Source organism: Trachemys scripta, chromosome 5, assembly GCF_013100865.1.
Source record: "Trachemys scripta elegans isolate TJP31775 chromosome 5, CAS_Tse_1.0, whole genome shotgun sequence".
Classification (NCBI taxonomy): domain Eukaryota; kingdom Metazoa; phylum Chordata; order Testudines; family Emydidae; genus Trachemys; species Trachemys scripta.
Genome location: NC_048302.1, coordinates 71,974,577 through 72,221,962, shown reverse-complemented (window position 1 = coordinate 72,221,962; position 247,386 = coordinate 71,974,577). Strand labels below are relative to the sequence as shown.

The window sequence follows — 247,386 nt, the reverse complement described above, 5'->3', positions numbered from 1 at the left end:
GAGCCGACCCAGGCTGGAACCGCCGGGGGGGCCAGCCTGGTCCGCACCTCCTCCCCCCACACCTCCCCCTTACCTGCTCAGGCTTCCTGCGAATTAAATGTTCGCGGGAAGCAGGGGAGGGGGCGGAGACTTTGGGGAGGGGGCGGAGTTGGGCGGGGGAGGGGGCAGGGCCAGGGCCCCATGGAGTGTCCTCCTTTTGGAGGCACAAAATATGGTAACCCTAGGCAATGCATATTTCTTTTACGAGGGTTGGCTTCATTCTCAGCCATGTGCAGGGTCAACGGGGGGGGGGGAGGGGGCGGGAAAGCTGGTACAAATTATCGGCGCCCGGTAGTCCGGAAGGGGGCCCGGGGCCCGGCTTCCCCCCCCCCCCTTCTCGTTCTCTCGTTGGCCCTGTTTAGCTGGTCCACCTTTGCTGGGAAGCCCGAAAAATTTTTTTCACCGGCGCCCGAACCCGCTCTTGGCGGCCCTGGCCACGTGACTTATGAAAACAACAGATCCCACTATGGAGATTGCTGCAGGATAGAAAGCAGGTTATGGAGAATACCAACCCAGGCGAATGAAGCCTAGAAAAATAGGAAATGAGCAAAATCTGGGTTCTCTTTGTCACCTAGTTTGATTTTAAAGTTTAAAGACAAAAATGAATCTAAAGGGCTGTAGAAAAATATTCAGACTTTTAATAGAGATACTTAAGATTTGCCTTTCAGAAATTAAACAAAAATATGAATTGTAATTGGAGCAGATTCTGTTAAGAAAAAAAAATTATTCAGACAATAGGCTATCAAAGAAAGTCCCATGCAAGCCAATTACAGAACAGAACCACATCACTGGAAGTCTACCATCTCCAATTTATAAATGGTACAAACTATTTTTTTCTATATTTGAAATTCATTAAACTCTTTGGACCTAACTCAGATGTTAGATGAGAGTGGCATGTTTCTATCGGAGTTCAAAGCAAGTGTTACACGTTCATGGGGGCAGAATTTGGCTGTCTTAAATCACTACTACTTTAGCCCAGAAAATCCTTCATTTCAAAGAAAAACCCAATAGAGAAAGTGAGAGAACAGTAAGAACCCGGATCTGCAATTGAATCCATATAGGGGGAAACTCGTTGAGAATTTGAAAGTAGAAGGCAGCTTGGGTGAAAGTGATCATGAAATCATAGAGTTTGCAATTCTAAGGAAGGGTAGGAAAGATAGAAAATATGGCAAAAGACCACCTTGGCTTAACCACGAGATCTTGCATGATCTAAAAAATTAAAAGGAGTCATATAAAAAATGGAAACTAGGACAGATTACAAAGGATGAATATAGGCAAACAACACAGGAATGCAGGGGCAAGATTAGAAAGGCAAAGGCACAAAATGAGCTCAAACTAGCTACGGGAATAAAGGGAAACAAGAAGACTTTTTATCAATACATTAGAACAAGAGGAAGACCAAAGACAGGGTAGGCCCACTGCTTAGTGAAGAGGGAGAAACAGTAACAGGAAACTTGGAAATGGCAGAGATGCTTAATGACTTTTGTTTCGGTCTTCACCGAGAAGTCTGAAGGAATGCCTAACATAGTGAATGCTAATGGGAAGGGGGTAGGTTTAGCAGATAAAATAAAATAAAAAAAAAAAACGAACAAGTTAAAAATCACTTAGAAAAGTTAGATGCCTGCAAGTCACCAGGGCCTGATGAAATGCATCCTAGAATACTCAAGGAGCTAATAGAGGAGGTATCTGAGCCTCTAGCTATTATCTTTGGAAAATCATGGAAGACGGGAGAGATTCCAGAAGACTGGAAAAGGGCAAATATAGTGCCCATCTATAAAAAGGGAAATAAAAACAACCCAGGAAACTACAGACCAGTTAGTTTAACTTCTGTGCCAGGGAAGATAATGGAGCAAGTAATTAAGGAAATCATCTGCAAACACTTGGAAGGTAGTAAGGTGATAGGGAACAGCCAGCATGGATTTGTGAAGAACAAATCATGTCAAACCAATCTGATAGCTTTCTTTGATAGGATAACGAGTCTTGTGAATAAGGGAGAAGCTGTGGATGTGGCATACCTAGACTTTAGTAAGGCATTTGATACGGTCTCGCATTATATTCTTATTGATAAACTAGGCAAATACAATTTAGATGGGGCTACTATAACTAGCTGGATAACCGTACTCCGAGAGTTGTTATTAATGGTTCCCAATCCTGCTGGAAAGGCGTAACGAGTGGGGTACCGCAGGGGTCTGTTTTGGGACCGGCTCTGTTCAATATCTTCATTAACGAGTTAGATATTGGCATAGAAAGTATGCTTATTAAGTTTGCGGACGATACCAAACTGGGAGGGATTGCAACTGCTTTGGAGGACAGGGTCATAACTCAAAATGATCTGGACAAATTGGAGAAATGGTCTGAGTGAAACAGGATGAAGTTTAACAAAGACAAATGCAAAGTGCTCCACTTAGGAAGAAAAAAATCAGTTTCACACATACAGAATGGGAAGAGACTGTCTAGGAAGGAGTACGGCAGAAAGGGATCTAGGGGTTATAGTGGACCACAAGCTAAATATGAGTCAACAGTGTGATGCTGTTGCAAAAAAAGCAAACATGATTCTGGGATGTATTAACAGGTGTGTTGTGAGCAAGACACGAGAAGTCATTTTCCACTCTACTCTGCTCTGGTTAGGCCTCAGCTGGAATATTGTGTCCAGTTCTGGGCACCGCATTTCAAGAAAGATGTGGAGAAATTGGAAAGAGTCCAGAGAAGAGCAATAAGAATGATTAAAGGTCTTGAGAACATGACCTATGAAGGAAAGCTGAAAGAATTGGGTTTGTCAGTTTGGAAAAGGGAAGACTGAGAGGGGACATGATAGCAGTTTTCAGGTATCTAAAAGGGTGTCATAAGGAGGAGGGAGAAAACTTGTTCACCTTGGCCTCTAAGGATAGAACAAGAAGCAATGGGCTTAAACTGCAGCAAGGGAGGTCTAGGTTGGACATTAGGAAAAAGTTCCTAACTGTCAGGGTGGTTAAACACTGGAATAAATTGCCTAGGGAGGTTGTGGAATCTCCATCTCTGGAGATATTTAAAAGTAGGTTAGATAAATGTCTATCAGGGATGGTCTAGACAGTATTTGGTCCTGCCATACGGGCAGGGGACTGGACTCGATGACCTCTCGAGGTCCCTTCCAGTCCTAGAATCTATGAAAAAACATCCACCCACACAAAACCCAATTGAATTCATTGACTCTCAGAGAGTGCATCATTCTGACTGCAGGAACTTCGGGATCAGAGGCCACATATTGATCAGTTCTGCCCCTTGGATACTTCTTGAAACGTATAATATGCGTTTCACTGCAAATTCAGAACTGAATAACTACAAAATGCATATGCTATATTTATATTCATTTAACCATGCAGCCTCACTACCTAGTGTTGCATTTTTGTAAGTTATGACTTTATAGCATTTAAGTGGATCAGACCATGAAATAAAAACAGTAATATTAAAGGCAGATCTTATTTGCAGGTAGGTATTTAGTCCATGGGATTTGGAACAGGCATCAATGCTAACATACATCTCAATGCAGGATCAGGGCCTTAATGGAAAAAAAGCTTGAACGTGTGTACCTAAACTGAGTATTTTTTTTTCTTGTATGTTGAATGTTTTTATATGCTGTACATTCTTAGCACTGAGTGTGGTATGTGTTCAGAGAGAAAAGGTACGGTATTTATGCCCCAAGAGTTGGCTTTTGATTCAATAAAGCAATATGGCTTTTTTTTTTTTTAAAAGCAGCATTGCAAATACTACATACAAATATGGAGACAGCAGTATTTTCAGGTGAGCCTGACAAGCAAAGTGTTTCATGGGCTCTCATACAGTCAAACCTAGTAAATCTTTTAAAACCCCTCAATTTATGTTTGAGTGTAGAAAGAACAGAAGTTTTTTAATAAGCACACATATACAGTATAGTCATTAACACTTTAAAATTTTCAGATTCACAACACAGATCAACTAAGCATTGATCAATATCCACCATTAGTGTTTGTTAGGCTGGAGATCAGACTATAAATATATATCTTTAAAGACATTAAACCTTTAACAGATTACAGAAGCATATTCCAAACTGATTATTTATATGGCCCTCACCGCAGTATTTGGGCACCTCGGAATCAGATTTACCCTCACGTGTTATCCCCATTTTACTGATTACAGAGATACAGGGTGAATTAAGTGACTTGCCCAAAGCCACATAGAAAGTCTGTGGCTGATATGGGAACTGAACACAGGTATCCTTTGTCTTAGGCTGGTGCCATATCCATTGGGTCCGTTTTCCTGCCTTATAGATTTGTGTGTCTTGCTGGTCATCAATTTCCCTCAAAACATCCTCCTCTCCTAAACTAAACTGCAAAAAAATGTCATCTCAGAAATCAAAATATTACTTTTGATACATAGGGGCTTACGGGAACCAACATTCAAATGAGTTCCATGGTCTGCTATGGATGGGCAGTGAGATGGGCATTTTCAAAATATGACCCCTATCTTTATATGCACTGCCACTCAATCATAAAATAGTTGCACTAACACTTTCAGACTTAAATGCTGGAATGTATACCTGCAAAACACACTTATACATGCAATGTGAGCACACCATAAGTACAAACAAATTGTGGACGTAAACTGTATCATGCATATTATCAGAGGTCTGGAAAAAAACGAACTCTGCTGCCTTGTGTGAACAAACCTGCTTCCACACAGATGGAACAATGGTGACCTAGGTGAAAATTTGGTCCTAATGCTCTCTGGTACTTTTGAATAACAGTACAGTTTTCCCTCAATGGTCTCTGATTAAAGTTTACCTTCCTTCCACTCTTGGGCAGCTGGCTCTATGGTATTTTCCAAATTGCTGTCTTCTATTCAAGAGGATCCTACACTTCAGTGATGATTAATTTGGGAAGTGCTCTGAGATCTTCTCGTATTAAAGGAGCAATATAAATCTAAAATCTCTCTGGTCTGGGATTTAAAAAAGCTCTGATTATCTCTTGACATGCATAGGACACCAGTTTTCTGCATAATTGATTTTTTCCTTTACAGATCTTGCAAGAAAATTCATAGAAATAATATGATGTCATGGAAACAATGGTGCTGGTGGGCTGATTCCCCATTCTAACACTTCAAGTGCAGAAGGCGGGGGCCCGCAAGGATTCTAAAAATTAATACTGGCCACTCCAGGCTGGTATTAAACTTCCAAGGTTACAGCTTCTCTCATCTTAGGATGGGTAGATGCTGCCACCACCCAAATGCAAAACCCCTTGGAACTCAGGAAGGCACACTTGGGAATTCCTTCCTGTAGGGTATCCATAAGCCCTTACACACACACACACACACACACACACACACACACACACACCCCTCCCCGGGGAAGAGCTGAGAAAGGAAAACAAAGAAATCAGATGTTACCCCCAGCTAACTAAAAAAGGTGTGTGCACAAACCTCTTAAGACACAACAACCCAAATCCTGTTCTTAAAAAAGGTAAATTTTATTAAAAACAAAAAGAAAATACATCTGAAAACTCAGACTATTGCTAGATTTTTAAAAGAGCAATTCCAAAAATTAAGCACCCAAAATAGTTTTCTGGGGGTTCAGCTTAAAGGTTACAAGCAACAAAAGCATCTGGGGTTAGCAGAGCGGAATCCATAAGCCATAAGAATAAACAAAATAAACCTAATCCCGTCTTCCTACACATTTTCTAATTTAATTACATATCTGGGTTCCAAATAAGCAATTCTAGGTATGATTCTGATGATTTTCATACCTGGCCTTCAACTTCTCACAGCATAACTGCTACCCTGTTCCCCTCTTCCTCGGAAAATCACAACACACACACACACACACACAAAGGGAATTTCCCCTCTCCCCCCAATTTTAAAAGGTTCTAGCCCTCCCATTGGCTCTTTTGGTCAGGTGCTCACTCACTTCCTTTTACCTATGCATGCAGTCAGACTTTTTAACCCTTTACAGGTAAAGCAAGCAGAGAACAGCTACCAAGGCTAGGTCCACACTATCCGCCTGATTCGGTGGTTAGAAATCGATCTTCTGGGATCGATTTATCGCGTCTCATCTGGATGCGATAAATCGATCCCAGAAGCGCTCTCCCGTCAACTGCAGAACTCCTGCTCACCAAGAGGAGGAAGCGCTGTCAACAGGGGAGCTTGCCTGCACCGCGTGGACCCGCAGTAAGTAAACTTAGTTCGATCTAGGAAACGTCGACTTCAGCTACGCTATTCTCATAGCTGAAGTTGCGTTTCCTAGAGCGATCCCCCGCCCCAGTGTGGACCAGCCCCAAGAGGGATTCTATAACTAACTGGCTGTTTGGGTGTCCAGAAGAGGGAGCTATCCCCCGTCTCATTTAACACAGGTGCCTTTCAGAATGCTAACATTGGGAAACAAATAGATTATATGTTTGATGATTATAGGTCCTCCTGCATGCTTTTTCAAGGTCTGGATTAAAAGAAAATACCGCCAAGACATTTCCCCATTTTTGTTGTATGGCAGATCTGTATATTTCCATTCCAATGTAGCTGAAGTGTTATAAAATGGTACAGGGCAGACTTTGAGAAACTGTGTATAATTCTTATTGCTCTCTCATACATAAGAGCGCATGAAGTATAAGGAATGGAATGACTCATTTATGATACGAGAGAAGCTTATAACTCCATGGCTGAAGAGGCTGCACAATGTATAAAGGTTTACTCCTTCCAGACCAAGACATTAATTTAATATTCTGATCACCATTGTCATTTACTCTATAGAAATTTTATAATAGGAAAAAGCAAACAAAACAACTTGAAGAACACTTGTGTTTTTCCTAAATACCAGACACTGGAATATTTCTAAAAAGAGCATGCAAATAAAATGCCAGCACAACCATTATTTATTAAATAGGAGAAGGATTTTCAGCATTTTTATGCAAATGAATGGCTCTGATATAACAATGGAAACATCAAGTCTCATGAAGCAAAGGCAATTTCAACAAGGAGAAACTAATTCTGCATAAAAATCTGTGGGGAAAGCAGGTAGCTTTGAATACTGATTTTTGGTCATCTCCACTGTGGATTAAGAAAGTTTTGACTAACAGTTCTTCCCCCCTCGTCCTAGTTAGCTAGATTTTGTTCACTTAATACACGGATGACATCTGGGAATCATGATGAAAATAGATAATCTGGCACCTCTACTCTGAGCCATCCCTGAGAATTGGTACTTCCTTATGTCCGTCCTGCTTTTTTACATGCTTCACATCAGTGTTGTTTTTATTGTCCTTTATCATTCCCTCCGTGGTGACCCCTTCACATGGTCACATTCAGGGTTCAGGTTGGACTCTAATGAAAAGTGTGCGGGACCCACCCCAAACCTGGAGGATGCACAGCAGTCCCAGACCACCTACAGAGGGCCTCATGTCTCAGGATCAGCTGCAGCGGCCAGCATCTCATGGCCCCAGGCACCCCGGGGAAATGCTGCATAGAAGACACATTTATTTCAGGGACTTCTCTGTGGGACTAAATAGGGGGAAATGTGCACCCCCTCCTCCTTACCATCCAGTCTAAAAGCCCTCCACCAACACCGATCCTGAACCCATGAAAAGGCTGGTAGGGGACTAAGAGTAAAGGGGAGGATGTGCCCAGTTGGAGAGTCACAGATCCTGAATCTCCTGGGGATGAGCCAGGCCAGTAATATAGCACAGCAGAGTGACAGACATTTGGGACACATAGCGGGGAGAGGGAGAATTACTGTTTTGAGTTATTAACCATTTAAAGAAGATATACAGATGAAGGATGGAGGGGAAGGAATGTAAAAGAAAAACATAACTCAGTGTAGTTGTGCTCATGTATTGTTTCAAAATTTGTTGGGGTGGGGGTCCATGGGAGTGAGAGCTGCCTGATTTGTTAACAATTCCTCTTCAGGATGACTAGGACCTATGGTGCTCATCTTAATTGGTAGATACACTGCTAGGGATTTCTTAACTCATGGCCCCCTTGAAATCTCCATTTAAGGAGTAGGTTCCATGGCACAGAGAGGTTTTATATTTCTCTGTCAACATCTCGCCCTGGGTAAGATCATTGGAGTGCAACATTTCTGTGCTAAGAACTCATCCAACTCTTCACCCACATCCCATCATCTTTAAATCAGACTAACATTCCCAAAGGTCTTTTTTAGGCTCTGTAGACTTCCCTGTGAATTTAACAGTGTTGGCAGGAGGAACCACCACTGTCCTCCCTGGGGAGATCACATGATGTGAGCCACTTAATAGTGACTGAAAATCTGATGGAGTCTTTGATGGAAACAGCTCATGGGATGCCCGAACTCATTGCCTCCTTTCATTTCTGCCTGTGCCCTAGAATGGACTGAGGAAGTGAACTGATCTTGACAGACCCTCCCTCCTAACTCAGACATCTGTTCATACTCCCTAAAATGTCACCTATCGGAGGGCCTGCATAGCCACCATCCACAAATTTGAAGGAGAATCAGAATAGTTGACATGTCCCTTCCCCCCCCCCCTACCCCCAAAGGCACAAATGGCAGCTAGGTGTCTAACTTGAATTTTTCTAGGGGAGTTGGGCATCTAGCTGCCATTTGTACCTTTGAAGCCGCCCCACATTCTGGCTATAAATAGAAATATATAGTTTAAATCCTTAAGTTATACAGGTGCATGGACATGTAATGATCAAGATGTGCACATACACCTAAAGTAACAACCATATCTCCCCTCCCATGTTGTCTTGTTGATCTCACTTGTTGGGTCTTAATTTATATATAGATTTTAAAATTTTCAGGGCCCAGAACATGTCTCAGTGAGCTGCCTACCACAATTTATGGCTCTAAATAACTAACAACTAATAAAAATAATTATCATGTCTTCCCTACACTCCAGCTGCTGGGTATGAGTTCTCCTGTGAACAGGTATGTGAAAAGCCTACCAGAATATCTATCAGAGAAAAATCACAGAAAGTAGGTTGCAAACTTTCATGTATAGTAAGATGGCCCAGAACCAAAGTCCATTTGAGTCCATGGAAAAACTCCGACGACATCGAGGGACTTTGGATCATATGAGAAGAACTTCAGGGAAGATGGTATTTTGTTTCCTGTCTCATGACTATTCTTCCCAGCTGCTGAGCTATTAAATCCTGCATAGTCTCCACAGCTATGCCATTCAAATGTCTCTGAATTTCTGCTGAGCAAAAATAATAAATAGTGAGAAATAGACTAGTGATATAGTCTGATTTATATTTTATAAGTATAATAAATATCATAAGCTTTGCCTCACTACTAGTCTGAAAAAAGTAACATTTTCTTTGAGGGATTTCAATATAAAGGCATGTAAAACTTTGTTCCTCAATATTTCATTAATTCACACAGCCCTCCAGTTTTACCATAATTTCAGTGAACTGTTCAAAGAGTCAGCAAATCAGCTTCATGAGTCTGCAGCATATTGCTGTTGACCTGGCAGCCTCGCCCTTCGCTGTGGACACGAATGTGCCCATCAGGCTTATGATAAAGAAAAAAAGCCTGAAGACACAGCTAAAGTTCATACCACTGAGCCAGACAGAAGTTTGAATTTTGCAAGCACAGGAGCCAGTTGTGCTGCTGAGAGGAAAGGTCATATTCAGAATAAGAACATTATCATTTACTGGGAGTTTTTAGGATGAGGAAGACATAGGGAGGCTAGATTATTGATTGCATCAGAGCAACTGAGACAAAGGTAGGGTAGGGGATTGCTGAAACACTAAATATTTTAAGAAAATAACCAGGAAAGGACAATGAAAAGGAAAAAGGAATTAAGAACCACGAAAGCTGTGTAAGTACAAAGCATTTTTTTAAATTATAATTATATTCTAATTGTTATACTTGCCATTTACACTAGAGAGAGACTGAAGGCAGATATGACTAAACCCAAAAGAAAGATTTTTTTCAAATATGTCCTACATACAAAATGACAGCAGACATCCCAAATTAAAGGTGACAATCCCCAGAATGCATGTTTATCTCAAACACAGAAAAAAGGAGGAGAGGAAATACTTGGAACATAACTATGCATATTGGGTTGCCAAAAGAAAAGCTAAACTAAAACAAATTTAAACAAAGTGTGTTATTGATGTAGTTCTGTCGGAAAATGGATCATTTCAAAACCTGCAATATTTCATATTTAAAATGTCAGGGATTTTGGAAATTTTATTAAGGCAGAAATACAATAAAAAGGTAACATACTCCATTGTACTTTACTTATTTGTTCAACTCAACGTGGCCTTAACATTTTGACGTCAGAGGTCAGACTTGATAATCATAATGGTCCCCCTTCTGGCCTTGTAATCTGTGAAACATGGCAGCCTTTGCAATTGAGAATCAAGTTGTGTAATTTAACCATGGCCTAACTAGGGGGCAGTAGAGATCAGCACCAGCCGATAAATAGCTCAAGAAATCTTCCCTAACAGCCTTGTGTAAAGGACACTGTGCAAGCTGTGATGGCACAGCCAGTTTTCCTTGTCTGCAGGCCAGTGTATGCATGTTGAAGGGAGGGCCATAGCCCTACCCCACCCTGTTGGGGTTCCATGTACCTCTGAAATGGAATAGTCCCTGCATTCATGAGAGTATAGGACAACCACCATGCCAGGCCCTTGCATGGGCTGCAGAAAGTGCCTTGAGTTCTTCCCATGCTCATAGGCACATGGATCTCACTGTTTTTGTCTCCATGTTAATCACAAGCAAGTTCCAAAGCAACAGAAGGCGCTATCCATCCAGCTATGTTGAAATTCATTCTAGTGTCTTTCAGCAGAATTTTAACATAACCATCTTAGAGTGTGGTTTTATTTAGAGCAGGTAATCCATAAAATGGACATCATGTTGTTCTATATTTATTCTCCATCAGGGGCTTCCCTATCAGATTTAGTCAGTTCACAAGTCACAACAAGATGTTCTAAAGTTGTGTAAGTGAGATCAGAATCTGCCTCCATGGCTCTGTAGTGGTTATAATAAAGAAGGCTTTTTTCCCCTCCACAAATTAAAATGATTACATGATCCATAAGACACAAGTGCCACTTTCACAATCCATAAATAACCCCACTTTATACCCTATTTCTTCTGGAAATTCTGGGCAGAATCTTGCTTACTTAAGAGATCAAAGAGATGACGCAGTACAAAATAATTTATCATTCAAAAAGTTAACAGGAAATCTATCATATCCCATCCCATGCCTATTAGAAGACAGTGGGTTCTAACATTTGTGTCTATTCCAATTATCAAATAAATTCACTTTTCATTTATAAAAACATTTAGAAAGACATTACAAAATATCTATCCTAGATTATCAAAATTTCTCCAAGCAGCTCTACTGCCCTCTTTCATACCAAGGGTACTCTTCTTCAAGCACCTCTCCAGATGGCAACTGAGGCACTACAGAACATGGAGAGAAGCAATCTCTCAAGATGACTCAAATTATTTAGGGACATTCAGGGATTTGTAAAATTTTGTTACTGTTATGAGAAATGGGATCTGGTAACGAACCCTTTCTTCCTTCTACAATTTAACAGCTGAAGTGGAAGATAGAGATATTTGAGAAACCCCATAGGCACAGGCGACCTGAATGGGTTCTGAAAGAGGGTTGAGTTAAATCTGAACTACCATGCCACTATCTGGATGCATCTTAGGTACTATCCATTCACTAGGCACAAGGACACAGTACATCAACTAGAAACAAAGTGTCCCATAACTTCAGAAACACCATGTATCCCCCAATAGTCTTTTTGCAAAGAATTTTTTCCCTTCAGTTTCCAGATTCTTTTCATTTGTCTAACTGTCTATCTGGCAGCTCCACTTCCAGCTGTGTTTGTCTTTGTTAGTGGAAGACTCAAACCATCCTAACGCTACACCTGCCAAGCGGACTAAGTACTCCTGTATTATTTTTTCCTTTAGTTCCCCTTTCACCTGGGTCTTGGGCATAAGTCCGTTCTTTACACCAAATTTCCTTTCTTTTGTTATCTATAGCCAAGGCAACTTTTATTAAAAAAAGTATATATATATTTCTGCTTGAGAATATTATTGCATAATAATCAGCTGATAGCTATAACAATTTACTCCTCCAAAATGGAAGGAATCATCTAAGAAGTACCACTTCCAATTATGCAATTGTTTCCTCACCCCACTCTTCTGATGTCTCTAGATGTGGATATAAATTTGCATATGCTAGGGAATGCAAAATAAAGCTCTACAACATTTTGCTTAATACAGGCAGGACTTAATCCAAATATTTATTTTTTTTCACACCCCTAAAGTCACAAGAAGATTCAATTTACTCCAAGTGTATTATGTGCAGATTAACTATTATATGGAGAATTCTGAGTAAATTATTGACCTTATTTTATATAAGCACCCACAAGTATCTCACAGAAAGGATTTTTGACAGGCCATTTATAAAGATATATCACATGCCATTCCACAGATCCTTTATATCTCAGTTTTAATTTCTGAACTCTATGTATTACCGAGGAAATTATTAGTTTTAATATCACAGTATGTTCTATATTCTTACCTAGGAGTTGCATCCAACTGTCATACAGATGTAAATACCAAAAGCTATTGGAAAACACTGAGTGTGTCAATTCCATGAAAACTTTGACAGAAATTAGGCAAGCAGGAGGCTGGCCAGCCTGTCTGGTGTGCTGTAAGCCCAGGCTTCTCCAGCAGCTTGTTTTACCATGTTGCAACATCTCCAAGCAGATGTCTCTTCATGCTGCTCACTCGTTGGGGAGCTGGGCCACTGGGGACAAGCGAAATAATTTCATTCTGGTTCTCCCAAAAGGGATTTATTCAGAATTTTTCCTCACATCGAAAAACTAACTTTTTTGGCTTTTTGTCCTGATTCAGGATGAAATCCTGCATCCCCCAAATTTGAAATTTTCTGTCAGAAAGAATTTCTATTTTCTGGCCAACTCTAATTGAAACCAATTATAGAATCACAAGTTAGAGAGTAAAACAACCTCTTAGGTATCCATCTCCCAACCTGTTCAGGCTGGTTCCCTAGGGTGTTTATTCTACTGTAAGACCCTGATTCAGCAGCAAGACGCTTAAGCACATGCCTAACTTAAAGTACACAGTAGTCCCATGGATTTTAATAGGCATCTAAAAAATGACATTACATGAAAAGGGAATTGATGGCAAAAATTAAGGGGAAGTATAGGTGAGGTAAATATCTTGTCTGAAAATGCATCAGTGTAAATCTGATATCCAGTTAATTTATATTAGTCTAGAATAGATGTTGTGTGGAGTTTTTCCAATAAGGGAATAAATGATCATTGCTATCCAGGAAAACAAACAAACAACAACAACATTCACTTCCTCCATAAAACAGGTTGATGATGTTGTTGAGCACACCCCATGTATACAAATGCTGCAGTGTGCCTGTCCCTTCCCCATACATAGCCCTGACCCAAAAGAGAACCCATTATGACTTGAGGAAGGAGAAGGATATGGTCAAAAAAGATGGCGGATTCCCACTGTTTTAGATGGCCCAGAGATTTAATAATAAAGCCCTTTATGTATTAAAGGCACTATATACAGTAGAACCAAATTCTATTCAATTCAAGTTACTCAGGATTGGTAGCCAGATTCTTGTTGGGAGCTGACAAAATATGTGATAAAGAAACAATATGGATAAAAATTTGGCTATTACTTGCTGTAAAAAATGTGGTATACTTTGGGAGCTGGCAAGAACAGTACCATTTAATGGTGGGAAATGTTTCACAAGCAAAGGAATTTTCAGCCATTAGAGACTCACTGAGCCATAATACTGCTGCAAGGACTAAAAGTATATCAATTCACATGGGTTTGCAGAAGAAAGTTTCCCTCCCTCCCATTATCATCGCAGGTATGGTGCCAAAAACTGAATAGAAACAGAAACTTACTGACAATATTTGAAGTTGATATTGCTTTTGGAAAAACACTCCAAAAAGGTAAAAGAAGGTAGAAAAGGGGATGGAAATTTTGAGTTTTTGTTCATCAGAAATTGGAAGTTGACCTAGATTTAAAGAGACAATTAAATGAATCAGCAAGAAGTGCATGTCACTTTGTACCCCAAGTGCAAAATGAGTTGATTGAGTGCAGCGGTGATGAAATTTACAATCTGTCATTTCAAGCTGAAGTTCTGCACATTATTTTAGTCTCATTGCTGATAAAAAGAGCAGATATTGTGAATAATGCATGTTAACTCAATTCAGGGCTATGAGTGGAAGTGGTGAAGTATTTTCTTCTCTTCTGCCGACATTCATGATGATTTTTAGTTATTGATACCATTCCACAAATGCAACGAAGTGCCGTAATTAGCAGTGGTCAATATTTTCACAGAACAGTGTAGTCCTTAAGGCACTGACTTGGACTCAGGAGATCTTGGTTCAGTTCCACATTCTGCCACAGACATCCTATGTGAACATGGGCAAGTCCCAATCTTTCAGTTTCTTCCCCCACTCAAAATGAGATTAAAAAAAAAAATTCTCCAATCTTCTATCTTTTCTACTTAGATGGTAAGCTCTTTGAATCCAGGACTGCATCTTACTGTGTGTTTGTACTGCACCTATCACAATAGGGCACTGGTCTCACTTGGAACTCCAGACACTGCTTCAATGCAAATAATTTTTAAACCATTTTAGAATTTAGACAATTTTAGAAAAGGAAAAGCAAAACACATGCATTTGTTCAAAGTGGTCAACAGTAATATTCTGTCTAGACCTAGACCAAGTATAAAATTATTGATATTTTATCTAGATCTATAGCAAAATTAAACACCTAATCCATATATAATAAATGCCCCCATAGATTAAAGAGTCAAATTCAAGGTCTTGCTCCTTATCTTGCAATAGCTCAGTGGCCTAGGCCCAGTATATCTAAAATATCACCAAAAGTTCCCACAAGTCTCATCACCATCAACTCCAAATGCAAGGTAGAAAAAACAAGAGATTGTGTCACACACACACACACACACACACACCCACCCACCCACCCAAAAAATACTGCACTCCACACAAGTCTCTCCAGGGAGAAGATGGAAGAAAAGAACAAACCACATGCAACAGATATTAGTCATATTGCTTAATGAAATACTGGAAAGTTCTCAGATACTACAATGAGAAGGGTGGTATAAGAGCATAGATAGAATAGACTACAGTCTTTTAATCCTGTTGATCAGATACAGAACACGATTTCCCAGAATATAGTTAGTTACTACTTTTCCGCAAACTAAAACTGACTCAAGTTGGTAGGCCCCAAGTCAATCCAGGTTCCTAGGCACATGATCATTTGGAACCCCTATGCTTCTCCCACTGCAGCCCCACATCTACACCATAGCCTTGCTCCCCACTTGGAACAGTTGTGGCACCAGCCCCCATCCCAGACAGGCAGTGGCAGAGGGCTCCTTTCTTCCTCTCCTGGAGAGGCAGTGCCTTATACTTACCCTAGCAGTTGAGGCATACCTACCTGAGTGAGTGTACTGAGCATACTGCACTCTTCCTCCCACCTTTTTTTTGCTCTCTGTATGTGTGTGTATATATCTCCTCAATATTTATTCCACTCTGTATGCATCCGAAGAAGTGGGCTGTAGTCCACGAAAGCTTATGCTCTAATAAATTTGTTAGTCTCTAAGGTGCCACAAGTACTCCTGTTCTTCTTCCTCTCTTACTATACACTGAATCCTCTGTTAGGATGGTGCTGTTGGAGCTGCCTAAAGCAGGGAGTCTGAGTTTGCACACAATTCCCAGGGATATTGTTTCAGACTCTCTGCAGCTGTTGCTTTGATTCTTTGCAGCCACTTTTAAAAAGTAAAACAAAGCTTGGGGTATGACAATCATATGAGTCTGTTACTGTTCCTTAATCTGGCACCAATACACCCATTCTGTGCTATGGTTCATCTCTGTTGATGCAAATGGGCTGTAAACCTGGCAGAGCTGGCCACGTTGGAATTCCCTTTATGCATGGGGAATCAGGTGTAGTATTGGTGTAATGGCTCTAACACTACCACCTCTTGCAGCCCCAGCCTGCTGTGCTCTGGTTAGTCCAGGCTGCCAGAACAGCCCATTTTGGACCATGGAGACCCAAGTATAGTTTGGAGTGGTCTTAACTACATGATAAGCACTAGCCTTGGCCAGCCCCTAGTAACAGGTAGTCACAAAGATGATGAAAAGCCACCTTTGTGCCCCATGCCAGATCATGCCCCCCAAGTAAAGCTCAGCCAGACTCAAAGATTTGGGCTAATACCTACATACACACACCAGGGAAATTTCATCTATGGGGTGAACTGCTACCTCCTTTTGCACATTTACTAGAACATATCAAAGCATGTTTACCCTTGATGTTTGTTTCTGAATCATGCCTTCATTTTGTCCAATGCCATGTTTGTGTTTTCGGTTATCCTCAAAATGAAGACATAGCCAGTGGAGCTGGGTAAGTACAATATAATACTCACATGCAGACTAAATATTCATTGAATTTTAATAATTTCCCTTTGATGTGTTTGCTTTCCGTAAATATTGCATTATAGAAAATGATTTTAGCTAGCAAGAATGCTTAGAGAAACAAGGGCTACTTCAGAATATTCATGGAAAGCTCATTTCAATTTTGTAATCATGAGTATTTGCATTAGAAAACTGATCCTATAATAGCACAAAAACATACCAAGGGAACTATGTGTTCTGTCCAATTGTGATATTAAGTGATGGGTGCTTGTGAACAAGCTACAGAGCAAGAAATATTTTCAGAAGTTATTTGATAAACAATTTTGAATAAATCATTTCAAATTGTAATCTTCTTATAATCATTCACTAATAGAAACAATTCAATGACTTTTTTTTTTTAAAAAAAAAAAAACAGAACTAAGAGCCATACTTAATATTGGGGGAGAGAGCAAGAGAGACTCAATTTGCATTATTTGTTATTTCATGTGTTAAGGTCGTGCCCAGACTCCTCAAATGAGACCACGGCCCCATTATGGTAGAAAGTCCCTTCCCTGAAATGAAAAAATGGGACCATTTTGGGATAAGTCATAGAAATAGCCTTTTTAGTGGAATCTATGACACAAAGGGGATGCATTAACTACATTGGTTCTACTGCCAAAATATCCTCCATGTTTTCTGAGGAGGGGACTGAATTTACCTCAATTACTTTAATCAAAGTTGCAATTTGATTGATTACACATGCTCATAGCTATTCAGGCAACCAATGATCTAATAACCAACCACATAGGCAATCACCAAGCTTCAGATTCCCAGCTAGTATCAACTGTCATAATTGAGGATCTGCCCCCAGATTTGCACATGTAGTTGTGGGTGTGCAACTGAGAATGAACTCAGACAACCCTTTCTGAACATTGGGCCCTAGAAACACATTTGCAGGAGTGCTGAGCATTTATACTTCTCATAGACTTATATTGACACATCAGGTCTTAGCACCTTTGAAAAGCACATTCTGTGTCCAGCTCTTTAAATTGCTTATGAAGAGCTAGTCTAAGAATATTAACAATATAAATAACTCACTGATTTTTTTTCTGATTTATGTTGCTTGTAATCAATAGACATTTGCAGTTCTGTTTTTATGCACGATATATTGAAATATATCAAGTTTCTGAAAGGGAAAGCCCATTCAATTAAATATGAAAATAATCAGTTTTATTTTAGCTATTTGCACATCCAGGAAAAATAGAGAGAGATCATGCCATGCACTTAATGCAAAATACGTGTTTGATATTTAAATTCATGCCAAGTATTGATAAAAGGTCTCCTCCAAACATTTAATGAAAGAAAGATTAACTTAGTGTTCAGTTTCAGATTTTCACAGGTAGCGAAGTTAGTTCACAGTTCAAGGTTTTCTGACTTATGTATGAATCTTTAGCTGCTTCTGTGCAAAAACCTAGGATATTTTATCTGTGAAAACTGGTCCAAGCAAATGATAGTTTGGAAAGCTGTCCTTTACAGCAGCAGAAATTGAATGCATTCACTTTTTAATCATTCCTTCCAAAAGATAATTCAAATCATTTTCTTTAGGGTAATACAGCTTCCTTCCCTGAAGAGGCTTCTAAGTAAATGTATTTCAAAACATTTCAGTCTTTAAACTGTTTTGTTTTCAACATTTTCAGTTCTTGGATGAGTCTTGGTTGTTTCTTTCATGTATTTTTCAGGAGTCTTGTGGAAGAGGGAGGAAAAGGGTCTTTAAAAAACACTGCCATTTTCAGCACTTAAGCAATAAGAGAAGCCTTGCAAAAATATCTGAAGATCCTACAAAACAGAATTCTAATCATGAGCACAGGAGCATATTGTACAGAATGGTACTTCCAATATTCAGAGCAAATTTTAACTAACCGATAGCTGGGAAGAATGCAAGGAGGCCACATGGCTCATCTAGTGCTACCTGCTAGTAGTCCCAAACCTGCTCTCATTGACTTCAACACGAGAAAAATAGGTTACTTACAGGGCTTGATTCACACTAATTCTCCAGATACAAAACTCCCAGCAGGAGCTTCAAGTCTGGCAGGCTTATAGGATCAAGCCCTACAGTGCTAGTGTATCAATCTAGTTTGCTATTTTATGCATCCCCCCCCCATCTCCATAGTAGCCAAGTGCCTAGCATGTTATCGTTTAAAATCTAGTTAGCAGTCAGCTCTGGCATTAATTTTTGGTGGTAACATTCCTTAATTTTCTGTGTATGCGAGCAAATTACTCCATATTCTAAGGGCTGGTCCACACTAAGCCCCCAGTGAATAACGTAGCTGAAGTATCTTAGTTTGAACTTAAAGGTACTTACCGTGGGTCCACACGCAGCAGGCAGGCTCCCCCGTCGACTCCGCCTACTCCTCTCGCGGAGCAGGAGTACCGGCGTCGACGGCGAGCACTTCCGGGATCGATTTATCGCGTCTAGACAAGATGCGATAAATCAATCCCAGAAGATCGATTGCTTGCCGCCGAACCAGTGGCTAAGTATAGACATACCCTAAGTTATGATGCCTCTGCACTACAAGTTAGACTATTCAGATGTTAAAGCATGTTTTTCAGCTGTGCTTAAATAGCCTTCTAGTAGCAGGCAAATTTGATTATGGAATGATCATAATCAGTGTTAATGTGACATTCCATTATGACAATCTTTGCAGGTGTCTAAAACACTGGATTAATGTGAAAAGTTTGAGTTCTTATTTCCCCCCCCCCCCCGATATGATTACTGCACACTTTCAGATTGCATTTGCATTTTATGTTTCTCCAGTTCTTTCTTATACTGATTAGATTGGTTTAATTTCTCTCGTGATGCAATTATTCAAGAAACCTGTAGCTGATCAGTAAAAAAAATTTAAACTGATGTAGGTATATTTGCTTGTATTCCTTATTAGCAATATGTATTTTTCATTGCTAGTCCAAACTATATAACCAATGAGATTGTTTTGTCTATTGGTACTACAACATTCTGTAATTATACAAAGTACTCCACTTTTTAAAGGGTATGGCATTATTCTGCAATAGCAATTCACAAAATGTATCCATGAGGATCTGGTCCAAAAGTTGATAAAGTCATGGATCTGCAAGTTTTTAGAGCTTCATACTTTCCTCTAAAGCATCTGATATTGGCTACTTTTGCAGAAGGTTACTGAACTAGATGAACCACTGGTGAGGTTATATGGCTGTTCAAATAATAAAAATTAAGATTCCAGCTAGCTTTCCACAATGGACAGAGGGGATCATATCAGTATGTCAGGACCCACAGGTCTTAAACATGGGGCCACACCCTCCACCTAGCATCCTGATGACAACTGCTTACCTAGGACTCATGAAACCCAGCCCCAGTTTGAGGCTCCAACCAAGGTCTTATTGGCAGAGTCGAAGAAGCTGATTGTCGTGCTAGCCCTACTTGAGCCAGCAGCAGGGACAGGAAGCTGTCTGAACACCTGGGCTGTGTACCTTGTGCTTCCTGCTTCCCAGGTTTGATTTCCTGGCATCCTGACAAAGCACTGGATTCATGGTACTGACCTCCAGTTTGTCTCCTGCCTCTGACCCCATGGTATCCTGATTGGGGCAGATACAGTTCCAAATCAAGTTTGTCTCCTGCTTCTGATCTCCTGGTATCATGACGAAGGTTAAGATTTTGTCACAATTATTTTTTAGTAAAAGTCACAGATGTGTCATGGTCAATAAACAAAAATTAATGGAAGCCTCTGACCTGTCCCTCACTTTTAATAATAACTGACAAAATAGGGAGTAGGGAGGGTCCAGCACCTACCATCACCACAGTTCTGGGGTCCTCATCCTGCCTGCGGAAACTATTTTCAAGAAAGGGAAAAAAAGTGATCCGGGTAACTACAGGCCTGTTAGTTTAACATCTGTAGTGTGCAAGGTGTTAGAGAAAATTCTAAAAGAGAAACTAGTTGAGGACCTGGAGGTTAGTGGCAATTGCGATAAATTACAACATGGTTTTACGAAGGGCAGATCGTGCCAAACGAATCTGATCTCCTTCTTTGAGAAAGTAACGGATTTATTAGATAAGGAAAATGCGGTGGACCTAATATACCTGGATTTCAGTAAAGCGTTTGATACTGTACCCCATGAGGAATTATTGGTTAAACTGAAAAACATGGGGATCGATATGAAGATCCAGAGGTGGATAAGGAATTGGTTAATGGGGAGAATGCAGCGGGTCGTATTAAAGGGTGAACTGTCGGGTTGGAGGGAGGTTACTAGTGGAGTGCCTCAAGGTTCGGTTTTGGGACCCATTTTATTTAATTTATTTATAACTGACCTCGGGACCGATTGCAGGAGTGGGCTGATAAAGTTTGCGGATGATACGAAGGTGGGAGGCGTTGTAAATTCGGAGGAGGATAGGGATATCCTGCAGGGAGACTTGAATGAGCTTGTGAATTGGAGTATCAGGAATAGGATGAAATTTAATAGTAAAAAGTGTAAGGTGATGCATTTGGGGATGACTAATAAAAATTTTAGTTACAAGATGGGGACGCATTGGTTAGAAGTAACGGAAGAGGAGAAGGACCTAGGGGTCCTGGTAGACCGCAGGATGACTATGAGTCGACAATGCGACGTGGCGGTGAAAAAAGCCAATGCTGTCTTGGGATGCATTAGGCGAGGTATATCTAGTAGGGATAAGGAGGTCCTGCTACCGTTGTACAAGGCGCTGGTGAGACCTCATTTGGAGTACTGTGTGCAGTTCTGGTCTCCCATGTTTAAAAAAGATGAACTTAAACTGGAACGGGTGCAGAGAAGGGCCACTAGGATGATCAGAGGAATGGAAAACCTGTCGTATGAAAAGAGACTAGAGGAGCCTGGGTTGTTTAGTCTGACAAAGCGAAGGCTGAGGGGGGATATGATTGCTATCTTTAACTATATTAGAGGGATTAATACGAGGGAGGGAGAAGAATTATTCCAGCTTAGTACTAATGTGGATACGAGAACGAATGGATATAAACTGGCCGTGGGGAGGTTCAGGCTTGAAATTAGACGCAGGTTTCTGACCGTCAGAGGGGTGAAATATTGGAACGGCCTTCCGAGGGAAACGGTGGGGGCGACGGACCTGTCTGGTTTTAAGATTAAGTTAGATAAATTTATGGAGGGAATGGTTTAATGGTAAAACATAGTAGTCAAGGAAAACCAAGAAATGGTAGGTAAATTGTATAATGGCCGACAGGGGTCAGGCTGGAGACTCTTGCCTATATGCTCGGGGTCTTACTGATCGCCATATTTGGGGTCGGGAAGGAATTTTCCTCCAGGGCAGATTGGCTGAGCCTCTGGAGGTTTTTCGCCTTCCTCCGCAGCATGGGGCAGGGATCTCTAGCAGGAGGGTTTCTGCCAATTGAAGTCACCTAAAACAGGATTGAGGACTTCAACAGCAGAGTCCAGGGAAGGGGTAGGGACGGTTTTATGGCCTGCAGCATGCAGGGGGTCAGACCAGATGATCATAATGGTCCCTTCTGACCTTAAAGTCTATGAGTCTATGAGTCTATGAGTCTATGAGAACTACAGGGGCCCCTACTGCCTGACAGCTCCAGCCCCGCCGCCCCAAGGCTGAAGCAGAAAATGTCATGGAGGTCTCTGGAAGTCACAGATTCCATGACTGCCACAACATAATCTTAGCCTTAATCATGACTCAGCTGACTCAATTCCTGTCTCATGAGTGTGGACTCTGGCTTTGACCACAAGGTCCAGCTGCCCATGACCTAAGTATTTAGACCAGGTGCGGGTCTGTCTACATATTCACTAAACTGGATCTCCAGGGAGCTTGTATTCTCATCCATATCTGAGGGGGGGGCGGGGGGGACAAGTGGAAGACTGCATTTTGAACCCACTAAGGCCACTTTAAATATTTAGTCATGTCATTTGGATTGACTGATGAAATGTTGCTAGGGCATTAATGATGTGCTATGAGACCTATTGGACCAGTTTGTAACAGTATACTTAAACATATTGATCTTTTCACATGATCTGGACATCACACCATGTACAGCCACACAGTCCCAGAGTGACTACGACTACATAGTCTCTACACTAAACTTGAAAAGCACGCTTTTCAATCAGACCTCAAGTGAGATCCTGGATTTCATCCTATCCCCAGGACGAATCAAGATAGAATTGCACAAGGTCCAGGCTGCACACTACTGGACAGCCCTGACAGTATGCATGATCTAAAATTTTTGGGTTTGCAAACTTTTACTAGAGGTTCATCTCAAATTTTTCAAAAACTGAGCCCTTCACTGTCCTACTTTGGAAGAATGCCTAGTTCCACTGGTTGCCCAAGGTTCAGCTGCATTCAAGCAGCTAAAGCTTGCCTTCACCACTGCTCTGCTATTGGCCTATCCAGATGCGACAAGTTTTCATCGTAGAAGCAGATGCCTCTAGCATAGTCCTTGGGGCCAACCTCTCTGAGGCACATAGACAAGCAAATATTGCACCCCATCACCTACTATTAGAGGAAGCTTAGCCCTGCTGATTGAAACTATGAGATCTTGGACAATTAAGACCACCTTCAAAGAGTGGTGCCACTATTTTGAAGGGGCCCAGCAGACAGTCCTAGTGTTTACAGAGCACAAGATCCTTGGTACCTGTGCAGGGCCAAGGCCCTAAAACCATGGCAGCTCAGGTGGGCCTTATTCTTCTTCCAGTTCAACTTTACTTTGCCCTGCTGCACTGGAACTAGACACAGCAAGGCCAATGCCTTGTACTGAAGATATGGCTCCAGCCTGCAAGGCCCCAGTCTAGAACCAGCCCACATTTTCGAGCCCCATAATTTCCTCAACATGACCCACCACCAGGATCTGCTTATGCTTATCTACTCTGCCTGTATCTCTGAAATTCCACCCAATGAGATGACAGTTATCAACCAAGAAACATATGACATCCATGAAGGGATCACGTTCATACGGAACTGCTTCTATGTACCCCCCAGGACCTGTGAATGGAAGATCTTCAAATGTGTAATAACTCCACTCTCTCAGGACACTTGGGGCAATATAATAACTGACAATTAATGTGCTGGTACTTCTGGTGGCCCCACATGCACCCCACAACAGATACCTTTTCACTTCCTGCCAGGTGTGTGCCCACACCAAGATTCCCTGCAGTCTCGTCCAACCTCTGGACACCCCATCTCAGCCTCAGGAGGCCATTTCGTGGGAATTTTTGGGGGGGGAACTACCAGAATCCAGCAGTTTTGCGACCATCCTGACAATTGTGGATCACTTTTTCAAAATGACCAATTTTGTTCCCTGCATGGGTTTACCCTCCACAGGGGAAAACTGCCTGGCTCTGGATAAACAATGTAGTCCACTTCCAGGGCTTCCTGATCACATCACCTCAGAGCAAGGGTCCCAGTTCCCTACATCTTTTGGGATCCATGCACACCTGTCCTCTGCCTACCATCCTTAGTCAAATGGAAACAATCAACCAGATCTTAGAGCAACATAAATGTTGCTGCACCAACCATCACCAGGATGATTGGTCTTCACTGTTATATGCCAAGTTCTTGAATAATAATGCAGACTAGACTATCAGTTCCCTGGCCCATACAAGATTTGGTCACAAATCAGCCCAGTCACTTTTGAGCTACAGCTCCCTTGATCCCTTAGAGTCCACCCTGCATTCCATGACTCACTTCTTCCTAGGCTAGGTAGTCATGGGTTTGCAAATTTTTGTCAGATGTGAGGCCTGTTGCATTGCTAACCTTTCATGCACCCTTCTTTCTTTGGACCCATATCTTCATCTTTCCCCTCTTAACATTGCCAAAACTGGATATTCAAGTTCGAGGTGTAACATCATGCTTGACCAATATCACTATTTATTTTAAATGGATGTTTGATTTTTTTTCTTAATGTTTCTGCACCCTTATAGGACAGATGTCATCTTAAACTTACAGATAACTGAAATCCTTTTAATCAAAGGATTCTGCAAATTCATAGCCCAACAATAAACAGAAGTTTAACCTATTTTTGCCAGTGTGGATTACATCTGCCATCATGCTGCCCACTTGCTCATAACTGTAAATCCATTTGAAGCATCTCACCAATTACCAGAGCTTTTAGAAATAAAAAACTAGTTTAGAGGCACCAGCAAACTTCACCAACTCACTGCCCACATCCCCTAGACTTGTCAGGGCACTAAACGTTTGCTCAGTTTCAGTGATTGCCTGGAACTCCATCAAAAAAAGTTTCTTCAATAATGCATGGCAAACAGAAGAAACTCTCCTTTATCAGTCATAATTTCAATTTGTATGCAGAAGGTAGCAATGCTTTCATGTATATCATCCACTGAACCTTACATACACCAGATTAACACATCCTAGATACTTATTTAACAATCACAATAAGAAGTCCATTCAGTGCTTTCAGGGCTAAGCCAAGATTCTGGTTATCAATATCTGGTCACTAAAAAGAGGAAAGTGCCAAATGTTGCAACTTCAGTGCTTTGTGTTTTGCCTAACAGATTAGTAAGGTGATACATGCAGCACTGCAAGGAAGTTACAGATTGTGTTGGGGAGCGTCTCCAGGCTCTTGCCACTGCATTAGGTTCCTGTAATGCAACAGTGAGGTACATTTTCTGTTCCAGATCAATATACAGTAGGGAATTCAGACAAAATGGACTAATTCAAGAAGGACAACTTCTCTTAACAGTGCTAGGAATTTCCTTCACATACCAGCACATTAACCAACAGCCATGATTGTGATTCTCCCTCCATAGACAAAAAGTTATTTTAAAAAAATCTGGTAAGAAAATTTGATCAGATGTTTGTGAATCAAAGTGTATCTTGAGATATGCCATTGTACAATGTTGCTCCAGCAGCGTGTTAATACAAGATGGAGAAGCATGGCTGCTCCCTATCACGCAACTGGTTTCTGTAATAATCTGTGTATAATTCAGCTGGAGGGAGCACATGTGAAGTAGCTAGTATGTCTAAGGGGATCCCTGAAGTTAAGGAGAAAGGAAGATTCAGCTGAAGAAATTTTTAATCAAATTTTCTTCATTAAAAAATGTCCCTCCCCTGCTTTTTTGCATTTTTTCAGTTAAATGAATAAACTTTGTTTCATTTCAGTTTGAATAGAAAACTGAATTTTTAAAGGTTATTAAAATTTTAATTGTTTTTAAATAAAAGTGGTTTTATTCAAATGTTTAAGGAAAAAACTGCCACTTTTGACCATCCCAAAGAGGATGTTCACCTACTGCTATTTTCAGGAGAACAAAAGAGGGTTTTCAATGTTAAATAAAGTAGCAAACAGAAAACAAAAAAGTGTATGAACATCACTGTAGAACATTCACAGCATTAAATGAGCCCACATTAAATGCATTAAGTTGTTGCTAGTCTGAATATCAGCCCCAAGGATACTCCGCTATTAACTTCTCACCACTCTGAGAAAGCTACCTATGATTTACCATAGATTAAAATCTGGTTAATGATAGAGAACAAAATCACTGCCCGTTAGCCTATGGTTATTTATTTTCCTTAAGGTGTCATGGCAGACTATCATCAAAAACTTTTGGAAATCCACTGAGTATCCTTTATCTACTATTTTATTTGAAAAGCTTAATACATTTTACAGTTTAGAGAGACACTAAGGGCAAGCACAAGTTTCAAAAAGGGGTGAGTAAGAAAAGATAAGGAGACAATTTAACATAAACCTACAACTTTTTCAATTCATGAACACACAACTTAGGAAGCAACAGAGGAAAGTATTCTATAAATCTAGTGCATTAATTGAAGTAGATTCACATGGAACTAACTTTTATGATTTAAGGCTTAATTCAATGTAGCCTTGGCCAGGTACATTAGCTTGAAAAACTGATTAGTGGCCATGAAACTTAAAATTTGTGGAACGGAATTTCCATCTTGCATATGCAGGGGTATCCCTTGCCAGCTCTGCAAGGGCTATGCAAAATCTGTGGTGGAAAAGGTTCAGTCTATTCTATCAAACTTCTAACCAAAAATGGCTTTTGGAAACAACTGAAATGTATGTGAAAAAAAATCTCACCTCCTCCCCAAGTTTTTCCAAAAACTACAAACTTTCCAATGTAAAACCAAACATTCTCTTTGATAAGAACCTGAAAATTTTTGAAGAAAAACTGACAAGTTATTTTTCCTTCCACAAAAAGTTATTTTCTGATGAGCTTGAGTTTGGGGACAGTTAGTGGTTAGGAGGGCATGGATCATGACCTCCATCTACATCAATCAAGAGTCCTTGTGACAGGGTGGTAGCTCACCACTGCAGCACCTCCTCCTGGTCATCTCGGGGAATTAGTTCGAACCAGTAGAGTGCTCCCTTCGGGTGGCGTCGCACCTGCCGTCTCGCCTTTGTTAGGTGCACGGACTTGCATTGCTCCCAACGTACGGCGTCCTCTTCTGGAACACTGTCCTCTGACAGTGTCCCTTTGCCCATCCACACAAAGGAGATTAACCTCTGGCATGGTTCTGGCCAGCCGCTCCCTGCGGCCTATGGTTGTGCGTAGGGCACCACAGCATACAAAAGGGGAAAGGGGGGGGGGGACTCAGGCCCGCCCACTACTCTGAGTTCAGATCCAGAGGCCCTCTGGCGACAGTCTCACTGTCCTCCTTCCTCCTCTGACTACCCCTCTGGACCGCTTCCCCAACGGCCCTTGTCTGTGGTAGGCCTCCTCCTTTCAGACCTGCTGCCTGGCAGGCTATGGAGAAGGGCTGTCTCCCACTCTCTCAAGCTGGCCTGCACTGCGCTGTCCATGGTGCTGGACTCCCTGCTCTGGAGACAGACCTTCCCCTCTGAAGGCCTGGGACAGACTGACTGCTCTCATGCTGAGCAGTCTTTTATATGGCTGAGCTGGGCCCTGATTGGCTGGCCCCAATCTGTCCTCTGATTGGCTCCCTGTAAGCCCTTCTCTGATTGGCCGCACGTCCACACAGGCACCTAGGCCTGCCGCGGCCCACCCTCTCTGGGCATGGGGCAGCCGCCCCACCACAGTCCTCAACAGCCTATTTTAGGAGTTTGCACAAGATATGCAGCTCCTATTCAAGCTAAGTGTAATAACAGTGGCTGCAAAGCTGTCATGCACCCTACCCACAGGTTGGAGGGTTAGTAGAAGGCAAAATTGGTAAAGCATTTTGACTAAATTTTATGTATTTTCTCACACACACACACACACACTTCCAAGGACTCAAACACCTTTTATATATTTGTTTATAAGTCCATTTAAAATACAACATTTTACATGCACGCAGAATGAATGGCTTAGTGAGGGGCTGATAGTGGAGCCTTCACCATCTCATTTGATCAGGCAGAGGGAAGTAATCCCCTTGCTCCAAATGGAGAGAAGTCAAGAGAAATGGATAATTGACAGGGTTTAATTTTAGGGTGCAGTGAGGACTTGTCCCTATCCATCATTCCACCAAAAGAAAAAAAAAAAACATGTAGTATCCCTAAGGAATCTCATTTCCCCTTTTCTTCTCCCTTGTGTTTTTTTTTTTTTTACATTGTTTCTCTTCCTTGGATTCTAAATGCTTTTGGGCAGGACACTCTTTACATGTGTGGGTACAACACCTGATTAGGGCCTTTGGGTGGTACCACAATATAATTTAGAACAACACAGCAAAGAATGTTTGTCACTGGAATGAAAGAACTTAATACTTGTCAGGTATCTCCGAGCAATTATACCCCTTTATCATTAAAATTATCATCTAGGTCATTGTTTTGCTTTGAAAGGTTTGCTTGTTTTGGGCTTTTGTTTTTTGTTGTGACAGGAAACATGCACTATCATGGTCAATTTGTCTTGACAAGCAAATTGGATATTTCAGTCAGTATTGGCCCAAATTCCACAGGATTTATGGCAGCTGTCACCAGTATAAGCTAGAATTCAGGTCCCTTACAAATGGAAACAATGCCATTGGGGAGGGTGTAGTGATGTATTGTTGTCCTAACCTCCTCCTCACCAGGGGGCCTGCAGATGATCAAAGCAACCTAATAAACTGGTGGGTTAGACCAGAGCCAGCTGGTGATTTACTGATTCAGCACATCCCCACTGCAGCTACCACTGGAAGGACTGGTAGTAAGCCACCAAAAACTAAGGGCTTGACTACACTTGCGAGTTACAGCGCAATAAAGGAGGCCCAAGTGCACTAGCTCACTACCCGTCCACACTGGCAAGGAACATAGAGAGTTCTGACTCTCTGGCTACAGCGCGGCTGGTACTCCACCTTGGCGAGAGGAATAACGTTTGCTGTGCCTTGGCTACAACGCCCGGGCATCAGTGTGAACGAGGTGTTGCATTACTGTGCTCTGATCGGCCTCTGGAAACGTCCCATAATCCCCTCAAGTCAAGTGGCCATTCTTGTCATTGTTTTGAACTCCTGTAGAATGTGGAAATGCCCTTTAAATGCTCTGTTTCTGACAGCTGGCAGGCAAGCCGTTACTGTGAAATGCTGTGAGAGAGAGAGGGAGGCGGGGGCAAGGGAGGACATCTGCTGCTGTCTAAACTTACAAGACAGCATGCGGACATGCTCTCAGCCCCCAACGCACTCTCTCTCCCCCCACATACATACAACATACTCCCTGTCACACTCCACTCTACCCCTCCCATTTTAAAAGCACGTTACAGTCATTTGCATGCTGGGATAGCTGCCCGTAATGCACCACTCCCAATGCCACTGCAAGTGCCACAAATGTGGCCACGCCAGTGCGCTTGAAGCTGTCAGTGTGGACAGATTGCAGCGTTTTCCCTACTGCGCTCTACGAAGTCTGGTTTAACTCAAAGTGCTCTACATCTGCCATTGTAGCCATGCCTTAAATCCATTCCTCCAGACAGAGGTGACATCTTTGTGGGGGTGGGGGATGTGGGGTCACTTGCCCACCCAGATTTGCTGCTTGCCTTGTATTGAGCATGTTCACGTGAACTTAGCATGCACATTAGCACTGCTGAAGCCAGCTGCCCTCACTCTTCCCCCCTCCCCACTATAGGCAGACATGGGTCGTCTTTGCCTCCAGGAGAATCTTCAGTGGAGTGCCTGGCTAGACCTATCACCCCCTTTCCCTAAGTGAGAATCCACACTGTGGAAGAGCAAACCAGACTGCCTGGGACAATTGGGGGTGAATCTAATCCTGTCAGTCACCACTCAGCCTACACTCAAACTACTCTATTGACCTAATGGTGAAAGGCTCCATATTCTATTCTTTTGGAACCACCCAGTCTCAGCTGTATGATTATACCACTCAGGACAAAAGTTCGTATCGTATACTGCTGTTTTCTCTGATAATCTTCATTTTTATTTCATTTAAATAATCTGTCTTTTTGTTCTAATCAATGTCATTTGCAAAGCCACACTGTGGGCAGGGCAACACTTTAAATTCTTACTTGAATATGCCTGGCTTTAAGTGATAAGAATACTTAAAATTTCATACATTATTAATAAAGTATGCCTGTAAGGACCTACACAAAAAATCTTAACTTCTAAAATAGATGCTGAGTGAGGGGCCCATAAAATGTAAGAGAAATAGAAGTAACAATAAACATGTGTTTCTGTAACTGAGGTACAGTTCTAGAACATTTACACACACAGAAGTACTATATTGAGTGGATATTGAAGAATGCATAATTAAGCACTAAAATCAGGAAATGCTGGTTGCCCATACAACCAGGGCCAGCTCCAGGCACCAACGCAGGAAGCAGGTGCTTGGGGCGGCCAACAGAAAGGGGCGGCACGTCCGAGTCTTCGGCGGCTGGTCCCTCAGTCCCTCTCGGAGGGAAGGACCAGCTGCCGATTTGCCACCGAAGAATGAAGCAGCGCTGTACAGCAGCCGCCGAAGTGCCGCTGATTGCTTGGGGCAGCAAAAAAGCTGGAGCCGGCCCTGCATACAACATTAACTCTGGTCCCTTATGCATGAGTCTTAGTGTCTGATTACATGATCACATTCTGTTTATCAACTAGTACAATACCAGACATTTTCCTACAATCTTAATGCACACGTATGGCACATAGTTTCTGAAAATCACATACTAACAAGATGGAGTGAATTGAGACTTTTGGAGTCCAGCCTCATTTCACTGAAGACCTGACCTAAACAGGTCTACTGCATTGTAAAATTCTGTCCAAGAGGGACTCTGTTTTTGGATACTCATGTCTTGGTCACTTTTCCATCAGACCACTCAGAGCCACTTCCCCCTCTGAGCACTATTTCCATTCCAAATTTCAACAACTTATATCTCAGCTACATCACAGAAAGTTGCAAAAAATAATGTATGGTGGAAAAAAGGTTTCTCTGACACTCCTGCTGTCTCCTATTACTTTCAAATGGCTAAACTACTTTTGCGGATGTTTTCCTGAAACAATCTTTGGACGGAGTCTAGATCTGCAGATCCTCATCCTACACAGAGAAAGTTCCAGAAAATTATGAGTCATTGGAAATAGTAAATGATGGAAACATTAATATGGCCTAAGACTAGTGACCCCAGATATATTCTTCGAACTGTTTTCAAGATGTTACACTTGAAATATTTTTTAAAAACTTTCCTTATGATCATCTTTATAATTTATGCTGTATTACAACTAATATTCCTGTAATTTGTTTGTAGGATTAAAATAATTTCACATGAAACAAAAGTAAATGTTTAAAAGTTACATTAAAATGATCTAGTATTATAGCCTGGACTTTACTGTTCAGTAAAACCTGTCTGGAAGTTGCCTCAGAATTCTTGCTCCTCAGGCCAATAGAAGTAAATTTCATTAAGGAAGTGAAACTTTTGGGCTTATGTGAATGGTGTTCATCCATCACTCAGATATGATGAAACTTTTCTGACTAACTATTTATTACTTAGGGATCAATTTTCAAGCAAGTATGCAATGGGTGTGCAAGAATTCAAATATTCTTGTTTTAACCTCCAACACTCTTCATCCCCACCCCCACCAGATTTGCTCATGCAAACGGATTTCAAATGCCTGGACAGGTAACTGCAGACCTAGCTATCTGTTTGCACACTGAAGTACCTAGGTTATTTTTCATACACAAGATCTGAGTCTGCCATCCTCAAACTGATATGTATCTTACTTACCCACACTGCAGGACTGAAACCTAGGTGTCTCATTGAAAGCCCTTATGTCAATGGAAAGTCTCTACTGATTTCCATGAAGTTTGGATGAGGTTGCAATGTGCTAGGTACCTCCTGAGAAGTGATCAGCACCCTCAGCTCCCACTAAGGAAAGTGGGAACTGAGGGCACTCTGCACCACTCAACACCTGGCAGGATCAAGCCATCTTCCTTCTAATGGCACCATTATATATTGAATGGTGGGATTGCAACTGCTTCAGGAATGGGAGATTGGGCCCTTTCAGTTTTACCATGAGTTTCCCTTCAATAATGCAGATGCTGTTACTTTCCCTGGAACCTCGTATGCATATACCAGTTTGCAAGTTAATAAAAGAAGGTTACACGTTTAGACAAACAAAATCACAAATATGTGATTCAAAGACAGAAATAGGAAGCATCAAACATGGAAAGAACATAGTTTTCTTCTAATAACCTACCCATTCTCCTAAAAGTCTACTACAGGAAGAAAAATTGGAAAAATAAGACAATATCTTCTGAAAAGTAAAGTACATTTTTATAGGCAATTAATAAAAATCACTACAAACGGTCCATCAGAAGAAAATTGAAGACAGATAATGAAATTGTAGAGTTAATACCATGGGTTTTTTGTTTTATTTTTTAGAAAAACAAAAGGGAGATAGTCCATGTACATTTGATTTAAACATAAGAAATTAAGAGGCATACAGATAAATAGCCATAAAAAAAAACTCTTACAATTACTAAGGTATATGAACTACATTCAGTGGTTTTATGGGAAAAAGAACAAGCAAACTTAAATCAATATACTCCGAAGGAAACCTTGAAAAATAATATATAATATTGAACATGTAAAAGGAGAATCAAGTGGCATGACTAGGAATCACTGACTGGTTAGTTTGCATCAGACCTAGAGAATTTTAAGGTGACAGATGGAGAACAACTGAATAAGTACAGCTTTATCAGGGATAGCAAATGTGATTTCTTAAGAGCAGAGTCCTCTCTCGCTAACAGTGAGATTCTTCGGGGATATTAACTGCAAGCACTGGAGTGGTTTGATTTATTCATAAGCAGTAGATGAGGAAACCAAGAGCTATCCCAATCACCAGAATGAAAGAATAAGGCTTCTCTCCCCCATCCTTTGGCCACCATTATCTATGCCTCCAACTCAAAAGTAATAGTGTGCTTTGCATAAGAGGAAGTCAAATCAGGGACAGACATGACATGTTTCAGATAGCAAGGGAATCACATTTAATTTTCAGATTCCTCCCTTTGTAGGGAGTGGAAGATTTAAAGCAATAAAGCTGCATGTTGACAATAAGGCTTTAAAAAATTTTTCAAGTAATTTGTGCTGATCTCTAGGTAGATTACGTTTGCTAGCAACTCCATTCTCAGATCACTCCCTCCCTCTCTACAATCCTGATTAAAGGCATCTGGCTGCTTGGGATGGGGAAAAAATATATTTTCCAGCTATAAAGAGGTTATTAGTGGGTCACCATAAAAGACACAGGGTCATCAGTATTTACTGATTTATGAGAAACCCATTAATTATAAAAAGCAACAGAGGGTCCTGTGGCACCTTTGAGACTAACAGGAGTACTGGGAGCATAAGCTTTCGTGGGTCAGAACCTCACTTCTTCAGATGCAATTATATATATATAAATAACTCTATATATTTACAATATAGACTTGCATCTGAAGAAGTGAGATTCTGACCCACGAAAGCTTATGCTTCCAGTACTCCTGTTAGTCTCAAAGGTGCCACAGGACCCTCTGTTGCTTTTTACAGATTCAGACTAACACGGCTACCCCTCTGATACTTGACACCATTTAACAAAAATGATTCTTGATGCCTCAAACAGGAGCTCTCTTTCTATACTTCATAGAAGATATTTTAGAGTATAAATTTAGCAGACCAAAGTTATACCAGAAGGAGAAAGTGTTTTTTATGATTATCCAGAATAAAATATTTTTCTTCTTACTCATAGAAGATATTGAATGATTATCTAAAATGGATCGATTAATTTGGGAGATTTAGAGAATACCTTAAATAAACCCTTATCAATAGAAAATAAAGCTTACCTAATTAGAGGAACTGATTAATAATGTCAGAACAACAACAGACACAGTTAAGGCTATTTAAAGTTTTGAACACATCTCCATGAACATGTGTCATCTGAAGAGGGCATTACAGTGTCTATCATCAGGGACACCATAACCACAAGATTGAAGATATATTTACAATATAGGCTATTTTTAAAATAATTAACTGATAATGAAAAAACTCAAAGATAAGATCAAACATTGAAGACCAATATTTTCAAGAGTAGGTGCCTAAATCTAGGTTCTTTACTACATACCTAGGCACCTACACAAGTGACCTGATTTGAAACAAGTGATGGGCACCCAGGAATTACCACATGATTTCATATCGATAAGGACTGTAGTAGAGCACCATAATTCCATATTAGTATCAAAATTCCCTTCCTAGAAGAGTACAGACCTTAAATAAAATTACCATTTTGAGATCAGACAGATATATTATTAAATTTACCACTTCTTGATAAGTTTGAACATTCAGAGCCAAATTCCTTCATTTACATATGAGCACTATTGCAACCATCTTCATGATATTGTGTGTCTATAAAATTATATTATTAATAAAGAACACACACCTATATGGAGTCTCCAGATCCTCATCTTGTGTGAATTAGTGGAGCTCTATTAATCATAAACTGTCATATCTCCATTAACATTAAGCTGAGGATGTGTCCCAGAAGTTAACACTAATAAATAAAATATATTAGTGTAGAAGAACACATTCCTCTTGGAAAGGTTTCATTTTCCAGTCAGTGATATTGATTCTAAGATTGCTCATCATTCTGAGAGTAGCATGAGAAGACATGCAATGTGAGAGTGATTCAACCAGTTTCGAGGAATTGAAAGCACTGACTGTAAAAGCAGTAATGATTGTGTGTAACACTGGTAATTTCAGCTATAATATTGAATTTAAGATTTCTAAAGGCCTTGATTCAGAAGAGCATCCACATTCAGGACAACAACTAAATATGTGCTCAACTTTATACACATGCTGTCGTCCCCACTTAAGCAAATGCTTAAAATCATGCACATACTTAATTGATGCCCTAAATAGGGATAAAATTTAAGCACATGCTTAAGTTAATTCCTGAACCAGGGCCTACATTTGCAGACAGAAAATCGGAAGTAGACCTAAATAATATACAGATATAGTATAACCTGTGTATTATGGACCAAATTCTGCTCTCACACTGCTATCAATCTGGAATAATTTCTGGTACTAATGAAGCTACTTAAGATTAGTACTAGGAGACATTCTTTAGCTGAAACGGTGTGAAAAGTGCAGATTCGGCAACACTGAAATGTTTCTCAAATTCATACCTGTTTTGACAAATTGTTCAGTTACAAAAATCTGAAAACTAAACATTGTTTTGACATTTTCTAAACAGAAAAATGATTTTTTGATTTGAAATGTTTAAAAGTTTCCTTCAAATTTATTTTTTAAAAATCAAACATTAAAATGCTCAAATCTAAATTAAATATTTGTTTTGGGTCCAAAAAAATAGTCAATTTCCCCACATCCCCATCCCCCAGAATTGCCATTGAACCAAAATGATGATTATTCACACAGCTTTAATCTGGATTTATCCTGCTCTTGAAATCCACGTTATATGGCATTTCTATGGGCCTTTTAAGAACACAGGAATTGCCATACCAGATTAGAACAGAAGTCCATGTAGTTTAGTATCCTGTCAGTGACCAGCTGCTTCACAGAAAGATGCAAGCTCCTATCAGCTAATGGTTGGCTTTATGCCCTGAGGCATAAGGTGGGTTTTTTTTGCATTTATTTATGTACACACACATTTCCTTATACATACAGCCCCCTTGTTTAATGTAACTATCTGTTATTAGCTATGTATTCCTTTTTAGAATCTTCTCATGTCTGGAGTCACTACTATCCTGTGGCAATGAGTTTACAGGTTAATTACACAATCTGTTAAAGTTACTATTTTTCCCTCCTGTTTGCTTCCTTCCAATTTCATTGGATGAGTGCTTTTTTTTATTATGACAATGAATAAACATGAACTGCTCATGTTTATCTCCTCTCTAAATTCAATAGTCTCAATCTTTAAGTTTCTGCTAGCATAGCAGACTCTCCATGCCTCTATCTAAAGATTTTATGTCACCCATTCTGAACTTCTTCCATTTTTACTTACTTTTTTAAAGTTACACAGGTCACTCTAAAAAGCAATATCCCAGGTGAAGGTAATCCTTCTCCATGGGTCTGCAGTATTTTTGAGAGAATGTCAGTACTTTTAATTCCTTCTCTGCTACTGACTCATTGTGTCATTTCAGACAAGCCACTTGTTTCTGTTTTATAGAAAGGCAAACAGGCACACAACACAATAAACCTAATTCACTCTCCTGGGGTGTTGGGATGAATACTCAACAGTTTACATTTTAAGAGTTTTTAGAAACAGAGTGCCATACATGCTATGCATTATTTATTATTAATTATTATTAATAATAAATAATAATAATAATAATAAGTTAACGCCATCACAATGTTCCCTATTTTTCCAAATAAAAATATAAAGTTTCATAATGATTTTTCTCAAGAATTCTATAACAGGTAATTAAATGGGAAACAGACTCCAGACACTTTAAAGGATAAAAGTATTGGTGACATGATCAGTTACTTAACACTGGAAGAGACTTCACAAGCAATTTAATTAAAAGCATATAACAGAAACTGACAAACAAAAATTGAGGCAAAGAGCAATGAGTTTGAGACACAGACTTGTGAAGAAAACAGCTGATTGGAACACCAGAGATAGCTGATAATGAGAAGTTAGAGTGACTCCAATGGCCTATTTGTATTTCACAAATTCCTGCTGAAATATTTTCAGTGCTTTAGCTAAGTTTTCTGCTGAAATAGTTAACAAGGATCCTATAAATGAACTTGCTGCAGGTGTGTGGCAGGCTGTAATTGTTATCTCACTCATGTAATCCTAAACAGCTTGTCAGATCTCCTCTGAAAATGGAGATACAGATTTTGAAATAATCAGCTGATTGTTAGAAACTTGAACCTATGTGAGCCTCATTATCCAAGAGCAGGCTGGCACAGATCAGACACATTGCATGTATTCACAAGTCTTCTAGAATCTTTACTGAGATCAATGCGGTCATCTAGTTAGTGTTAAAGTTTGTCCTATAGACTATATGGCAGCATAAGTTACTATAGTCACACCCTTTGAGAAAAATTAGAAATCTGCACAAGTAGTAACTGGATGTAAGGAGACCGATGGAGGAATGAACAAAATCACTTTAAATTGACTCCACTCACCACTCCTAGTGTGTTTGTTTAATAGTGGTAAATATATGTCAACCTCTGCCTTCATTAAAATGAAGTCTAGAAAGTATAGGTGTTAACCTGAGGCCCTTAGGACCACCTTTAAGAAGAGCTGAGTATTCAACTACAATTGAAGCTGATGGAGTTGAGAGCTCAGCACCTTCGGAAAAAAAAAACAGGCCTTATTTGCCTCTAGTTGGACACCTAATCATTGAGGCACTTGCAATTACTTGTTATGTTAGTCTCAATTGTGGTTTTTTTGTGCAACTCATTTCCTCATCTGTAAAGTGAAGATAATGATGCTCCCTGTCTCCCAGAGATGTTTTCAAGATAAGTTAATTAATGTTTGAGAGACACTCAGATACTACACTGTTGAGCACCAAAGGAAAAAAAAAACACAGCAGGAAATTAATAATGCTGTATTCAGTGCAGGGTTTTGTTGGTATGCAGTAAATAAGGCCTGGGACCACACACCGAATGATGAAGATAAAAAGAAATATTGAACAGTTGCTCTAATGCCCCTCAGGGACTGGAGCAGCCTGTTTCTGCAGGGAGATCTATACAGTTGTGGAAGTCTTGATCCTATTCTTGTCCCTGCCATCTGTCATTGCTCTGGGCATACCTGAATTCCACAGTGAATTCCACAGGGGCATTTTTCCTATGTACCGTCTCTCTTCACTCCCATCCCTCCGTGCACAAAGGAGCCATGCCTATTTGAGAGAGGGCTGTGCTAATGAAAATTTGAAGTTCATGCCAGTAGTGTCAGCTTGGGGCAGTTAATGGGCAACACTTTGGTAAGCTCTGCAGTTCACACTTCCGTAGTCCGCACTGCAGTGCACCGTGCAGACAAGCACTCTGACTGAAAGTTTTAGCCTGTAATAAGTTGCACGTGAAATATATTATATAGTACAAGAATGCAAAATGTACAATATCACTATTAGGGAATCAACACCTTTTGTAAACTAGCTTGTCTATTAATACAGTCACATACTTATAGATTTAAGGGACCTATAGTAAGGAATAATGAAGTAAGTATCTGTAATGGGTGAGATCCACTGAGGTAGTAGCTACCTTACAAGCCGTCATACATTATTTTAACCAAAAGGAATTGATTTTATTACTAAAATAACATCTTCAATTTACTTGCAGATGCTTTACTATAATATGTAGTGAATTCCTTCTCGGAACTGCCAACTTCAGAAGGACTTACTTCTTACTGTTAAAGTAAATGGGTTACATATCCTGTAAGAAAGTAGTATTAGCACAAGCATTTTCTCTGCCTTTTTGCTTTGAGAATTAAATTCAAGTCTGGCTCATGTTCAAATATAAAAATTAATCATTGGACACAAACTTGTAGACTATTACAGAGCTATTAGAATCACAAATCACTTCATACAGCCAAACATTGCAAATCTTACTCAACAGAGGACCATTACTGATTAAAGATGCACTACTTTCACCAATACTGCTCCTACTTAAGAGATAAAAGGTTATTCTAATGTTCTTTGCTTAAGTGTACTTATAAATAGTTACTCAGATACTAACGTAAAGGAAGCTATATGTATGTTGTTAGAACATTTTAAGCAAACAGAAGACACATTTAAAGCATCTTGTGCTGTACTTTCTGGGGGGGGTTATGGGGTTATTTTTTATATATTTTATACATTTATATATTAAATGTGCATGTAAACAATTCCCCCTCTGTCTGCTGTGTAGTAACTTGTGGAACTCCAAGTCCATAGAAGAGGTAAGTGCCCTAACAGATCGAAGGCTTTTCTTTCATAAAAGTGTACCAAACTACCTGCAGTAATTCAGGCACATCTTAGGTTATGTCTACACTATAAGCTAGAGGTGTCATTCCCAGGTCAAGCAGACATGAAAGCTATGCAAGTATAAATAGTAGTGTAACCATGATAGCATGGACGGAAGTGGCACTGCTTAGCCATGCTGGGTATATACCCATGGCGTTCAGACATGTTTGTATTCAGCACTGCTAAACTGTGCCACTGCCTGTGCTACCATGTCTCCACTGATATTTGTACTTGCACTGGCTTTTATCGGGCTAGCACGAGTATGTGTGTGTATGCAAGCTAAAAATTGTACCCCTAGCTCATAGCATAGACATAGCCTTACTTGTTTTCCTTTCATACCTATTGAATAATCTGTTATTCTACCCAAATGTTTTGTAGACACTTTTTCCAAACTTGTTTGCATCTTTTTATTTTAACAGCTGGACATAACATAAGTTGACATGGGTACTAAATGTTATATCTTTGCATTAAACAGAGCAAAGGTTTTTTCAAACAGTCTTGATGTTAAGTCAGTAGCTACATGCTCAGTAAATTATGCCCTTTTAAATCTGTATCTGCACAATACAGTGAGCTTTCCATCTTCATCCATATTGGAAGGCAACTAGAAGGGATTTATGGGCAACAGGGCCGGCTCCAGGCACGAGCCTGGCAAGCAGGTGCTTGGGGCGGCCGCTCCGGAGAGGGGCGGCACGTCAGCTATTTGGCGGACGGTCCCTCACTCCCGCTCAGAGCAAAGGACCTCCCACAATTCGGCGATCGCAGCTTTTTTTTGGGGGGGGGGGGCGGGGGACTGCTTGGGGCAGCCAAAACCCTGGAGCCAGCCCTGATGGGCAAACAGGAGTTGTACAAAATAAACCAGTAACAGAGGAAGGACAGACTTTAACAGAATATTGCTCTCAGATGTGCTACTCAAAGGGGTTCCAAGGACTACATGCTAAAAACTTAATCCCACAAAGAGCAGATGTGAAATAAGCACAGGATAAATAGTATAGAGTGCAAGGCAACCTGACTGTGCATTATCAAAAGAACTGCTGTGCCCCCATGTCAAGTTACTGTAGCCTAGTAGCAGGGAATAAGTTTAAGAGGGGAATTGATAGTGAAGTGCCTCATTAGCATGATTATGTTAAGTCCTTGTCTCCTCATATGCACCCATACCACACTTTTCTTTTATCCTTTGCATTTCAAGTAAGAAAGCAGGCACAGAAGACACTTGAGAGTTGCCACCCCATAGTGCAGAGAACTGCTCCTAGCACATAACCAAACTTCTGCCACTGTATATTCTCTATCTCTACTTATGCTGAAATGCAATCACCTTGTACACTCTTCTACATGAAGTGTAAGGACAATCCAGTATCAACGCAAAGAATACCAAAAATGATCTTAAAAAAAATAAATGCAAAATTATTACTGCAGTGGGAAGTGTGCTTTCTAGTACACTGAACACTGTATAATTGCTTTGTTACAAGCTGCCTTTGAGAGGTGTTCTATCCTACATGAAGCTGCATTTTAGTAATTGTAAAGTAGTAGTTTGTAATTTGCTAAGGGATCTTTTGGTGTGACAGATACTATATAAAAGAATGCTATTGGCGACTGGATGAATAGAAATGCAAGATGAGACAAAGGAGGTAAATGCATGTAGCTTGACTAAGAAATAAAGAACTAGGAATCTAAGCAGTCTAAAGTTATTTTTAGTGTGCAAACATTTGGTAAGTAGGGCTGTATTAGCCAACAGGCTCTCACAACATAGGGTAGACACCCCACAGTCAAGCAGACAAGGAAGGATATAGTGGCAATATGGAAAATGTAGTGGGTATAAGGAAACTTTTGGGCTTCTAGCTAGCCAGCACACATCTAGCAACTACATTGGAGTTCAGAAAAACTGTGAGCTTGCCACTGGGCATCATATGGGAAGCAGGGCCAGCTCCAGGGTTTTGGCCGCCCCAAGCAGACAAGCAAAAAAAAAAAAAAAAACCCAAAACAAAACAAAAAAGCCACGATCGCGATCTGCGGTGGCAATTCGGCTGGAGGCCCTTCGCTCAGAGCAGGAGTGAGGGACCCTCCGCCGAATTGCCACTGAACAGCTGGACGTGCCGCCCCTCTCGGAAGTGGCCGCCCCAAGCACCTACTTGGTAAGCTGGTGCCTGGAGCCAGCCCTGGTGGGAAGAGAAGTTTACTGGTGTATGAGAGTGACAAGCTACAGTTACAGCAGAGTCAACTAGGCTCACTTTGAGCTGAAAGTGGTGCATTAAGAATGTTGGGGAAGTAACATGTAAAACATTAAAACCTATAATAGCTCAGTGGCTTGATTGAGACCTGTAGGTTAGGAGAGAAGTTGTTTAAATGAGACTACAAAAGTAGAAGTAAGGGAAAGATGCCTAACAATAAGATCTCTTAGGATGCAGAACTGTCCTCCAAAGGAAGCAGTGGAAGTCCCCCCACTTAAGGCATTACATCAAGACAACATGCTCTGAACTGTAAATTAAAAACAAACTTTAAATTGATACCTTTCAGAAACATAAAGCAGCTCTCATAGCTCTTTGTATTTCTCCACCAGGGAAAAACACTCCAATTGCTGTGATATAATAGCCACTTATGAGCCAAAGTAAGTAAGAAAATAGCTGGGTTCAGTTTTATAAACGATCTTGTTAAACTTAATTGAGGTGAGTAACAGTAACTTAATTCACCTGTTTGCTGTTCAAAGTCTGCTTGCAGTTATACCAGTCTCACTTTGGAAACTCACGTGAAGATAGACCTACCAGGGATTATGTCTAGAAAGTCACTGCCAGATGCATTTAATTTCATCAAGGGTATTTTTCCTTGCAGAAGTTGGAGGTTTCCTCAGAGACTTTTTTCTTCAGTAGAGGATTTTATTTTTGGTGTAATATGAAGATGAGTTTTAATGTCTTGTAACAAACCTTGATTTAAATTAAAAACTTCACTGCTGAATGATTGTAGTCTTGTGAGTACTAACTTATTCCACAGAACAATTAATTCATAAAATTCAAAACATATGTAGATTTTACTCAATATGTACGCATAGCCTTGTTTTTGTCCAGATAATGCTCAGATGAAGTGTCACTGTGCAAAGCACCCATTAATACTGAGAGACAGAGAAATTGATTAGTGTTTTATTTTGGCCCATGCAAAATATAGTTTTCGAGGGCAGCCATAGTAAAATGTTTAATATATTTCTCTTTATTTGAAAACTAGACATGATTCTATATTATTGACTGTGACAGAGAGAAGAAAAATGCAGTGGACAATATATTTTCTGACAGCTGCTGTCACTAACGTGGCTTTTCAGTGGCCAAAGTAAAGATATTGGTGTGATGTGCTGTATACAGTGGGTCTAATTCAGCAATGCCTTGCATTTTGTGTAGCTGCTTACATACATGCAAAGTGGGTGTAAAATGCTACCACATCAAAATGGTGGCATTTCATACCCACTTTTCATAGGTGAAAATGGATGCACAATGTGTCAGGCAGTGGACACTCAGACTCTTCAATTTAGTTCCTAAAAGCCTTTGGGGGATGATATGATTCCAGCAACATATACAAATATGCTGTCCACAGCACTCACTGAGGGGGCTGATCCTTCGTTCTTTGCATCCTCAAAACTCCCACTGACCTCAAATATATAACATATAAAGCGAGGTCAATTGATTGAATTTGAACACCAGGGGTCAGATTCTATTCTACAGCTGTCCTGTATCATGTACAAATTGGAGTGTATGCTCTACTCTACACTAATCCTGCTGTCACTCTGTAGAGAGCGAATCCACATGTAAATATAGAGTAGCTGCCAAGGAGCCAAAACTGCAGCTAGGGATTAGAGCAACATAGCGGTGTTTTCACCACACCCCATTTCTACCAGTTATGCCCTTCTCCTCTGCTTTGATAGTGGATAGGAGTGGGAGTGGCGTAACGGACCATGCAACAGAGGATCTTAGTGGGGCTGATACACTAGCTTTAGAGCCAAATCGCACCAGCACTGCAGTGAAAAGCAGCCACAATGCACCAGGCAATCAGGCCCCAGAGCTATCAATTTGGAAGCCAGTTACAATCAGCTGTTGATCATTATATTCACTACAAACTGTAGTAAAAATGATTGGTCACATTATTTTATTTAAAGCCATTGGATCTGATTAATTAAATGGGCCAAATTCAGACAAGTCCCTGACAAGGAGCCAGAAGAGAGAGTTATAACAGGAAAAGCAAATAACAGGAGGATGTAAGAAGGCAAAGTAGGGCTGGCCATATTGGTTTTGGTTACCTAGGAAGTTTTATATGTGTACACTCTGAAAGGTTCAATTAAGCATTCCCATACACAAAGAGTAACATGCATTTTTCAGCCAAGTTAATGTTTATTTCAGATTCATGAAGAAACAAAGAAAAAATAAACATAAAGCTCCTATAAGAGAGAAAACATGACTTGCTACCTTATTCTGCTTCTGTGATAAATAATGAAACCATGAACAGCTGCTTTATAGATGCCCCTGCAGCAGGCCTGGGGACTCATTTACATGTAAAAGTGCAGTATATGGGAAATGATGTCAATGTCTCCTTTCAGTACAATACTGCTCATACCACATCTGTTTTTTTAGAAGTCCTGTGAGGACGAAACCTCTGTGGCTTCCTTTGTGTTTCATACAGTGGTTTTATTTAAAAGTCAATACTTACCTACAGATGACACTGTGTGTGTAAATGCTGGTTTTAATGGCAGCTGTGATAGACATGGATTGACTTTTGAATGATGACTATTGTCACAATACTACTGAACACACTGATGGCATTGTAAGGCTTGATGTTAATGGTGAAACTGACCTAAAGTTGTTGCTTGTGATCAATGTAACTTCAAAATATTTGCTCATGCTCAGGACCTGTGATTCTTTAAAATCTTCTCCCTGATCGGTTTCTGCTCAGGTCAAGGAGAAGCAATGATGCCTTTGATAGAAATCAGAGTTCATTGATCAACTATTTAGGGCCAGAGACAGGTTCTTGAAGAGTAGTATCTGACTCCCTGAATCATTCCATCAATTTCAATGGGACTAATCACAAAGTAAGTCAAATGGGCAAAAAGCAGCTCTTAATAATTACAGGACATTAAATAATTCAAGAAATATAAATAAAAATATATCAGGGGATGTCGTGAAATTTGTTTTCAGAAGCCAGTTGATTCTTTAGTCTGCAAAAAGAAAAAGACAGAGATTAGCAAAGACCATTGAACTGGAAACGCTTACCTCATACTTGGAACTTAAATATTTTCAGTTCCATGATCTGAGGGCTACCCTATCACTTCTAGAGGCAAACTTAATCTAATTCTTATGGAACAAACAACATTTCCATTATAATACTCTAAATAAACCTGCTATAAAATACAAAAAGTCAGCTATGATCTTGCTTTCTCATACAGAAAGATACTCTAATCAAAATCTAATTACAAATAATTGATACACATGATATATAACCCAGCCCTCAGTATAAATATGCCTTTATGAGTCTTCTACTCTGACTGCTAGATCCTTGCCCCCTTCTAAGCCCCTTTTTCGTTGTCTTAAGAGGAGAAAAAGAAATTTGTCTTGCCAAGTGGCATTTGTAAAGCCCTATGCTGCCTCTCTCCCAGCCCCATGACTCTCAAATGTCCCTCATTTCAAGACTTGTCACTCATGTTAGAGTTAACTACATTCCACACATATTTTCTGTCCCTTCGCTTTTATGGTTGAAAATGATTTACTTGAAAAATAAAGAACCATTAAACTGAGGTTGTAGAGAAAGGATACTAAAGGAATAAATCTCACAACATTTAAGCATCCTGCATGAATCATTCTTTTGTGTCCCTCCATTCTGGCCTTTGTTACATGTTGTCTCTGACGTTTGGGCCTCGACAGGATGAGAGGTTTGCTATTGCTGTGCTGGGGAGAGAGAGGGCATGGCCAGAGCATCCTGAGCTCTGGAGATCCCTGCTGGCCTAATAACACCAAGCTAGAGTATCCCCAAGGCTGCTCTCAGGCTTAGCCTTAGGATGACAAAAAGGTGATGGAAATTCACCTATGTTCTCTCCTAAACAGTGGTATCAAGCACTGTTTCAGTGCACCTGAGGATCTAGGCCTTATTTGTTATCCTCTGAATCATAATTCACTCCTAAACAAACTAATATTAAATGACACTTTATTTATCTATATTTGGCTGAGTCACTGAGGAGAAAATCACATTGGAAACAATATAGGCCAAATAACTATGTTCCACTATACCAGATTGATATAGCAAAAAATTGTATTAAAATAAACAAATCACAACTGAACAGGGTGAAACATATTGAACTTGCTTACAGAAGAAGAAGAAATTTGCTTATTAGTTATACATTTTAATGTTGGGGAGCTAGATGAGAATACATTTTTGATTTTTAAAAAACAACAGCATATTCTCTGGAATTCATTAGTTCTCGAATCTGTGCACTTGCAATGAGAGGAAATGGAAAACCTGCTTTTTTTTTTTTCTTCCAGATTTAAAAAAGCAATTCAGAATAATCTTTTCAAGGAAATAAGATTCTTGATAAAAGTGTGGGTAACTATATAAGCAAGGCAGAATTCAAAAGGAGATAGCTATAGTTCCCCATTATGGAATAACAAAAATAATATTCTGTACTAATTCTGAGGCCACTTCTTAAGGGATTTCAGAGAAGAAGAGGCTGAAGTATCTGGAGGTTGACAGTGAAGTGAAGAGATTCTTTAGAATAAAGAATATAACTTGACTATAGAATGGATACCAGAAGAATTAAGGTTATCTCCTGTGAAATGTTCATTTGACTTAATTAAAAAAACAGGAGGGCTACATTGTATCAAGTGCAGGCTGGTTTTCTTTCCAAAAGAAAAAACAAAGGTTCAAGGAACAGTTGAAATCCGTAAGAGAAACCAAGAAAACACAGATTAAGCACAAAAGGAGAAACCATTAAAGGTCCTGATTCAGGAAATCTTCCTTATTCAGGATGGTACCTAGGAATGTGTTTAACTTTATGTGCTTAAATCCCATTGATGTCAATGGTGCTTAAGGACATACTTAAACGTCTTGCTGAATCAGGGCCATAGGACCTTATCCAAAGCACTCTGAAATCACCAGAAGATTCCCCTTGACTCTAAGGGATAAGGCCTTTATAGAATAAGGTGCAATGAGAACGATATTAAAAGATATCATAATTAAGGCACAACATCCTGCAGTTCCTCTGAAAAATAAGAATGTAAAGAACAGAAAGTTACCAATAAGAAACAGTGTGACTGTATGCAGGACTGTTCAACAATTTGAGTTTATTCAAAAAGAAAGAAAGAAAGAATGCATGCAAATCTTAAATTGTAAACACTAGCACAAGGAACACATCTTTCTCTGTGTTTGGCAAGGTCAGTGTAAATTTGTGATGCTATGTAAGTAATATTTATTCATTAATTATAATTTATTATTATTATTATTCTGAGTCCATTAAGACTTTGAGATAATATATTAAGTCAGGTAAAAGTATAATTAGTTAATATTGGCCAACAGGATTAAGAGGACTAGGAACGGCTCCAATGAAACTCCACTGTCAAGGACTCCACTTGAAGGAAAATTGATATTTCAGTAATATCCTGGGATCTGCAAATTTTGGGAGTAGGACAGCTGAGTAGTTTCCCTCCATATACCATGATGGACATTCATGGGAATAGAGAGCTAAGAGTTTGGGGCAGGGCAGGGGCAGGTCTTCAGCCCTGTCTAAAAAATTGAAGGATTACATTAATAAATAAAGGAAACACTGAGTGTCCATCATCGATGCATGCTTGTTTAACTAACTGAATTAAAAGTGAATAAATTTAGTCCTGGTACAAAACTATTCATTAAAGAGATATTCAAAAACTATTATTTTATTATTTTTAACACTAGCCCCCTCTCCCTGTCCCAAACAAACCAAGTTTGTCCATATCCCTGAATTGAGCAATATTAGGAAATCTCAGCAAAGGGATCTTCAGTGAGTTTTCTGCCTCCTAGCCCTCACAGCAAAAGGGTCATTATCATATGAACATAAAAGCCATCTGAAAGAGCAGAAACAAAGGGTAATGAAAATAGTAAGTGAATTGACAGTGGTGAGGGCCTCGTAAGGTACTCTAGGGATCAAGTTGGGTTTTATCTCTTTTGCTAGTGTAGCTGTAGGGAAACAGGGCCGGCCCCAAGCAAAAAAAAAAAAAAAAAAAAAAGCTGTGATCGCAATCGTGACCGGCGGCGGCAATTGGGAAAAAAAAAGCCACGATCGGCGGCGGCAGTTCGGCAGCAGGTCCTTCGCTCCTAGAGGGAGTGAGGGACCTGCCACCCCCAAATTGCCGCACATGCCGCCCCTCTCCCTTGGCCGCCCCAAGCACCTGCTTGTTAAGCTGGTGCCTGGAGCCAGCACTGCAGGGAAACAAACATGAGCTTAAGAAAGTAATATAGTTCCATATAAAGTTATATCAATACCTTATTCTTTTTACTGTTGATACTTTCCACAAACGTATAAATAACTTACTTCAATAGGAGTGTACTCATTAATAAATTTTGCAGGATTCAGCCTAGTTTTTGGATCCCAAGTATGCTCCATATTAAAACATTACTTGCTTTAAAGGAGGTTTGTTAATAATAGCAATACACCATCTCCATAAAATAATATTTTATGTATTAAGTCCTCTGTTGGTATTCATTTTATCTCATTTTCTGCATGGATGGATATGACTAGTGGTTCAATTGCAACATCAAACAATAAGAGAGATAATGGAGTTCTACTGTTCAGTCTCAAAACTAATGGTCTTGTCAGAGATTTCATATACAGAATACTCAATTAGGCTGGTGAAAATAGAATGATGGTGGAATGGGCTACTGAGTCTGCACTTACAAGAATCCAGGGGCCCAAAATCCCTGTTGGTGGGTCACTGCTTAATGTGTGTAATGGCTCAGCCATTCCCAGTCTTTATTCAAGCCATTACACACATTGAATTTATTTCCCCATGTTAAGTATCCTTACACTTTCTTGTCAAACTGTCTGAAATGGGTCATCTTGATTATCACTACAAAAGATTTTCTTCTCCGGCTGATAATTGCTCATCTTAATTAATTAGCCTCTTAGAGTTGGTAGGGCTACTCCTACCTTTTCAAGTTCTCTGTATGTGTATATATATCTCCTTACTATATGTTCCATTCTATGCATCTGATGAAGTGGGCTGTAGCCCACGAAACCTTATGCTCAAATAAATTTGTTAATCTCTAGGGTGTCACAAGTACTCCTGTTCTTTTTGCGGATACAGACTAACATGGCTGCTACTCTGAAACCTGTAATATATTTTGCAGTGACACAAAGAAGCTTGAGAAATGAAGTTTCACTTACACTTTGTTGGCAGTGAACATACCTGTGCAAATGATAAGGAAAAGTCAATTCCACAGGGCGCTCTGGATTGCATGATAAGCTGGAGTCATTTTGCCAATGTGCATTTTAATACATCTAAATATAAAATCATATATCTTGGAACCAAGAATTCAGGTCACACATAGGGTGGAGAAATTGTATTTTGGAAAGCAATGATTCAGAAAGGTACTTAGGGGTCATGGTTGATAACAAACATACCATGAGCTGCCAGTGCAATGTGGTGGCTAGGAGGAGAGACACAATCTTTGGATGTATAAATAAGGGAATATTCAGAAGAAATAGGGTGGCGTCATTACCACTATATATGGCATTAGTGAGGCCATTACTGAAATACTGTGCCCAGTTCAGGTTTAAAAAAGAATGTTGACAAATTTGAAAGGTTACAGAAAAGAGCTGCAAGAATGATTCCAGGTCTGGAAAACCTGTCTTACACTGACAGACTAGAGAAGTTCAGTCTATTACAGGGTTGACCAAAAGAGCCTCATGTGGCTCTTTTAGACTTAAAGTGCAACTTGGGGAGCCCCTCACGGCCCACCATTCTCTACCTACTAGACTTGGAAGGTGTGGAGCTTGGGGCTTCTGCCCATGGCAGGGTGGTGGGGCTAGGGGCTTCTTCCCTGTGGGGAGAGGGGTCTTGGGGCTTCAGTTGAAGCCTTGAGCCCCAGCAGGCACCTTCCATAGGGCTGAAGCCCCAAGACCTCCCCTCCCCTCAAAGCAAAAACCCCTACCCCCACCACCCTACTGCAGGGCAAAATCCTCAAGCCCCAACAAGTGCGCTCATCTCTTGAACTTTTGAAGTTTATCATATGCTGCTTGGAGGGTCAATAGGTTTGGTCACCCCATCTATTAACAAAAAGTCACTTGATCACAGCCTATATGTACCTATGTGGGAAAAAGATTTCTGATAGTAGAAGTCTTCTTAATCTAGCAAACAAAGGCATAACAAGATCCAATGACTGGAAGCTGAAGCTAGACAAATTCAAACTAGAAGTATGGTACTTTTTCCCCCCTTTTTGTTTTTACAATGATGGTAATTAACCACTGGAACAATTTATCTAGGGACATAGTGGGTTCTCCATAACTTGAACTCTTTAAATCAAGATTGGACTTTTCCCCCTAAGAAACACACTGTAGCTCAGCCTTGAGTCATGGGTTTGATGCAGGAACAATTTGGTGAAATGCTATGGTCTGTGTCATGCTGGGGGTTAGATGAGATGACCCCAGTGGGCCCTTCTGGCCTTACAATGGATGAATCTATGAAACTGACGTGGAGTGCATCTGATTAAGTGAGGTTTTTTTACCCATGAAAGCTTATGCCCAAAAGTACAATGGCTTTCTTTAAACACTAAATATACATCAGACTGCCAGATTGTTCTCCCAGCTGACACAGTCACAAATACATATATCACAATGACAGGGAAGATTTGATACTGGCATGTTGTCTTTTTTAACATACCAATTACAATTGGATACATTATAGTGTTTAAATAGGGTGTTGTGATGGACTCTGACATTAATTTTTATTTTAGACCCTTGTTTTAGTTAGATGTTTTAGTTTTTTTGATTAGTCTAGCTTTCTCTGTAAGCAGGTTCCCAAGGATATAACCCACTCAAGTGTGAAAGCCCAGAGGCTTTGACCTATTATTAAATACACAACCATAAAAATAGAATATATTTTGTGGTTAATACAACTCCAAAATGGATGAAGCAAGGGGAGGGATAAGACAGAGACAAATATGGTTTTGAATATAATATATTCTGTCAGTGATGCAATTGCCTTTTGCATATTCCAGTTTCCTGGGACCAATTATAAAGTGTGGAAGTTACAGTAACTGAAAGAAAACATACCCATTTGTATAGTAAACTTCAGTACACAATGAAAGGATTAAAATCAAAGAGAATCATTTATTTCCAGAAAGTATAGGAGTGGGGATTTTGTGTAACAGCACAGGTACTCTGACTATAGTAAGGAATGCTGTTGGTCATAAAGCTGCAAAGTAATATTACCTTAGATTGTGTCTTCACTGCAATCAAGGTTTCTGCTAACCAAAAATAACTTTAAGCAGGTCTCTAAGTATGATGTTTTGTTTAATTGCTTGCTCTATTTTATTTCACTGTTTTCCAGTTGTATATATGTTAGTCATTGTTATCTTATAAACTCTATAAATAAAGACTATCTAGTAGACTGAGAAATGACTGTCATACTGTGTGTATGCATAGTAGTTGTAGCCAGGTTAGTCTCAGGATATTAGAGAGACAAGGTGGGTGAGGTAACATCTTTTATTGGACCAACTTCTGTTGGTGGGGGAGACAAGCTCTGTGTTGCTCGAAAGCTTTTCTTCAGGCTATTAGGAGAGTTTTACTAGTTTCTCTGAGAGATGTATTGGCTGATTTCATTCTGGATGGAGTGAAAGAGACCACTTTTCCAGACTTAATGCTCTAGTGCAGACAAGGCTCAGGTGGCTACTGGTGTTATAAACATCATGTCCTCTAGAGCTGCTATGAGTAGTTGGAGAGATTATAACCCCTCCAGACTAACCCCTAGGTTAAAATGCAACTAGATGGCCTAAGTTTGCACTTCCACCATTGGAACTATGAGAACAACAGTGGGAAAGGCTAGTGCAGATCCAGTGTAATGGGAAGATGTATAGAAATTAGAAAGAACAGTGTTTTCAGACTTGGCACTGTAAGCAAAAAGAACACAAGGTAAGGGTGTGTAAATAACAGGTGTATATTTAAAAATACCTTTGGGAAAGTGTCTAGTTGAATACCCAAGTATAGCATACTTATATATTAGTCATGGAAGATGTATGCTTATATATAAAGGCAACTAAGCAAAGATATAAATAGAATGCAAATCTGTGCTCCATTAATAGTTTAGCAGTCACAGGAGAAATGCTGAGGTGAAGAAGGGATGTTTATATTTTAAACTGTAAGCTATTAATAGAGCATACTCTCATCTTTTCTTTATGTACAGGTTACGTTATCTAATATACAATTTCTATCAGCCAACCCGATTTTTAGAAAGTTCATAATTTCCCCTTGTTTTTCTGAAAAAGCACAGAATAGCCAATGATTAAACATCTGATTTATAAAAATAGGGAAGAAGGCTCAGATCCTCAAATTTAGATACATAAATACTTTTGAGGCTCTGGGCTGAAATGCCCACAAAACCTTCTTAGGGCGTATCTATGTAGTGTGTAACTCTGTTGCACAGTAATATCCATGGACTTAACAGAGACACCAGTGTTATGGCTCTTTACAACAATGTGTAACCTTCTGCCTGCTAACCCATAATTGCTCAGTTCATTTTAAGTGGTCTCCTACAGAATGTGTGAACTACTTATGCTTAACAATCTGTTCCACCGTGTATTTAGCTCAGACACTTCGATTACCTTCTCCAGACCCAAAGAAGAGCTTCCAACAGAAATTGGTCTAATAAAAATATTACCTTGTCTCACTACGGAATATAATGTTTTACATAAAATAATATTCTTATACATTTTTCCCTATGTATTTGAGGCTTATGTGAATTTACAGAAACATTTTTGATGGAAAGGAGTAATCTTTGGCACACACAGTAGAAGGCAAATTTACATGTGACCATTCAGGCAAGGCTCACCTCCCTACCCCAAAAAATCTAACACAACACGCAAACAGGCTAGAGAAGTATTAAGAGACAAAGTAGAACATGTTATAATCTATTATTGTTAAGTGTTCAGCTTTAAGCTTTAAGAACAAGTAGGCGGCTAACAGTAAAATGCAAGAAAAACAACATGGTTATCAGAACAAACCTATATTAGGACCCAACTCACCAAAGCATGCGCTTAATTCTCTTGAAGTGAATAGCACCTGCTTATGTGCTCTGTTGAATTGGGATCTTAATTAGGTCAAAGAGGGCTGATAGCTAGTACTGTGTTTGGACTGAGGAACCATCATCAGTTCTTCCTAGATTTCCCTAGAGAGAAGCTGCTGCTGCTTAAAAAAAACCCTAAAATCAAGACCTATTTCTTCAACTTACCCTTCCCAAAACTGCTCTACTCACAGTCTTCTCCCATGTAGGGGAGATGGGAAAGAACATAAGAACATAAGACCGGCCATACTGGGTCAGAACAAAGGTCCATCTATCCCAGTACCCTGTCTTCCAACAGTGGCCAATACCAGGTGCCCCAGAGAGAATGAACAGAACAAGTAATGATCAAGTGATCCATTCCCTGTTGCCCATTCCTAGCTTCTGACAAAGTTAGGCTAGGACACCACCCCTGCCCATCCTGGCTAATAGCCATTGATGAACCTATCCTCCATGAACGTATCTAGTTTTTTTTTAACTCTGTTATAGTCTTGGCCTTCACACCATCCTCTGACAAGGAGTTCCACAGGTTGACTGTGTGTTGTGTAAAAAAATACTTCCTTTTGTTTGTTTTAAACCTGCTGCCTATTAATTTCATTTGTTGACTCCTAGTTCTTGTATTATGAGAAGGAATAAATAACACTTACTTTCTCCATACCAGTTATGACTTTAGAGACCTCAATGATTATTCACCTTTAGTTGTCTCTTTTCCAAGATGAAAAGTCCCAATCTTATTAATCGCTCCTCATATGAAAGCTGTTCCATACCCCTAATAATTTTTGTTGCCCTTTTCTGAACCTTTTCTAATTCCAATATATATTTTTTGAGTTGGGGCGACCACATCTGCATGCAGTATTCAAGATGTGGGCATACCATGGATTTATGTAGAGGTCATATGATATTTTCTTTCTTATTATCTATCCCTTTCTTCATGATTCCCAATGTTTTGTTAACTTTTTTGACTGCTGATGCACATTGAGTGCATGGTGTCAGAGAACTATCCACAATGGCCCCAAGATCTTTTTCTTGAGTGGTAACAGCTAATTTAGACCCCATCATTTTATATGTATAGTTGGGATTATGCTTTCCAATGTGCATTACTTTCCATTTATCAATGTTGAATTTCATATGCCATTTTGTTGCCGAGTCACCCAGTTTTGTGCAATCCTTTTGTAGCTCTTCCCAGTCTGCCTGGGACTTAACTATCTTGAGTAGTTTTGTTTCATCTGCAAATTGTGCCACCTCACTATTTACCCCTTTTTCTAGAACATTTATGAATATATTGAATAGGACTGGTCCAAATACAGACCCCTGGAGGACACCACTATTTACCTCTCTCCATTCTGAAAACTGACCATTTATTCCTACCCTTTGTTTCCTATCTTTTAACCAGTTGCCAATCCAGGAAGAAGAAGATGGAAAAGAGAAAAAAAATGCCAACAACCTGCTAAGCTATTCCTGCAGGCAGAAAAGGAAGAAAGTCCTGTTTGTTGTCATTTAAAAAAAAAATGTGGAGACACTAAGATACTATAATCATGAGGGCCTTATAAGTAATTACATGGATAGATAGTTAGATAAAAACTACCACCAATGTGTATCGCTTTAGGAAAAAGTCCAAGGACTGAATAAACTTTGAGACTGATTCTCCTTTCACCAAAGGTAGGCTGTGGCTATAGAGCAGTGCTGAGTGACAGTGTGGTGTGGGGAAGCTTATACTGCCACTCCCTATACTATGTCTCTTTTGTGGCTAAGGAGAAGATTTCAGTATTCAACACTGTCAATGCGACAACTTTCATAAGCGCTGAGACTCATAACAAACAGTTGTTGCATAGTATCTAAAGTTTATATTCAGTAAAGAAATGGTGAAATACAGAATTACTGCTTAAACCATATTAGAATGAATGTGTCCCTCCTGTCATGTTGATGAATTTGAACTATACATACTTAATGTACTTTTCATTTACAGAACTATTCATACTAGAGACCCCATTGTGGTAATATTAATAAATAGTGTTATAAGAAAAAATGCATCTTCCTGAATCCCTTGGGAAAAAGTAGGACAATTTAAGTGTGGAAGTGCACAGGGTTTTAAAGCTAAACAGTACCAATGAGAAAGAGCTTCACTAAATGTTTATATTAAGAAAAAAGTCAAATGTGACAGTTCTGAAAATATAGTGCATGCGCTTTACACCTTAATTCAATGCATCCCATTAATTCCAGAACAGACCTTGGAAGAAAAGGAGGTTTCCTTAGCATTAAGAAGCAAAGCAATTCTTTTAGCACTGACTAAGATTTTGGTGTGTTAATGATAGAGGACCCCCGATCTTCTTGCTCCTTCACTCTCGTATTTAACTGTTAAATTTTAAAGAAAACCTGGGGGGAAGGGTCAGTTTAAACAGATGACATTCTAGAGTGTCCCACAACAATACATCTAACACAAAGTATGTATGGGTGTGGAGAACCACACATCAGTTCTAGAAAATTAAGTCATAGTTATTACTATGTAATGGTGCCTGCTGGGGCAATTGCAGTGGTGATAGCAAAAGGCAGCACAGGTGCAACCTCAGAAAAAGAACAAGGAGGATGTATGGCTGAACAGCACATTTTATCGTATCCTTCTTTTAATAATGTAACTAAAATGTGGTTAATCCATCATTTTGTACCTATCTCTTCTAGTAAGTACAAACTTGTCTTATCTCCATAGCTGTTGTTCAATCTCTTCCTTTCCCTTTATTTCCCCCCATTTCCTTTACTACCTTATCTTCTCTTCTGTCATTTTCAGTCTATTCCCCCCATATCATTTTTCTATATTGTGCTCCCCCCCCCCCGTTTCTTATGCACTGTTCTCATCTTCCTTCCCCACACCTTCCTTCCCTTGCCCCTCTGGCACTCTTTCTGCTCTCCCTCACTCTCGCTGTACAGTATTGTCGCCTCCTCCCCACACCAAAGCAAACCCACTCTCCTATCTTATCCCCCAACACCTGCCTATTCCACACAGTGCCGCCTCCCCTCACTCACACATGCACCAGCACAAGCAGGGTCCCCCAAAACCTGCTCAGACAAGCTCCTCCCACCCCAAATACATCCGCAAATACAACTGCAGGCCCCAGCCCCCGTCCAGACTGAGCTTGCTACAGAGATCCCCCCCCTCCAAAAAAAGGACACACACACCCCTCCCAGCCGCAACACAAACAGCCTCCCCTTGTCTAAGGTTCTTTCTCGTTCTGCCTCCCCACCCCCAGAGGGATCTCCTCCCCCCGCCCACTGTCCCGCACGGAGGTTCATTCACAGCCACAGATGTTCGCACCGCCCTTTACACCCCATTCGCTCCTTCTCCCGTAGCCCGTTCTTCTCTCACTCCCTCTCTCCCCCAACCTGTCTCTCCGTCACTCGCCCCCTTTCCCCAGACTCTTTCCTCCTGAAGCTCTCAACGCCTCCTTGCTCAAGAGCGCTCTTCCCTTCTGAACTCCCCCTCTCATCACATGGGATGAAAAGGGATCGGGTCGACAGGATTCCCCGTCTCCTCAGTGGTTGCGCCTTTCAAACCGGTAACAACCACGGACAGCTCTTCCCAGCCATTGGAGAGCCACTGACCCCAGCGCATAGCTCCCTCGCCCTGCCCAGCGCTCAATGCACTGCACACCTGAGGTCCCTGGATACTCCCGCCCGTCTGCCCGTTCCCCAACCTCACCGCACTCCCGCAAACACACACAACTCTCCCTCCCAAGCCCCTGGGACACAGCCCTCCTCTGCACGCCCCGCCCCCTGCACTCGCCTCTCCTCTCCACCCCACCAACACCGTACAGAGGGACACATCTAGGCAACAGCTTTTTTACGAGCGTTTAATCTGAGGAGGGCTCTGACCGCAGCTAGGACAGAAGGCTCCGTTCTAATACTCGTTCTGAATTTAAAGGATGTGAAAAGACAAAGGCGGCGGCGGCGGGGGGGATGACCCACCCCATTCCTGGCTGGACTAACCGCTCCTCACATCAGATCCCCTTTTGAAGGATCGCCACGCCACCCCACTCCCATTCCCTCCTGCGGGACCAGTCCCTCATCTTCTTCCTCAGGGTCAACCCCCCCCCCCCCGGCCGCCGCCAGACATCTCCTTCTAGGGGATCCTCTCCCTGTTCACCCCCTGAAACATCCCCCCCCCCACATCTAAAGGATTAACCTCCTCTCTTCCCCCATCCACCCCCTTCTGGTATGTTGCGGTGCTGCTCAGCCCGGCTGTCAGTCGGTCTGGGAGCTCCCCTGAGTGGCTGTGGGCAGCCCATTGCCTGGGCTTGGTCTCCGCCCTCCCCCGCGCTAGCTCTCTCAGCTGGCCCTGGCGTTCCAGTTGCTCAGGAATGTGGCGAGCCGGGTTCCGGCTGGTAGCAGGAGCCGGAGGGAGGAAGGGAAGCTGAGCTCATGCTGCCGCTGCTGCCTCTGCTCTGCCTGATCTTCCCCTTTTGGAACAGTCGCTTTCTTTAAATGAAAAATACAAACCCTACCGAGCTGGTTCCCAGCCACCACCCAGGTGCCAGGCGCTGGTGAATAACTAACCCCGGACTAAAACTTCCCTGCCAGTGGGATTACAAGTGCTGCACTGCCGCAGGGAGCTCTCCAGGGTGCTGAAGTCCCGGCAGTTTCTCCCACAGCTCCCAAGACTGAACAAATTTCCTTGGCACTCTTTCTAGATCCTCCATGACTCGGAAACGTCTGCTCTGTTGGTTGTGAGTGCCTCGGAGTAACATGGCCAAGGTTAGATACCTTCGTGCAGCTGTTTCGGGATTTTATCTCTGGGAAGCTGCAGTCCTGCTCAGGTGAGTCCCTCCAGGGTGGGGAACGGAGATCACAAACGTGCCCCAAGCGGTTTTTCTTGCACAGCTGAAATGCTTGGGACTCATAGATGATGCACAGTTGCTGCTGCCTCTCCAGCCGTACTCGCCACAACTGTCTAGCCTTCAATAGCCTTCTCATTGTCAGTGACAATTAAATGTATGGGATTTGTGTCTTTGAGGTAACTTTGAGATGCTGGATTTCAGTTTCATTTTACAATGTAAGGTTCCCTGTTTTATTTAGAGCTGGGGTTTTCCCTTGCACAGTTGGCCAATTAGCTTGTGTTTTGTCACGTTCTTTCTTTTTAAATGGAAAATGCAACACTTACGCTCTTTAAAATTCTTCAGTATAGAGATGTATATAAAGTTCTACGAATTTATTCAGAGTTTGGAATACATTTGATTTCAGTTATTACTATTTATTATTTTATTTAGTATAGGGCATCTAATTTGAGGACTTTATTAGGTCAGGAAAGTTTCATGCAGAAACAGGAACAATGATAGTCGGGTGGAGAGAGGAAACTGATTCGAGAATTTCTTCCAAGATGTTTTATCTACTTGGTATACTATGCAGCTGGGCTTTCTGAAATTTGTATGGTGTATAATACCGAGAGAGCAATAAATCAAGAGTTGAGCAGAAAAGATTAGAGGACATCCTAGTGCACAAGGTTTTTTCACTATTGCCCAGCACACTTTTCTCAGATCAGCTAACATGATATCAACACAAACATTCTTTTTCTCAAGTTCTCTAAGTGTGGTGGTTACATTCTGGAACAAACTAGACTCCCTCTTCCATTAATCTCTGTATTTATTTTAAAAGGCAAGCAAACACACAAACAAACAAAAATTCCCAAAATATAGACATTTTAAAAGCAGAATTTGAGGTCACCCTTTTGATGTTTTTGCTAGAATGTTCTGCTAGAAGTAAACCAATCAGATATATGTGAATATGTTAGTTTTGTACTGCAATAAAACAAAGCATAAATACATACAACTTACATAACACACAGGCAGGCTATTACTGAGTGTCATATCCTTACTTTTTTTTCAAAAGGTACAGGAAGGAAATAAAAAATGTAATGGCAGGTTACCAGACACACACTTGTGATAACATACAGAAGGATTATTTATAAACACACAACTATGTATAGTACCAAGCAATGGTGATGGTGAATATACATTCATTTTAGGTAGTGTTAGGTTAATTGAATCAACATGTGAAATGTAGTAGTATTTATTGTAATTTTACTTTAACTTTGCAAACAGGAAAGATTTTAAGAAACTGGGTCACATGATGTGGAATTATTTGGTTTTGTGTGGGAGGATGAGCAGTAGAGAGTGTACATTTTCTTGTAGTTTTGAATATTTAATGTATGGAGTAGAAAGATGGATCCTATGGGCTGTAATATACTGAATGAACTATAATTATAAGTAGAAATGTACTATCAATTATTGTATTTCAAGGTTACTTATAGATCATGATTTCCTTGACATTTATCTAAATGTCAGTATACTATTGAATGAACACCCAACTCTTCATTTAATAATATAAAACATATGTTATTTACAAAGAGAAGAAATCAGTTTTTGGAAGGCATAGCATCAGATCAGAAAACATTACTCAAGGAAGTTAACTCATATTTAAGTTCAGATTGTAGACTGACATCTTTGCATTGCATGTGCATACTTTTATCCATTTTAAAGCAACAAACATGTTTTCATAATAGCAGCTTTGTTCATGTAAATGATCATTTAAGAATAGTCATGGTCATTATGCACAAAAATCTGGAAGCTATGTAGTGTATGGCCGCTGTGAAGGCAGTGAGGAGGTGGGAGTGCATAGGAAGGTTCTAGCTTTTATTTCTCAGACAGGGGCAGGGTGAATGTGCCTTATGCACTCTGGAATAAAAAGACTGTGCCTAACTTGAGCTATTAGCATCACAAGCCATCCCAAAAGGATATAGATCAGCCCAGTTCATCAGGTCCAAATGAGGATGTGTTAAAATGTTGACACAGATGTTTTGCTTTCTGGAAATCATTGAGACCAATTCTCTCGCTTTGCACCTTGTGTAATCATTTATACCTGGGCAGATGGGAAGTAAACTGCTACCATGTTGTCTTCCCTCTGAGACACAATCACTCCTAGCGATCCACTGAGCTGGAAATCTTATACTGTACCTTCAATTAAGAACTATACCTTCTAAGCACAACTGACCCCTAAATGATTTCCCCTGTTCCAGATATGACACAAAGGTAATGACTGTTTTAATTTTTTAAAACAACATTAGAGATCTAACTTTTCTTACATCATTTTAATTTTTGTGGGATTTTTTTTTTCTGGGAGGTGATAGGGGGAGGTTATGTTAAATGCTCCAGTAGAAGCAACTTAAATTACTTACCTTGCAATAGTACTATATATGCATGTTATTTAGATGCCATCTCTGAGAAGGGTAGAACTTACATTGTCAGTACATGCTAAATAAAACAAAATGTGTCCTTTTTAAGATGAACTATTTAAATGCAAGCTTGTTATTCTCATCAGCTAGATGCTGAAGGTCCACATTCTGGTATATTTTGTAAAAGGGAAGACATCTGATTTCTTTATGGAAAGAAATAATTTTCCATCCCATTTTCAAGTCTCTTTACATCAGAAATGTGAAAAAAATAAAGACTCTTGTATGATAACTATTTTTATAAGCTGACATCTGAAAGCTATTTTGCAGATAGAAGAATAAAACAACATTGTTTGCATTTTAGAAATCTTGTATAGGTATTTCTGTGTATTATTATAACAATGCAGTTGGAGTATAATGGACTGGTGTATTTTAGATCTTATACTTCTGAGAGTGGTTTATGGGACATGACAAAAAAGACATGCAGCACTATTATTTTTTATAAATTTTGAAGAGCATTCCGTTCAGAGACAATTCTGCTTTCATATAATATCGTAATATGTTTCTGTCCTTGTTTGTTATTGTATGAACTTTATAAGATGGGACTATTTAAAATCCTTGTTTATTGGTCTTATTTATAAACAAATCAGCACACTCAACTCATTTTGAAATCAGCAGCAAGACTTTTTAATTATACACTCAACTTCTCTAAAATCTTTACATTAGCTTTCAGCAGATTTCTTTATAGATTTTAAAATTCTGCTTATCATTTAAACAACTTTTTTATAGACTGGGCCTTTCATGTATTTCAGAATTGCTCTTTCAGTGTTCCATTAGCAACTCATGACAATCCTCGCAACAGGGCTGTTCTCTTTATGAATCAAGGCTTTTTCTGTTTACACCTCTCTGGAAAGTGCTTCTTAAACTCAGGAAATTAGAAATTCCCAGTTTTTAAGTCTAAACTGAGTACTCTCTTTTTATTTTTATTTTTGCTGTAATATTATTGTTTAGGGGAAAGTGCTCTGAGTCACCACATGTAAGTAGTGTAAAGTAAAATCTTTGTTTAGGACTATATCTGCTCCTGCTGCTTATCTAAAAATAAAATCATAACTCTTAGTAATACTATAAGGCCAGACTGCCAACTTCCACAGGGAACCACTCAAGAGAGATTTGAAGGGGAAGAAATGTTTATGAGGGTCTTCTGTGGAGAATTCTCCCTGTTCTACCAGGGACCAGAATTTATCCTCTACAGTTAAGAGGGCTCAATCAAAACTGCTGTGCATTTGAATGGATTCCATGAGATCAGGAGGAGATCAAAATCACCTGTGTGTAGTCTGGTCACTCTATAGTAGCTCTGGCCTTTGCTCGTTAACAGAGTGGCTCCACTGAAGCCCCTAACTGGACACCGTAACTGTTCCTTTCTCAGAGGTCTCCTTAAAGGGGAGATAATAATCCACATTATCTGTGGGGCAGAGCTGTGAAAATGTAGTATATCTTCTCTCTATATTATACTTCTCAAGTAACCTCCAGAAAGGGAGCGGGAAGATTTGTATCACCTCTTGCCTATCCACTCCTCCCTCAACCTGTTCACTAACCCCTTCTTCTTTCCTCTGAGGAGGAATTATATCATGGAGGTCCCTGACAGCACTAGAGGGCAAGATCTGTGCAGAGAGAGTGCCTTTTGCTACATATCCCAGAGGTGTGACTGCACCTATAGTTAACTACTGTGGGGATTAGTCTTATGTTATGGAGAAGCAGGACTTCAGATGAGTAATAATAGCAGCACCAACAAACCTTTCTTAATGCAAATAGTCTTAGAAGTTTAAAAAAATGCCAAGAAAATACTCATATAATATGAGATGCTGTCAGAATTGCCTGTGAGGCATCAGTAGCTGTTTAAGAAGCAAAGAATGACACCTTTGATGTTAATAAAGCAGCAATTAAAAATCCATGTATTGCAAACTCAGTGAATGAATTTATTAAAATCAACACAGATGTGCCTGTGTTGGGGGCAGAGAACTGGAAATTTAATAGTTCAGGGTAATGAAGTACAGAGCCTTTCATCTCCAGCCCTAGTCTGTAGCAACCAGAAGCTATTTTCAATGGAGAGATTATCTGACATACCTCATTTATCTCATTCTAGGTCCTACTGGACAAGTGACAATGACACAGAGGCAGAGCAGTAGGGCTCCCTATGTGGGTGTGCCTAAGAACCGGGATTGCCTTGTAGTTTACAAAACAAAGAAAAAGAGAGGACTTTATTATGAGTAAACACGGTAATTTAAATATGCCAGGTGAAATTCTGGCCCCATTCAAGTTAATGGCTTGCTATTTGCCATTCACTTCACTGAGGCCAGGATTTCACCTGCTGTTCCTCATTTTTAAAATAAACCTGTAAAGAAGCTGCTTTCTTGAGATCCCACCTTTGTTTTATTTATAAAGCAGAAGGAAAAAATATGTTTACAGTATTATATGGGAAAATTAAATTAAGATTACAATGACATTTAAATAAATATGCACCTTTTAATTCTTGCTGTGCTAATGCTGTTCTTACTTCTCAATATTTCCTAATTCATTCCTAGCTAACTGATACCAACAATAAGAAGAGGAATACTGTGATTCTGTGTGAAGAAAAATATGATGATTGTTCTCCTAAATCAGAAAGGTCCAGATGTGTCAGGCCTGATTTATGATCTCATTTGCACTGATGAAAATTAGAGGAAATGCCATTTAAATCAATACAGTTAAACTTAGATTAAAACAGGTGAGAGATCAAGCCCCTTGTTGTTCAACTAATTTTGGAATATATTATTTAAATGCCCTTATTTAATAACACTTTCTTAGATATAGGAATGCATGCCATGTACATTTACAAGCATATTGAGCTGTGTCACTTGTGACACTATCTCACAATGTACAGTTTTATGAATACTTAACACACTTTTAAAAATACAGTAGTATATGTTAAATAAATATGCCACTTACTGTTGCTAGGGCCTTTTGTATTCTGAAATTTCACAGCCTGCACCTTTCTGTGGAATCCACTCCCTAGTGCAGAACTGAACTCCAAAACTTCAGACTTTATTTAAAAGAAATGTGTCCAGCTCTCAAGGTAACCTTAGAAACATGAACCAAGCCTAAACTGTAATAATGTTCTCTTCCACAGATTACAAAAACCCTCACACAATAGCTCTCAGAGGTGTGAATTTCATTTAAATTGGCTGTTTACTCTGAAACCTTAAGATGACATTAGAAATGGCACACATAACTGTTTTACATATCCTTTAGCAGAAATATCCAGCAAATGTGCTTATCCCAATCACAAGCTGCCTCTTAAGGTGATAAATTTTATTTTATTTTATTTTTTTAAAAACACTCTTTTCCAATTTGCTCTAGCAGATTCTGTAGATTGGGACCTTCCAGGGAATTTAGGTCTTGCATACTGTGGAGTACAAAAGACCTTGATTATTGCAAAGCATCAAAACAGCTTGGCATGTTGTTTCCTTTCAGGTTTCTAATATAATTGTCTTAAAATTGCATTGTCATTGGTTACACTCAGGAATGGATAGGTGTTTCCATGCTCTAGGCAGTTGTGGACTGAAAGATGCACCATCCTCAGGAGCTATCTAAATTTAAACTTAGTGACCAAGGAACCAGCTGCCTAAAGGTGCCCCTCAAGACAGAAGTAAAATGATGAAAAGTGGTGACTTGCTGGTAATAATAGGCTAAAACATGTCATTTTATAGTGGGAATGGGAAGAACTATAATAACATTGTTGACCCGATACAAATAAACTGTGGGAGCACATCTTTAAGTGCCTTTATTATGCCTGTAATCAGGCCATTGGAGGTGATAGTGCTCAGATTTTCACTTGTAGTTTAACTGTACTCTCAAAAATGCTTGCTCAGATTTTCAAACAGGAGGCTGCTCTACAAAGTAACTGTGGACAAAGTGTAGGTGGGCAAATGCCCTTTTCCATCACCCTTTTCATAGCCTAGTTAACCCTTTAGGAGGTGACACATCCTGCATATGAAACAGCCAAGAAGGCACTTGGGCCTGATAATCCCTGCATCCAGCTCATTCTCATTGATTAACTTCCCAGTATGAAGCAGAGAAAAGTGAGCTGACAGTTGAGAGGACAGTAGACATAAGATGGTAACACAAGCAAGATCAGGAAAGCCAAGTAAAGCCAGGTATCTGGAGGAAATTTTAAACACCATTGAGATATGGTGTGTATTTCTATGTATGTGTGTGTGTATAATGTTCTGTGGACCACTTTCACTGGAAATATAAAAGGCTAGCAGCATCGTTTATTAACCTTAGTATTATTTTCACTGACTTATTCAGTAAGGGAAATGCTTCAGTGCGTGCCTTACAAATTCTGGTTTCTGTCGGTATCTGGCATGAATCCTGTCACTCTGAGCAGTATCCTGAAGCACTAACTTGACCTTGGCCTTAAGATGATGATACATACTATAAGACTTTTATGTTGGTTTTTGGAAAGAACACACAGAGAAGAAAACAAATCCAGTATTGCTTTATTCATATAGCCCACATAACGGAATGAGAAGCAATGAGACACTACTTCAATTAATCACAAATGGAAAAAAGCATAAACTGAACAGAGGGAGCAAAAGATAAGATACTATAAAATGATTATTAATAAAAAGGAAGTGTGACAGTTCCTGAAAATCTGAATTATCTATAAATCAATGGAAACCTAGTTTTATCTCTGAGTTTCAATCAGGTGCTGCTATACCTTCTTTCAAAATATTAATGAATACGTACTGATTTTGGCATCTTCCCTCTAGTCCAGTGGTTCCCAAACTTGTTCCGCTGCTTGTGCATGGAAAGCCCCTGGTGGGCCGGGCCTGTTTGTGTACCTGCCACATCCGCAGGTTTGGCCGATTGCGGCCACCAGTGGTCGCGGTTCGTTGCTCCGGCAGGGATGACAGCCAACAGCCTATGTTAGTAATTCAATATCTACACGAACACTGCGTTGCCCTATCTACATCAACATAAGCTCTACGCCTCTCATAGAGGTGAAATTATTATGCTGGTGTGGTAGGGCACTTACATCAGTGGGAGCAAGGCAGTAGTGTAGACACTGACATAATTAGGGCAACATAAGCTGCATTACATTGACCTAACTCTGTAGTGTAGACCAGGCCTCAGTTGATCAGGCTCAAGTGCAGCGAGGTACTTTTAGGTCACAGCTCCAAAGCCCATGAATACAAATCCATTTATGTACATATTCTGAAACAGGCTACCACAGTCTACATCGAATCACGCACTCTGATTGGTCTACTAATTTTTGTAGCTAATCCCCATCTAGATCATGAGCTGTTCATATGCTATACTACATGCTAGGCCACAACTACAAGCTGCCATACATTCCTTTCTTTCCTACTATTCTTTATCTACCAACTACATATTATCTACAAGGCCACTTTATATTTACAGTTTACATGTCCATTGTTAACCTCTGTTTTCTTCCTTCTGCTTCCATTCTTCATTCTGGCTAGGTCAACACGTATTCAGGATCATATGAATTAATTTTTGCAAGATTTTGTGAAAATACTTACATTCTTTACCAAAATCCAAATATATTCGATCTCCTTCATTCAATTTGTAATTGTATTCTGCCCCCACCACCCCAAAAATCAAACTTTTTAAGTTTGGCAAAAAAAAAATTATTTTCAAATCTCTGGTTGTTCATTATTTCTTTACCCTCTAGGATCCCAATTCAGAAAAGCACTTAAGGAGGTACTTAAAGGTAAGTACCTTAAGTGCTTTCCTAATTTGGAATGCTTTCCTGATTAAGGGCCTATGGATGGGATTTTCAATAATACCTAAATGTTTTAGATGCTTTTTGAAAACTCCATCCTCCATGTAGCAATTATTTTCTTGTAATATTTGTACCACTATTTTACTGGGGTTGAAGTCATTCTTAGTGGATAAAAATTGCCAGTCACTCTTTTTTCCTTCTTAAAAGATTGATATCATAGCTGTTTTTTTCCAGTCTTCTGATACCTCCCCAGTTCTTTGTGACTTTTCAGAAATAATTAACATTGATTTGGTAAGTTAATCAGTTCATTCCCTTAACACCCTGCAATGCATGTCATCCAAGCTGGCTGATTTGCACCTGTTCATACTTTCCAGGTACAGTATTCCCATAACTACTCTTCATTGCTTCCTACGTGTCCAAATTTTTTCTGTATTTTTCTGTTAATTTTAAAAAGGAGTTTGATATTGCATCCATTTTTAAGTCATCATTAATTTAATTTCTCTCCTTTCGCATGTTAATGGGTACTATTTAGTATTTCTTTCCCTCTCCCTCCACTCCTTAGGCTAGTATTAGCTCATTCAGCTATTTTGTTCCCCTTGGGTGAAATTAATTTATCCACCCACAAAGCTCAAGTAAAATGACTTTGATGATGGGATTGGGAGAATTCACCTTCACAGCCCATGGGGAGAACCCGAGACTATAGTGAAGGTCTTTGCAGTTGCTGTTCCAGCCTGGGAGCTGGAATGGGATTGCAATCTTCCTTTGCTCCCTGATCCTAATTGTGGTCCTGTGACATGACTCCCAGCTCACCCAAAATGACCTCTTCCTTCTATGTGGGGCTGGCTCAGATTCCTTCTCTAGTCCATAGACCCCCAGTACAGTCAAGCAGTTTAGCTTCCTTCGTCTTTCTCCGTGATTTTAATTGCTGTTCATGCAGAGCTCAGAGATTACTGCCATTTTTCTTTTGAGAATGTAGTTGTATTTTTAAGATGTTTTCCTCTACTGAGTTTATGCCCCTTTTGAGCTCCTTTTCCAGAAACATTAGTGTGACCAATTTTAGTAGCACAAATGCCTGTAGGAAGCAGATTTTAAACTCAGACTTTACTATTCACATTGAATTATTAATTCTCCTGTCAGCACTCATGGTAGAAGCCTATTTTTAAGAGTTTTACTCTTCCAGCTTGGGAACAGTAACTATTTCATATGACTTGTGTGATCTATCACATAATGGTCTTTTAGTAGCAAGTCAAAAAGTATGCCTACACTGCACTCTCCTTTCGACAGCACGTAGAATACATACACTGCATGCCCCCCAGCACAGGTATAAATAGCAGTGTAAACGGTGAGGCACTTCTTAGGCGAGTAAAGACACCCCTGAACCCTGTGGGTATGTACCTTATGTGTCTGTCTGCTTGCCCAAGCACTGCCTCCTCCATCTACACTGCTAATTTTAATAATGTAGTGTCCAGCTGCCTCCCCACTGCCAGAGTTTCTTCACCCGACCCCCAAATGTAGCCTTTATTTAAGTTGAATTGATGTTGTTCTGTGTTAAACCACAGTATCCCTAGTGAGTGAATCCATCTCCTGGGCTGCTTAAGATCAACCAGCTGAGAGTCACCCTGAGGGATTTCCTTAGGTTGGAAAACTTTAGGAGCACATGAAGAATGCATACAGTGACCACAAACACAGCTACAAGTAATGAATTTTGTGTGTAATACAAATCTCACCAAGCAGATAATCAATGTTACAGTCACAAACACATACATATACAAAACCCAAGAAAGCCAATGCAATAGCCAGCACTGTATTCATACTTACATCCCCCAAGAGATAAACGAATCAGGTGGATCCTTCAACTGGTTGTCATCAGGGGGTGGGGGGAATAGTTTCCTGCTCAGGTCTTCCCTGCCTATCCATACCAAGGAACCCTTTTTACTCTCTTATGACCACACCCACTACCTTATACATATGTATGAGGGTTCCATCGCCTTTTTCCTTATCTGTACTGCCACAACCCATAAACTTTGGGGTTCCCTGCTATTCAGCAGAATTTCCTATGATTTTACAATCAGCTGTCTCACGGCCTAGATGGGTACATTATTGCATACTTTCCCTGAACATTACCTATTAGTACGTTCTTTACAATAAGCTTCTAAATTTACTGGTACGGGGTTATTCCTGGGTCACCTACTTATGTCAACCCTCCTTAGGCCCAGTATGGCTAAGCTGAAACGTTACAGGCTTCAGCATGTAGGATTTGCATTATAGCCTTATTTTGCTAGTATACCTAATATGCACTCATCACTTGTAAATGCTTATCAACCTTATACTTCTATGATACTATCCTACTTAAACTATCATTTACACATTAATTTATTATATTTAACCACAACAATAAATCCTCTATTGAATGATTAAACAAAATAATTGGTTACACCAGAGAGAGACTCCAGCAGCCGGGGAAAGCTCTGGCAGGTGGGAGGCCATGGGGAAAGGCTCTGGCCAGGGCCGGCTCCAGGCACCAGCGTAGCAAGCTGGTGTTTGGGGAGGCACATGGAAGGGGGCGGCACGTCCGGCTCTTCAGCGGCAATTCGGCAGTGGGTCCCTTTTGGCGGGAAGGACCTGCCGCCAAATTGCCGCCAAAGAATGAAGAGTCGGGGTGGAAGTGCCGCAGATCGCAATCACGGCTTTTTTTTTTTTTTTTTTTTTTTGGCTGCTTGGGGCAGCAAAAACCCTGGAGTCAGCCCTGGCTCTGGCAGATCCCCATTGCCAAACCTTTTCCCGCTGCCACTCCCATGCCAGAGCTTTTCAGTGCCATGTAGCTATACACCACAATGTTGGCACCAAATGTAGTGTGTAATTACATGTCCCAAGTGATGTGCAGTGTAGACATAGCCTAAGATGAACAAAATTCACAAAATAACTTCAAGATTTTGAATAATGGCTTTACCCACAAACACCACCATCTGTTTGAAGACATTCTGCCCTAGATTCGAAAGGCTTAGGCACCTAAGTGTCAAGAAGTGCAACATCTAAGCATCACTGTGTTTAAAAATAAAAACAACCAGTGGTCACAAGCTGCCTACCCCTAGTATGCCTCACTTTTAATCATTAAAATCCTCTAGACACCTAAATTTCTGCCAGCATGCATTCACAGAGCCACCTAAATCCTGACACCACCAAGAAGCTCAGCACCTAATTTATGCCTAAACTCTGACAGAATTCACAGATTAGGCATTCCCCCACCCATCTCACTGTTACCTGATCCTGCAGGCATGATCTCAACACTCCTAACATCACACAAAGGATGACCACAGACAACTGGTTAAACACACACCTGGAATATGGGAATGCCAGGTTCAGATCCCTCCATTGCTTGATGTGAAATGGGAATTTGCACCCAGGTCTTCCCTATCCCACACAAGTGCCCTAAACACTGGACTATTGAGTATTCTGGGATGGGTCGCTCTCAATCACTGTTCCCCAGTCTCTAAATAATAGTCATTGGAGTAGGAACTAGAACCACCATCCCCACTTCCAGGTGAATGCCCTAATCACTGGGCTATATAGAGCCACTCATTCTCTCTCTGGTCCAATGAATATTTAATAAGTTATACAAAGTGAAAGAGCTTCAGCAGGAGAGAGTGAGAGGTTGTCAAGTCCACTAGGTCCCTCTTGTGAATTGAGCCCTTTGTGAATGAGAAGTAACATTTGCCAGATATGTTATTTGTTACAAATTATTATTTATTTCCCTCTACTTTTTTTGTTAAACTGAAACCAACTTGTACCTTCATGTTATGTGTAGTCCTTATGATTTTCATTCATAATCAGAATATGTATTTATATTGGACTACCTTGGATCCTTTCACAGCCATTCTTTTTAGCATTTGTTATTTCTTGCTTTAGGTTGTCACATTTTTTGAATCTCACGGGACTTTGCTGCCTTAAGAATTTCTTTTTTGCAGGTTCAAGTCTATCGCTACAGCAGTGTTTTGAAAGTTCTTAATTTATGGTATAAACCCTGACCTCTTCAGTACCTTGCTTTACTTACTCAGTACCTAACTCATTCTCAAAGAGGGTTCCCTTTTTGTTTATATTCTTTTTCTGACTTCTTCTATGGTTCTGGTCTCTCAGAATTTCATGTGTATTGTACTTCCCTCACATAATTGTCCACACACTCGCTATTCATTGATAGACTGTCTGTAGGACAGGAATCAAACATGAGGATGTTAGACATTTTTCTACCATACTTTTCAGAGTACAATATGTAAATAGTGTCAGATTATAAGGTATCAATTGCAATCAGATGATTGCTTGATTTCAGCAGGCCCTTTTTTAATGAAAGTGTTTTCTTTACTTATGTACCTTTTATTTAGCAATGATGAATTTTGTCACCATCATATTCACTGCAACCATAGAAGCAAGGGAAGTATTCTTGGGATTAAATCAATGTAATCATTATTTTAATCATGAGTGATCCAATAAATTAATATCAGCTCAGATTAATTTGCAGAAATGCTTTTGGTACTGCTGTTTGTGAGATGCAGATGAGTGCATAATGGCTGGCTGCAGCTTTTGCCTTTATACTTTCACTTCACCCAGGAGTATGTAATTAATTTCCTTGAGCTGCTTTGTAAAGCTTTTTAATATACGCTGTATTAAAAGCGTTCAAAGATCAGTAGAATAAAATGAACCACAAAATAAAGTTCCCATAGCTCCAGGGCCTTGAGTTACACTTGCTGATCCAAGGAACAGGCTAAATAATAAAATGAAAAAGCCATTGATCCATTGTTATGTGCACAGCAGCATCACAATATGGTTCTACAGTCAATACTGTACTTAGAAATGTTTGTGTTTTAAACCTTTTCAATGGCTCAAGGAATCTGTACTTCAGCTACTCATGGGGAAAAAGAAGCTATGATTACCTGACAAAAATCATAATGGCAAAGATGAGGATAACTTGACACTCAGCAAAAGTATAGGTATAAGGTTTTCAAAATAAATTACATCCGTATTGTATCAGAAAATATAGAGGAAACCACCAACAAAGTTACAAGGTAAATAATGTAATAGTTGTATATTGCCCTTTTCAACAGAAATATAAGTGACAGATTCTGAAGAATGCACCTGGAACAACATGCAATACCTTTGGGGCTGCTCTAAATTGTACTTATTTGTAGCAACCCCCTGGCACAATTATGCTGGCAGGGACCATTAGAGCATGGCATTGCTTTGGATATTCACTTTCCAACTCTGGCATTCTCCTAAACCAGTGATGAGAAGAATTGGGAGAAGGTGGTTTAAAATGTGACATTTTTTAAATGCTCTTCCCCTCCCCCTCCCACACACATTATTGATATTAAGACAATTCTTCTAAGGATGCATGTGCAATCTCATTTATACAAACTGTTTCAATAATTGTCCCTGCCCTTTAAAGTTTCCAAATTTAAAAAAATCCACCTTTGGGCTGAGACAACACATGGAAAAATTTCAGCCTCAAAGGTTAATAGTTCAGAAATCTATAAACCCACTATAATATCTGGCAGGAGGTATCAGTAAATTCAATATATTGCATAGCATACAAATGACATCAGATTTTTAAGGACAAGATAATTGAAACAAATTTTGAGAAGACTCAGGAAAACATGATTTTAAAAAAAAGTTGAGAGAGAGCATGTACTCACATGCTCAGGAGAAAGAAAACTCTCTGATTTCAACCCAAGAACATCAGGCCAGACAGTTTGTAAAAGTTATGGCAATCACACATGGTCTATGGGTCTACACTGCTAACCCCAGCTAACAAGATAAGGCAGTGGCGAAGCATATCCATGCAGAGAGGTCCTTCTCTTATTAACTCCTTTTTCATAACATGCACATTGGTACAAACATGCAAAATATTTGAGCAGTTGTGCAGAAAAGAACTCTCTCAAGATTTAAAGGTATTTCCCCATTCAAGCTCATGTGCAAAGCAATATCAGTCTGATTTCTGTGTCTCCAGTAGTGTATCCACTAGAGAAAGGCATACAGCGAGACTGAAGGAAAAGATCTGTGAGGTTCTCCTTGTAGTAGTCTTCCTTCCAACAGACATAGCCTCTCTACAAAGTCTGTATGCAGATCCCAATGGCCTTGCTCCCTTGCAAGCTTCCCTAAACTGGCAGCTGCTTCCAACATCCCCTTCCCCCCAAGACTGCTCTAAATTACCCTAGTTGTGTATAGTCCTAGTGGACCATTACATAAATAGTGGATAATGGAGTGCAGGAAAGCCCTGGCCCTTCCTCGACTTGCTCAGTCATTCAAATCAGTTCCATACAAATCATCGATAGAGAGCAGCCCAGATACTGTTGTGCTAATTCTATGCCACTGAAGCACTCCTCTGTGCTAAAGTGATCTACCTGAGGTAGGTATGCCAGCTGTAGCCACTGTTTTGTGCTGACTACACAGCACAGAGTGACTCTAACACGGCAGAAAAGCTGGGCCATTGTTAACTTTTGAGATCTAATTCAGTTAATGAAGTGTGAAATAAAAGTATTTTAATCCTGCTTCCCATGTAAATCTAAATGCAATCATAACTAAAACTCTCTACCTCCATAATGTATTTTTTTGTTAAAGTGTATGCTTGTATCTGGCACTGCTGTTCCTGTTGCCTTAATACAAGCAGTGTGCAACTTCATTAAGGAAAAAAATGATTTGCTGGAAGGTCTTCTCACAGCAAGCAGAACTTCTAGAAATGGCATCAGCAGTTCCTATGCAATTCCTCAGGAAGCATGCTGGTTTGGGGTAGCAGGGTATCTGGTATGCCAGAATGGGAGTTGGAGAGTGGCAGAAGAACAGTTTTGGTAGGAAGATGGGGTAAGAGCAGGCTTTAGCTAGAGAAACCAGCATGGTTTTTATTGGGCGGAGGGGAGGGGGTTAGGAGGATGAGGGGGGGTTGCACTTGGGGAGATGTAGGAAGATGTTTTGAGGAATTGAGTAATATAGAACTCTTGAAGATTCATAAAGTTTAAGGCCAGAAGGGATGATTAGATCAGCTATGTCTAATATCTGGTCTAGTCTTACAGTCCATTATATTTTACCCAGCTTAGCTGCCACCATCCCAAGGCTAGTTCCCTTCCCTGGGAAGCCTTGAGAGACCTTCACCAATTCCCTGGTGAATACAGATCCAAACCCCTTGGATCTAAAACAAGGAGAAATTAACCATTCCCCTCCTTCCTCCCACCAACTTCTGGTGGATCAAGATCCAAACCCCTTGGATCTTAAAACAAGGAAAAATCAATCAGGTTCTTAAAAAGAAGGCTTTTAATTAAAGAAAAAGTAAAAATTATTTCTGTAAAATCAGTATGGAAAATAACTTTACAGGGTAATTAAACTTAAAGTGCTCAGAGGACTCCCCTCTAGTCTTAGGTTCAAAGTACAGCAAACAAAGATAAACACTTTAGTAAAAGGTACATTTACAAGTTGAGAAAACAAAGTAAAACTAAGATGCCTTGCCTGGCTATTTACTTACAAGTTTGAAATAGGAGAGACTTGTTTAGAAAGATGTGGAGAACCTGGATTGATGTCTGGTCCCTCTCAGTCCCGAGAATGAACACACTCCCAAACAAAGAACACAAACAAAAGCCTTCCCCCCCCCAAGATTTGAAAGTATCTTGTCCCCTTATTGGTTCTTTGGGTCAGATGCCAGCCAGGTTACCTGAGCTTCTTAACCCTTTACAGGGAAAAGGATTTTGGAGTCTCTGGCCAGGAGGGATTTTATAGTTCTGTACACAGGACAGCTGTTACCCTTCCCTTTATAGTTATGACAGGTTTTCTCCACTAAATTAAAGAGCTGTTTAGTTCCTGAGATTTTCTCCCCCTGACAGTACCCATAGACAAATTAAATCACCCGTCGATCTTCTATTTTATAAGTTAAACAAATCATGCTCTTTAAAGTCTCTGACCTAAAGTCATTTTCTCCAGCCCTCAAATAATTTTGGTGGTTCTTTTCTCTATCCTCTCAAATTTTTCAACACCCCTTTTAAAATACAGACACCAAAACTGTCCACAGTATTCCAGTATCATTCTCCACCAACGCAATATACAGTGGCAAAATCACTTCCTATTCCTACTTCCTCTGTTATACATCCAAGGATCTCATTAGCCCTTTTTGCCACAGCATTGCATTGGAAGCTTATTTTCAGTTTCTTGTAAATTCTCCTCAATTCTTTACTGAGTCACTGTATCATGTTTCCAAGATACATTCTCAAAGCCCCCATTTTGTACATACAGCCTGCATTTCTTGTGCCTAGAGATATAACCTTGTATTTGGCTTTATTTAAACTCCTTTTCGTTGAATAGAGCCAGCCTACCAAGTGATCCAGATTGCTCTGCTTGAGTGCCCTGCCACCATTATTCATCACTTCACTAATCTTTGTGTCATCTACATATATTTATCAGCAGTCATTTTATATTTACGTCACATCATTGATGACAATGTTGAATGGTGTCAGCCTTTGTACTGAGCCCTATGGAACCCACTAGAACTGCCCCTATTTAGTGATGATTCCCCAATGACAACTACTTTTTGAGACTGTCAGTTAACCAGGTCTTAATCCATTTAACATGTGCTCTTAAAATAGTATAGTGCTAACTTTGTAATCAGAATGTTATGTGGGACTAAGACAAATGTCTTACAACAGACTAAATATGTTACATTAGTGCAGTTACCTTTATCAACCAAGCTTGTGATCTCATGCAAGAATGAAATCAGTTTTGTTAAACTTAGTTTCCATAAAAGCATGTTGACTGGCATTAATTATATTCCTATCCTTTAATGTTTTTATTAATTCAGTCATGTACCATTTTTTCCCATTACTTTGCTCAGGACTGATCTCAGGCTAAATGACCTGTAGTTACTCAGCAATGGGGATATTATTGCTAGGATTTCTTTTGTTCCTAATATACGTAAAAAGCCTCCTTTTAATTGTCCTTAACTCTGCCAGCCATGGATTTTGCCTTGATGTTTTTAGGTTCCCTTATCAATTTTCTTCCCTTTCATAACTTCTAGTTTGTATTGATTGCTATCTATTTCCCTTTTCCTTCCATCTATGGGGATATTGCTTTTTTATTTCTAATGCCTTTATATCGTCATTGATCTATGATCAATTTTTAGCCAAAGTTGTTCTCTTTGGGCATGTCTACACTACGAAATTAGGTCAATTGTATAGAAGTCGATTTTTAGAAATCGATTTTATAGTCAATTGCGTATGTCCCCATGAAGCACATTAAGTCAGCGGAGTGTGTCCTCACTACCATGGCTAGCATCAGCATACAAAGCAGTGCACTGTGGGTAGCTATCCCACAGTTCCCGTAGTCTCCACTGCCCATTCGAATTCTGGGTTAAGCTCCCAATGCCTGATGGGGCAAAAACATTGTCACGGGTGGTTTTGGGTACATATCGTCAGTCACCACTCCCTCCATGAAAGCAATGGCAGACAATCATTTCGTGCCTTTTTTCCTGGGTTACCCATGCAGACGCCATACCACAGCAAGCATGGAGCCCGCTCAGCCCACCATCACCGCTGCTATTGTGAGCATTGTAAACACCTCACACATTATCCTGGAGTATATGCAGAACCGGGCTAAGAGACACCAGCACAATGAGGATTTTGATGAGGATATGGATGCAGACATTCCTGAAAGCATGGGCTGTGGCAATTGGGATATCCTGGTGGCAGTGGGGCTGGTTGATACAGTGGAATGCCAATTCTGGGCCAGGCAAACAAGCACAGACTGGTGGGACCACCTAGTGTTGCAGGTATGGGATGATTCCTAGTGGCTGCAAAACTTTCACATGCGTAAGGCCACTTTCCTGGAACTCTGTGAGTTGCTTTCCCCCACTCTGAAGCTCAGGAATACCAAGATGAGAGCTGCTCTGACAGTTGAGAAGTGAGTGGCATTAGCCCTGTGGAAGCTTGCAATGCCTGACTGCTACCGGTCAGTCGGGAATCAATTTGGAGTAGGCAAGTCTACTGTGGGGGCTGCTGTGATCCAAGTAGCCAATGCAATCATTGATGTACTGTTATCAAGGGTAGTGACTCTGGGAAATGTGTAGGTCATACTGGATGGCTTTGCTGCAATGGGGATCCCTAACTGTAGTGGGGCGATAGACGGAATGCATACCCCCATCTTGGCAACGGACCACCTTGCCCACCAGTACGTGAACCTCAAGGGGTACTTCTCAATGGTACTGCAAGCACTGGTGGATCACAAGGGACATTTCACCGATATCAATGTGGGATGGCTTGGAAAGGTGCATGACGCTCGCATATTTAGAAACTCCAGGCTGTTCGAGCAGCTGCAAGAAGGGACTTACTTCCCAGACCAGAAAATTACTGTTGGCGATGTTGAAATGCCAATAATTATCCTTGGGGACCCAGCCTCCCCTTGCTCCCATGGCTCATGAAGTCTTACACTGGCAGCCTGGACAGTACTAAGGAGCAGTTCAACTATAGGCTGAGCAAGTGCAGAATGGTGGTAGAATGTGTCTTTGGACATTTAAAAGCTCGCTGGTGCTGTTTGCTGACTAAGTCAACATTCCCATTGTTTTAGAGTAGCAGCTGTGTGCTGCTTGCTGTGTGCTCCATAATATCTGTGAGCGTAAGGGGGAGATGTTTATGGCAGGGTGGGAGGTTGAGGCAAATCACCTGGCTTCCGATTTTGAGCAGCCAGACACCAGGGTGATTAGAAGAGCACAGCAAGGCATGCTGTGCATCAGAGAGGCTTTGAAAACCAGTTTAATGACTGGCCAGGCTTCGGTGTGACAGTTGTGTGTGTTTTTCCTTGATGCAAACCCACCCCCTTTGTTGATTTTATTTCCCTGTAAGCCAACCACCCTCTCCCCTTGGAAATAAAGTAACAATTGTTTTGAAACCATGCATTCTTCCTTTATTAATTAAAAAATAAATGAGATAACTGACAAGGTAGCCCAGATGGGGTGGGGGATGAGGGAAGGACAAGGCCACATTGTTTTTGTAGCCACACTAAAAATCAAACTGTTTGAATGACAGCCTTCTGTTGCTTGGGCCATTCTCTGGAGTGGAGTGGCTGGGTGCCCAGAGCCTCCTCCCCCACACCGCCTCGTGTTCTTGGGCATCTGGGTGATGCGGATATGGAACTTGCGGAGGAGGGCATGCGGTTATACAGTGGATGCACCGGGGGTCTGTTCTCTTGTTGGCTTTCTTGCTCCCCCAACAGATGCTTCATCATGTCAGTTTGCTCACCCATTAGCCTCAGCATCACATCCTGCCTCCGCTCTTCACGCTCACTTGATTCTTTCCTGGCCTCTGCTACTGAATGCCTCCATGCATTAAGCTGTGCCCTATCAGTGCGGGAGGACTGCAGGAGCTCAGAAAACATGTAATCGCAAGTGTGTTTTTTTTCCGCCTTCTAATCTGCGATAACCTCAGGGATGGAGATGATAGGGGGAGCGTAGAAACATTTGCGCCGGGGGGAGATAAAAAGGGAGAGTAAAATCTAAGATGATACATTTACATACAAAAGAGAGACATTCACAGTGAATCAAGTAATTCACAGCAGACAACACATGTGCTTTAGGTAGAAGGTCGCATTTTGCCTTTTATATTGAGCGCCTGCCAGTATGGTGACACATCACACACGGCTGGGCAACAGAATTCGGTTTCCAGGCATCCATGGTAAGTCTTTTGGGACACAGGGTTGGCTTCTTATGCCTTCATAACATGTGGGAATGTTTTCAAACTGCAGAACCCTCCTTTCCCAGTGCAAGTAATGGGTTGGGTTTTCCATTTAAAAGGAGGGGCTGTGGTTTTCAGGGGGATATGCAGCACACACCTACCCCACCCCACCGCGTGGCTATTCTCTGGGATGATCCTTTTTCCCCTCCCCCGGCCATGTGGCTATTCTCCGGGATGATCCCTTCACCCTTCCCCACCGCCACATGGCTATTCTCTGGGATGATCCCTTTTAGCCAAGCACAAACTGCCCAGCATGAACGGGGTCCTTTTACTGTTCCCTAACAAAAATTCCCCTAATTCACCCAGGTGACCATGAATGATATCACTCTACTAAGGCTAACACAGAAAGATATAGACTTAATGTTGCTTGAATGCGACCAAAACCCAGGACCATTTGCTGCCATGTGTTGTGCTGCAATGATTCCAGAATACTTGCTACTGGCTTGGCATGGTAAAGTGTCCTACTGTGGATGATAAAATAAGGCAGCCCTCCCCAGGAACATTCTGCAAAGGCTTTCAGAGTACCTCAAGGAGAGCTTCATAGAGATGTCCCTGGAGGATTCCCACTCCATCCCCAGACATGTGAACAGACTTTTCCAGTAGCTATACTGGCCACGAATGCATCCCAATTCTTCAGGGAAAATCAAACATTAAACACTATTGCTTTTAAACCCTGTACTGTAGTTACAAATGTGCACTCACCAGAGGTGCCTTCTCTGGCTTCAGGGTTGGGGATCCCACCTTGGGAGGGTATTGGCTCCAGGGTGATGAAAAGGTCCTGGCTGCCGGGGAGAACGGATTCACTGCTTGCCTGCTGCGCATTGTTTTCCTCCTGTTCCTCATCCACAAAATCCTTCTCCCTGTTGTGTGAGACTCCCCCCTTGCAGGTGTCCACAGACAGTGGTGGGATAGTAGTAGGGTCCCCCCCTAGAATGCCATACAGCTGATCATAGAAGTGGCATGTATGGGACTCTGACCCGGAGCAACCGTTTGCCTCCTTTGTCTTTTGGTAGGCTTGCCTGAGCTCCTTAACTTTCACGCGGCACTGCTGTGTGTCCCTGTTGTAGCCTCTGTCCAACATGCCCTGTGAGATTTTTGTCAATTATATTTGCATTTCTTCTTTTTGATCGGAGTTTGGCCTGCACAGATGCTTCTCCCCATACAGAAATCAGATCCAGTGTCTCCCTTTCGGTCCATGCTGGAGCTTGTTTGCAATTCTGGGGGGACTGCATGGTCACCTGTGCTGCTGAGTTTGCCATGCTGACCAAACAGGAAATGAAATTAGAAAGTTCCCAGGGCTTTTCCTGTGAACCTGACTAGTGCATCGGAGTTCAAAGTGCTGTCCAAAGCGGTCCCAATGGAGTACTCTGGAATATCTCCTGGAGGCCAATACTGTTGATTTGCGTCCACACTACCCCAAATTCAACCCAGTAAGGTCAATTTTAGCACTACTCCCCTTGTTGGGGAGGAGTACAGAAGTCTATTTTAAGAGCTCTTTAGGTCGACGGAACGGGGTTGGTTGTGTGGACACAGTCATTTTTAAATCGACCTAACGTGGCTAAATTTGACCTAACCCCATAGTGTAGACCAGGCCTTAGATTGTAGAATTGTAGTGTAGTATACTCTGAGGTGTAATAGAAAGAGAGAGCCTGAGACATGAGGGGCCTGGTGCAAGGCCTAAGGCCTGCTAAGATAAAGCAAAGTTAGCAAGAGTCAAGCTATGAGCAAAAGTCAGGCCCTGTTACAAAGTAGATGCTTGTTTGCAGGTTCGCTGTCCAATACATGAATTTGGCAAGAACAAGGCTGGAATTGCAAAAACACAAGCACTCCTAGGCACTAAGTATTCATGTAAACACATTCCAGAAGGGTAGTGCCAGAACACCGTGATACCAAGATATGGTATAAACACACTCCCCAAAGATGATACAAGGATACACTGGCCTATCTTAAAGATAAGGTCAGGATGACAGGGTGATGGCTAGAGATCTTTTGAGTGAACCAAGATGTACAAGTTAAAGGGTGGTAACCAATCACATCAGAGGGGCAATATGTAACTTGTTTCTATCAATGTATAAAAGAGGGGTCGCAGAAGGGGATGTCTTTCCTTAACCTAGAAGGGAATAGAAAGCCCCATTGTTCACTGAGCCAAGTCCATTGTAATAGGCATGCATGTACCAGTGTAACTGTAGACATTGAGCCAGGACCGTGCTTCATTGACAATAAATCTGGCTGAGCGCCTTCACTGATGAACCGAGTCTGTGGTCTCTTTGGGCAGTTGGATCGAGGTCTGCTGGGCCAGCTATCTACAGAGAGCTGGCACAACACAATACACATATGCAGCCACCATTTGACAAGATGGGGTAGATGGACTTTGAAAAGTCAAATAGGTGCCCAGACCTTATGTTGCCAAACAATAACAACAAAAATCAAATCTGCATGTTGATCAGAAACAGAGGTTTAAATATTTTGACTATTTATACTTTAGATAATAATGGGGTTAACATTTGTTTTTGTTGTATATCTGCTATTACTGAGTATCCTTTTACAGTTTTCTTATATGATGTTTTCATGCCTTTTATCGGTATGGATCACTAGTTATTCCATAGCTTAGTTTTATATCATGCAGTAACTTTGATTATATCAGTCTCTGGAGATTATTTATGCAGCAGTTATTGACTCAAACCAGTTTGCTTGACTGTGAATATGATATTTAAAAAAGATGATTGTGGGGAACTAATCAGTTGCAATCAGACTGCTGGATTTCATTAAAAAAGGGCCTGCTGAAAGTGTTTTGTTTTCTTACTCACATTTTATATAATATTGATGAATTTTGTCACCATTATACTCACTACAACCATAGAATCAAGGGAAGTATCCTTGGGATTAAATCAATGTAATCATTATTTTAATCATGAGTGATCCGATAAATTAATATCAGCTCAGATTAATTTGCAGAAATGCTTGTGGTACTGCTGTTTGTGAGATGCAGTTGAGTGCATAATGGCTGGCTGCAGCTTTTGCATACAGTCACTTCCCCACGACTATGTAATTAATTTCCTTGAGCTGCTCTGTAAACCTTTTTAATATACAATGTATTAAAAGCGTTCAAAGATCAGTAGAATAAAATTAACCACAAAATAAAGTTCCCATAGCTCCAGGGCCTTGAGTTACACTTGCTGTTCCAAGGAACAGGCTAAATAATAAAATGGAAAAGCTACTGATCCATTGTTATATGCACAGCAGTGTCACAAGATGGTTCTGCAGTCAACACTCTACTTTAAAACACAAATATTGATAACTTTTTCAATGGCTCAAAGAATCTGTTCTTAAGATACTAATGGGGAGAAATAAGCTATGATTACCTGACAACAAAAATCATAATGATAAAAACATGGATAAATTGACACACAGCACAAATATAGGCATAAAATTTCCAAAATACAATACAGAAGTAATTCCTCAGAAAAGAAAGAGGAAACTACCAATGAAGCAACAAGTTAAATTATTTAATAGTTTTGTATATTGTCCTTCACAACAGAGGTGTGACAGATTCTGAGGGAATTAATTAGGATATAATGGCTCACCGAGATTGACACTTTGACAAATTTGAGATTGACACTATACTCAACTCTGAATAGAAATTGGGGGGAAGGAGCCAAAAAAAGCTTGTAGCATGAACTACAGCAATTTTATGATGAAATATTTTCACAGATGTTTTGAGGGGAAAATGGAACTATCAAAATTGCTGTAAAGGATGCTCTTATACAGACAATTTTTCAGAGGTTCATATGCCTGAAATAGGACACATTTATTAGAGCTTAATAAAGCACCTAACTGCATGGTTTGTAAGCCCAAATACCATGTGCACATCTACATCTCAGTTTTTGCCCACTGCTAAATCTCTGATGTTCACGTTTATGATCTTTTTGAAAATCTGAGTCAGTCTGCCCCATATGACAATTATAGAGCCTTAGATTTTAAGGCCAGCAGGCTCTATTATGATGATGAAGTCTGAGCTTGTGTATAGCAGTGATTTTCACCCGGCAATTCCTGCATCATGCCCACATCTTATGGTTGAGCTAGAGCATTTCTTTAAAAAAAGGCATTCAACTCCCGATTTACAAACTTCAAGTGATGGAGAATCTACTACATCCATTGGTAAATTGTTACAGTGATTAATTACCTCATTGTTAAAATCATGCCCCTTATCTCTAACCTGAACTTGTCTAGTTTCAGCGTCCAGTCATTGGATCTTGTTGTGCCTTTTATCCTTTTAATCAGAAATGTTCTTTCTATGTTGGTATTTATAGATCATTAATAAGTCAACTCTCAATTTCTAGGTCATGATTAGGATGCTGATGTTGACCTGAAAGGCTCTAAAGAGTCTGGGTCCTGGCTACTTGAGGGACCTTCTCTCTCCCCATGCAATTTCATTGTCATTGCAAAAAGCAAGGTGTTTGAGCTAACAGTCTCGATTCAAAACAGAGGCATATGTTGGTGGAATATTTTCCATGTAAGGTCCTTTATTTCGGGATGCTCCCCCTTTTTCTTTCTATCAAAACCCAATCTTGTTGACTTTCAAGGCATTGTTCATCTCCTTTTCTTCCAGTTGTTAGGGGAGGGATGGCATAATGGGGGGGAAATCACTGTCAGAGCACTCCCTCAAACTAGGACACAGGCATTCTTGTATTCTAGCAGCCTGTATTTTCTGCTATTCTGGTTCTATGGTAATCTGCAGTTTCTGTGGCCCAGCCATCCAGCAAAATCATCTTTCAAATTCAGTTCCCCTTCCAGATTAGCAGAAAAATACAAACATAAAATACCCAAAGTCTGATGGGCCTTTCTGTCAAGCCCTTTGCCACTGCTGGGACTTGTTGATCTTTGCCTCATAGTCCTGAGGTTTGAACTTCCCTACTTGCTGGGGAAGGGGAAACCAGGCCCATCCTTTCCTCTGAGTTCCTTCCCAGGGACACTGTGTTAGGCATGTTGCCATTTTTCAGATTCAAGCAGTTAGTCAAACGTCAGGGTGCTGGGGAAGTTCCAGTTGGAAGTAGAATTGATGGAGTCTGGTGTTCTTTGATGCATCTTGTTTCTTTATAGGAAATGTACAAAGTCCTGCTTCTCCGAACGCAAGAGGAACCCAAAACAAAAAGAGAAATTTCTTAGCTTATAGCCCCAAAGCTTTTTAGCCAACCCAAAAGCTCTCTCTAGCTTGTTCCAGGTCATACCGTGCTCACAGGTTATAGCTGGTTTTCTTGCCTCTCTCTTGTGTTCTCTCACACACCTGGTCACAATATCCAGTGGAATCTCCCCCTGACATAGTGCTAGTTTCTGGACAGACTCTATTAAGCCTTGTTGTAGGTGTGGCCCCTTTATCTTTCTCTTATAACTATATAATTGAAGGGCACATTCATGCATCAGTTTGAACCAGATTTTAACTCAACCCATAATGAGGTTCCATCCAGTTCATAACAGGAAGGGAAGGACTGTTCCTCACAATCTCTTGCTACTTCCCTGGGCTGCTCCTACCTTTTTCCTGTTTATCAATTTCTTTTACAAAGCTGCTGCCTCTGCTACTGCTGCTCTGAAGTTCTGTCTCCTTGTGCAATTTCTTCCCACACATTAATGAAGAGCTTCTTCTAGGCCATTCCCAGCCTCTCTAACAGCACTGTCTACCCCCACCCTCCCCTACTTCAGAGTCTTCCTCCTACTTTGCATTGTGCCTAGTTTTAGGGCGTCCCTTCTTCTCAGCTGGGACTGAAATGAAATTGGGCCCGATCCCACCTCCAAGCTCTTTTTAATCCCTTATTTGCCAGAGTGGGGTGCACAGCCATCACAGTTCAGTTGAGAGAGAGTGGTCAGAGGAAAACAGTAATTGTTACGATGTTGGAAAGTCCATTTTTCTAGTCAGGATTGTTTCATGTGGCAAGCCATTTGGATTGAGAATCCCCTCACCACCACCCCTTTATGTTCTATGTTTTGAATAGAACTGGTCAAATACTATGCTTCAGGTTCATTATTTGACTTTTTTTTTTCCCTTTTGTCCAATAGTGTATTTAACAAATCAGTTTTTAGGTATTTGACCAGCTGTAGCTTACAAACACCCACACCCAAGATACTTTCAAGAAATATAAATAACTAGATCAATGGTTTGAATCTGGCCCTAAGATGGAAGTTTTTAACCACCTGGTGTATGTTTGGTAGCTATGTTTAACTACAGGTGACCAGTATCCATGACACAAAACCATCATCACAATTAGCACCCATGTTGGTAGTCCAAGTAGCAGGAAGTGAATAGGTATGGAGACTGAACTACTCTGATTGTTACTCCTAATGGTGGTCTCTCCGCTAAAAGCTGAGGCACTGGGAAGTCTAGGAAAGAAACAACTAGTGTTAAATTTCTCTCATATGCTGGTGATTTAAAGTTGCATTTTTTAAATTTATGCAACAATCTTTTGTACCTTGCTTTTGAGTGCCCCATAGAATGTAAAGTTTTGATCATTCTAAATTCTTATAACCCTGGCCATTGGGGAAACAGAGAGATATAAAATTCTTGAAAGAACCAGCTTAGAGACTAAAAGAGAATCTGTACTCCCTGTAGATGTGCAGAAAGTCATTCCTGCAAATGTACAGTAGCTGTGTGTAGTGAAGGGAAAATTATTCTCTTGTTGATGTGTGTGCTGAGCTCCCATTAACACTAATGGGAGCTATATTTATTTTGAGTGAAGGGAGAATATATTCATAGTGTGCAGCCACTTAGCAAACAGAGACTTATTTTTAGAGACAATGTGTGACATAACTGGGAAATTCTTAACAATGGAGTATCCAAGAGCAATACATATTTCATTATTTCCTTATATTTTTCCTCTGTACTGTTTGTTTTTTCATGTCAAAAATACCATGCCTCTAACTGAATTTTCTACTGCTCCACTAGCCAGTGTTACAATAAGTAAAAGTGACCTGCAATGATGTTATTAAAATGACTAGGACTACAGTATGTGGTCTTGTGATTAAGGGTATGTCTACACTACAGGATTAATCCGAATGTACAGAATTCAAATTCTGGAAACAGATTGTATAAAGTCGAATGTATGCAGCCACACTAAGCACATTAATTCGGTGGTGTGCGTCCATGTACCGGGGCTAGCGTCGATTTCCGGAGCGTTGCACTGTGGTAGTTATCCCATAGCTATCCCATAGTTCCCACAGTCTCCCTTGCCCATTGGAATTCTGGGTTGAGATCCCAGTGCCTGATGGGGCCAAAAACATTGTCGCAGGCTGTTCTGGGTACAGGCTCACTCCTCCCTCCATGAAAGCAACGGCAGACAACCATTTCGCACCTTTTTTCCTGGGTGAACACAGCAGACACCATACCACAGCAAGCATGGAGCCCGCTCAGCTCAAGACAGCAGTCATGAACATTGTAAACACCTCGTGCATTATCGTGCAGTTTATGCTGAACTAGGACCAGCAAAACGAAGCAAGGAGGAGGCGGCGATGAGAGTGATGAGGACATGGACACGGACACAGAATTCTCTCAAACCACGGGTCCCGGCGCTTTGGAGATCATGTTGTTGATGGGGCAGGTTCTACCCATGGAGCACCGATTCTGGGCCCGGGAAACAAACACAGACTGGTGGGACCGCATAGTGTTGAGAGCAGCCCTCACAGTTGAGAAGCGAGTGGCGATAGCCCTGTGGAAGCTTTCAATGCCAGACAGCTACTGGTCAGTCGGGAATCAATTTGGAGTGGGCAAATCTAGTGTGGGGGCTGCTGTCATGCAAGTAGCCAAAGCAATCATTGAGCTGCTGCTACGAAAGGTAGTGACTCTGGGAAATGTACAGGGCATAGTGGATGGCTTTGCTGCAATGGGATTCCCTAACTGCGGTGGGGCAATAGATGGAACCCATATCCCTATCTTGGCACCGGAGCACCAGGGTACCCAGTACATAAACTGCAAGGGTTACTTTTAAATGGTGCTGCAAGCACTGGTGGATCACGGGACGTTTCACCAACATTATTGTGGGCTGGCCAGGAAGGGTTCATGACACTCACGTCTTCAGGAACACTACTCTGTTTAAATGGCTGCAGCAAGGCACTTACTTCCCGGACCAGAAAATAACCGTTGGGGATGTAGAAATGCCTATAGTTATCCTTGGGGACCCAGCCTACCCCTTAATGCCATGGCTCATGAAGCCATACACAGGCAGCCTGGACAGGAGTCAGGAGCAGTTCAACTACAGGCTGAGCAAGTGCAGAATGGTGGTGAAATGTGCATTTGGCCGTTTAAAAGGTCGCTGGCACACTTTACTGACTCGCTCAGACCTCAGAAAAACCAATATCCCCATTGTTATTGCTGCTTGCTGTGTGCTCCACAATCTCTGTGAGAGTAAGGGGGAGACCTTTATGGCGGGGGGGAGGCTGAGGCAAATTGGCTGGCTGCTGATTATGCGCAGCCAGACACCAGGGTGATTAGAAGAGCACACCAGGAAGCACGGTGCATCAGAGAAGCTTTGAAAACCAGTTTCATGACTGGTCAGGCTACTGTATGAAAGTTCTGTTTGTTTCTCCTTGATGAAAACCCACCCCCTTTATTGACTGTAAGCAACCCACCCTCCCCCTTCGATCACAGCTTGCTTTCAAAGGAAATAAAGTCACTATAATTTAAAAATCATGTATTCTTTATTAAATGATTATAAAAAGAGGGAGAGAACTGAGAAGGTAGCCTGGGTGGGGTTTGGGAGGAGGATAGGAGGGAAGGAAAAGACCACTAAAAAAAGGTTAAAATAATGACAGCCTTTTGCTCGGGCTGTCCACTGGGGTGGAATGGGAGGGTGCACGGAGCCTCCCCCCGCCACGTTCTTACACGTCTGGGTGAGGAGGCTATGAAACATGGTGAGGGGGGAGGGTGGTTATACAGGGGCTGCAGCGGCTGTCTGTAATCCTGCTGCCATTCCTAAAGCTCCACCAGATGCTGGAGCATGTCTATTTGCTCACGCAGCAGCCCCAGCATTGCATCCTGCCTGCTCTGATCTTCCTGCCGCCTCCTGTCCTTACGTTGGTCCCTCCTGTCCTCACGTTCACTGGCATCTTTCCTATACTTTGAAACCGTGTCCTTCCACTCATTCAGATGAGCTCTTTCATTGCGGGTGGATTCCATAATTTCCGTGAACATCTCGTCTCGCGTCCTCTTTTTCCGACGCCTTGTCTGAGATAGTCTTCGGGACGGAGGAAGGAGGCTTGAAAAATTTGCAGCTGCTGGAGGGAGGGGGAAAAAAGGAGAGAATTTTTTAAAAAGATACATTTTACAGAACAATGCTTATACTCTTTCGCGGTGAACAACACTATTCACATTACATAGCACATGTGATTTCTGTGCAAGGTCGCATTTTGCCTCTTAATATTGAGTGCCTGTGGCTTTGCTGCTAGAGATCACAGACGCAGGTCTGGGCAACAGAATTCGGCTTGCATGTGGCCATGGTAAGCCATTGTCTTTCGTCTTCTGCGCCCTCCTTTCCCACATACCAAGCAAAGCTCGTTGAGTGCTGCGGTTTTCCTGTTAACCTTCAGCAGCAGAAAACAAACTAACCCTCCCTCCATGCAATTCTCTGGGATGATCATTTTATCCCTCCTCCCACCGCGTGGCTGGTATCAGGGAAGATCCCTGCTAGCCACACGTGAAAAGCTCAGCGCCAACCCCCTGCCCTTCCCTCCCCCACCGCGCTTGGCTTACTACAGGGAAGGATTTCTTTTCAGCCACAGGCAAACAGCCCAGTAGGAAGGGCCACCTCTGTCCCGTTAATTAAATTCCTGTATTTCAACCAGGTTACCGTGAGCGATATCACTCTCCTGAGGATTACACAGCGAGATAAAGAACGGATGTTGCTTGAATGCCAGCAAACACTGGGACCATACACTGCCAGGCTTTATCATGCAATGATACCAGATTACTTGCTACTAGCATGGTGTGGTCAAGTGTCCTACCATGGAGGACGGAATAAGGCTGCACTGCCCAGAAATCTTCTGCAAAGGCTTTTGGAGTACCTCCAGGAAAGCTTCATGGAGATGTCCCTGGAGGATTTCCGCTCTATCCCCAGACACGTTAACAGACTTTTCCAGTAGCTGTACTGGCCGCGAATGCATCCCAAGTCCTCAGGGCAAATTAATCATTAAACCATGTTTTATATTTTAAAAGGTAAACTCACCTGAGGCCCCTTCCATGGGTCATGGTCTTGGGTACTGGCTTGGGAGGCTTGGGAGGGTACTTCAGTCTGGCTGAGAAAAAGATCCTGGCTGTTGGGGAGAATGGAGTGCTGTGTGCTCTCCGCAAGCTTGTCGTCCTCTTCCTCCTCCTCTTCCCCATCCGCAGAATCCTCAGGTGTAGCTGATGAGATTACTCCCGCCTCGGAATCCACTGTCAGAGGTGGGGTAGTGGTGGTGGCCCCCCCTAGAATTGCATGCAGCTCAGCGTAGAAGCGGCATGTCTGCGACTCTGACCCGGAGCGACCGTTTGCCTCCTTTGTTTTCTGATAGGCTTGTCTGAGCTCTTTGACTTTCACGCGGCACTGCTCTGAGTCCCTATTGTGGCCTCTCTCCATCATGCCCTTGGAGATTTTTTCAAAAGTTTTGGCATTTTGTCTTTTCAAACTAATTTCTGCTAGCACTGAAAAGGGCCGGCTCCAGGCACCAGCTTAACAAGCAGGTGCTTGGGGCGGCCAAGGGAGAGGGGCGGCACCTGCAGCAATTCGGGAGTGGCAGGTCCATCACTCCCTCTAGGAGCGAAGGACCTGCCACTGAACTGCCACCACTGATCGCGACTTTTTTTTTTTTTTTGCTTGGGGCGGCAGAAATGCTGGAGCCGGCCCTGGCACTGAATCCTCTCTCCATGTAGCGATCAGATCCAGTACCTCCCGTACGGTCCATGCTGATGCTCTTTTTTGGTTATCGGCCTGCATGGTTACCTGTGCTGATGAGCTCTCTGTGGTCACCTGTGCTCTCCTGTGCTGGGCAAACATGAAATGAAATTCAAATGTTCGCGGGGCTTTTCCTGTCTACCTGGCCAGTGCATCCGAGTTCAGATTGCTGTCCAGAGCGGTCACAATGGTGCACTGCGGGATAGCTCCCGGAGGCCAATACCATCGAATTGCAGCCACACTAACCCTAATTCGAAATGACAATATCGATTTCGGTGCTACTCCGCTCGTCGGGGAGGAGTACAGAAATTGATTTTAAGAGCCCTTTATTTCGAAAGAAAGGGCTTCGTTGTGTGGACGGGTGCAGGGTTAATTAGATTTAATGCTGCTAAATTCGAATTAAACTCATAGTGTAGACCAGGCCTAAGGCACAGGACTAACAACCAGAAGAACTGGATTCTACTGTTGGCCTTGCCACACAATTCTTGTGTGATTTTGGGCAAGTCATGAAAACTGGGTTTCAGTTTTCCTATCTGTAAATAGGAATACCCCCCATCTTAAAATTGTATTACACTATTTCATTAATTCAAGTTTTTAAAGAAGTTTCAGATCCTGACATGAAAGGCACTATGCAAGTGCAAAGCTTTATTTATCATTATAATAATATAATATTGTGTGTGTATATGAAAATATGTAGTGATATTAAAGTATTATTTTTCTTCTGACTTTTCCAAAGTGGTTTTATAAACTTTAATTAAGTCTCACTATATCCATATGATGTAGTATTCTCTTTTCAGGAATGGGTCAAAACAGAACCTGGAATCTGAACCCTTTCTAATTAAATTGCAGCGGAGAGATGGGGGATCACATTTAAATCTCTTATTCAGAAGCTATCCCCATGCATTAGCTTGGCAGGCACCAATTTTTCAGTTCTGGTTCAGATACAACTACAGTCCTGCATGAATAGCTGTTTTTTATGATATTACAATCCAAGCTAATGGAAACCTCAACTAACAGCTGATCTCTCTTTTCCTGCAATCCTGTCTCATTTACTACATGACTTCCAACCTCTGCCACAAATGAGGTGGAGATACTACAGATAACAGCCTCATTTGCCACACAAACCTGATTCTTTCTCAGTGTACTGTCTGTTCTGTACACCGAATGAGGCAGGAGTCCTATGGAAAATACAGTATGTGATTATGTAATTGGAGATTACACAGAAGGCACAGGAAATTTTATTCTGGCATTTCTGAAGAGTTTTCAGTGTTTAATTTTGCAACCTTAACTTTTTTTTTTTTTTTTTTTTTTTTAAATGTAGACAAGCCCAGATTACATCAGCTAGGTCTCATTGGGAATGTCTACACTGCAGCTAGAAGGTGTGGTTCCCAGCATGGTTAGACAGATTCACGACACCTTGAACAGAGCTAGTGCACTAAAATAGCCGTGTGGATGCCAGAGCACAGGCAGTGGCTCAGGCTAGTCACCCAAGTTTGGACTCAGCGGGTCGGGTGGGCTTGGACTTGGGGCCACTAGCTCAAGCTGCTGCCCGGGCTGCAGCATCACACTAATATTTTTAGCATAGAAGCTCAAGCAGTGCTAGCGCTAGTCTGTCTGTCCAGGCTGAGAATGATACTTTCCAGCTTCAGTGCAGGCATAGCTCCTAAGACCCCACTTGTGACCTACTATACCAGTCCTGGTCCTACTGAATTCAACAGGTGTTTTACTGTTCAACTAGTATTTGTCCACACAACTTTCTTTAAAATATATGTTCTCAAGTGAAGTTATTATTAAAGAAAAATATCCTTCAGTGCTTACTCAGGAGAATGTCCTATTGAAATTGAGGGAAACCTTTTTGGAAAGGAATGAATTAAAATAGAACTTATTTACACTATATAGACCACCTATATTGAATATACCAATTTCAGTTATGTCAGAATATAGGCTGGGCAACAGAATCACTGAAAGAGATCTTAGGTTTTTAAATGACTACATTAAATATTACTCAACAACCATGATCATGTTGCTATATTGGGAGAATCATTAGGAAAGCAAATATATATTCTTCTCTATTCAACATTAGTTACCCTTCATTTTGGAGTACTGCTTTCAGTTTTGGGCAGTACAGTTTTAAAAAGACAAACATACTAAAAGTTTAGAGCAGAGCAAAACCAAACCAAAAAACCTGCAACCCAATGGTCAAATCAGTTTAAGACCTCCCACTGGGCCTGATTCTTCACTGTCTAGTGTAGTCAAAGTGTGTACAATTGTGCAAAGTGGTTGTAGTGGGGTTTGATTTGTTTTGCTTTACAACCATTTATCACTCCCTTTGCACAATGATTACTCAAGATGTAAGACAGTGGTGAATGAAGTCCATAAGTAATATTGGAAAGAGGATGAAAATATCATTGGTACTTGAAAACAGGACACACAGTAATGGGTCTAAACTGCACCAGGGAAAAATTACGTTAAATGCTATATCAAAAAAACCTTTCTAGCTACAGGAAGAAATACACAACTAAACTAGCTACCACCAAAGGAAATTGTAGAATCACCATCACTGGAGATATTCAAGGCTGGGCTTGACACCCACTTATCAAGACTGGCTTAGGGATAATGAAAACAATCCTACCCTTATGCAGATGGTAGACTAAATGACTAACTAGCCATTCTTTCCAACTCAAATCATATATATTTCTTGTCAGTGGGATAAATCTAGGTACATTTCTGGTTTCCAGGAAGCCATTTGATTTTTATAACTCCTTGATCATCGCTACAGTGCTGCTCTTTGTACTATATATTGAAAAGTTTTAAATTACTAGTTCTTTTAATTAAAAAAGAACAACAACAATAACAACTTCCTTAATCAGAAGAGATGTCCAGAAGTTTTTAATTGTTCAGTGATAAAATCCTAAATGTGTTGCATGGAAAATTTGGTCCAGTGAAGAAAGATAAATAATATTGGTTTTTATGTCTTTAGACCTTAAGATCCAAATTTCCAATTCTGGGGCCAATTTTTCAGTTCAATAAAATATTATAACTCTTCGTGCTGTAAACAAAAATATGACTGAAGACCACAGAAGTGTTTTAGCCATGCAGTCAATAATTAGGGGACAAATAAATGGGTCCACAGAAATTTTAAATTTGAAAGAAAAAACAAAGTTTCTGTAACAAACTGGCATGCCCAATTTTCTCCTAAAGCAGTTCACATACAGAATCTGGTCCAAACTTACTCCCTTGCTGAGGATTCATTTACTGATAAGCTACATAAACCTCAGCCTAAAATTTTAATGATTTTGAAGGTCCCTATGGGTTTTCGATTCCTACCCTTAGTTTCTTGTGCCTTGAAGAGACACTTAAACCCTTATCTGATAATCAGCTGACACTAATAGGATCCAATTGTCTGACATCAGAGTGAGTCAGCAGAAGAGATTTATCTCTTTATGCGCTGTCTTAGAACCTGAGATCATGGTAATTCAGCAGAACTCTTCATCTTTTCTGAGGATCCTAGAACCAGACACTTTGTTCTAGTTTCACAGTATATCAAAGAGAAGTGTTGTTTACAATAATTTTATATATCTATACTTTAATATATTTATTTACCAGTTTGATTTATTTTTCTATTTTTTTTAGGATCCACATGGTTGATCTCTGTGCTTATATTCTGCTCTCTTGATATGTGCAGAGCACCCTTTAGGATGTCAGTGGGTGTTTCATATATCTAGACAGTGCAGACTATAGGAGATGACATTTGCCATGTGGACCTGAGAGGAGAAGTTTGCCCTAAGATAGATCCTTTCATTAAGGTTTTCTTCCACTGCAGTAGTCACTTCTGTTTTAAAGGGAAATGAACCTCATTGATAATGTTCTGGAATAAAATTTGCCAATGAATTACCTGGTTTCATCTGCACAGATATCACCATCAAACATTCAATCAATGATACAAAAAAGGGGTGTGTCTGTTCAAAGTAACATGAAAGATCCCAGTCTAAGTTTCTCTAATGCAAGTTTCCATTATAAAGAACCCAGTTAAAAAGATTAATCACAGAGCACTTTCAAAATCATGGCATTCCAGATGTATAGATATTTGTGTAGTTGACATTGTTATTTACTATTGCAATTTTGTGGAGCAAATCAATTAGGGCTGTATAGAAATATTGTTAATTTTGAGAAGCCTCAACACACAAAAATGTGATTACAATGCCGTTTGGCAGAAATTTACAAAAAAAATAAATATATAACCATGGCTATAATAAGAGCATACTATTTTCATATATTCAAATTAAAATAATTGTCATTTTTAATGTTTAATTTAAAATACAATTTTACCTTTGAATTGATCTGTTTTAATGCTGATGGACAAAATGACTATGTTGTTAGGTACTTAATTATTACTAGAAATTGTGACTAATAGTGTCTTTTTTGTTTTTGTTTTTAGTTTGGTAGTCACAAAGGAAACAGACAGTGCAAGATCTCGTAGCATGCCAATGTCGCCATCTGATTTCCTGGATAAATTAATGGGTAGGATGTCAGGCTATGATGCAAGAATCAGACCAAATTTCAAAGGTAATTTTGAAAACTAATTCACTTTAATTTAACATTGTCTTTGATGCAAATGTGTGTTTTGGAGAAAATTTAAAAGCAAAACAAATGTACTCAGCTATGCTTAGCTAACCTTGACTTTGATCATTCAAATTTCAGCAAAAACATGGTCTACTGTTTGTTGAAGTTTGGGTAGATGCCAAAATGCTACTAAAGTTTAGTATTATTTTAATATTTTAGTGTATGATGTATATAGTATAATTTAAAGAACTAAAAGAAACACATAAGATGTTCACAGATACATATTTTTTTTCATATTTTTGGTGTATGCTCATGAATCAAATAGGGATGTGCATGCATCTAAATAATTAGTACTAAAGTACTTCCTGTATGTCCATATAGGAACAGCATCTAGGACCACTGTAATACTAGTGCTAATGATAAAGAGCATACCATGTAGTTGGTGAATGCATTTAAAACAGAAAACATTAGGAGCTATCCTCTTCCTGTCACTGACTGTATCTATGGCTTTCCAATAGTTTTCTGTCACCCTTTTAATAGGTTTCCAACAAGCTCTGTGACCCTCAATTTGCTTAGGTAGAATGTTGAAACTTTAGGGGGGTTCTCAACTTTTCAGAGTTTAAGAATTCTAGATAAATTTATGAAACAATTTTAAAATATTTTAATCAAGTTAATCATTTGTACCTTCAGTAAAATAAAAGAATACTTTTCAAATACAGATTGTGTGTGGAAGGGAAAATCTCCTGCAAATAAAGCCCCTACTAGTGTTCCTTTGCATTAGTTTTTCCTCATCTGTGCCCTTCTTCCTGTTTTCAGGAGGTGTTCTCTCCTCTCTTTTCAAGATATTTTCTGTAAATCAGGTTATCTCCACTTCTGCCACAGGCCTTTTCCAATCAGAAGCCAGGACTCCCTCCATGTTTACCTTCTCAGGACATCTATCTCAATCTCACCTCTTGTTTATCACTGCATTTTAAAATGTTTTTAATTTTACCGGTGCTCAGAAACTTGACTAGCTACATCCCTGAAGTTATAGGTACTGGATGCTATTTATTTACTTTCCTTTGCCATAGTTTGTCAATGAATCTGGTTGGCAAGAAGAGAATGAGTTGTCTGTCAAATTGCTTCCCAGTCAACCAATCTTAAAAAGATAGAACAGTAAATAAAACTAATCTCAAATGATTTACTTCTATCTGGAAACGTCAAGCTTGCAATAGGTGAGTAGAGGTGAAATTTCTCAGAATACATTCCTGACACCTTAGTTTAAACAACAAATGTGTATAGAAAATATTCATCAAACAAATCACCCCAAAAATATGTATTATTTTGATCAATATACAATATTTGCTATGGCTATGAAACAAGTTCCTTAGAGATTGATTGATTGCCAGTTGCATGCCTCAGAGAATAGAAATTATTGGCTTCTTGCTTAGTGGGGAAAAAACCCTGGGTTTAAAACAGAACTTGCACAATAACAATAGATAAGTTCCACTTAAAAGATTACTTCCATGTGTGTGTGGAATCTTTCTATTTATTTGCCTCCTTATTAAAGGTGTTCTCACCTATATACCATAGCTGTTCCCTTTAGCATGTAAATTTCAAGTTCAATCTAAGTCTTAGATTACATTGCTTGGTCTTATTTGCCGGATGTCCTCTTTTGTGCAGCACAGCTTTACTTTAAATCTAAGGTGAAGGTGTGCTGCACAAAAGAGGACCTCAGGCAAATAAGACCAAGCAATGCAATCTCTTTCCTCTTTTTCTTTGAATCTTCTAAGGCTCCATGGGTGAGTATTGTGAAAAACTCAGGACAGACAGCTGCAAAGGTGGGGTAAAAAACACGCCCAGAAGGGTAAAAGGCCCTCCTCCCTATCAACTGAGGAGGGGTGATTACAGGTCAATTAGGATCAACTGAGAGAGAGTTACCTGAGGTCAATTAGGATCAACTAATTCCAACTAAGGGCTGCCTGAGACCTTTTTAAACCCTCCCCTGTTGGGGAGAGAGGGGCGAAGTTAAGCTGCCAGTAAGCGAGGAACAGCAAGAGTCACCAGGAGGGGACCCGACTGCATTCCCTCCAATAAGGGAGAAAAAACAAGCATAAAAGACTGGCTCTGTGCAGCCAAGAGGGACTGTCTTACCAAGGCTAAAACCAGCTGAGGCTGGTGAGACTGAGAAGATGCCTTGCCATAGTATATAAAAGCAAGGATCTTATAACTTAGCAATTCCTTTGGGGATTGGATTTTGGAATTTGTCATGGGCACCATGCAATCACAATCTTCTGAGGAGGCTACAGTGTGGAAGGGGCAGATATTTAGCAATTAGTGGATTCAGTACTGTGCTTCTTGAATATATAATTCAAAGGACTGGGAGACTTTTTTGGTAACCATCTGACTGTAAAGAGACAAAAACCTAATTCAACATTGATTTCCTGTTTCTTAAAAGTGTACTTTGTAAATTTTCTAGACAGCTATGCAATTTGAATAAATTTGCCAAGAAAGATTCAGATCTATTGCTAAGAATAAATATCTCCTTAAACTACTTTGCCACTTTCTTGCTATTATTATTCTAAGAACAAGTACGAACAAGTGGAACTTCATGACATTTGGACTTTAATTTATCAACAATTAAGATATGAAACAAGTACTAATATGAAATCCTAGACTATCAACCCTGGTATAACTAGGAAATTGAATCTCTTTTTATTAAAATTCCTAGACACAGAAGATAATATATTCTTTGACTACCAATTGCATGTCATACTTAGTCTTCATAATTACACTTTTTGTTTCTGACTGCTTTGTGTTAGTGAAGTAATACACAAGATAGTCATGTTTTTGTTCAATAGAAGAGAGGGATTAAGCAATATTTTCAAATAGGTCCAATATTGGTTATAACTCTAAAATATGGAAATTCTGAAACATCTTTGGATGAGAAACCAGGGATTCTTCTCCTGTAAAAAGCTTGTCCTAGTTATAGAATATTTAAGACTATGCCAAAATTGACCATAGGAAGCACCTCACTCCATGAGAGGAGGAGAGGGACTCTTGCCTTTGGAGTCCATGTTATGTTTTTTCCACTCCTTCAGTTGTGGTGAAAAGCTCTAGATATGAATGCATTGCTGTCTTCCAAATCTGGGTCCAATCCTGAAGTCCTTATCTATTCAAAGCTGTCAATGTCTGAATACAGAGTTTTCAACAAGTTAGGAGTTCAGGATCAGGCTCTCTGTCATGAATGGGGCTTTTGTACATAGGAATGTGAAGGGATGAGCTGTAGCTATTTCAGGAATAATGCAATGGATCATTGTAACCGTGCCTCTGTGGGTCACAACTGAGAGTAACAAATTCAGGACAAACTGCTGAGAAATAGGGCAGACACATCCCAAAACTGCTGTATATTCTCCCATAAGATATACCAAACCAGCAACAAAAGTAAACTTTTGTTTTACCACAGTGGCTAACAAGAAGTCAGAAAAACAGGTTCCCCTGGCATTCCAGACCTTGTATCACCACCAAAAACACTAGACTTAAAGCTGAGTGGATCTTTAAAACCAATTTAATCAAATAAAAGGTTCTTCTGATCCCAAAAGACCAGCCACAAACCCAGGTCAATATACAACTCAGATCTTACCCAATAATCATGCTGTTGCCAATCTTTTAATATCTAAATCTAAACTTTTATTTATGAAAAGAAAGAAAGAAAGGTGAGAGTTAAAATTGGTTAAAGAAATCAAATACCTACAATAAATGCAAAGTTCTTGGATCAGGCTTGTAGCTGATGGAATACAGGGCCACCCAGAGGATTCAGTGGGCCTGGAGCAAAGCGGGGGAGCTGCGGCGCTTGTACTCACCTGGCGGCGGTCCGGGTCTTCGGCGGCATTTCGGCGGCGGGGGGCCCTTCAGTCACTCCACGTCTTCAGCAGCACTGAAGGACCTGCCGCCGAAATGCCGCCAAAGACCCGGACTGCCGCTGGGCCAGGGCTCACAGGGCCCCTGTGGGGCCCGGGGCAAATTGCCCCACTTGTTCCCCCCTCTGGGCGGCCATGATGGAATCAGGAAGGTCCTCAGTCCCTTGGTTAGAATGCTCCCATTAGTACAAGTTCATCATAGTCCAGAGGTTTGAGCAGGAAAGAGGCAAAATGGAGACTTTTTTTTAGGGCCTTATTATTTCAAACAAAGCGCTCAACACAGCTGGTGGAAAATTACAGCTAGAAAGATGGTGTTTAGAGTCACATGGGAAAGTCACATGTCCATGCATGATTTCGCTTAGTCACAGCAGTTGTTCACATGAAAGCCCATCAGGCGTGGATGGGAGTCTTTCATGGTCCATTGTGAGTTAAGTGTTCCTTGATGGGCCACTTAACTTGAATAGTCCCTTCAAGATATGCAGGCCTTACCACAGAAGCAAACTTATTTAAAATACAGGTATAGAGCCAATCCTCATAACTTCAAATATAAAAATGATACATGCATACAAATAGCATAATCATGTTTAGCAAATCATAACTTTTCTAGTGACACCTTACTTGACACACTTTTGTATAAGATTTGTTGCAATTGTATAACAGTGGTAGCAACAATTATCTACGTGGTTAAATTTTAATCAGATAACATTACAGTCATTACCTGCTTTATAGTTTCCAACATCTCTGCTGATGATCGTGGAAAACTTACAGTAGCATGATGCAAGATACATGATGCCTTACTTAATATAAAATTTAATATTGAATGGTTTACTTTTAAAAGATAACTATTTTAAAAAACATCAGTCATAAGTTGTTTATTAGGTATTTCATCATAACACTGAGAAAGTATTGCTAAGATAGCCACTGAAGTGCAATAGAGGGCAACAATATTAAACTCTGGAAACACAGTACATGTTTAAGTATTAAAGCTAACTCTGATTTACAATATTAAAATCAGTGTTTCCCTGTTTCTCAAAACTGATACTGTTCTGGAATACCTGGGTTAGTTATTCTTGCCACTTGATGGTCAGGTGGGAACACTACACAAAAAGCACCTAAAGTTTTGACATAAAGGACACTTGGCCCCATTTTGTCATTCCTGAATTCTCCTGTTCTCCCTGCATCACACTTTGAGTTAGTCATAGAAGCAAGCACTTCTTCTTCAAGGTTAAACAAGATAAAACTAACTCATCCTGGTATTTTGGAGAGTATAGAAAACAAATTTGTCCAGCAAGTGCAGACATTTGGGAATAGGTAGGAGAGCCTTGTTCAATCTCACTATTTCCATCTTTCTTGTCATATGTTGCTTCTCTTGTATGTAGAGATTTTGTAGGAGTAAGCTTGCCCCCTCCTCCCCCCCAAGTAGCCTCCATCATCTATATACTTAAGCCTGCTACCACTTTTTAGAATGCAGCAAATTTTCTTTTCACTCTGTAAATCAACCCAGGGAAACTCAGATATTGATAATCTCTGGGAATAGAGTGCTCTCGTCCTGTCTGTCAGAGTAACAGTGACTCAGTAAACAATAACTCTCCAAATCTGAATGTGGAAGTGTCAAGTGAGAATCCTTCCATTCTCAACATTCTGTGAGAGGATTAGACTTGCACTATCTAGACAGAATAAAGCCCAACAGTTTGGCAGTTACCACAGAGGCACTTCTTATACTGATGTAGAGCATAGGCAACACTTTTAATTTTCATTTGATACAAATTGAGATACTTTTCTCTTTTAAATAATTTCATGTACCATCTAGTAAGATCCACATTGGGGGCTTACTCTTTTAACCCATCTGGCCTAATCATTTCTTATATGGAGAGTGACACCTCTTTGGATTTTGCTTTACTTAATTTACATTTTTAAAGTCTGTATGGTTTCTTCCATCTAAGAATAATCTGCTTGTTTTGCATCACAAAAGTGTCCCTACTTCCCATTTCTTCTGTGTGCATTGATAAAATACAGAATACACTCCACATGCTATCAACCCCAACTTAGTTAAAATGTTATTTTTCTCTCATCTCTTATTTCCTACCTGTATCATTAACTTATCACATTAAGAAATTTAGATTCAGATCCTAGTAAATTGCTTAGTTCAATCTATGATCACTTTGGAAAGCAGGAACATGTGTTAACCTATGACTATAAAGGACATCCCCTATGTATATTAATCTCTTGGTTTCTATATTTGTTAGACAAATTATTATATTTAAATATTTTGATAATTTTTAATTATGGAACTGTGCATCTGATCCATAGCATTATTTTGTTGTTTTTCTTCAATAATTGATATGCCATTGGGTACACTAAAAAATTCTATTAGATTCTCTTTTGAAGTAGACAGCAGCATATTGAATTGGAAATGATAGAATGCACTGATATATAAAAAATGTGATGTATCTCTGAACCTGAATTTACTTGTGCACACACATCGGATAACTTCACTACTCAGTGGCAGCCATTAAGTGTGATCCCCTGAAATCGCCTTCCCATTCCCTCCCACCAGGGGCGGTTTGATGTTTTTTGCGCCCCAAGCACTGCAGGCAGGCAGCTTTTGGCGCCTGCGGGCAGTCCGCTGGTCAAGTGGATTCAGCAGCATGCCTGTGGGAGGTCCGCCAGTGCCGCGCCATCGGCGTCCCCGCCACCTAATTGCCGCCAAAGCCGCAGGACCGGCGGACCTCCCGCAGGCATGCTGCCGAAAGCTGCCTGCCTGCCACCCTCACAGCAACTGGCAGGCTGCCCCCCGCAGCTTGCCACCCCAGGCACGCGCTTGCTGCGCTGGTACCTGGAGCCACCCCTGCCTCCCACTACGTGCACCCTTCCTTGGCCCCAGTCACATCTTACATTAAAACTCAAGAAGCATGATATAAGGCAGCTTTAATTTTTTTAATTAGTAAATTAAATGGCATTATAGTCAAAGTGACTGAAAAATTGGTACCTTCTTACCCAACAGATCTGCTTCCTGTATATACTCATCTCAGTGAAGTAAACAGAGAAAGATACCTTTTAGTGCTTTTTTGCTTCTGTACTTCACTGCAGAGCCAATACAGTTGAGAAAAAGGAGAGCTGGATTCTATTCTGGTTCATGCACCATGAGCAGAATTTTGTTAACAGAAGTGCTGATCCTTCAAACATTTATTGCAGCAGTAGTCCCATTGATGTCAGTCAGCAGTGAAGTATCACCAATGACAGAGCTGCTTCTGACTTCAGTAGGATTACTCAGGATAATTAAACTCTACTCTTGTTAGTAAATTTGCAGGATTTGGTCTTAAGTTCCAAATCTGGGACCTTTATTACTGGTAATCATATGAAACAAGAAAAGAACTCCGCTTGGCTTTCAAATTCCAAACTGAGTTAAATAATAAGAATGATGATTGGGCTAGCAGTTAGAAGAAAAATTTTCACTAATTAACAGAGTAAATATGATATAGAAGTAATAGAGAAACTGTAACATCAAATCCCATAATACCATGTTTAACATTATTTTAAAACCTTTTTTTCACGAGAAGATGATTCAGCTCTCAGGTCAGATGTCAGACTGACAAGCATTGCTCTGCCGTTACTGATACTTTGCAAAGTCAAGGCAGATAATAATTGTTGATTTCATACAATGGAGCTACTCATGGTAGAAAGACTATGCCTGGTTGTAAATTTTTGCAGGAATGGATCCTGAACAATTGATAAGGATAGAGCAGCGAAATGTGGATTAACAGATGGATGGATTTAAGTGGCATGCTGCAACTTCTACTAAACTTTAACAGAGGGGAGGAGTGCTACCCATGACCCATATTACACATAACTGGGGTTAGACTTTCCTCAGCCTAGCCTGAAGGACTCAGCTTGCTCTGAGTCCTAGCTTACTCCTTTCCCCTCTCTCCTCTGCAAGGGGGACAGAGAGTGCAGAAGGGTTGGGACCTTGGCCTATAAGGGCAACAAGTTCTAACCTCAGTCTGTGAAGACCACAAGGTGCCACTATATTCCATGAGCCCAAGGCCAATCACTAAAATCCAAGGTCTTTTACTGGCCACAGGGGGTGCCAGCAACTAGTTTGGTCACACCCCACTCAGCCACTAAGTCTGGTATCACAACTCCTGCCCAGTCCATTTCCTCACATTCTATAGCTATATGTTAGTGCTTCTATCTGACATAATTTCTGAAAAATTCAGGCCAATTGTAACAGACGCTCACTGCTGGGACTGTCCTTTCACTGCCAGCCCTACCAAAATTCCTCACCTGTGGAGGCAGGTGAATGCCATTTCTGTGGCTGTCATAAAGCAGAATAGAATCTAGCTCATTTTTTCTTAGCACTGAATAGCCAACACAGCTAACAGGAGCAAAAAGCTCTAATAATGTGCTTTGTTACTAAAGAAGTAGATAGGATTCAGCCATAACAGATCAACTTTTTTCCTGGTTGCTGTGAAGAAGGACTATGATGTATATTCTGTTGTACTAAAACTGACATGTAACCCCTAGATTGTTTTAGGTGACATAGTATATTCAACAAAAAGCACATTCACTTTTGCATGGCATCTTCCCTCAAGACATGATTAACTCCCTTCTCTTTCCTTAGCCCTAATTGGGATTCCTACAAATTATAGGACAGTTAATGAATCTCTGGAAAAAAAATGAACTGTAAAAAATCCATTAAACAGTTAAAATAACAGCACTAATAAAACACACTCACATCACTTAAAAAGAAGTCCTGAATGGAGTCTCTTATTTCTTCCCAAGTGATTAAGTCTTTGTTTTCATCATAGTTTAGTCTGTTAATATATTTTGATGGGGACACAATATTTTTTTCTTTTGCAGGCCCTCCAGTTAACGTCACATGCAACATATTTATAAACAGCTTTGGATCCATTGCAGAGACAACCATGGTAAGGCAACTTAAAGTAACTCAAATAACTGAACAAGTTAGGTCTTATTTTAGGTTGGAACTAAACTGAGGAGGAAATCATTTTTGTTGTGGTTAAAATCAATAAATAATTATTTAACTCAACAGTTGGTTTATCTGGCAGAAAATCCATAATTTTACTGTTACCATGCTGAAGAATGCACTTGTGAGGGCCAACAGTGATCTTTTCATATCTTTGGTGATAGTTGTAATGAAATTTCATAATAGGTTTTTTTTTTTTTTTTTTTTAACTTTTGAATTAAAATGTTTACGTTCTATGGCATTTTATCTTTCTAATAGCACAACTTATGGCTCAAGTAGCTTTGTTAGTTATATGCTATTGTTCCATTTCATATAACAGATGGGGGCATATATTTTACATGATGAATGTCTTTATTTTCAGTAAAGTATTAATTACTATAAATAAAATGTAGCACCAATGTATAGATTACATTAAAGAAAATCAAATATTTAGAATCCAGTCCACCAGAAAAATATCCATAACTGCCTGAACACTGAAAGCCTTGGAAGGCTATGGAGGCTGGTGACACAGTAAACTGATCTTGCCAAGTCTATTAATGTTGTGGTTTCTGAGGGGAAATTGGGAGCACTTTCTATGAATGTGCATCCTAAACAGATTGAAGAGGTTTCAAGGGCCAGCAGCCAGAGAGACGTATTTGGGTTGAACAGGGGATAATACATTGCCTAATTTGTAATGAAAGAGGTGGGGGAGCTCAAGCAATTTTTTTTACTTTCATAACTGACATGGCAAGTCTAGAGGTTTCCAGGGCTATAAACTGCCAAGCTTAGAGGTGCCAGGGCTCAACCCTAGCACAAATGAAGCACCAGGATTATTTAATCCTTAGTTGCTGTGGAGAAGGACTCCAGGCACATCTCTCTTTAGCAGCTCAGAGGGCGAATTTGGGGGAAGCCATGGGACAGGTAGGCTTATGTCTAGTGAGCAAGCAAACTACACAAATTCATTGGCTAACCTCCATGAGAAAGGAGATGTTCAGCAGACTGCAGCGGCTACTATATACAGTAGTAGTTATGAATTTGGAGGTGGGAAGGACAAGTCCACTCTTCAGGAGCTGTTTGCTTGGGCTTTCCAGAGGAAATGAGAATTTAGCCCTTAAATTCCAGTGAAATTTGGGTTCTGATAGGGTTTTACCTAAAAGAAAAATGTGAGGAAAGAATGAAAAAGTAACTTTGGAAGTCACGCTAATTACTTTCCTATTTCTTTGATGTATGTATGTATCATATTACAAACACTGACAGCCATTTAGAGACTATCAAACATTTCTAGAATATTTACACCTGTTCATGAATTTGACATTTTTCATGTTAGCGTATACACAGAAATGCTTTTATTTAATTTCAGTTCAGACAGCTCTGATGCCTTCTGGCACAGTGAGGTGTATAGAGGCAGTATCACTTGCTAAATGTTAAGTGGTGTAGCCATTCCTCACCCCACCACCCTGCCAGCACACTATGGGTAGGAGAAGTGATGGTCCTCCCCTTGCCTAAACACACCCTATCCAAGGATCCAGCAAGATACATGAGCATGTGCCTATTTTTAAGAATGGGATCAGGGCCTATATACCTTCTATTGGCATAAGATCTCCTCCTCAGCATTTGGCTTTTGAAAGTATTCCCTGCTCACTGTGCTCCCCTGACTCTCGAAAGCCAAAATTTAATCTTAATTAAAAACGTGGTCAGCTTTGTTTCATGTACCTTAGACTCCTAATTCCCATTTTAACCATTTCTTCTCCATTATTAAGTTACTTTCACATTGTAAAAGGTTATATTCTCCTACCAAATAAGGTGATACATTTTGCTCTGTTACCACCTTGGAAAGAGGTTAGTTAAAACAATTAAAACCTACACATAATATTTAACCTTACCTTTAATGATCTTTGAAAGACACCTTCTAGATAGGAAAATAGCGATCTGTACAATTTGTTCCCAGGCACAATGAGTGCCAATAAATAATACACACTTATCATAGTATGGCATAAATAGCCCTGAGTCGCATACATTATAAATATAGGAAATCCCAAAGCATTGTCAGCATCATGGTATAGTATTTATTAACTTTTTTAGTAATGCCATCTGCAAACATGTTAAGGCTGCACAAAAAAACTACAACCTAGATTATATAGCAACTGCTGATACTCCATAATACTGGTAATTTGTTTGTAACTTATGCACTGATGCTGCTCAGAGAAGTCTTTTACTTATGGTCAGTAGTTGTTGAACTCTGTCAAAACAAAATCAGTCATTTTAAAATATGAGCACTCACACATGATTTTATTTGTGACCTGTGATGACGAACAGCTCTTGAAAACTAGGACAGTGTTTATACCTTAACGTTACAATAGTAACATCTGGCATTTTATTACAAACTGGATTTCTTTTATGCAACTGTGCTGAATAGGAGTCATCTTACAGTATTTTACTATAGTATTTGTTGTTTGTTCTGTCTAAGTTACGTGAAACACATGTGACCAGTTACCTTCTTCTTGGGATTTGTTTTAAATCACTATGTATACTGACAATTCAGAGGCCTGTAACAACAATGTCCAAAATGTTATTAAAGTATTTTTTTCCAATCTTTACATAAAGGATTTTAAGAGAAAAATTAAATAAAAATTAGGGAAGTCCTTAATTGATATCTGAAAGCATCTCTGGAATTTAAACCTCTAAATGTGTATGAATGTAATGTATTTGTTTTAAAGATATTTGCCTATGTTTACAGGAATTCTCTTAGCAATGTACCTATAATCGATACTGTATCAATACTGGAAATCTATATTGTATTTGTGTTGCGATAGCTTTAAGGTGATCAAAATCTTTGAGCTCCCTCTGCTGGCTTGGCTATGTGTAGCACAAGAGACAACTGGCTTAATTCAGAGGTGATGTGTTAGAATTCAGCAGTCTTCTTTCATATTACTTATGCCAGTTTTTACACTAGCACTTTCATTGAGGTTATGTCAGATTTACCCTGGAGTGAAATGAATATCAGGCTTCTTTATATTCAGGTAGGTTCTGCAAGACCAATGGATTCCCTTGGACTGGTATACAAGGGCATCGAAGGAGCCAGAAGGTGTAAATGAAAGAACTGGGTTTGAGTTAAATTAGGCTACCTTGTTACACTTCCAGTTAGTTGTTTTGACTTTACACTCATATCTTCTGCTCCCTTAGAATGTGAGTTTAAGTAATGTGAACTCACGTTCCCGTTCATTTCAGTCTCAGCGAGCCAAAATGAAAGGTTATTTTTAAAGGGGGGGAGTGTACATTATATGTAGGTAAGATCAGTCTAAGGGACCCTAAGTTGGTGTAACATACATTGGTTTCACAAAGGTCTAAATTATTACCAATTGGAACTCACTCTAGACAGACTTTTTCAGATTTGTATGTGAATATGGTCAAATATTGCCGTTTGTGCATTGGGCCCAGTTCTGGTGCCAGATTCATAGAAATATGCTGATTTACACCAGCTGAGGATTTAGTCCCTGACACATATTACTCATCAAGACTCCCATGGTAGTAAAATCAACAAGAGCTTTGCCTGGATGGGGGTGGGGAGAGGGCAGAATGAGAAATGAGTAAGGCCTTCCAACCATTGTTTGATTATTTTTTTACATACCCCCACCATTTGTATTCCTTATTGTGTGATCCTGGAATTTTAAAAGTCAAACAATGATAGCAGGAGGCAAAAATATTCTTTCTAGATTTAGAAGCACAAAATACTATAAGCATTTTATAATTCAATCCCATTAATTTGTCTAATTAAATGTCTAAACATCTCATGATTGTAAATTGCATTGAATTAAATCAATTTCATTTTATTATATTAAGAGCAGGTGTTTATTTTTAAAATACACAATAGTAGCATGTGTCTTCAGTGGAATTCTGGCCATAAAGCCTTTATAGGTTTGTGCAACTTTGAGACTTAAATATGACTTAAAGGCTTGATTTTGCATGGTGCTGGGCACTGTAGCCCTCATCCAACAAAGCACTTAAGCACACGTTTAATTTCATTAATGCGATGAGTCAATGGACTGTCCATGTGCTTAACGTTAAAACATATACTTAAGTGGTTTGCTGGCTTGGGGCCAAGGTGCTCAGAATCTTGCAGGATTGAGCGCTGGGAGCCTAAAAAGTTTTAGTATAGTTTGATTTACTTCTTGGTAACAACTCTTAAAAGATAATGGAGTCTATAGTGTCCATAGCATCCCTGTTCATACACAAAGTTTCTCACGATAACATGATATGGTACTGTGTAAGATATATCAAGATACTTTAAGAGATGTATAGCAATTTAATATACAGCAATCAGCAGTGCCCTGCTAAAAATTAAAAATGATTATTCCGTTTTAGTCTAAAGAATGAGAGTGGGCTCATTGTTGACATTTCTGGTTTCAGCGCTTCAGAAATGAAGCAAAGTCTAGCAAATATGGTGTAGTTGGTTATAGGGAAGAGAAGTAAGCCAGCATCAAAGAATCTCATTTAGCACTTGAGAATATGATTGACCAAAAAGGAGAGAGTGTTTCCACCAAATTTCCAAAAGGATTTTAAAGGTCAAGAAGAGCACACTGATATTAGCACAGAAATAAGCTAATATATTTCTAAGTGAACTAACTATACATGTGCTAAGAGTGCATTGACACAGACTCTTGGAAAGAGGCCTACTGGCAAATGTCATCAGGGCAGCTAATTATCCTTTAAAAGAATATGTGTCTCTTGCTTATTCCTGCCAAACCTCTGGTCATGGGTATTTCTTGAGTAGTAAATAGTAATGCAGCTTGACTATGGGTAGGAACTGGTGAGCTGCCTTTTTTGCTGCTAGCAGTACCTTCCCTTAAAGCCTGGGATATTATATAGACAAAAGCAAGATGTGCTTTTCACCCACACTAAAAAAAACACTGACAGGTTTCAGAGTAGCAGCCATTTAGTCTGTATCCGCAAAAAGAACAGGAGTACTTGTGGCACCTTAGAGACTAACACATTTATTTGAGCATAAGCTTTCGTGGGCAACAGCCCACTTCTTCAGATGCATCCAAAGTACAAGCCACAAGTACTCCTGGTTCTTTTTAAAGAAACATTGTATACCATGTTTTTTGACCAGTCAGCATTACGCCATCTGTTATCCATTTCTTCCGTTTCATCAGCCTGACCTTCTCATGGCTGAACATATCTATTTCTGCCATATTCTGCCATGGGATTGTCTTAAAACAGAGTGCTTGAAGGCAATATTCCCTTATATGTATGTTGATAGTTGTAATGCTCTTGGTAGGTTTCCCAGATGTTTGGGACAATACAGTCTGTTTAGTTGGTAACCACTAATGTCTGTGAAATGAGAGTCTTCCTTTGGTGGAAACATGTATAACATTAGACCTAACAGATCCCTTAATTTGTTAGTGTTTACTGTGATTAATGCAGAGTAGTCTAGTTAGCACATTTTAGATCACAACCCCCATAACCTGAAATACAGGTCACATTCCAGATTCAACATGCTATAGAAATTCCTTTATTTCTTTATTTCCTGCACTCTAATTAAATCTTTCCCTTCTAGAAAGAGCAAACAGAAACATCACTTCTGCAATCTACAGATTTGATCTTGCACTAGGTTTGAAATTTGTGCTATTTATCTTTCCATATTCTGTATCATGAGCTTGCTTCTGCAGTCTTTAGCTTAGGTCACTGAGTCAGACACAGACAAAGGTCTTTCAAATTCTACTGGGCCAGCAGCTGCTCAGTTTGTTACATGAACAGATTAATCTGTGCAAATCCTCTTGCTGAACCTGCATTCTAATACGCCAGTTTCATTTTATCTTTCTTTTCCATAAAAGACCTATCACACACTCTTCATGTATATAAGGAAAAAGTGTCTAAAAATGCACTCATCATCTACTTTAAAAAATGTGCACATTAATAAAGATGCCACAACAAATGGGTGTTAATCTAATTTGCAATCAGATTAGGGCACTCTTTTTAATCTGTTGTTTTTTAAAGGATGAAATGGGAAACATTCTTTTCATGTAGCAAAGTTGAATGGTGAGCTTTCTAGTAAAAATATGGAAAACTTTGTAATTAGGAATTTTCCCAAAAATGTTACCTTCACTACCATAGTAGTTGCAACACTGAGAGCTAATATATAGTATTTGTATTCTACATTGGGGTTTACATTTTTGAAAGAATCAAACCATGATGACTATATCGTCTTTTTTACATCCAAATAATTTTTTTGCATCAGATAAGGATTTCAGTGATCATTAATACATCTTTCACATTATTAGTGCATCTGTGTTGTTCTCAGAATTTATGGGTAGAGCAATATGTTTCTTTCACATGGTACCAATGTTCATTTTTAAAGACCGACTCAGCACTAAAATCAGGGCCGGCTCCAGGCACCAGCTGAGCAAGCTGGTGCTTGGGGCAGCAGATTGTTCGAGGCAGCATTCTGCCCAATCCTAGGGCGGCACGTCCATTCGGTTTTTTTTTTGTTTCGCTCCAGCCACCCTGTAGGGGGCGGCGGCGTGGAGAACCAGAGCGCCATGCAGGGCAATCCTCTTCCTTCCCTCCCTGCCGACCGGAGCCCTCGCTGTAGGCGGCAGCGCAACGGAAGGGGCCGCGTGGCAGCCCCCCTGCTGTAGCCCTGGCCGCCCCCTTCTCTCTCTCTCTCCCGCCCGCTCCGTCCCCTTCACCTCCCCCCCAGCCGGTCCCCCTGCACCGGCGCTCTGGCCGCCCCGTTTCTTTTTTGTTTTTTTTTTTGCTTGGGGCGGCCAAAATGCCAGAGCCGGCCCTGACTAAAATATGTTCTGAAATAGTTTCCTCTCTTTAGCAGCAAACACATACATTTTTAGACAATCTTTGTGATTATCATTGGTACAGTTGCAAACTGATCTCCAGAGAGGTGATCTGTGGAAAACTATTTGCTGAGGGCCTGCTTGGAAAAGCTTACAGAATACCTGCTCTTTTCCACTTACATTCAACAGTGAAAGCAAGCTGGAAAAATGGCACTCTTCTCATTTATCCAACCTCCACCTAACTAGCATTTTTACTTCTTCAGTTTTGTCTCATGGGATTAGTCACTTTCTCAATTTCTTCCTCTGATTATTTAACCGCTGATTTAGCCAAATATTTCATATGGGCTCAAATATTCTAGAGGTTATATCTAAGGACTTAATCTTGTAAAGTGTTCAGTCCCATTAACTGCACTGGGAGTAGTGGGTCATCTCCTTAGGGCTGAGGGGTTAGGCCTTAAAAAAAAAAAAAAAAGAGTCCATAAAAATAAAAAGGTCACAGATTTTTCTAATGCACAAGTTCTCAGTTTCTGTATTCATTAAGTTGGTGAATATAATAGCCATAAAGAACAGAAGGGAGAAAGCTTGAGCATCAATAATGTTTTAATAAATTCTGAGTTTTTCTAACAACTAGATAAAGGCCCATGTCTGTTTTCCTGGTTGCCCACAACTTAGATATGTACTTAAATTAATGAAGAATAATGCTATAATGTGTACGCTCAAGCTAGGGGAGAATAATGATACATGGTGATACCATTGATATCTAAAAAGGCCAAGCTAGAAAGTGAAATAGATATAGCAAACAAATCAAATGCCTTCTCTGTGAATTGTTTTTTTATTTCACCTGTAGGAGTTAAAAATCTAGAGCAGTAAATGTGTGTTTTCCATTATTAATTAGCATTAAAGAAGAAAGGTGGTCAGTGGTTAGGTGCCCTAACCTAGGACTTGAGAACCCTGGGGTAAAATCCCTGATCTGCCACAGGCTTCCTGAGTGACTTTAGGCAACTCATTTAGCCTCTTTGTGCCTCAGTTCTGCATCTGTGAAACTGGGTTCATAGGACTTCCTTGCCTCACAGGGGTGCCCTGAGGATAAATATATTAGAGACAGCCAGGTACGACAGCCATATAAGTAACTAAGACAGATGTTACCAAGCAGTACAAAAACATAACATGGGCTTATCATCCCGTGATTAAATATATCCACCTCTACTGGATAATTTTTTTTTTTCGTGTTGCACTAGGCCCTTTCTATAATGTTACATGGTTATAGCTTTTGGTTTATCCTGTGTATATCACATTCTATGATTTGTAATCAGTTCACAACAGGCTAATTCAGTGTGTTATCTTGTTTTTGTCTAGCAACTATTTTTGTTCTAATATATATTTATAGTTCTTATTGTACCAAACTGTCAAAACATTCTTTTAATTTATTAATACAATGATACCAGTGTCAAAATTATGCATGTAAAAATGAAAGCCAAAGGAAATGAGTTTTCAGATGTCTTTAGCATAGCTGTCTTTGTGTGTGTATTTAGCTAATGGGTGTTAATCTCATCTTGATGTATGGGGATTTTTGCCCTTAACTCCTATTAGCATTAATAGGCATTAAACCCATAAATCCCCTCCATCCAGATAAGAATATACCCTTTGGCCTTCATTTTTGCATGAACCTACAATTTACCAAAACTCCATTAACACAAAAAGCTACAGTATTTTAGAGCAATGTTAAAGGTGAATCTAAAAATAAGAAAAGGAAGGACATTCAGAGACTGTTCCTCTTTCCTTGTGCACGTATGGTGGAAGAGCTTATCAGTGCCTACACTACATCGCCATGAGTAGGGATCAAGTGGTCTCTCTGAATTCCCCTCCTCTGATCAGTTTGATTTATCTTCACTTTATTTTTAAATTTAACTTGGATTTTGTGTCTTCACTGTGTTCTGTTTTCTTGTTTTTTAATTTTTGTATTTTTATCTTCTGGATATTCAATTTCAGTAGCTAGACCATTTGAAAAAGATGTATAATTCTGGATAAGATCTACTTATAATACTTCACGTCAATACACTTTAAAACTCTTGGCTATTTATAATGAGCCCCATACAACAACAAAAAAGTAAACACGTTTTTATTTATAGCCATTATAAAAAAGAAAAGTAACAAATGCTGTACAAGACCTAGTTTAAATTGATTCTCTGGCCAATCATTTATTTTTTTCTTTTCAAAAGGAAATTCTCAGTGTGTTCATAAGTGTGATTGTTATGGCTTCAGGAAGAGGCAATATTGGCCTTTCCTTGAAGTTTTAAGGCTCTATAAGAGTTACTATGATCTGTGTGTGGTTTTCAAGCTGCTCCAAATTGTGTCAGTTCTTGGCGTGCACACTGATAAATCCATGAAGGCTTTATGGTATGGATAATATTTAATCCACAAATGTATCATAATATAGGAAATATGTCATTTTGATTGATTCTGAGCAGACCCTAGGAAGTACAGGAATGGACCAGCATGCGAAAGTTAAATGAGCACCATCTACACTTTATAACTTTGAGGTGAATTCTTGGTTTCATTCCCAACAATGATTCACCCTCACTGATGCCCCACTCTTCTCACCTCTTCCCACAACTGGGGAATGCCCTAATCCATTTGGTGGATGTGCAGGTGGTTGCTTCTCCCACATGTGATGCAAATAGGTGAGTAGGTGGATAGGGGCAAGGAAAACTGCTTCAGTGGAAGTTTCTAAAAGCTTTCTTAGGGTGCAGTGAAAGGTTTCTCAGTGTAGTAAATCAGGAATGTACCATCTTATCCAACTCCTATTACTTTTCTCTCTCTCTCTCTCTGGCTCCACACTTGGCTTGCCATCCTGTTTGGCTATATTATGTGATAAATGTATTCTTGTCAGCCTGGAGCAATTTGTCTTACATATGAATTATTAACCTTCAAAAAAAATTGGAAATATTGCCAACACAACAATAAGTTAAACACTAGTGGTTGTTACAATGATACTGTGAATACTTCAGGGGCTTGTATTGCTTGAGCAAAATATTCTAGGGGAAAATACTGAAGAGCACACTCAGGCATGGTTTGTCTGGTAATAAATAGTAAAAAGTTTGCAGAGACTATCTGTAATTAGCCTCTTGATTTAAAAGAATTGTGGTAAATGCTCATTCCTCTGGGTTTTTTTCCCCCACCATAATAAGGATATTGCAGCAATGGGTAACTTGGGGGAGGGGAGCGGAGAGATCAGTTTTGTGTATGGGGAAATCAGAACCAGTATATACTTGTGCTATTTCTTCGTTACCTTATTTCAACTATAAAATTATATTTAAAAAAAAAAAATCTGCTCTCTTTGTAGGAGAGCAAATGATCCCATGTTTATTTCCATGCTTATAAAAAAGTAGTCTTTACATTGTTTGTAAATCTAGACTTGTGGCTGAAAATGTAACTTTATAGTAAAATATGAAAGCTGATTTATTGCCACAACCGGATTAGTTATGGATGAAGAGTTATGGCCTATATTACTGTTTAATGGAATGCAGTGTGCTACCACTTATGGAATCTAGATTCAAGACACAATCTTTCTCAACTGAGTTAGCAGAGGATGGGGTGATCAGCTGTTGAAAAGGAAAAAGTGCCTGACATCCCTATGAGCTTTTCAGGGTGAATACTGATGGTCTTCAATGCTGCATCTAGGCCCTGGTAGTCTGAAAGAATAAAGTGTCACTATAAATAAAATGTAAGGGCGAGATGCTAAGACACTACAGTAATGGGAGCCATCCAAGAACCAATTAGACAGATACATACACTATCGTTTAGAAGTACCTTAATGAACTGAAATAGTTTTGGATGGTTTTCTTTAAAATCTCTCTCTCTCACACACACACACACACACACACACACACACTAACTAATTTAGCCTTTATGTACTGTCTTTTGAAGGTTTGTGTTGAATAGGGCATTGCCTACATGACTTTCATTGTCTTTTATTAGAATTGCCTGGATAAAACACACATGTTTTTTGGGGGGGACTAACATTAGGTTCATATTTTTGTTTGTTTTTCATTTGCTGTCTAAATATTAATTTTAAGAAAAGACAGAAGTACAAATCTAAGTTGCCTGAAAGATCAGACAATAGAATTTATACCTTAACTTTCCTGTTCTATAAAATGAAATATTACCTCAATTTTACAGTATTGCCTATATTGTGGCTGATAAAGCTTCTCAACTTGATAGACATCTTGGCAATCTATAGGTGAAAAGTGATACACGTTAAGTATTGTTATTGTCTATGTCATCTGACAAAATTTCAAGTCTGACTGCCATATTAGACAGTATGTGGTATGTATACTATGGCCACCTTGCGAGTGAGCATGGGCTTGAAAGAAACCTACACCTTCCCCCCCCCCCCGACTCCTCCCTTCACCATGGGGCCTCCCAGCTCAGAAAAGCTCAACTTTTCAGCTACCCCTAATACCTTAAGATGTGAGAGCAGCAGTATCTTTATCAGTGACTACTCATCACCTGCTAATGCATTAAAAGCTACTACTTGTACACTGAGAAAGGCAGCAAAGGTGCATGTAGACATAGCCATTTTATACATTATGTATGGTTGTGTAAATTGTCATATAAATGTTTCTCTAACTCTTGCCACTATTGTTCAAAATTAAAACCATTGTAAAAGCTGCTGTCATTTTTCAGTTTTAGCTCAATTAACCCGAGCATGTTAGTGGGATTTTAGTGTAATGCATTGGGAGTTATGAACACACAACTTCCATTAACAACAAGAGTTATGTTCATACTGTGATAAAAATATATTCCCAGACATCCAAGGAAAGTGTTTGCAACATCTATTATTACTATTATACAGTACTTTCTGATTATACAACTGATAAAAATATCTATCCTAGGCTTTAGGCATTCTTGACAGCTATTTATAATACCATGCTTGTAAATAATACATCCAGCATCTTAAATTCTGCTATAGCCATAAATAATTAACCAAGAAAACCACAAAGGAAATAGCCGTACTTCCACCAGAGAAACAGAAAAACGGAAGCAGGAATAGAATGGAACCAACCAAAAAGCAGCTCATCTATGCTGGATAAGGTTTGTAAGAGTGGCAACAATATTTACGATCAGTGCTAATGAAGGCAGATGATAGAGCTAGTAATACTGGAATGTGCACATAACCTGTGCTTTGTAATTGTGCACAATTATATCCTTGACTTTACAGGTGAAATTTTCAAAAGCACTCAGTGTTGGCCTAATTCTGCTTCCAATTAAGTCTATAATAAAACTCACATTGACTTCAATGGGAGTGGAGATAGACCATCACTAAGTGCTTTGGAAATTACATCCTACTGGGTTATCAACAGTTACAAAATATTAAAGCAAAATTTAATTTATATTGGAAAAACATGGTGGTGAAATAAAAGAAAACCCTGGATTCAAATATGAGTGCTATAATGTTTATTTGTTCTGTCTCTGAATTATGAAATATTAAGCCATGCGGCTGTCCTATAAAATACATAGATACAGGCAGAATTTTTGATATGACATATTGAATATGTCTTTATTCCACAATTATAGCAAAATATAGTCTCTCTTTCAGAAGGAAATATAAAAAGAGTACCTGTCCACACAATAGGGTTTTTTTTTTTTAATGTTTCTAAAATCTAAGACAATTCCTAGAGGAAAAACCATCATTAAGTTACAGATAATGTTTAAAGAGATACCCGATTAAATTACAGAAACATTTTTAGAACATTGCAGTAATATACTTTTTTATGAATTCAAAGTTAAGGTTAAAGTTAAAGAACAAGCAACTGAAAGTTAGAACTTTCTAAATTAAAATTCCACACACAATCTTAATCTGACCCTGGGCCAATGCCTATCCCCTGAATAAACACCAACAATCCCCTTATAACTATTTCTCATTCTGCTGAATCATCATGTCTCATGCAATACAGATCACAAAACCTCAACTACCATATTTAGAGTATGGTAATGTTATAGAGAACAAGCATCAATAGTGTTACCTTAATACTGGAGGTAAATTATGTTCATTTCAGTTCATATTAGAAATAAACTGCCACACAGATATCCAAATCTTCCCACTTACTGTATGGCACCCAGGGCATGTCTACACTGCAATTAAATACCCATGGCTGGTCCGTGTCAGCTGATTTGGGCTCACAGGACTCAGGCTATGGGGCTCTAAAGTTACAGTGTATGCAATAGCTATTCTGGAATAACTCTACATGTGGACACTCCTATTCTTGAATAAGAGTGTTCACACAGAGTTAATCAGAAACAACTTCACATGTGGATAAATCCTTAATTCCTGAACAGCAACGTCTCTACAGTACTCTTGTGATGAATGCCCTAAGGATATGCAGTACAGAGAAGCATGTTCTCAAAGATGTTTGGCATTAGTCATAACTTGTTACTGTGTCACAGATTTGGCATGTCAATTAAAGTTAAGTACTTACCAATCAATTTAAAATCAGATAGTTTCTTGTCAGCTGTTATGCTGAATCTCTGACAGATTAATGACTTATAATTAATGGTGAACATACCTAGCTATGGGTTCACTTGCAACTTCTATCACATAAGTGAAAGAAGTACCTCATGTCTCAAAATTTCTATTAGTCTTACCGTGCTTCAGACATGTAATAAAGCAAAGATGTGATGTACAACAGAGAGGAGTCCCACTGCTAGGAATTCCTTGCCATATTAATATATGCTTTCAAAAAGTTCAGGAAAGAAAATGAGCAACCCCTTCCTCCCACAAAAAACAGAGAGCCAGATTATTTATTATATGTATTACCCTAATGCCTAGTTGCCCTACTCCAGAACCCCATTGTACAAACGCATTACTAAAAAAGAGATGGTTCCTTTCCCCAAAGAGCTTACAATCTATGAATCAGACAAGAGACAACAGACAGAAGAGTTCATGGAAACAATGAGAGAATATCAGTCAACGTGGTAGGCTGTGGTCTCAACACACCAGAAGCATAACCACTGTCAAGATTTTTCTGGCATTACAGCAAAGAACAGTTTTGAGGAAGGTTTTGTAGAAGGATAAGAAGGTAGCTTTTCAGAAGTTTACCTAGAGTTCCTTCCAAGGGTATGTCTATACTACGAAATTAGTTCGAATTTATAGAAGCCGGTTTTATTGAAATCGGTTGTATACAGCCGATTGTGTGTGTCCACACAATAAAATGCTCTAGGTGCTCTAGTCGGCGGACCACGTCCACAGTACGAGGCTAGCGTCGACTTCCGGAGCATTGCACTATGGGTAGCTATCCCACAGTTCCCGCAGTCTCTGCCGCCCCTTGGAATTCTGGGTTGAGATCCCAATGCCTGGATGATGCAAAACAGTGTCACGGGCGGTTCTGGGTACATGTCGTCAGGCCCCTCCCCCCCCGTCACAGCAACGGCAGACAATAGATTCGCGCCTTTTTACCTGGGTTACCTGTGCAGACAACATACCACGGCAAGCATGGAGCCCGCTCAGCTCAGCTGAGCTCACCGTCACCATATGTCCTCTGGGTGCCGGCAGACGTGGGACTGCATTGCTACACAGCAGCAGCTGCTAACTGCCTTTTGGCGGTAGACGGTGTAGCATGAGTGATAGCCGTAGGGCTGCATTGCACCAGCCCCTTGCAGGCGATGGTATATTATGACTGGTACCCATCGTCGTCATACTGGTATGGCTGTCAATCATGGCCACCTGGGCAGACATGCTACTGTTTTGATGATGATGGTTACCAGTCGTAATATACTATTTTCTGCCAATTGCCCAATATTGTCTGCTAAGCACCCAGAAGAGGCCGAGGGCGATGCTGGGTGCTGGCGGACGTGGGGCTGGCAGACGTGGGGCTGCATTGCTACACAGCAGCAGCCCCTTGCCTTTTGGCAGATGATGGTATATTATGATTGGTACCCATCGTCGTCATACTGGTATGGCTGTCACTCATGCTGCACCGTCGGCTGCCACCTTAAGATGTAAAAAAATAGATTTGTTCTGTGTTCATTTGCTTCCCCTTCCTCCGTGAAATCAACGGCCTGCTAAGCCCAGGGTTTCCAGTTTAATCTTTGGGGGGACCATTCTGTGTGACAGTTGTTTGTGTTTCTCCCTGTTCCTGTACCTGTACGCCATGTCGTCACTCGGCCCTCCCTCCCTCCCTCCCGCCCTCCTTCTCCTGGTCCATCAGATACTACTTTCACGCCTTTTTTCTGACCAGGCGCCATAGCTAGCACTGGGATCATGGAGCCCGCTCAGATCACCGCGGCAATTATGAGCACTATGAACACCATGCGCATTGTCCTGGAGTATATGCAGAGCCAGAACATGCCAAGGCGAAACCCGGACCAGGCGAGGAGGCGATTGCAGCGCGGCGACGAGAGTGATGAGGAAATTGACATGGACATAGACCTCTCACAAGGCACAGGCCCCAGCAATGTGGAAATCATGGTGTCACTGGGGCAGGTTCATGCCGTGGAACGCCGATTCTGGGCCCGGGAAACAAGCACAGACTGGTGGGATCGCATCATACTGCAGGTATGGGACGATTCCCAGTGGCTGCGAAACTTTCGCATGCGTAAGGCCACTTTCATGGAACTTTGTGACTTGCTTTCCCCTGCCCTGAAACGCCAGGATACCAAGATGAGAGCAACCCTCACAGTTGAGAAGCGAGTGGCGATAGCCCTGTGGAAGCTTGCAACGCCAGACAGCTACCGGTCAGTCGGGAATCAATTTGGAGTGGGCAAATCTACGGTGGGGGCTGCTGTGATCCAATTTGCCAGGGCAATGAAAGACCTGGTGATAGCAAGGGTAGTGACTCTGGGCAACGTGCAGTCAATAGTGGATGGTTTTGCTGAAATGGGATTCCCAAACTGTGGCGGGACCATAGACGGAACCCATATCCCTATCTTGTCACCGGAGCACCAAGCCACCGACTACGTAAACCGCAAGGGGTACTTTTCAATGCTGCTGCAAGCCCTGGTGGATCACAAGGGACGTTCCACCAACATCAACGTGGGATGGCCGGGAAAGGTACATGATGCTCGCGTCTTCAGGAACTCTGCTCTGTTTCGAAAGCTGGAGGAAGGGACTTTCTTCCCGGACCAGAAAGTGACCATTGGGGATGTTGAAATGCCTATCGTGATCCTTGGGGACCCAGCCTACCCCTTAACGCCATGGCTCATGAAGCCGTACACAGGCAGCCTGGACAGGAGTCAGGACCTGTTCAACTACAGGCTGAGCAAGTGCCGAATGGTGGTGGAATGTGCATTTGGACGTTTAAAAGCGCGCTGGCGCAGCTTACTGACTCGCTCAGACCTCAGCGAAAAGAATATCCCCATTGTTATTGCTGCTTGCTGTGCGCTCCACAATATCTGTGAGAGTAAGGGGGAGACATTTATGGCGGGGTGGGAGGTTGAGGCAACTCGCCTGGCCGCTGATTACGCGCAGCCAGACACCAGGACGGTTAGAGGAGCACAGCAGGGCGCGGTGCGCATCAGAGAAGCTTTGAAAACGAGTTTTGTGACTGGCCGGGCTACTGTGTGAAACTTCTGTTTGTTTCTCCTTGATGAACCCTCCAACCCCCCCCCCCCCCCGACCCGGTTCACTCTACTTCCCTGTAAACCAACCACCCCACCCAACCCTCCCCTCCCGCTTGCAGAGGCAATAAAGTCATTGTTTTTTCACATTCATGCATTCTTTATTAGTTCCTTACAGAGGTAGGGGGATAATTGCCAAGGTAGCCTGGGATGGGTGGGGGAGGAGGGATGGAAAAGGACACACTGCATTTTAAAACTTTAACTCTTATTGAAGGCCAGCCTTCTGATGCTTGGGCGATCATCTGGGGTGGAGTGACTGGGTGGACGGAGGCCCCCCCACCGTGTTCTTGGGCGTCTTGGTGAGGAGGCTATGGAACTTGGGGAGGAGGGCTGTTGGTTACACAGGGGCTGTAGCGGCGGTCTCTGCTCCTGATGCCTTTCCTGCAACTCAACCATACGCTCGAGCATATCAGTTTGATGCTCCAGCAGACGGAGCATTGCCTCTTGCCGTCTGTCTGCAAGCTGACGCCACCTATCGTCTTCAGCCCGCCACTTGCTCTGTTCTTCCCGCGATTCAGCCCGCCACCTCTCCTCTCGTTCATATTGGGCTTTTCTCATCTCCGACATTGACTGCCTCCACGCATTCTGCTGTGCTCTATCAGCCTGGGCGGACATCTGCAGCTCCGTGAACATCTCGTCCCTCGTCTTACGTTTTCTCTTTCTAATGTTCACGAGCCTCTGCGAAGGAGAAACATTTGCAGCTGGCGGAGGAGAAGGGAGAGGTGGTTAAAAAAAGACACATTTTAGGGAACAATGGGTACACTCTTTCATTACAAGGTCGCATATTTCGGCTTGCAGGCAGCCATTGTAGGCCACAGTGTTTTGGCTTTTTTAACCTTCTTAACATGCGGGAAAGGTTGCAAACAGCAGCGCATTTCCCATATCAAGGATGAATTGGGTTGTCCATTTAAAATGGGGTTTCAATGTAAAAGGAGGGGGCTGTGGTTTCCCGGTTAACATGCGGCACAAACACAAGTAACCCCCCCCCACACACACACACACACATGATTCTCTGGGATGATCACTTCACCCCTCCCCCCACCGCGTGGTTAACAGCGGGGAACATTTCTGGTCAGAAGAGCAGGAACGGGCGCCTCTGAATGTCCCCCTTAATAAAATCACCCCATTTCAACCAGGAGAGCTTTCTGGAGATGTCCCTGGAGGATTTCCGCTCCATCCCCATACACGTTAACAGACTTGCTTGCTTTTTTTTTTGTAATGTTTACAAATATTTACAAAGTTACACTCACCAGAGGTCTCCTGTGTGCCCTGAGGGTCTTGGGTGAGTTCGGGGGTTACTGGTTCCAGGTCCAGGGTCACAAACATATCCTGGCTGTTGGGGAAACCGGTTTCTCCGCTTCCTTGCTGCTGTGAGCTACCTACAGTACCTCCATCGTCATCTTCCTCGTTCCCCGAACCGTCTTCCCTGTGTGTTTCTCCAGTGAGAGAATCATAGCACACAGTTGGGGTAGTGGTGGCTGCACCCCCTAGGATCGCATGCAGCTCTGCGTAGTAGCGGCAAGTTTGCGGCTCTGCCCCGGACCTTCCGTTTGCTTCTCTGGCTTTGTGGTAAGCTTGCCGTAGCTCCTTAATTTTCACGCGGCACTGCTGTGTGTCCCTGTTATGGCCTCGGTCCTTCATGGCCTTGGAGATCTTTTCTAATACTTTTCCATTTCTTTTACTGCTACGGAGTTCAGCTATCACTGCTTCATCTCCCCATATGGCGAGCAGATCTCGTACCTCCCGTTCGGTCCATGCTGGAGCTCTTTTGCGATCCTGGGAGGACTCCATCACGGTTACCTGTGCTGATGAGCTCTGCGTGGTCACCTGTGCTCTCCACGCTGGGCAAACAGGAAATGAAATTCAAACCTTCGCGGGTCTTTTCCTGTCTACCTGGTCAGTGCATCTGAGTTGAGAGCACTGTCCAGAGCGGTCACAATGAAGCACTGTGGGATAGCTCCCGGAGGCCAATAACATCGAATTCCGTCCACACTACCCCAATTCCGACCCGCAAAGGCCGGTTTTATCGCTAATCCCCTCGTCGGAGGTGGTGTAAAGAAACCGGTTTAAAGGGCCCTTTAAGTCGAAAGAAAGGGCCTCGTTGTGTGGACGTGTCCAGGCTTAATTCGGTTTAACGCTGCTAAAGTCGACCTAAACCCGTAGTGTAGACCAGGCCCAAGCAAGAAGGGCAGAATGGGAGAAAGCACAAAGGTGCTTGTTTGAAAATTTAACAAATGGGAGATGGAGTCTGGCATCCTGGGCCAAACCAAGGTGAGCATTTACAGTTCACTAGTAAATGAGACATGAAAGGTATAGGTGGGGGATAGACTGTAACAGGTATTCAAAGTGAAAACAAGAAGTTTATGTTAGATGTGATAGAGGTGGGGTGACATGCCCTAATTCACAGTGAGTAGTAATTGATTCTGCAAGTAGTCCTATTAACTCCAGTGGGACTGCTGTCAGAACAAAGTACTGAGTAAAGGTAACAGAATATGGCCCATAATTTCATAAAACAGCAGCCAATGCAAAAAGAGTTCTGTGCTTGGAGCTCTGACATCAGAAAAGAACAAAAATAAAAGCTCTTACTTCCCCATAGCAGAACCTGTACAATGGGAAATCATAGAACAGTCAGAAACCCTGCAAACAGAATTGCTGCAGCATTCTCCTAATTTCCTTCTTTGCTAGGTTTACAGGCCTAGTGGATGGGGGGGAAGAAGTAGATGTGATATATCTTGATATTAGTAAGGGTTTTGACACCATCCTACATGACATTGTCATAAGCAAACTAGGGAAATATGGTCTAGATGAATTTTCTATAAGGTGGGTACACAGCTGTTTGAAAGACTGTTCTCAAGGAGTAATCATCAATGGTTTGCTGCAATACTGGGAGGGTGTATCTACTGGAGTCTCACTGGGTCTAGTACTATTCAATAGTTTAATTAATGACTTGGCTAATGGAGTGGAGATTATGCTTATAAAATTTGCAGATGACATGAATCTGAGAAGGGTTGCAAGCACGTTGGAGGACAAGAGAAGAGAAAATTGGTGGAGAATTGGTCTGAAATTAACAAGATGAAATGCAATCAAGACAAGTGCAAAATTCTTCACTTAGGAAGGAAAAATCAAATGCACAACTACAAAATGGGGAATAACTGGCTAGATGGTAGAACAGTGGAAGAGGAACTGGGGGTAACAGTGGATTATAAATTGAATGAGTCAGCAAGGTGATGCAATGGCAAAAAAAAGTCTGATATCATTGGGGTGTATTAACAGGATTGTTGTAAGACATGGGAGGTAATTGTCCCACTCTACTCAGCACTGGTAAGGCCTCAGCTGGAGTACTATGTCCAGTTGTGGGCACAGCACTTCAGGAAAGATGTGGACAAGCTAGAGGGAGTCCAGAGGCAAACAACAAAAATGATAAAAGATTTAGAAAACCTGATATATGAGGAAAGGTTAAACAAACTGGGCATGTTTAGTCTAGAGAAAAGAAAACCTGAAGGTGACCTGAAAATAGTCTTCAAGTAAATGAAGGCCTGTTATAAAGAGACCTTTGATCAATTGTTCATGTCTGCTGAAGTTAGGACAAGAAGTAACAGGCTTAATCTAGATCCTTAATCTAAAGGAAATTTAGGTTAGATATTAGGGGGAAAAGTTTCTAAATATAAGGCTAGTTAACTTCTAGAAAGGCTTCAAAAGGAGGTTGTAGAATCCCCATCATTGGAGGTTTTTTTTGTTTGTTTGTTTTTGTTTTTTAAAGAACAGGTTGGCCTATATGATCCAGCTTTACTTGGTCCTGTTGCAATGCAGGGAGTTGGACTTGATGACTTCTTGAAGTCCCATCCAGCCCTGCATTTGTATAATTCATGTTTATGAGCCTGTACTTGAGTTGAGGGTTCTGTTGCTGCCCAGAGAGGTGTGGTGCTACCATAGGCTACTTCTGCTGCATATTTTTATTTGGGAGCCTCATTAAAATACTTGCAGCAAAAGGCCCTTTTCCTCATCCTATGCTCCCCTCCTTACCATGCAGGGGAGAGATTTATCTGGTCCTCATTCTTTATAATTAGTTAATTGAGTTGATAAGAGGAAAGTGTCTTCATTTGACTGCTGTTCCTACTTTTTTCTTTCTTGTTTCCCATTAACAGAAATGGAGTTCTGAGTGCTAAGAGCAATGAAACAAATTTAAGTTGGTGCTGTGCTCACCCAGAGTATCAGTGCACTTGGAAGTGTATTACATTTTGTCTACATGATAGCAAGTGAATGTATTTAGTTTTGCCCAACCATGCTTAAAACAAGCTAGGACTCTGTGGACTCTGGCTGTAAAAGCCAAAACAGTGGAGGAAGATGTGATGTGGAGGTATTCCTCAAGTGCAGCAAACTTTGAAAGAATTCTTGCTGACCATCAGAATGCCTCTAGGAGCATTGGCAGACCCTACACCAGAGTGGGAGCTGTAACACAGACTGATAGGGTGTAACATTCAATATTCCCTGAACCAGCTCTGCTCTGCCAGCCAGTGTGCAAGGGACACTGGGTTTGTTTCATTGCTCATAAAGGAGCATTTTTTACCACAGTTGAACTAAAAATGAGCAATCCTGAGATAAAAAACTACAGTGAAGACAAGGCACTTTAGTTTTACCACAAAGTGAACAGCTTTATGCACCCCTCCCACATCTAGGGGTTAGCCTTGGTGAGTTTACCTGTGTTTTTTACCTCAGGACAGCTTGTACCTGTTTGTTATCCTGAGGTAAAAAATACATCATTTTTAGCAGTGAAGACAAGCCCATAAAGAGCTGTCTGCCACCACTCCTTCCTCCTCTTGTGATATCTATTGCTCATATGAGCACCCTACACCCTTTCCCCACACCACATTTGGCTACAGAGGGTTAGTCAGTCTTTTTAAAATAATAAGAGCTGGAGTTAAATATGCTGAGTAGTCAGGACCTGAGAACAAAACATTTTATTTCAGGAAAGACAATTCTTACTTGAAACCAACATTCAATTAAAAGCGATATTCGCTATACACTTTAGTAAGCCCAGGAAACTTCAGCATGGTACTATGAAAGACAGACGAAGCAGTCTGTAGAAAAACTTTACTAAATGTAAGAATCTACCTATATATAATCTATTATCAGCTTAATGTTTGATATTATGATTGAATAAGTATATCTGATTAGCTGCAGCCTGGATTCTTTTTGTGCTTGTATCACACCAGTCAGAGGTCAAATAATGAAGTGCATTAGAGCTTTATCATTGGAATCTAAAGAGGACCCTGCATCTCAGGTTTAATATTGTCTGATCAGGTAGTTAAGGCAAACTGTAGTTATCTGATGTGACAGAAAGTGGTAGGTAGAGATTCAGAGTTAAATGCTGTGAGAACTGTAAGCCACAGATAATTAATGTATTATTGGACTGATTCAGCTAATACACACTGTACTGCCCTCCTTCCAACTCAAAAGGTTTAATATGAGATGCCATTGCTTGATTTTTCCAACAGCAAATAGTCATGTTTTGTGCCGAGCTAGTTTGATTCATAGTGACAAGACAGTGTTGGTGTGTGTACACTGTTTATTGTCAGGGCCCAACTTCTGTTGATTATATAAAACTAAGGAACAGAAATAACTTTTATCATTGAAGTGAAGCTGCAACAGAGAGCCATGTCAGGGCACTGCTCTCAGGTCCCTCATTGCTCTCTGTGGTCCTTGTAAGAAGTTATTCCAAGGCCAGAATACTTCAAGATTTTTCCCCTTTACAGGATCTTACTTTTTAAGTCTCCTACAGCTACTCAAACTACACCTTCACCCAAATCAACCCTTCTTTTACCTTGATTCAGGGATCCCAAGGCACCCCTGTGGGGGTCTAGGCTACTAACTCACATAGTTTTCTCCACCTTGGGTCAGGAATCCCACAGCCTTCATTCTAGGTTCTACAATGATAATTCAGGCCAGCTGTAGCACTCAGTTTCAGCTGTGTCTTCCCCCCCAACTGGCAAAGGCCAGCAGGCTGAAAAGGAACCCTCCTTCTTTCCCAACCCCTTAACTTCTCTTTTATCTCCAGGCCAGTTACCCTTTGACACAAACATTTTGGAAAAGAAGTTACCAAACTCCAGAGCTCTCAGTGGTAGAGATCAGTTAATCTCTCAGTCCTAGGCAGTGAGCTGGGGTTTTCTGGAAAGCTGCATCCTGCCTGCAGGAAGACCACTAGTGCTGAAAATCATCAGCTCAGCACAATTGGTACAGGCAGGCCAATCATGCAGTGTTCTCTTGATTAGGTAGATGTGTACGTGGGAGAAATGCTTATAAATTGTGAGCTCTTTTTCTCTATACCCAATCTCTGAGGATAACACTCTGCTGAACATGCCACTGGTTGTAGTCAAATATTGCACAACAAGCTGATCCACAGAAACACAGTCTCAGTCAGGGCCGTCTCCTAACATGCCTAATGAATGAAGCAGTTCTCTTAGGAAGCCTTCCTCATTCACTTGATTATGGAAATTTATTTATTTAAGAAACATAGCAAATCCCACAGCTATGAAAGGCTTGCCTGGATTTAGATACTTGCACAGTGAGTTTCTGTTCTTTAAGGGCCTGATTCAAAGCCCATTGAAGTCACTGGGTCCAGCCCTAAATGTACACACATGCCAGGGAAAACTAAGGAAACTCCATCAATTTACTTAAAATAATTAGATTACGTGACATGCAGTATAGGTCACTGAACAAGTGCAAAATGGAAAGGCTGTTATTATACAAAGCCTAATCAGCCACTGGGCAGCCTGTCTAATTACACTAATCAAAGTAGCACTAAAAAGCACATCAAGTTTCATATTTTTCAGAGACCAAGGTAGCAGTATTAGAAATTCTAGCCAATAAGAACTAAATCCATTAATGTATTTTGTGCCATACTAGCTTCTCATGTATAGTAGTAAAGAATGTTTTTTTTTTTACATCAGTCTTTATCTTTTCAGTCCTCACGTTGTACTTCTCTTGCATCTAGTATGATAAAGACAAAATATTCTTTGGATTGATACAGAACTCATCTTTATCTTGGTTATTGTTGTAATGTAATACTAATCAATTACTTTAATTAGCTCAAACTATAATTAACCATAAAAGTATGCACACTGCAAAAAGAAAGCTCTGGTTAAAATTGTGAGATAAGCTTAGATTTAATTATTTTTTCCCCCACAGAAAAATACATTCTTTTAATACACTCATCCAAAGCTTTAATTTCCCTAAGAAATACCCAGCTTTATATTTCATTCTGAATGTTCATGAATGCTATAATTATAGCATTCATTTCCACAATATTACATCAAAATGAGAGAGAGAGAGAGAGAATTGCTGAGGGGTGTTGGCAAGTAGCCTGTTGTGATCATCCTGTTTGAACAAATGATATTAAAATTAGAAGGGTCAGAGGATTTTGAAGATGAAGTTCAAGGAGCTAAAGTTCTTTTTGAAAGAAAGAGAAGCCACACCAACCAAAGAAGTTTACATAATTCTTGTATGCAATCAGTAAAAGTAGTACAAAGAGAAAAAAGGAACAGGATAGACTAAACACTTTAAAGGGTGGTACTCTGAGGGAGATGATAGCTTTGCGGATATTTGAGGTACACCGTGGAATAGAAAATTATATAAAAAAGCTGAATTTATCCATTTTTTGTAGGTGATTTTTAGTAAAGAGGGAGAGAGAATGCTCTTGAGGGCAATATGTCAGAACTTTGGTCACATTTGAAGCCAGGAATTAAAAAGTTGCTGACCCCAAATTAAAAGCTAATGTTATCTACAGCTATCAACAATGCCTGAAAGGAAAAAATAGAAAAAAATTAAAATACCCACCTGTTGTCTGAAATGCTGAGAGATGAACTTGAAAATATATAAGAGAAATGTGGCTTTTGGGTGAAAGGGGAAGTGCTATTGCAAACAAAGCTGCTGAGTTTTGTACCTGTATATAAATTGTTACAACCCTGATGAGTCCCACCCCTCCTGCTAGACACTCATTAGGCTGCTTTACTGAACCCAATACTTGGGTCTCACATGCTCTTGGCTTGCTGTAGCTAGTCAGAGTTTAGGCACTGTCTCTCCAGCCTCAGACCTTTACGTACGCACACAGATGCAGACCCTGGTCTGTTACCAGCTTGGCTGTAGTATCCCTGCAATCCACCCCTCAGGTGAACAGATTTCCCCTATCACATGATCCTGTATTGGGTCACCAACCACCTGAAGTTCAGACTGAAAAAAATTCATTTCTTGCAGGTTAGCCACCCTGTTTGGAATATCCAGTGTATTGGCAGGAGAATGTCATTCAATGTTAACCATTTTTTTTTATTATCCTGTAGCAACTTCCAGAGAGGATGTGTGATGAGAGACATTTCCATGTCAGTAAATGGCTGATTCAATACACAGAGGCACAGTGATACAGAGTTCATAAAATCAATCAGAATTCATAAGTTTTACATAGACATATTTCCCAAACTGTCACATAAGCATAGCTGGCAGAAGAGGAGGAGAATTAATTCATGGCTTGAGATTTCTGTGTTGTGAATAAAGCTGATAATTCAGTAAACAGTGTATACTGTTGTCCTAGCCTGAGATATCATTAAAATAAGCTAATATACAGTAATGCTAGGCCATTAGCTTTTAAACAGAAATCCCCATTAAACAAATAGCACAATATGACTCTAAAATATTATTACAGTATTATATAGCAGGAGTTAAATTCTCAAGTACTTACTGAAGCAAAGACTTCCTTGGGCAGCTACATTGCTTCCTGGAGCTGTGGGGAATGGAAGTAGTGAAGGGGCCACATTCATCTGAAAGGGTTCAGCATCTGCCCAATATGTTAGAAAGTGTGCTGGGGAGCCATTGCCAACCCCTGCCTGGCTACTGTGGAGAACATAAGCGGGGGTGCTAGCCTCAGACATCTTTGGGCTTAGAGAGTACAGGGACAATATTGCTATCCTATAGTTTCAAACAATATGTGAAAACACTTCTTGCCCCCCTCTCCCCCGCATCATGAGGGTTTCATTAACTGCATTTTTGAGTGAGTCATGATTTTTGAACTCTTCACAGAACCTAGTTTGCCCATCATGTGTGCATATAAAGATATCAGGATGGGAATTCATTCTGAAACTAACAAGCTACCCACACAAATACATGGACTCTCCCTTTTCATCCTGACACAGACTCCATTTTCCTCTTTTAATCTTTGATTAATATCCTCTCCTTCTCTGACCCCACAGGGCCAAGCAGACTTGCTCCTACCTACTTTCTAGTTCCATAAACAGCTCAGAGATGTGAAGTTAATTTATAGTGGTTTTTTTTTTTTTCCTACCACCTTTACAATCTATGTAGCCGCATCCTCCCAGTAACATGCAACCCTCAACTTCAGAGATAAGGGGAAGACTACAGCTCTGACTCTTCTACTCATCCTTTCTCTCCTTTCAGGCTTCTTTCCTGTGTCTTTTGTAGCACTTGGGCTAATGAGTTAATTGGCCTTTTAACTCTCTCCAGCCTCCCCCCAGTCTATCACCAGATTAATGTTCCCATGTCAGGTGTGCTCTGGGTTGACTAATTGGAGTTGCAGTGATTGGTGAACTGACTCAGTTGCTTTTGCCCACCATTCAGTGCCTTTGTGCAGGAGATATCTCAGGTGAATTGTGCAAGCTGTATAGCTAGGTATGAATTTGCTGACGTAATCAACATGACTAGAAGCCTTTGAAATCCCATTGTATCTTCAGGTCTCAGCATTCAGTACTGTCTGACTCTTTGATTCATTGAGCAAGATTATTGCTCTCCCGACTATGTTATTTCTGTTGTTTGAAATTGACATTGGTCTTATTCAATGTAAGGTTATTAGCTCTTGTAATCTCCAGTACTCTTCTCAGTCATTCCTAATGTTCAATGGCAGTGCTGCCCCAAATTATGTCATTAGTGCATACTTTTGCTCCCACTAGACCCTCTAACATCTGGCTCATTGTACATTGAAATACTTCTGGAGCCAAATGTATTCAGAAAGGGAGTCTTAGGATGCAGTATCTTCCAAATAGTATTTTGAAACTGCCAATCTTGGAGCTATCAGTGTCCAAGGGGATCAACCATGATCCTGCCACGGTATCTAATTTGCTGAAGAATTTGGCTCCAGACATTTCAGACATGAGTTCACTTCTTGTGGGCAAGTGGAAGTGTTTCTTTTTATGTTTTTGGTCAGCTCTTTAGGATCCACACACAGTCGTGGTCCCCCTGATTTTTTCTCTACAGTTACTAGGTGTGAACCCAACCTGTTGGTTCTTCTATTCGCCTAATGATAACATTTGCTGTCATGTTTTCCAACTCTTCTTCTAGCTTCTTTTTTAAGAGTTGTAGAACTTTTCATGTGGCCTGTACTACAAATTCTGTATCTTCTCTTAACCACATCTTATATATTACTGGAAGTACCCATTTTCTGTGAATACAACCTCATATGCTATTAATACTCTTACATCTGTTTCTTTGTCTCTCTCTCTCTCTCGCTCTCTCTCTCTTTCTCTGGAATGCATCCTTTTAATGAGACTAAGGACCTCACATGTTTGTAGGACCAAGATGTCTTGCTTGCTTCTACATACCACCACAAACTCTTTGTTTATCATTTTCCCTTTTCATTTAAGTGTCAGTATGTACTATCCCAACACTGGAACTGTTCCTCTAGTATAGTCTTTCAGATACTTTTGATTCTTCCACTTTTATGTGCTCCTTACATCTCTTTATTTCAGTATCTCTAGTTAATTTACTTGTCTCCCCAAAGTCTATCTTGTAGATCATAAGTGCCATTTTAATTAGCTAATCTTTTGTTTTTCAGCCTCCTCTATTATTGTACTTAGGAACAGCTCTTCCTCTTCACTTGTGGAATCCCACTTAATATATATATTTCCTTGCCTTCTCTGCACATTTAAACATAATGGTTTGGTTTATTACAGTCTCTACATACTTGCCTAGGTGATAGACATTTCCTATATTCATACAGGTTGCTACATCACTGGGATCATTTCCAGCTTTCCATGTTTCTGTCTTTGGACAATTTAATTTTTGAGAACTTTTCATTTGCTACTTTAGCTAGTACTCACAGTCATGACCGCTGTGCATTTCTCTCAGCTTTTTATTGAGTTTCTGTTTGTTCTGCTGCTTGGCACATACATATTGCCCTTTCTAGTGTCAGATCCATACTCCTGGGTAACCATTCACACACTTTTTTATTTTTACATGCCAGGACAATCTAGTCTCCATATTCACAGGTCTGATTTTTAATTTTAAATCGGTGACAAACTCCACTATTGTTTCCCCTTCAGTCTGTGTTCTGAACATCTTTCCCTCATAAATAACCTTTTACTAAGGACACAAAGATCCCCAACCACTCCCATTATTTCTTCAAAGCTTCCCCCTTCCTCTCCCCACCACACTGTATACATCTAGGGCATCTGTGCCTTCCACTGTTAAGAACAGAGCAAACTCTTCCTCATCCTCCTCCAGTTTATTTGCCCCTGTGACTTTCATATGCCATTCAAATTGGTGTTTGAAAGGTTTCCAGGTTTCAACATTTTCCCCCAATTCTCAGGACAGTAAGGGGAGTTACTTGCAGTTGCACAGGCTCTGTGGCAGCCATTGCAATGTTAACTTTCTCAATGTGGCTTCCAGCACTGTGTGCCTTCTATTACTGGTCCCATGTAGTATCATACTGATGAGCAGAGACCTGTGTCAAGATAAAACCATTATAACAAACAGGAATATGTACAGACATGAGGTAAAAAGACTTTCTGCTGGTCTGTGTAGCTGCAGCCTGTGACTACCCTGTCTGGGCTGCTGTGTTTCATTCTGCCCCAGCAGTAAATGTGACTCAGGAAACCAAAGCCTGCATCTAGAGTCTACAGGAAATGTGGTGTCTTTACACTTCCTGGAGGACTTACTCTGTTGCCTAAGTTCCCTCAATCACTTCCCTCTTACAGGCCCTCATGTATTCCAGCCCTCCACACCTGAATCTGCAGGGGAAGCTGCTCTACTAATGGCAGTGTAGGGGCCTGGTCTGCACCGATTGCTCCTATCCATGCTTTGGCCCTGCGCTCCTACCTCAGTTAATTCCTTTGTTACAGTGTAATGTGTGTGTGGCTGGCAAGGCCACTGCTACCAAGCTCAGTTGGTGAAAGGGAAAAAGCAGCACTACTATGAAGCACCTGCTATAAGACACTCCCCGGCAAGCAGATATTGTTTCACAAGCAGCACAGTGCAGCCTTTAGTGGCCAATAGGGGAACTGAGGTAGCTGAGGCAATAGTTCTAAAATTGAGAGCACTGCAGCCACCAAAACAGAACCAGTTCATGACACCTGTGATAATTTACTCAGTGGTGAAAACTCTGCATTATGTACAGCAGGGGAAGTCAATAGGTAGACCACGATCCAAATCCAGACCTCCAGATGCTCTTGAATGGACTGCAAAAATTTTATTTACTTATCATGTTTGTTATTGCAGTGTTAAAAATGTTTCTCTGGAGTCTGGACCTTGACTATACCTTGACCAAGAAATTTGGACCTTGACAAAAAATAATTAACTACCCCTGGTGCAGTAGGCAGAGGCTTCTTGCAGCCTCTCAAGTACTCCTACAGCAATGAAAGGTCAAGCAAAATGGTGCCAAAGAATGTGAAGAAAAGGAGGGGGGGGAAATGGGGGGCAGAGGGAGGGAGGTTGGAAGAGTTATGTCCCTTGACTGTTGGTATATAACAGTGGTAGAGGGCCAAATTCTGCTCTTATTTACACTGAGATAAATCCAGATTCACTCCATTTCCATCACTGAAGTTTCTCCAGGTTTACAGAGATATAACTGAGAGCAGCATTCAGCCCTATTATGTGTCATTAAATGAAAATTATAGATGATATGTTAGCTCTAAAACAGAGAGCTTTTTCTGAATATAAGTGATTTCACTTCAGTTCTCAAGCCTGAACATTAAACTTTTCAATTTCTGTTCACATGCCACCATTCCTCCCCTCACCCCCCACAGTTTTGCTTAGAGTTTTTGGATTTGAAACCATGTGAGCTGAAAGTTTCACATGGTGTTGATCGAAAACCATCAATCAGTCCAGTGTCACTTGAACTACAGGATCCTTTCAATTAAACATTTTGCATTTGTAATGAAGCCTGAATCCAAGCCTGGATTTTGATTTTTATATAATATTAATAATTTGAATTTAAAGTGTTTCAGTAAATATTTCATAATTGGTGAACATGCTGGGCAAAATTCATTTATGTGACTGGCATACGGGAATAAGAATGGGAAAAAAACTTTCCCACCGAGTCTTTTGTTAATATTCTAGAAATTGTTCAAAGCCAATGTTACAAATCTTAATATTAGATCTACATAAATACATCTGCTTTCATGAAATGTTAGGTGACTTCACCAGCACTAAACACTCAAGTGTTTTCTTGAGTGAGGTCTTTAAATGGATTTTAGCTATAATTGCCATAGTTACAATAGCAAAGTTATCATTACTCTTGTGAAGTACATTTCCCACAATGCTATTAACTTTTGTACTCAAGACAATGTTTGCAATTCCACAAGCTTCTCATGTTAAAATGCTTCTGTGAGCTAGCACCAACAAAGCAAATGTACTTTTGTTTCATTTTGAATCAGACAAGTTCAAATTCCTGCTTAATGTTTGGATATTAGCTGAAATTTTAATGGCACATGAAACTAAATCTTGTAGAATATTGGGGAGGATCCATCTGTGTGCATGTAAATGTGATCTTTTGGTGCAAGTGATGATAGTGTCCATAAAGAATATGTGCAGGTGATCTGCAAATGAAATTTTGCAAATTTGCCTTTATACACTTATCACTGCAGAGCTGGTAGGATCCCAAATACGATGAGAGTTTAATTTCACAGTATCCTCACTACAGATGACTGCCACAATGCTTACATGAGTGAACAGAAATATTGTAACTACATGTATAAAGTGATGTATTTAATATATAATTATAATAACTTTAATGACACCTTAGAAATGCTGTATATTCACAGTATTACCAAGTCTTTAATTACTATCACTTTATAATAAAGCAATGTGCTAAAATATTGACTTTAATATATGATATTACTTCAGACAAGAATTAATGACCCTATTGTACTCCTCAGATACAGGTGTTTTAAGCAAGCCTTATGATTTAAGGTGTAACATTAATGCTTATGAAAAACTGGCTACCTCAGGCTTTTGCTAATGACCTCCAAACCTTTAGCTTGGAGGTCACCAGCATGAATTCAGCCCAACCCAGTAGAACTTAAACACAATTCCCATTTGCTAGCCCCACCTCACAAACTCACCACCATACTTTGCACTAAGTGGCAGACTCAACAGAAAAGCCAAGAACTGCTTGGATCATTGTCATAACTATAAAGGGAAGGGTAACAGCTGTCCTGTGTACAGTACTATAAAATCCCTCCTGGCCAGAGACTCCAAAATCCTTTTCCCTGTAAAGGGTTAAAAAGCTCAGGTAACCTGGCTGGCATCTGACCTAAAGGACCAATAAGGGGACAAGATACTTTCAAATCTTGGGGGGGGGGGAAGGCTTTTGTTTGTGTTCTTTGTTTGGGAGTGTGTTCGTTCTCAGGACTGAGAGGGACCAGACATCAATCCAGGTTCTCCACATCTTTCTAAACAAGTCTCTCCTATTTCAAACTTGTAAGTAAATAGCCAGGCAAGGCGTGTTAGTTTTCCTTTGTTTTCTCAACTTGTAAATGTACCTTTTACTAGAGTGTTTATCTTTGTTGCTGTACTTTGAACCACTTAAATCCTACTGTCTGTATTTAATAAAATCACTTTTTATTTAGTAATTTACTCAGAGTATGTATTAATACCTGGGGGAGCAAACAACTGTGCATATCTCTCTATCAGTGTTATAGAGGGCGAACAATTTATGAGTTTGCTCTGCATAAGCTTTATGCAGGGTAAAACGGATTTATCTGGGTTTAGACCCCATAGGGAGTTGGTTATCTGAGTGCTAAAGACAAGCACACTACTGTGAGCTGGTTTCAGGTAAACTTGCAGCTTTGGGACAAGTGATTCAGACCCTGGATCTGTGTTTGGAGCCAGACGGGAGTGTCTGGCTCAGCAAGACAGGGTGCTGGAGTCCTGAGCTGGCAGGGAAAACAGAAGCAGGGGTAGTCTTTGCACATCGGGTGGCAGCTCCCAAGGGGGTTTCTGTGATCCAACCCGTCATAGTGGCGTAGTCGAGCAGGATCTGTGCACAGCTGATTGCTTTGAGATACTGGTAGTGATTTTAAGTGAGTTTTAAGTAGTAACAGACAGAACAAAGTAAGTCACCAAGCAAAATAAAATAAAATGCGCAAATCTATGCCTAATCAAACTGAATACAGATAATCTCACCCTCAGAGATGCTTCAGTAAGTTTTTCTCAGACTGGACATCTTCCAGGCCTGGGCACAATTCTTTCCCCTGGTACAGCTCTTGTTGCAGCTCAGGTGGTAGCTAGGGGATTCTTCATGATGGCTCCTCTCCCTCTCTGTTCTCTTCCCCCCTTTATATATCTTTTGCATAAGGCGGGAACCCTTTGTCCCTCTGGGTTTCCACCCCCCCTCACTGCAAAAGCACCAGGTTAAAGATGGATTCCAGTTCAGGTGACATGATCACATGTCACTGCAAGACTTCATTACTCACTTGCCAGCACACACATATACAGGAAGACTCACAGGTAAATACAGCCATCTGCAGACAATGGGAGTCATCAAGATTCCAAACCATCATTAATGGTCCACACTTTACACAATTACAATAGGCCCTCAGAGTTACATTTTATATTTCTAGTTTTAGATGCAAGAGTGGTACATTTATACAAATCAGATGATCATACTCAGTAGATTATAAGCTTTGTAATGATAACTTACAAGAGGAGTTGGTGGGAGGAAGGAGGGGGGATGGTTAATTTCTCCTTGTTTTAAGATCCAAGGGGTTTGGCTCTGTACTCACCAGGGAGTTGGTGAAAGGTTTCTCAGGCTTCCCAGGGAGGGAAATGGTGGCAGCGGAACCAGAGCTAAGCTGGTAGTTAAGCTTAGAAGTTTTCATGCAGGCCTCTACATTTGTACCCTAAAGTTCAAAGTGGGGATCCAGCCTTGACAATCATGGAGACTGAACTAATCCTGTTACTGCTGAAGGAAGTCCCCCACATGTCAGGATTGAGGCATGCTAGCAAGGAAACTTGCCCTGCTCCTGTCCTGTAGATAAACAGAGCATTTGTTTATCCAGAGCTGTCAAGCAGAATAATCTAGCAGAAAATCTAGACAATTTATTTAAGCCAGAGTTTATAGTTATCAAATTTGTTATAAAAACTGCAAAAATAGCCCATAGGACATAATTCTGCCCAAATATACACTTCCTGTATTTCCATTTGCTTTAGCAGGATTGCACAGGGTGTTAGTCAGGTAAAAGTTTGGCCCAAAGTGTCCTTGCCATTTGAGAGAGGACAATGTTAGATTTTCTATTGTTTAAAATGTTTCACTTGTTGCCTGCGCGAAAGTGGGAGAAGGAGTCAAATTACTTCACTGCTAAAGTGATGCTTGTGTAGGCTTTGAAAGCAACTACTTTCCTGACAGAAACAATGGTGTAGGAGGAAGTGGGGGAGGGTACAGGTTTGTTAATAATATCAGCTAATATGAGCTGTGGTACCCAGAAAGAAAGAAACTTTATATGTACTGCATTTGTCCCTGTGCTCATCAGTTACCTACTAAAGCAGTAAAATGCCCCATTCCCCATCAATAAGAGACGAAGTTTGAGCAACCACTGGGGAGGAATGCAGTGACCATGGAGGGAGGGGTAGAAGGGCTGCCCCCCTTTCTTGAGTCTGCTTCCTTCCCATTGGCTGGAAATGGGAGAATGGGCTTGCTAATTGGCTTTTGCAGAGTACCTTCCTTGCCTGTTTAAGCTACCTGGGTTTTTAAAAGCCTCTTTTTCTGGCGAGCTACCCCACCCTTCCCTTAATATCCTGTTGATGCTGTGTTACTTAGGATTCTATGGGTCTGACCGATTGCCCATTTTGGGATCAGGAAGGAATTTTTCCCATTGCACAAAATTGGCAGGAGGTCTGATTTTTTCCCCCCCTTCTTCTCACCATTATGGAGTCACAGTTAGGTTACAATGTTACAACGTAAAACATTTAACATTAGGGAAAGTAAAATTGTTTCAGCTTTTTGCAGACAGTGTTCAGTGTGGATAAAGATGAAAGGGGCCAGATCCTGAATGGCTCTACCCCAATTTATTGTTTGTATGGTGGGAGTCCTGACCACCACACTAGACTCAGTTAAATGCCTGATATATGTGATTGGGGCATGGGGGATATAGCACTCTTCAACAGTGTTAAATAAAGTTGTAGCCTGCCACTTAAAATCCAGCCCATTTATCTGTCATTCATTCACCTGTGTGTCCTGATCAGAATAAGACTTATGCTGAAAGAACTGGACAATAATTTTAATTGCAGGGGAAATTCTTGAGAGGAACAACATATCTGGCTAAAAATCATTTTATCATTGTGACAGTGGTAAAACATAGCCAATGATAAATTATCTTGAATCCTTTGAAAGGCAAAAGGATGCAAATAAAAATACCTTTGAAAAGATGCCTATTATTTCAGTAATTTAGAGTTGGAATTAGTACAACCAATTAACCAAAAGAAAATATTGTGCCTAGTATGCTTGTGCTTTATCAAAGGCTTGTAAAAACCTAGACATTATATTTGATAAACTAATGAATTCTTTATAAATCATTGAGTTCCAGTGACAGTGTCAACTTTCTGGCGTATGGTACCATACTGTGAGAAGGTACCATTGTGTACCTCAGCATAGTGAATCAGAAGTTAACAGACCATATAAAGGCTTGAGCACTATAAATCTTGCTCATGCTGTCGCATGGATGAGGCAGTTGGGCCAAGTCATCCACCAAATGTGCAGTCTCCCTCATACCACCAATGAAACTTCTGCATGCAAATTAGCAGTTGTGTATGGGGTGGTGATTGGTTGAGTTACCTCTGATAGCACAATGACCTAGGACTGTTGGCATGTCATAGATACATGCCTTACTGTTGCAAGGCTGTAATTAGAAAAGTCAAAATAGCTGATAACTTAAAAATTGGATTGTAACAGACTGAATTTTTGAACCTGGTGATATTCTAAACAAAAACGAGCTTTCACTCATGCTTGTAGCTGTTTTTATCACTTCACACCAACTAAAAGGCATTCTAGGCTTCAGAGTTACTTATTAGATAGGACTTAATATAGTCACACTGATTGCATCAACCTAGTCACAGGTTAGCAAATAGTACTTAGCTAATCATCCAATTTTGTTTCGTCTACTGAAGAAATATGCAAAAACAAGGAATTTGTTATTGCATGTATAGATTCTATTGTAATGGTTGGGTTGATTTTCTAACCTGGTCTCTCTCACACACTGCAAGAACAGTTTTGCTATAGAGGGGGAAGGAAGAACAGCAGGACTGACTGTATCTATGGCCATTGTACACCACAAACCAGGGCACAGGAGCTCTAGGGATTACAGCAGCTTTGGGGTGTCAAGAGGTGGCCACAGAGTGGCTCCATTGTCCTTCCACAGAAATCATCCCTCCTGGCTTTCTTCCTGCCTCAACTGAGTTTTCCATGCTTTGCAAAGGGGGTAGGATTAGCCCCTATGCACAAGTAGCAAGTGAGAACCAAAGGGGTCCTGACAACTTTTTCAGTGACAATTTTATGAAAATTAGAAACTATAAAAGAGTGTTATTTAGTAATCCTCAGAGAAAAACAAATTCTGCTGTCTGTTTACACAAAATCATGCTACTTGTTTAAAACATTTAAGCCTCATGCTCACACTGTGTAATTACTCGCTCAGAACAATGAGCACTTGTTTTTCCTTCATGCAGCACTAGTAAAATGGATAACCTTTTTTGTACAGTATGATTTTTGATATCTGAAAATGAGACTGCTTCATTAATAGTTTTGAGAGAGGATAACTACTGAATGTACTTTGACTGCCAAGCAAGTTAAACCAATACAAATCTGATCCCAGCTTGAGAGGGCTACTGAGGCAACTTGTCATTCAGCATAGGTTAATGTAGTCTACAAGAGAGTCTTTATGTTCCACCATTTGCTTTTTTTATTTATACTTTCCACTGTGAATTTTTAACCGCCCCTCCAACTTCCCTCCACTCACCAACATTTAGGGTGATAGTTGCATTGATTTCTTATTGTACCCTCTGTGGGAAGGGTAAAGTAAGTAGACAAATACGTTTTACTTGCAATAAATATTAATTAATAGTTAAATAATGGCTTTGTTATGAGCCCTGCCTAAAGTCTCGCAGAGATTCAAAATCTCCCTCCCAACTTTCTTCTCTTCAGGTATATACATAGCGTAATGAACATCCCCACAGCATGCTGGCACAACTAGGGGCACAGAGCCAGGTTCCTCCCATTTCCTGCTCATTCAAACTCATATGCATGGAATTGGGGGGAGGAGCCTGGCAGCCCCAATGAGGTCTTTCTCTTCACACACACAGCTCCCCACAGTATGGGCAGAGGAGTAAGGTCATATCTTATACTTTCCTACACAGGCATGTAGGATGGGCCACAATCTGTCCCTAGGGGCTCAGTTTTAAATTCGTAGTAAGAAGAAGGCTGGTGCTACACCTAGGAAGGTGTCAAAGCCACAGTCCTGCTTCCATCCTGCCATTTTTTGGAGGGGAAGACATCACCCCCAGAGGTACTAGCAAGGAGCTGCCTTTGTTTCCAGGGTTTTCTGCAGCCACTGTGCAAAAGATGGAGGCTTCTTTCACTCTCCTCCATCTCTGCACTTGCTGGGCATTGGCCCTAAATGAGCACTAATATAAAATGGATGAAGATTAGTACTACACCACATTGCTCCAACCCTATGCTTAATGATATGGATAGATGGTTGATTTTGTCATAGAACTTTACACGTATACCGGGAATCATAGAAATATAGGGCTGGAAGGAACCTTAAAAAGTCATGAAGTCCAGGCCCCTCTGCTGAGGCAGGATCAAGTAAATATAGATAAACCCTAATAGATACTTGTCCAACCTCTTCTCAAAAATCTCAAATCATCGTGATACTACAATCTCCCTTGGAAGCCTATTCAGAGTTTAAGATTTTCCTAATATCTAATCTAAATCTCCCTTTCTGCAGATTAATCTCATTACTTTTTGCCCTATCTTCAGTGGACATGGAGAACAATGGTTCACAATCCTCTTTATAACAGCACTTAATGTATATGAAGACTTTTCAGATCCCCCATCAGACTTCTTTTCTCAAAATTAAACATACCCAGATTTTTTTAACCTCTCTGTGGAGGTCAGATTTTTTAAACTTTTTCTCATTTTTGTTGCTCTCCTCTGGACTCTTTCCAATTTGTCCACATCTTTTCTGAAGTATGGTGCCCACACCTGGATACAATACTCAAGCTAACACCTTACCAATGCCAAGTAGAACAGGAAAATCCTGTGTCTTGTATACAATGCTTCTTTTAATACACTCCAGAATAATATTTGACTTTTTCACAACTGCATCACATTGTGGAGTCATTCTATTTGTCATCCACTGTTACTCCCACATCCTCGTTAGCAGTACTACTAGCCAATTATTCCCCATTTTGTAGTCGTGCATTTGATTTTTTCCTTCCTAAGTGAAATACTTTGTACTTATGTTTATTCAGTTTCACCTTGTTGATTTCTGACCAATTCTCCAATTCATCAGGGTAATTTTGAATTCTAACCCTGCCCACCAAAGTGCTTGGAATGCCTCCCAACTTGGCACCTGCAAATCTTATAAATATACTCTCTATTAGCCACATCACTAATGAAAATATTAACTAGTACCAGATCCAGGACTTACCGCTGTGGGGCTTCACTAGAGAGACAATCCCAGTTTGATAGTGAACATGGTCTTTGAGAATGATCTTTCACCCAGTTCTGTTTATAGTAATTTCACATAGCCTGCATTTCCCTATGTCAAAAGCCTTACTAAAATCAAGATATATCATGTCTATTGCTTCCCCCCATCCACAAGGCTAGTAACCCAAGAAGGAAATTAGTTTGTTTTAGCATGATATATTCTTAACAAACCATGCTGTCTCTTTCTTATGACCTTATTATCCTCCAGGTGCTTACAAACTGATGGAACCAATTATTAAACAAATATCTTTCCAGGTATGTTGGTTAAACTGACTGGTCTCTAATTCTCTACCTCCTCTTTGTTCCCCCTTTTAAGGATAAGTACTACATTTGCCCTTCTCCATTCCTCTGGGACGTCACCTGTCCTCTATGAGTTCCTGAAATAATTACTAATGGTTCTGAGATTGCTTCAGCTAGTTCCTTAAGTACCCCAAGACAAAATGTCATCAGGCCTTGCAAACTTGAATACATCTAACTTATCTAAATATTCTTTATTCTTTAACCTGTTCTTTTCCTATTTTGGCTTGTGTGTCTTCCCCCTTGTTTCTTAATATAATTGTGTTGAGCATCTGGTCACCATTAACTTTTTAGTGACCACTGAAGCAAAATAGGCATTAAACACTTTGACCTTCTTGACGTCATCAGCTATTAGCTCTCCTTTCCTGCTAAGTAGAGGACCTACACTTTCCTTCATCATCCAATTAGTTCTATCCTCTAGCTGGTCTTGTATTTCAACATACAGTTTTTGTCTGGAAATTTGATCAGGATAGATAAGTAGGTCCTGACAGGATGGTCCAAGTGCACACTTATCTCTATGGTAGCTTCTGATGATCAAGGAGAAAGATGTTGGTGATCAAGGTCTAGTCCCTCAAAGGTAGTTAAGCTCCTAGCTCCCATTGAGGATTTGGGCCCAAATTTTTAGTAGTCTGTGGGTCGGATTTAGTCACTGTTACTCACATTAAGTAGCACCTTACTCCACAAGTGTTCCCAAATATAACAACAGAACTACTCTTGGAGTCAGATGAGTAAGGGTTGGAGAATTAGGTCCTTTTGCATCTATCACCTTTAATTATATAAACGCTACATCTAACACCATTACCAGATACCATAAAACCAAACTTCAAAAACTGTGGTTAAAACATGCTTTCAAATAAATTAAGGGTCAAATCCTTGGAAGTGCTGAGCACCTGCAATAGGACTTCAGAGGTATTGATCCCTGACAGTATAGTTTCCCCAGAGGTGATGATTTGAAACTGCCCAAATATGCAGTTTATAAAGAAACATAACATTGAATTATATTCTGATAAATCAATGTTTTACAGAACATTTCTAAGAAGTTCTCTACCTATAATTTAACATAATTTATCTAGGAATTTGGACAGCTGTTCAGATGTTACAAAATAAATCGCTCCAAATCTGAAGTTATGCCAATGTGTTTTAGTGATATTGCCAAACATAAGCCTACAACTTTCTCTGCCATTTAAATGATCTAATAAAACATTAAGTACCTGGGGATTTTTCTTATTCCCTTGATTAATTCCCTTTCGAAGGTTAACTTCCCTTCCTTCCTTAGTAAAATGCATAAAAATGTGCTATATTAAAAAGACATACAGTTCAACTCAACTTGTAAAGGCTATCAGAATGAGCTTGTTACCAGTGCTTTATTGCTTACTGAGACCACTTTTGTACTTTACCCTCATCATTCAGCTGGAGACTGTTTTAATCCCAGAATCAAACTAAAAACATTGCAGTTTTGTAAAGAATGACAGTCCCCAACTTTAAATTGTGTCTTCTGTTATATTAGTAACTGCTTCCTTTTATACCAATGTTACATGAAAGAGATGGAGTGGAATTCAAGTCAGGCATTAAATCCTTTGATGACTTTAACCTTCAGAAAGTTGTGAGTGTAGTGGTTAGAGCAGTAGCCTGACAATGCTGTGCTCTCCATATCTGCAATGTACATTGCCTGCGTGCACCTGATAGCATTGTCTTTGATTTAATTTAAAGAATCCTTGCAATAATATATTAGTGAAGAAAATTAAGAACATCATGTTACGACCAATGATGGATTAAGGCATAAGCAGTATGGAGCATGCCTATGACCTCAACTTTTGAAGTCACATGAGATCATAATCTTAGATTTCATTTAAATACAATATTTCTAGCCTTCGTGGTTGTGAAGAAGAGCCCAACTATACCTGCTGCAGCAATTTTTGCCAGGTAGCGCAGACAGCTCAGAATAACTGGAAAGATTTGAACAGCTCCATGCATCTCAGCTCTGACACCTGTTGCTTTTATGGTGCCCTCCAATAATACAATAGGATCATTGTGTAGTGAAGGTAAGTCTTCCTGCTGCCATTATGTCATGATGATGACTTCCACCTAGTCTGTCAATCATAAGTAATTATATTATGACCCCCATTATCATAGTATCCTTATTTATCCTCATACCAACCCTGTAAGACAAGGAAATGCTACTATCCCCATTTCACAGATGGAGAACTGAGGCACAGAAAGATTAAATAATTTACCCAGGTAATACGTAGCAGAACAAGGACCTGAACCAAGGTCTCCAAAAGCCAAGATTAGTGCCCTAATCACTGACCTATCCTTCATCTCATGGGTCAGAGTCCTCTATGTGGGTGGATGCAGAGTCTTCTTTCTTTGGGACACAACCCCAGCTGGCCTGAAGACAGGAAGATGGAGATGGAGAATGTTGTGCCTACAAAAGATGAGAAGGGCAGATCCCACACAACACCAGCAAATTACTCTTATGTGCTATAGCCCAAGCAGAGGTGGAACTGCACCATGGGGTGGAGTTTGAGGTGAGGTCTATCTTCAGCCCTACATTGACTTAATGTAGCCCAAGTTATGATTGTTTCCTGTTGTCCTGAAATGTATCTTTGCTACTACCGATTGTATAACTACTAATCGTTACAGGTAAGGTCTCTGTTATACAGGAGGTCAGGCTAGATTACCACAATGGTCCCTTCTGGCCTTGGAATCTATGAAGCAAAGTATCATGCTGGCATTCATGGACATAAATCATTTGTCATCCATTGAAGGTTAGGGGATTACACAGCTAAGTGATAAAATAAAAACTAAAGCCCCTATCCTTGATTAAGCTTTGCTTGTTTTGTCTTTCACTTAGGATTACCGAGTGAATATCTTTCTCCGTCAGAATTGGAATGATCCACGCCTTGCATATAGTGAATATCCAGATGACTCTTTGGATTTAGATCCATCCATGTTGGATTCTATTTGGAAACCTGATTTGTTCTTTGCTAATGAAAAAGGTGCCAACTTTCATGAAGTTACAACAGACAACAAGTTGTTACGAATTTTTAAAAATGGAAATGTTCTTTATTCTATCAGGTGAGTCTCTGACACAGGAATTATTTTTAATACTTTTAACAGGCAGGGACGCTTGGAACTGGATATCTCCAATTGTTACTTATGCAATTAAATGATGCAGTGAAGTCAATGTGAGTTTTGAGTGCTGAATTGGTATTACAATAGCACCCACAGGCATCAAAAGAGAACAGGGCCCCATTATACTGGGCACTTTACTTACACATAGTAAGAGATCACCCCTGCCCTGAACAGCTTATGATCTAAATAGACAAGACAACATGCGGGGAAAAAAATAAAGAATTATTATCCCCATTTTACAGATGAGGAACTGAATCACAGAGAGATTATGTGGCTTGCCCAGGGGCAACAGGAAGTTTTTGGCAGAGCCAGTGAGAAAACGCAGACATCCTGAGCATTAGTATTTGGGCAGGGCTATAAATGGGTTCAAATTCTAGCCTTCATTCTAAATATTTTCCCATGATCACAAATGTTCAGGAGACCAGAGATGATGCTTTTCACATGGTCCTAACCCCCCAACCATTTCCTCCTTCCTTCACTTAATTGTTGTAGCTGCTCTTAAATGTCTTAAATGTGGAAACTAGGAACAGTTTAATATATCAGTAGCCACATAGTACTCAAAGAGCTGCTCACATATTACCGGGAGGGGGAAGCATATTGGAGACAGAAGTATTCACTTTTTTTTTTTTTTTTTTTACATTTTGTGAAACTTTTTGGAAGTTGTATCCACCTAACATGTAATAAAACAAACATTGACAAAATCAAGTTACTCTGATGATTACTGCCTTGCTTCTCTTCTCCTCTTTAACACTTCTGCTCTGGCTTTACTGTAGCAGCCAATGTTCTCATAAACACGTAAGTCCAGATCCTCAAAAAGTATTTAGGCATCTAACGTTGATTTCAGTCCTTAACACTAGAGATTACTGACTTGTACCATTTGAAAGTTAGGCTTTGAAGCTTTCATAAGGTGTATGTAATTGGTTTTAGCTCTAACACTTTTCAAGGTATCACCTATTACTTCTAGAAACTGAGGTGTGTGTAGGGGGAAGATAATAGTAATCAAAAAGGTGTGATTTTAGTGTCCCATGTGGTATTTCACAAATTAGTACTAGAAGTCAATAATAAAGTGTTTCAGGAGTGACGTTCTAGGGCCTGATTTTCCTTTGCATTACTTTCCAGTTTTACACTAATCACCACTTCACACTCTTACCTGTGTCCTAAAACATCCAATCTACTTGACAGATTTATTTGTAAAATACATCTATCACCATTGCCATATGGAACAGCAATTCAATTTTACGTTGACGTCCAAAATTTTGATCAACTGCACTTTAACTCATTTTTCAGCATTCCCCTCAGTTTTATGATAGTACATTTCAGAGCAAAATGTACTCCTCTCATTTGGTGTTTCACCTTGCATGCTTTTAAGGTATTGCATTATACTGTGGGGCCTTTTGGTTTGATAAAGAGAGGAATCTGCATATAAACTGATGCATTAGAAGACTGGACAAAATGCTCTTTTCATGTTTGGGTGCATTACTGGGGGAAGAATGCTCAGGAAGTCTCCCTCCTCCCAATGTTCCAGGGCAGCAGTTTGTCTCGATTAGCAGGTAGGATCCCTGGCAATTTTTTCCAAGAGCACTTCTGTGTCTCAAGGAGGCTTGGTTGGCCAGTCTGTGAAAATAGTCAGGGCCCCTGTTCTCTTGCATGCACTTGACCATTGACAGCTGGCTGTAAGGGGACACAAAGTACTCCCCTTTTGGAGCACAAGTAAGGAGCACTGCTGTGTGAACTGTCTCCAGATTCTCTAATTCATCCTGACATGCATGGGCAAGATGGCTCTTGGAATCCGTTCAGACACTATCAGTCTGACCCATCTTAGTTCCTCCTTTTAATTACATATGGCACAGATTGACAAGGGCAAGAGTTGAATTTAAGGACCAGAGTTGGATTTAAGGCTCAAATCCAAGTCCCACTGAAGCCTCTGGAAATTTTGCTAATGACTTCTATGGGATTTGGTCTGTCCTGTCTAGATCAGATAGAATGAACTAGTTTGAGTGCACATTGAAAAGAATGTGACACATTACTGTACTAAAGGTATAATACCAAACATTAATTGTGCTGAGAGCAAACTCCAATTAGTTCACACAGTTCTTGTGGTGCCATGGTAATTCCAGTGATTACTCTATCATAATTTAATTGCCAAAAATTTTCAACAGGAATAACAGACCCAATCAATGAAAAAGACTCAAAATTGTATAATCAACATGTAGGTGAATATTCATCTGAATTTAAGTTAGTTTTGCATTGATGAATATAGAGAAGGTAATTCTGAAATACTTGTCATTCAAAAGAGAATGTTGAAAACCTTAAAGTGCTGAGTTTTCTGTTTCCAACCAAATGTAATTGAAAGTGAATAACATATGCAGACCAGAAGTGAATGATGAATGTAGTCACATATATATGTTAGTGACCATGAAAGAGCCACTTTTCAATTTAGACTTTGTTTTAAATTAGAATTTACATTTAGATTAGTTCTTTGAAAAAGTAAAGACAAGGGGTCAGATTATCAGTCAGCCCCCATAATGGGGACCTTCTGTAACAGGGCAGTTGTGGTTTCCCCTTCTGTAGGGGATCCCTGTCTACAGGGGACCCCAAAGTGGTATAAAGCTGTCATATCTGGCTCTATGCACACAGTGCACCAAAAGTGGGAAGGAGCATGGGCAGAACATTCTGTGCACTAATGATCCGTGGCCAATGGAATAATACCTAATGCCCTCCTACTCTTACTTGCTCTTGAAGCCAAATTGAACTGACACCAGAGTTCTGAAAAGTCTTGTTCACACTGAATTGACCTTCTGCCAGCTGACCTGTTGAATTTGACAGCAAGCTGTGCATCTCAAACATCAACCACTACCATCATTGTCAGATAATGCTGCCAGTGTCCTCCTGCCATAAAACTTTCAGACCTTGCATCTAAATTTGCCCCTGACAGATGTTTCCATGGGAGGTCATTGTGTAACAATCTACTTGCTACATTTACATACCTTTTCTGATTTTATTGGTAGCTACAGAGATTTACTTTTGCTAGCATCTTTCTCTGATCAGTTAAAATGAATGTGATTGTAAAACAAAGTAGTCACTGTGAAAGGTCATTTGCATCACTTTCTCCCTGCAAGCCTTTTCTAGGTGCTGGCATGGAGCCTAAAGAAATAATATACACTTTTACTTTTAGCCATACAATTTAAAATACAAGTGATCCCCAATAGATAATAAAACCTTTTCAGCGTGCCATTTCTGCAGAAATTTGTATTTAGGTCTTTTTATAGTCCATATGTTCAAGCAGAAGCAAACTTCATATGAAGTCAATGGGACTTTTGTGAGGAAAAGGAATCCAGGGATCAGGCCCATTGTCTATATTCTCAGGTCTGGTCTATACTTAAAACTTAGATCCATATAGCTATGGCACACAGGGGTGTGAAAAATCCACAGCCCTGAGCACTATGGCTATGCTGACCTAACTCCCAGGGTAGATGTGGCTAGGTCAACGAAAGAATGCGTCTGTCAATCTAACATTTCTCAGGGAAGTAGAGTTCCTTCAGCTACAGAAAACCCCTTATTTTGCTATAGTCTGTGTCTGTACTACAGGCTTATAGTGACAGCTACAGCACTGTAAGTGTACTGCTATAACACCTGTAGTATAGACATCGCCTCACTCTGGTATAATTATCATGCATCTGGGATAAGAGAGTTTATTAATATACTTTGTGTAAGGGTCAAGAAGAAATCCTATAAGAAATCTTCTTAATTGACACTATTACATTTTCTCTTAACTGAATGTTCCCACTGAGTGGATCCAAATTAAGTTAGAAAATGTTGATTACATTTAGTTCTAATTCAAGGTTCTGTAATACTAAACTTTAATTTAGCAATTATGTCTAATCAGCAGAATAACACAGAAGAATAACATAGAAGCAATTAGAATACCTTATACTCACATTTTGATAATTGAATTTAATATTTCTGTATTAGTATCTTTGTAGCAATTTATAACTGATAAATTAGTCTTGGATCATAAAAAGCTCCCTATTAGTCTGTGGAATAGTACCCCCAAAGAAAGAGGTGAAAACCTAATTCCTGAAAGCACTACAAATTAGATTGGATAAAGTGAGATTTATAGAAGTGTTTCTCAAACTGGAGGTCTCCAAGGGTATTCCAGGGAGTCCGTGGGCCCCGCTGATCAACTCCAGAGCATTTAAGTACATATTTAACTTTAAACATGTGCTTAAGTTCCACTGGGCCTGATTCCCATTTACCCTAAGGCATCTTTATACTATGCATTACATTATATGACCTTTTTATACTGCCAGAGTGGTATAAAGGGGCTGTACTGCAAATAAGAAGCAGCTCATTGACCTCTATGGGACTTAAACACATGCTTAAGTCCTTTGCTGAACTAGGCTTCAAATGATAGAGCTTTATTATACCTTATAGCACTGCTCCATGCAGAAGGACTGCACCGCCTCAGTGGGAACAGCAGGTTGCCTCCAGAGTTCCCCAACACACCAGGGTAGCATGCCCAGAAGATGCTGCCCTTGCTGTGACTGGCTAGCTCTATAAGCCTGTGTGAGTTTAAGGGGTGGAATGAGGCTCGACCTTTCTGTGCCCCTTTTGGGATGACCTGTGTCTCAAGAGATGCTATTATGGAACAGTCCCTCTGCATATTTTTGACTGACTCCTGCATAGGAGATGCATATGGAAGGAAGGGTCCTTGTAAGGCTGCTATTCACCCACCCAAAGCTTAGCCAAAGTCTGATCCATACTATATAATTTTCAACAGTATGCTGTCAAAGAAACTACAAAACAACTGAAAAAAGGCCAATAAAATATCTCCATGATATGATTCACAGTAGGAATTATGAAAGCAAAACTGTTTTCTTTCTCTGTGCATCTCTTCTTTCTTATCTCTCTAGCAAGTATTACACTAAATATAAATTATGGTATTATTTTAATATTTAAAAATAAGTTTAGTGCCTATAGAACTGCAACATGGCTTACTAAAAATATTATGGCACACAATGCAAGTACTTTGTGCAGTTTCAAATCACAGGTGCATTTCTTTAGTATAATACTGACAACTGAAACATCACCTTTAACATGTTCATGTTGGGAATTTAACTCTATTGCCTGTTAGGATACAAATGCTTATATTACTCTGCCAGCATGAGTTGCACCTGGCATCTGTTATGTAATTCATGTAGGAGACAGTGTCTTGGTAAATTGTATGCCAAGGATATGAAATACTGTAATATCTTTGTACTTTTATAATAATATTTAAAAATATCAGTGCATTTCTGTGGAATACCCACTGAGATAGAGAATATGTCTGTAATAAATAATATTTTAGAATAATTTTAGGTTTTGATCTCCATTTTTTTGTTTTTTTTTTTTTATCACAAATGCAAAGCAGGATTCTTACAAGTGAGTCAGAATGGTTCAATTGTTTTCATAGTTGTTGGAGTGTTTCCTACAAATACATTGAGTTATTTTCAACTACCTCTAACCACAGGTGTGTTAACATTTTTGTTCTGTGCTCCCTATGGTATTTGAGGTATATTTTTAATAATCGTTTTGTATTCTTTCAGATTGACTTTAATACTGTCCTGTCCAATGGATCTCAAAAATTTCCCAATGGATGTGCAAACGTGTATAATGCAGCTGGAAAGTTGTAAGTGTGAACAAAGTATTCTTCTACAAATAACAGTATAAAGATGACAATACATGCTGGTGGTAATAGAGAATTTTGCATTTTCCAAAATAAGCATGTTTTGGAAGTATTCTGTACAATTATGGCCTTCCCATACACTATACAGTACTGCTTGAATCCAAAAAACTTCTTAAAGGGCCAGAATCTGCCATCCTTACATTGAGTAGTATTATGCAGATAGTAAATTGCTTCTCAGAATGAGTAAGGCTTGCAGATTTTGGTCTTTACAGGTTGTAAAGTTATATTTATTTTGAGAGTTTTGTGGAATTATTTCAGAATGGTTCCATAATTCTAAAAGTCACAGATTAAGATGGAAATACTCACCAAAGCTCATATAAATTCAGCCTGATTTCAGGGGCCTGCATTTCAGTATTAATAATATTCAGTTTTTAGCATGCCTATGCAGTATTTTTTCCTAGAATTCTGTTCATTTTTAAAAAAATATAATACTGTATGTTGGCATAAATTCTTGTTTCTATTACACAAATGTCAGTAACATCAGAATATGGCCCTTTATTCACTAAGGGCCCTTTCTAAAGTCTTTTTTCAGAGTTGGCAGGGAAAGGATGGTACCCAACAAAATAAAGTGAGAGATTAGTCTACACACTCTGTAAATACCCTGAAATCCAGGGGGATCCAGAAGGAAAATAGTCAAGAGTCATCCATACAAAGGCCCTGCTCCTCTGATCTGGCCCATCTCTGCAGCTCTACAATGTCCCCATTAGATTTTTATGTCTCTGGCTTCCCTTGGGACCATCCTAAAAGGGGGATTTTCCCAACATAGAGGAGAGAGCTGTGGAAAGGAAATACATCCTTTGGCTGTATTTATGGTGGAGTCTCCACTTGGAAAAGATAGGATGATATGCATCCCCCACGTATTCCACCCCTCAGTCCACCCACCTTCTCAACCCACACAACTCCTTGACTCCACGGAACATCCTGTCTAGGATCCATGGAAAAGGCAGCATATTGAGCCCACTCTGTAAGGGTGGCAGAGATCTACATATGGAAGAGACCATCCAGGTAGAAATCAGTTGAACATAAATATGCCCCTTGATCTTTACCAAGTCAAAACTTCTTCTGACATCAAAGGACTGTATAATGAAGACTTACTGATGGACTCAATGGAATTTGTATCAGATAACCAGCTTGCCATTTAATGGCGCCAACAAAAACAGTAGGGAAAGAAAGGCCTAATGGTATTAAGTTCTTCAACTTAAAGCATTAAAATATATACAAAGAGTGAAGCTTTAACACAAACACGGCAATTATTATGTTTAATTCCACACTGGAAAAAGTAGGCATACTAGTCTAAGTAATTTATATGCTATTGTTAGGCCTCCATTTGAGTATACATATCTCCTTAATTGGAAAAAGATTTAAAGACTTCAGATTAAAGGAACAGTTCAGTTGAAGTATATCTGAGTTAGAGAATACTCACCACTCATGTGAAACAAAAATGGTGCTTGATATCTCAACTCCCCATATGCTATGCTTAATATCTATCTCAAGAGGTCCATTAGCACAAAATGCAAGATGAATATGTAGGAGCATTATTTCTTTCCACAATCTAAATTGTGTCTGCTATTTTTTTAAAAAACACAATTAAGGCCCAGATGACTCCCCCATTGATAGACTCATAGACTTTAAGGTCAGAAGGGACCATTATGATCATCTAGTCTGACCTCCCGCATGATGCAGGCCACAAAGCCGTCCCAACCCTTTCCCTTGACTCTGCTGTTGAAGTCCCCAAATCCTGTGGTTTAGAGACTTCAAGTAGCAGAGAATCCTCCAGCTACTGACCCCTGCCCCATGCTGCGGAGGAAGGCGAAAAACCTCCAGGGCCTCTGCCAATCTACCCTGGAGGAAAATTCCTTCCCGACCCCAAATATGGCAATCAGTAGAACCCCGAGCATGTAGGCAAGATTCTCCAGCCAGACCCTCATTGGCCATTGATACTATTTACCAGCGATGGCACACTGTTCATTTGACTAAAATCATGTTATCCCATTAAACCATTCCCTCCATAAACTTATCTAGCTTAATCTTAAAACTAGACAGGTCCTTCACCCCCACCGTTTCCCTCGGAAGGCTGTTCCAATATTTCACCCCTCTGACGGTCAGAAACCTTCGTCTAATTTCAAGCCTAAACTTCCCCACAGCCAGTTTATATCCATTTGTTCTCGTGTCCACATTAGTACTGAGCTGAAATATTTCCTCTCCCTCCCTGGTATTTATTCCTCTCATATATTTAAAGAGAGCAATCATATCCCCCCTCAGCCTTCGTTTGGTTAGGCTAAACAACCCGAGCTCCTCGAGTCTCCTTTCATACGACAGGTTTTCCATTCCTCTGATCATCCTAGTGGCCCTTCTCTGTACCCGTTCCAGTTTGAGTTCATCTTTTTTAAACATCGGAGACCAGAACTGCACACAGTACTCCAAATGAGGTCTCACCAGTGCCTTGTACAACGAAATCAGCACCTCCTTATCCCTACTAGATATACTTCGCCTAATGCATCCCAAGACTGCATTGGCTTTTTTCACAGCCACGTCACATTGTCGACTCATAGTCATCCTGCGGTCTACCAAGACCCTGAGGTCTTTCTCCTCCTCCATTACTTCTAACCGATGCGTCCCCAGCTTGTAACTAAAATTGTTGTTAGTCATCCCTAAGTGCATCATCTTACACTTTTCACTATTAAATTTCATCCTATTTCTGTTACTCCAATTTACAAGGTCATTCAAGTCTCCCTGCAGAATATCCCGATCCTCCTCCGAATTGGCAATACCTCCCAACTTTGTGTCATCCGCAAACTTTATCAGCCCACTCCTACAATTGGTTCCGAGGTCAGTAATAAATAGATTAAATAAAATCGGTTCCAAAACCGAACCTTGAGGAACTCCACTGGGGACCTCCCTCCAACCTGACAGTTCACCTTTCAGTACGACCTGCTGCAGTCTCCCCATTAACCAGTTCCTTATCCACCTCTGGATTTTCATACCGATCTCCATCTTTTCCAATTTAACCAATAATTGCTCGTGCGGTACAGTATCAAACGCTTTACTGAAATCAAGGTATATTAGGTCCACCGCATTTCCCTTATCTAATAAGTCTGTTACTTTTTCAAAGAAGGAGATCAGATTGGTTTGGCACGATCTGCCCTTGGTAAAACCAAGTTGTAATTTGTTGCAATTGCCATTGACCTCAAGGTCCTTAACTACTTTCTCCTTCAGAATTTTCTCCAGGACCTTGCACACTACAGATGTTAAACTGACAGGCCTGTAGTTACCCGGGTCACTTTCTTTCCCTTTCTTGAAAATAGGAACCACATTAGCTATTCTCCAGTCCAACGGAGAGTTTAAAGATTCATTAAAAATCCCCCGAGTTTAAAGATTCATTAAAAATTATCGCTAAGGGGCCTGCTATTTCTCGCGCCAGTTCCTTCAATATTCTTGGATGAAGATCATCCGGTCCACCCGACTTAGTCCCATTAAGGCCTTCAAGTTTTGTTTCTACCTTGGATATGGTAATCCCCCCTCTTGTATCCCCCTCTGTCACGCTGCCAATATTCCTAATCCCTTCATTGGCCTCATTGAACACCGATGCAAAATAATCGTTTAGATATTGTGCCATGCCTAGATTATCCTTAATCTCCACTCCAGCTATAGTCTTCAGCGGTCCCACTTCTTCTTTCTTTGCTTTCTTCCTATTTATATGGCTATAAAACCTCTTACTATTGCTTTTAATTCCCCTCGCAAGGTCCAACTCTACACGGCTTTTGGCCTTTCTCACTCCATCTCTACATGCTCTGACCCCAATATGGTAAGTTTCCTTACTGATCCCTCCCCTCTTCCACTCTTTGTACACTTTCTGTTTTTTCCTAATCGCCCCTTTGAGATGGTCGCTCATCCAGCTCGGTCTAAATCTCTTGCTTACTAACCGTTTTCCCTTTTTTGGGATACAGGCCTCCGATAGCTCCTGCAGCTTTAACTTAAAATAATCCCAGGCATCTTCTGCCTTTAGATCCATTAATATGTTTGCCCAATCCACTTCCCTTACCAGTCCTCTTAATTTATTAAAATTAGCCTTTTAAAAATTGTAAACCCTAGTCTTTGATTTAATTCTGTTAATCCTTCCATTTAGTTTAAACCGAATTAGCTCATGATCACTGGAGCCAAGGTTGTCCCCTACAATCATTTCCTCAACGAGGATACATAAATGGAAGGGAGCCTCTGTTCACAAAACTCCCTCCAGCTGTGAGAAAAGGCGCTTAGTCACCTCCACAGAACCATTCCCCCATTCGGCTCTGGTACCTGCAGAGGTACTCTAAGGTTCTGGGATTTGAGCTAGTGCAGAGGCACAGGACACCCACACAAATGGTTTGGACCTCCCCTAGTCTTTGCCGTGTTTATGGATGGCTTTTTCTGCAAAGGGGACAAACCCCCCACTTACTATGGGATAATTTGGATGTGATGTCTGGAAGAGAGTTCATCTCCCACATCCCTTTCCTGAAAGTGTTTCTACAAGAGGGGATGATGTATACCAAGAGAACCTTCACTGATGACAAATGAGTCAGTTAAGAATTATGTGAAAGTTAGTGATACACAAAGACAGAAATATTTAGCATAAATATAAATATATATCATATAGTATCCTCTTTGCTTTATATTTTTAGTATTGGAATTAAAATGTTCATAAGTAAAAGTATTAATGAGATTCCTGTATCTAGAATGTGCATACTGGATTATTTAGAATATTAAGACAGAGAAGCAGAACAGATGCCTAACTTGATGGATGAGTTTCTTACAGTGTTTCAGAACTATGTGTACGTTGAAGGGTTGAAAGAGGCATCATTAATTTTTTTTTAATTGGAACAGGGAGAAGCAGTGAGAAAGGTGAATAAACATCATTGGGAGGTGATTCAGCATCACTGAATCTGTCAAAATTATTTGCTGTATAGGCTTTTAAAAAACAAATTGCAAGGTGATTTTGAAAGTTAGTCCTGCCTTTCATTACAGTGGGTTGATGGTAATATTGTCAAGTGGTCTCTGAACGTCAGATAATGGCTGAGTCTAACAGGAATTTTCCAGACAAAAAATGGAATGGCAACCTTAGTTACTTGTTCCAAAGGTCAAGGCACTTTAGGTCATACTGCACAATCAGTGTTTACACAGAACTTTTCATTGAGCACAATGGGAAATCTTTTTAATAACTGATGCCATGATCTGGCTTTTTATAATTAAGTGTAACTACAGCAAAGGTTACCAGGAGGCAATTATATTGGAGTGTATACATATGCCAAGAACATGTGCTCTATACAATAATGTTTCCACAAAGCAAACAAAAATCATATTTCACTGACCAAACAGAAGATAATTGAAAACCTCTTTTTGCATTCAGAAAGTTCTGAGCTTTAACATGCAATCTTGAAACATTCACTTGATTTAAAAATTTCATAAAACCTTTCTATGTTTTTCCTCTCTTTTGACCATAGTAAGCATAGATAATACAGCATCTGAACATTCTTATGCAATAGAATTTGCTTTATTTTATAGAAAGCTTGCAGGAGCTCACAAATTCTCACAAACTGCATCCCAGGGAACCAACAAACACTTATTAGCTGAATAGCACTATTGATGTTCTAATTTCCAGCAGAACATTTTGCACTGAAGTCTTCATGTTAATCATCCATTTCAGTGGAAGTAAATCCCCTGTTGCATAATCATGTGGCACACACAGATGATATTCACAAAGTTAGAGTGTACAAAAATACAAATGAATTTTTCTGTTGTAAATACATAGTCTTCCAGTCACAGCAATAAATGGTCTATAAACTTATTCAAAAATGGATAGGTTGTCATAGCTCTTACTTGGTTGCACAAGTCAGGGGACATACTCCTCATGGTCCGTCCCCACCCCACTTGCGCCCCTGCTTCACCCTGATCGGATTGTGACTCCACATGTAAGCAGAAGAGTTGGGGCTCCCACTGCAGTCAAGTGAGCTGGGAGGGGAAGAGAAGTTTGGGGTGGGGAGAAGCTCCACCCACCTGTCTGACAACCAGAGTAGCTGACTCGGATTTTCAGGAAGTAAACTGCGCCATGAAAAAGTAAGAAGTAACTTAATCTCCACCAAGAGCAAGGAGCAGAAGAGGAATTCTCATAATTTATTCTCTGAGATGCTCCTTCAGTTGTGCAGCTATTTTCTGTCCTTTAGTTAAGACAGACTGTCAAGTTACGATTTAAGTCAAAGCATTGTAAACAATACATTCACTACCATTCCATGGAAAATCAAAATAGTAGCACATAAATGAATTAGCATGGATTCTGGAGGTCCTCATTCCACATATGGTACCCCCAACTATCTAAGAAGAAATATGGCCCAGTTCATTTGTGCCTTGAATTTAACCACCTCCTTTACCAATATTGTGCCTTTGATCTTTTCCTCTGTAATAAAGGACTTTTAGTGGGTTTACTAGATGGCCTCTTTATAAACTCAAAATATACAGAAGAACTTGATTTTTCTGTAAATATTTCATGAGGATGAAGCTGGAACAATCAGGGTTATTTTCTTATAACAAATAACCAGAAATGGTTTTGGACAATTATTTTTTCATCTACTTATTTTGACCTCCATCAGTGTTGAGCCTGCAAACCTTACTCATTTGAGTAGTGCTGATGCTTGAGTAGTCCCGTTTAAGTCAATGAGACTGATTCCATAAGGATTACTCACCTGAGCAAAGATTTCAGGGCTCACAGCTATTCATAACAGCAAGCTTCAATATGTATAACTCATTTCTTACTGGAATCTCTCAAGGGTAAATGAGCATGTTGTGAAATAATGCTACTGCTTAGTAGCAGAATCTCAATCACTGCTGCTGTTGTTCCCCCTGCATGGAGGGCTCTAAGTGCAGCACTTGTTTACAGCTTTTCTCCCCAAACCATTCCTTGGGGACATGCTCAGTCTTCAGCAGCTCTTGAGACAGTATTCCCAAGGTCTCTCCAACCCTTGGCTCTACAGCTGTGGTATCAGGATGGTGACATATATTATTTATATCAGTAGGCGGTGTAGGACTTTTTTATTGCAAATATTTCTGCAATTTTTTAAGAATGGGTTTTACCAAACTCTTACTGAAAAATAGTTTTCTTTATCTTTACCAATTAAAATGAACTGGTTGGGGGTCCCCTCCATCTCCTTAAAGCAAGACCAGATATCTTTTTAAAGACCTGCTGTACCTCAAATAGAAATAATGGGCTTGATACTGGAATTAATGAGTGAAACTCTACGGCCTGTGTTATGTAGAAGGTCGGACTAGATGATCAAAATGGTCCCTTCTGACCTCAAATTCTATGAATCTATATATTAAAAAGGAGGAAAATAAATGAATGATAACTACAGTATGAAAAGAGCAGTGTTCATGCCAAGGCAGCTCGAGAGCCTCTCTGATCATTTTATTTCTGTTCTATTTGAACAATATATAGAATAATGGTAGCGAGAAACGTATCTTATTCTTGTGGCATCTCTCCTCAGCACAATATTTTCCCCTCTATAGAGCTTCTTGTATCTCTCCCTTGTTAAATTTATCTTTTATTGTACTTCCCTGCATTCCATTTATTCATGGATTAATATTGTTTTGAGGGTGGGGGGAGACACCTTGCTTAGATTGTTTTATGAATTTCTGTGAACTGTAATATTCCTAGAACCTTAAGCAATAACTAAAGGAAGCTAAGTATCATGAGGTAGCCATGTTAGTCTGTATCCACAAAAACAACGAGGAGTCCGGTGATACCTTAAAGACTAACAGATTTATTTGGGCATTAATTTTACCCACAAAAGCTTATGCCCAAATAAATCTGTTAGTCTTTAAGGTGCCACTGGACTCCTCATTGTTTTTAAAGGAAGCTACTGGCTCAGGTAAAGATTAGACCTGTTAACAAGGGAGAAATTGAGCATGAAACACAAATATATGTAAAGAAGTATGAAAATGCCTCCATTATCAGATTTTAATTGGTATATCCCTTAATGATTAAAATGAATAACGTTTTCCCCTTTTACAGCTCCTTAATTACTCAGTCTTTATAGACAATGAAGGATAATCCAACCCACCATCTAAACTTTATCGGGCCCCTGTTTCGCGAGCTCCCCCCCCCGGCTCCCCCGCTCCCATAATCCGAGCCAGCTGCACGCTTTGCAGCCGGTCCGGTTTCAAACCGCGCCCAGGGACCACCTGTACACGCTCGTGCTCCACACGTTGCATCTCCTCACCCTCGTGTTCCGCCCCGACACCAAATGGCGGGACTATCTAACACCTGTGGAGGGTGAGGAGCCCCGGTGGGCCAGTCTTTATTCCACCTTAGTTCCAAGGCCCGCCGGGGAGACTGGTTGGCGGCTCCTTCATGGAGCCATGAGCACGGGCGTGTACCTGGCGCGGTTCACCCCTATTCCCGAGGCCTGTCCATTCTGCGGCGTGAGGGAGACCCTGGCGCACGCTTACCTCGAGTGCGCCAGGTTGCAGCCCCTGTTCCGGCTCCTCCAGAACCTCTTGTTGAGGTTCTGGCTGCACTTTTCCCCACACCTGTTTATTTATGCACACCCTATCCGTGGCCCCACTAAGTCACGAGACCTCCTCATCAACCTCTTCCTGGCCCTGGCCAAACTCACCATCTATAATACCAGGGAGAGGATGTTGGATGAGGGGGTGCTCTGCGACTGTGGGGCCTACTTCCGTACCTCCCTATTCTCACGTCTCCGGGCGGAGTTCCACCGGGCAGCGTCCGCTGGCTCCCTTGCTACCTTTGAGGAGCAGTGGGCGCTGTCCGGGGTTCTCTGCTCGGTGTCCCCATCCGGTTCCTTGATTTTGAACCTTTAACCGTCACCTCACTCCCTGTTTTTTCATTAGTTGTCCCACGCAATCATTTGGTTTCTGGGTCCAGTGGTCCCTCCCACTAGACTGGGGGAGGGGCCTTTAGCAGTGGGCGGGTGAGCCCGCCCACTTCCCAGTTCACCAATATCTAAACTTTTAGGGGAAGATCCTCCCACTGAGATGTGCATGCAGAACAGTTCTCCTATGCAGAGAATTCCCCCCTCCTGCACTGACGAGTTCAGCTGCTTAAACAGGATCATTTCTTTCCTTCCTGGAGCCCCGTGGAGAGCACCCCATGGGTCCAGACAGGTGGAGAAGACAGTTTGTACAGATGAGGATGGGAGTGGTCAGGCCAATGGCAGGCCTGGGAGGGGATGGAATGTGCATATTGTTTCTCCACCACCAGCCATACAGAGCTGATAATTCATTCTGAGATTGCATTGTCTTTCCAATTGCACTCCCACCAGGAGCAACCATGCCGAGAGAAAAGGGCTACCATGGGGGCCAGAGCAGCTATGGAGGCACAGGACCTCCATGCGCTTATATTATGCTGTGGAGAAACCATTGCCCCACCTTTCCCATATAGAACAATGGTAAAGAACTCCATGTCCATGAGAGAGATTTACTCCCTGTGATCCCCTTTTAAGTGTTTTACTGTGAGAGGAGGAGATCCAACCTGTGATGTTTTAGTCACAAGAAGAATTTGTAAAGGAATGCTTCAGCTATGCATTTAAACACCAGTATTCAGAGGCAACAGGACTGCAGAGAGGAGAAAGATCATAATCTTAGACCAGAAGCTCCCATCCAGTGCAGAAAGGTCTCCCAAAAGGAAAAAAGGGTGTCACCAAATCCAGGGCTGGTGTTTGAGCCCATAGAAGTTCCTCCACATTAAACACCACACAGATGATGATCTGTAGGCATGGAACAGGTGTGTTACGTTTTAGGCATGGTGGTACTGAGCTTGGGAGCAACTTTGCTTATTTCCATGTGCTCCTCCAACCCCAACAACATATTCACATGGATTCAGCTGGAAACTATATAGTCTGCCCTCTTAAGGTAGGGGAGGACATAAGCAAAGCAGGAGACCACGATGGCACAGCTCCAGAGGGAGACATTTTATCAGAATGGCTTAAAGGGCAGTGCAAAGGAGTGGATAGGGATCCACAGGCTTGGTGCTTAATTTTCCTATAGCTAGTCAGGCTCCCTGGGACCTGTAGACTAACCTTGTGATCTCAAACCATCTCCCATACCCAAAAGAAGAATATAGTGGTGATGGCACAAGATTGTCCTCAGTAAGATTTTTCAAGAAATGTTTTTCTTGATATGGATTTTTTTTTTGGTATTGGTGCATTTATTTAGCCCTCAGGATGCTGCATAATTGATTATTTCATTTAAAAAAAGAAATGAATATATAGTAGAGTTAAAGAAATAATTACATATTTAACACTTTATTTCTTAGGCTGAACCCTGACATATCAACATGTAAAATCCTTGGCCTGCTCCACTGATTCTACACTGGATCTCAGGTCAAAGTTCAAACATCTTCCATATCTTTAGCTTTAGGAATTATCATCTACAGGCAGATTCTCATTCTTTCCTCTCTCCTGCAAGCATGGTCAAAATAATGGTATTTCTTACCTCAACTGGATGCCTCGAGGATTGTTTGGATTCAGTCAGCAAACTAAGGTTACTCTTGAACATGACCCTTAACTAGTAATCATAAAAAATAATGAGAGCAGAACTCAGATAAGTCATTGTGACTAGGAGAACTGGAAGGCAAATGTCTAGTCAAACGGAACTCTTCTGTACAGAAACACTAGAGATCTTTGGATTGTTTGAGACCAGCTGTGTGTGTTTGTTAATAAAAAGGAAAGGAGTGGATTTTTACAAAGGAAGTGGCCAATATTAGGAGATGGTAAAAATCATGTCTTGCTCCAGTCAAATATATCTGGTGAAATCTCTAGCAAATGAATTAATACTCAACCACTCCAGATTAATTTACTTAGGTTCTTCTTCTGTGGGTGGGAAGCCTATTACAGGGGATGTTACAAGGAAAGCATCTAGCAGAGGAGCCCCCTGTCACAGAAAAGGCGATAGCATAAGGGAAAAAATCATTGGCAGTCTGGAGTCAGCAAGTCTCCAAGGAGCTGCAGTTTATGGAGAAATAAGCATTTGCTTACCCTCCATGGGGTCATCTCTTAACTACCCTGTGAAAGGATGTGTAGTAAACTCCTAAATGAACTTTGGAGTTGCTTTTCCACTATCTGAGCGTAGCCTGCATGGGGGGCAATAGGGTTAAAACTGCCTAAAATGAACTAATTAACTAAAAATAAGTTACCAGACATATCTAGCTGGCGTAAATTAGCTTAGCTCATTAAGATTTATAAAGCTGTGCTGATTTATGCTGGCCAGGGACTAGCCCTTTATTTGTACACTTCCCCCCTTTTAACATACTTTCAAGCCACATTAAGATGACATGTTATAGGAAAAAAGGAAAATACGGCCCAATCTTTCCTTTTACATTTTGGTTTCCTATCAGGATGCTGATATTTTAGGACTAGACTGTAGCATTTAACCACAGCCTTAAGCAGGCAACAACGCAGAGCCATGCTATCTGAGAGGTCACTTGGGGAGGCCTGTGCTCAGAGAGCATAAAGGGAAATCACACAATGCGCCATCCATTGGGTTGTAGCATTTTGCTCCCCTCTCTAAAGCTGGCTAGTTCCTTCGACTGGTGCTGTGGGGAAGAAAAACCAGAGACTCACCTTTCCAATCCCTTTTGGGGATTTGCATCAAAAAGCATTAGGGTGACCAGACAGCAAGTGTGAAAAATTGGGACAGGGGGTGAGGGGTAATAGGAGCCTATATAAGAAAAAGACCTAAAAATCAGGACTGTCCCTATAAAAATCGGGAAATCTGGTCACCCTAAAAAGCACCCAGAGGGAGCAATCACCACTTGTGTGCTGTAACAATCAGAACTTTTCCAGGAAGCAGCGCCTCTGACATGGTCACAGTTCTATGCTCCTTGTAAAGATAAAAGCATGTGTTATTTCCCTCTTCACTGCTCCATTGCTTCTATATTGGAACCCAGGTCACAAACACCCAGGTTATATAGGGGGAAATAGTGGGAGCTATGGTCTCACTGCTGATAGCCATGCTGTGACTTTCCTCTAGCGTTTCAGGAGTGCAAGCCTGGGATTGTAGCGTTACAGTCAGAGGGGTCAGCTTTAATTTTGAACCAAACACTCAAAATAATACCATGTTATTGTTTTTCCTTTCCATTCAGTTTGATGACTACACTGCGTAGGCTGTGAGTAATTACCAATACTTTTTAACAGTAATATATTCATCCTCCTCGAGGGTATATAGAGTTGCCTGCATTAAAAAATCAACACACAAAAATGTGAATTATGCCTTTTTGTTCTTTCAAAGGCAAAATTGTCCTCTGAGTCATGTTGTAGGTTTGTTTGTTTGTTTTGTTTTTTGGGGTGTTTGGGTTTTTTGTTATTTTTACCACAGTCTGAATGGCTGTTGAGTGCACTACCTTTTATCCACTTGCAGACATCCCACGGATATCAATGGGAGTTCTTCATGAACTTTATATAGCTCTCCACACTAAAGAGAATTTTGCCTTTAATTTGGGTATTTTGAATGAACACCTCTGACTTTTAAAATCACAACCCAAAGCACTTGTAGCTATTTGAGGCTCTTTCATTTATTCAGCTTCAGAATTAGTAAGGCATTTGCTAACTATGGCATCATCCATGAAGCTAGACTTTAAAAGATTTACTATGAACTATCGATGTTTTTTCAAGAAAAAGACTTAGGAAAACTTTAGTTGTCCAAAATAAAGCAGTGTGTTCAGTCAGTTAAACAGAGGGGGGAAAAGACTATGGGGAGAAATTATTTATGATAATCCTAAAGAAAAGAACCGACTGACTTGTTAAATTAAGCACTTGTATTACAACAATTAAGTTAGCAGCACTCTGTGCTTGCTTAAATATTTAAAATGTTACGTTAAAATGGTATGCGTCTCCCTCACACACAAAGAAGTCTGCTTTCCCCTCAGTCATGCATGCAACTCAGACACATTGTTAGATGTTTGTTGGGTGTTAACACATACTAAACTTCCTCTGACTGTAGCCTGAACAGATATTCTTTATGTAGCTTGCTGTAAATAATTCCCAGAAGGCTTTAAGTGACTCTCATTGTGGAAGTATTTGTAACTTTTAGAATAAAAGTAGTTACTACTTTTTAACTTTTGTGATTACAGTATAGGAGAGGTAAGAAATTGAAATTCTATTAAAGTATTTCTGATGTAGTAATTGGGAAAATATTAAATTCATTTTAGCTTTTAATCAGTAACAGTTATTTTATAGAGAGTAATCCCATTTGGAAGCATATATTATGTGAAGAGAGACAAGCATGATATTGTTGTCCCTTTGGCCCGAGGAGCTAGCCAATATTCACGGCCTTACAGGGTAGGAGGAGAAAATGTTAATACGAATCAGGTATTTCTTTGGTGTAATCTTGTTTATTTGCAAAGAACGTACACAATGTCCTGTTTCCCTGAGCACAGTAGAAACAAACAGTATGGAGTTTCCTTTCTCCAAAATCCCCTTGTGCCCCTGCAGCGAGCCCTGTACGCAAGAAGCTCCATATCTCAGCCTGCTCTCAAGGTTTCTTCTCCAGGCTTTTTCCTCTTAACACCCACAGCCTGCAAACCATACTCCAAGTCCCTGCATTTTCAGTCAGGGAAATCCCTGTTAAACTGACTGGAATAGTTCCACTCAGGTCTAGCAGTGTGGGATAAGGAATAGCCTCCATTGTTTCCAGCTGTCTCGCTACATAAAAGGGCTTAATTATTTCTTCCTTTGAGTTTGAAAGAATGCTTTAGCAAGGTCTGTGATTATCTTTGGATCAAAGATTCACTTGATGGAATCCATTAGAACCTTCCAGCATAACACATTTATTTGAGTTACTTCCTGATTTTTCTTAAGACCAACAATAAATATGATATTTGTCAAATTGTCACACTAAAAAAGGAAGTAAAGATATCCTGTTGACACAGTGGCAGAATATCATGCTGCAGAACAGGAGAAGCAGATACATGTGTAGTTTGCAGATCTGTGTCCTGCAAAGCTGGAATAAAAAACATGGAGATAGCAATGGAAGTAGCATGCTTAGTGTCCATAAAGAATGAGGATACTATGTAGTTAGGTACTGCTCTAACGCCCAATGAAGTCTATGGAAAGACTCCTATTGATTTAAGAGGGATTTGGATCTGGCTCTTACTGTACTCTGCAGATAATCCATACCAATAATATGCTCTCCAGAAGACAGTTTTTCAACTTGTCCACCCAGTCACAAATAAGATGGTGTCTTAGAAGCTATAAGAGAACTAGGACACGTAATTAGTCAAGAGTTGGGGGAGGAGATTTCCCTAGGGGAAGTGAGTTAAACTCAAAATTCATCCCTGCATGAGTTGCCATTTTTTTAAAAAAAAAGTGCAAGAAAGAGAGGATGGAGATCCAATGTATTTTTGGCCAGATATCAATGTGAGAGATAATGGTGGTGAGACAAGCATTAATGCCTATGCAATTTTATCCTTTCTGGAGAAGGTAAAACAAATATAATAGCATGACAAACTTTGCTGGCAGATATGACACTGAGCTTGAAGAGCAATGCAGAAGAAGTGGCTCATTGCAGTGCCACCATGTTTGGGAATTAGTTTCCTTGCAGATGCTCAGATGCCTAGGTTATATCGACTTCCCTATCTGCATGTTTGTGTATGTTCGGGAACTTCTCAAGATTCCTTCTACAGCTAGGTAAAACTTGGTTTTCTCATCCCTCACACGTTCTTGAGATTTCAGAAATTTTCCTTTCTTAGCTTGGGATAAATATGAGACCACCCCAGAATAGCTAATAGCCCAGTGGTTAGTGCATTCACCAGGACACTATATAATTCAGATGATGATTTGAGCATGGGCCCCCACTCCCCCTTCCCAGACCAGCAGTGTCCTAGTCACTGTTCTGTTGGTTATTCTGGGGTCAGGGTTTCACTCTCTGTGTGTATTTAAATAAAAAACTTAAAAACAAAACTCCAAAATTACAGTCACAATGAGTACAAATCATGGATACAAAAAGAGACCAGCCAAACTCACCCCACCGCAGACTCTTTGTTCTCAAAAGTAAAAGGTCAATTTGGTATCCTAGCCCCACTGCCATGCTGACCACCACTCCACCAAACTCATTTGGGTTTTTTTCTCTGCCATTGCCAGCAATCGAATGAGTGCACAAATAGTGTGGGCTAGAGGTTCAAGTGAGTTATTCTGTGCCTAAAATCAGGCTGAACAGCAGCTTTGAGACAGAGTATAAAACCTCTGCATTAACAACTGCCAGCTTCTCAAAGAAAATATGCTGCAAATGTCTGACCTTCCTTATCGAGAAAGATGCCGAATCCTATGGTGCGTGAAAACGTCCAAGAGCCAGTTCATAAGTCTGGCTGCACAACAGTGGGACTTGTAGCTTTGCAAGCATCAGCTCCCAGCTGTGGACAATAAAGGAGCAGAATAATAAAATGTGTTCCATTGTCTCCTCTGATCCAGAGCAGACTTCCTGGCAGTAGCCTTTATCTGCGTTTCCCTTGAAAGTTACCTCGGACATACCAAGTACCATGAAATATCAGCCACTGTGAAGGGAAATCTTATTTCAAAGGTACAGCAATCACTCACTGAGACAATCTTCTGGACAATTCAGTAGTACTGCCAAATGGTATTCTGAAAAATATTCCTTAAGAACCCCTTGACATAATGATCTACTTAACTACGAGCCACCAGGCTAGAATGCTGTTGCCTGAATTTGCCAATAGTCAGAAGATACATCTTAATGCAAGTTGTATGCAAGAGGGAGCCTGCAGGGCTGTTGCAGGAAGAAAAATGTTTTTTACGGGCTGCATCCCTTTTTCCCCTACCAGTTACCCCATTTCTTTACCTGTGACATTTCTGACGAATACTCGAAAAGAAGTGGCTATTTCCTATCTCACCACATGAACCCTATGAAAATTTAAAAAACAAAAACACCATCATCAAGAAATCATCAGAGAATACCATCCTCTACCCTTCTTTTAACTGGTATGTAGACTATGCATCTCTTCACCTGGTTACATTTATTGCCCAAGAGCATCTTAAAAAAACAACCCTGTCAATTTGACCTACCATTTTCTAGGGCTGGATAGACACATGTCATGTAAATACAAAGACATAACCGAAATGTTTTACTTATCACCACCCTTTCTGCCAACATCAGGGTCTGTCTCTCCCATTTCATCACCTTAACCTGGCTGGAGGCAAACCTCTTCTCCCAGTTCAACTCAGCAACTGAATCACCACAGAAGATTAGGCCTAAAATGTCTATAACCCCAGGGCTCATAATTTGCAACTCCTCTGGACGAGCAAAAGAGCACCTCAAAATCCTCACCCACAGAGCCTTGTTCTTTACTACTCCAGCTGCTAAATGTTTAAGATGTCAAAAAGTCCGTACCTTTTGTACTGCCTGGAACCACTATGACATCATCCATGGGTGAAAATAGTCATTGACAGAGTAAAAGTCATCTCCCCCTTAATCCATGCATTTAAGACCTGAAACCCCTGATATCACAGGCTGCCCACAATAAAGGACCCAAAGAAAAAGAATATAACAATGGACTCAAAGGACAATCTTGCCTTATCCCACTATGTATCTGTATAGCCGCTATTCTTTACCCATTTACGAAAGGAATACATAGTGCATGAAATCTGTACAAAATCTGTAGCCAATTAAGAATCTGTGAGGGAATACCAGACTGAGACAGGACCAATCATAAGTAAGGCAGTTTCACTCGATTAAAAGCTTTGGCCTGATTCAAGGCCAAAACATAACCCTACCATTCTCACAGTCACCATGTTCACCCATTTTCAAATACTTCCCACAATTTACACAAGATCTGCCATTGTATGACTTTCAACTGCATTAGACTGACTCGATAGCAATAATTTCCTTGTTATTTTCCCCTCCCTCTTGGCTTGAATGGAAGTCAAAATTTTATAATCCATGTTCAAAAGAGGAATAGGCCACAAATTACAGATAGCTGAAAATCTCCTTTTTTTGGAAGAAAACAAACAACGAAACAAACCAACCAACCCTTTCCTCAGCTTCTGACTCTGATGGTAACATAGATGGTAATACAACGATACTTCACACTAAAATAACAGAAACCAGTAATAATACCCTTCCCAGCCACAGTTCTCATACTGCTTACGTATAAAACAGTAACCCTGTACCATCATAAGTACCAGTCCCTATGAATCAAAGAAGCTCACCTTCTTGTTAACTGGTTCATTATTCTCAATGAGAGGGCCTCCTGAGTCCCCAGATCCTAATCCCAATTCTAATGGTTCTTTCTCAAGTTAATCAAACTCTATAACCTTTGCCTTCTTTTCCCCCAATAAATGCATTTGTAACATCTTTTTCTGCTCTTCCTTGTCTGCAACAGCGCCTAATACAGAAAAACGATTATCTGTTGGAACAGATAATGCTGTGTGATTCAGATAGTGGTAGCCACCTTCACTCTCCTTGGATCCCCTCATTCCCAGTCTGATTTCAAGAAAAACTCTCCCATTTCTGAAGCACAGCACATCAAAATCTGCTCCCCAACAATAGAGTCTGCAATACATGTAGCCTGCCAATTCTTCCCAGGTGACTGGGATTCTTCTTGCATCTGAAGAAGGGAGGTTCTTACCCACGAAAGCTTATGCTCCCAATACTTCTGTTAGTCTTAAAGGTGCCACAGGACCCTCTGTTGCTTTCTTAAAAAAAAACAAAAACAATTATGCATGTGGATGTTCCTTCCCCAGTTTCTCTTTTCCCCTCCCTGTCTCTGACTGCCTGCCCCACATTACCAGTGTTTATGTCCCCATCTGTGTCATCTTGACTCTTAATGGTTCCCACTCTCTCATTTCTTTCCAGTCCTGTATCAGTAAACAAGGCAAGTCCTTGCCCCAAAAGAAATAACTACCTAGCAAATGGGAATTTCTGAAGGAAATAAAAGAAAAGAAAAGAAAACAGAAAAGTCCAGTTTATTTAGGTCACAGTTCAGGACACCTGCATCTGTATGCCCCCTCTATGGTTTACCAAGGGTACCCTTTCTAAGGCTTCTGGCACCCCAGTGATCACCTATCTTGACTGGAGATACATGTCTCTCTCCCTCCTGACCAGGGTATGTCCAGACTGGACAGTTCCAGGCTGCACTGTAAATTCCCCAGCAAGTCAGACTGCCTGAGCAGCCTGCTTTGCTTTTCTCCTCAGAGGCTATAAATAGAATAATTGTTCACAGTTATAAGTTGCCAACTTTTCCTAAGCAAGCACATTCACTCTTAAGGTGAAAGTATTACAGAGAAAACATTAAAAACAATAAAAACCTACATGCACATTAATAAGCTTACCAGAGATCATTCTAATTGCAACGAGGACTCTGGTAGGAGTCAGTCCTTCAAACCCCACCAAGGATTTTTTCTGTGGTCACAGGTTAAAAGCTATTAGCTCAGAATTGTCACACCCATGATTCTCTGAGTCACTCCTTTATACAGTTTGGGCCTCTGATCTTTTCTCACATAACAAGTGGGCAGCAGACAAAGATCCCCTCCTGATGGCAAAGTTTCAAAAGGCTGAGATCTTGAATAACCAGGGGGATACATTTGCATTTTAATACAGTGAACTCATAAGATACTTAAACTTAATTCAGTAAGGTTTTCCAGTATATTGCAGGAAATTCCCATATCTGTCACAATTTATTTTTGATTTTAGCAAATAGGAAATATGCTGTCAACAACACAAGGGCATCTGCCAAACTGTACACTGCTCACTGGCCAAAATTCAAAACCAAGATTAAATTAATCCCTGTGACATAAGAGTTGCACCATTTTAACCTTAACTCAGAGGACCAAATTTCGAGGCAATGAGTAAAAAGGGTATAAGTCACACAGTAGTAAAGGATCTAGTCTAGATAAAAGGTAGGAAGACTGTGTATATTCCATCATTTTAGATTCCTTTACATGAATTTAGACTCACTTGTGCATTTGGCCTTTTGCACTTTGATATATAATTTATCTTATAAATATAATGCTATAAAACTATATTTGTAATATTGGAAAAAGCCAAAGGTATATTATTTGTATAGTTAAACAGAAAAACTATGGTTAAAATATTATATCAAAACTTAAAATATTAATAATTTATGCTAAACATTCTGTATATTATAAAAATAGGTGGCCAAGGTAGATAGTAATTAAAAACATGCATTATAAATGAATGAATTTGATTTAGTGAAATACATTTTGACACAGCAGTTGTTTCTTGTCAGTTCAATGACTTTTCCTCTGGGGATATTTCTCCTAGCTATAATGTACATGCTTCAAATGATAATCTGTTTATACACAGAGATGTTTTTTGTCTGAATGCATGCAAAGTTTTATAGGAGCTATAGTTTTGAGGTTTCATAGTTTTTAGCCATCAATGGTGGATTTTAAAGCTGGTTATGTTACAGAATAGCACGTGTGGTAAACAAGACAGAAAAATAAGAGTTTAATCACAAATGTATTGTAGAAATAAAATGAACTCTATGACATGAGGTCTAATCTTAACTATGGGTAGGTAATGCATCTACTTCAAATAAAATTGTGGTCTCTTCTTCAACACACTCCTCGAACCCCTCAAAGATAACAGTTAATCAAATAATTGTGACATGGAGTGTTTGTGGAGAATTTGTATACAACGCTGCCCAAGGGAAACATGAGGAACAGTTGGGGGCACGGAAGGGTTGAGAATTATGGCAAACTGTGTTAAAAGGATTTAACTAATGTGATGTATGAACACAGTCTGCTTAGAGTACACAAGAAGTGGTTTGTCTCAGACATTTCTTTCAGCTGCTAACTCAGACTTCCAGTATATTATGTTTAAGTATGTATTTCTAAACATTGCTCAGACAAGTAGTAATTAGGTCACTGAATGGTGAAGGAGACAAAGCGCATGGATTTTCTCACACATCAGGAAGTAATTACAAAAATTTCCTTGACTGAGACTCAGAAGATTTCAATGTTTGGGAGAGAAAGGTTACCCGGAAGAAAATTTTGAACATGTATTGTAAGACTAAAAGAGCTTTCCAGTTCTCCATGGTTGATGTGAACAGTCTGTTGTTGCATCTGATTAAGTCAACATACTAAAAAGGCTAAGAAACTTTTAAAAGTAGAGATGGGCTGAAGCCACATAATTCAGATGCAAGTAAGTGTTCAAAGTCCATTAAGTCCCTGGTGGTTCAGTCCATCATAATGAAAGGAGCCACTTGTGAAATTTGGATCTGGGTTCCAATTTCCATTTTCCTATTGTTCAAGGCAGTTAGGTTTTGGGAAAGGCTACTCTCCAACACTGATTTTGGGTGGGAAGGAGGGAGTTAGCATGCAGAGTTCAAAACCATGAGAACTCCATCAGCTCCTTAGAAGAAAATTTAGAGAACAATTCAGCATTGTGCAGGGGAGGTATGTTGGAGGGTTCAGTTCTCTGGATGGAAATCCCAGCTGGAATTCTAGCAGTATCAGAGGTGCCGACTCTGTGGGTGCTCTGGGGCTGGGGCACTCATGGGGAAAAATTAGTGGGTGCTCAGCACCCACTGGCAGCCAAGCTCCCCTTACTCCCCGCCCCAAGTGCGCCTCATCCCCGCTCCTCCGCCTACCTCCCAGCGCTTCCCCCAGCCTCTGCCAAACAGCTGTTTGGAGGTGTGCTGGAAGGGATGGGGAGGAGCGGGAACGTGGCGCGCTCAGGGGAGGAGGTGAGGAAGAGGCGGGGCAGGGATTTGGAGAAGAGATTGGAATATGGGCAGGGAGGGGGCGTAGACATTGGGGAAGGGATTGGAACGGGGGCGGGGCAGGGCCGCATGGAAGAGTTCAAATGGGGACGAGGCCAGGTCGAGCACCCAGGGGAAAGCAAGGAAGCCAGCGCCTATGAGCAGTATTCCTTCTAGCTGGAGCAGTAACTACTGCCCTCACAGAGGGTGCCACATGCTGATAGATTCATATCCAGCCAGTTCTGAAACAAGGGGCTGGAGGGGAGGGAGAAATGAAAGGCACAGGTCCCCACACATACTTTGCACCTCCCCACTTACCTTCAGAAAGTTAACACCTGCAGTGCACAGAGAGAGTAGGGGCTGTTTACCCCCATGGGATTCCAGGCAGCTACTAGGCATGGTTTGTGTGTAGCTCCTTGTGCTCTCTCTCAACTTGGCCACCTGCTGACCAATCAGCCAGAATCTGGCCCTGGGTTATTATTTCCACTGTCTGGCCATGACATGGATTGTTATACCACTGATTCTGTGTAAACAGCTACTTGGACTGACTTATACAGTAATCTTCCTAAAACTACAATTATGATATACACGGTGTTTTTTTGCTTGTTTTTTAACATAGAGCTGTGGGGATAGGAAGGCAGGCATGTAGGAACATTATCACAGTCTGATAGTGATTTGGTAGTTCATCACAATAGTTTTTCTTCTGGTCTTGCACCTGCTTCAAAGAAAAAAATATCTTTTCAAGCCAACTATGTCTTAGTCCTGGAAAGAGAACTGCTGGACTGCACCTGTATATTTTCACCTGATTGGGGCCTAAATTGTTTCAGAGCCACTTAGATCCAGAAAAAATAAAAGAGCGTATAAGGCACTATTTCAAAACTATACTACAACTTCACAAGATTTAAATCAATGGGCCTGTACTCTCCATAATAAACAGAGAGTGAGGTTTTCAAAAGCACCCAAGGGAGTTAGGCATCCAACTTCCTTAGGCACTTTTGAAAATCTCCCCCTCAATCTATTTGGCCATATGTTTTTAGGATGATCCACAGAAATAACTGTCAGCCTAGATCAGCATGACCGAGATGAGTGCTGATCCCCTTTGGCTGACTGATATAGTGGAACCTGCTATTTTTCTCATCTCATATAATTTGTGTAGGACACTGGTATTTGGTGCATCACACATATTTTAAAAACTTTGCAGTAGATTTATGGGTTGTTGTTCTGTTTGTTTTTCTAGTTGGATATACAATGAACGATCTCATTTTTGAATGGCAAGAAAAGGGAGCTGTACAGGTAGCAGAAGGGCTCACCCTGCCACAGTTTCTGTTGAAAGAAGAGAAAGATTTATGTTATTGCACCAAACATTACAATACAGGTAGGAGAGTTTCTTAGTCCATTACAACTGGAAAGACAGCTGCCGCTATTTTCTGTTGTTTTAAATACATCATTTAACTCATCTGAAGATTGTAACACTACAAAAATACACACAGAATATCATGCCCTTAAAGCAACAACATAATGAAACAAAACAGTTGCCTGATGGTTGAAAAGATTTCTAAAATTTTCTTATAAAAGTTTATTTAGGAAAGATAGACATCTGAAATACATTAGTTATGCAGAGATGGGTCAGCCAGTATGTCACCCAGGCTTCATTGTTCTGCAAGTGACTATGAGGGCAAAGCCTTGCATCTGTGTGGAGCCGCATTAACTTCAGTGGGGCTTCACTTGGGCACAGGGGTCTTACTGCATAGAGTCCTTTGCAGCCTTATGACCTTATACTCCATCACCCCCAGAATTATTTGTGTCCCAGGAGTTAATTCTGTATATAGAAAATACTAGGCATTGCTTTTTCAATAATAAAAGTATAGAATAGTCATTCTTATTTATTCTTCGTCATTGTATAAAAATGTGACTGTCCAATTTTCAATCCACAAGTACCGTCTTTATTAAAAATACACATAGCAAAAGCTAAAAACCCCAGGATTCCACCCTCACTTTTTAAAAATTTCATTTAAACAAACAAACAAACAAATAAATAAATAAAAACACCAATAAGGTTTGTCCAGTGTATTGCAAGAAATTGCCATGTCACAATTTATTTTTGATTTTAACAAGTAGGAAATATGCTGTCAGCAGACTTTATTCCTCACCCTCACAAGTTCCAGCTTGTGTCCCTCATCTGTACTCCTAAAGACGATACCACTGTGCTTTTAGTAAATAAAGTATTATTGTCCTTATTATTAATGGGGAAACTGGAAAAAAAGATAACCTGCTGAGGCCCAAATGTGGGATTCAATGGCCAACAAAGACTTCAAGTCTTTGAGGTCCACGCTAAAATTATTAATGCAGGAAACAAACTATTGTGGGATTCAATTCCTTTAGTGGGGGGGGGAGGAGGGAGCCCTAACTTCTTTATTTGTGATGGAAATAATTTTCAACAATTAACGTGAGAGAACACCCAATTTGTGTGGGATGTAGTTAATTTTGGGAGATGAATCACGTCCTTTCAAATTATGGACTTCTGAGAAGTATGGTGCAAAATTAGGGATAATATTTTGGGTCACCTAAATATGTTGACTGTTATTTAATGGTTCCTTGGAGGAAGGGATGTAGTGGGGGCAGACCTGGGGTGGGGGTCGAGCACATACACACACCCAGGTAGAGAGAAAGTTGATGCCTATCCATTCTAGACTGAGGAGCAACCCATAGGCAACTGTGGGGAGACTGCATTACATCAGGAAGCATACTGTTCACCAGCACAAGCAGAAACCGGGCAGCACAAAGATAACTTAAAAAGTCACCTTTGTATCCACTCCCCCCAGGCTGTGCCTTCGGGACACACCACTCAGGAGGTCCAGCTCATAGTCTAGCCTGTAGGCTTTATTTTGTTTTCCAGTCTTCACCTTGGGGTTAATTCCATAAGACTGGTAGATTTTTTGTTTTTTTGGAGGATGGGGGAGGTTGTTTTAGTCCTTACATCTTTGTCTTCCCTTTTCTACAGTTGGTATCACTGTTGTGTGGGCAATAATTGTTGCTGGCAAGAGAATGTAATAACCTGAGAGTTTCATTTCCATCCATTATATTATGCTAATATGTGATCACTTATGTGCAGTTTGCACTTGAGGACTCATTGTTTATCTAGGGCACTCAATGTGAATCTGTGCATTGATACTCCATCAAAAACATAGTATCAGGAAATCATTTTTGAAAACTAAAACCTCTCACTCAAGCATACGTCAGAGTAGATTAAAAGGGTTATTAAAAAAAGATGCTTCACAACTGCAGATAGCATTTGTTAAGTGCGTAGCTATCATTTCAATATAGATGTAGTTACAACACAAGATATGAAGCTCTTTTCTGCGGCCTGGTCTACACTAAAAAGTTAGGTCGAAGGAAGCCACCTTAAGTCGACCTGTTAATCTATGTGTCTACACTAACAGGTCCTTTGCGCCAACCTAAGTCGTTTCTAATGTCGATTTCTGTAATCCACTTCTGCGAGAGGCATAGTGAAAATTCGATTTTCATGGATTGACTGCGAGGTAGTGCAGACGCAGTGTTATGTAATTCGACTTAATTGGCCTCCAGGTGGTGTTCCATAATGTTCATCTGTGACCGCTCTGGAGATCATTCTCAACTCTGCTGCACTGCAGCCAGGTACACAGGAAACAGTCTTTCCCCTGCTAAAGCCCCAGGAATTTTTGATTTCCCATTTCCTGTTTGATCAGCATTGGGAGCATGCCAGCTTGAGCACAGCTGATCATGGAGATTACATTCCCCAAATGTGCTCCAGCCTGGTCTGCACAAGAGCTGGTGGATCTTATCACTGTGTGGGGAGAAGAGTCTGTGCAGGCAGAGCTCCGATCCAGCAGAAGAAATGCTGACACCTATGCAAAGATTGCTTGTGGAATAGGGGAGAAGGGCTACACGAGGGACACACAGCAGTGCCGTGTGAAAATAAAAGAACTTCCCCAAGTGTACCAGAAGGCAAGGGAAGCAAACAGTCATTCTGGTGCTGAACCCCACACATGCTGGTTCTACAATAAGCTGCATGCAATTCTCTACCAGCACGCCTACAAACAATGTGGACATCTCACAAGTATGTGAGTCTACGGACAACAAGGAGGATGATATTGGTGTATGAGAAAGAGGAGGAGGAAGAGAATGGGAGACAGGTGAGTGGTGGATCCATTCTCCCCAAGATCCAGGAAATATTTTTACCCTGGAGCCCTGTGGGTCACAGGACATCACGGTGGCTGACCATGATGCCAGGGAAGGCACCTCTGGTGAACATACAGTTACAATCAAAGTCCCAGTTAAACTTTAGTGGGCACATACATTCAGTGGTATTGCATGTTTACTGTGAAGAAAAAGTGAGGTACTGTGGTTCTCTGCTTACAAGAGGCCGCTCCAGAAAAGACTGTTTATGTGAACTTGGATAGCCCGGGAATCCTCCATGGATAGCTCTAGGAAACTTCCATGGAGGTATTCCGCAATCCTTTGCAGAAGGTTTCTGGGCAGGATAGTCTTATTTCTTCCCCCAGGGTAGGACACTTTCCCACGCAACTCCTGAATAAATTCTGCTGGCATCATTGCAGTACACAGCATAGCAGGATAAGGACCAGGTCTATACCCAGATGCTTGCAGCATCTCCTTCATTTCCGCCTCTGTTACCTTCAGGAGACTGATATCACATAGGGTTGCCTAGGGGAAACGGGGGAAGTTCTCATTAAAAGTGCTCTTACAAAGAAAAAAAAAGGGGTGGACCCCATGTAGACCCACCCCACCCCCAGACATTCCGGATCGCCAAACCACACAGCTGCTAATGTGCCTTTACTGTGCTCAGCATGGGTTGGCAAGTAGTTTAAAGTGGCTGATAAGGGACTGTGGCCCCTCATGAGAGATTCTGCAATTTGGGAGTGAAAACGTTCCCCCCCATGCTCCATTTGTAAACAGCTTCTCGTGGTGCTATGGAGAAGGGCCATTGTTTGACTAGCTACCTCTGCTCCCGACATGAGCCTGCCATAAACTTCATTAAAAGTCTGGTCAACCATGACTGGGGTTGGGGCTTTCACCAGGGCTGGAACAGCAAAACGGCACAGTGAATGGTTACGGATTCTGATTACGTTATGGCTTACACCTAGTGTAATAAGGGTTTTTTTATTTTATTTATGTACAATGGCTTCTTTATTTTTTCCTGTGACTGACAGCTGGAAATGTGTCCTTCGGCGTGTCATCAACATCTGAAAGCAGACTTTTGCTGATTAGAAGGAGGTGATAGAGAATGCGGGAGTACATGTTCACCATGATAATGAATGCCTCCGGGACAGCTGACACAGAGCTGAGAGCATGGAGGATTTCACCTTCCAAGAAGTTAGACATGGACATGGAGAGCAGGAAAGCTTCCAATGAGCAAGAGCATGTGGCATAGGATGAGATGCTCTGTTTATGAGGGACCAAGCAGACATGTTGAGGCATCTGGTTGAACTGCAGGAACAGAAGGAGGGTAGAGTCCCTTTGCAAACCCTGATGGACAGCCAGCCAGCATCGCCTGGTGAAGAATCACCCTCCCCCAAGTGTTCCCTGAGGCATGGGTGAAAAGTCCATTATCTTTTTCACTTAACTCAGGGGGAAGATACAAGGAACAGAAGGCACCCATTCACAGACCTTTGATGGTCTGGAATGCGATGTTATGTTACACAGATGAAAATGTCTCTCCTGTTCCAACTTTACAACCTCTTTTCCCCAAGGTTACTTTTTTTTCTGTTCTCCCTCTTTACTTTGTTAAATAAAGTAAATGGATTTGAGAAATAAATGTTCTTTATTGAGTAGAAGCAGTGGGCTTGGGCAGGGGGTTGGCTTTACAGGGACAGTGATACAAGCCAGGTCAAGGTTTGGAAAAGCACAGTGCAGACAAGCAGCTCACATTACTGTGACTCATTATTGAAACGGCTTTTCAAAGCCTCGCGGATATGCAGCGCCCCTTGCTGTGCTCTTCTGATCACCCACGTGTCTGGCTGCTCAAAAATGGCTGCCATGCAATCTGGCTCAACTGCCCACCCCTGTGGAAAATTCCCCCCCTTTATTCCCCACAGATATTATGGAACACACAGTAGGCAGCTATAACCACAAGGATGTTCTTTTCACTAAGGTCCAACCTTGTTAGTAAACTTCTCCATTACCCCTTTAAACAACCAAAGCACATTCAACTACCATTCTGCACTTGCTGAGCCTATACTTGAACCATTCCTTACTGCTGTCCAGACAGCCAGTGTATGGCTTCATGAGCCATGGGAGCAAGGGGTAGGCTGGGTCCCCCAGGATAACTATCAGCATCTCAACATCGTCAATGTTCATTTTGTGGTCTGGAAAGAAAGTCCCAGATTGCAGCTTTTTGAACAGACCAGAGTTCCTAAAAATGTGTGCATCATGAACCTTTCCCGACGATCCTACGTTGATGTCAGTGAAACACTCCCTGTGATCCACCAGCGCTTGCAACACCATTGAAAAGTATCCCTTTCAGTTTATGTACTCTATGGCAAGGTGGTCTGGTGCCAAGATGGGGATATGCGTGCCATCTATCGCCCTACCACAATTAGGAAACCCCATCACGGCAAAACCATCCACTATGTCCTGCACATTTCCCAGACTCACTGCCTTTCGTAGTAGAAGTTTATTAATGGCCCTGCACACTTGGAGCACAGCAGCTCCCACAGTTGATTTACTGACTCCAAATTGATTCCCCACTGACCGGTAATTGTCTGGCGTTGCAAGCTTCCAAATAGTGATTGCCACTCACTTCTCCACTGTCAGAGCAGCTCTCATTTTTGTGTTGCTGAACTGCAAGGTAGGGGAAAGCTCTGCACAAAGTTCCTGGAAGGTGGCCTTCCGCATTTGAAATTTCTGCACCCACTGCTCGTCATCCTATACCTGCAAAACGATGCGGTCCCACCAGTCAATGCTTGTTTCACGGGACCAGAAATGACGCTCAGAGTGCAGCTGCTCTGTGACTACCAGCAGCAACTGTGAATTGTTTTTTTCAATGGCCTGCAGCAGGGCTGCTCGCAGGACATTGCTATGTTCTGTGCGGCAGACCCTATTTTGGCCCTGGAAATACTGCAGAAGGCATGAGGTGTTTGAGATGCTCACAGCAAAAGTGCACACCTGAGCAGGCTCCATGCTTCTGGGGTTATGGCATACATGCGGCAGTTTTAAAGCACAAAAAAGGCTGGGTTGTTTTCCATTGAGCAAAGTGCGTCATGGAATTCTGACGCAATGTCCCCATTCTCCCCTGCGACAATGTTTTGGTCCCATAAGGCATTGCAGAAACTTCCCAAAACACACTGGGGCAAATTGCACTTTGGAATAGCTACCCACGATGCACCTCTTTGTGCATCAATGCAGGCACTGATAGGGAGGATACACTCCATCGAGACAATGAGCATGGTGTGGCCACACACAATTAACTTAACTAATTCAGAGGCTCATGGTTGAATTAGATAAAGTTGACTTAATGTGTAGACAAGCCCTGAGGTTTGCTGTAAATAACACGATCAGGAGACAGCTTGTGAGATGTATTAACAACATTAACTGCTGAAGTTTCAGCATGGGATGCGGAAGCAGACTTGTCCGAGTCTCCTGGGTGATCTATGTGTAATTGAAAATTTACCCCTCTAAGTATAGATAGTTTGAGACATTTGGAAACTTGTAACTGCTTCCAAATATAGGAACATAACAGTTCCAGCAACAGAACATAACAATGGCTAATCTCATCCTGTTCCCAACAGTGCTACCATCACTCAGCAACATCCCTGCTCACTCCCCTTTGGGTCCACGTGGCACTGCAATATCCAACATTCCCATTCATTGCTCCACAAAACATATGATACCAACAAAGGCATAATAACCAGAAAATCACTAGTTCAGTTCCCACCCACTTTTGCAACCTACAGAGATGGTTTTGCCTTCCTCACATTACCTCATCCATATACGCCACCTACAGCACATATGCCTCCTCCCTTCATGGTCACATAAAAACATGCAAACTTAATGCTGACCACAGACAACTACTGAAAAAAAATGAACACCACACACCATACTTCCTTATCACACTACCCAAATAGCACTACTACATACTACAAACAAAAATGCCCCCAAATTGTAAACCTCGAGTCACTACAAACTGTTTACACTTAAAACAATTCCTTCTATCCAATACGACTCTTAAACAACTTAAAATCTGCACTGCACATTCCAACCATCCATTTTAAGGCTATAACTGTTTATTATCTAAACAATCAGAAAACATCAAGTTGCATGTTTTCCATGAAGGAAGACTGGCATGTGTTTTGTGAGTAGATGTGGGCAATGAAGTGTGATAAAGATGAAATCACAGTTGTAAATTGTAATGGGTAGGTGAAGACTTAATTAGCTTTTTTGTGGTTGCATTGGTGGTGTATGTGTTTGAGTAACCTTAAATAATCCTTAATGAAGTTCTTTTACAGAAGTTGTTTTGTTTTCCTTATGACATTTTCTGACAGGGGAGGAGGAGGAGGAATGTTCTTAAGCAGCATTTCAGAAATGACAAGAACAGAATAACTCAAACAACCATAGGTCATTCTGAGCAAAAAAGTATTTTTACTGACCACAGTAAACTCAGCTAACCCATTTGCCTAATAGTGACCCTGATAATGGCTCAGTGAAGAAAAAGTAAGAGCAACTGATCTTCTTTTGACAAAGGAGGATTGATGCCAGTCAGCAACTATCTGTTCATGGACCTTGGCTCATTTTGCCCCTACTTCCCCCTCCCCCCCCCCCCAAAAAAAAAACCCGCCCCCACAAAAAAAAAAAAACTGATTGCTGCTGGCTGGTTAGATATCAGAAAGAGAAATCAAACACTTGTATATCATTTGGACACAGCAGTGCATGTACCACCATTGATCCAACAACCACATGCCTGTTTCTTCACTGAGGATTTCTTGGTTAAATACAAACTCCAGATCATAAATAGGAGATTTTCAAAGGCACAAAGACCAGGCAGGAAGCCAACTGCCATTGATCTTTGTGCTTTTGAAAATCTCCCCCTCTAGAAACACATTTTTCCTCCATTCTTCCTTCTTTCATATCCTGTTCTTTAAAGTGACCGGTTGCTTGTTATGTTGATGCTGAAGCTGATGAGATGTTAATTAATACGAATGGCTGAACATTTTCCATTGAAAGTGTATTTTGATGAAATATTGGGTTTTCAGCTAAATAACATTTTCCATAGCGTCTGCTTTGCATAGAAAATTTTGATTATTTTTATCCAAAAATGAACAGTCAAAACCAACATATTTTGATTCTGAAAGTTGCTGCAATGCCTTATGGGAGTCATAGTTTACGTACCTTATGCTTCCATTTCTCCTACATGGAGCAAGCTCCCCAGCTGGACTTCATCTCCCATGATGCATTGTGGGAGCATGAGGTACCTAAACTATTGTTTCCTGAGGCAGCATTTTAGGATTGAAACATTTTGGTTTTCAGTTGAAATATTTCAGCTTTTAGTCAAAAAATGAGTTTCCAATTTTGGCCAAAACCTCAACATTTTCTGCAGGAAAAAAAGAAAGTATTTTCCAAACAGCTCTAAAATCAGACAAATCTGAAATAGAACTCTTTTGATTAATACACCAATCCACGTTCTCTGAAGGCATTTGGAGTTACTCGAGGCCCAGTTCTGGATTTAAGTTTTGCAGTTTGGAAAGCCTTCTATTGACTTCAATGGACTTTGTGAAAGCAGAGGAAAAATGATCTAATAAATTTCAGCTGTGTACAATCATGGTATGGATGCCAGTATTAAACAAAGATTTGTTAGTACAAAGGTGTAGCTTTACATAGTTTAAGTCATTAGAAGTAATGGCTATGAGGGCAGAATTGGGCCCCTCAGAGTGTAAGCATAAAAAACTACAAAAGCAGATTGGCACGTGTATATCCTATATCAACTGAATACACTGATCTGATTAAAAAGTATTCAAAATGTGACCAATCATGTAACATTTTGAGAATTCCAATCTCATTTACTTTGAGGTTCCAGCGTGAGCTAAGTTGAGTGAGAAAAGAAGCATCCTCATTTGAGAGTTTTTTCTCTAGGATGGTACTCCAGCCAAAGCCAAGTGTTGCAAAGCTGTAATTTTTGGATATTTCACATGTTGAAAAGTCAGGTACTCCATTGCTTATAAACCCACTCTCAAAACATCTAACAGCAAGTAATATGTAAATTAGTATTCTAACAAACACATTTACAGTCTCAAATGCTATAGAGATATCAACCCGGCCTCTACCTCACCAGCGATGCCAGCTTTGACTACCCATTTGTCAAATTTTCTAACAAATATGTCTGCGCTTCCTCCCATGCTTCTCTCATGCATGAGAGAAGCTCCCTGTAAAAGCCTTCAGAACCACTATATTAACCATTTTCAAGTCTCTTCTTAAACTCATTTATGCCGTGATGCCTTCAAAACAACTGATGATATTTAGGGAGCTGGTGTCCTGTAGGCTTATTACATTAATCAGAATCATCTCACTGTTACCTGCACTTCATCTGTCCACCTGCCATCTGTTTGTTGAATCCACCTGTCGTCTCTTGTCTTATATTTAGGTTATAAGCTCTTTGAAATGGCAAGCATCTTTTCTGTGGAAGTACCTATTTGTTTCAATTCCCTTAGCAAACAGTTAACTCCTGACTCCAATATCAATAGCCAATAGCAATGTCTTCCTCCTAGTTCCATTCAGTTTCATATCCCCCCCCTCCTCCCCTTAGCATAATGAGTCACTTAGGCTCACTACTTTGCCAGCTGAGGTTTTTTGGTGGTGTTTTTTTTTTTTTTTTGGTAAGTGCCTGCAATCGTGGTACTACCACGAGAGACTCTCATACTGCCATCACACTAACAGCCATTAGCATGTGTGAGTCATTACACTGACAGCATTCAGTAAACAAACATTACTAATATTAACATTCTGTGCTAGTGTCACAGTGGTTGGCATGCATGGCCTCATTCTCTCAATATACACACATGCTCCCACAAGGGTATACCAGCACTGATGCTGATAACAGTGAAATCCTGCTTCTCCATGTTAGTACTACTATTACAGTGGAAGCATGCATACACCTGAAAAGATGCAAAGCACCACTGTCTGAACACACACAGTATTCCATGATAACAGCAGTTATTGCCTTTACTGTGCTTGTAGATTCACCCTTTTAACCTCCCTGTAAAAAAGTGTCTCTGGGGCACCACCCTACATGGGTTGGGCTCCCCTGCAACAATCACTTCATAGACTCAGACTTTCAGGTCAGAAGGGGTCATCATAATCATCTCGTTTGACCGCCTGCACATTGCAGGCCACAGAACCTCACCCACCCATTACTGTAATAGACCCCTCACCTCTGCCTGAGCTACTGAAATCCTCAAATCATGATTTAACAAGACTTCAAGTTGCAGCAAATCTACCATTTGCACTAGTTTAAACCTCCAAGTGACTCATGCCCCACGCTGCAGAGGAAGGTGAACAACCTCCTCCCCCACTTCCTTCCCGCGCCAGGGTTTTTGTGTCACATTGCTGCTTAACTTAAAGGACTCCTCTCTCTCCCTGGTATTTATCCCACTGATGTATTTTAAAAAGAGCAATCATACCTCACCTCAGCCTTCTTTTGGTTAGGCTAAACAAATCAAGCTCTTTGAGTCTCCTCTTACACTGCTCTACAACCAAAATGCTTCTGAAAAAAATGCAGTCAAACTTTACTAATTCTGGGTCACTGAGAACGAAAATGATGCTTAAAATTGTTGATTGGCTCTAGTTTTCAAGATATGCTATTGGGTCAGTATATATGACCCTTGATTTGGGAATGGCGGAGGATGAGTGAGTTATAAAGGGAAGGGATCTCAATTTAAACCAGAAATGACTAAAATACATCTTTGACTGGATCTATGAATAAATCTATGACTGGGTTTGGACAGTACTTGCTTTTTAGGCAAAACAATGAATGATGCAATCTGAAGCTGGTATTGCGTCATACATGATATGAATTGCATCATGTTATTCCTAGAAGTCATGGATGATGCAATCATAACGAAGCTTACATCACTCTGCTGAACAAATTACCCTATATCAGCTCTAGAAATCATACAGTGTCATGCTCTCTTATTTGTCAGTGTTTGATTTTGCAAAGGGACACATTTCTCTTTAGCCAAAGTGAGCAGAGATGCCTCATCCTTGTGTGAACAGTGCAGATAACTTCTGCTATGTTTGTGGTGAAGTGACTTTTGCATCACAAAAGCGCAGTATAACCATTATGGTTAAGAAAGCCTATCACCTTTATTTTGGCTGCACAATTGGAGATCAGGACAAGAGGTGGGCCCCACACATATGCTGCAACACTTGTGCAACAAATCTTCGCCAGTGGTTGAACAGGAAAAGGAAATCTATGCTTTTGCAGGGCCAATGATTTGGAGAGAGCCAATAGATCATACCAGCAATTGTTACTTCTGCATGGTGCCTCCAGTTGGGAAAGGTGTGTCAAAGAAGAACGAGTGGACTGTGCATTATCCAAACATTCCATCAGCTATACACCCAGTACCCCACGGAGAAGGACTGCCGGTTCCTGATGCACCAGAATCATTCTCACTTGAGTCAGACGAGGAAGAGGAAGAGGATGAAACTTCTGGTCCTGAACCATCAATGGCACAGGACCCACATTTTCTCCCATCCTCCTCCTCTGAACCACACCTCATAACACAAGGTGAACTGAATGACCTTGTCAGGGATTTGGAACTACCCAAGAGTAAGGCAGAGCTGTTGGGCTCCAGACTACAGCAGTGGAATCTCCTGGCAGGTGATGTTAGGGTTTCCATGTTCTGTGACCATCAAAAGGATCTTGTCCCATTCTTCTTCATGGAAGGTGATCTTGTAGCCTGCAACAACATTGATGGTGTGATGGCAGCCCTCAACATCGTTCACGATCCAGATGAGTGGAGACTGTTCATTGATTCATCGAAGACGAGTCTTAAAGCTGTTTTACTGCATAATGGCAATGTTTTGCCATCAATTCAGGTTGGTCATGCAGTCCATATGAAGGAAACCTATGACAACATGAAACAACTTTTGAGGTGCATAAACTATGACCAACATCAGTGGCAGCTTTGTGGTGATTTGAAGGTTGTTGCTCTCTTGCTTGGTCTGCAGACTGGATACACAAAGTACTGCTGTTTTCTCTGCGAATGGGATAGTAGTGCAAGTGATTCCCACTACATCAAGAAAGATTGGCCACTCCAACAGTCATTGGAGCCTGGGAGGAAAAGTGTTCAGCATCCACTACTTGTTGAATCAAGGAAGATTTTGTTACCAACCTTACACATCAAGCTGGCTCTGATGAAGAACTTTGTCAAGGCCATTGACAAAACACAAGCAGCTTTCAAGTACCTTCATGGAAAATTTCCAAGGTTAAGTGAAGCTAAGATAAAGGAATTGTTTTTATCTTAAAGGAAGGTGTCTTTGTCGGTCCTCAGATTCGTGAACTTCTTCGAGATGATGCATTTGACCATGCACTGCATGGCAAGGAAAAGACGGCATGGAAAGCCTTCCAGTTAGTAGCAATAAATTTTCTCGGAAACAACAAGGCAGACAACTACAGGTTGTTGGTGGAAAACCTCCTCAAGGCATACAAAAGCCTTGGTTGCAACATGTCACTAAAGATAAATTTTTTGCACTCTCATCTAGAGATTTTTCCACCAAACTGCAGAGCAGTGAGCGACGAGCATGGTAAGCGATTTCACCAGGACATTACAACAATGGAGAAACGCTACCAGGGCAAATGGAGCCCATCAATGCTTGCAGACTATTGCTGGACAGTGACAAGAGATGCTCCATTTAATGAATACAAGAGACAAGCCAAGAAGCGCCGAGTAGACACTGAATAGGACTAAACTATGTACATAGTAGTTTTTTGCCTTTTGTGTCATAATAAATTTTATTTATATAACCCTTTTGCTGATTTTTAAAGTGTTACATAAACAGGACAGGTGAAATATTATCATGTAAAGCAACCATAAACACATGAAAAGACCTAGATTTACAATTTATGATTAAAACTCTACTATCTACACAATATACAGAGACATAAAATGTAAAAACTTAAATATTTTAGAAACAGTAGCCAGTTGTTTTAATTGTCATATTTGAATTCAGCACATCAAAATACATAATAAATAGCACATTTTCTCTCTGAAGCAGATGACTTCTCAAAAATTGTAGACCAGTGTTATAAGGTAGGTTTTCCAATCCACGGATCATCTTAGTAGCCCTTTGCTGCACCTCTTCCAGTTTGAATTCATATTTCTTAAACATGGGAGACCTGAACTCCACACAATATTCTTCCCAGTGCCTTGTATAATGATAGTAACACTTTCCTATCTCTATAGGAAATATCTCTCCCTATGCATCCTAGGACTGCATTAGCCTTTTTCACAGCCGCACCACACTGGCAGCTCATAGTCATCCTGTGATCATCCAGTACACCCAGGTCTTCCCTTCCTCCTGTCACTTCCAGCTAATACGTTCCACTCCTGACTACAGCTTCCTCCTTACCATGCATGATTGGCAGGGCCAGAGAGGTGGGGCTATCTTAGCACACAGAGCATCCCTAGCCCTACTCATCGGTGCAGGGTATCATACACTCCTTTCCACCCCCCAACTTACATGCTTTCTCAGACACACATGCACAGTATTGGGTCTTCCTTGACTACTAATGTTATTTCCTGGTCAGTTACAAAATTTGTTTGGAAAGAGAATCCTTCTAGCAGCTGATTTTCTTTTTCTTTTTCTTTTTTTTTTTGGGGGGGGGGGGGTAAGCGGGATTCCATAATTTTTCCTTCCGTTTTTCTTCCTTTATGTTCTTGTTTAACATTGTCTGTAGGATTTTTTTTTTTTTCACTGAAACAAAGCCACTTCATACAGCACGATTATCTGGCTATTTGGACTCTCTCCTCAGACCCTACGCTACCAGCACTCCCAGCTGTCTTTGAGACACCACCGACTTCCTGAGGAAACTACAATGCATTGATGTTCTTCCTGAAAACACCATCCTGGCCACCATTGATGTAGAAGCACTTTACACCAATATTCCACATGAGGATGGACTACAGGCTGTCAGGAACAGTATCCCTGATGAGGCCACAGCATGCCTGGTGGCTGAGCTTTGTGACTTTGTCCTCACCCACAACCACTTGAGATTTGGGGACAACTTATACCTTCAAGTCAGTGGCACTGCTATGGGTACCCACATGGCCCTACTGTATGCCAACATTTTTATGTTGACTTAGAACAACGCTTCCTCAGCTCTCGTCCCCTAGTGCCCCTCCTCTACTTGCGCTACATTGATGACATCTTCATCATATGGACCCACGAAAAGGAGGCCCTTGAAAAATTCCACCTGGACTTCAACAATTTCCACCCCACCATCAACCTCAGCCTGAACCAGTCCACACAAGAGATCCACTTCCTGGACACTACAGTGCAAATAAGTGATGGTCACATAAACACCACCCTCTACCGGAAACCTACTGACCGCTATACGTACCTACATGCCTCCAGCTTCCATCCAAGACACATCATACGATCCATTGTCTACAGCCAAGCCCTAAGATAAAACCAAATTTGCTCCAAACCCTCAGACAGAGACAAACACCTACAAGATTTTTATCAAGCATTTGTAAAACTACAATACCCACCTGGGGACGTGAGGAAACAGATTGACAGAGCAAGATGGGTACCCAGAAATCACCTACTACAGGACAGGCCCAACAAGAACAATAACAGAACACCACTGGCCATCACATACAGCCCCCAGCTAAAACCTCTCCAGTGCATTATCCACGATCTACAACCTATCCTGGAAAATGATCCTTCACTTTCACAGACCTTGGGAGGTAAGCCAGTCCTCGCTTACAGACAACCCCCCAACCTGAAGCAAATACTCACCAGCAACTACACACCACACCATAGAAACACCAACCCAAGAACCAATCCCTGTAGCAAACCTCGTTGCCTACTCTGTCCCCATATCTACTCTGGCGACACCATCAGAGGACCCAACCACATCAGCCAGACCATCAAGGGCTCATTCACCTGCACATCCACTAATGTTATATATGCCATCATGTGCCAGCAATGCCCCTCTGCCATGTACATTGGCCAAACCGAACAGTCCCTCTGCAAAAAGAATAAATGGACACAAATCGGACATCAGGAATGGTAACAGACAAAAGCCAGTAAGTGAACACTTCAGTCTCCCTGGTCATTCTATTACAGATTTAAAAGTCACTATCATTGAACAAAAAAACTTCAGAAACAGATTTCAAAGAGAAACGGCAGAACTAAAATTCATTTCCAAATTTAACACCATTAATCTGGGCCTGAATAGGGACTGGGAGTGGCTGGCTCCTTACAGAAGCAGCTTTTCCTCTCCTGGAATTGACACCTCCTCATCTATTATTGGGAGGGGACTACATCCACATTGATTGAATTGGCCCTGTCAACACTGGTTCTCCACTTGTGAAGTAACTCCATGTGTCAGTATATAATGCCTGCATCTGTAACTTTCACTCTATGCATCTGAAGAAGTGAGATTTTTACCCATGAAAGCTTATGCCCAAATAAATCTGTTAGTCTTTAAGGTGCCACGAGACTCCTTGTTGTTTCAGTACTAGAGAGTTTTCTTTAGGAGTTACAGACAGAGATTATGAGCAAAGTGAATGATTGAGCTGGTAGCTATAAAACTCCTTAAGATTATTTTCTCTAGTTTTAAAATAGGATTTTTGCATTGCACAGTTGGGTCCCATCACCATAGTCTTACTTAAATCTGGACACTTGTGTTACTTCACAGAAATAAGGATTACTCTCCATGAAATTTACTACAAAAATCTACAGACAAGACTACTGGCTTTATAACAAAGCTACCTTAAGGAAAAATAAATGATATACTTTAGCAGTCATTTAATTTGTCCAGAAGTGGCGTATGTAAAAAATTTTAATTCAGCTTCATCAATTGGAAATTTATTTGTATATGCCAAATAATGCTGTTTCGGTACAAAGATAATACAGGATTGTACATGAATGTGATAATAAGCATGAGATTTTGTATAAATGTGTGGGTAAAAGTGGATCAGAAAAAATAATTGGTATAATTTATTGAAAATCAACATCTTCTGGAATAACTGCACACCTTTTAAATATTAATATAAATGACTCCATCCAAAATCCAGAATGATTAAAATGCATTCATTCAAATAAGCACAGAGATCCATGGTGAAATATAATTTCTGCTGTCAATAAATATATCAATAATATTGCCTTCAAATAAAGAACATATCAGATATTAAATTGAGAAGAACAGACACTATGCTAATATTTAGTAGAAACAAAGGGAATTACAAAAGGAGACCACCACAAGGTCAGGAACAGTGACAAATTCTGGCGTAGGAGCATTAGCACGGTTTGGTTTGGTTTGGTTTGGTGGCAACGGTGATATTCTGCTTCCACAGGTGAATACATTTCCTGCTCACTTTTAATCAAGTCAGTGGGTGCTCAGCACTTTGAAAAAAAGAAGCCACTTATTCAGGTTCCTAAAGTCCAAAAGTAACCTAATTAGAAGTCCCGAGTTTTGAAAACCTTGGTAACTAGGTTTTCAAGTTAGAATATTTTGGAAGTGGGATGAGGCATACATAACTTGTCAGCAACTCTAATGATTACCCTGAGGCCACCCTCGCCCCCCAGATTTCCCTTTTAGGTTATGTTTGAGAAATAAAATTAAACTTAAAACTGAGCCATGGGATGGCAAGTTTGATGGCACAGGAGAGCACAATGTCCTTCTGCAGATGGCAATATCTCCAAATAGCAACTCAGATGGCAAAGGTTAGAAAATGACCTGTTGCTCATTATGACCATTATGGTTAGTGTGTTTCATTGTGATCGTTATTGTCAAAAGAAGAACAGCTCTAGAGCAGCTTACTGAATTCTACAAGCAGAGAAACTTTTGGAAATTCAATTTCTCTCTCCAAACAGATGTTCCTATGGTGATGGGGAAATTTATGTATGCTGAAAGATCAATCAAAACAATTGTAACTCCACTAGAACACAAGTCTACTTGAACTGCTCATATAAATGTTTTATTTAGAGTGTGTGTTAGTGACGAAAATAGCTTTCCTATTTTCATGAAATTTTTTTTTTTTTTGGGTTACAACTAGGAAAGTTTACATGCATTGAAGTCCGATTCCACCTTGAAAGGCAAATGGGTTATTATCTCATTCAAATGTACATACCGAGTCTCCTGATTGTCATTCTCTCCTGGGTGTCGTTTTGGATCAATATGGATGCTGCACCAGCCAGAGTGGCTTTAGGTATAACAACTGTACTGACCATGACAACACAAAGTTCAGGTTCACGAGCATCACTTCCAAAGGTAGGCAAAAAACTGCTTTGCTTGTACTATACCAGAATCACTGTGTTAGTACAAATGATGGTTCTATATGGCTGTCGGAGGCCTTCAATAACCTTTACAACATGTGCTCTTCTTATTAACAGATACATTTATTCATTAAGGATGAACAGAAGGGAGATAAACCACTTTGATTTTTTTTTTTTAATTTTTTATTCAATAGAACACATTCTACTTTTTTACCAACTGATCTGTTGGGCCAAATTCTCAACTGGCCTAACTCCAGTGACTTCAGTGGTACAGATTTTGAACCTTGAAGAAACAGTGTTCTTCACTGCTCCTCTAGTGTTGCCCATATTTTTATGTGCTGGTCTGTGATGAGTTTGTCCCTTTCTCGATTGTGATACAAGCCAATGTATTTAGCAAATATTGAGAATATTGCAGCTTTACAGTCTGCTGTGAGTAAAAGGGCAGCATGTAGCTGTACTCTCCCACAAAGAGACCAAATCAAAAATTATGACTTACAGAGTAACAGTCTCTTTCCAGCTACCCACCCTGGTTCTGGGGGGACAGCAAGTTATTTCTCTTTTTATTGAAGAGCTTACTATATGCATCTGGTCAGCTATTCTCCTGGATCCAGGGCTCATCCTTAGACCACCCCTTCACCATCCTCTTACTGTGAGGAGTATTGGACAAGTATCACCTCCACAGCCACAATCTGACCACCTGGCTGAGTAAGGGTGACAATCTAGCCCAAAGTATTTTACAAAGGTGTCTGTCATCAGCATGGGTGAAATCCCCAGACAGATTTATGTTGTCCATTTTTAAATTGCCTAAGTGTCATTACTTAAAAGTTTTCTTTTACAGGAAAGACTAATCACCCTGAACTCCCACTGAAGTCACTGGGAATAATTTGATATGTTTGCTGTTACCCCTCATTTTTGTGTAAATATTATTCTCCTGGTTGTTGGAGCCAGACTTTTTCCCTCTGATCAAAATAAATATGCCTTTGGTTGCAGAGAGAGCTTAGTGTCCCACAGTGTAGGACCCTGCTGTATTAATTTTGATGGAATATATGGGCTCAAAGAGCCAAAAGTATGAACATGACCCCGTACTGTCCAATACTGAACAGTTTTCACCAAAGGTTCAGGGTTTGATATAGAGACCTCAGCCAGTTAATTACCATGGCAAACACTAATAAAAGGTTTAAAAGATTTTTAATAAAGATACAAAAGAAAGAAAAACAGCGAAAGCGTTTAAAATGTAAACTATATAAGGAATACTTGTTCCCTTTCACTGTAGAGGATCTATAAACAGAAAATAAGCCATGTCTGACAGGCTTTTAGACTATTTTAAGCTCAAAAGCTTGTCTCTTTCATCAACAGAAATTCATCCAACAAAAGATATTATTTCACCTGCCTTGTCTCACTTAACTCCTGGGACCAGCATGGCTACAACTAAACTGCAAACAGTCTTTTAGATGGTATTATAGGCAGTAATAACTGTTCCTTTTTGGGAGGGAAGGAAAAGTGGAGACGGGCTGGAGTTGTTGTTGTTAAAGTCCAATCAAGTCTCCTAGAAGAGATAAGATAAACACACAAGAGGGGAGCAAAAAACAAACAGTAATGATAGAAAATGCAGCTTCTGCTTTTGATGTTGACTCACACTTGAAACTTCTGTTCTGGAGAAACACAGGCATGGCACACAATCTTATTAGCCACTCTGATACCTGGTGAACTTGTACCAGCATCAGGCTATTTGGGGGACTGTTTTTAACCATTTCTTTGGTCATAGGCTCAGAGCAGTGCTGCAAAATGTGCAGCCTCAGCAAGCTAAGCCAGACTCTTATTAAACAGAAGGCAAAGGGACAATAGGAAAGACAAAAAATAAGGTAGGGAAGGAAAAGACACAGAAGTTTGGGGGAAGTATAACAAAGTTTCACATACCAAATGGTGTTTGCCATCTCCACTAGCTCTGGCTAAATCCCAATGTTATCTGAATCCCTCTCTCAGACCCGGTCTGTTTAGGATATCTCTCAGGATCAAGACAGTGAAGGACCAATGCTATTACAGTGAGTCCCAGGGTTCCAGGAAAGGAGGGGGGTAGCAGCCATCATGGTGAAGCTCACTCCTTCCTATTCTTCCATCTTTCAGTCAGGCAGCATCCACCGTCAATTTCCCCCCAAAATCTTCTCTTAAGGATCCAAAAGGGAATGATGGGTAGAATAGCCCACCCTCATTGTTTCATCTACCAGTAGCCCTACCAGTAGGCCTTATTTCCCCACACACCAGTTTCGGTTTATTGGTTTCCGGACCCACATTTCTCTTGTTTACATGATCTTAACACTGTCCTGGGGTTATATTAGTAGATCTTTTTGTTTGGACTAGGTCAGTCTCTCTTTTTGAACCTTGCTCCATCTATATTTATTGTTGTAAGTTATTGTAACACTTTATAAACTCTTACTTTCCCACAGTTATGCTCACAAATGGGGTAGGCCTAGAGTTACCGCTTTTGACATGCAAAGAAACCAGCACCCACCCACCCACCCCAAAAAGGGAAGCCTGCCGCAACCCCAACCCTCAATCACAAAGCAACTCCAAAATTCCCGCCCCCAACAGTCACTTATAGTATCTAGAGAGAACACACATATAGATAAGATTGAGAACAACAGTTTTTTTACTTAAACTGCAGAAGCGGGAACACCTCAGCATTGTCAGCTGTACATAAACACTAGCTATTCCAGTCTATTGTGATAATTCAAATCTTTAGACCCATTAAAAAAAAGTCAGCAGATTAAATTAGTTTTCTGGCAAATCCATTAAGTCAAGCCAGTCAAATACCCAGCCAGGTTGTATTAGGGTTACCATATGTCTGGATTTTCCTGGACATGTCCGGCTTTTTGGAGCTCAAATCCCCGTCCAGGGGGAAATCCCCAAAAGCCAGACATGTCTGGGAAAATCAGGAGGGAGGGAGGGCTCGGTGGTGCTCGACCGGAGCCTCTGGGGCTGGGGTCTGCGGTGCGGGGCCGGGGCCAGGGCCGGGGCCGGTGCGGTGCGGTTCCGGGCCGGGGTTGCGGGGCCGGGCCGGGGTCGCGGGGGCGTGGTGCCAGGCCAGGGGCCAGGCCGGGCCAGGAGCCGGGGTCACAGTGCCGGGCCGGACGCGGTGCCAGGTCCGGGAGCCGGGGGCGCGGGGCCGGGCCGGGAGCCGGGGGCGCAGGGCCGGGAGCCAGTGCCCCAGGGCCCGAGCCAAGCCGGGCAGGAGACGCCAGGGCCAGAGCCTCTTGGCCTGGGCCAGCTGCCGAAGGGAGCCGCTCAGCCAGTAGGGCCGGACTGAGCCGCGCCGCACCCCGCCCCAGCCTACCTGCTGCCTCCCTGTTTCAGGCTTCCCGCGAACATTTGATTCACGGGAAGCAGGGGAGGGGGAGGGGGAGGAGCAGGGGGCGGAGCGTTCAGGGGAGGGGGCAGAGTTGGGGCGGGGAAGGGGCGGGGCCGGGTCCCCATGGAGTGTCCTCCTTTTTAAAAACTAAAAGATGGTAACCCTAGGTTGTATCCCTATGTAAGCCAACTAGGCCCAGTTACTACAACAGCCCTATAATAGATACTTAAGAGGTAGAAAACTAAAAGCTACAACAACTGGGAAAACAATTACACTACATATACATGAAAAAAAAAAGAGAACAAATTATTATTATATCTGAGAAAACCACATACATTTAAAATCACATATTTGCGTTCTGCTTCTGGTTGGATTAAACATCAACCCCCTAACTGGCTTCTGTCAGAGCAGGAGCAGGCCCTGGATTACAGAGCCAGATTGCATCTGTGACTGTGCTCCACCGGAGAGGAGCAGCATATGAGGGAACAGGGCCAATGTGCACTTCCTCGGGGTTAGCAAGAGTTACTACAGCTGAGTTACTGCAGCTGTTTGAATGGACCAAATGTCAGTTCTGCTTTATTACAATCTCTTCTTTCTCCAACACAGGCCCTAAACTGCATTAGCTTTATGCCACTGGGGAGTTCCCCAGGCCAGAGAAGTTTCTTGCTGGTCAATTTTAGCCACATGCCACCCGCTTTGTGCTGCTTGAGCAGATGTCTGCAGAAAATGGACCATACCCATCCAGAAATTAAAAAAATTCTGGATCTTTCGGCTTTTCCCTTTACATTATCAGAGTTTTGATTAAATGCAATGTATAGCAGATCATGAAGAAATGTTAATGAAGTACTAATCATTTGTGCAAAGATTTGCTCATAAAAAGAGGCAAGAAATATATATTTCCCATAAAATTAAATTGTAGGGAATAAAGACTGAACCTTTTGTCCTCTGTTATATAAGGAGCTTTCATGCTAGTGCTTCTTTGGTAAAAATAGCACGGTGGTCTGGGGACACTAATTTATTTCCCGCTGGTATTATGAGATAGTGAAATTCACATCTGTGTTTCTAATATTTTCAGTCTCTTTCTCCATAGGTTTCATATGTCAAAGCTATCGACATTTGGATGGCAGTATGCCTGCTCTTTGTATTTTCTGCACTTCTGGAGTATGCAGCTGTAAATTTTGTGTCAAGGCAGCATAAAGAGCTTCTGAGATTCCGCCGGAAGAGGAAGAAGAACAAGGTAAAACAAACAAACAAACAAACTAGCAATACTAACATCTTTGAGCGAGAGAGAGATGGATTTGCCCTAAGAAATGGCTTTGGTTGGTAAGGATGGCACTGCTTAAAGTGGCTGTAGAAATAAAATGGTAACGTAGGGTGATTTTCACCCTGGGCAGTGGGTCAGTACAAGGACCACACAAAAATTCTACTTAAATCCTCAAAAGAGGGATTAAGGAGGATTTAAATTGTGGATGAGCCATGTGCAAGCCCTACTGTCCAGGGATGAATTTCACCCTGTGAAAGCACTGTCAAAGTGCTCCATGATTGTGGATGTTGCTGGCACACACAATTGCATGGAGATTTATTAAATATTGTTTCTTAATTTGACCCTAAGGACTTCTATTGAGCTCTAATGATGTATCTGATCTAAATGCAGTTTTTGATAAAAGTTCACTTTTTATGAGGTTTGCTGCTGGTAGAAAGTACATTTTCTGTTAAACACAACCAAGTCTGTTTTTCTTAATCATAGTATTTGAGTACCAGATTGTGTCACCTTTACTCATGTGGAGGTCACATCCTCAGCTGGTATAAAATGTCATACAACTATCACTTGACTTCAACAGAGCTATGATCTGGTGAGATTCTGTACCCTCCATTGAATCTATTGGGACCACTTGTGAAGTATGTTACTACTCATCACAAGTAGGGTTGGCCTAAAGGTCAAATCCTGTAAGTCCTCTCTTAACAAAAAGTAAATGTTGAGTAAAGACTTCTAGGATTTGGGCCAGAGTACTCAACTATATGAGTTAGACTTCCACTACTCATTGCTGATTTTTTTTTAATAGGGGAAAATGGTGGAGACATTACTTTTCCCCCCAGCCTTTCATCAAGTACCTGATCCATCTTCTATTCAAGTCAGTAAGAATTTTTCTTTGGCTTTTACAGGAGTTGGATGAGGCCATTATGTAGAATATTGCTACAAATCAGATTTCAAATTTTATTAAAGGAGAGCATGTCAATTAGCTCAAGAGTCTTTCAATTTCTGGAGACCTGGGCTCAAATTATTATTTAGGTCACAAGCGTAAAGTGATTTATCAGCTTATTCCCCTTATATTGCCAGCATATTATAACTCTATTACACAATACACCATGCCTGGAGATTCCTGTGTGCAAGAACTGGCCTAAAATGGTAAGGTTTGTAGGGAAAGATTGGTATTTACACAAAAAAAAAAATAGCTTGTTGCAAGCCCATGCACTTTGTCCAGCATTTTCAGAAATTCCACTCACATAAGGCCCAGTTCCTATATTTTATGTAACTATTTTCTAGGGGGAGCTTTAGCCTGGTTCCATGGGTTCAACTGTATCTACAGCTATCATGAAACCAAGGGAGCCAAACCTGAGTGGTGCTGTAAACCATGCACCAGGTCACACCACCACTCACTTAAATTTGGCCTGGTCAAATCCTTTGTCATGACGGAGGGGCAGCCAGGCCAAATAGGAGTGGCACTGCAACCCTGCATGCCAGGTCACAATGCCTGAAGGGAGAGTTGGGCCCCCAGGAGGGGAGCACCACTATGGGGTTGGTGCAGGGTGGACCAGGCTTATTCTTGAGCATCTCCCACCCCTCCCTGTGCACTAGGGCAGGATTCAGATTGCAGGTGCCAGGGTGGAAAGTGCTGCTGTTGGTGGCAAATGGCCACTTTTAAGTCTCTTACTGAGTGTCCAGGGAGATTGAAGTGTTCTTCTATTAGTTTTTGAATGTTACAATTCTTGATGTCTGATGTGTGTCCATTTATTCTTTTGTGTAGAGACTGTCCGGTTGAGCCAATGTACATGGCAGAGGGGCATTGCTGGCACATGATGGCATATAGCACATTGGTAGATGTGCAGGTGAACAAGGCCCTGATGGTGTGGCTGATGTGGTTAGGTCCTATGATGGTGTCCCTTGAATAGATAGGCCGACAGAGTTGGCAACGGGGTTTGTTGCCGGGATAGGTTCCTGGGTTAGTGTTTTTGTTGTGTGGTGTGTAGCTGCTGATGAGTATTTGCTTCAGGTTGGGGGGCTGTCTGTAAGCGAGGACTGGCCTCACTCATCCCTCACTCTCTCAGACCTTGGGAGACAGGCCAGTCCTCACTTACAGACAGTCCCCCACCCCAAAGCAGATACTCACCAGCAACAACACACCACACAACAAAAATTGATACAGAAACATGGCTACTACTCTGAAACCTGATTTCAAATAGTGTCTTTTCACCACGTGATCAAAGTCAAAGTGAAAAACAGATTGGGTATTCTAAGCACAAGGGCACAGACTGGTAGAATAATAGGTTTCCTTTCTCCTCTAGCATCAAAATAACTTCATTTACATCTCCAATTTTTAAGCAAGACTTCAGCTTCCCCCCCAATACACCTCTTTATCAGTTAATCCAATTTAAAGGCCTTAGGGATGGACCCAGAACGTACTGAACATTCTTGCCTGATCCAGATGACCACTTAAACATGTGCTAAACTTAAAGTACAAGCATAGTCTCATTGATATCTGTGCTTTGGTGGATCAGGCCACAATACTTAGTGCCTTGCCGGTATAAGCCTTTGAACCTCCAACACCTCCTGAATTACTTCTGCTAGACACTGGTGTCAGTGAGCTCAAATTGGGCTCCTAGGCTGCAATATAGGACCACATTCCAGAAGATACTCAGGCAAAACTGACATTTAAGTCAGTAAGAATTGTGTGCGCATATTCCAAGGCAGCACAGGGCAAAGAGTGTAGTGACAACACTGAACAAACATTTAAGATATTGTAAAATATTTAGCATTGAATGAGACAAACCTATTTCAGCAATTTACAGGAAATGACAATATTCCGTTTAATTACATTCATACATAGAGCAATTACAGAGAAAAGTCAATGCCACAGTAAAACATTCAAGTATTTTGTTATTTTAATTTTAGTTATTTCTTTAAAATATTCCTACATTTTATTCATTGATTTCTCTAGCTACTCTATGCCTGGATTTCCTTGTTCTATGCATTGAACTGAAAAGTGCTAATGATAGAGTATGTATGAAATTCCAATTGTTACACTTTAAAAGGTGGGTGATTGAAAAAAGCAAACATGTTAACCACTTTTGCTAAATATTACTCTGATAGTTCGTTTTTGGGGTTTTTTTTAAGAATCACTTGGTGTGTGCATTTCTCCTTTTGTTGTGTTTTTTGGGTTTACATTTTTGCTTTTTAAAGAATGTGTTTCATTTCAGTGGTGTAAAATAAAATAAATAAATAAATCTACGTAGCCCTTCTGCTTACTGCATTTTTCCATCCCCAGAATTTGTTTGTGTCTTTTCCATTGAAGTCAATTTTTTCTATATGGGAAGGCAGGCAGTTCTATTTGCAATTGACATTGATGCTTGGTGTGGCTGGTGAGCAGAGGATCTATTGGCTAGTGCTTATATCCACCTCCAGGGAAGTGGACTCCAAACCCACCTCCGGATTTAATTCTGGCTTGCCAGTATCCCTTTTCTTATAGCCTTATTTAACACTTTCTTATTGGGCAACTATAAAAAGGACATTGCTCCTTGAGAAAACGTTTGATAGATCACTAACACTGCTAACAAAAATAATTGAAGTCTTCTGGATTAAAACAGAGTTAAACAGTCTTTCGAACAAACATGATTGTTTCAGTACATTTTCTAAATATGGAATTTATGTGCAATTGTATTTAGTAAATTAACAAATACACTTTAAAACTGTTATGCTGGTTTTCGCCTATCAGTTTCCCACTCAGCTACTGTAGCCAGTTATTATAAAGTTTAGTGTACATTTTGACTCATTTGGCAAAGGTTAACAATCACGGATTCTCAGGGATTAGATTTTATTTGACTTCTTTCTTCAAGATGCATCATATAAAGAAAACAGCTTTCAGTGACCTTTATTTAACCAGGAAATCAGCAATGGGAGAATGAAGAGAAATTAAATACCAGGATAGGTGTTCAAACAACAGGCCTTTAAATCCGCTCTTATGATTTAGAGCTGCCATTCTGTTCTCTGTTATATGTAGGTAGATTATAGAAGCAGAGAGTTTAGGGATGAAAAAGCCTTTTAGACAATTCTGTCCATCTACAATCTTGGGACCCTGACAGGTTTACAGGGATGGAACTTTACCAGTTCCATAGGGTACAGAACCCCCTTCCTAACACAATGACTTTCCGTTTGTGGAATCAGTGTTGTCTAGGCCCTACTTAGGTTTTTCTGCACAGGCAAAGCATGTGGCCCAAAGCTTCGACTGTTTTAATTTTTAATACTGCAAATCTATAATTTACTCTAAACTGTCTGCAACATTTTTCAAGATGAAACAATTTTTACATCTAGATTTTGGCAAAAAACAGAATCTGGACATTATTGTGATTTATATTGTGGTAGTTAGAACTGGTTGAAAAATTCAAAATTCATTTTTAATTAAAAAAATTGACAATTTTCACAAAAATATTTACCATTTATCATCAACTAGTTCTAGTAATAGCTCCCAGTCACAACTAGCCCCCTTGTGCTAGATGCATGGAAACATATGAAAATGAAATCCTTTCCTTGAAGGCCTTACAGTCTAATTTGAGACCAATTGAAACAAGTGAGTTTGATGAACAAAAGGAGGATGGAGATAGGGAGACAATTGTAATGGAGATAATGATTTTATTTGACTTCTTTCTTCAAGATGCATCATATAAAGAAAACAGCTTTCAGTGACCTTTATTTAACCAGGAAATCAGCAATGAAATCTTAACTTTGGTTCCAAATTATTTAAAGATGATTTTGTTTTTGAAGGCTCAATCCAACTGTCATGGGAAAGTACAGAAAAAGACTATTTATGTGTGTGTATTATTTATGCCCAATCTTACTTCCATTCAAGTCATCTAAACCAACATGTCATGTATCCTAGTCATTGTTGCCTTCCTGATAGATATCATAGCAGAAGTAGGTTGCGAGGATGGATTTGAAGGAGTGCATAATGGCCTTAAGGATAGATTCCTGGAGAACATTCCATGCATAAAAGGGAAGCATGAAGAAAAGTGCACAGATGTTTGTGATAGAAACAGACAAATGACTATTCAGATCTACCACTTTAATTTATTTGATCTGAACTAAGAATTAAAAACACTTACTTTATAAAACTTTAGTTCTTAAAGCACCTGAATGAGCAGAAAGAGAGACAATAGAAGAGACAGAGTTATAGAATATTGTACTATACGGAAAAATACAGTTTCTATTTTTAAACTAAATTCTAATGCAATAAATTTACTTCTCAGGAATATTCAACCTTTTTTATTCTGTTTTCATATAGACCTAAATATCATGGTATCTTTAGTGACGAAAATAGATGCACAGACTAGATTGATTATACCTTTTAATGATAATCACATTTCTTTGTTTGTTTTCCTTTGTTTTGCTTTTTCCTTTTTGGTCTTCCCTCCATTTTGATGAAAGTATTTTGGGGGAGTGCTTGATGGAAATGAAATCAATGAATCATTGCGACGTAGCAATGGCTTGAGAAGTGCAGAACCTATAGACAGGACTTTGGCTCAAATCTACAGTACAAATTTAAGGGTAAACTATGTAGCAGATGTCCCATTTGTCATAATGTGATACACAGTCATTAACAAAGGCCCTGTTCTTTTGTCTGAACCGATGTTTTCCCCCACGTGGACTCATTATTACCTGTATGTGATGACGTAAAGTGTTATTAAAAAGGTACCTGTTTTGTTAATTCTGTAGTTTATACGGACCTGTGTACATCTGGAATTAAAACAGGGAATTAAAATTTGACTTTCTGCTATTCCAAAGGAGGCTTAAAAATTAACATCAGAGCTAAGAGAAATAACTTGGTTGGATACATATTTTAAAATGCCTATTCAGCTTTCAACTACAAATGCTTTCTGCAAAAAAGTGTGGAGAGTAAAACATTAAAATGTTCAAAATAACTCAAAGGTTATAAATACATCCTAAAACTATTAGTATTACTTACAGCCAAAAATTATAGCAAAGATATTTCAGCAAATGTGTGTTATTCCTCAGGAAGAGTAAATTATTTAAAGCATATATCAAACAGAAAACATCTTGAGCCAAAGGGAATTTAAATATTTTGATCATTTTTTTATGCCTAGGTATTTTTTATAGTGATACTGATATGCAAAATAAACCAGCCCAGCTCACTGCCTTCAAGCCTCTAAGGATTCTGGTTGTGTTTCAAAAATCTTTACCTATATTTAGGAGCACTCATTAATTACTATAATATTTAAAGAGCTGGTAAAATATTTATACTAATAAAAATATATGTAATTAGACTTTGAACAATTTTTAATGATTAATTTGTTAAGCAGTATACATGAAAACCTCTGGTTTAATATTAAAACTTCAGCAAAGGCTTTTATAAATAAGGGTTATTTTCTTTTTTCCTTTTTATATTTTATATTATATTTTCCTTTTACATAAAAAGATGATGTACCAGACAAGCATGTAAAGGAAAAGAAAAGAAAAAAATTGCTTCATCGTCACATCCTAAAATGAAGACTTAAGTTTTCAAATCAACATTCAGTGCATTTTTGAATGGGAATTTCTATGATCCAGATCTTTAGGTGATGTACGTCAGTATACCTCCAACTGAGTGGCTTCACCAGCTAAGGAGCTGGTCCATTTAATTATATATAAATAAAATTGGGTTCAAAAAGAATTAGATACATTCATGGAGCATAGGTCCATCAATGGATATTTGCCAAGATGGTCAGGGACACAACCCAATTATATTTCAAAGAGAAGCAACAGAAAAATCCACCTATGAAAACAAATGAACCATCAGCGTTATTTGAGAGGATTTTATTATATTCAGATATCTTTGAGGGAGCATTCAGAAGAAGAAGAATTTTAGTTAGTAACATAGAACAGAGTCTTGTGTCCCATTTTAGAGCCTGATCCTGCAGACACACTCTGAGAGTAGTCCTTGCTATTGCACGAAATCAAACACTTATTTTAGGTCAAAGGAACTACTCACTGTAGTAAGCCCTACATCCAGTAGCAAGAATATGGAGGGTGAGGACCTTAGTCAGATTCTGGGTATTTAAAAATCTATTGGCCAAATTCATCTTACATGTAACTCCACTGAAGTCAAGAGTTACACAAAATGAATTTAGCACTTCATAATTCACCTATTAAAAGTATTACAACAAAGATGTTATTTCCCAGGTTTTTAGAAAACAGAGTACTTAGTTTAAAACAGTTTTGTTTAATCATGTCATAACATTTGCACCCTGCTATCATTTTATATTTCTGTTATTCATCCCCATGTTTTAGTAACCTACTGCTGTTTTCTTGCTGTCATGTTAATTTTCCTTTTTTTGTTTACTAGAGTGCATTACTAATTACAATAAAGCCACTATAGAAGTGTTATTAAAACAGAGAACTGTGAATAAGTTTATAGGATTGCAACAGTATAAATTTAAAAAGCATTTCAGTGGAATGGCAACCATTCTCAGATTCCATTGCTGAGATTTTAAAATCCCTGAGGTGACTGTCAGCCTAAACTTTTCAATTTAACTGAATGTTTGTGTTTTTTCCAGAATACGCTGATTTGTCGACACCAAAACTGATCACAGGAAAGGAATGGTTTTGACAAACTCCTCATTTTAAAAAATAAAAATAAAAAATTGAACAAGCTTTGAAATTTTCAAGACAATCCATTTTGAAAACAAACTTTTTTTTGGTTCAGAAGGACTTTTGGTTTAGAAGTTTGTAGGAAAAAATATAAAAGTCTAAATCAAAATGAAATGTTTTGAAATGAAACATTTCAATTAATCTGATAGGATTCTGTCTATTTTTGGTTCATGAAAAAAAAATTAAGATTTTCACTTTTCATCGTAATACAGAACAGGGGCTTTTTTTGAAAGCTCAAAAATTCTCATGGGATGGGAAGGAACTGATTCCCCCTTCTCCTCCCAAGTCTAACTTGTAACTTTATTTTCTTCTTCCAGTCGTTTAAGGCAACAGCTTTCCTGGACTACATCATTATTTGTGAAATAAGATGTGAATACTTATTTTATTTTGTTGCACTTCAGAGATCTTAAAAGCATATGGTTATAGAGCACTTAAACGAGATCAGATAAGGACAAGAAATAGAGTTTGAAATTAATTCAAATACGAATTCCTCAAAAGTAATTGGATTACTCTTCAGTAGGATATGTATTGAAGAAGAAACACATAGTTTAAAGGTAAAGGAGACTTTGGGATATACTTTCAGTCAGTTTTGGACCTGGTCTCAGTTCCTGTGTACAATTTATATATCTATATTTGCACCTGCAGAATAAGTTACAGTAGCAAATTTGAGCCTGTGCATCTCTCCCTATCTGGTACTCATAATTGGGTAAGTAGCAATGTAAAATGTGCTCACAAAATGAAAGCCACCTCTTTGGACATGTACCACATCCCCATGTATGTATATAATTCTTCTTTCCATTCAATGGATTTAGGACCAAATTCAATTCTCACTCACACATGAGTAAATCCAGAATAACTGCATTGACATCAACAGATTCGTTCTGTATGTACAGTGGAGAAACTGCAAAGAATATGGCCCTTAGTTTTGATCCCTGTACCTTAGCCTTCTCTACTTATAACATTTTACCTACAATTTCCCTTCATTTTAAAAAAAGAATTCTTTTTATTTGATGTATATATGAAACTATAGAAATAAGGTGTAAAAATTAGACTAATTAGATGTACAGTAGTACAGTATTCAAGCAGGCAGAATTCCCACTAATTTAATTGATGTCAACATGTTATACGTACTATGATAGCACAATGGGGTCCTGGCCTCTAGTCACTATGTACAGTACAAATGATATGGTCTCTGTCCAAAAGAGCAATGTGAGTTTTGCCTGGCTGAAGACCAGGGAATTGGGCTCTAAATGGGAAAGAACAGAGTAAATTGATCATTTGTCCAATCACAGATCATTAGAAATAATGGAAGTTGAATAGATTATGTATTTAAAAATGCCAGTTGGTGAAATCCTGCCCTCCTTGATTTTAAAGGGTGTTTTGTCATTGACTTCAATGGGATCAAGATGTCATCCAGCAAATATGAAGTGGTGGGTTAAAGAAGCTACTGAAGTAAGGACGTAGAACTTTGTTTTCAGCAGGTTAGAAACCTATGTAACTGAAGAACTTTCTTACTTTTCTTGCAACAGGACGATGAGGTAAGGGAAAGTCGATTCAGTTTTACAGCCTATGGAGTGGGACCATGTCTGCAAGGGAAAGATGGAGTGACTGCAAAGGGGCCAAATAATCCCATTCAAGCTGCACCAAAAAGCCTCGATGAAATGAGGAAGGTATTCATTGACCGAGCCAAGAAAATTGATACCATTTCCAGAGCTTGCTTCCCATTAGCCTTTCTGATTTTCAACATTTTTTATTGGGTTATCTATAAAATCATTAGGCATGAGGACATTCACCAATAACAAGATTAAGGCTTCTAGTACATACTGTTTGGGCTGGCATGTTCAGCAGGAGGTTTTCCATTACAAATGTGCATACAGCTGCTTACTGGGATAGTTAAAAGGCATAAAGAAAGAGATCCCATTTGACTTGCTATGCAGAGTCACTATTGGACAGATGAAGAATGACACCCAGTGAAGGTATATCTGCTATTACTAGGTTTCTACTTCATACTAACTAAACAATCAATCAACTTTTTCATAGTAAAAAACCACAACACTATACTACAGCTTTACTGCCAATGTGTTTATATATACTTTTACATTGTGGTATAATTGTACAGTATTCTTTAAAGATCCTTACAATTTTTTAATTCAGCTGTATTTTTAAAAATTATTACAAAATGGGTCTAACATGTCTTAGATGATTCCCATAGTAACAGATTAAAGGAGGGTTAGAAATGTGAATATAAAGTTTACAAATTAGTAATGAACTACTGATTTGAGTTTTAGAGCTCAAGCACATTTTCTTGTTTTAGTGAGTTTTGTAATGAGCACAGGACACATTTAAATTATATTATGGGGTTCTTTTTTTAAAAAAAAAGAAGAGAAAATTTACTCATACAAAGCACTTAATAAATGGATTATGGTTCCCCTGGAGCTTAAAAACATGATAATGTAATGCCCAAAGTAGCACCAAATATCTATTGCCCAGTCTGAAGCGACCCACTAGTCAAACTTTCTGGTACTGTGCATATCACAATGGGAACAAGGTACTGTTAACGGATTGTTGCCCTTAAGTACTTTTAATTACTCACAATCACCCTTGGATAAATTGAAAGAGAAAATAAAAAAATCAAAAGGATTAAAAGATGTTTCTCTCATCAGGTAATTGTTCAGAAACCAGTATTTGTGGAGACAAGGCAGACAATTAAAAATGACATCAAGATAAGTTTCTGTGAAAAGTGACATTAAAAGCAAAACAAAAAGGATGTCACTTAGACTATACCTATGATAAAAGTAACTTTTATGAACTTTTTTGAAGCTGACTGTGTCAACATTTCTGCACAGCTATTTCCATTATCATCAGTGAAAGTTTGATATACAATTACATAAAGATAACCAGGTCAGTCTTTTTTTGAATGATTTGTTTGATGAGAAGATTCTGACATGACTTCTTAGACACTGGCAGAAAATAGTCTGTATCTTAGAAAACACTAAGCAGTTCTAAAAATACATCAGGACAATCTTTTATTTTTACTGCACTTCATGATAAAAGATAACTGTTGGAGCAAATTTTCCCTACTTAGAATTACATAGATCACATTCATTGCTTCTTTCAAATTATTACACAATAGATTTTATATCATTTAAAAAATAACTTCCAGTAAATAATGTTGCCACTTCTCTAATGAAAAGCAAAAAAAATTGTTCTAAAATGTGGAAACCTATAGACAACTATAGGCAAGAGCATACCTGACGCTTTGAACTTGTAATGAAATCCAATAGCTAAGATAATTTATTATTGAAAAGTTTTTGTTTTGAGCACATTTAAAATTTTGGGTTTGCTACAGCTCAAAGTGCATACACAAAAGCAAAACAACTGGAGGCAAACATCTGCTGCATTACTAGAGGCATATTGCATATGAACTAGTCATAGCAACATATCCTTGCATTGAAGATTAGAACACAACATTGGTTTTATTTGAGGATTAACTAGGGGGATTTTTAAAAGAATGGCAATCTGGTTGTGCTAGATTGTCTCAGAAAACAATTGCATAACTCTCTTCAATTTTGAACATGCTCCTATTTAGGTTTTCTCCCTCCCACCCCCAGTAATGCATAACATTGATTTATAGCAATTGTTTAGGGATATGTGATATAATTTTCACAAATATATTTATATATCCTGTCCAGAAAAACTGAACTCATTAACTCTCATGTGTGTGTTATATACACAAGAGTGAGAAGCTGGCCAAGTGGCTTTTGTCTCCTGCAAACTATTAAATACTATAAATCTCTGGAAAGATTTGTTGGTGCATTTCTGTGCCCATTGTATTCAGTGGTAAAGTGTCCCATTTATTTCAAAAGGAGTAGGATTGGGCCCATTATCATGAGGCATTCATAAAATGTTATACAATTCTCCATGCTTGTCTTTTGTTCTTTTCTCTTTCTTATTTAAAACAACGATCTTCCCTTCCAACACCAATAAAGAAACTCTGGATGAATCAGTATATAAAGTGTACTAGGCCAGATCCTGAGCTGGAATAAATATAGTCCCTAGAGCTACACCAGTTTACATCAGCTGAGGATCTCACTCAGACTTTCCAAAGAAGTCCAATAGGCTGAATATTATGCATACACAAGTTGGTTTTGAAGACACTTGAACAGAGCCGAATAATACAATTACAAAGTTAAACATTCAATAGTGGGAGAATACTGAGATTTAGAAAAGAGGTTATTAGATGGAAAAAAAAAGACAAAGTCTTAAGAGCAAGATAGAAAATGGAATAGGCACTAACAGTGGCAAAATTGTGTGGCGGGACAGAGAAAAGTAGAGAAGAGCCAGATAAGATCAATAACTCTCCATGAACACCCTCCTCCTCCCCCTTGTGTGACAGGGAGAAAGAGGGGGAGGGGAATCAGTGTAGCATACTATTTCTGCAACTACTGTATGGTAATCACATTAGCAACTACAGTATATACATTGTAAACCGATAAACCTTCAGTTTGATTGCTTTTCAGACATCCCTAATGGATTAAAATGATGTACATTTAATATGTACAACAGGCAGTGTATTACATTGATACTAATGGGAGCCATGTATTGAAGGGAGTATATTATATACTCCTGTAGAGGATTGCAAAGTATTTCTAAGTGTATATATTTATAGTTCTGTATGTTCCTTTTTTAAAAAGGAGAGAAATCGGTTATTGGATCATTTCTGGAATGTCTTTGCTTTAGTAACAGTACTAAGAACAGAAATGGCTGAGACAGAAGGGACAAGCTACAGTGATTTATTTTGTAACAACTTAAACAATCATCCAGCAAGTTGTGATTTTTTTTAAGTTAACTACCGTACTTGGAGTGCAGTCTTGCCCCACTGAATTCAATGGGGTCAAGATTTCTCCCCCAGAAGACAACTCCACATTTTTTATGAGATCCTTATGGTAACAATTGCCTATGTAACAGAGCCTTTTCAATCAGCTAAGAAACATTTATTTCAGCAAAAGGCACTGTAGCCAGTCAGCAGTTTGCAGCTTAAACGTTATTCAAATTATTCATATTCCATTGAATATAAAAAAAAATCATAAGATGATAGAATTGTTAAGTAAGATTTTAAGTTCTCATGTCACAAAATACCAGCTACCCATTAGTGCCTATGGAAAAAGAGTCCAAAATACCAGCAGACATGCCAACCAACCACACAGATCCAGGAATGATCTCTCAGTGCCAGGGGCTCATCTGCTAGGAAGATCTTAGTCTTAAAACAGATTCTCTTTATACCATATAATGCCAGGGTGGACTATGTAGAGGGAGTGACAAAACATCACAACACACCTACCCTACACCTATGTTAGTTAAACCAACGTTGGAAGAAACTGTAAATGTTAAGGAAGAGATTGGGATATTTATGCCACAGGTGTGGATAGAGGGCAGTACAGAGAGAGGAAGAGAAGTGAGGAGGTTCCTGCTGAGTTCTAACAAACTGTTTTCCTATGCACAAAAATGTTCATGATTTCAAAATTATGTTCTGATTTGGGACAGGAAACAGTTGAATATTGAAAAGTGTTCAAGAACCAAAAATCCCCCCCAGTAAAATTAAAAAAAAAAAAAAAAAATCAGTTCAGGTCAGCTGAAATATTTTGATGATTTCAAGACGTTTTGTTTAAACATTTAATAACTATAATTAGTTTAAAGGAAAAATTCCAGTGTTCCCAATTGAAATTATTTTTTTCATTCTTAAAGTTTAAATGTTTCATTTTGATATATTTCAAGAAAAAAATTTCGGATGTTTTTCCAAGTTGAGAAACTGACCCTTTCCCATGAAAAGTTTCAGCTTTGATGAATCAGCACTTTCAGGCCAAAAAATAAAAAAGTTTCATTGAAAAATTCCCCAACCTGCCCTACTTATTATGCCTCAGGCAAAACTTCTCCTTGCCCCAGAGATGTTAATCTGCTGCCCTCAATGCACTGGCTGTAGTGTCCCTGTGCCCTCCAGAGTACCGGGACTGCTAATGTAAGAGGCCTTTTGTTAACCACTCAAGGAAAGCAGGCTTCTTGCCCACGTAAAGCCCTGTGTCTTCCACACTGTTTGCAAGTCAGCTTGTGTACTCCTGCTTTCTGTGGTTGTGCCATGTAACAAAGTTGGAGGACCAAAGTAATGGATTGAGACTAGAGAAATAATTTGGGGCCCAATGTGCCATACTAGTTACACAGGTAGAAAGAAATCCATTCTCATAGAACTAGTGCAGGCATAATGGAAAAGGAAGCTGTGATCATGTGGCATGCTCCTCATGTTCCACAGTTCCACAGGATCTCCTCCATGCATTTGGAGTGCAATGTGTCTGGGGCAAATTGCTGACCTTAGAATAGGTGCTGTACGCTACAGTCACCTTTTAAATGGCAGATTCCCATGAGGAAGTAAAAGAATTTATGCTGCTTAGACCAGCATTAACTCCCCTTTCATGCCTTCTTCCTCCCTCAGAGGAAGAGGGATAAGGCAGAAGTGAAGGAAGAGGAGCCTATGGCTGCATGGCTCAGGAGCACTAAGCCAAAGGGTGGGGAAGGACAGAAAGCAATGTGGCAGAAGTACCTTGCTCCTTAGGTGGTTGCCCCAAGATGCACAATCTTGGAATCTGCTTTCTTCAAGGGTTTGAAGACTGGAGTTTCCCGACCATACCACCTGTTAAAACCCTCCATTCTTGAGAGAAAACAAGAGGAAGTGCCATAAGAACTGTGTATCATATTGTATTCAAACAGCTACAGGCCTCCTCATTTTTTAGCAGCTAACTCATAGTTAAGGTGCTAACTGAATCACAAGATGATCTTCAAAATAATTGCCACTGAATTGTGGACAAGATGTGAAAAAATAATAATGGACCTCTATGAATACTGATAATTTGGAAAAGCCAGATTAGATCTATTTAAGAAAAAAATTACTGGAACAATATAAAACACTCAAGTATTATATTATGGCAGCTATTTTTTTAAATATACTACCAGACATTTTGCTGTAACTATATTACATTCATTTAAAAGGTGACCCATACAATATAAAATTCAGAAGACTAGAAGTCTTACAACTGCTGTAGAAATCAAGTCCAATCACTTTAGCCTTTTACATTTTATAGGAACTGAATGTTAGTGCAGCACTAATTACATACTCAAAATGTATACAAAATTGTGAACTGCAAAATAAGCTAATTAAAATGAAAATTGCAGTGAAAGCCTAGTATTGCAGGATCTGCCATATCGCGAAGGATGTGGGGCCTTACTCAGTTAAATTCCTCAGTGTAGCAGCTTAGAATATGGTTAAATGCCACCACACCTTGGCACAAATTAAACCTACACAAAGCAAACCTCATGTTGGTTTTAATAATTGCTTCCAATAAGAAAACATTAGTGTTCATTGTTTCCTGATGTTTCTAAGATGATGGGGGCCAAAAGAAGAAAATATAGTTCTTTTTATTTATAAGTTACCTATTCAAGGGCATATTTAAACTAACTCATTGCTTTCACCATATTGTAGCTTCAAGGAACCTTGACAGCAGGCACCAGTTTTTTAAATGGATTGGTGGAAATCACAAACAACTTGAGTTTCCCCCCCACCCCCCTTTTGTCCTAGATCAGCTGTATATAGTCTCTCTGAATTCTCTGACATGTTTGCCCTCTCTTAGCTCTCCGCTTCTCTCTTTGGTAATTTTTGAAGCACTTTTCTTGTAGGCTGCTTTATGAAAAGTCCAGTTTAAACCCTAGATATGCTTCTGTTTAAGCAATTCAGATATGCACTTTAGACTGCAGGAATGAAGAAATGCTTCCAGTTGTACCATGGTAAATTCCAGAACTACTGTTCGATAATATAGTTGAAACCAAGATTCAGATTAAAAGAGTAAAAACTCATACATAGTTTAGAACAGAAAAAGATAAAGTCTTTCTTAACCCTAGAAGGATTCAAGTGTATTCTTTCTAGCAATAATTTTGTATTAGATGAAAATGAGTTCATATGATAACCAAGCCCAATTAAACTTGTTGATACAAGAAAGTGGTGCACTTAGTATTTACATTTAGCACTTATTGGCCCTTTATGTGTAAATTCCGCTCTCATGTAGACTATTGTAGGAGTTAATCTGATCTAACAGAGCAGAATTTGGCCTTATACCTCTAAACTGCTGATCTACTGAATTCTTACAATACCCCTATAAATTAGCAAAGTATTTTTATCTACATCTTTCTGTACAAGATGGTACATGGTTATTTATAAGAGAATTATGTCAGACAAGCATAATTTTTTAAAGGCTAACATGAAAAATATTTTTTAAAAAAAATCACAGATTAAACTGATTGTTAGCAAGAAGTAGATTTTTCTTTTTGCGATGGTTATAGAAATGGTGCCTTCAGGCAACATGTTACATACAGTAGTTCCTGAAATATTATCAGTTTGGCAGGCTTGTGAAAGCAGGTTAGATTGCTAGAAGCAGTAGGTGTAATGCTAGAAGAGAGTGTCAGCTCATCCTGCATTCTTGACATGCTTGAATATTATTGCACTTCTTCACTTTCATCTTTGTGAAATATGCAAGAGACATTTCTTACATTTGTAATTTAAATTATATGATAGAATGAAGTTAGATAAATGGACTAACGTAAATTATTGACATTCCATGGATATGTAATTGTGAGCTGTATATGAAGAAATTGTGCCATAAGCTTTCAACATAAAATTTTATTATATACAGTAGCTTGTGTGATAGTGATCCAAGCTTTTTTAAGAGGCTAAATAAATATATATTAATATGACTGTATTACTTGTCTGATTTTTAAACATATCTTCCTGTGAATTCTGTCTAAAAAGACAATGGCAGTTTTCATTTAGAAGTATTTCTTTTTAGTAAAATTCTATTAAAAAAGTGACATGCATGAATTTGATTAAATTCCTTTGTATTATAGTACCTTATATTCAGCACTACAGCTAACATTCTCTGCAGACAGAGATGTTAAAACATGTGCAGTTTATGGTATTCATGTTATTGTAGATATTTTGTTCAAAAAAAAATAAAGCTTACTTTTTTCAGAATACTGCTCAATGTTTTCAGATATCAATTCTGTTTGATACACACAGCAGATCTCGACTCCAATAGTCTGCTCTCCCTGCATACACAGAATGTCCCTTTGAGAACCCCAGCAAGTGGATCTAAAGACCTGATCCACAATCCTTGAAGGTTATGTGTCTCAAGTGAATAATTTTGCCCTACTACACTAAACTAATTTATATTTTAAAAAGAATCATTTCTCTTATTAGATTGGCCTTTGACAAGCTGCAACATTTTTTCTACTTCTGTAATGCAATATTGTTGTGAATGGATATTATAGTGATAAGAGACACTTCCTTTTTAATCTAAACCACTTAAAGTTTGCTATTACCAAAACATAGGATTCTTCAGACACTAGGAGAACTAAAATGAGTCATAAGTAAATGGGCACAATAATGTATTGAGGCTGTATGAAAGACAAATTTTAGAGTTAAGCAAATAAAAAAAATCCCCCTAATTAGGAAATTTCTACTGAGATATAAATTTGAACCAGACATTCCAATTCATCTATTTATGTCAGTGAAAATAAACTAGGATTTCTTAAAAAACTAATTAAGAAATATTTTAATTTATCATATCAATATGCATCCTATACTTCAAGTCCTGTAACTGACAAAATGAAGCAATTCACCAATTTTATTTTGTTAGTACAAAAAAATCCCCGATAATGTCATCAGATCCTATGTACTTATCCTCACCATTTAAACCCTCTCAGTACTATGGGGCTACTCCAAATCCCATTCAAGTATCGGGGAGTCTCTCACTGACTTCAGTGAGTTTTGGATCAAGTTCACTAACAAGCCAGAAGAGCTGGACTATAATATACAGCTGACCCATTGTGAAGAGACCCTGCAACACTGCATCAATACTTGGCACCATACAAATACATGTTCATTAGACATTATATAGGTCTGGTAAGCATTCAAGGGATTGTTTTAAAAAAAGCATATGATCATTAACTTACATAAGGTAAATTAGTGGAGTTACACTACACTAGTGTAGAACAAGTTAATGTGTGGTGAGGTCATTCTGATGTCACTGTAAGTGGTTGGGGCTTTTGTCTAGCAAGTCAGAGAAGAGACGTGGCTCTCTGTCCCTTAAAGGGGCAAGAGTTACCTGCTACATGGCAGGCAGCTTCATACCAGATCAGCATGGGGATGTGGACACAAACCTTCCCACCCCCTAGTTGACTGGAAGATAGCATTTATGCCCATGTTTGTGCAGTAAAAAAAGAGCTCTATTTTCATCTGAACCTGGTGGAGCAACACGCACCATCCCACCCCTGGAAATCGTTAAAGAACCAGGTTTTGTCATGACTGGCAGAGGGCTTTTGCTCCTTTGGGGGGGGGGGGGGAGAGGAGGAAGGAAGAAAAAAAGTGAGGGGGGGGGAGATAGTGGGAATGAATTTTTCCCCTCTCCACCAGATTTGCCAGGGCAAGGTTGGGTTTTTTTAACCTTACCCACAGCGGGTTGGGGACTTATTGGGGCAAAAAACAAAAAGGAGGATTAGGCTATGATGTTGCAACTCTTTATGTAAGCTTGGATCAGTAGGCCAGTGCAGGTACTCTGTAGGGAGTGGATATGTTGATACCAGGTGCCTGGGGTGGACTACATGGAGAATGCCACACTCAGGGCAGACAGTCCCAAAAACTGGTGGTTTATTCTATAATTAGATTCATGAAGCCAGTAACAAAAGCTTCTGTAGTACCACATTGGTTAATCAGAAACCAAAAAGTCCCCTTTAGGCATTCCAGCCCCTGGCTCCCATCCAGACAAACAGGTCTAATACTGAAAACCTGATTCACCATATGTTAGGTTCTTACTAATTCCAAAGAATCAGACACTTTCCCCAGGTCAATATGCATTTCAAATCTTACCCAAATATCATGCTTTCAGCTAATCCTTAGTAAAGCTAACTAAAGATTTATTAATAAAAAGATGCATCTATTAACCATTCAGAAATGATTGCAAAGTCCTCATATCAGGTTTATAGCAGTGATGGAACAGACTGCTGGCTTGCAAAAAAGTTTCTGTGGTAACTTCCAAAAGATTGGAAGGTCCTCAATCCATAGTTCAAGACACTCGTTTTAATTGTACATCCACGATCCAAAGAATTAGAGCAGGAAAGAGGTAAAATGGAGGAATTTCAGGTGCCTTTTATATCCTTCACCACGTACATAGAAATTTACTGTCCTAAACAAACAAAGCCCACAGCTCGTGTATGGAAAGTTACTGGCCCCAAATAGAGTCCAGCGTCACATGAAGAGGTATGCAATAGGCTCATGTTTTGCTGAATCACAGGGTAGCCATTGGCTTCTTGATATCTGAAGCATCCGCAGGAAGACCTACTGGGCAGGCTGAGATTCTTCAATGGCCCATTTGTGAAAGCTGAGCGTCCTCAATAGGCCATCAATATATAGCTATCTAGCCCTGATGTAAGTCTGCGGGGTCTCACCCAGGAAAACCCCACAGGTTTGCCTTTCAAATACATAGCCAATATTCAAAATTTCAGCTACAAAGAGGATACATGCATAAAAACAGGGTAATCATACTTAACTTACATGACATACTCTGTACAAGGTTTATGGAAATTGTGGAACAGTGGTAACAGGTATATAAAATTATCACCTTTCTTATACATAGTATCACACCTTGGCCAGATTAAATCTTTCCCAAATCCATTTTAAGAGAGTGGAAACAGCAGTGTTCGGAGCGCCTATGACTATTATGGCAAGGAGTCGCTCACCCAACCCTCATTCAAGGGGTTGGCTAGTTCTAGCAATGGGTTGGCTGGGGACCAGGATGGGTAAGGGGAGGGTTATGAACAGCCCCTTGGGTATATGAAAAGGATTATGGAATTACCTGTGCTGTACAATTTTATCTGCCAGGTAATCCCAGACATTTAGGAATCAGGCTGTGGCCAAATTAAACCACATCCAGTGTCTCCTGTCCTCCTTCTAGCATTGCCAATCAGGCTGAAACTATTTAAACTAAGAGAACATTTAAATTACTTTAAATAAGAGCTACCAAACAGGGGAGTTTGAGAGGGAGAAAAAGGAGATCTCCCTGCTGAACAATACGTTGAATACTAATTTTTGGGTGAGTGTGCTTGTTTTGGCTGTTTGGGTTTCTCTTGTTCAGGTTAAAAGTTAGTGTCAGTTGGGATTGTGTGTTTAGGGATGGTTTGAGCCTTTGTTCCCCTTGATCAACTTCAATCAGCCTTGTAATCACCTTCCCCCTGTGTGATTAATGAGGGGTAGAACTGACCTAGGACAGAAAAGCTTAAAAGAGAAGCTAGCAAACAGGGGACAACAGCAGGAGAATTTGTAAGAGGAAGTTATAATATAATCACTATGGTTAGGAAAGGCCCCAGTGCCAACACAGCTCCTCTTTCCACCACCTGAATCCATATCCAGATAGAGAATCTGACCATGGAAGCCTCTACCCAGATCCTGGTGTGGGTTTGCAGAGACTGTGGCCTGCCTTTCCATTCACAAAAAAGCAGGGTTGGGAGACTGACCACTGTGAAAGGAGGCTGCTGGTGGAATCTCTCAGGAAACAGGTGGGAGAGCTACAGGAGGAGGTGGCTAGGCTGATGAGCATCAGTGCACACAAGGAATTCATCAAGTGTATTCATATGGAGACCTCCAAGGCAGAAGAAGCTATCCAGTGGACTGCTCTCACACCACTGGGGGAGAAGGATATGGCTCTGTCACAGGGAGGACACTGGCTGCTAGTTACTTCCGATGCCAGGCAGTGCTCCTACTCCCAACCCACCTACCATATAGTGATGAAGAACCATTATGCTGCCCTGGCAGTGAGTGATGAGGACACACACACACACACACACACACACACAAGGAGGAAGAGAAACTCTGTACTCCCAAGGCTGAGAGGAACATGGTCACCACTCCCACAAGGAAACATAGGGTAGTGGTGGTTGGTAACTCCCTTCTGAAAGGGACAGAGGCACCCATCTGTCAGCCTGGCATGGTATCCTGGGAGTCCTGCTGCCTGCCATTGAGCCGCATCCAAGATGTTACAGAGAGATTGTTGAGTATCATCCAGCCCTCTGACTTCCCCTCCCACGCTACTCATCCATGTGGGCACTAATGATACTGTGAGGTATGACCCTGATCAGATGAGAAGTGACTACAGGGCTCCAGGATCGAGGTGCAGATGGTGTTCTCTTTGATCCTTCTAGTCAAGGGTAGGGGCCCCACACAGAGACAGATGCATCCTGGGAGGTGAATGCCTGCCTGTGTGGATGATGTTGCCAGGACGACATTGGCCTCCTTGACCATAGGATGCTGTTCCAGGAAGGACTGCTGAGCAAAGATGGGTACCACCTACAGAGGAAGGGGACAAGTATCTTTGGATATAAACTGGCTAACCTAGTGAGGGGGGACTTTAAACTAATTTTGATGGGGGCAGGAGACAAAAGCCCACTGGGAAGTCAAAACTGTGGAGACTGGAGAAGAGTCAGATTCTGGGAGGGAGCGTGGGCCATTATAGCAGGGACAAGGGAGAGAAACAAGAGGGGGAAAAAATCAAATCAGTGTATTAGAAGTATGTATACTAATGGAAGAAGTATGGGGAATAAGCAGGAAAAACTAGAACTGCAAGTGAATGATCATAACTATGACATATTTGGCATCACAGAGACATGGATTGAATACATGACTGGAATATTGGTATGGAAGGGTACAACTTGCTCAGGAAGGTCAGACGGGGGGAGGGGAAAGGGAGCTGTTGTGTATCAAAGATGTATACACTTGGACTGAGGTTGAGATGGAAATAGGAGACAGACTTTTTGAAGGTCTCTGGGTAAGGATAAAAGGAGTAAAAAACAAGGTGTCATGGGAGGGGTCTAATACAGACCACCTAACCAAGAACAAGAGGTAGTGGCTTTTTAAAAAAAAAAACAACTAACAAAAATATCCAAAGAACAGGACTTGGTGATCATGGGGAACTTCAACTACCCAGACATCTGTTGGGAAAATAATACAGCAGAGCACAGATTATCCAACAAGTTCTTGGAATGCATTGGGAACTTCACCTCTTGAAATAATAGAGAAAGCTACTAGGGAAGAGGCGGTTTTAGATTGGATTTTGACAAATAGGAAGGAACTGTTTGAGAATTCGAAAGTGGAAGTCAGATTGGATAAGAGTGATCATGAAATGATGAGTTCATGATTCTAAGGAATGATAGGTGGGAAAACAGCACAATTAAGAATGGACTTCAAGAAGGCAGACTTTAGCAAACTTAGGGAGTTGGAAGGTAAGATCCCATGGGAAGCAAGTCAAAGGTGGGGGGGGGAGGGAAACAGCTCAAGATTGTTGGCAGTTTTTCCAAAGACATTTATTAAGGGCACAAAAGCAAACTATCCCACTGTGTAGGAAAATAAGTAGTATGGCAAAAAACCACCCTGGCTTTACCAGGAAATCTTCAATGATCTGAAACAAAAAAGTCCTACAAAAAAAACTAGGTCAAATTACAAAGGATGAATATAAATAAACAAGCATGTAAGGACAGAATTAGAAAGGTCAAGACACAAGATTAAACTAGCTAGAGATAAAGGGTAACAAGAAAATATTGTACAAATACATTAGAAGCAAGAGGAAGACCAAGGACAGGATAGGATTGTTACTCAATGGGTTGGGGGAGAGGTGGAGAAGAGTAACAGAAGCTAAAGGACTTTGTTTCAGTTTTCACCAAAAGGGTTAGTAGCAATTGTACATCTAGCTTAGTGAACACCAGTGAAAATGAAGTGGGATCGGAGGCTAAAATTGTTCTTTCCCTAAGTTAGATGGCTTCAAGTCACCAGATCCTGATGAAATACATCCTAGAATACTCAAGGAGCTGACTGAGGATGTATCTTAGCCATTAACAATTATGTTCAAAAACTCATGGAAGATGTGAGAGATTCCAGAGGTCTGAAAAAGGGCAAATATAGTGCCAATTTATCAAAAGGGAAATAAGGACAACCCAGGATATTACAGACCAGTCAGCTTAACTTCTGTACCAGGAAAGATAATGGAGCAAATAATTAAGCAATCAATTTGCAAACACCTAGAAAATAATAAGATAAGTAACAGTGGCATGGATTTGTCAACAAATTGCATCAAGTCAACCTAAAAGCTTTGACAGGATTAACAAGCTTGTAGATATAGGAAAGCTATAAATGTAGTATATTTTGACTTAGTAAGGCTTTTGATACGGTCTCAAATGACCTTCTCAAAAACAAACTAGGGAAATATAGCCCAGATGAATCTTCTATAAGGCGGGTGCATAACTGATTCAAAAACTGTTCCCATAGAGTAATTATCAATAGTTTACAGTGGAGCCCACAAGGATCAGTTCTGGGTCTGTTCAATATCTTTACTATTTATTTACATAACAACATAGAAAGTACATTTAAAAAGTTTGCAGATGATACTAAGCTGGAAGGGGTTTGTGACAGGTTGGATCAAGAAACCCTCTTGGGAACTACCACCTGATGTGTTGAGACTACCTTTAAGTCAGTTTTCCCTAGCAGCTTGAGACTTCAGAATCCTGCCTGGTTGTGCCAGACATGCTACCCAGGTCTGAACTACGTCCCGCAAAAGCTGCAGGCTTAACTGAAAACAGCTTAAGAAGTGTTCCTGTCTCCAATACTCAGGTACCCAGCTCCCAATGGGGTCCAAATCCCAAATAAATCAATTTACCCTGTATAAAGCTTATACAGGATAAACTCAAATTGTTCACCCTTTATAACACTGGTAGAGAGATATGCACAGTTGTCCTCCCGGTATTAATACATACTCTGGGTTGATTAATAAGTAAAAAGTGGTTTTATTAAATACAAAATGTAGGACTTAAGTGGTTCCAAGTAATGACAGAACAAAATGAATTGCCAAGCAAAATAAAACAAAACACGCAAGTCTAAGCCTAATACAGTAAGACAGTGATTACAAAGGAAATCTCACCCTCAGATGTTCCAATAAGCTTCTTTTACAGACTAGCCTTGTTCTAGTCTGGGTCCAGCAATCACTGATACCCCTCAGGTTACTGCCCTTTGTTCCAGTTTCATTCAGGTGTCCTTTGGGGGTGGAGAGGCTCTCTCTCGAGCCAGCTGAAGACAAAATGGAGGGGTTTCCAGGGGCTTAAATAGACTCTCTCTTGTAGGTGGAAACCCCTTCTCCTCTTCTATGCAGAATCCATCTCCAAGATGGAGTTTTGGAGTCACATGGGCAAGTCACATGTCCATGCATGACTCAGTTCCTTACAAGCCAGGCCACACTCCCAGGAAAGCTCAGATGTGGATTGGCATCTCAAAGTTTATTGTTAGCTTAAGTGTTTCTTGATTGGGCACTTACTGAGAATAGCCTTTTCTCAGGAAGCTGACCAACTGCTTCACTGAGGCTACTTAACATTAAACAAGTACATAGTCAATATTCGTAACTTTGAATACAACAATGGTACATGTATACAAATAGGCTGAATATATCCAGTAGATCATAACCTTTGCAGAGATATGTTCCATGACATATCTAGCATAAAACACTTTCCAGTTATATTTACACTCATAAGCATATTTCTATAAAGCATTATGGGGTGCAAGGTCACAGGGTTGCAAGTGCTTTGGAGGAGAGGATTAAAATTCAAAATGATCTGAACAAACTGGAGAAATAGTCTGAAGTAAATATGAAATTCAATGAAAACAAATGCAAAAATATTCCACTTAGGAAGCATCAATTGCACACATACAAAATGGAAAGTGACTGCCAGGCACTGAGTACTGCAGAAAGGGATCTGGGGGTCATAGTGGATCACAAGGTAAATATGATTCAGTGTAACACTTTCAAAAATAAAATAAAAATTCGGGATTTATTAGCAGGAATATCGTAAGCAAGACAAGAAATAATTCTTCCTTCTACTCCACGCTGAGAAGGCCTCAGTTGGAGTATCGCGACCGTTCTCAGTATCTTATTTCAGGAAAGATATGGACAAATTGGAGAAAGTCCAGAGGAGAACAAAAAGGTCTAGAAAACATGACCTATGAAGAAAGATTGGAAAAAATGGTTTTGTTTAATCTGGCGAAGAGAAGACTAAGGGAAAGACATAATAGTTTTCAACTACATAAAAGGCTGTTAAAAGTAGGAGGGAGAAAAAAAAATTGTTCTTAACCTCCGAGGATAGGACAGACACAATGGGCTTAAAATTGCAGCAAGGGGGGTTTAGGTTGGACATTAGGAAAAGCTTCTTAACTGTCAGGATGGTTAAACACTGGAACAAATTACCTAGGGAAGTTGTGGAATTTCCATCACTGTCCAACCTATTCTTAAATAAATAATAATAAATAATAATAATAATAATAATTAATAAAACAACCTTCAAACACCTGTCAGGGAGGATCTAGATAATACTTAGTCCTGCCTTTAGTGCAAGGGATTGGAGTAGATCTTTCAAGGTCCCTTCCAGTTCTATACTTCTCGGATTATTAGTATCAGAAACTAACCCTTATAATCCCTCTCCTAGGCTTGTTGGTTGTACTGCTTAACTTAATCACATAATGGTGATTATGGCCTCATTTTCCAGTTAATAAATAACATTTTCATTGATTTCAGAATTACACACATTTTTCATTCTCAGTAAACTCTTCATTGTTCTGAGTCTTTGTCAGTAGCACTGTGGGTGAGCCACAAGATGGCTCTCTCTCATATCTATTCATGAGTATTATGCATGCCCGTTTTAGTTAAATGAAATAAACTAATGTAAAAATGGTACACACTCCAAATACTAACATTCATTATTGAAGGGAGGTTAGAAAAGATAAAGCACTATACATACTACATAGCACTATTTTCAAAATAGCTAGTTTTCAAGGTGATGTAAATAATCTAAGAAAAGGAGTTAAAAATCATTCTCAGAACTGAGATATTAATTCTGCTAAAGCCAGACCTATGGGCATTGTAACAGGTAAATGTAAAGTATTACGTTTGATATATTTAATTTATAAAAGAAATGTATTTGTAAAACCCAAAAGCAGTCGTTCAAGAGGATTGCAAGTAGTTGTTCAGCATTGATTGTTAGATACATTTGTTCTTAATCAGAAAAACAAGAGTGGATTTAAAGAAGTTGCTCAAAACAGTCTTCAAAAATTTCAGTGAATTTAGGACTTGATCCAAAACCCAGTAAAGTCAGTGGACATCTGTCAGTTGATTTCAATGGGTCTTGCATCTGGCTCTTAGTGCTGTGTATGTTTGCCTGATTCAGTCATGAGAGAGAGACACTAAAATGTCCTATTTATCTACAGAACAAGGTACAACATGGGCAGCAGCAGTACCAACTTCCCATGTTGCTTTGTCAATGTACCTTGATTTTCACCTGAGAGGACTTTGAGAAGTTAGTTTATCCTCAGTGTCTAATCTTTGGTTTCTGTGGTTAAATTGCTATTAAGGTTGCCAACTCTGGTGGTGGTTTTTATGATATGGATAAAAGTCAACATGGGACATGGAGACAATTTACACTGAATCTAGTAGCAGTCAATGCATTGTTTGGCAGAAGTTATATAACCATTGCCACATTTAGGGAGCTGTTCATAACACTTCACCACAATTCAAACAAACTCTCAGAGCCTATCCTTCCCCTCTCCCCCACCCCAAATCAGTCTTTACATGCCTGATTTGTTCATTGATGACTCAAAATGTGCATTTGACATCAGAACCAGTTTCACAACTGAGCGTTGTCATCAATAACAGTGGTTTGTGTGGTTCACTGAATAAGACAAGGAAGAGGGGGCTGAGTACAAAAGGCACGTCTATCTTCCACACAAATATGGAAATCAGCACTGTGGGTAAAGAAAATACAAAAACCAACAGTTATATGTGCCTTGGATAAAATAGTTTTTGAATGTCTGTTGAAGTGTGGAAATGTTCCTTTAAATAAATGCCTTAATATACTCAAACTTGGTCACAGCTGAACTGTCTTATCAACAGTCCATTAATGTTAGAGTTAATTTAAAAAATGCTGGAAGCTATTAATTACAATACACCACGAGGATGGCATCTCAGGGTTGACTTTTCTGACCCATGGGTAGCTGCACCCCACACTGTGCTGCAATCATTTCTGCAACAGAGCCAAATTTCAGAGTTGGTTCTGCACCTCTGCTCACCCTCTGAATATCTGTCCTCCTGCATCAGTCTGAATATCTCACACAGTGGCAGCTCCTCCACTCATCCTGCCAGCAAAGGTACATCTTCTGCACCATGGTCTATCAAATTCCTACACGCCTACTCCACATACCTCATTTATATCTTGATACTGCTCTGCCTCCTGCTTCCAGCCTGGCCCTGCCTAGGAGAGGAAGGAAGGCTTGCCCAGTGGTTAGGGTGCTGGGCCTTGGGACACCCAGATTCATGCTCAATTCCCAGCTCTGCCATTATTACCACTTTACAGATGGGGACAATAGCACTTCCTTACCTAACTGGGATGTTGTGAGGATAAATACATTCAAGATTATGAGGCATCGAGCTATATTATAGTGATGACAGCCATAAAGCACCCTAGATAGAGGCTCCCATGCTACCTATTCTGATCCGTCCCCTCACTGGTTTTCCCAAGCTCCCACTGATTCACACAAACATCACATAGATACTGTGCTGCTGTGTGCTCTACAAACCTTAAGACAGATTACAGAATTTGAAAAATTCTGTAATTAAAGGAACAGAGGGTCCTGTGGCACCTTTAAGACTAACAGATGTATTGGAGCATAAGCTTTCGTGGGTGAATGCCCACTTTGTCAGACGCATGTGAAAACTTATGCTCCAATACATCTGTTAGTCTTAAAGGTGCCACAGGACCCTCTGTTNCATATGCCAGAAGTAGCATGTGTCATGTTGCTGTGGTTGTCATGGTAAAATATTCCATTTAAAGATAAAAATTGACTAACCTTATAAAAATCCATAGGGCAGTAACTATTGGCTGCACCTTGGCTTTATTTGTGCAGTACAGACTCCTTAGCATCAGAGGAAAAAATAGAATTAACCCTTTAATTACAAATATCAGAGGGGTAGCCGTGTTAGTCTGGATCTGTAAAAAGCAACAGAGGGTCCTGTGGCACCTTTAAGACTAACAGATGTATTGGAGCATAAGCTTTCGTGGGTGAATGCCCACTGCGTCAGACGCATGTGACGTCTGACGAAGTGGGCAAGCGCACATGCGTCTGACAAAGTGGGCATTCACCCACGAAAGCTTATGCTCCAATACATCTGTTAGTCTTAAAGGTGCCACAGGACCCTCTGTTGCTTTTTACAGATCCAGACTAACACGGCTACCCCTCTGATATTTGTAATTAAAGGGCTAATTCTATTTTTTCCTCTGATGCTAAGGAGTCTGTACTGCACAAATAAAGCCAAGGTGCAGCCAATAGTTACTGCCCTATGGATTTTTATAAGGTTAGTCAATTTTTATCTTTAAATGGAATATTTTACCATGACAACCACAGCAACATGACACATGCTACTTCTGGCATATGCAGAAAATTCCTAAACAAAATGCATTCACCAATACCAATGCAAATGGTAATGTTTTTCATTATAATTTCTTCCATCATATTTTCCTGACTCAAAGCCAAATTTTTCAATTGAGCTACTAAGTTTGCAAGTATAATTCTCTCTCTCAAGGTTTTCTGTCCGAGGTTTTCACAGTGAGCCAATCACAATAGCACCGAGGTGCAATTTTGCATGCATAAAAGATTTTGCATATGAACCCAAGATTTGACAGAGCAGATCTATAGCTACCTATATCTTGTGGGCAAAATGTTTGTCTATGCAAATTTAGAGGCTTTCACTGTTCCTATTGGATAGAGTAAGAGAAAGCTACTCTGTCAGTGTTCTAAAGCAAGAATGTATCGTACAGTGGTGTGATCTAGCTTTCATTAAGGTTAATGGCAAGACTCCCATTAAGCAGCAGTGCAGATCATCCAGGAAATTCTCCTCCACCCTCGCTACTAATAGTTTTTCTTCAGTTTGAGGCCTGAGCTGTTTATTCAGATCTTGTAGAGCTAACACAGGTTGTAGCAGAAATGGGTAGTACTCACGAAATGCACTATGCAGTACCAGCCTTATTCAATGGTTGAGAAAGACCGTTTGCATATGTATGTGCCTATCCAATACTCTGGACAATGGGCCTGTTGTATCATAGTAGATATACAGGCACCCAACAAATGCATGCTTTCTGTACCCCTAAATCTCTTCTACAGTATTAGTATACAGTGCCTCTTCCTCCCCAAATTTGCCATTTTTCTGCTCAAGTGACAACAAATACATGTATGAAAAAAAGTGAAGCAAAGTAAGCACTGCTGAAGGAAGAAAGTGCAGGGCTTGCTCTAAACAGCTGTAATAAGATGGGGCAATAGCAAATGGAATTCCACTTACTACATGCTGCATCAGCTATTGAAACCAAGGGCTAGGGCATTCCTGGTTCTCTGAAATGATACTATTTGTCCAGACAATAGGCATTGATGGAATATATCTGGCTTATTCTCACTCCCACAGAGGCATCAGTAATATGTCTTCTGATAATGCCAGTCTAAGTTAAGGCATTCCTTTAATAATATGAATACCTGAGCATGCTGAAAAGTCATTTTGAGAAAAAATAATCTCAATGCTGAGTCTGGAGGATAAAAATTGCCAAGTATGCTGCAAGCTATGCATTATGATGTGTTGCATCTGAGCCACCCATGAAAGTATGTCAGTCTTCACAATTTCCTAGATAATAATGTCCCATCTGGTAAGATCAGCCTATAAGACAGTTCATTCTGATGCAGAGTTCAGAACTTAATACCTTTGGATACAGTTTTAGTGGGTGAAGTTTCAGTGAATCTCGTCTGAATTAGAATTAACTCTCCAGCTTGCTTGCATAATTTCAAGTACAGTTCTATGAGCCTTATCCAAAGCCCACCAAGTGATTGGGAATGTGTGTATTGATCCTAAAAGGGCTTTGGATGAAACATTATATAGTTATTAATAAAAAGCAGTAGTTATATCTATTTTATCTCTGGAACTTAATTAGTATTGCTTCAAAAAACTGAAATATTACCTTCCTGGATCCTTATCTTTAAAGATAAACCACTCTGAAGTCTATGGGCAAAACTCATCCCTTGTATAACTAGGGTTTCATTGGGCCTGTGACTGTTAGTGGATGTAAATGTTGAATTATATCCACAATTATCCAAGTTACAGCTCTAGCAACTTTGGTGTTTTGAGGACATTTATACCCAGTAGCAGCATCTGAATTTGAAAATCTGAGTTTTAATTAATGTAAGAGCAAACAGTTCTGGCCAAATCCAACCTCACTGAAGTCAGTGGAAAGGTTTCCATCGACCTCAGTGGGAATTGGGACATGTCACTGACTTAGACACTAGATGCAACTGTATTTACCAATCACAAATCAAGCTACCATCAAGAGTAATCCTAGCAAGTAATATAGAACACACACACAGAGCTTCAGCAGTCAAACCTTAGTGGAGAGTAATTGTGACATTGAACGCCATTTGTTTTATGGAAATATGTTTGTAAGTGTGAATATGATGTAACTGGAATATGCTTCATGCAGAAGGTTTCTTGTAAGGTATCATTACAAAGCTTATGATCTACTGAGTGTGTTCATCCTATTTGTTTGCATGTACTATTTCTATGTCTGGAGTTAGGAAAATAAGATATAACATATTTACATCAGTAATACTGGTTTAAGTGGAAGCCATTAAGACTGCTTCAGAATCAATTAACTGTGAATGGGTTTGTTTACCTGCAAGCCTTCCTATGTACACGTCTTCCAGCAACTAGGTAATGAAAAAGAAGTCTTACAGTGACATGTGAGCATTTCACCTCAACTGGAATCCATCTTAAACCTGGTGCTTTTCCATTTAGAAGGAGGGGTAGGGATGCAGAAAGACAAAAGATTCCTGCCTTGTGCCAAAGCTATAAAAAGGGGGTGGAACAGAACAAAGGGAGCGGCCAGTCATGAGAAATCCCTGAGTTACCACCTGAACTGAAGCTAACAAGGACTGCACCAGGGGAAAGGATTGGCCCCAGACTAGGAAGGAGTCGTCTGTGAAAGAAGCTTATTAGAACATCTCTGAAAGTGAGATTTACCCGTATTCAGTTTCTTAATGTATTAGGCTTAGACTTGCGTGTTTTGTTTTATTTTGCTTGGTAACTTACTTTGTTCTGTCTGTTATTACTTGAAACCACTTAAATCCTACTTTTTATACTTAATAAAGTCACTTTTGTTTATTAACCCAGAGCAAGTGATTAATACCTGGGGGAGCAAACAGCTGTGATCTCTATTAGTGTTACAGAGGGCGGACAATTTATGAGTTTACCCTGTATAAGCTTTATACAGAGTAAAACTGATTTATTTGGGGTTTGGATCCCATTGGGAACTGGGTGTCTGGCTGCTGGAGACAGGAGTACTTGCTGAGCTGTTTTCAGTTAAGTTTGCAGCTTTAGGGGCGTGGTTCAGACCCTGGGTCTGTGTTGCAGCAGGCTAGCATGTCTGGCTTAACAAGACAGGGTTCTGGAGTCCCAAGCTGACAAAGAAAACGGGCTTGGAGGTAGTTTTAGCATATCAGGTGACAGTCCCAAGGGGGTCTCTGTGACCAAACCCGTCAAATATCATGGGTTATTTTACCTGCTAAGATAGATTTAACTCTGCCGCAAAGGCTTTTGAGGGCTGCAATTATCACCAAGCATATGATTTTACAAAAGATGGAAGAGTAGGCTTATGCCCAGAATAGAGCAGTGGCATTCTGATCAAAGAAAGGATAGCTTATCACCTCAGAACAGTTACATGAATTTGAAGAATTTTGTACCATGTTTCTAGAAACATTTGGATAGAAGTGTTAAAATGGTTCAAAGAATGCCAGATCTCCATTTCACCTAATCCCTCCTTTTCATCTTTCCTACCTCTTCATATAAGGCTTCTATTTCATGGCTGTAACCCCACCTTAACATGTAGTGTCTGGTTATACACCTACACTTTAACAGATATTGCTATCTGCATTCTGTTAGCATAATTCTACTGGAGATCCCATGAAGTATATGGTATTTTGAAACCTATGCAAGTCGTATGTCATTTTCTTTTTTGTACTTATCATTGTCTGCTTCTTGAAGGGCGAGGGGGGGTGGAAAATCACAAAAAATCCACATGGAAATCTTTAGTATGCAGAGTCAAGCAAGATCAGTAAGAATATTTTTGTCTACAAACTCATAGCCTTTCCCTTCTTCCATTCCCACCCCTTCTTTGTCATCTTCTTTTCCTGAGGTGCTGACGCAGTGAAGGACTTTCTATTGGTGCCTACCACAGTTTTGGACACTGGATAAACAACAAGCATGCAAGTTAGGAACATGCCTTGGTTTACATTTCTAGAGTGCCTTTTATTATGAAATATTTTGAAGTACTTCGTAAATAGATATGATTATGACTTAGCACTTAACTGAAATGCAGACTACTCACACATTGCAGGGGGATCTTTAGCTGGTGTAAATGGTCAGCTCAAAATCTACCTCAAAATGAAATCATGATCCCCACTCAAGTCAATGGAAAAACTTCCATTTTTTTCAATGGGGCAAGGATTACACCCAGAAACTTCACACCCTCATTAAATGTGGCACCCGTTAAACAGTGTCCAGTGCAGATTAAATATATTTAGAATATATTTCACAATGGTTTAGGATAGCAAGTGAAGAATACCTTTTCTGTTTGAAAACAGAGGGAAGAATTTAAGTACACAGAATTACATTATTTACATTGCAAAGTGGCCATGTGACCAACCTTATAGAATACCAATGTTCTTCCAAAAACTGCCTAGGTATATATTAATGATGTCACTGTCAAGTGGTCTGGAGTGACTCAGGAGCATGAGTACCAATCTCAGGGCAGAAACCTCAAACTGATTGAGTTCTATACTTAGATTTCACTAACCAAGCATCAAGTATGAACTCCCCGGGCATAACAGCCTTAACATGGAGTCACTGGCAGTCCCCTTAGGTACTCCAATCTATCTTGCCACCCAGGTAAGCTAGCCTTTGTGGTAAATAGTCCATTACAGTAAAAATCACAGCAATATTCAGGTTACTTTCAGTTCCAAAGGACCAGTCACTTACTCCAGGTCAGTTGCACCTCAGATCCCACCCCAAAAACACTTATAGCCAGTCGTCTAATAATTTATCTTATTTCTATTTCTTAGTTAATAAATGTTTAGTTATTTGAAAGTTTAAAGTAGGTAAAGACACACAAAGGAGTTACAGTCTTAGGGCTGGTCTTCATTCTGGGGAGATCGATGCAGCTGCAATCAATGCAGCATGAATTGATTTACTGGGTCTAGTGAATATCTGCTAAATTGACAACAGAGCACTCTCTGGTTGACCCTGGTACTCCAGCTCCCCGAGAAAAGTAAGGGAAGTCAGCCAGAGAGAGTTTCCCACCAACGCAGAGCAGTGAAAACACCTGGGTAAGTCGACCCAAGCTACATCTACTCCAGCTACGTGAATAATTCACGTAGCTGGATAGCATAACTTAGGTTGACTTACCCCTGTAGTGAAGACAAGCCCTTGGGTTCCAAAAAGTGGTTTCTATAATAAGAAAGTTTTAAGTCCTTTACGGCTAACCCAGGCCAAGAACTGCAAATCCCTTGCTTATACATGGAAATCTTGCTCTCCCAGTCCAAGCAAAAAGAAATCCAGTTTCTTCTTGTCAGGGATTTTTAGTCTCTCCCCCTAGAGTTCAAGTTAAAAGGATGAGTCCACATGCACATCTCCTCTTCATTGGTGTTGGGGGGACAAATTAAAGCCTCTATTCTTTGATATTTCACAATGGCTCATTTGGTTTCAATGGGCCTTCTTGGTGACCAGGACCTAACACCTTTTGTAGGATGCCAGCATTTTACATTATTATATGTTCCTTTCCTGTTTGATGACACAATTACAGAGGTTTACAATGCAAATATAAACTTATAGCATGGGGTACACATTTTATAAGTGAGATTACTACATGCAGCATTCTACAAGCATTGTAACAACACTAACACACAGGTAAGGCAGACTGGTTTCCAGCTATGTACTGGTCAGTGTTCAGTTGAGGCCTAGGGGCCTTGCAAAAGCTGCCACTTGGTCTGCTAGCATCATTCACCTCAAGAAGTTTCTTTCTACTGAGAAGGCAGTAATCATATTCTTTAGGGGAAAGGTTGTGTCTCTGAGCAACTTCATCTCCAGAAAAACAAAATGGTAAAGTAAGAACATTTGTATATCTTGCAGTGTCCTTAACATGAACATTTCCAGAATAAGTTCTTAAATCTGAATAAAAGTATTTGATTCCTTGCATTCTGAACAGACTAAGTATTATCACTAGGGCTGTTGATTAATTGCAGTTAACTCACGCAATTAAAAAATTAATCATGATTAATTGCACAGTTAAACAGTAGAATGCCAATTGAAATTAAATACTTTTGGATGTTTTTCTACATCTTCAAATATATTGATTTCTATTACAGCATGGAATACAAAGTGTATAGTGCTCACTTTAGACTAATTTTTATTACAAATACTTACACTGTAAAAATGATAAAAGAAATTGTATTTTTCAATTCACCTCATACAAGTAGTGTAGTGCAATCTCTATCATGAAAGTGTAACTTACAAATGTAGATTTTTTTTGTTACATAACTGCACTCAAAAACAAAACTATGGAAAACTTTAGAGCCTACAAGTCCACTCAGTCCTAGTCCTTGTTCAGCCAATCGCTAAGACAAACCAGTTTGTTTACATTTACAGTAGATACTGCTGCCTGTTTCTGATTTACGTCACCTGAAAGTGAGAACAGGCATTTGCATGGCACTTTTGTAGCTAGCGTTGCAAGGTATTTACGTTCCATATAGGCTGAAGATTCATATGCTCCTTCATGCTTCAACCACCATTCTGGAGGACATACTTCCATGCTGATAATGCTTATTAAAAAAAAAAAAAAGTGTTAATTACATTTGTGACTGAACTCTCTTGGGGGAGAATTGTATGTCTCCTGCTCCGTTTTACCGGCATTCTGCCATATATTTCATGTTATAGCAGTCTCGGATGATGACCCAGCAAAGTTTGTTTTAAGCACACTTTCACAGCAGATTTGACAAAACGCAAAGAATGTATTATTGTGAGATTTCTAAAAATAGGTACAGCACTCGACTCAAGGTTTAAGAATCTGAAGTGCCTTCCAAAAAATCTGAGAGAGACAAGGTGTGGAGCATGCTTTCAGAAGTCTTAAAAGAACAACACTGCAATGCGGAAACTACAGAACCCAAACCACCAAAAAAGAAATTCAACCTTCTGCTGGTGGCATCGGACTCAGATGATGAAAATGAACATGCATTGGTCCGCTCTGCTTTGGATCGTTATCGAGCAGAACCCATCAGCAGCATGGGGAGACATCCGATGGAATGATGGTTGAACCATGAAGGGACATATGAATCTTTAGTGCACAAATATCTTGAGATGCTGGTTACAACAGTGCCACGCGAACGCCTGTTCTTACTTTCAGGTGACATTGTAAACAAAAAGCAGGCAGCGTTATCTCCTGCAAATGTAACCAAATTTGTTTGTCTGAGCAATTGGCTGAAGTAGGTCTGGGTGCATTTGTAGATGCTAAAGTTTTACATTGTTTTATTTTTGAATGCAGGTTTTTTTTGTACATAATTCTACATTTGTAAGTTCAACTTTCATGTTTAAGAGATTGCACTACAGTACTTGTATTAGGTGAAGTGAAATATGCTATTTTTATTTTTGATTACAAATATTTTCATTGTAAAACCAAAACAAGAAAGTGAGCACTGTACCTTTTCTATTCTGTTTGGTAATTGAAATCAATATATTTGAAAATGTAGATAACATCCATAAATATTTAAATCAAAGGTATTCTATTAATCACGCAATTAATGTTTGAATCACGATTAATTTTCTTAATTGCTTGCCAGCCCTAATTATCACTAATATAAAATGAGTATAGCAGCACAAATATCATAATGGATTTAAAAGTATTAATCTTGTAACATCCCCATGTGAAGCATAGAAGTGTACTGGGAGAATATATGTATCTTACATGATGAAGTCATTTCTCAGCTTTTCAAATTATAGTCTACTAAACTCAGAGTACAACCTATTAACCAAAAATCAAACAAATCAAGCTCATTCTACATCTTTTTGATGTTAAGCATGACATACATTCATCCATTTAACAAAAATACAGTATCTAACAGGTGTGATTAAAATGGAGACGAAAATGCCCAGAGGTATTTTTTCTTTTAGATGAAGTGATACTGCAGATCAAAGTTGTATGAAAATAAGTTACTTTTGTGGGACTTTCCCCACCTCCAGTATTGAATTGTGCTGCAAAGTCCTACAAAAATATTCTGTACCCTAGGTACCTCTGTGGAGGGGAGAAGGGACTCTGCAAAAGGGATGAAACAAACCCTAGCTGTATTAACTTTCCTGAGGAATCACCATTTTTTCCTCTCTCCCACATAAAGGTTTGAGATAGACTCTAAATGAGCTTATTAATCAGGTTATTTTTACTTGCTATGTGCATGATTTCTAGCAAAATTAAAACACATTTAATATCAGGCACTTAAGTCTACAAGCTGGCATACTAATGCATTTGCCAAGTCTACTACTTTGTAGGTGGGCTGTTGGAACATAGCTAAACAATATTGTATCTTTCCTAGGGGCTCAGTTGCTACAGACTGCAATTAGATAGCAGGGGAAGTGCTGAAGCCCTTCTGATCTCTTTGAGGTCTACTCACCTGTGTAAGGACCTAGGACATAATTGGTCTTGAGGAGTTAATTTGAATGCTAGCCCAACTAGTTAGACCCAAGGGTCACATTTACATAATTTTGAAGGAAGGAAGATGAAAGTAAACAAGTCTTGTTTCCCCCCCCAAAGAACATGTGATTAACTCTAATTAGATATTAAATGACAGAAGTTGCCATATGATTTTTGAAGCAGAACAATGTGAGATAATGGAGATTTGCATGGTTTACAGAATTATCAAAAACCCATTCACAGAAGAAATTCTTATGAAAGTGAAGATGTGTTATCAATTTTCACCATGTTTTGCAGAACACAATGGCTCTTGATCTTTACAGCAACTGGCTAAGTTCTTAGCTCAAGTGATTTCAAACAGAGCATAACAGTGGACAAACATAGACCTGATTCTGTCACACCAACATTACCGAGTTCAGCATACCAGATTTACACCAATATAACTGAGTGAAGCCCTATGACTTCTTGCCTCTTCCCTTTAACGTGTAATACTGACATAGTTGCTATCCCCACCTCACACCAGAAAACAAATATAATATAACCCTTCTGCCAGGTGTTGACAACTAAAAGTAATATTCAAATATCTAGGGCCTCCTCTTAAAGTCTCCACAAACAAAACTGGGTGTCCTTAACAGGCAATACTTTCCATCTTTTAAGCACTGAGTCGGTGTACAAGACAAGGAAATCTTTATTAAGGGGGGAAAGGAACACTATTGTTTTCCCAAATCAATATAATTAAAAAATGGTCATCCCCACAGATTCTTTGGCAGTAGTCTTTCACCTCAGTTTCCCCACCTAATAGCATAAACAATACATCACTTTCCCCTCTGCTGTCTCACACTCAAAGTTTGTTGTCACTGGTTAGTGAAGTCCCAAAGTATGGGCATATACTCAGGTTAATTTCCAGGCCCAACAAGCATGCTGTCTGACTTCCATGAAGACACCTTGCTACCACCTCTCTGCCATCTCCCACTGAAACATTATTGTGGCATAGCAAAATATGGCACAGAGACAGTTTCTAGCCAGGTCTGGCCTGGATGCTTAATCACCTAATCCAGCTACAGTAACAACTTGAGCAATACTGGGTAGGGAGAGCACTGCTGCTTGTTTGAGGAGTTTGTCCTTTTCCACCTATAACCCAGTTATATGATTTCAGCCATAATGCCTCCAGATAGGGGGAATGCTTACCAGAGTTCACTCAGCTCTAGTGTTACAATGTGAAAGGGGGAAGAGGGTTTCAGGAGTACATAGGATTGTGGAGAAGACTCCTTGCCAACAGGAATTCATACTTTCTAACCCCCTTCTGTTTGGCTTAAATCTGAGCTCACTACTGAGCTGTGCAAGACTGAGATTTTAAATATTGGGATTCTGTACTCAGGGCACACCAAGTACAATTGTGTTGATCTTTTAATCACACAATAAGGATAACAACATTTCTTTACCCATACAGCTCAAGTTTAAAGAGAATTTTAAACCAAACAACCAAAATGTTCACACTGGGTTGGTGAGTAGGAAACCTGCAAATAAGGTTTGCTCATTGTCTCTTCATTGATTCACTAATAGATGGCAGCAAAGAGTTCCTTCTTGTACAGCTTCAGACCAACACACAGACCAATGAGGCAGCTAAGTTGCCTAGTAGTAGTGTACTACTGTGCAGAAGTCTGAAGTTTAAATACTGATTTCCATCTAGGGAGTGATATGAAAGCAATGAACTCAGCGCCTACTACTGAGGAAGAAGAGGCCCTTGTTAAAATTTCCACCACTGCACTGAAGGGAAGATTCAAGGGTGACATTGCTACTACAGGGGGAGATCTCCCCATCTCCAAACGCTACTAAATCATCCCGTCTACAGCTGACTTACACATTACTCCTCAGCAGGACATTGAGCTAGATTAACAGTATTTTTCAGGAAGAAATTATAAACATTGTTGAGCTTTTTTGTTTGCGAAATCTACTCATTTGTCTTCCTACTAAGTCTTACACACACACTCTGAGGTTTATCACAAGGTACAGAGGACTGTTGATGTTGGAGTCCCTTGTTAAAATATTGGCAGTGCAACACTGGTGCCTTGGAAAGAGGCCTTCAGGTTGTTTTCAATGGAAACTCCTGGTGATAAAGGCTGGCAAGGACATGGCCTTGAGGGTGTGGTTCCCTCACAGCATTCCAGCAGTCACATGGCTCCAACACTATTTAAAACATATACATGCACACACCCTGATCCCACAATTGAGTCTATGCAAGTGGGGCCACACAGAACCATGCTGATTTCTGAGGAATGCTGCATGAACACTGGGGATTACCTGAATCAAACAAGATCAGAGCCTCTAAAACAATAAATTCCTTTAATCATCTGAACAATTAGAAATTAAGTTTGATGCATCAATATTCAACTCCCTTTGAAGTAAAAATTTGTTTAAAATGATTTAATCAATCATTTTATTATGGTTGATTTTATAAATGCATCATTAAATCATAATAGCTATAAACATGTTAATACAATAATGTAAAACTACTACTGAATAAGAGGAATAAGGGGAAAAAAAAGTTATCAAGAAAAAGTTGACCTTTCTGGCTTAGTGGCTAAGCTTCCTTGTGCAATTAGTATCAGAAAGGAGTTCACTTCTCAAGAACGATAGCTGAAGGCAAAAGAATACTGATTTACTCAAAATGCTAATTTCAGTTGTAACGGACAATTTATAAATTATGAGCAACAAGGCATTGTTCTAAGTGAATTCACCTTTTAACACCGGTTTTGACCTTTCCCTGGTCCAGTAGCTAAATTTTTATCCTTTCACCTTAAGCTACTAAAAAAAACCTGAGGAATATCAAAGTTCTCATATAATACCATGTTTCTGCCTGCTTCTTACTCATGCTTCGAAAAGTACTGCAAAAACATCTGTTCTGCTACAATGAAGCTGGTAGAAAAATTTTAAGCAGTCAGACGTTAAAAACAGATTAATTATTATTCATTCCCTTCATGTTTTTTGTAATAATTTGAATCCTGATAACCTCATTAATACAAATTTAGTTCTAAAAAATTTTTCACTGTAAATGTTCACTGCATTCCTTGCTGAGGGTAGTTGCAGCTAGATGCGGATACCGATCATATATCTACGTTCAGCTTGGTGTACCCTTGGCAATCGATATAGCAATATATACTCATTCCCTGTGAAAATATGTAATTTTTAATAATATTTTGTTGATCTCTGACTACATAGCTAGACTATTCCACGTAAAATTTACTCATGGGTGCTAAATGATTGGCGCTCAAGGCAAGATGACAGGTACCTTATGAATACCTATCATAACTTTCATAAAAGTGTCAGCAAAGACTCAAATAGACTTAATATATAGAACTAACATTTAAAAGAGAATATAGGCCTGTAATTTATAAGAAAGACTCAAATGGATAAAAATCAATGGTAGGCTTTCAAAAGGGCAGCATCCATTTCATCATTTGATGGGGTGACTCAGCAAGCTCACATCCTATAATAGCAGGGGCATGGAATACCCTTCCACCACAGCCATTAGAATAAATACCATAAGGACTCTTTACCCCATTTTCACTTGTGTGTTCATAAACAGAAATGAGAGGAATCTACCTCCTGGTAAGTGTCATAGGGCAGGACTTCTCCCCAGCTTCCAAGCACATATACTGCCATATCCATTCTCCTTAAAGTTGGCTTATTTTCTTAAAACAGACAAGTAAGCAAACAGAGAACAATCTTTTACCTTACCCCTTTGTCTCAGACTTCAGGGTCACCTCTCCCAGGGATCTCTAGTACTCCTGGCTCTGACAGCTACCCAGTTCTAGCCAGCTCTGCTTCCTTTCTGAAACCCCCAGGGCTGCTTCCCTGAGCACCTAGCCTCTTGCTTAAGGTACCACCCCCTGGAATGAGCTCCACTGCATTGTGGCTTTGTTTCTCTTCCCCAGGCTCAACCTATGTCAATCATCCTGCCACCACCGCTCATTTCCAGTCTTTTGTAGGCTCAGGTATAGACCAGCCTGCTTTAATTGAACTGAATGGACCCACCTGCTCTGACTCAGCTCTATTCACAGGGACCAGGTACCCTATGCCACGCCTCCCCTCTTTTCAGGGAGGAAAACAAAGCAAAACTCCAAAACCTTGTTTTTTCTCTGTTCTGTTTACAAAGACATTTTTTATAACACACTTCAGGATTCCAAAGTTTTCCCAGCCTAACCAAAACACTCCCCTTAATCTTTCACTATATCATTAACACCTCACACAGCATTTCACCTAGATTCCTCTAGGTCATGGAGTGTGTTCCCAGTCCCAGGTTTCCTAGCACAGTCGCTCCAGCACAAACCCCTACTCCCAGTCAAACAGAGTTTTATACTCTGGGGTCAAAGTCACATCTCCAGATTCACTGGACACAAGCAACATGAAGTCCAAGCAGTGAAAACTGTAAGGTCCCTGCATGCATAAGCCTTTCTCTGTCTGAGTGCAGAATTTCTACCTTAGTCTCAAGTTCATGAACCATGAGGAGTAAATGTCCTTTTTCCTGTTTAGTGAACCAGAGATCTGTGGTAATTTGTTCTTTCTTGAGTTGGAGGTTCTGTAATTTGCATTCTGCTATTTCCAATCAAGCTATAAGCTCACCACTTCAGGATAGGAGCCATAACATGGGTATCCACTACTTTCTTCCCCCTCCCAAAGTCCTATTTCTATACCCCACCCTTCATCTGGGCCTCTGTTTGTTGGGGTGGTTCTGTTTGAATCCCTATGGTAGTTTGCTTAATGCAGAATCCAATCTGGATCTTGTTAGGACTCTTTTTGGGCTTCTACGGTACCCTGTCAAGTTTGGAAATCCATTTGCTCTCCATGGTACCTTGCTGAGTTTGGGACTCTGTCTGTGTTCCCGCAGTTCCCCACTGGGTCTGGCACTCTGTTTAGGTCCCCATGGTACATTGGTGAGTTGGAGATTCAGCTTGGGTTCCCATTAGCCTCCATTCATTGATTCTTGTGTGTCTGGGGCCAGCCTAATTTTTTCTGCAGGATAAAGCATTGTTACTTCTCTTTCTCAGCCTCCACCTGAACATGGCCAATATTTCTGGGGAGAGACTGGTTAGATTTCTCAGCCCTCATAAGGCTGGGACTAGAACAGCCCAGGACTGAGGGAGTCTGAGGTCAACTAGAAAAGGAAGTAAGAGTGTTAGGAGCCAGAGTAAAGATGGCAAAGAGAGGCTGAGATGGATCGTATGACCATTCCCAAGGACTGAATCATCAGCTTAGTAAGTGTAAACAAGAGTTGGATGATGTAAGCACTTCACGGGAGGAGGGGACAGAACATTAACCAGCAAGTGTTGGTAGAAGGTGAATTAGACCATAGATTCATGTTACCCTCAAAGTTCAGTGCCATTTATGGAATGCATGGTGGACAGAGTGACTACTGAAGGAATGAGCTGTCCCTAAAGCATACGAATGAGCATTTACCATTGCAGGATTTAGGACAGTCAGTGTATTTCCTTGGGCCAGCTGTCCAAATGAGGCATTAGAGTCTTTTGAGTTTTTCACATGATTCCAGAATACCTGCATAGGTATTAATTTTAGGACAAAATTTCAGTGTCCATATGCATAGGTTTTCAAAATTTATTGTATGCTCCTACTGTTAAGGGGAAAACAGTGTTAAAATCACTACTTGTTTCTTTAAATGACTTTCTTCTGGGGGCCCACCCAATGGATCTGCATGGCAGGAGTTACTGATGATATTTAAGAGGACTGCCAGTCATTGCAGAGAGCACATGGTAAAAAACAAAGTAGCATTCCAAATTATTTTATTCAGGCAAAATAAAATCATGCTTCTTTTGGCACAAACTCAAACATCTTAAAAAGTTTATTGGCCCAATATGAGGGGAGCTAGAAAAAAGACATCAGACCTGATTCTTCACTGCCTTGCACCCAGTATAGTCATTACACTTGTGCCAGCGGGGTGGTAAAATGCTACCAAATCAGAATAATGAGGTGTTAGGCAGTAGAGAATCAGGGCCATTGGGGTTCAAGTTCTTTTAGGCTGAGTATATGCCTGATCTAGAGGTTTAATCCTGGTCTGAATATATATATATCTCAACCCTCTCTCTATTATAACTGATCAAAGCATCTCCTTTTCCCCCCTTCTCTTTCCCTCTTCCAGGGCAATTACAGATTAAGGAAAAACTTCAAGGAAAGCATTAGTGATCATCTGCAGAAGAAATCACAAGAATTAATTGAAGAGGGGGTTAAAACTGTCCCTGTTTGTCCCCTTGTAACCAAACTCACCTGCCTAAGCTATTCTGCAGTTTGAGAGTGGGAAAATCAGAAACAGGCTGTGTGCCTCTTTAAAGTAGAATGACTGGGGGAGGAACAGTTTATTAGGAATTCTAAGGGGGGGGGAGATATTTGCTCTTTTCATCTGGATTTTTCTTTCTTATGAGGCTCAAGACCTGGATTTAAAAGGAGTAAAAGGGTTTATGGATTGTACAAGGAACTGTATTATTATTTACGCTTAATACCTGAAATGGTTTATTGGATCCATTGGAATTACAGTTTAGCATTATTGGATTGGTGTTTTGTGTCTGTAACTGAGAAATAAAAACTTGTTAGCCCTTTGATAACAGAAGGTTAGATGGCATATATTGTAAAGCATGATACAAAGAGCTAAGCAGAGCTCTCTGAGCCTTATTTCCCCCAGGCCTTGATCCCTTTGTAGTCAATCACAGTTTTGCAGAGTGCTTGTAAAATGCTACTATTCTGATTTGGTAGCATTTTACATCCCTTTTGCACTGGTGCAAATATCTACACAGGGTGCAAGGCAACAAAGACAGAGTCTCTCCAGTGCAGGGCTGGCTGTCCTGGCAACAAGCCTAGAGAGAGTGCCACTAGCCAAACAACTGGAAGGAGGAAGAAATTTACCTAGGGACTGGAGAGCAAAAAGCTGCTTGTACATGATCTTTAACTTTACTGAGGGTCTGCTTCCTGTAGCTTGCTTTCCTCTACTTTATAAATAAAAGGGGATGAAGTGCAAGGAGAAAAAAAAAACCTCTGGCTGAACCTTGCACATGACTCTGCAAACCCAATAAAAACCTGTTGTTCTGAACATGGAAACTCACTGGACGATTCTCTGAGCACCCCATGCCAAAGGGATTACCAAGAACACATAGGTATATGCTGTTAGTAACAAAGATCGTTTCTTATGGCTTGGGTTAAGGGATTGTTTAATTGCAGAGTAGACATTTGGGCTTAGGCCAGAGCCCAGCCTCTGGGACCCTGCAAAATGGAAGGGTCCAGAGCTCGGACTGCATCCCAAGCCCAGACATCTACATGACAATTAAACAGCCCCTTAGCCTGAGCTGTAAGAAACAATCCTGCAAGCCCAAGTCAGTTGGCACAGGCCTACCATGGAATCTAATTGCAGTGTAGACATACTCTTAGAAACGGATGCAGTTGATAAATTAGATCTTATAGTAATAGTGCAGGTGATTCCTTTGACTACTTTAAACTCACATAGCCTGATATAAACTGGGCATTATCCAATACACAGTCATTTCTATAGCTCTTTCTAGCAGTGCTAGAAGTGGCAGTTTCTTTTTGTAGTTTCTTGGGGAGAATTACTGTGTGAGCCTGTTTGTACTTCAGCAATCAGTTGAACTTTCTGCTAAATAGGCTGTGCCCTTTATCTTGCAATCTGTAAATAGAAGCCACACATCCCTGTTTAGTACATGCACCTTAACGACAAAAACCACCAGTGTGCGGTGATAGGGAAGTAAATTAAATAGATTAGCTGCTCTCTATTTAAACCTAAAGAGGGGAGTAATTCTATTTAAAAAAAAAGAAACTGGTTACTTGCCTTAGAGTAACTGTGGCTATTGTTGATATGTGTTGTTCATATATGTGCCACTAATGGCATGTATGTGCCTTGTGCACTTGAGTTCAGATTCTTTTGGCCAACAGTGTCTGTTGGGGATCACGCCTGGACCCTGATTGTCCTCATGGTTCCCACCAGAGGACATCAAGGGCAGGGCAACCCTAGCTGTCCAGCCATTTCTTTGCCAATACAGAATCCAGATGTTACAAGACTCCGTAGCTGTGGAGAAGGCAGGTGGATTGTGCAATATGTATGGACAACACATTTCAAAGAACCAGTTATACCGTAAAGTAAGTATCTGTTTCTTCTTCTTTGTGTGATTCTCCATGTATATTCCACTGATGGTGTTTCACAAGCAGTGCCCAAATTTGATGGAGGTAGTTGCTAGGAGTTTAATTAATTAATGGTGGAGTCTCCATAACTGGCAATCAAGACTTTCTAAAAGATATGCTCCAGTCCAAACAGGAATTATCGGGGGGGAAACTTTATGGCCTGGTATACAGCAGGTCACATTAGAAAGTCACAGTGTTCCCTTCTGGCCTTGAAATCTATGAATCTATCATCCTGACCTCCACTGAAGCACAAGTCTAAATATTTTTTGCTGTTTGGCATTGCAAAAAGATCTACAGCGAGTTGACCACAATTAGTAAATATTTCTTGGCTGGGGAAGGAAAGGGTGGGAAGGGTGAGAAACTGGGTGGAGTATCCCAGTTCTATGATCTCCATAACCCAATGGTCTGTTTTGGTACTCCAACCCTCACTGAATGTGACTTATAGTCGGTACTCAGTTCTGTGAAGCACTCAGCACTCAAGGGGGTACTTAAGTGATAGCTAAGAGTCTAGTACCAGTAAGACAGATAGGTCTCCTGTTGCCATTTAAGTTCCTTTACTGAAAACTCTGGTACTGAAGTCAGGTGAATTGACAGCCCTGGTAATGGAGTAGTAGTGAAAATGGCAGTAGCATGCACTTTGGTGCTATATACCAACTAGGCTATGTTTTTCACTCAGAGGAGATCTGTACTAAGGCTCAGTGACCGGAGTCTGAGTAAGTTGTAGAGGGATCTTTTTTAGGCCTTGTGCTATCCTTTTCTGAAGTTAAATAGGAAGATTTGGAGACGAAGAGCGGTTGAGCTAGAGTCCCATGAAGGATATCTAAATCTCTTCCCCCTTGGGATCTGAACGCTCTTTTTCCCTCCTGTAACAGCTATTAGCAGTGGAGAAGGATGTCCATCTGAAAGCACTTTTAGATAATAATTGCTTCAGATGTTCAGCCGCAGAGATTGTGGGGTCTGAGGAATGATGCATGGATTTGTCCATCAGCTATCTCCCTAGCTTTTTGGATTTTCTTTGAGAACAACTTACAAAGTGAGCACCTGTCTTTTCCCCCTACACATCATTAAGAGGCATTACTGCCTTGTAACAGGGGCAATCTTTGAATTCTAGAGACTTCTGTTCTGCCAGGGAAGGTAGAAGCCAGTACCAGGCAGTTTTTGCAGGAAACAAGTTTCCAAAGTGAGAGAATAAATCAAAATAGGGAGAAGGAAAATGGAAACACTACACTAATCTTATTACTAAGCTATCCATTTGCAGAGCAAAGTTAAGCATGCAGGTAAATTGTTTGCAAGATTCTGGCCTTAACTAACAGTAACTATTTGCAAAGAGTTTTATGGCTGCACAGTGAGTGAAGAGATTCAGACACTGGAAAGTTCCAAATCAAAGCCCCAGGTAGTGAGGAGGAACTGAGTGATAGTTGAGGGTGACTTTCTGCCATCAACTGGGAGGCACAAGGACACTCAAGGTGCAGGCCTGGCCCCCAATGGACACTGTAAATCACAGAACTCAGAAGTCAAATGCACGGGGTACAGATGCTCCATCAGTGAAAAATATATAGGAAAACACTCAAAGAATCTGGAGCTTCTGAATTAAAATATCTGGAAATGTGTAAGTCAGTTTCTAGGGAATTTGAAACTCTCTGGATAAAAGTTGTAGTACTATTCCTGCATATAGTTTACACCCCAGTGTACATTCATTTATACAAATTCCCTACAACCGTATTTTCTGAAAGAAAGGATGGATTTTCCATGGTGACAACAGCTACAATGAAAATGGAAGAGAGGAAATGTGAGGATGTCTGCAAAATCTTACCCTGCTGACAGAATTTGGGACAGTGACTACATGCAACACACATGAGCAACAAATAATCTCGAAGTAGACGTGTGAAATGTTTACAAGAATACTTGACATTCATGGTTTCACATTTCACTAGTGTTTTATTTCCTGTTACTGACAAACAAAAGAGGTATTTTGGGTGTAGAATGGGTGACCAAAGTCCAATGAAGTCAATAGGAGTCTTTCTATTGACTTCAGTGGGTGCCTTATCAGACTTTTGTCCTACAGTAAAGAAAAAAAATATATAACAATTCCCACAGAGAGTAAGATGGGCACAGATTCCAGTAAATTCTTGGACTGTATTAGAGACAATTTTTTATTTCAGAAGGTGGATACAGCTACCAGGGGAGAGGCTGTTCTAGATTTGATTTTGACAAATAGAGAGGAACTGGTTGAGAGTTTGAAAGTGGAAGGCAGATTGGGTGAAAGTGATCATGAAACAATAGAGTTCATGATTCTAAGGAATGGTAGGAGGGAGAACAGCAAAATAAGGACAATATATTTCAAGAAGGCAGACTTTAGCAAACTCGGGGAGTTGGTAGGTAAGATCCCATGGGAAGCAAGTCTACGGGGAAAAACAATAGAAGACAGTTGGCAATTTTTCAAAAAGACATTAAGGGCACAAGAGGAAACTATCCCACTGCATAAGAAAGATAGGAAGTATGGCAAGAGACCACCCTGGCTTAACCAGAAGATCTTCAATGATCTAAAAATCAAAAAAGAGTCCTACAAAAAGTGGAAATTAGGTCAAATTACAAAGGATAAATATAAACAAAAAACACAAGTATGTATGGACAAAATTATAAAGGTCAAGGCACAAAACAAGCTCAAAATAGCCAGAGACATAAAGGGTAACAAGAAAACATTCTACAAATACATTAGAAGCAAGAGGAAAACCAAGGACAGGGTAGGCCCATTATTCAGTGAGGAAGGAAAAATAACAACAGAAAATATGGAAATGGCAGAGGTGCTTAATCACTTCTTTGTTTCGGTTTTCACCAAGAAGGTTAGTGGTGATTGGACGTCTAACATAGTGAATGCCAGTGAAAATGAGGTAGGAACAGAGGAGGCTAAAATGGGGAAAGAACAAGTTAAAATTTATTTGGACAAATTAGATGTCTTCAAGTCACCAGGGCCTGATGAAATGCATCCTAGAATACTCAAGGAGCTGACTGAGGAGATATCTGAGCCATTAGCAATTATCTTTGAGAAGTCATGGAAGAGGTGAGACATTCCAGAAGACTGGAAAAGGGCAAATATAGTCCCCATCTATAAAAAGGGAAATAAGGACAACCCAGGAAATTACAGATCAGTCAGCTTAACTTCTGTACCTGGAAAGATAATGGAGCAAATAATTAAGCAATCGATTTGCAAACATCTAGAAGATAATAAGGTGATAAGTAACAATCAGCATGGATTTGTCAAAAACAATCATGTCAAACCAACCTGATAGCTTTCTTTGACAGGGTAACAAGCCTTGTCAATGGGGGGAAGTGGTATCTTGACTTTAGTAAAGCTTTTGATACTGTCTCACATGACCTTCTCATAAACAAACTAGGGAAATGCAACCTAGATGGAGCTACTATAAGGTTGGTGCAAAACTAGTTGGAAAACCATTCTCAGAGAGTAGTTATCAGTGGTTCACAGGCATGCTGGAAGGGCATAACGAATGGGGTCCCGCCAGGACCAGTTCTGGGTCTGTTTGTGTTCAATATCTTCATCAATGATACATAATGGCAGAGAGAGTACACTTATAAAGTTTGCGGATGATACCAAGCTGGGAAGGGCTGCAAGTGCTTTGGAGGATAGGATTAAAATTCAAAATGATCTGGACAAACTTGAGAAATGGTCTGAAGTAAATAGAATGAAATTCAATAAGGACAAATGCAAAGTACTCCATTTAGGAAGGAACAATCAGTTGCACACATACAAAATGGGAAATAACTGCCTAGGAAGGAGAACTGCAGAAAGGGATCTGGGGGTCATAGTGGACCACAAGCTAAATATGAGTCAACAGTGTAACGCTGTTGCAAAAAAAGCGAACATCATTCTGAGATGTATTAGCAGGAGTTATAAGCAAGACACAAGAAGTAATTATTCCTTTCTACTCCGCACTGATTAGGCCTCAACTGGAGTATTGTGTCCAGTTCTGGGCACCAAATTTCAGGAATGATGTGGACAAATTGGTGAGAGTCCAGAGAAGAAAAACAAAAATGATTAAAGGTCTAGGAAACATGACCTGTGAGGGAAGATTGAAAACATTGGGTTTGTTTGGTCTGGAAAAGAGAAGACTGAGAGGGGACATAATAACCTTTTATATACTTGAAAACTGTTGTTACAAGGAGGAGGAAGAAAAATTGTTTTTCTTAACCTCTGAGAATAGGACAAGAAGCAATGGGCTTAAATTTCAGCAAGGGAGGTTTAGGTTGGACATTAGGAAAAACATCCTAACTGTCAGGGTAGTAAAGCACTGGAATAAAATTGCCTAGAGAGGTTGTGGAATCTCCATCATTGGAGATTTTTAAGAGCAGGTTAGACAAACACCTGTCAGGAATGGGCTAGATAATACTTAGTCCTGCCATGAGTGCAGAGGACTGGACTAGATGATCTCTTGAGCTCCCTTTCAGTTCTATGATTATATGTAAGGAAAGGAATTAAGGGGGAAGGAAGGGAAGCTTGTACGCAGATACTCACTGTTTACTATTTAAGACAAAACCAAACCATGTAACTTGCTGCCCTTCGCTAAAGACTATGTAGAAAAAGTGCCAAAGACATTTATGAACTACTTTCTGATGTATATCAGGCATGTAACTGGATAGTAAGCAGTCTATTTATATTTGTACCACTATCATATTACCTGTAAGAAATTAACTTTTAAAACTGTGTGCCTCGTATCTTATATAGATCTCAACTTTAAAGGATGTTCTAGTTACCTCTTCTTTTGACCTGCAATTAAAATGTATTACCAAAAATACCACTAACTATTTCTCTTGTGACTTCCTGTCCTAGAGAGGCAGCTATAGAAGAAATAAGAAAACTCATGTTTTTTTTTTTAATCTGAATTGGATACGTCCTGCACTGATTTAAAGGACTGACTAGGGAAGATGATGTACTGGGCAAGGCTTAATGAATTCAGCTCTGCAGCTGTTCTAATGCCAGTGGGGAGCTAGCTAAGTGAATTATTACCTATTGCACTATTTCCTTCTGTCTTAAATCATTATCCATCTAGCTCTAGTTACTTACGTACAGTAGTAAAGCAAGACACACCCAACTTATACAGCCCTATGTACAGACATCAATACATCAGATAAATTATTTGTCATTTTTCTACAGAAGTTATTCTCACAATTCCCAATCAAGTTGTGACAGTTTTAAGGGCACCTAGGACTGAGAGTCATCCTTTTAAATCCTGCCTCCAGTGAGAGGGAGCCTTTCTTGTGGTTGGTCAGTATCAGGTCCCTGATCCCACCAACCTTTCAGCCATTCAAGCACTGTCCTCTGGGCTATTCCAGCCCTGTCCTTGCCTTGCAGGTTAACAATAGGCGCACCCCAGCCCCCAAGTCCCTTTGAAGCATTCCCTTGTGATATCTAGCCCCTGCCACTGGCTACTGACAGAAATACCAATTCTTCTGCACCCAAAGGTGCAGTGTATCTCAGTTTACCAGTTCTACATCAAACTACCACTCCTGTAAACTACACAGCACTTGTGAGCATTTATAATAAAAGAAAGGTAGGTTTATTTTTGAAAGAATAAATATTTAACTAAAAGTGAGAGAAACAACTGGTTTCAACACAAAACAAAATCATAAAACACAAACCTGGGTCTATACTTATCAACAGTTATCTTTTCTATCTCATAAAGTAAGTTTCCCCCCAGAGTTTAGTCTGTTGCAGAGTTGGCTGGCTTCATAGGAACCAGGACCCAAATTCATGAAAGCACTCCTCACCTTAAGAGGTTTCCAGCATGCCTTTCCTTACACTATGTTATACTGAAACATTCTTCTATCTTTATTCATAGCCAGGGTGATCTTCTGCCTGCTATAATGTTCCTTTTCACCTCCAAGTGGGTTTTGATTGTTTGCAATGGTCTTTGATTGTTTTCCATTTCTGGGATGTGGTAAGGGTAGACAATACAACCTCGCATTACCTCTCAGGCTGGCTAGGGAAGGGTGAGGACTCCCCCTTGCTTGAATCTGTCATCACCAAGACACATTACCTCCCTGGTGACTAATTTCTACTCCAGATCCATAAAGCATACTTTCAATATAAATTACATTATTCCTGAAATTAACTGAACATGCATCTCTCGGTGATTATGAATCTTCACAAGTTACGAGCTTTCTGTAGTTATCTTACATGGATAAATGTACTGCAAGAAATGGGTTTGGTTTAGTGAGTTCGTCAGGTCTGAGGTAAGAGTTATTTGCAAAGAACAGCGGACTCTTTGCCAAGGGGGGAAGGGGTCTATGTCACAGCTGAAACAAATAGGTTATTAACTATCAGTTTACAGCCAACTGAGCAGTATTAAATAGATAATACAAATGGCTAAAATAGCTGTTTATTTCTATATGCAGTGCAAAAATAACTTATGGCTAACATTTTTTTAATTTGGTGTCTGAAGCGAGGCTCCTAAATTGCTATATAGGCACCTAACTAGAAACAACCTGATTTTTGAAATGTACTGAATAGCTCCCAGTAACTACAAAGACTGCATTGATTTTAATGAGTTGGATCATGCCCTATTATTTTAATTATATATTTACATGGTATGGTTCAGCCCTGCATAACATACAAAATGTAGCAGTATGGGGATCTGTTCTTATATACAGCAGGGTTCATTAAAACAGATATTCTAATGCTGGCAGGTGTTAATGTCTGGCTGACATCAATCACAGACCTGGTTAAAGCTGGTGGCTGTGCAAACCACCTTTCTTTTAGTCTAAATGGAAGGAGCAATTAAGTCCTTTTACGGGAATAGCTAAAAACTATTGAAGCTACCACCCTAGGCAATTGGTCCCATGGCAAAGCCTAAGCAGTGTTAAGCTATGTGGTCTGAAGGGTTTCCTGAGCACTAGTTACAAAAGCAGGGGCTAGGGCAGGGCCGTCCCCAGCCCCCAGCGCGGCAGGGGAGGGCGGCCGGAGCCCCGGGGGGAGGGCAGTGAGCCCCGGCTGGGGCTCCGCTCTCCCCGGCGGCCAGAGCACCGGGGGGAGGGTGGTGAGCCCCTGCCGGGGCTCCACTCTCCCCGGCGGCGAGCCCCAGCCGGGGCTCCGCTCTCCCCAGCGGCCAGAGAGCCGGTGGGAGGGCAGCGAGCCCCAGCCAGGGCTCCGCTTTCCCCGGCAGCCAGAGCGCCGGGGGGAGGGCGGCAAGCCCCAGACGGGGCTCCACTCTTCCCAGCGGCCAGAGCGCTGGGGGGAGGGCAGCGAGTCCCGGTCGGGGCTCCGCTGTCCCCGGCGGCCAGAGCGCCAGGGGAAGGGCAGCGAGTCCCGGTCAGGGCTCCGCTGTCCCCGGTGGCCAGAGCGCCGGGGGGAGGGTGGCGAGTCCCGGTTGGGGCTCCGCTGTCCCCGGCAGCCAGAGCGCCAGGGGGAGGGCAGCGAGCCCGCCGCGGCTCCACTGTCCCCGGCGGCCAGAGCGCCGGGGGGAGGGCGGCGAGCCCCGGCCGTGGCCCTGCTCTCCCTGGCGGCCGGAGCCGGAGCACCGCGCCGCCCCCCTCCAGGTGCCGCCCCAAGCACAAGCTTGGTGGGCTCGTGCCTGGAGCCGGCCCTGGGCTAGGGAATTGTTTGGCAAACTGTGGATGTGAGAGGGGAGAAAGCCATCAGACAGGGAGAGAAGTAGTAATGAGTGTAGTCCTGAGAGGGAGGAGAGAGACAGAGCTCCTTTGGTCACAGGCCTGGCTGGAAAGGCAGCCTTGGAAATTGTGAGCAAGGAAACTGCCTACTGTGTTCAGGGAAACAGGACTTTGCATACATTCTTTATAAATAAGCAGGACTGCACCAAAGAATATACCTGATTTGTATCATCCATTTCTCCTTCCAGTGGAAGCAACCCAGCTAAGCCCTGAATACTGACTAATACAAATATAGGGCAAAAAGGCAATGATATTTACTACACGCCAGTATTTGTTGTAATTTGTAGACTTTTAATGGGACATATCACCATAAATTTAATTATTGTAGAGGGTAAATGTCCAGTGTCTAATGGCATTTATTAGATTCTACAATTTATTTTAGTTCTAATTTATTTACTGATGCATAGACTTTTCTGTTACTCTAATTACCATAGAATCTGAGAGCTTCACAAACTGTGAATTTATCCTCTATGAGACAGGGAGGTATTATTATTACCTACAGTTCACAGATGGGGAACTGAAGCACAGCAAGGTTAAATGATTTTAGCATCTCAAAAATAACCTGAAAGGAAATTAACAGACAGAAGCCCCAATTCTACAACATTTTACTCATAGCCAGTAGCACCTATTCATGTAAGCTGTCCCATTGGCAACCATGATGTTTAAAATCATGATTTGTTTATAGTCACACTCAGGAATTCTTCAATTATACAGAAAAAATGTAGATTCTAAATTATATCCATGGCTTAGGTCTAAGAGAATTGTTATGCTGCTATTAATGATATCTGACAGGTGTTATAATATGTTACAAAAGTGGCAGACACCCAGTGTTGTACAGAGGATCCACATAGAAATATTCAGGGCAGCCACTTAGTAGCCAAGTCAAAAAGTTTCAAATGTGTCAATTCAAAATAAAACTATTGATAACACAGCAACATCACTATACAACTTGTTTAAACACAAGAGAAATGGAAAAGTTACTTTCATATGTTTAAAACTGTATATTTTGTCAATAGACTATGCCTTCTCTTAACATATTAATCACACCTTTACTTTCTTAGGGTGTGTACACCATATGCTCCAGGAGTCAGATTCAGGAAGTTAAACTTGCCTTTAGATGCCAGGTGTCTAACTATAACATAACTTTCTTTCACTGTACAGAAAATAGAGGAAAATCTTTGGATTCAACCTATGAGCATTGCAGTGTGGAGCAGAAAAGATGCAAATCCATCACTGACCTACTTCATCTTTGCAAATGTTTGTAGAAGTTGATCATAAAATTATAATATTCTGAAAAGCAGTAATAGATGGGAACTCTCTGTATGAGCTATCAAAACCAGGGGCGGCTCTATGTTTTTTGCTGCCCCAAGCACGGCAGTCAGATGGGCTTCAGTGGCATGCCTACGGGCAGTCCACAGGCACACGGATTCGGCGGCGTTTCTGCGGGTCATCTGCCGGTCCCGCCGCCGAATCCGTGGGACCAGCAGCCAACTTCCCGCAGGCTGCGCTGGTGCCTGGAGCCGCCCCTGATCAAAACCTTGTGTAATAGCAGCTATATCCATGTAATCTTTGTTTCCATGAATAGTTATATCTATTTTTGGATACAAAATCACAAATAAAATGTGCAATAAGTTCAGAATATTTTTTGCCATTCACAACTGCAAGCTATGTCATGATCATACTTTATAGTGCCTATATTTGTCTGTTATGCTGATTCTTCAGGATCTAATACACATCTAGAAATAAAGGATTATATTAATCCTTACTTAATCAGATTACACATGCTATTTTTCAGGTTTTTGTATTTATCTACTATCCAGAACTTTTCTGTATGTAACTATATAAATATATATATACAAAATCTTTTGATTTTTTCCCCTCAAGTAGACTTTGCTGTTTGGAAGTCCAGCATGATTAAAATTAATTGTTTATAGAAAAAAAACCACAATTAGGTAAGATAGAGTGGAAGAAACTACCTCCACTGTTATAGTAGTTTCCATTTATTTTTATAGGTGTGGAAAATATATTATATATGGTACACAAGCTGGTGAATTTTCATATTAATGACAAGGATTCCAATTACATTTAGACTTTACTGAAACTCTAGACAAAAAGTGTTTTATCCTGGACAAGCAGATCAGAGGAAATCTGAGTCCGCTCCAATATGGCAGATGGGAATTTGCTGAACAGAACCTGAACATGACCGATTCAGATCTGCAGGCTTCCTATTTGTCATGATGTTGAACACTCATCCTGTTAGGGTGCAAATGTCATGTTGTTGAACACTATGTTGTATGAATTGATGCCTAGAATTCATAGATGGTAGCTGCTTCCCTGTGAAACCCCAGAAAGCCGGAAGCCCTACAAAACACCGGTTCATGTGGAATTGTTGAATGGTGTTTAAATCATATGTGTAAACACAATCATGTCAATTTTAGGAATGCTAGTAACCAAACCTCTAGAGCTTTCAATCCCTTTTTCCTCATCACCATTAGTAAAAGAGGTGTGCAGTCTGCACCTGTCAAGGAGGAGCAGTGTATGCTCAGTGCCAGCCCCTACAGAGCAAACAACAAATAAAAGAGTTAAAGCCAATGGCAGTAACCATTCAACTTTTCAAGAGCACATTTTAGGGCCACAGCAGTCTGTTAGCATGCATTTGAATAGCTCTGAGTTTAATTTAATAGAGTGCCTTCTTTTAGTAATTATTATATTTTAAACCAGTAAGCTTCTGCAGTCCTTATGCCCCATGGGTAAACTTTTGTTTTAAAGATGGAAATAAAGTCTGTATCTCTATACCAGCTGGATACTATTCTGTATTAATTGACTCTGCAAAGTCCAGCTATAGGTACATCATATGTATCATTCTGAAAAATAGCTTTTGAAAACACATCATCTTCCCCCTGCAACTAGGGTGACCAGACAGCAAGTGTGAAAAATTGGGACAGCGGGTGGGGGGTAATAGGCACCTATAGAAGACAAAGACCCAAATATCAGGACTGCCCCTATAAAATCGGGACATCTGGTCACCCTACCTGCAACTATTAGATCCTGTGGGTCTCCAGAATTTTGCTGTATCTGTGTGTTTAAATGGGTGATTGCAGTCAGAACTCTATTTGAGTATCTTCTGCTGCACTTCCATTCTCCACTAAGCTCTCCAGATCCAAATTTCATATTCCTTTTTGCTGAGAGGCATGTCAAAGTGGATAGAATTAGCCACAAACATTCATTCTACAGCTGATTAGAGGAAGCACTGTTTGCATCCTACATGAGTTATGTTTAGGCTATGGTTCAGATTTGATGGAGTCAAAATTTCACAATTTGTTCTTAAGAGATTTTAGCTCCGAATAGTGAAATATCATTAGTGCATCTGTTTTTTATAGGTTTTATAAGGTTGGTTGAAATTTCCCCAATGGTTTAACAAGCTCTTAATCAGAAT

General features: G+C 40.3%; 1 protein-coding gene across 2 annotated transcripts; it reads left to right on the top strand.

Annotated features, from left to right (window-relative positions):
- Window positions 1-56,426: 56,426 nt before the first annotated feature.
- On the top strand, window positions 56,427-207,449 carry GLRA3 (glycine receptor alpha 3). 2 transcript variants are annotated; one of them, XM_034772026.1, is made up of 10 exons: window positions 56,427-56,835; window positions 92,133-92,260; window positions 101,017-101,084; window positions 141,657-141,880; window positions 147,523-147,605; window positions 169,619-169,756; window positions 186,654-186,868; window positions 191,310-191,456; window positions 196,917-197,036; window positions 200,666-207,449. In XM_034772026.1, the coding sequence occupies exons 1-10, from the start codon at window positions 56,765-56,767 to the stop codon at window positions 200,933-200,935; spliced, it is 1,464 nt and encodes a 487-aa protein (XP_034627917.1). In that variant the 5' UTR covers window positions 56,427-56,764; the 3' UTR covers window positions 200,936-207,449. The 2 variants fall into 2 exon arrangements, with proteins under 2 accessions (XP_034627917.1, XP_034627916.1); XM_034772025.1 differs by lacking the exon at window positions 196,917-197,036.
- The last annotated feature ends 39,937 nt before the right edge of the window (window positions 207,450-247,386 follow it).

Excerpts from the sequence above, each read along its gene's own strand:
- GLRA3 (XM_034772026.1), top strand. The coding sequence starts at position 56,765 with ATGGCCAAGGTTAGATACCTTCGTGCAGCTGTTTCGGGATTTTATCTC. Across the intron at positions 141,881-147,522 it reads AATGTTCTTTATTCTATCAG|ATTGACTTTAATACTGTCCT; the intron begins GTGAGTCTCTGA and ends GTATTCTTTCAG. Across the intron at positions 169,757-186,653 it reads CACCAAACATTACAATACAG|GAAAGTTTACATGCATTGAA; the intron begins GTAGGAGAGTTT and ends GGTTACAACTAG.